This window comes from Chenopodium quinoa, unplaced genomic scaffold (genome assembly GCF_001683475.1).
Source record: "Chenopodium quinoa cultivar QQ74 unplaced genomic scaffold, ASM168347v1, whole genome shotgun sequence".
NCBI lineage: Eukaryota > Viridiplantae > Streptophyta > Magnoliopsida > Caryophyllales > Amaranthaceae > Chenopodium > Chenopodium quinoa.
In genome coordinates this window covers 3,150,863-3,411,119 of record NW_018743977.1, presented here as the reverse complement: position 1 = coordinate 3,411,119, position 260,257 = coordinate 3,150,863, and the positions used below count along the sequence as shown (strand labels likewise).

General features: G+C 37.6%; 13 protein-coding genes and 1 pseudogene across 21 annotated transcripts; 4 read left to right on the top strand and 10 right to left on the bottom strand.

Moving 5' to 3' along the window:
• Positions 1-22,939: 22,939 nt before the first annotated feature.
• LOC110689807 (probable protein phosphatase 2C 38) lies at positions 22,940-33,948 on the top strand. 3 transcript variants are annotated; one of them, XM_021866620.1, is made up of 5 exons: positions 22,943-23,298; positions 31,080-31,564; positions 31,726-32,093; positions 32,958-33,194; positions 33,547-33,948. In XM_021866620.1, exons 2-5 carry the CDS (start codon positions 31,246-31,248, stop codon positions 33,769-33,771), a joined length of 1,149 nt encoding a protein of 382 aa, XP_021722312.1. In that variant the 5' UTR covers positions 22,943-23,298; positions 31,080-31,245; the 3' UTR covers positions 33,772-33,948. The 3 variants fall into 3 exon arrangements, with proteins under 3 accessions (XP_021722314.1, XP_021722312.1, XP_021722313.1); XM_021866621.1 differs by having other exon boundaries at positions 22,944-23,298; positions 31,209-31,564; XM_021866622.1 differs by lacking the exon at positions 33,547-33,948 and having other exon boundaries at positions 22,940-23,298; positions 32,958-33,410.
• A 16,435-nt stretch (positions 33,949-50,383) lies between these two features.
• On the top strand, positions 50,384-60,224 carry LOC110689806 (macrophage erythroblast attacher-like). Its single transcript, XM_021866619.1, has 7 exons — positions 50,384-50,832; positions 53,356-53,550; positions 55,202-55,324; positions 57,194-57,379; positions 58,716-58,849; positions 59,548-59,734; positions 59,847-60,224. Exons 1-7 carry the CDS (start codon positions 50,494-50,496, stop codon positions 59,946-59,948), a joined length of 1,266 nt encoding a protein of 421 aa, XP_021722311.1. The 5' UTR covers positions 50,384-50,493; the 3' UTR covers positions 59,949-60,224.
• Positions 60,225-63,076: 2,852 nt separating this feature from the next.
• LOC110689805 (serine/arginine-rich splicing factor RS2Z32-like) lies at positions 63,077-67,108 on the bottom strand. Of its 4 annotated transcripts, none has more exons than XM_021866614.1 (7): positions 66,996-67,108; positions 66,260-66,403; positions 65,573-65,612; positions 65,344-65,439; positions 64,837-65,042; positions 64,300-64,407; positions 63,077-63,733 (listed from the first exon to the last, which is right to left on the bottom strand). In XM_021866614.1, exons 2-7 carry the CDS (start codon positions 66,397-66,399, stop codon positions 63,289-63,291), a joined length of 1,035 nt encoding a protein of 344 aa, XP_021722306.1. In that variant the 5' UTR covers positions 66,400-66,403; positions 66,996-67,108; the 3' UTR covers positions 63,077-63,288. The 4 variants fall into 4 exon arrangements, with proteins under 4 accessions (XP_021722306.1, XP_021722307.1, XP_021722309.1 ...); XM_021866615.1 differs by having other exon boundaries at positions 64,300-64,404; XM_021866617.1 differs by lacking the exon at positions 66,996-67,108 and having other exon boundaries at positions 65,573-65,853; positions 66,260-66,381.
• Positions 67,109-71,935: 4,827 nt separating this feature from the next.
• On the bottom strand, positions 71,936-72,538 carry LOC110689896. Its single transcript, XM_021866725.1, has 2 exons — positions 72,514-72,538; positions 71,936-72,384 (listed from the first exon to the last, which is right to left on the bottom strand). Exons 1-2 carry the CDS (start codon positions 72,536-72,538, stop codon positions 71,936-71,938), a joined length of 474 nt encoding a protein of 157 aa, XP_021722417.1.
• A 12,755-nt stretch (positions 72,539-85,293) lies between these two features.
• On the top strand, positions 85,294-87,017 carry LOC110689895. The gene is made up of 3 exons (XM_021866724.1): positions 85,294-85,300; positions 86,027-86,319; positions 86,496-87,017. The coding sequence occupies exons 1-3, from the start codon at positions 85,294-85,296 to the stop codon at positions 87,015-87,017; spliced, it is 822 nt and encodes a 273-aa protein (XP_021722416.1).
• A 4,476-nt stretch (positions 87,018-91,493) lies between these two features.
• LOC110689804 (ribosomal lysine N-methyltransferase 4-like) lies at positions 91,494-108,616 on the bottom strand. Of its 2 annotated transcripts, none has more exons than XM_021866612.1 (15): positions 108,460-108,616; positions 108,229-108,338; positions 106,661-106,724; positions 106,466-106,576; positions 106,287-106,346; positions 104,594-104,701; positions 103,924-103,993; positions 103,531-103,637; positions 103,340-103,420; positions 102,113-102,148; positions 100,979-101,062; positions 93,290-93,420; positions 92,756-92,844; positions 92,507-92,655; positions 91,494-91,980 (listed from the first exon to the last, which is right to left on the bottom strand). In XM_021866612.1, the coding sequence occupies exons 1-15, from the start codon at positions 108,574-108,576 to the stop codon at positions 91,747-91,749; spliced, it is 1,551 nt and encodes a 516-aa protein (XP_021722304.1). In that variant the 5' UTR covers positions 108,577-108,616; the 3' UTR covers positions 91,494-91,746. The 2 variants fall into 2 exon arrangements, with proteins under 2 accessions (XP_021722304.1, XP_021722305.1); XM_021866613.1 differs by having other exon boundaries at positions 103,531-103,571.
• A 1,958-nt stretch (positions 108,617-110,574) lies between these two features.
• On the bottom strand, positions 110,575-113,477 carry LOC110689894. Its single transcript, XM_021866723.1, has 4 exons — positions 113,315-113,477; positions 111,603-111,661; positions 111,121-111,484; positions 110,575-110,990 (listed from the first exon to the last, which is right to left on the bottom strand). Exons 1-4 carry the CDS (start codon positions 113,475-113,477, stop codon positions 110,575-110,577), a joined length of 1,002 nt encoding a protein of 333 aa, XP_021722415.1.
• Positions 113,478-115,290: 1,813 nt separating this feature from the next.
• On the bottom strand, positions 115,291-117,006 carry LOC110689893. Its single transcript, XM_021866722.1, has 3 exons — positions 116,390-117,006; positions 115,881-116,215; positions 115,291-115,490 (listed from the first exon to the last, which is right to left on the bottom strand). The coding sequence occupies exons 1-3, from the start codon at positions 117,004-117,006 to the stop codon at positions 115,291-115,293; spliced, it is 1,152 nt and encodes a 383-aa protein (XP_021722414.1).
• A 5,514-nt stretch (positions 117,007-122,520) lies between these two features.
• Positions 122,521-140,454, top strand: LOC110689802 (SAC3 family protein A-like). Of its 2 annotated transcripts, none has more exons than XM_021866611.1 (14): positions 122,521-122,908; positions 123,025-123,105; positions 126,504-127,346; positions 130,541-130,972; positions 131,146-131,247; positions 131,653-131,750; positions 134,488-134,662; positions 135,688-136,170; positions 136,271-136,411; positions 136,626-136,685; positions 137,111-137,241; positions 138,417-138,550; positions 138,634-138,866; positions 139,851-140,454. In XM_021866611.1, the coding sequence occupies exons 2-14, from the start codon at positions 123,040-123,042 to the stop codon at positions 139,950-139,952; spliced, it is 3,000 nt and encodes a 999-aa protein (XP_021722303.1). In that variant the 5' UTR covers positions 122,521-122,908; positions 123,025-123,039; the 3' UTR covers positions 139,953-140,454. The 2 variants fall into 2 exon arrangements, with proteins under 2 accessions (XP_021722303.1, XP_021722302.1); XM_021866610.1 differs by having other exon boundaries at positions 135,676-136,170.
• A 7,637-nt stretch (positions 140,455-148,091) lies between these two features.
• Positions 148,092-152,858, bottom strand: LOC110689892 (annotated as a pseudogene).
• Positions 152,859-197,543: 44,685 nt separating this feature from the next.
• On the bottom strand, positions 197,544-200,473 carry LOC110689801 (ABC transporter G family member 6-like). Its single transcript, XM_021866609.1, has one exon. The coding sequence runs from the start codon at positions 199,951-199,953 to the stop codon at positions 197,671-197,673; it is 2,283 nt and encodes a 760-aa protein (XP_021722301.1). The 5' UTR covers positions 199,954-200,473; the 3' UTR covers positions 197,544-197,670.
• Positions 200,474-203,541: 3,068 nt separating this feature from the next.
• LOC110689800 (protein RDM16-like) lies at positions 203,542-211,168 on the bottom strand. 2 transcript variants are annotated; one of them, XM_021866607.1, is made up of 7 exons: positions 210,996-211,168; positions 210,518-210,783; positions 209,348-209,629; positions 208,798-209,187; positions 208,518-208,712; positions 208,268-208,428; positions 203,542-205,064 (listed from the first exon to the last, which is right to left on the bottom strand). In XM_021866607.1, exons 2-7 carry the CDS (start codon positions 210,758-210,760, stop codon positions 204,185-204,187), a joined length of 2,151 nt encoding a protein of 716 aa, XP_021722299.1. In that variant the 5' UTR covers positions 210,761-210,783; positions 210,996-211,168; the 3' UTR covers positions 203,542-204,184. The 2 variants fall into 2 exon arrangements, with proteins under 2 accessions (XP_021722299.1, XP_021722300.1); XM_021866608.1 differs by lacking the exons at positions 210,518-210,783; positions 210,996-211,168 and having other exon boundaries at positions 209,348-209,466; positions 209,549-209,629.
• Positions 211,169-212,586: 1,418 nt separating this feature from the next.
• LOC110689891 lies at positions 212,587-213,186 on the bottom strand. Its single transcript, XM_021866721.1, has one exon. The coding sequence runs from the start codon at positions 213,184-213,186 to the stop codon at positions 212,587-212,589; it is 600 nt and encodes a 199-aa protein (XP_021722413.1).
• Positions 213,187-223,612: 10,426 nt separating this feature from the next.
• On the bottom strand, positions 223,613-224,563 carry LOC110689889. The gene has a single exon (XM_021866720.1). The coding sequence runs from the start codon at positions 224,561-224,563 to the stop codon at positions 223,613-223,615; it is 951 nt and encodes a 316-aa protein (XP_021722412.1).
• Positions 224,564-260,257: the final 35,694 nt, after the last annotated feature.

Sequence of the window (260,257 nt, the reverse complement as noted above, 5' to 3'; positions counted from 1 at the left end):
TAGATTATTGCTACTACCTTGATGATTTGGTAATCCTTCAACTTTATAATATCAATCTTTACTTTTGTTTCTCTAGTTTTTGATTCACTTGATTTTATTGTTCTTACTTGAGTTTTCCTTCATAAATATTCAAGCTTTATTGGTTTCTTTGATTTTCTCCTTGACTTAGTATCATGCTAGGGTGTTTTAGGATTGAATACTTGTTTATCTTGGTTGTCATGGCTATTTTCCTTTCTCTAGCTTAGATTTCTAGCTAGGGAAGGGGGTGAAAATCATGTTTATTTAAGTTCCTATTGATTATTGATTGGAATCTACCTTGAGTTGATGATTTGTGCTTAATATGCTTGGAGTTATTGTGTGCACCTATAACCCCAATGTTTTAGTCCTAGATTAGATGCATGAGAATGATCTAGTTTAGAGTTGATTGATTTCATCAACTTGCTTTGAGTAGTTGCATGAGAATGAATTGCTTTGAGTAGAGTTTAAACTCCTTGGTGTGTTTCCTCATTGATTTTCATTAGTATCTTATTGGTAATGATTGAAACCCCCTCTCCCTAGCGCTTTTTGCCATTGATATCGTTATAATCTTGTCCCTTATTTTCATTTAGAGTGCTTAGTTCATTCAATCCCTTCTTCTTTAGCTTAATTTTAGTCTTGTTTTTGGTGATTAGATTGATCATAGAAATCTTCAAGCATCAAACCATAATACCCCTTTTGTTACTTGCAATTTATCCTAGATATCGCATTAATCGTGCTAAACCCCCGTCTCCTTGGGAATCGACCCTACCTTACCACTATCTAAAGTGAAATTGATAGAGTTAGGATAGGAGATATAAATTGTAATATTTGATCTAGATAGTAGTAACGACCTATTACCACCCGATCAAATAGCAATATCTTTTAAAATTAAAATTTTAACATTTTTTTTTGAGGCAAAACTAAAAATTTAATCGTCACATAAGAAATTTAAATCGTCAAAAATGAAATTTATTACCACATAAGAAAAATCAACTACGGAGTAATTAGATTTTAAGTGTTTAAATTCCAGCGTAAATATAAAATAGCTAAAAAAGATATTTTGAATATTAAGTGGTTGGCCGTGTAGCCAGGGTTATTTATTTAGGGGTTACTCAGTTGGTCAATGGTTACTTATTTTAGGATTACTTTGTTTGTTAGCTCGTTTTTTGTGTGAGACAGTGAGAGTAACTTCTGACCAACCGAGTAACCTCTGAATAAGTAATCACTGACCGACCGCGTAACCCTTGAATAAGTAACTCCGAACACGTGGTATGTCCTGCCACATATGAAAATTTGTGATACATATATATTTTGTTTCCAAGGAATTAATCTAATTAAATGTTAAACCAATGTACTATTTCTTTTTCGTCACTATTTTTTTTACGCAATATATATTATTTGATACTCCCTCCATTTCATAATTTTAGTCCCATATGGAATCAATCACATAAAATAAGAAAAGAAGAATATTTGAAATCTAACATTAAAGTACTAAATAATTAATTAGTTTACCTTATTTAAGTTTTTTGATTTTTTTTTTGGGAAAGCATAAGTCATAAGTAAGGACATCTACAACGGATATTCGACGTTAACAAATACATAAGAATTAGTTTATCTTATATAATTCAAGGTAGAGATTTCCTTATTTATAGCCATGTCACCGATCCACAACCAATTAATTCCAAAAAAATTAAGTTAAAAATGGAACATATTCAATATGGGTAGATCTTTTTGAAATGCCCAATATAGTATATGGGACTAACATTATGAAACGGAGGGAGTAAAATTATACTAGTAAAATAAAAAAAAAATTTAATACAAAAAATATTTCATTAATTAAAAGTCATGCGACATCTACAATGGATATTCGACGTTAACAAATACATAAGATATTGAATCAAATAAAATTTTCCTTCATAAAAACTACGATCTCCGAGTAGATCTTGCATTGTGGAACATCCCCCGCTTATATCGCTTGAAAATACGGCCTTGTTGGATAGACAATCTAACGATGCTTTGTAATCGTGAGGATGTTTTCCTTCTGATTCATCTGTCTGTATTCGAAAATTTGATAACCTTTGTATTAGAATAAAATACTTTATATGAGATAAAATCACAAAACATGAACTAAGGGAGATAATGACTTTTTCTTGGGCAGTTAGGATAATAATTACCATCATCATTTTTTTTTTTTTTTTTTTTTTTTGAAGGAGCCATTATCAATTAATTAGGGGTAATAATTTCTACTACCTCTGTTTTTTTATTAGTTGACAAATTTTGACTTTAACACTATTTACACACTTTCTTTTGACCGTGTTTTGTGATTTATATGTACTTAGGTTAGGTTTCGTGTCACGCACGTTATTTTTTAATATTATTATCAATTCTACACTATTTTAATTAGTGTTAATAATAAGTGTAAGAAAATTGTCTATTAATATTGTGAATCAAAGTACCAAAATATTTATTGAATTAATCATGGAAGATCCAATTAGCTAAGTATGTATTTATTTAAAAGTTATGCACTTGATCATATAATTATATTCAACAACTTTTTGGTGCAGCAAGCCACACCATGCGCCAAGGGTTACCCAAGTTTTTTTGTTAGGGGTTCCCCGAGTTTTTTTGTCAGGGGTTAAACCCGAGTTATTTAGTTAGGGGTTACTCGAGTTACTTGGTCAGGGGTTCGGACAGGGGTTACTCGGTCAAGGGTTACTCAAGTTACTCAGTCAAGGGTTACTCAGTCATGGGTTACTCGAGTTACTCGCTCAGGGGTTACTCGAGTAACTCGGTTAGGGTTTACTCGAGTAATTCGGTCAGGAGTTTCTTAAGGAGTTCGGTCAGGGATTACATGAGGGTTCAGTCAGGGGTTACTTGAGGGGTTGCTCGAGGGGTTCGGTCATGGATTACTCGAGGGGTTACTCGGTCTGGGGTTACTCGGTTAGGAGTAACTCGAGTAACCCCTGACCGAGATACTCGAGTAATCCCGGCAGCTCGAATAACCCCTGACCGGGTAACCCCTGACCGAGAAACTCGAGTAACCCCTGCCGCACTATACAACAGGCCGCATACAAAAAATTGTGAATTACATTCATGTATTTTAGTGCGGTACTATTATTTTCTTGTTAATTAAATAAATTTTTAAAATTATATATCTATCTCACGAAGTAATTCAATTCCCTTTGTATTCACTATTAAAATTACACTATAATTTTATCTCAAATCAAGTCATTTACCATATTAATCCATATCTTCTGAATAACGTATTATTTCTTTATTCAACCTTTCTCCTATTATGAACTCTATTTGGATATTAGTATGCTTTAAATTATGTTTTGGCAATATCTTATACAAGTAATAAAAAAAATTATTAGTAATCAATCAATATACTATGTCGTTATTGGTTGATGTACGTTTATTACTCCTACGCAGTTGTTGATTATTAAGGTAATTAGCTTGGCAAAAATAATTTAGAATAATCTTTAATTATTATTATGGATTGTATTATAATCTATATGATATTTTTTCTAGGGTTGTGATTGGTTTTTTTAGTTTTTCTTTCTAAAAGTAAAGATTTATACAATAATTAATTTTTAACAATTAAGGCAATTTACCTATAAGTCAACTTTTTTTTTTTACCTTATTAAAACTTTACTTAATTAGTCTTCTCTCTCTCTCTCTCTCTCTCTCTCTCTCTCTCTCACACACACACACACACACACACACACACACACAAAAACCCCTTAAGGACACATCTGGAGATAACACGTGTCATTACTGGTGTGTCTTTTAGTATATAGTTATTATTTATTGATTAAAAATATAGTAATGTGGGATCTTGTTAGAATCGTCACGATATATATTTTCTAAATATCAACTTTTTATAATTTTTGCTGATCGGAAATTAAAGATATTAATAGTTGAATTTTTGCATTGGCAAACGTGACTAAAGAAACTTGTCAACTAAAAAGAAACGGAAGAAGTAATAATTTACCAGTTTAAAAACTAAGGTTTAGCAAAGTGTTCAACCGTACCAATCAAAAGGTCAAGATCGAACTCTAAAGACCTTGGGGACAAATGGACAATGCAACCACTCAAGATCTCAAGATGGAAGTAGGATTGAATCTTGATGAATTTTATCACTTGTCTACCAAAGTCCAAGAACGGGAATGACATAATATGGGTAATGGTGGATAAGCTTACCATGCACACGGCGGTGTTCATACCAATGAAGGAGTACAAAGTATGCTGTAAGGCTACATGAAGTTCCGAACGAAAGACATAATGTCTAACAAAGATTCTAGGTTTCTTTCTAAATTTATAAAAAGCGTAGAAGAAAACTTTGGCGCCACACTAAAATGAGTACAATTAAGTTTCCACCCAGCTACAAACAGTCAAACGGAAAGGACCATACAAACCTTAGAATTTGTTGAGGGTATGTTTGATTGATTTCCAAAGTGGTCGGGATTAGATTTGATTGAGTTCTCTTACAACAATAACTACCATGCTAACATAGGCATTGCCCCCTTTTTGGAGGCCTTGTATTGGAGGAAGTGTAGAAGTCCACTATGTTTAATAATGATATTAGTGAGACGATGGTACTAGGACCACGAATGATCGAAGTTACAGTGAAATAAGTGAGGGAAATTGTTAGTTGAGACGAACTTCTACAAGAGGAGGGGTGAATTGTAGCGAGTTCCTAATGGCTATTTTTTGCGGAATAATAAAACAGAATATAAAAAGAACTAGCAATGCACACAGGATTTTACAAGGAAACCATCCATGACCCAACTGGAAGTAAAACCTCGACCCTCCTAGGGATTTCAAACCAAACCAATCCACTATAATAGGGCAACACACCTAGTTACAACCTATTAATCACATACCTTTACTCACAAGTTCTAGACTGAACTTGCTACACAGTAGAACCCTATTCTACCCATCCTAAGTCCCAGACTTAGATTCACTCAATACTCCCAGAGTACTCACAAACTTAGCTTCGACCTTGAAGCCTACAAACTATATGCAATATGCTAATCACTCACCCCAATACATACCAAAACAATACAAACTTTTGATTCTAATATGTGACAGGAAAGCTACACATGAAATCCGAAACTAATATGACAAAGCTTTAGACTTGGTAAACTTACACTTTAAGCACTCTTTAGATTTTTCACGAATAAACTCACAAGTTGTGTAAATTATGATCTCTACTTTATATACAAGAATTACTCGTATGTAAAGTAGGGTTTTCAAAGGATAGAAATCATAAAACTGCCGTTTCATAATCACAACTATAAAACAAATCTTTTGAAGAAAATATTTTGGAAAACTTAACAAAGATATAATTTATAAAATATTATGTATTTTGTAAAACTAGATTTTATAAGATATAATCTCTCAAAGATCTTTTCTTAAAATTAAAACTTATCTTTTATAAAACTTTCCATATTTAAAAGCTTGCCAAGCTTTGCCACGCTTCTAATAAATTTCATGCATAAACTATCCTAACATATTTACAACAATCCTAGTAAACTTAACAAAAACCTTAATAAAAGAATTTTAGGCTATTGCTAGATTGTCTCATCAATTGTTGCATTATAAGGATACTTGGGCTCTACCCAGACCAGGATTAAGTTCCCGCTGTCTTCAACTTTCCAGCTTCTTGCTGGAACTCGTAGACCAAGTTCTTGTGGAACTTGCTGTCTTCAACGCAGTCTAAGCTACTCTTCTTAGCTTGCTGTCAAGCTCTTGTTAGGGAATTTCTCTTCGTGTTCCTGTTAGGATCACCTCTAGTTCCAATGAAGAACTCTTATTCTATTTTCTTTAACTTTCCTATATATCTCCTTGAGTCTTCATAAATAGGTTACTCTTCCACTCCCAAAGTCAACTTCACCTGTTCTAATTCAACACTTAGAAAAATCGCATTAGTTGAAGTTTGTTTTTACTCATCATCATCAAAACTCTAAAGCTTCAACAGAAATACAAGCTAATTTAAGATCCAGGCTGCACAAGATACAGTAAAATAAGGCCCAGCCAGCCCCCAGCTGCCGGCTCCCAGACTGCCATATCCCCATCATGTTGACGTTGCCCTTCCCCCAGCCCCGCGCCGATGCCCGCGCCCTGACCTGAACCACCATACCTAACCTAAAATTCCCCTCCCTCCCCGCCTAAAACCCCTCCCCCACTAGCCCTTCAACCTTAGCGAAAACCAAAACCCAAAACCCCTTCGCCGACTACCCAAATCCCCCTCCCTCACATCACTGCTGCCACTTTAGCTGAAAACAACCACCCCGAAACCCTAAAACCTCAAAATAAAAACCCTAGATTTGGTTTTAGGGTTTCAGGGTGGTGATTTAGAGGGAGAAAGAGAGTGGAGATGGCAGGGGGAAGGGTGACTTGGGCGCACCGACTTGGGGAGGGAGTTTGGGCGGCCGACGGTAGTGATTCAGGGGTTTCAAGGGAGGGAGGGGGTTTTAGGGTGAGGGGAGGGTGTTTAGGGGAAAGGGAGGGACGCCGAAAGAGGGGGGAGTCGGGGGTCAGGGTGGCGCCGGCACAGGGTTAAGGGCAGAAAGCATCGACAGGGGGTGGCCGGGGGTGGGGGCATGGTGGGTGGATGGGCTAAAGTGTGGTGAGTGGGTGGGTTTTCTTTTTAAATGTTTTTAATTTTTTGACAGTTAATTAAATAATTTAAAAGATGGCTAGTCATATGCTGCTATGTGACATTATTAGCCTTAATGACTAACGAAATTAACGTTTATTAGTCATTTGGGCATTTGATAAATTTTTGTTAAACTTAGAGGTATATGGTAAATTTAGAAATTTCCATAGGTATATGGTGAATAAATTGAAAACTCAGTGGTATATGGTAAATTAATTATAAGTAGATTGATATATATCCGAATTTCATTTACTTAACATAGATACAAGTCATACGAATGCAAAGTTTTCATTGAAGTGGCACGACACTTGGCAGAATATTAGATTAGTTTTCATCGACATGGCACAACACTTGGCGAAAAATTAGATTAATTATTAAGTGTCATTGTATCTTGTGACTGACTGCAAGATCTAAGTTTATATATTATTGATATGATATGATATGATATATGATTAGCCAAATTTTAGAAGCAACTTGATTATTTTTTACACCATTTTTTAAATTTGTTCATGTTTTCATATTAATTAACTTTCAATAAAACTATATTGCTTGATTATAGTAGCTCAGTGATGGGATCAAATTAAAGAATATGTTTAGATTTCAAATTGTTTTAGTTTAGTCTAGTACAAGTTGTTTGTTTGTGAAAGAGCTATGCAGGAGTGAAAAAAATATGTCAATTAATTGATTTTAATAAGAGGAATCAGATAAAAAGCATCTTTACGTCAGGTTGAGAGAAAGGAAGCAAAAAAGAATGTTCTATAAGGAGTTATTGGTTATATGAAAAGATTATGTGAAGTTACTGAGGAGGAACTCCAAAAGATAAGACTTTACTGTAGGCCGGCTTATTATGTGTGTTCTTGTTCTTACATGTTTTATTTTTCTTTATTTTTGTTTATCCTAATGTTTCTACTATGGCCATCCTTATAATGACCGTCACTATTCTTAAATCCTATTAGTTGATTTTTTTTTTTTTTTAAATATTTGGTCAAACCTCTTTTTTTAATTTTACCATTTTAAAATCATTTTCTTTTTTCTCAAAATTAATTTTTAATTTTCAAAAACAAAAAAAAACTCATAATTATTTAATTAAAATAAGTTTTTAATAAAATCCAAAAATAAGATAAAATTAAAAAAATTGTTTTTCTTCATTGTTCTTCAACGTTCTTCAAGGTTCTTCATCCAACGATGAATAAACACCAATTCATGATCTTTGTTTCGTGAATACACTCGCGCTCGATGGAGATTAAAAAATTTTCCCCGATCTACACAGTATATGTGAAACTTTTAAGGTTTCTAAAATCAAGTTCATAGCGAATCTGGGTTGGTTTTTAATCCTAAAATAATAGATTTTAATGGGACAATTTCAATCAAGGGATGCAAAATCTACAATTTTATATAATCAGAATTAAAAATTTTAAGTTTTTCGCTAATCTGGGTTCGTCTGGCAAATTTGAGAAAAAACCGTAACAAATTTTCTTTGAAACCCTGTTTGATCCAAAAAAACGAAGATGGAATTTTAAATCTTGTTTTTGTGTTAGGTATTCACCAATATGCTAATAGGACATTACTTGTAACAAACAGTTTTATTGTTTTTTTGTCTACGACCATAAAGAATTTTGTAATCATATTGAATGTTATGGTTATGACTTTTGTGATTATATTTATGTTTTCATCAAACAATTTTAATTAGATTATTAATGCAAATTCCATTTAACTATTAATATAATTTATCTAAATTACAATGAATACTTTAACATGTTATTATCAACAGAAGATTATAACTGTATGCATTATAGGTCATTACATTATGAAACGATATATACATGCCAAGCTTATGTCATGAAGTATTTATTTTGAAATGTAATTCAACTAATTAAATATCAACGAACAACGGCCTACGAATTGTTCATTTAATCTGACACTAGCGTGATATTTGCGAATTAAAAAAATAATACTATAATATTAATTTCCAAAAAATTAAAATAGCTAATCAACAATTATATATATGGTTAACTTAAAGTCTAAATGCCTTTTTTCGATCCCCTGCAACAACAATTGGGAAGGGATTGGAACCTAACCACCCAGAACTAATCCTTGAATCCGGATTAGCCCAAAGCTTGAACCGAGTAGAACACCAAAAAAAAAAAAAAAAAAAAAAAAAAATAATCTAGATGCCTTTTAATATTATTTGACAAAAGATTGTTGGACCAAACTTATGTTACAAATCCTACAGTATGTCAATATTACAAAAATCATGCTTCCATAAATCAGGTTATTATAGTTAATTACTTATCATCATATTTGAACAAACTTATTATCATATATATTATTCCATATATTGATACTATCCTAATAAAGTGGTAGAATGAAATATTTAGTGATCCTAAATTAGGTTCATATTAAAGGAATATCCATTTTTAGGATATTATCAATATATGGAATACAATAGTCCATTCTAGGATCAATAAATACTCCATTCTACCACTTTATTAGAATAATATCAAATTATCAATATATGGAATACAATATATGATGATAAGTAGTTAACTATAATAACTCACTTTATTGAAGGAATGTTTTTTTAAATTGACATATTGTAAGACTTGTTACATAAGTTTGGCCTGACAATCTTTTGTTAAATATAATCACTACAAGAAAACAGCTAAATTTCGACGGAAATATTCCGTCAGAAACATAGGAAAATCCGTCGGAAAAACGCCTTCCGACGGAATTCCATCGGAATACCTCTGTCGCAAACCAAATTGTAGGAAATTAGACATTTTCCGAGGGAAATTCCGTCGGAAGACATTATTCCGACGGAAATTTCAACGGAATTCTGTCTGTCGGAGCTGAATTTGACTTTAAACGTAATTCCGTCGCAAAATTCCGACGAACTGAATTTCGTCGAAAAATTATATGTTTCGACGGAAGAATTCCGTCGAAAAGTTATAACTTCCGACGGAATTATTCCGTCGTAAGTATTACTATTCCGACGGAATGATTCCGTCGGAATGTTCTAGCTTCCTACGGAATTATTCCGTCGGAACATATAACATTTCGACGGAATAATTTTTTCGGAAGTATAGAAATTCCGACGACAAATTCCGTCAGAACGGTCCTGTTAATATAGCAAATTAATCAATTTAATTTGGATTTACCACTTTTGGAAACCTATATCTCTTGCACCTATTTTAAGACAAATCTGAATTTCTGATTCAATTACGAAAATATTTTTATATATTTATATATAATAATAATGTATACATTGTGTGCAACTATACAACATAATCCTAATCTAAATATATGTACATAATATATACACAAATTCTAAGCCACAGCCGGAGTACCCTGACCTGCACAGCCGCTACCCGTGTCGTTCGAGGGGTCTCTTCTCAAATGTGGAATGGTGGAACATGTGTCGTTGCTGGAGAATAGACGCAGCATCTCTTCGTACCTCTCTTGGTTTCTCCTTTCAATTTCGGTAAACTAAGTTGCCATCTCGACTGACATTTCACTCCGAAGAGCTTGCACCCTCTCCTCCACCCTCTGCTCCACCCTCTATTCCACCTGATCCTGCATCTGGGAAAGAATGGAAGGCGTGTACTGCTGGGAAGACTTGGAACCTTGACCCTTCTTGCCGTAATACAGCTCTGCACCTTGGCCAAGTCCCTTGACACGACCCTTCTTGTTGCGACCACCTACAGTCTCCCAGTACAACTCATTTGGACTCTTCCGAATCCCTTGGGTGCTGGCTTCTTCAACTTTCTTCTAGTAGGCCTCCTTCAATATTCACATATTGTAATCACAAAAAACAACAAGTCCTTAAGGTTTGGGACGCATTTGGAGCCAAATTGAACCAAATATGGCCTATATGACCTATTCTTTGCCCGTTTTCTACATTGTTGACTAAATGAACTATTTCTTTCTCTAAACATGTATATTATAGGTACTCTAAGGTGTACATGCTTTTAAATCACAAAAAAAAAACAAGTCCCTTAGCTTTGGGACGCATTTGGAGCCAAATTGAACCAACTATGGCCAATCTGACCTATTCTTTGCCCATTTTCTACATATTTGACCAAATGAACTATTTATTTCTCTAAAAATGTCTATTATAGGTATGAAGAGGTGTACATGCCTTGAAATCACCTAAAAAAACAAGTCCCTAAGGTTTGGGACGCATTTGGAGCCAAATTGAACCAAATATGGCCTATGTGACCTATTCTTTGCCCATTTTCTACATATTTGACCAAATGAACTATTTCTTTCTCTAAACATGTCTATTATAGGTATGAGGAGGTGTACATGCCTTTAAATCACCAAAAAAAACAAGTCCCTAAGGTTTGGAACGCATTTGGAGCCAAATTGAACCAAATATGGCCTATGTGACCTTTTTTTTGCCCATTTTCTACATATTTGACCAAATGAACTATTTCTTTCTCTAAAAATTTCTATTATAGGTATTAGGAGGTTTAAATGCCTTTAAATCACAAAAAAAAAAAAAAACAAGTCCCTAAGGTTTGGGACGCATTTGGAGCCAAATTGAACCAAATATGGCCTAAGTGACCTATTCTTTGCCCATTTTCTACATTGTTGACCAAATGAACTATTTATTTCTATAAACATGTCTATTATAGGTATGAAGAGGTGTAAATGCCTTGAAATCACAAAAAACAACAAGTCCCTAAGGTTTGGGACGCATTTGGAGCCAAATTGAACCAAATATGGCCTATGTGACCTATTCTTTGCCCATTTTCTACATTGTTGACTAAATGAACTATTTTTTCTCTAAACATGAATATTATAGGTATTCTAAGGTTTACATGCCTTGAAATCACAAAAATAAACAAGTCCCTAAGGTTTGGGACGCATTTGGAGCCAAATTGAACCAAATATGGCCTATGTGACCTATTCTTTGCCCATTTTCTACATTGTTGACCAAATGAACTATTTCTTTCTCTAAACATGTATATTATAGGTATTATAAGGTGTACATGTCTTGTAATAACCAAAAAAACTAGATTTGGAACGATTTGGAAAGTAATTCATGAAATCGGTCATTACTAGTTGAAATCCAATGTGTTATTGAAGTTATTACCGCAATATGTTGTGCTTTGGTGTTGGTTGTTACTTTGCCTTTCCCAGGCACTTCCTTGAAGTGCGTCTTCAAGAACAGCTCATGAGCTGTTGGGAGCTGGCCTTGATTCTTCGCCGCCTTTGTTTATACATGCACAAAAAGACAAACTTAAATTGTTAGCGCACCTTTAAATTATAAGACACAATTCTCTAAACACTTTACTTGCATATTCATCAAACCTACCATCCGTTTAGCATGTTGTAAAGCCGACATCGAACCCTGAAAGTGGGTAGCTTCAACCGCATTTTCCATTGAACCGCACCTCCTGTTCTTCTTGTTTTGGGCCGACCTCTTCTTGTAAGTTGGATCGGCGGCAACAATATCCATCATTTTCTTGTGGACGTCCTCAACGAGCCAGGATGGCTTTGCGTCCCTCATCTTGTGCGTGACTGTGTAGAACATGTCACGTAGCCGAGTAGCAAGCTTCTTTTCAAAAGTGTGCTTCACATCCTCGGCCAATTCAGGTGCCCAAGTGAATTCTTTCTGCATATGATAAAATTTAAAAGTCATACACTCAACTTCATCGCATACTTTTCATAAAACATGTATTCGTTAAGTTTAAAATAGCTTACGCAGAATAATTTCCACCAATGTTGCTTCGTTGCTTCATCCACCTCTCCGTAATTCCTCCAAGGCGCTCGGTAGTACCCGATTAGCATGGCGTAGACCGAAGTCCTCACCCTGTTGTCGTCAAACCTAAATTATAAGATGAAACCACAAATTAAAATGATCTTTAATAAATAGTAATATAAGACTTGTTAGAGGTTAATTATAGGTTAAGAATGTACGTACCAGAGCACAGTAGGGTCTAATACCAGCAACTGTGAACGCTGTTGTGTCTCTGCCTATGATGGGCTGGAAGGGGGCTCCTCAGTCGCACCCAAATCGTGCGCCTCCGCATCCGCATCCGCCATGTCCTCATCGGAGGAGTCGACCACCATTGCCCCTTTACCTCTGTCTTTACCGCTCGCCATGATCACCTGAAATAATTGTTAATAACGTGGCAGGATATTATAAGTTACAAGTGCAGTACAGTATAATTAAATTTCAGCGTAAAAGTAATGATTTATTATAAAACCAAGTCAATTTGCGATTTTACAATAACAAGCAAATTTAACGAAGGAGAGTAACATATTCTCCTATTAATTAATGTCATCACTACTGTTACCACTGGAATCATCACTACTATCATCTAATAATACATCGGTATCATCATCCTCGTCACTATCACTAGAGTTGATGCTAGATTCATCATCTTCATCGCTTGAGATAACAAAGCCATCGTCATCATCTTCATCATCATCATCTACGACATAGTCTGGAATATCATTCGGTGGGCAAAGCGTTGCATGTACTTGTGGGGATGGTGCCTGCAAAACCTCTAAGTCCACCGGAGCATCAACCACTGATCTTTCCTGTGTTTTAAAAACTGCCCACCATTGTGCTCGATCCCGTTTCAGGCTAGGGTATGATGCGTAGTACACTTGAGTCACTTGGTAAGATAAAACAAAGGGGTCGTACTTCGGGTATTTCTTAGTGTCATTCACTTCGACAAGCTTGTACTGTTCATGTATGTTCCTGCCCCTACCACAATCCATCCAACTACACTTAAACAAAATAGTCTTGTACTGCTTTTCGGGACCAGTGATGTCGTCTAAAATGCCGAAGTACTCTCCACCATCCTCACCCGATACACACACGCCATAATTCATCGTAGATTTTTGCTTGTCGTGGGCATGTGTATGGAAATTAAAGCCACCGACAAAAATCTGCTTCCAACTTCGAACACGCTTGAAAGGGCGCATGCTCAACGCTCGCAGCACATCCGAATTTGGTTCCTCTTCTACAACCTATCAACGTGTTGAATATAACCGTCACACTTTCGTAATTGAGTACATTGAATAGCAAGGAATAGAAAATCGTACTTATGTAACGGTTAGACAGTACAGTTTACATCACCTTGCGATGAAACCAATCAGAAAATTCAGCTTCGCATTTCTCCATTACTTCTTCTCTACGCAGATAAGGTCGAGTACTAAGAATGTAGTCCTCGAATTTCCTACGAGGCCAATAAAAATGTAAGTCAACATTGTAATGATTTTAGTTGTGAATAACTTTGAACACACTTCATTCCTAAACATACTACACCTTTCGTATTCACCGAGAATGCCGGTGTTTCGTAACACGAACACATGAGCGCACTCGAGTTCTTTGTCATCTAAGAACCGAGTTTTACCCTCATTTGACACACGACCACTATCCTCCTTGAACAACTCTGGTAGTTCAGCGTCGTCCAATGTGGAGTCGACGTCGGGATTCACATTTCGACCGAGATCTCGTGTTTTAGTGTCAACTGTCGACTGAAAGTAATTAGAGCAGAAGTTTGCTATCTCTTCAGTGAGATAAGCATTGCATATGGACCCTTCAACTCAAGCCTTGTTCCCAATCTTTCGTTTCAAATGATTGAGGAACCTGCAATCATAGTTATGAAATTAAATGTATAAACACGACATGATATTGAATCTGATGTAAGAAATAGGATGTGCATGGGTCTTTGATTTACCTTTCGAACGGATACATCCATCTATACTAAACAGGACCACATAACTTCCCCTCGTATGGCAAATGAATAGGTAAATGCTCCATGGAGTTAAAGAGTGCAGGGGGGAAGATCTTCTCAAGTTTGCACAGGATCTCAGGTATGTTTTTCTCCAATCGCTCCATGTCACTAACTGATGTTGTATAGCAACACAAATCGCGAAAGAATTGGCTGATCTCTGTGATTGCATTCCAAATATGGACAGGGAGCAATTCCCTCGTAGCAGTAGGCAACAACCTCTCCATGAACACGTGACAGTCATGGCTTTTCATTCCGTGTAGCTTACATGCTTGCATGTCAACGCATCTGCTCAAATTGGAGGCGTAACCATCGAGAAATCGCAGCTGTTTAACCCACTCACACAAAACTTTTCTCTGAGCCTTGTCAAGAGCGAATGGAGCCCTAGGCATGAACTCTTTTCCTCTAACATCCTCCTGAAGATGAAGCTGCGGACGTTTACAATATTTGGCAATGTCATTTAAGCGGATGGCGTGTCACACGTATGCTTTTTCACATCCATCACAGTGTGAATTAACTGATCAAAGAAGTTTTTTTCAATGTGCATGACATCTAGGTTATGACGAATAAGCAGATGCTTCCAATATGGAAGCTCCCACAGTATGCTTTGCTTGAACCACCCCTTCTTTTCTTTTTTGAGGCGTTGAAGTGACTCGGGCCCATTTGTAGCCTTCGGAAGGTATTTCACCCATTCCCACAGCTCCTCTCCTAACATAATGTGTGGAGGTGCACCCTTTTCGACCTTGTTTTTGCAGAATGCAGTTCTACTTTACCGAAAAGGGTGATCTGTCGAAAGGAACTGGCGGTGGCAATCAAACCAAGAAACCTTACAACCATGTTCGAGCCAAAATGCTTTGCTTTTCTCCATGCAATATGGACAGGCTTTTTTACCATACGTGGCCCAACCGGACAACATACCATAAGCCGGGAAGTCACTAACGGTCAATAGGATGGCTGCTCGGAGATTGAAATTCTTTTTCATCGAAATATCGTACGTATACGCGCCAACTTCCCATAACTGTTTCAACTCCTCTACCAATGGTTGCATGTACACATCCAAGTTGCCCTTAGGGTTTTTAGGACCAGGAACGAGTAAGGAAAGGAACATAAATTGTCTTTTCATACACATTGAGGGAGGCAGGTTATAAGGGGTCAAAATAACAGGCTAGCAAGAATATTGTCCCCCAAACTTGCCATGGGGAGCAAAACCATCTGTACACAACCCAAGCCGAACATTACGAGGCTCAAAGGCAAAATCTGGAAAGCAACTATCGAGGTGTTTCCAAGCCTCACTATCACTAGGGTGTGCCATTGTGCCTGAACTCGAGGATTTTTCGAATGCCATGTCATTTCCTCTGAAATGTTCTTGGTTGTAAAGAGCCTTTGCAACCTGGGTGTGATCGGGAAATAAAACAAAACGTTCAAAGGCACTAGGCTACCCTTGGAAGTCTGCTTGTATCAGTCGCTCCCACACGCCCTACAAGTAGACAGCTGAGCATCATCCTTCCAAAACAACATACATCCTTTCGGGCATGCGTGAATCCTTTCATGAGGCAGTTCCAAGCCCTTCACAATCTTCTTCACCTCATAGAATGTGTCGGCCATATGGTTGTTGCTAGGAATTGCTTCACTGAGCAAAGAAACTAACCCATCAACACATCTATGGGGCAGATTATACTCGCACTTTAGACTAGTGATTCTAGCGGCCATTTATAACACAAACAACGAACTCCCTTCGTATAATGGCCTTTCAGAAGCCTTCAACAAATCAAGAAAATGCTTAGCTTGTGCATTAGGCTCCTCCTCTGATGAAACACTAGCCTGCTCGGTATGCCCTTGATCCTGACTATAACCAAAAGCATCAAAAACCATTTCACGACATTCATTGGACCGTTGTTCAGGAACGCTCGGAAACCCTTCCCCGTGACACATCCACTCATAGTAATTAGGTATAAAACCCGCGCGATACAAATGAAGTTTAACCGTATCCGGATCCCAAAGCCGTTTGTTCTTACATTTAGCACATGGACACCTAACTTCATTCGGGTTACTACTCTCGGGATTATCTTTGACGTATTGAATGAATTCATCAACCCCTTTCAAAAACTCTGGATTAATACTTTGCCCAACCTTCCTTTCATACATCTAGCTACATTCTGTTCGTTTCATGATTACAACTTCTACACAACTCACGCATATGTATAATCACATTAGTCATAAATCATATTTCCTATGAGTCATTATCCATCAAACTGTTACAGAAATGCAAATGAGATTTGAAATTCTTCCGAAGGGTCCTTATCACTCCAACCTAACCCATCCTTGTACGCTTAATCTCACTAGTGAATGTAAGCCAAGTTTTCAATTCTATGGAAAATCCGCCAGCATTTCCCTACAGTTCTCCAAGTACACGATGTAGGCGATTAAAGACACCTACATATGTACCCAGAGAACATTGTAGAGAAATGAAAAGGCAGGATTTTCCATAGAATCAATAACAAGGTATACATTCACCACCTAAGTGAGAATAAGCGTACAAGGACAGTCCCAACCGGGGACTATTCAAGACATACTCCTAATGTGTATGCCTTGAACGGGTATCTAGGAAAATGATTATGAAAATGATTCATTTACAAAATATATAAAGTATAGGACACATGCATTATACTAAACAAATATATATATCACAATTAAACTAAACTAAACAAATAAATAAGCACAATTATTAAATATTATATTAAACATTATATCAAACAAAATGTTAAACTACATAAACTAACATACACTATATTAAACTAAACTAAACTAAACTAACATACATACATTATTATATTAAACTAAACCAAACAAAACTAACATATTATAATACAACAATTAAAAATTAAACTTAAGTAACTAAACTAACATATCATAATACAACACATTCATTTCAAATATTAACATATTAAAATATAAACACAAGAAATTGTATACACTACACTAAAAACAATATTAAGCTAACATATATATAAATACATTACAATTAGTCACTAAACTAAGAATATAAACTAAACTAAGAATTTTAGGGTTTACAAAGTCTCTAACCTGTAGATCTGCACTTTTATTAGCAATCAAACCAAGTAACTTTACAACTCCTACAAATAATTAAAATTAAAACTTAATTAGGGTTTATGCTTTCAATTTTTATTAACAAAAAAAAAAAAAAAAAACAAAAAAGGCCGCGAGTATTACTGGGGTTGCAGAACGGCGGGAGGCCTTGGAGTCACAAGGGACGGCGGACACCGGCCGGTGGTTGTGGTGGAATGCCGAAGGTGGCTGTTGAAAAAAGGGGTGATAGTTAGCTTAGGGTTTCCCAAAAAAATTAATTAAAAAAAAATTTAAATTAACAACACTTACAAATGCAGAACGGCGGCATAGTTGCGGCGGAGGTGCGGTGGTCGCCGGCAACTTCGTCTTCCTCCTTCTCTTTCTCCCTTTCTCTCTCTTCCTCTTCCTCTTTCTCTTTCCCTCCTTCTGTTTCTCGCCTCCACTTTCTCCCTCTCCCTCCTGCTCTTCCTCTTTCTCCCTTTCTCTCTCCTCCTCTTTCTTCTCTCTTCCTCCCTTTCTCTCTCCTGCTCTTTCTTCTCTCTTCCTCTTTCTCTTTCTCCCTTTCTCTCTCTTCGTTTCCAAGAACTCTATTTCTGGTTTTTTTTTTTTTCCGGAAAAATCAGAACGTTGTTTCATTTTTTTTTAATAGTTCCGACGGTTTTTTTTCCCTCAGAAACTGTAGCTTCCGACGGAATATACCGTCGGAAATAAATTTCTGTCGAAAGCTACAGTTTCCGAGGGAAAAAAATCCGTCGAAAATATTCCGACGGAAATTCCGTCGCTACTCAGGTTTTCCGGCGGAATTCTCCTACAAACCAAAATTCCATCGGAAATTTCAAAATTTCCGACGGAATTATTTTCCGTCGAAATCTTGCCTATTTCTAGTAGTGAATAAAAAGGCATTTAGATTTTAATTGTTAAGTTAACCATATATATAATTGTTTATTAGCTTTTTTTTGGAAAACAATATTATAGTACTATTTTTTAATTTGCAAAAATCACGCTAGTGCCAAATTAAATGAACAATTCATAGGCCTTAGTTCAATTCGTTGATATTTAATTAGTTGAATCACATTTCCAAATAAATACATCATGACATATATCGTTTCGTAATGTAATGACCTATAATGTATACGGTCATAACCTTTTGATTATAATTAACATGTTAAAGTCTTCAATGTAATTCAGATTAATTATTAATAGTTAAATTAAAATTGTATTGATAATCTAATGAAAATTGTTTGATGAAAACATAAATATAATCACAAAAGTCATAATCATAGCATTCAATATGGTAACAACCTCTTTATGGTCGTAGATGAATAAACAATAAAATATTTTGTTATAGGTAATGTTCTATTAGCATATTGGTGAAAACCTAACACAAAAACAAGATTTAAAATTCCATCTTCGTTTTTTTGGATCAACAGGGTTCGAAGAAAATATGTTACAATTTCTTCCAAGGTTTGCTTCACGAACCCATATCAACGAAAAAGTGAAAATTTATGATTTTCGAATACATATAACCGCCGCTTTTGCATCCCTTGATAAAGATTGTCCAAATAAAATGTATTATTCTAGGAATAAGAAACAACAACCCAGATTCGCACGAACCTTGATTTTCGAAAACAAAAAAAGTTCGCAGATAGTGTGAAGATCGGGGCATGTGTTCAATTTTCGTCAATGCGTGAATAAATTTAAGGGAAAAAGATCATGAATTGGTTGTTAATTTCATCCATAGATGAATATCCTTGAAAATCAATTTTTTGATTTTAATTTTTAAAATTTAATCTTATTTTTGAATTATATTAAAAAGTGATTTTAATAAAATAATTATGAAAGTAAAAAAATATTTTGAAAAATCAGAAATTAATTTTCAAAAAAAGGAAAATGAATTGAAAAAAAGAAAAAATTAAAAAAGATATTTGACCAAACATTTAAAATAACAGCAACTTTTCTGTGTGGATGGCCACACCGTGTGGCAGGGGTTACTTGTAGGGGTTACTTATTCAGGGGTTTCTTGTATGTGTTACTTACTAAGGGGTTACTTGTATGGGTTACTTATTCAGGGGTTACTTACTTAGTCGGTTTGTGCGTTTTCTGTGTGAGAGTAACCCATGACCGACCGGATAACCCTTGAATAAGTAACCCCTAAATAAGTATTCCTATAAATTTACCCCTAACCAAACGACTAACTTTGAATAAATAACCCCTGATCAAACGAGTAACCCCTAAATAAGTAATCGCAGAATAAGTAACCCCTACAAGTAACCCCTGAGCAAACGAGTAACCCCTGAGCAAACGAGTAACCCCATACAAATAACCACAGACCAAACGAGTAACACTCTATAAGTAACCTTGGCCACGCGGTGTGGCCAGCCACATAAAAATTTGCCTTAAAATAAAGGAAAATTTAACTAATAGGATTTAAAAACAGTGATGATCATTTTAAGCATGACCATAGTAGAATTTTTAAAGACCCTTATGGTTTTGGTAGATGGTGGCTACTGGCTAGTGTGCAAATGATTAACATTAAAGAAAGGTATTATTGATCGCATGATATGGCTTAGTTGGATTCACATAAATTCTAGGTTGCGCAAAAGAAAATTACAATTTGGTCGCCGATGGGTGTACCTATCTTCTTGCTAGCAGGAATTTTTCTTTTTAAATTAGATCTATTGTGTCATTTTCAAATATTAATAAAGATATAATCTATGTGTTTTGGTTTCAAAAAAAAAAAGGAAAATGATAAACATAGCCCTTAGGGCTATGTATAAAAAGCTAAAAAAGGAAATATTGAGGATAAATTAACATTAATTACATCGATTTGCACGTGTTTTTGTCATAAATTCTCATTAATTCCATTTTAGGAAGTATATTTAATGCTTATACATAGCCCTAAGGGCTATATATATCATTACCCAAAAAAAAAAAATACATGTGTTTGAGTTCTTATTATAAGAAGTAAACATAGGTTAAATGAATAAATAAACTTGAAGAGTTCAATTCTAAAAGTCAAGCAACAAACAATTAACTTTTGAGTGATAATTCTTGAAAGGGATGAATGACATAGAATTTAGAGAAATATAAGTCTTAACTATAACAAGAGTAAAGAATTGTAGATTCTAAGCAAATCATGTGTAACACCCTATTTATACCCTTATATAATAAATTTTTTCCTTGATAACGATTAAGGATATTTACCAAAGTAAATACAATAGAAGACTATTTCAAAACTAATTAATTTAAAACTTCAAATTAAAATAAAAAATGAATCCAAGTAACTTTTAATTTATAGCAACTTGAAACCCAACGAGCCAATAAAAGTTCAACAATCTCAAAAACCAAATATATACTTTAAAGCAATATTCCAAATACAAATTATTAAATTAAACATTTTATGAAGAATAACATAATACACATTACCCTCATTACCTCATAACATACTTCCACAGTTCCAAGGATGTTGTAGCTGCTACTATATTAGACTTGCTCGATCTTTATTACTTGTCTCTACTGCTTACTAATCAATGAGTCGTCGTACGTTCATGCCTTTTTTTTTTTTTTTTTTTTTTTTTTTTTTTTTTAATTTTAAACCTTAAAGGTTAAGGGCATTATAGACAATATTTCATGTGGTCGTTAGCATCATCACTCACTTTGATATTCCTAGCTATAATTAATTTCATTGTCAAATTTGATATAATACAATATGCATTACTTTTCCACCATGAAACAAAGCTTTTGCTTAATTGTTCATATAAATATAATGATTTTAACATTGTAGGATATTTATTGATAGCTTTTTGGGTAGTTTTTTCTGTTATTTTGTCTAATGTATGTGTCATTGATTAATATTTTATTGTTAACCATCAATTAGGACATCATGTTGAACAATAATTAAATTGGTCAACATTTGAGAAATTAATAAGAGTAACAAAAGAAAGCTATATTGTCCTAAAAATAACCTTTAATTCATTTATACAACAATTTGAATAAATAACACCTTTAACAAAGCAACATAATATATTTTTAGTCACATTTTGCATCTAATACCATTTGTGCATGTATGTGTATACTAATGACTTTGTCCCTTTTTATTTGTCTCACTTTTCATTTTGCACAGTTTTTAATGCACATGAATGAATAAATATATCTTCAAATATGCATGACAAAATACTATTAAAAAATCGATATTTTGAAAAAAAAAAAAACAAATCTAATTAGATATCAGATAAATATATTTTATTTTATCATATTTTAACAAAAATTTATCATATTTAAGCTTCTTTCTTAAAATAAAAGATTTCAATGGAACTAAGAAATAAAAGGAATGGAATTATGATAAGAAGAACATTGAAAGTACAAAATCTTATTGTTAAATATGTATTACATATATATTAAACTTGTGGAACCGTTTTTTCTTTTTTTTTTTTTGAAGCAAGACTTGTGGAACTTTTATTAGATGATGTTAACATGACAATATTTTTTTATTAAATAAATTTTCCCGCTATTTTTGAGACATAAAATTTTGTTATATTGATCTTTTCTTCTTATTAAAATGACAATATTAATATATGTTTGAATGATTTCCTTTATTTGAGATAGTTTATCTCTAATAATTCCATATATCTTAATAGTATATTGCAATAAATTTTAAATTAATCTTGATTAAATGTTAAGCAATACAATTATATATATATATCAAGAAAATGGGAGAAAAAAAAATCATAACAATTGAGTTATATTAAAAATAAACTAATTTGTTATTTAGTTAATTTTGACATTATATTAATATAGTTCATGTTGACACTATTATATCTACACTTGGCTTGAATAATAGAGTTATGTTTAAAAACCAAAAAAAAATAATAAAAAAAAAATAATAAAAAAAATAAATAAAAAAAAAATAAACCAAAAAGGTAAAGAGAAAAATGAATCATATATGAGAAAAAAAAAAAAAGTGATCTCATACTATGAGTAAAGACTATATTTGGTATTTACTAAATATTTCCACATTACTTGATAAATCTTCCTAGTTATCATTATTTTTTTGATTAAATCTTCCTATCACATCCAATTTTGATTTACTTAATATGTCATAATTTTTTTTTTAATTTCCTAAAATGGTAATCCTCTATAAATATTCAAAGTATTCAGATACACATATCAAGTAAAACATGTAGAATAAAACCTCCAAAAAATCTCACACAAAATCTTCAATTTAAAAATGAATACCTAACGTCAATATAAATACAAAAAAGGTAAAAATATCTAATTTTTCAAAATTTAGACATTTTACAAAGCTTGTGAAAGGCTAGAAAAAATGAGCACATGTTCGGTTGGTTTTGCTATAAAAGGAGAAAATGAGACCGAGCAAAAGTTGCCTATCTTATTGTTCTTTTATTGGTCAAAGTCAAATTTAAACCCCCCTTATAATTCCCAATTATTTATTCACTTCCAAATATTTTTTTATTAAATAAAATATTTCTACTAAATTAAAACTTTCCAAAATTAAAAAATACTCTAATTAAATCATTTTACTTTTAAACACCAAAAATCAAGACCTTTCTCTATCCTCACGTCTTCCCTCTTTCTTTCTTTTCCTCCTTTCTCTCTCTCTTATTACCTGTTTTTAATAACAAACTTTTACTTATTTTAACAATCAACTTATATAATTAGAGCGGATTTTCATTGTTTTGGGTGATAATCAAGTTGGCAGATCAAACAAAAAAGGGTTTTGGTTTATATCAATTCAATCTTTGTATGATTTTTAAGGTATGTTTCAAATAATCTTTCAATCCTTGGTCATTCTTCATGTATGTATTTTGATTGTTCTTTTTTATTTCTTTGTTGATTGACTGTTGTATTATTCTCTTGGATTTTTCGAAATTGATTTTGATTGAATTATAATAACATGTAAGACTGCATCACTTTAATCATGGTTATTATTATTTTTTTTTTATTTTTGGTTACTATTTGATGTGAGTTTTTAAATTATACTTCCTTCGTTATATTAATACTGCAACAAGGATGAAAAAACACATTTTATATGCTAAATATCTATAATTGTGTAAGAGTAAAAATTATAAAAAGTTGATATTGTGAAAGTATTTTATGAGACGAATCCAACAAGATCCCACATGCTTAACGTATAAATCATATTATATGGTCAAACAAAAGTAATGAATAATGCAAAAAGTCCATTGTTGCAATATTAATAGAACGGAGGAAGTAAGTAAAACGAGATAATTGACAATTACAAATGACATTGATGTTTTTTATATTTATTCATTTTGTTTTATAACCATATTTATAATTTGTAGATTTTCTTTGAGGGATCTTAAGTGCAGGTTCATTAACAAATTTAAACAATTCAAATTCCAATTTTAATTATCCTTATAATTGATTATAAATCCCATAATCTTATAGTACGATATTTTTTTAGATTGATCTTCTAGCTTTTATAAAAACACGGTTATGGCAAGATTATCTATTCAATTATTATTATTATTTTTTTTTTATTTGTAGTGTTACAAGATTATTGAAATGTTGTTCTAGTAAAGGTTTTGTAGCATCGCATAAGTACCGAAAATAGTGCCTAAAATATATTTCGATAGTTTTGTAAGACTATTGAATATATTTTTCTGTAATCATACATGACTACGCAAACAAAACTTTGGTAGTCTTATAAATTTCAATAGTCATACGAGACTTCTCTTAAATCTTCGACGGTCTTACAAATCTACCATTTTAATTACAATGGGTGACATTTGCTTTAATTTACAAGCTTTTGAGGAAGAGCACATTGTCATGTCATTTTGGGCATTTTATCTTGTGCAGGAATATTCTGAAATATTGTAAATTATGTAAATTATGGAAGTCTATATTATTATGCAACAACCACCTTGAAAATAAGAAAGAATACGTTAATTGAGTGTAATACGTACTCATCGTTATTCATTCGACTAAGATATGAATGGCATTTGTTAGGTCTTCAGTGATTTCAATAAAAGAAAACACTTAAAAATTGTGTGGGAACAAAACCTAAATTATATGATTACAAAATAAATTGTAAAATCAAATACAATATATTGTATTACAATCAAGTATTGTTAAGAACTAAGAAATTACAGAAATTTCTAAAGACTACACTAGTGTGATGAGATTAAACTTGACTTTCCTCCGAGCCGACACCAACGAACATGAACATGAGAATAACAATGTCCCATAAGACTCAAAACCTTGATACACTGTCAAAGGCGTGTATACACTTTCCTAAAGAGGTTTATTTCCCCCACACGGTGCTTAGGTTAAACCGGAAATCCTCTTTGAGATACAATTGACAGCAATTTCGTTCTTAGCACTAGAATCGAAAATACGATGAATAATTCATGAGGAAGGCTAAATTTCAAAAGTTTTCAAAGAGAAGATTGCAAGTTTTCTCTATGAAAAGTGTTGAGAATAAACTTGGAGAGGAAGAGCAAAAGAGAAAAACATTCTCTTCCATCTCTCAATCGATTCTTTTAATAAAAGATCGAATTACCGCAACCGCCTGAGGGCCGCGAGCGCGGAAGCCCAAAATTCTGGAGATGCCTAGCCACGCCCTTGGAGAGGGCGCGACTTTCCGTGGCTTCCTAGCCGCGGCCTCTCCTTTAATTGGAGAGGGGTCTCCCCACATACACTCTAAATGTCTAACAATCCTCCCCCATTTAGAGTGTACAATTTAAAAACTTTCTCCACTTCTATCTATTTAGCCACATCTCATGCATCAATGCCAATGTCCCTTCAGATTGAATTGACACCTAGTACAACACACTTAACGATGATCATATCTCATGATTTCCATATGGATTAAATCACACGGATATATCCAACCATTCGAAGGTGAAGTACACACAAGACAAATCGAATTAGTCATCACTTGACACCTTTAACAGCCATGTGTCCGTATCTTTCATAAGTTCATCAAAGTCTATATGTCCATCTAGACTTCTTGAAGCGGCTAAACTTCGAACTCATATAGGTAGGTTCTCATATACGTTATGATGCCCTTGTGATAAGACACTTTCATTTAGAGCTTCTTAAATCTAAATCTTTGAGAACTTTAAATAGACGCTACCTAAACACATTACAAGTAACATAGCAATATGGGTCACAAACATTGCTAACAAACAACAAAAATGCAATTCAACCACATTGAATCTAAGACTTGATGTTTCTTCAAGCGTTAGATTGGGTTTCACAAATTCGTGTTTTTGGACATAAACCCATTCCATTCATAGCAAATATGATGGAATGCCTTGGAATTACCTTTGTAAAGCAATCTGCCAAATTCAACTTTGTTGGAACATAGTCAAGACTTATGACCCCATCATTGATAAGCTCTTTCACTAGGCTATGCCTAAGTGAAATATGCCGAGACTTACCATTATACACTTGACTATATGCCTTTATCAACGCCGAATTAGAATCACAATGGATTGCCACCGGTGGCATTGGCTTAGGCAATAAAGGCAATTCTATCATGAGATTCCTCAACTATTCAGCTTCCTTACTAGCAGACGCAAGAGCAATAAACTCCGCTGTCATAGTGGAATCCGCAATGCAAGTTTGTTTCTTGGAAGACCATGAAATGGCACCTCCCCCAAACATGAATACCCAACCACTAACAGAAGAGTCATCCTCTTTGTAAGTGATCCAACTAGCATCCGAATACCCTTCCAAAACCGAAGGAAATCCACTATAAGTCAGACCATAGTCTAACGTACCTTTAAGGTACCTCAAGACCCTCCAAATTGCAAACCAATGTTGTACACCCGGGTTACTAGTAAATCTACTAAGTTTCCCTATAGCCAACGCAATATCCGGTCTTGTACTAGTCATGGCATACATCAAGGATTCAATGATCCTTGAATATCCCAATTGGGAAACCGTTTTCCCCGAATTCTTAACCAATTTAACATTAGGTTCCATGAGGGTGTTCACGGGACACTTATCAAACATATTAAACCGTTTGATCATCTTCTCACCCCCAAATCCTTCATCTGAAAAGATGTGGATAAGAATTCCTTGGTCAATTCTACTTGTTGTATACTTGTACCAAAGATAAGCATATCATCAACATATAGATAAATGATGACACCATGACCTTTGTCATCAAATTTGCTATATATACACTTATCAGCTTGATTCACTTTGAATCCAAAGGACAACATCGTGTCATCAAATTTCCGATGCCACTGTTTTGGTGCTTGTTTAAGTCCATACAATGACTTAACCAATTTGCACACCTTATCTTCTTGTCCTTCCAAAACAAACCCTTCGAGTTGTTTCATATACACTTATTCCTCTAGATCTCCATAAAGGAATGCCATTTTGACATCCATTTGATGAATCACTAGATTATATATCGAAGCCATTGCAATCAATAACCTTATGGAGGTAATTCTTGCAACCGGTGCATAGGTATCGAAATAATCAACACCATGCTTTTGCATAAAGCCTTGGATAACCAATTTGGCTTTAAATTTCACTATGGAGCCATCCGGTCTCCTTTTCCTAGTGAAAATCCACTTGCAACCAAGAGATTTGCAACCAGGAGGTAAATCCTCTAATACCCAAGTATTATTTCCCATGATGGAATCCATCTCATCATTTATAGCTTCCTTTCAAAATGCACTATCTTGAGAAGATATGGCCTCGCTATAAGTCTTTGGATCACTATCCACATTAAAACAATAAGGAATAGTAGAACTAAGGACATCCCTAGAACCTTCAACTAAATAAATTATAAAGTCATCAAGAGGGTTTCTAGGTCTTCTTTCCCTAGTACTTCTCCTAACTTGAGGAGTTTCAACATTCTCACTATCGAATGTACTTTCATGAGTTTCAAGTTGATCATTCAACTCTACTATCTCCCTATTGTTGGCACTGATTTGTAGATCTTTCGGTCTACTCATTGATGAAAACCGATTTTCATCAAAAATTGCATTTTTTGACTCAATAACCGAATGAATTGATATATAGTCATTTTGTTCTATTACATAGGACCTATAGGTTTTTCTATGCTCAGCATAACCTATAAATATGCAATCCAAGCCCCTTTCACCGAGCTTTCTTTTCTTGTTGCTAGACACTCTTACGATTGCCCTACAACCCCAAACCTTGAGATACTTCAAGTTTGGTTTTTCTTTTGTACCATAGTTCATAAGGAGTAGATTGTTTTCCCTTAGTAGGAACTCGGTTAAGAATGTGACAAGCTGTCAACATTGCTTCACCCCAGAACCCTTCACTCAAACCAGAGTAAGATAACATGGAATTAACCATTTCTTCAAGAGTTTTGTTTTTCCTTTCAGCTACACCATTTAATTGTGGTGCATAACCTGTTGTAGTCTCATGAATTATACCCAAAGATTGGAAATAAGCTGGATCATAATATTCCCCTCCCTTATCAGTTCTTATTCTCTTAATTAATGATTTTACTTGCAGTTCTACTTCCCTTTTATAAATATCAAACTTTATTAAAGCTTCATCTTTGGAGGGTAAAAGATACACGTAACAAAACCTAGAAAAATCATCTATAAAGTAATCATGTATCTTTTGTTCCCCAAAGAAGGAGTACTATGAAAATCACACAAGTCACTATGGATTAGTTCTAAAATATTAGAACTTCTCTCAACTCTCTTAAAAAGGAGTTCTAGTGATCTTGTTTAACATGCAAGTAGAACATTTATTAGGAGAAATATCACAAGAAGGTATCAATTCTTGTTTTGACATGAAATTTTTTTTATTATAATTCACATGTCTTAACCTAGAATGCCATAAGTCAAACATACTCAAATCAACATGATTATCATTGACATCAACATTCAAACATAAATTATCCATAACACCACTCTCTCTCAATGAAAGTTTAAACAAACCATTATCCAAATAACCACAACTAATAAACGTTACACCCCTAGTAATTATGCATCTATTAGCTTCAAATACAAGTTTATAGCCAAGACTATTCAGGGTAGGCCCGGATACAAGATTCCTACTAATTTTCGGAGCATACAAAACATTCCTAAGAATAATTGCAGTCCCCGAACTAAACACAAGCTCAACTTGTCCTCTTCCAAGAACCTTGATGGTAGAGTTGTTCCCCATGAAGAGGTCTTCTCCATCAACAACCTTTGGAAAGGTTTTGAACCAATGTTTACTCTTGCACACGTGCCTTGAAGCCCCCGAATCAATCCACCATGAGTCAACATCTTGCACCATAAAAATGTTAGGATCCGTTGCATTTAAATCCAAATCGGAATTAAATTCAACCTCATGAAATGAATTACCTTTGGTGGATGGGTCCTTGCTTTCGGTAGCACGGCCCTCCTTGGCTTTTTCCATTCTTTTCTTGAAATAAAAACAGTCCTTCTTGCGGTGACCAACTTTACCGCATTCCCAACAAGTAAACTTGTTACTTGTCATTTTCTTTTTAGACTTTTTCTTGAAAGAATTGTCATTCTGTCTCTTTCCACTAGTAGATGCACTAGCTCTTCCTTCATCTACCATATTAACGGTAGATGTGCTAGGATTTCCATTCTTAGCTCCTTCCATGGCATGAATCCCTTCTTCAATTTGAAGATGGGTGGCCAAACCGGACAATGTCATGTCCTCTTTCTTCAATTTGAAGATGGGTGGCCAAACCGGACAATGTCATGTCCTCTTTCTTATGTTTCAAATCATGCTTAACATTCTTACAACTAGGGGTAATTTGTCTATAATACTAGAAACAACAAACAACTCATTCATAGCTATTCCATGTTGTTCCAAGCTACCATAGATGCGTTGTAATTCATGAAATTGGTCCATTATGGACCGACCATCAACAAATTTAAAGTTATTGAAATTGCTAACTAAAAATTTCTTACTTGAAGCGTCTTCCGCCATGTACTTGCTCTCCAAGGACTCCCAAACCTCCTTAGCAGATTCTATATTTTGGTAGACATCAAAAAGATCATCCTCCATCCCATTCTAGATGTGATCACGACATATGAAATCATCGTTGTCCCATTTCGACCTCTCCCGAACGGATTCCAAGGTTTCATTCTCATGTTCATCCGGCCTTGGAGTACTTATCACATAGGCAACATTCAGAGATGTAAGAAGAAAATACATCTTCTTCTTCCATCTCCGAAATTCAATACCATCAAACTTTTTAAGTTTAACAAAATTAGTAGTCAATTCCTTCACACTAGATATACTTGATTAAATTCTAAAGTAAACCTCTTTAGATTGTTAGGTCTTCAGTGATTTCAATAAAAGAAAACACTTAAAAATTGTGTGGAAACAAAACCTAAATTATATGATTACAAAATAAATTGTAAAATCAAATACAATATAATGTATTACAATCAAGTATTGTTAAGCTAGAACTAAGAAATTACAGAAATTTCTAAAGACTACACTAGTGTGATGAGATTAAACTTGCCTTTCCTCCAAGCCGACACCAACGAGCATGAACATGAGAATAACAATGTTCCGTAAGACTCAAAACCTTGATACACTGTCAAAAGCGTGTATACACTTTCCTAAAGAGGTTTATTTCCCCCACACGGTGCTTGGGTTAAACCGGAAATCCTCTTTGAGATACAATTGGCAGAAATTTCATTCTTAGCACTAAAATCGAAAATACGATGAATAATTCACGAGGAAGGCTAAATTTCAAGAGTTTTCAAAGAGAAGATTGCAAGTTTTCTCTATGAAAAGTGTGGAGAAGAAACTTGGCGAGGAAGAGCAAAAGAGAAAAACTGATTATTCTCTTCCATCTCTCAATCGATTCTTTTAATAAAAGATCGAAAAACCGCAACCGCCCGAGGGCCGCGGGCGCGGGTGCCTGGGCCGCGGTCGCGGCAGCCCAACCCGCGGGCACGGACAGGGTGAACATGGTTCACCCCCAAAATTTTGGAGATGCCTGGCCGCGCCCTTGGAGAGGGCGCGGCACATAAGGCCGCGGGCGCGGCTTTCCGTGGCTTCCCAGCCGCGGCCTCTCCTTTAATTGGAGAGGCCTCTCCCCACATACACTCTAAATGTCTAACAGCATTTTTAGAAATATCATATTGTTTTCTTGTTTAAGATCTAGCTAAATGTGTATGCCTAACTAAGACTTTTAATTTATAATTGAGTTGATCAATTAGGATATATGCTCTTCAACCGTATGGCATACTATGGAACATAAGGAGTTTTGCTTGCGGTAACATTCCTTCATTTGGTAGCTTATCCATAATGCACATTGTATCCTCTTTCAATAGCTTATCCAAAATTTACATTCTATTTCAAAGACCTGTCTACTAGATAAAAATAAGTGGGATTGGGTTTTAATTAACAAAACGTCTTTTTTCTATGAATCCTAGTAGGTTTTATATGGCTCTTATTATGGCTTATAGTAGCCTGTTTTATTATCAAGAACATGCCATGATGAGTAACTTAATGCAGAGGATGGTTATATGTTTGAAAAGTTCTAATCTTATCTTTGTACGTCTATTAATTTATTTAATGTATTAATTTATATACAGATATATGGTGTTTGAAGATCTCAATTTGCTTTTAAGTTCTCGACATTATGTTCGAGGTCTAAATATTGGAGAAACACAATTACTGAATCTAGGGTTTTATATTATCACTGGTTTTGGTTCTATGTATAGATCAATAGCAGGATCATTTGGTTGAGATATGTAAGACATGGTCACCGCAGGACTTATGAGGATTGTTTACCCTTGTTGGAAGCCTTCTGGTGAAGGAGAGAGTTCTAGTAAAGACTCTAATGGTCGGTTCGACGGACTTTTATGGCATAAAGATTTTGGGAACCATGCAAATGGTGAATTTTCTATGGCCGTTGTTCAAGCAAATAGTTTATTAGAGGATCATAGTCAAATCGAGTCGGGTCCCATGGGATCACTTGATAATGGCCCTCATGGGACATTTGTGGGTGTCTATGATGGTCATGGAGGTCCAGAAACAGCTAGATTTGTCTGCAATAATCTCTTCAAGAACATTAAGAGTATGGCTTTTCACAAACCTTACCTCATTATGCTTTCCAATTTGTTGTATGACCATAAAACATTATTTTAGCTTAGCTCGATTTAGTACTTCCTTAATGTTTTGTCTTTTGGTTTGCTAATGCCTTGATTTACTGACTTTTTCCAAATATTCTTGGTGCAGAGTTCACTTCCCATAGTCAAGGTATGTCTGCTGATGTTATCATGAAAGCGTTTATGGCCACAGAAGAGGAGTTTCTCTCTTTAGTGAAAGAACTATGGCGTGAAAAGCCACAGATTGCTTCTGTAGGTGCTTGTTGTTTAGTGGGTGTAATATGTAATGGATATCTTTATACTGCAAATGCTGGTGATTCACGTGTTGTCCTAGGAAAGCTAGATAACTTGGATAAAACTGTGAAAGCTATCCAGTTATCTTCTGAGCATAACGCAAGTTATGAATCTGTGAGAGAAGAGTTGCGATTGAAGCATCCCGACGATCCACATATCGTTGTTTTAAAGCAAAAAGTTTGGCGTGTAAAGGGTCTTATACAGGTAAAATTTCTATTTCTTTTATTCCTAAATCATCATTTTTTTTTTGTCCTTGTAGAAGATGTAAGCTGTATATTAACATCCATGTGTCAAGAGAATGTGCCTAAACAAGGAAGGAAATTGAATATGAAATAAAGAGTAGACCAGTAGACACTAAAACCTTAATAATAACTAGCTAAATTTGAATTTCAAATTTTGTATACATGTACTTCTTCTATATTGATTCATATTCACGGTTTTGATTTGGGGAATCCAACAATCCTCTTCATTCTATCTATTTTAGGAAATCCATCCCATCTATCTTTTCCTCTTTCTTTCCAAGAGCTTTCTCTTGCTTCTTTTCTTTCTTATTTCAATTTCAATTGTAATATTCCCTCTTTATATTATTCTTAAACTCCATGCCAATCCCAAGTGTGAAGATGAATTTGGGATGTTAGAAATATGAGGCATGGTCATGTGCGAATTTTGTTTGCTCTATAAGAATACATTTAAGAGCTAGTCACTAGCTAATTTGAATAAGATAATTAAATAGATAAAAACTCTTCATATCTAGGTAGTAGCAATTTGAAAGTTTCTTTGTGACCTGGCTCGCTTTATTTTGAATTTTGAAGTTGGAATTGAGGTTTTAGGGAAGCTAAGCAAGGCTAGTAATGAGATCATTTCCCCTGATACTGATCATACATACATTACCTAAATTTCTTGTTAATGGCATGACATAAATTTCTAGAAGTTCCTATAAACATAGTTATATAATAAATGTGATTGACTGAGGGGAGAAGTGTTTTCTAATATGACCACCCAATTAGAAGTTGGATTAGCTTGTGTATTTAGATTCAATCTATTAAATAATTGTTTATTATTATACAGGTTTCAAGATCTATTGGTGATGCCTATCTAAAGAAGACTGAGTTCAATACATCACCTCTGTTAGCAAAGTTTAGATTGCGTGAGCCTTTTCATAGGCCAATCATGACAGCTGAACCATCAATATCAGTGCAAAAGATTGTTCCTGAAGATCAATTTCTTATCTTTGCTTCAGATGGCTTATGGGAGCACCTTAGCAACCAAGAAGCTGTTGACATTGTGAAAACAAGTTCCCGACATGTACGTCATTTTTATTTTTCTAGCATGATCATTTTTCACGATAATATTGTAACCAAAATTTAAAAAGTTTATAGGACGAACTCTAGCTCAATTTCATGATTATAATCATGAAGTAGGAAAAATTTTCATTTTTTCCTATCTTGCCTCTTACCCTAATAGGGGCTAAAAGTATATGTATAAAAAATTATTAGTTTTTTAGTTTGTCTTTTACTCTTATTTTGTTCTTGAGAGTGAGAAATGATTGAGAATGAACATCTTTTTATTGAATTGTTAATACTTAATGAAGACTTTATTTATTTTTCTTATTTTCCCCCTAACAAAGAATGTACTTACAGAGCTTATTGTGTGATAGGGAATTGCAAAGAAGCTTGTGAAAGCTGCACTTTGTGAGGCTGCAAAAAAAAGAGAAATGAGATATTCAGATCTTAAGAAGATTGACCGAGGAGTTCGAAGGCATTTCCATGATGACATTACAGTTGTAGTTTTGTTCCTTGACTCTCATTTGGCTAACCAAAATATCTTTAAAGGACCCTACCTTTCAATTAAAGGTGCTGGATATTTCTTCTTCAGGCATTGATTCTTGAGAAATCTAAAAAGAAGACTCTTTTCATACAACCGGTACTCGGTCAATTTTGTTTAATTGCCACTTAGGTGGTTTTAGGAGAGGGGTAAATAGAGGATTTTTTTAAAATGTATTATAAATATTTGCAAATCGTGCATATTGGATATGGTGCAATTCCCTTTCAAAGGCCCTTGGAAGAATTTCCTCAAACACACTCGATGAAAAATACTAGAAACTTCATTTGATAAACATTTCGTAAAATTCTATTGATTGGGACATGATGTATGTTATTAAAAGCCGTTACTAGAAAGAATTATGACCCTCAATTATTTGTTTGTTATCTTTAACTTAAGAATCTCTCTATCTTAGAAGAAAACTGATTTTGGATAATGCTTCTTGTTTAGGGTAAAAATACCCTGTCCACGTGGACCAATCGCGTGCTGACACGTGTCAGCATCAGAGAGGTTATGAGAGAGCCAACCCTCTGGTGACACATGGCACTCTAACCAATGAAAGGAGAACCGATCTCCTCTCACTATAAATAGAGGAAAATCCTCATTTATTACATGATTCATAAATATACACACAAAACCCGAGCAATATTAATTGCATAATTCTCTCGAAATCCGAGAGAAAAACCTTTACATTCCGCACTTTTATACATCCGGATACGTTCTAACTTGATCGTCGGAGGCAGAACTCCACCCAACCGGAATTTCCGTGGTTTTGCAGGTACAAACGGTCGACGCTCATTCTTGGAATTGTAACTCTTCCGAGGGACTCCAAAAACCCCGAAACATTTGGCGCCGTTTGTGGGGAGAGTAATTCTAAGATGGCATCCAAAGAGTCTGTACCGCCTACTGAAGGCAAACGGTCTACGGCCGAAGCTGAGGTCCACATGGACCAAGACAGTGGTGACGACCTTGAGGTCGACACCTATGTGGCCCCAGACGGGTCATTCAGAACAAGACGCACCCGTTCCAAGGAAACAAGGGAACGGGGCGGAGACCTAGCTGGTCCAAGCAGCCTAACCGTTAAGCCGGCTGGGACACCCAAGGCGGCAGAGGGTGCTTCCCCCGTTACAAGAGACGAACTCATGAAATTCATGACGTGTTTCAAAGGGGAAATCAAGGACCTGATAAACAAGTCAACTGGCACCAACAAGGGTCAGTCGGCCAAGAAGCCTTCTCCCTCTAGGAAGAAGCACGTGAAAGATCGTGTGCCTTCTCCTCATCCTAAACCAAAGGGGGCGGACGGGCCCATGATCGACCTGTCAAAACTCCGTTTTCTTGAATCAGGGAAAAGGAAGGCCATCTGGCAAGTTCAGCCGGATGGATCAAAAAGGACTTACTCAGATGCCCGGACGTTAATCCAGCAGAAAAGAAGTCAGCAATTGTCTGAGTCGGCCTCAACGTCGACTTACCCAGACAATTTCCAGAATACTTCAATGAAGTATTCGGAAACAAGCCGAGAGAATCAGTCACGCGGCATGTCCGCACGTATTGGCCCTTAGATTATCCAGCAGGCTCTGTACGTGCCCCAATAGCCATACATGCCGTATGGATCACCATACTTGCAGTCGGCCCTCTTTGGGGGTCAGGCGGCACAAAATGTCCAGCCCATGGACTGGCAGCTACGGCTGCTAAACCTTGGGGAACAGCCGTCGGCGTTCTCCAGGGAGATAACCGAGGCGGCTCAGCCGGCCAAGGTTAAGAACATGTTGGTTGGTACCTATGACGGTACCACCACCCGGAAGACCACCTAATGGCTTATACCAACCTCATGTACTTACAGGGGTTGGATGACGCCGCATGGTGTCGATGCTTCCCGGCTACATTGAAGGGCATAGCCCAACGATGGTTTGGAAATCTGCCAGCCGGGTGCATCAACAACTTCAAGACGCTGGCATACCTGTTCGCGTCCAACTTCTCTATGAACATCCCAGCCAAAAAGACAAGTCTTAACTTGGGAGTCATTCGGCAGGGAGATAGAGAAGGGATAAGGTCCTATGTCAGGCGGTTCAATCTGATGAGAATTCATATTCAAGGGTTGTCTGACAAAGTTGCCTACACAGACTTCTTTAAGGGTCTGAAAGATGAATCGACTTTCAAATTCGACTTAGTCAGAAAGAGGGTGGCTACCCTCCAAGAAGCTCTGATGGAAGCCGAAGCCTATATACAGGCGACGGAGCTTTGTGCCATCAAGCAGTCGTCGGACCCTAAAAAGTCCAACAAAAAAGAGAGTCGGTTAGCTCAGCCGGCCAAAAAAGAACAGAGCAAGAAAAGAAAAGAAGTCTGGGTGGCTGATCATTCTGGTCAGCCATCCTAGAAGAAAAAGAAAGAGTTGAAGTGGTACGTCCCCAAGTACGAATTCAACAAGGACTGTTCTTCCATCCTCATGGAGATTAAAGACCGGTTGACTATTGAGAAACCGGCTGCAATGAAAAGCCCCATCAAAAGCCGGGACAAGAGCAAGTACTGTCATTTCCATGAGGATATAGGTCATGATACCAATGGCTGCTATAGCCTCAGGCGGTTACTGGACCGTCTGGCAGATGAGGGGGCTTTGAAGTCCTATATCCTGAAATCCAAGGGTAACCCCAGAACAAACAGTGGACAGCCGTCCAAGAAGCCTGACAACCTTGCTATACGCTCTGACACTAATGAAGAGCAAATCTTTACTATAGCAGGCGGTTTCGCGGGAGGGGGTCCTACCATCCGGGGCACCAAGGACAACATCAGAAAGCTAGAGGTCAACTCAGTGGATGAGGGCCAGGCGTCGAAAGACACCTTCCCTGAGATCATCATCTCTGAGAAGGAACGGGGCAAGGTCAGGCGGCCTCATGATGACCCCATAGTCATCGAGTGTAAGGTTGCCAACCAACGAGTGCACCAGATCCTCATTGATACCGGGAGCTCGTCTGAGCTTATCAGCTATCGGTGCTTGGCGAAGCTCAAGTACAAGCCTAGTAGCATGCACAAAGTCTCTCACCCCTTAGTTGGCTTTGGGGGAGGGGTAGTGCATCCGGTGGGGAGGATTGACCTACCCATCCGGCTAGGAGAAAGGGGGAGGGACGGCACATGGTCGTCAAGTTCTTGGTGGTCGAGGAATTGACCTCCTATAATCTGATTTTGGGTCGTCCAACGAGTCCAAGGCAGTCATCATCCCATCCCTCATGCTGATCAAATTTGAGAGAGATGATGGGTCAGTGGGTTCCTTGAATAGGGATCAGAAGACGACAAGGGAGTGCTATCTCTCAGACGTCAAGCCTACTGTGGCCGTAGCCGGCTAAGGCGAGGAGCTTGTTGACCTTGATGACTTCAAGGAAGCCGCGCCTGCTCCCAAAGCAGCCGACAGAAAGAGAAACGCGGACCACCTGGTGGCCGTCAAAAAAGAGAAGCAATAGCAATCACTGATCGGGGAATTATCAGATAATCTCCGTCCCTAGCCGGCTGGTGAAAATATTGACATTATTCTAGATGACAGCCGTCCGGAACGAATCGTTATAGTGGGGACGGTTGCTTTTGCCAAGTTGGGCGCAGATTTGCACCAACTGTTGAAAGAATTCAAAGACATTTTTGCCTTTGAAGTGGAAGAGATGTCAGGCGTCAGCCCGGATCTTGCTGTCCACAAACTTGCCATAGATCCAAAAAAGAAGTCGGTTAGGCAAAAGAAGAGGAATCACGGCGAGGAAAGATCTCAGGCGGCAGCCGCCGAGGTCAAGAAGCTGATGGATGCCAGGTTCATTCGACAATGCTACTACCCGGATTGGGTAGTAAACGTTGTACCTGGCAGATGTGTGTTAATTACACAGAACTGAACAAGGCATGTCCGAAGGATAGCTATCCACTGCCTAAGATCGACAGTCTGGTTGACTCTACAGTCGGTCATGCCTTGATGAGCTTAATGGACGCCTATTCAGGCTTCCATTAGATACCCTTGTGAGGAATGTGTAGGCGTACATTGATGACATGATAGTCAAATCTAAGCTACAGACGGATCACCTTGCTGCCTCCGAGAAACATTCAACACCCTCAGGCGGCACAAGGTCATGCTTAATCCCAAGAAGTGTGTGCTTGGTGTTGAGTCTGGGAAGTTTCTCAGATGTTTGATTGATCAAAGAGGGATAGAGGCCAACCCGAAAAAGGTACAGGTGGTAATTGACATGAAGTCACCCCGCACTGTCAAGGAAGTTCAAAAACTTACCGGTTGTCTGGCGGCATTGGAGAGATTCCTCAGCCAGGCCGGTGACAAGTGCCTCTACTTCTTCCAAGGAATAAAAAAGAAGACTAGATTTGAATAGGGGGAAAATGCGGAGGCGGCATTCCAAAAATTGAAAGAGCACCTCCACTCATTGCCACGACTGGTTAGCCCTCTAGCAGGAGAGGTTCTCCACATGTATTTGGCCGTCTCAGATCATGCCCTCAACGCCGTTCTCCTAGCTGAGAGAGACGTCATTCAGCTCCCGGTCTATTTCATTAGCCATGTTCTTCGGAATACTGAGCTGCGGTACCCCTTTGTTGAAAATTTTAGCCTTGCTCTTTTCATGGCAATCAAGAAGTTGAAACCATACTCCCTGGCACATCCGGTGGTGGTCTACACAGACCAACCCCTCAAGCAGCCAATGACAACCTTAGAGTCATCGGGCAGAATGCTCAAATAGGCTATTGAAATGCAAAGTTTGGAAATAACCTTTGAACCTAGAAAGGCAATGAAGGGTTAGGCGTTCGCTGACTTTATTGTAGAAATGACAAGGTCGGCTCAGCCGGACAATGTTGATCAGGTCTGGAAGGTATATGTAGATGGGAGCTCTACTATGAACGGCTGTGGTGCAGGCGTAATTTCCAAGTCTCCGGAAGGGGACAAGTATGAATATGCACTACGGTTCAAGTTCCAAGCCTCAAATAATGAGGCGGAGTATGAGGCCCTGCTAGCCAGTATGTGTAAGGCGGCAGGGGAAAGAAAAGTTGACGCCTGCTCTGATTCTCAGTTGATCGTTAGCCAATACCATGGTGACTATGAGGCCACCCATCCGGCTATGATCAAACATCTACAGGCGGTCAAAGACGAGGCCGGGACACTTGACGAATTTCATCTAAGTCAGGTGCCCAAGTCAGAAAATAATCAGGCGTATGCGTTATTTAAGTTGGCATCATCCGCCTCCTGTGATACGCCTAAGTCAGTCTTTTAGGAAGTCATGGAAAAAAGAAGCATTGAACATGACCCCATTGGAGTTCTTGACCGAAGCTCGACTTGGATGGATGCCATCCGGGCTTATCTTGCAGACGACACTCTGCCAGATACACCTTTAGAAGCGGTTGTATTGAAGAAGCGAGCCGCAAGTTTTGAGATCCATAATGGAGAACTCTTGAGGAAGGGTTACCTCCAGCTGCTGCTGAAATGTGTTACCCCAGAAAGGGGGAAAGAAGTTCTAGAGGATCTGCACTTGGGCTTTTGTGCATCACATATAGACGGCAAAACTCTAGTAAAAAGGGTCGGACAGCAGGGCTACTTTTGGCCCACTCTTGAGGTAGGCGCTATGGAAATGGTGAAGAAGTGTGATAAGTGTCAAAGATTTGGCAAGCTCATACATCGTCCGGCCACTGATTTGACGGCTATCTACAACCCGGTTTCATTTGCAAAATGAGGCGTGGACATCCTAGGTCCATATACGCCTGCTATAGGCGGACGGAGGTATATCTTGGTTGTTGTAGATTACTTCACCAAATGGGTTGAGGTAGAGGCGGTCAAGGGCATTAAGAGAAAGGATGTCATCTCCTTCATCTGGAGAAACATCATCACCCGGTTTGGGGTACCTATGTTTATGGTCTTTGACAATGGCCCTCAGTTTGAAACGCCTACCCTCAAGAGCTGGTTGGGATATCAAGGAATCTCACATTGTTTTGCATCAGTCGGTCGTCCCCAAGCAAACGGCCAAGTTGAAGCCTTCAACAAGCTCATCTCAGACGGCCTTAAAAAGAAAATTGAAAGAGGTGGTGGTCTATGGGCAGATGAATTGCCTCATGTCCTATGGGCCATCAGAACAACTGAAAAAGGGGAAACCGGTGAAGCCCCGTTTCTCATGACATACAGCACTGAAGTCGACCTGCCTATTGAACATTATGAGCCAACACTTCGAATCATGCTCTATAATGAAGAGGCTAATTGGGAGGCCATGCGTCTAGCATTGGATTCACTCCCGGAGCGCAGGGGCAATGCTGCCTTGCGTCATGAGATATATCGTCTGAGAATGACGAGAGCCTACAACAGAAGAGTGCACAAACGACCCTTAAAGGTGGGGGACTTTGTGTTACGAAAAATGGAGGCAGCCGGTAGGGCCAATGAACAAGGAAAGTTAACCCCTAATTGGGAAGGCCCCTACCGGATTTTTGAAGAAGTTAGAGGCGGCACCTACCACCTGGAAACTCCAGACGACAGGCAGCTAGCCAGAACTTGGAATGTAGATAACTTGAAAAAGTACTACTTCTAAAGACTCGTAAATCTTTGTAAATAGAGTATATTAATGAAAGAATGCTTTATTTTCATTGTTTCTTGTACAAAGTCCCGTCTGTGCAATGCACAACCGAGCAAACGTCCGCTCTAAACTAAGTAGATACAAGCTAAGTATCAAACTTAGCATCTATTTATAAGGCCAATGGCCGGATAGTTTTCAAACCGCCTGCTCCAACATGAACAGGCAACCGGCGACGCCCATTTGGGTGAATTCGTCTATATGTCCGGATGCTTGTTTGGACAACTGTCTGCTTAGGATTGGGCAATATCAAGCAAACAACCGTCCAGGGGCAGGTAAAGCCAATGCATCTGGCATACCGCATGTGCTGAGTCAAATTCCAAAAAGAAAAATTGCAAAAATAAAAAGATTTGTACGAGCATACTAGAAAAATTGCAAAGATTGAAGCAAATTATATCAAAGGAAAAACCGACTCAGTCGGAAAATTATATTAATCAAATCATTGTCATCCGGAACTACGTCCGGGGAAAAGTAGTACATGAAATACTCGGCTCACAGGCCGGAGATAGAAAAAGAAACAATCAAGTCACTGCTGCTAAAGTTGAGACATCTGGCCCTGGCCGGATGGAGGAGCGTCTTGAGTTTGCTGGGCTTGAGCTTCGTTAGCCTCACCTGGCGCTCGTTCTTCCGCCTGCTCCTCCTCTTCTTCCTCAACAATGCCGGCCCATTCCTCAAAGGGAGTTGGCTTCTCTGTTCCGAGGGCCTGGGCATCGAACACCTCAGTGGAGTACTTGTACCGCAAGTCAAAGAAAGCCCAGTTGGTGTCCTGGTGGATAAGTAACCAGGCCATCTTCATGCGCTCTTCACAGTCGCGCTCATTCTCAGAGATCAACCGGTCTTGCTCAGGTGCCAGCTTTTCCTTGTGGTCCGCCTGGGTCTAGGCCAGCTCATTCTTTAGGCGGTTGACGTCTGACTGCAACTCAGCGTTCTCCTTGTCAGCATCCCCCAGCGCCTTGACATCAACCTGAAGGTTTTTCACTTGCAGCTCAAAATTAGCCGCCTTCTTGTTGGCCGTCTCAGCAGCAGCCGTGAGCTCGTTGATTTTCTCCTCCTGTTTCATCTCCCGGCTTTTAGTTTGAATTTCATACATTAGGGTGTTGTATTGATGTTTGTTGTATTGAGTAACATCAATAAGGTCAGCCGCCCGCCTATTGGCGTCTCTTACCTCCTCTTGCTTCTTCCTCAAGGGAACCTTGAGGCCGTCTACTCTTAACATCACCTGCAAAACCAGCCGGAAAAGGGTTAGTCTTTCAATTATGCTTCAAGTGGCAAAAGAGTAAAATTGTACAAAAGCACCCCAACCGGCCAATTACCTCAACGAGCAATGAGTTGATGCGATCAATGTTGACCTGGTGTACACCCGGCACCGCCTCCTTTTTCGGGCCGGGTGAGGGTCCTCAGCATCCTTTTGGCGTACTGTTGGAGGTCATGCCAACGAGAAGGGGCATCTACATCAACAGATTTATTTGTTAAGTATTGAGCATATGCGGCACCTACATTCTGCCGGTTGCCTGAAGAATCCCCTGATTGGGTAGCTTGGGACTTGACTCGCATAGGCCCAAGCGGCCGGGGGGATCAAAGATGAGAGCCATACCTTCATTTTCAGGCTAAAGAGTCATCCGACCCCCAGCAGCATTGGAACCGGACGCTACAGCAAGCAGCCGGCTTGAGGGAGTTTCAGGCTCCCTCGTCCCAACCTCAGCCAACCCTGTGCTTAGGCCAAGGTCTTTCAGGCTCTTGCCTGCTGAGGTGGGCCTCTCAGGCACCGGCGGCCTGCCGGAAGAGATAGGGGCAGCCGGAGTCCTCCTAGACTTGGAAGGAGGCTAGGAGGGCTCCTTGCCCGGTCTTTTTAGCATCTTGGTTAGGGATCAAGGAACATTCTTGCTCCCCGTCTAAAAAAGCAACAAAAGCAACCGGTTAATATCAGAGTTGACATCAAACCATACAAACGGTAAAAGAGCTCAGTCGGCACTTACCCCATCATCCTTGGCCGCCAGCTGGGCCCTTTTCTTTTCCAACTGATCCTTCTGGATCTGAGCAGCAGATTTAGCAGGCGTCTTCTCAGGAGGCACCATCTCTTATCTTTTCTCTACAAAGAAAATCAAAAAGTCAAATGTCATTCAAGTATGATACAGGCGGCATAAAGTACTGGTTATCAGTCAACATACGTCTAAACATTGTGCTAAGGCCACAGGCGGAAAGGAACGCCTCGTCCTTTAGCCAGTCCGGATGAGGGACCCAGTTCTTGGGGATAATGACTTCAGTCCCATCATCCAAAGGCAGGGAGGTCTTCTTAAAGAGCCCCGTCTCCATTATTTGCGCCCAAGCCTCCTCCTCGGGTACTCTAGGAAGGGCGCATTTCATTCCAAGGAGAGCCGGGTGCTTATTGTAGTAACGCAACCGGTGGTTTAGACGCAACGATGGGGAAGAAACCAAGTAAAACTTACTCTTCCAGATGCTCCATTTTGACGGCTTGTCAAGCGTCATCATGTATTCCGGATGCGTGGTCAATGTATACCACGCATTCCAGCCGCCTGGGGCACGGCTGAGGTAGTGCATATGTGCAAACGCCTCCCAGCTAGGTGTTATGTTCTGCATTTCGCAGGCGGCAATGTATCCTAATATATTCACCCAAGAATTGGGTGTTAACTGCCAAACACCAAGGTCGTAACCCCTTAGAATGGCTTTTATTGTATCATGGAGGGGGAACCGGAGGTCGGCTTTGAATGCCGCCTCATAGCAGCCGAAATAATCGTCGGCATGATCAAGGTTGTCATCCCAGACGACGATTGCCTCTACAGGCGGCACAACAATTTCCCATCCTACCCCAACCGGGCGCTTCTGTAAAAACCCGGGTAAGGTGGCGTTTAGAGTGACCACATCCCTGGCGGTCATGTGCGCCTCTATTGGATTATTGATGGAGGGCCATTTATACGCCTCCTCATCCTCTTGGGGGGCATCCGGTTCCATGGTAGACTCTGAAGAGTCTGATTGTTGGACGGTCTCTTCACCGCATATACCCTCGGACTCTTCCAATATATTATCACTGGGCGTGCTAGGTACATCGGGATGGTCATAATGTACAATGTCAGCCGGAGCTTCGGCTGAGCCGTCTGACTGGTATTCGGGGTCTACAGTCGTCCGTCTCGTCCAAGTCATTCTGTCTTTCACATGAACAGAGACGGTCGGATTCGCAGAAGAGTAAGAGTGGTCCAAACACCCCCAGACGACATCCCCAGTCCTAGACTCAGCCGTATCCGGTGACCGGCTGACAACTGTCCTAGGCGTGCCGTGTGTGTGTTGGGTGAGTTCATTATTCTTACAAGCTATAAAACCGGAAAAACTCAAAAAAGTTGCAAGGGGTAGAGACGGTAGCTTGAAGATGCTTTGAGTATGGAGAAAGTAGGCTATCCTGATCAGCAGCCGGAAATCTTTGTGTTGCTTGCTAGTTGCCTGGATGTACCCTCTTCAAGAGCAATTGAAAATTGGTGAACAACCCAACTGTTTCTCTGAAGCGTTGCTTGATGATACCCCAGACGGTTGACCGGTTGTGGGTGTATTGAAAGCAAAGGGAACCAGTCCAAAGATCCCCAGACGGTTGACCGGTTGTGGATGTATTGAAAGCTAGGGGGATGACAAAAGACCCTCAGGCGGTTTTAATAAGTTTTGAATGAAGAGCACTCAAACGGTGACCGGTTGAGTGAGGAAAAGGAAGACGGTTGCGTAAGAACTAGTAGCCGGTATCAGAGCTCTCTTTCTCAGAAAATTTTCTCAACAAAAATTTGCAAAGTGTGAAAATGAGAGGAGGGAGTCTCTACTTGTAGAGAACCCCAGAAGGCGAACCGTCACCTTCCCAATTCGAATTCAAAAAAAAAAAAAAAAAAAAAAAAAAAAAAAAACAGATAGAGAGAGAGAGAAAGAAGGAGACGAAACGTCACCTTCTCATAGCATGACACCTGTCACAGGTGCCACGTGAAAACTGATTTTGGATAATGCTTCCTGTTTAGGGTAAAAATACCCTGTCCACGTGGACCAATCGCGTGCTGACACGTGTCAGCATCAGAGAGGTTATGAGAGAACCAACCCTCTGGTGACACATGGCACTCTAACCAATGAAAGGAGAACCGATCTCCTCTCACTATAAATAGAGGAAAATCCTCATTTATTACATGATTCATAAATATACACACAATACCCGAGCAATTTTAATTGCAGAAGTCTCTCGGAATCCGAGAGAAAAACCTTTACATTCCGCACTTTTATACATCTGGACACGTTCTAACTTGATTGTCGGAGGCGGAACTCCACCCAACCAGAGTTTCCGTGGTTTTGCAAGTATAGACGGTCGACGCGCATTCTTGGAATTGTAACTCTCCAGAGGGACTCCAAAAACCCCGAAACACTTCCATATATCTTTGACGAGTTGTTAATTTTAAGGCTTCATCTTATTAGTTCTTTATACTTAGTTAGGATCGGAGTTAACAAATTAAACTTTGGAATTATTTTAATGCACTTTACTATTTTATCTTTGTTTTTTTGTTTTTTTTATATTTTATTTTAAGGCTTCATCTTATTAGTTCTTGATCTTGTTTTTATATTGCACTTTACTATATTCTTCAGATGTCATAGATTATTTTGTAAGTATATTATTCTCTAATCTAGGGCTCTTTATATAAGAGGGTCGTTTCTAGGGTTTAATAAGACTCAAATGGAATAAGACATAATTCAAAGACCTCATCTTCTCTTACTATCAAAAATTGTAGGTACATTGTAAGGAATAAGCTGACAAGACACCATACTATAAACAAATATAAAACCCTTGTCATTCGAAGAGTGGAATCAAGAGATTTACGAGAGTTGTAACCCTCATATATTATTAATAAATTCATTGTTTCTATATACTTGTTTATTGCAATTTATACTATACATAATATATGAGAAAGATTGAAGTTATAATCTTTCTCTAGTCTAGCTTTATTTTAATAAATTCTAACATAATTTACCTTTAATGATTCATCATAGTTAACTAATCGATTAACACCCTCACCACCTTGGCACCCTTTCCCCTTTCCTTAAATACCCAGCCACCCCTCTCCCGCCTCTCCCCCACCGTTAAAAATCCCACTCCTAAAGCACGTCGTCCCTCTCCTTCCCCTCGGAACAACCTAGTTGCATCTCCCCACTTCCGTCTAAAACCCTCAATCACTCTTTTCGTATCCCTACTAAAAGAGGTATGAGAAGGATAGAGGGAATACCGAAGGGAAATTCGTTTTAAGGGGAGGGCCGGGAAAGGGACGTCGAGGGTTTTAGGGGTAAGGGGAGGGCAATTGATGGTTTTGTTGGGAGGAGGGGCGGTTGAGGATTTTGAGGGGAGGGTTTCAAGGTGGGGCGGTGTAGTTGGGTGGTTCGAGGAGGAAGGGAGAAGGGCAGGGGAGAATGGGTGTTTAAGGGTAGGGGCAAGGGCGACTGAGTTCCTAAGTGGTGATGGGGTTGGGGTTGGGGAGGAGGCCGGGTGCCGATGGTAATGAGGGTATGTTAATTTAACTATGGTTAGTCCATTTTCAGTTGATCATATTATGGAGTATTTTTTAACCTTCGACTTTTTTTTTATAATAGAGAAGGTTATTTCTAAGGCCTCAGGGCTCCCATAAAGTCATAAAGACCTCATACTCTCCTTATTATCGGATGTTGTAGGTACATAAATCAGAATAAGCCAAAAAGACAACTTACTATAAACAAGTATCAAAACTTAGGCTTTTGAAGGGAGGAATCATGATATATATGTAAACCTGGGCACGGGCCGGGTTGGCCCGCGTGCCGCCCGGCACGGCCCGCCGTTCGGCGCAGCCCGGCACGGCCCGAAGTCAAGCACGGCACGGCACGAAGTTCAACTTCCGTGCCACGGGCCGTGCCACGGACACGGTTGAGAATTCCTAGGCACGGCCCGGCACGAGCACGGGCATGGCCCGCCGTGCTGGCCCGCAGGCACGGCCCGCGGGCCAACGGCTATAAAACGGCTAGTTTTTTGCCAAAAATTCTATAAATACTCACCTCCATTTCATTCCCAAATCACAAAATCACAATCTCTTCTTCTTATCTCTTATATTCTCTAAATCTCTAATAATCCTTATTTTCTTAAATTCTCTAATTATTCTCTTAAATTCTCTAATTATTTTCCTAATATCGGAAAAAATTAAAAAGTTCGTAATCGTAATTAGTGGAGCGTTGAAGCACGGTTGTAAGATCTAAACTAATCTTAAATTTATTATTGTTTTATTGTTATTATTAGAATAATCTTGTTTAATTATTATTGTTGTTAATTGTTATTGTTGTTGTTATAATTGTTGTTATTAATTATTATTATTGTTACAATTGTTGTTATTATTTATTTTTGTTGTTATTGTTATTGTTATAGTTGTTGTTATTAATTAATATTATTGATATTTTTATTGTTAAAATTGTTGTTATTAATTATTATTATTATAGTTAACCACTTTTTATTAAAAAATTAATTGTTAATTATGACATCGAACAACCCATCATCTAGGTCTAGGGGGAAAGGCCGACTTATCCGTAGTAGTAGTTCTAGGGAACCACCAAATACAACGAGCCCCCAAATTACGAGTCAAACCAATGACCCCATTTACTTCCCCCCGGGCTATGAGCCATATAATACGTCGGGATTTCCAGCACCACCACTAAACCAATTTCCACTACCACCATACCAATTTCCACCTAATTATATCGGTAATCAACAAAACTATTGTTCTAGCCAAGGTAGCCAAGAAAGTACCCGAATTCCCTCCGGTTCTACCCCTTCTACTGCCACTCCCACTAGTCCCACTACTAACCATCACACACATCATGAATGGTTAACCGAAACTGAGATGCTACTTTTGAAAAACCGAAGGAGTGAGGTATGGCGTTATTTTGTCCTAAGTAAAGATGGTGAACAATGGGCAAAATGTAAAACATGTAATAGTGTATTCACGGCAGTTACCAAAAACGGGACGGGACACTTATCTAGACACATGAAAGCTTGTGCAAAACCAGCTAGTGATCCAACCCAGCCCAAAATTTCCCAATTCCATCCATACGGCTTTACATACAACTATGAGAGGGATAGGGATGAACTAGGAAAAATGATAGTACACGCCGAACAACCTTTTCTTTTCTCGGAAAGTGACGCATTCAACACCTACATTAACAAAGCACTACAACCCCAACATAAAAGAATCTCTAGGAAAACCGTTCGTTCCGCCGCAATGAAAAATTTCCTAGAGTACAAAGTCCGGTTACAAGCCGAATTGAGTAACCTTAACTGTAGAGTATCTTTAACAGCCGATTCTTGGGATAGTGGTTATAAATATCACTATTTATGTGTGACTTGCCATTGGGTAGATGATCAATGGATGTTACAAAAAAGAATAATACATTTCAAAATGCTGGAATACCCACACACCGGCATTAACATTGCTCACCATTTAATGCAAGCAATAGACGAATACAACCTTCGAGATAAAATGATGTCTATGACTTTTGATAATGCAACCTCTATGACATACACAGCTAATCTTATCAAACAAAACTTAACCGATGTACTATTAGACGGTGAAGCTCTTCATACTAGATGTGTTTGCCATGTACTTAACTTATGTGTACAGGATGGAGTTCGGGCAATTGGCCCATACTACAGCAAAATCAGAGATGCTATTATGTCTATTAATAGCTCTAACATGAGATACCAAGAATGGAAGAGTTTTATAAAACAACAAAAGATAAGGGTAATAAAAATTAGAACCGATTGCCCAACTAGGTGGAATTCCACCTATGACATGTTAACAAAGGCAATTGAGTACAAGGGCCCGTTAACATTATTTTACAACCAAAAATTTCCACAAAATGCTTTGTATGATGATGATTGGAAAAACTGTGAAAGATATATGCAATTTTTACAGTTATTATATAACATGACGTATTGTTTTTCTACTGTTTACAATCCTTGTGCTCAAAACTTTCTTTCTAATGCATGCTTACTCGCCCAACTTTTCGCTGATCATCGCGATCAAAGTGATTATGATCAGTATCTTCCAGCAATGGAAAAAAAGTGGCGTAAATATTATAGTGAGATTCCTTTGATTTATATTTTTGCTTCCATATTAGATCCTAGGCAAAAGTATGAAAACACATTTATGTTAGTTGACATTTACTTTCAATGCATGTTTCTTGACGATGATGTAGAAAACTATAAGACTAATGTGAAGGATCAGTTTTTTGCTTTATATAGAGTCTATGAAGCCAAATATGGCACCGTTCCTCGCTCAGGGCCTTCCCAACCATCCAAAAACGTAAGTAAGAAGGCCAAACATTTATTTTCACAAGCTACTAACTTGATTTCAAGGTTTTCAGGTGATTCATCAATCAGGAGAACGCAAAGCGACGTCTCGGAGTTGCAGATGTACCTGAGTTACGACTTCACCAAAGGCATGGACGACGATGAGATAAACAGCCTCGACCTCCTTGCATGGTGGAAACAACAAAGCTCGAAGCATCCAACTTTGGCGGCAATGGCACGAGACATTCTTGCTATCCAAGTTTCCTCCGTCGCCTCCGAACGAGCTTTCAGCGCATCCGGAAGGGTTTTAGACGATAGAAGAACAAGTCTAAAACCCGAAACACTAGAAATGTGCGTGTGTTTCAAAGATTGGTTGGATGCGGAAAATCGCTCACAAGACCGTTCTTACGACCACAACGACAACGAAGAAGGAACCTCCGCTTCCGGTTCGGGTTCGGCTAGTTCCCAATCTATGCAACTAGTCGATGACCTTGAAGGCGAAGGCGAAGACGAAGACGAAGACGAAGATGAAGACGAGCAAGAAGAAGGAGAAGAAGAATAGACAATTATTGTATATTGTACGATTTTAAAAATATCAATTTTATCATTTTCCAATTTTTGTTTAATACCATCATTGTATGATTTTTATCATTGTTATCATTGTACAATTTTCTCAACTCAAGTAATAATAATATAAAGTACGCATTATTCACATCCAAAGTCCAATTTGCCTTTTTTCCCCGTTTTGTTACAATTTGTAAATTCATATAAAAAAAAAATAAAATTATACCAATTACTAATAAATCATAAACATTAAATTTTAAAGTAATAGTATAAAGTAAATATATAAATATAAATATTGAATATACAAATTATAAAACATAAATATTCAACTTATAATTATAAAATTCATAACTTAATAACTTATAACTTATAAGTTATAAACTTATAAGTTACCTTATAAAACTTATAATTATAATTTTATAACTTATATACATTATAAACTTATTAATTTATAATGTTGTCATTAAAAAAAAAAAAAAAAAATGAAAATTGCACCAGCCCGCAGGCCGGCACGAGCCCGCCAGGCACGAGGGCCGTGCCGTGCCGTGGGCTGGCCTGTGAAAATGGCCGGCACGGCACGGCACGAAATCCTGGGCCCGCCGGCACGACCGGCACGGCACGAACCAGCCCGTGGCCCGCCAGGCACGGCCCGCGGCGGCCCGGCACGGCACGGTGCCCAGGATTATATATATGAGAGTTGTAACCCCCAAATTATAAATAAAAATATTGTTTTCGTACATTTTCTTGTCTTTTTATTTGTTCATTGAATCTTCTCGATATATACATAAGAAAAACAAAATACTCACATAAAAATTTGTTTGATTCATCTGAATTTATAGTTTCACAATATCAACTTCAATTCATTAGGTCAATGAGCCCCTTCTTCACGGTTAGGCTGAGTTGTCAAAATTTCACCCGACTTGATTTGAAAGTAATCCGATTCAGATTTCGACTTGTATAACACGATGATTTAGCATGATTCAATGTTGAACTAGACTCGATTCGATATGACCCTACCCAACTTGACACTACCGATTCCAACCAAATCATCCGAATTGACACCTCTGTATTGCATTAAGCTTCTTAAATTTGTTACTTGTATGTATTTTATTTCAATGAAAGGCTTCATTCTTGCCAGCTCTTAAAGCTTCCCAATTACACCAAACAAAACGACATCGTTTAATTTCCCATATTCATACTCATCCAATCATACATCCAACCTATCACCATTAACACCGTCATCAATTCATCACCTTTCTCACCATCTCCAATTTCCATACCTTCCAATCTCAGTCTCTCCTCTCCAATGGAGATCGACCCACTTCCCAACGGCAACACCGGAACAACCTCCATCGGATCATCCACCGACACCACCCTCTCTTCCACCGTATCAACTCCGGCAACCTCGGAAACTCCGGCATCCAAGTTGAGTCACTTGTCGGATTCACTCAAACTAGAACATCAATTTCTACGAGTACCCTTTGAACACTACAAGAAGACCATTCGTGCTAATCATCGTGCCGTTGAGAAAGAAGTTTCCGCCGTCATTTCCGCCGTTGATTCTTCCTCTTCTGATTTGTCTCGGGACGACGCCGTTTCTCATCTTTCTTCTCTTGTTTCTCGTCTTCAAGGTCTCAAGAGAAAGGTATCACACTACTTAGTACTTTCTTTTTTACAAATTGGGTGATAATGGTTGATTGGTTATTTATTGGGGTTTGTGTTTCGTAATTACTTTTCGGGTTTGGCGAGAGTCTCGAAGGGCAGTGATGTAGACGGGTTTAGATAAATTAAGCTAATTGGCCACTCCAGTTGGAGAATTTTGATAATTCTTAGTGTTCGTGAATTAGGAGGGTTTTATTTTGGGTTTTGTACTTTTGTTATTGTGAGATTCTAGAAGAGAAGTGATGTAGACAAAATTCGACAAATTTCCAGTGCCTGAGACTTTAAATGCTTACCAACTAAGCTAATTGGCATACACATTGTAAAGATTATGTTGATTGCAAGTGTTTTACACACACTTTCACTAATATAACCCTACAAGTATGTGAATTTTAAAATAAAGTACAATGAGCAATCAAATATGCGAAATGGGAGGGTTTTTTTTTTTTTTTTTATTTTTTTTTTTTTATTTTTTTTTATGTAGTATGATGGTGTTATTTATAGAAAAAGAACAGATGTTGGGTTCTAGAAATGGTTTCTTGTGGTATAGGTTTGGTGAATTTTGATCGACTCTTTCAATAATTTTGGTAGTGAAAATCTGTTTATAGTAGAATTGCTTTCTTGGCTGACAAAATGGAATTTGGGACACATGGGTGAAGCTTTTTTGACTGCAGCTTATCATACTAAAGCTGATTTTCACACCAAGGCTTTGCTTTTGTTTGCTGTTTGGTTCACCGAAGTGGACCGTAATTTGGTCTAAATATCTATTCCTTAGCAATTCATTGGTGTACTCTTGTAGACAGCAATATTCTTTATTTGCAGCACTTGCATGTTGAATTGATATTGCAGAACTGAGTTTTTTCTAATATGAAGCTTTTATTAGTTTGATGCTTATAGCTTTATGTTTATGTCTTTAACGGTAATTATGGAAATAGATTCATTTTCATTACCTCGTGCTACTATATCATAAATAGAATTCAGTTGGTCAAGCTCCTCAACTTGATTGCCTTTTTTTTTTCCTGAGCATGCTAATCTCTTACCTCATACCAATTACTCATTGGAGACGTGGGTAAGGGGATGCTAAATATATGAATAAAATACAGAAAAAGGAAACAAAGGAACCATTTTTTGTTTTCTTTGTTGAAACTCCCCGACCAAACAGCCTCTTTGTGAATTTAGTTTACTACAGAAACTCATAATCTCAACCTCAGGAATTCATGTGCAATGGGATAAAGCCTAGATACTTCATATGTTCATAAGTGCATGTGCATTTCCCTCAAGCACTGTAATTTTTTTTTCTTCCCCATATTTTGACTCTTCATTTTATCTACAGCTAAGTAATCCATACATCAGGAATGTAATTAATTTAATAATATAGACAACAATTGTAAGATTAATGCTTCTAGAGAATTGAGTTTCCTTTTTAGTCCATCACAAAAAGCTAAGCCAGTGAATTTCTCATTTCCTTCGTGTATTAAAATGTTTTTTGTTATCGTAAATAACAATCTTGTTGCAGGACTTGTTTTGAGTTAAACGGGACTCAACTAGAGTATCATATTAGGATTTGGTGTCTTATGGAGATCAACTGCATATCCTTTTGCATTGTTAAAAGGGGCGTCCTTATGTCTCACAGATTTCTCTCATGTGATTGGGCTTGCTTGGTTTAAATTTTTAGTATCCTGGCTTTCGTATTAATGGCCTTTAACTAAAGGGTAGAACCATGTTGAGTAGAATTTCCCATGGCGAGATATATTGTGTGTCAACAAATATCACTTTTTCATGTGCTATCCATGGCTGTTTTCAACTTGTTTTTAATTCATTACTCCCTTCATCCCTAAATAAAAGTCCTATTTTCCCAATGCGCACATATTAGGGAGAGGTGAATATTAGGGTTTGGTTGATTAAAGGTGCATATAAATATAATAAATAAATAATTAAAAAGGTAGTGAGGTTTTGTTCTAAGGTGAATACAAAAGAAATAGTGGGGTTTGTTTGACTAAAGGTGAATACGAAGTATAATAGAAGATAGTGGAGAAATGAGACTTTTAATGGGGAGAAAATTTTAGTGATATGAAAATTTTATTTAGGGATGGAGTATTTTTTACTGATTCAGTATTTGTAATCATGAAGATATATTCTAGTTCTGCATTTATAGTCTTTGTACTACTATATGCCCCTTCTTAAAGGGGAAAAGCCTTGCTCTAGTGGTACCTGCTCTGTAATATGTTTTCTTTGTCAGTTTGGCTGTATGTCTGTATCCATGGGTTTTGCATAATTTTTGTTGCTTAACCATGGGTATCAACTTTTCTTGTCAGAAATTTAGGTTATTGGTTAATGTGTACAAAGAGGAAATAAGGAACCAAAAAATGATTTTCAAATGTTAGAAGAATTGGTGGTTATACTATATCTGATGCTTTGGAAGTAAAGCTCATAGCTTATTTCATGTTGCATAATTTTTTTTTTCTTTGGATGTTATGGTGCTTATTGTTAATCATGTTTGGTAAATTAGCTAGAGGAAGAAAGCCGAGTAGAGAACTTGCAAGCACAACGATGTCGAACTCGACTAGACCATTTGGAATCTGCAGATGCAGATAATTTAACTGAATGGAGCAACACACGTTTGAAACGGATTCTTGTGGACTATATGCTTCGTATGTCGTATTATGAGAGTGCTGCAAAGTTGGCTGAAACTAGCAATATACAGGTATCTTGCTTTCTTTAGTTTTAAGTGTTCTAGAAATTCATTGCTGCAACCTTTTATATTTTATCAATTTGCTTATTTGATATTTTTGGGGTACCACCTCATTTTTATTTACTGTTAAGACATTGATTAGTCACCATCAGATATGTATCAGGTCTCCCTCCAAAATCTCCCTGGGTTCACAGTAAGTTACATACGAAGGATGATATTATCTCTATAGAACAGATTAAAAGTCGCCTAAGTTCATGTCTAAAGACTCTGAACCTTGTTCAGTGAACAAAACTTTGCTAGAATCGATGACAAACATCATGCCATCCTTTCTAATTGATACTTTGGAGAGATATCCGCTAAAGCTGTTTTATATTGGGAGAGGCATATCCCTTTCATCTATAATTTACCTCATTTAAGAACCAAGGGATTTTCTGCTATTAGCAGCTCTTCAACACTGCATATCTGATTGCTATTTAAAGTGAGATATTGTTTCTTATTGCATATAACTGCTGCACAATCTAGAGGATGCTTGTAAGTTATAATGATGAGGAACACATCATTATAACCTACAGAACATCCTCTAGGTTTTACAGCAGTTATATAATCGAGGGGAACGCACAGAAAATGGTTGTTCCCATCCTCCATTCTTCAATAACAAGTAAATATCAACTAACAAAAAGCCCTTATAAAAAGAGAAATTTTTTGGTTAATGATGATCAGGTGAACTCACACATGTCCCTTCATTGTGAGATGGCTAGCAATATTTAGGGGAGGTTTTTTGCTGTGCATAGAGATACTGTTCTGGATCAGTTACAGATCTGTTTTGTGGACTTTGGAAGAGCGAAGGAGAAGAACATGTTTTCGCAAAATGCTTTTTTAATTTTTTTTATTATTATTGTGGCGTTTGTGGCTAAAATGAAATATGTAACTGCTTTTAGTGCTGGTTCGTTGTGTGATAGTATAACTTTTTCAGCTTTGTTGTGGGCTAAGGTGGCGGGGGATTTTACAAGTTGCTTAGTGGGGGATATTCAATGGAACTGGGCTAATATTTAATCTAAATTTTGGCTGTAAGGAAGACAACTTATGATATCTATCCTTTTTCCTCTGGTTTTGTTCTTACATCTATTTGCTCATTATAATATATTTTTCATGAGTTTATTGTTGTACAGTATTTATCTTATTTTCACAATGTGGCTCTTCCATTTTTACTATTCATATGTTTAATTTGAGAGTATATCCTCTTTGACTGCTAAAGGAGCTGGACAAGTTCATATATATTGAGTTGTAATTGCTTGAAAAGGATTTTTTTTTTATTTTCTTGCAAGAACTAAAGCTAATTATAATTTGAGAAGTTAATGACAGATCTAGAATTGGCTTTTCTTGAATTTCTTACTGATAGTCTTTCTTAAAAAATGATAAGAATTTACTTGTGTTTCGTGTAGTACACATAAAATTTGAATATTCAGGGAACTGGTGTTTTAAGACTTTGATATGAGCAAAATAACCCCCCATCCCCCCCCCCCTCTCCCTCCAAAACAAATAATAAAAGAAATAATCTTTTCATGTCAGAGAAGACACCCCAGAAACTTTTGTGCTCTATTGAGTTTAGAAGAAAATTACTGCAGTTTTCACTAATGTAGTTGAAATGACCTTTTTATGTCAGGATCTTGTTGATATTGATGTATTTCATGAAGCTAGACGGGTTATTGAAGCTCTTCAAAACAAAGAGGTAGCTCCTGCATTAGCCTGGTGTGCTGACAACAAGTCTAGGCTGAAGAAGTCAAAGGTAAGTACAAAGTACAGACTGTATCATGATTTGATGCCTGCGAATTTGAATTAGTATATAAGGAATAACTATTGTCTTAATTTGCTACTTCATAGTTTATTATGACTCACCTGTTAAGTTGCTATTAGCTAAGGCCAAAGGTTGAACTTGCCTGAGATCAGGTTGTAGGAAAAGCTGATATAGGCCCCCAGTAATACAGTTGCTATACTCTGTTCATGTATGTCTACTGTTACTAAGAATTAAATTGTAACTGCTCTCTAAGACTGTAAGTAGCTAAGTACCATGTCTACCGGAACTTGGAATTTAACCATGGAAATTTTCCATGAATTAGTATGTGTTTTTCAGCATTTCTCAGTTAACAGAGTCTTTGTTTTGTTTTGTTTTTTTTTTTTTTTTTTTTTTTTCTCCGAGAAAGGGGGTGGGGGTGGAGCATGAGGAAGTATGGGCTGATAATGTTAAGTATGCTTGTACTGCTAAGAATAAGTCAGCTGGCTCTGCTTGAAGGCCCCAACTAGTAAATATTTTCTTATACCGCTTTGCCAAATTCTGGTGCTCGTTTAAGAAAGTTTCACCCAAGACTCATTCAGCAGAACCATATACCAAACAAAGAACCTGCAAAAATTACTGAACTCCTAGTGAGTTTGGGAAGCTAGGCTAATCAGTACGGCATAAGAAAATCAGACCAAAACTTGTGAATCCTTCTCCTAGTGATAATAGGAAACACTCCGATAAACTAACAGAATATTAATCTTACTTTCATAAATTTACTTAAGAAAGTATTACTGAAATTAAGGGCATTTTTCGGATACATGAAACCTCACTGTTATGTAATTAGCAAACCATGCAATTAGTCTGAGAAAGCATGTAGAGATAGATCAAGGAATGCTATCACATCAGTTAGGGTCTATGGTGAAGCTTGTTACAGCTCTTGATCTCTGTCAGATATTTTAGTCTGCTAGTTTAGGAGTCGCTTAGTTCAATGTGTTGTTTTGTTGGGATATCCTACTAAAAAATTTAATCCATTAGTGGAATCCGAGGAGGCATTATCATATGAGGGGTCAGGAAGAGATGGGGGACAAGTGGAAGGGAGGGTCACATCAAGATTTAGATAAATGCAAGATTTCATCGTCAAAAGTGTTGATATTGGGAAGGCAATGAGTGCAATAAGTATAAATAATAATCCATTACTGCTATATTGAATTTTACTTGTGCAATCTTACAATAATATCACTTACACTATGTCAAAATTCAAAACCATGTGTAGTTGGTGTACACAATTGTAGAAGTTGCTAGAAGCATTACCTTGGATTTTCATCCAGCCATAGGTGTTGCATTTGTGTTCTAAGTCTTGAAAATTTATATGGTTGATCATAGTTTGACTCTCATAATAGGGAATAGATATTTGAAATAGTGGCATTCAGAAGTTCAATCTATTTTAGAGTGTTTTTCTAGTTGACCTTTTACGCACATAAAGGAAAATGGGAAAGTCCAGTAAGATTTAGCTTTTGCAGAATAGATTATCAAATACATAGAAGGAGCAAATAATAATTATGAAAATTAAAGCATTCCTAAATAGAAATGAGACCGAACCCTTCGAGTGGAGTGTTTCTTTTTTTTTTTGGTTGAAAAAATAAATAAATTTAGTTGTTAGTATCAAACAAATTGTCAATACGCAGTTATCTCATCTATGGTTTTTGAGAAAATGAACATTGTATTCATGATCTAGTATTCTCTAAAATAATTTCTGAACGGGTTTTTATTTTTGTTTTTAGCTTATGATATGCGTCACTTTAGTGATATGCTTTAACACTCCTGCACACAAAGATAAAAGATAATGTAGCTTAATACTACCCTCTTTCTTGGTTACAGAGCAAATTTGAGTTTCAGCTAAGACTTCAAGAGTTCATAGAATTGGTTAGAGCTGATAACAATATGCGTGCAATTAGATACGCCCAAAAATATCTAGCACCATGGGGAGCAACACATATGAAAGAGTTGCAGAGAGTTCTCGCGACACTTGCTTTTAAGAGCAGTACAGAGTGTGCTACCTACAAGGTCAGTTTCTTGACCAGCTTCTTTGCTTGTTTCTCTATTTTGGTATCATTATCAGTATTATATTACTCTGTATGTGCAACTGCTTCATTTGCTCTCGTCACTTTGTTGTTTTGGAGTAATCACATTTTATGTTAGATGACCTCAGATACTCACACACGCATCAAGTTTCAAAACTGCCACTGTTGTAGTGTGCAGAGCTGTAATAAATCTGTATGAGATGCTCACAAGCATATCTTTGTTTTCTGTTGTTTTTCTTCTGTTCTTATTTCTTCATCCAGTTTTAGATACTATACATTGTTTTAGTACAGGTGTTTCAGCAACACTGTTTGATGTTCCCAACCCTTTCCCTAGTCTAACATTCCCATTGGAAATTTTTTTTCTTGTGGATTGTAAAACTTGCATGTATGTTCTTGTTTATACATCCTGCCATCTATATGCTATTTGAGTATTGTTTGGACATGCATATAAGTCTGGGACGAAGGTACGAAAAGAAATGGGTCTAGCTGATTGTAAAGGAGATTGTGTAGTAGACTGGAAATTTTTTCTAATCTTCAGCTAAGAAAGAAGAAACTAAAAAATAAGAATAACTGATAATTTAGTCATATTAATTGACACTATTAAATAATTAATTTTGGCAATGCTACTCCAAGCCTTAAAGTGGCAGGAAACTCTTATACGTGAAAAGAGAAGAGACTTTTCTGGATGATTCTCTCTTTCAACCCACTCTTATTTTTAAGCTCTTGCTCCATTGTACTGTAGATAATTCCCTCTCATTCAGTAAATGACTCCACCTTCTCATCGAAGACAAGTTTGACAAAAATGCTAACAGAATTAAGTGAATTTCCCTTGCTGTCTTGCCTCTACGAAGAGCATATGTGAAGTAGATCCTGAGGCATTGGGTTATTGGGTGAACGTGGGACAGATTGTTTGCATGTTTGTTTGTGATTTTCTTAAGCCAGTGAAGTTCAATTGTCTCTTTTGATAAATTGATTTCTTTTCCTTGCATAAAAACTTCTTGCAGTCTTTTGTGGGGTTTGAGGTCTTGTGGTCAAATTGCCTCATTATAGAGGGAGACTGCCCTCACTATATAGGCAAGCTTTAGCTTGACAGCCAGGCCTTACTATAACCAAGCTCGCATACCCCATTCAATCTTTTATAACAATGTATTGACTCTCTCAACCAGGTTATCATAAGAAGCTAATTCTTTGGGTGTCGTTGTGACCACTTAATCTTGGTTGATTTTTTCTAAAAAGAAAGAAAAAAAATGGCTGGTGTTCTGGACAGAATAATTCTACTTCACTCATACTTGATGTTTGCCTCCTTTTCCTCTTGGCAGGTCCTTTTTGAACCCAAGCAATGGGACCACCTGGTGGACCTTTTCAAGCAGGAATTCTACAGATTGTATGGCATGACCCTTGAACCATTGTTAAATATCTATTTGCAGGCTGGCTTATCTGCTTTGAAAACTCCGTATCCTTTTTGTTGGTTTTTATTTAAGTTTAATTTTTAAATCTGCTTTAAATACTCGGTATCATTTTTGTTGGTTTTGTGTTAAATTTAAATTTAAATATGAGCTAACATAGAGACGATGTAATAACAAGGTTTTTTTTTTGGAACTAAGGCTTTGTTGTTGTGCTTGACTGCTTGTGCAAGTACGCAATTTTCCTTGTTTTTTATCACCATTATAGAATTGCTCCTACATTATGCTTTCCTTTAAACATGTAATATTAGTCACCTTTTAACATAAATATAGATTTTAGGTGCTTACGAAATATATTTCAGGACAATAGTAAATCAACTCTTCTCCTTAGATTATTGTCTCTGCTACTGTTTAGAATGTCTGAGACCTCTGTGATTCAAAATTTTTGAACCTAACCTTCATGTCCTCTAGAGAGTCCTTGAACTGTAAAAGCAGCAAGCTAAATAGAAAGGAAGTAAATCCAAAGCATGTCGGTGATAACTACGACTTAACTTTTTAGACACATGCTTCACATCTATATATTGTTCATGCTGCTTTTCATTGAAGCTATGAACACTAGCCCAAATGCAGTCTATGGAGCTATCTTCAAGACTAGAATATGGATTTCACTTGCATGCTAAATTGCAGAGAACTGCATCTTGATTCCCTTTAGGTCCAGTGAAATATGTTGTGCCTTGACCTCTTTTAGATTTTGCTATGAAGATGACTGTCCGAAAGATGATCCATTGTCTCAGGAAAGTTTCCGTAAATTGGCAGTATCACTTCCATTCTCGAAGCAGCAACACTCAAAAATTGTCTGCTACATAACAAAAGAATTGATGGATACTGAAAATCCACCTATGGTCTTACCAAATGGCTATGTCTACAGCACTAAGGTTTGTGTATAGTCCATTAGTGGAATGATTATTCTTTAAGCTAGCTTTCTTCTTTAAAATTTCTTTTTCCTTTTTGTAACCATAGTTCATTTTATTGATTGTGCTTTGGCAGGCTCTCGAGGATATGGCTCGTAGGAATAATGGTAAAATTACTTGCCCAAGGACAGGTGTGGTCTGCAACTATTCTGATCTTGCTAAGGCATTCATCTCATAGAATCATACCTTGAACAACTATGTAAAAAGACTGTCAACAAGAATAGATTTTTCTTTTTCTTTTTTTTTTTTTTTTTTGGCTGTCACCCGTTGGAGGATTGGCAGCTAACCACATGTACATATCAAAAGGGCAATTTGAACAATTTGTTATTTTCTTTGCTGATGCTGCTATTCTTGTTTATCAGTATGTGAATGTTTATATAAGCAGTAGATTACTGCGTGGCTATAAAATTGAGTTTTCAGCTGCCTCAAAGATTATCAAGCAGTTGAGTCGTGATGATAGCAGTTGTGGACGTCTGTATATTTTTAATGGCTTCTCCACTGCATTTCCCATTTAGAAGGATGATGATGGTTTTTGAGATAGCTTTTACTCTGATCAGGTTTGCTATGACCACTTCAACAGTACATGTTTGATCAAAAGATAATGAAACCTTCTATTTTTACTGTATACTCCGTACAAGAGATCGTAAAGTATTTTACTGCACATTACTTCCCTAATCAAAGCATAAGAGAGCACCCCTTATCCTGAAGTTACGGGACCATTTGTGATATCCAGAAGCCCTGCTTTTTTGTAGCGAAGCCTATGAGATGATCGCACACTAATACACTAATTATATAGTGAAGACCAGGTTAACTTTTAAAGCTTCATAGTGAATCTAGTGAGTCCAACTCAAAATCTGGAGGAGCATATTTTAATCCTCTGCCCATAATATACTTTGTATGAACGAAGTTGGTAGTCCAGTTTGCAAAATGCATTGTTTCATGTTTCCCTGTTAAGTCTCCTTGGTTCATGTGTTGATCAGGCTTTAACAAAACTCCAACACTATGTTCAACAAGAGCTTGAGTAGAAATATTGTCAATTTCACTAACTGGGTTCAATATGAGGATTTTGCTCAACCAATTTATTAAAGCATGACTCTTTGAAATTATTCCAACTAGAGCATACCCATGCCAATGCTCGGGATATATTTTACGCGAAAGAATTCAAGACAGAGTGAAATGTTAGTAGTTATTGAAGTCCCTTGAAAAAAATCTTTTACTTTTATATAATTTAAGAGTTAGTTAATGAGGTTTCTACAAAAACTCAATACTCGATTCTCATGCACTCTCATTTTTTTTTTTTTTTTTTTTTTTTGCACTATCCTCCAAATAACTTCCACCACTTTTTTATTTTTTTTAAAAAAAGAACAAAAATAATCCTCCAAAATAACTTCCACTTCTGCAATTTTTTTATTTTTACTAATAACACACGTACATATTATCCATTTCACTTAATATTACAAAAAAAAAAAAAAAAAAATCACCTATTTTATTATATTTCATCCAATAAATTTCTTTTTAGAAACCCCAATATTACAAGGAATCAATACTATTAATGCACTTTTTTTCTTATAACTTTTCCGTACAACACTTGAAAATGAATCTTTAGATTATGTGTACTTCATTTAAAAAAAATTATTAATAATAATAATATAACCACCATAAGGTCCACTATTTTCCTTTACAAAATCACAATTGTTTTTCTTTTATATTTTTAAAAATCACTCAATAACCACCTTTTCATTACTTCAATAATTATCAATACAAAAATAGTACGTTTTCTATATGGCTGGCCAATCTGTGTGGCTGATTGACACACACAAACACTAACCAGGTAACCCCTGTTGGAGTAACCTCTGATCGAGTAACCCTTACCTGGCCGAGTAACCCTTAATCGATCGAGTATCCACTGACCGATTAACCCTTAACTGACCGAGTAACACCTGACTAACCGAGTAACCTCTGACTAACCGAGTAACCCCTGACCGACCGAGTAACCCTTGACAGATCGAGTAACCCCAAACCGATTGAGTAATCCCTAAACAAATAACCCTATAATAGCTGGTCACATGGTGTTGTAAGAGTTAGTTGTCATATCAAAATCAACTTCCCGTATTTGAAATATAATATTTGTTATTAGTTTTTTGTAATATCATTCAATAAAATATGTATCTCGTGCATTTTGCACGAGTACACTCTAGTACAAAAAAATTAAAAGATATTAGTGGGATGGATAGTTTTTGGTTTAATTTTTTTTATAAAAAAAAAAAAAAGAAAGAAAGAAAAGAAATGCATAGAATTTGAGTATTGAAGAGTTGAAAGATTGTGGTTAAATGTCGTAAAAATGACTCTTAAATATATATTCGTATAAGATTATGCCATAGATTTAACAGCAATAGACTACTTAGGTCCTGTTCACTTCACCTTAAAATAATAATATTAAGTAAAATTAATTTCAGTTTAGTAAAAAAAGTCCAATTAGTAAAAATAAATTCAGTATTTATAAAGAAGAAATATAATAGAAAATCGGTAAAAATAATTTCAATTTAGCAAAAATAATTTCATTTCAGTAAAAATAATTTAAGTTTAGCAAAAATAATTTTATTTCAATAAAAATAAATTCAGTTCAGCAAAAATAAAGTAACGTGAACGGGGCCTTACGAAGTTTCGAGTTTGTTTTGCGTCATAATAGCCAGTCCTTTAACTAAAAAACTAACCGTCATTATTATACCACCTCCAAGATAATAATATTTCCGAAAGAAAAAAGTAGTTGCGCCAGGAGGCAAAAAGTTGCCAAATCAATATGATTTTTGGCAAAACGAAGTTCAGATTGGATGTAAATTTTGAAAAATGATGTTGATACATTCAAGTAGATCCATAATAAAAAGAAACGTGCAATACTTTACAGTTGTCAATGATCAAATTGGATGGTTATCAAACAAAAATAGTATACTACCTCCATTTGAAATTATTTACAACAATTTGACATACAATATGAGTAGAAATATTTAATCGTCGCAAATAATTAAAAATAAAGGCAATAGATATTATACTATACGAAGATAATAGAGTTTTGCAGACGATTAAACATTACAGTTACAGACATACAATACGGAGGTAGTAGAAAAATGTTTAACAGTATTTCTCATCGAATTTTCCAACCGATGATTTCAAACACAAATTTGTACAGCCAAGTAGTACAAGCTTCATTTTGCCAGCAAACACCAAATACAAACTTAAAACCTTAACAGTTAACACTTAAGTACTAAACATCTGCCATTTAGTCATTTACCATCAATATGAAACTAATGAAAGGTGTTAAACAGGTCATTCATTATTCAGCAAAAAAATCCAACAAAAACCACCAGATGCATAAACAATTGAATGAGAACAGAAAATTCTATGTAATAACAACAAACAGAGTTTAAAATTTCAAGGCAAATGCGACATCCTTCCAGTTAACAGCTTTAGTTGTGAACACAAGGTATTAAAAAGAAAAGAAAAAAAACTAGTATCTCCGATCATTCACTGCCCCTAGGAGAAGCTTCATAGTCGTCATTGTCATCTTCCCTACCATTCTTGTCATTTCTAGCAACAGGACTGACACTATGATCTTGGCCATTTTCTTCAAAGGGGCTACGACTCCGAGCATCTCCATTTCTGGGGCTCTCTCTTTCACCTTTGACAGGACTTCTACTCCTCGACCTTGGGCTACCAGCATAATCAGATCCATTGGCACGTCTCTCATCCCTATCAGAGGATCTACCTCTGCCTTCAGGACTCCTATCATCGGGTGTTGGAGAGCGTTTCCTGCCCCTTGATGACAGAGGAGAGCTTTTCTGTCGTTTAGGGCTTCTGCTTCTTATAGGGCTCCTGCTTTTGACAGGGCTCTTGCTTGGACGAGGGCTCCTTGACCGGCCAGCACGCTCGATATCTCTCTCTCTTCTTGGTGGAGATCTAGACTGACTGCAGGGATGAAAAAAAATAAAATAATACTTAGTTAAACCAGTGCATTCGAACACTACCCTAAATCTAATGGCATGCAATTTAAGAGCCCCACCCAAACCAAACCAGCAAAGCCAAAACAGATTCAAGCAACAGAAAAATAAATGCAAGTAGACAGGTTACAAGCCAGAAACACAGTCGCCAATGGGATAAGCCATAACAAATGGTGACAACTATGTTTTCAGCAGTAGAATTGCTATCTATATTAGTTCTAACCCAAGTGAAATACAATACTTGCCAATGTTTCCTTGTAATAATAAGTAACCTACTAGCTACTCATATCTACCCTTTCTCCATTGTGCATCAAAACCCAGCTATAAGATCAAAAGGAACAAAGCTGGAAGTACTATAGCTATAAGAACAAAAGGAACAAAGCTGGAAGTACACAATACCAAAGTAATCACACTAAGAAGACACCCAATATAGCAATCCAAAGATGGCCTTACCGGCATTTCCAACCAGATGAAACTCATCTTGCACACAAGTTTATTGTAATAGCATAGAAATTGCTTCAATGAATAACACACCTGTAGCTACGGCTCCTACTAAAACTACGGCTACGGCTTCTGTCTCGGCGAGGAGATGGTGAACGCCGGCGTGGCGATCCTGAGGGCGAGTAGCTTCGACCGCGTCTGCTAGAAGAAATCAAACATAATTTACTCAGTAACAAGCAAAGTAAGCCACCCAAAGTTTATTGCTTTCAAGAAAAGAAGCTTATAATTTAAGTTTACTCTTTCAAAGATGTGACTATCATTGTTAGTCTACAAATTCTACTTTTTTGGTATTGCAAGCAATGGTGGAGCTAGGGGAGAGGTGAGGGATGGGGCTTAATGCAAAATAATTTCCAAAAACAAGTTCTTGATAGATGTATTTCAGATCACTCATATTGTGATTAGGGTGAGAAGCTTTCAATCTCTTAACCCTTACCACAATTAGACTTAATATGTAAAGATAAACTGATGGTTAAGATTATAATAAACATAAAAACAGTAGGCCGTTGCAGAAAAAGAGACAGAAATAACAATAATATAAATTATTCAAGGGGGCAAAGTAAATATAAAGACCTTAGTTTCTTGGGGCTGTTTTGACAATTCCTTTCTATATGGCCCCGCTCTCCACAGCGGTAACATTTGTTCTTCCAGTCACCTGCTTTGCAATCTCGAGCCCAGTGGCCTTCAATTCCACAATTAAAACATCTTCCTGATCCAGGAGCTGGTCCTCTGCTACCAAAGTCACGTGACTCCCGCGAACCACCTGGACCCCGTGGTCCCTACATGATAAATTAGAAAAAAAGTTCAACAAATCAATAACTTGTAGAATTGTAGCTAGATTAGGCACAGCACATTAGCACGTTGTAGAACGGAACATTCTAAAAATGCACTCCACTATGAATATCTACAATGAGACAAGCATCCAATAATTGACCAGTTACAGCTGCTTAGCTTATTTAAAACAAGCTATCAGAAACTCTACTAGTCTATTATATGTGACGAAAAAAAAGAGCAATTGATAATAACACAGTAATTATTGGTAATACACTACAACGCCAAAGGATGTCCATTGCTACATACCCCCTTTGCGAACTCAACAATAATTCGACACCCATCCACGTCTCGAGCGTTTAAGCTATATCTTGCATCTTCAGCATCACGAGGATCACTAAACTCCTGTTATCATAATGTAACAAACACAACACCAAATCTCATATATGATTAACAAAAGAGCACAAATCATAATAGTGTGCTTCTGGGAATAACAGATTATTAAAAGAGAAGTGGAGAAGAGGGAAGAAATACATACAACAAAGGCATAATCGCGCTTCATATCCACGTCACGTACTCTGCGTAAACGGTTGCCATAAACAGTAAGGCCATCAGGACAAAACTACCGAAGGGTTGATACCTCGCCCCTCAAAGATGAACTAAACACCACTTTGAGAATGTTGCCAATTCCATAAAAATACGCATTAAATTATAGAAAGAATCGCCAAAGTCCCCTATACATTGCAAGAATAGCCACCAATTCCATCAAGGGCAACCATCCCACCATAGACCTCCAAGGCTAGGCAAAAGCCTAGAAACCTTCAACAAGACATTCAAGTTAAGCCACACGACACATGGAGGATTGCAACACTCTCGAAGAAATATTTTCATTAGGAACATACATATATTAAAAAGATTAAAGACCTGTGCAAGAGCCCCTCGACTTGCCATAGCACAAGTCATAAGGAGAATTTCTCCCATTCACATCGACTAAAAACCACCACCCAACACTGAAGAGAAACTTGATCAAACAGAAAACTTCATTTTACTCATTTAGTATATTAATTCAAGTACTAAACTTATAAAGCCATGTTAAATTACAATGGTACTTTCAATTACATACACAAAAACCATCTTTACAGTCAAGAACAAACTCACAAAGCCTCCAACAGAAAATTTGATACAAAATGTCATAATAATATATTAGTAACCTGAATTACATTACCTTCCGTATCTGCTGAAAAGATCTTCCAAGTCATGACTCCTGGTACGCGAAGACAAGCGGCCAACATACAGCCGTGTACCACTGCCATGACGATCACGGTCACCTCGGTCACCACGATCACGATCACCATAGCGAGGCATTTTCCTACATAAATATATTCACACAAAAATAAATTCAATCATGCTAACAATTTACTCCCCTTATAAATTAAACTACACCCCCAACCTTATCCAAATTCCAGCTTTCTGAATAAACAACATCAAATTCCTAGCATTTGCTTAAACAAATAATCAAAGACGATAAAACCGTGATTCTTACATCAAATCGATGCGATTAGCTGCTCCATATTCGGCTAATTTTAAGACTCAAATATCAATTCAAATTCATTCAGTTCCAAATTTAGGAAAAAATAACAATGATCCGCAACATATAATTAAATTAAACAAAAAGAACAATAAAACTACATTAAATCGCCCAAATAAATAAATCTCACAAAAAAACAAAGCAAATCAAAAACCTAGCCTACTGATTCGCATCTACCAACACAAAAATTCAGAAAAAATCAACCAACAACACGAATCTTGAAACAAATTACATCAAAATACGCATCAATCAAAACAAAATTCAATCAAACACATAAAATTAAATATCAAAAATCAAATATGATGAAATAATCGATCGCAGAAAAAGAGGAAATCATCAAAATACATACTTGAGTAAGATGAGTGAAGCGTACCTGACGAACAAAAAAGCGGAGCACGAAAACCCTAGATTTGTTTCGAAACGAAGGAAAGGAGGAGAAAGTGTGAGAATTTTCTCTCTTAGTTTTATATAGAGAGGTGAAGTTAATGAACGGCTGAGATACGTTGTCGTAAGGAAGATAGAGGGTGATGGTTAGAGTCCCTTGACTTTGTCCTTCTACACATGTAGACAGATTATGAGTCGCTAAATTGCCTACGTGTCACCCTTTTTAAAAACCTCGGGTTAGAGTTTTGCATTAACATATGTAGTCAATTAAAATTTGAACAAGTGATGTATATGAGTAGTGGAGTACTATAGTAGGTAAAATTGCATGCTTTTTATACTTTAAATATACAACGACTATACGTATATAATAAATTAATAATATACTTCGAATAACCCATGTTGGTATTTCACAAGATACCAACAACAAATTATATCGATACCAACAAAACATTTTTGCATTCGTTGGTATCACTGAATAAAGTTGTTAGGATCACGATGATACCATCTAAAGTATAATGAAATACCAACGCGTGTTATGACACTTTTTTCCCAAGTGCGGTATAAGTGAATGGACGAATATGCCCTTATTAGAGTCATGTATGACTCTAATCACTAGTCCTAGAAATCCTCGCAATGTTAGTGGGTTGTTTGGTTGCCTTGTGATTGATAAAACAGAGGCAAATGCAATTTCCTTGGGAAATTATACCCCTTGAACTAACAACTAAAGTTATAACATAACGCCCAATCAAAAGAACTTTCAGGGCATAGCTAGCTATGACGTGCACATTATTATTATTACGGAATTTTCACCATATACCACTGAGTTAAAGCTTAATTCACCATATACCACCAAAAACTTTCTAATACACCAAATACCACTCAGTTACTGTACATTAACACAAAATGGTTTTTTTGGTAATTGTCGTTAGTCTGCCGTTTGGGGTAATTTACTAATTCACCATATACCATTATTTTGTAAGTTATTTCACCATATACCATTTAGTTTAAAGTTATTTCACAGTATACCCATAATTTTACAACGGTTTTTTTAAAAAAAAATAAAAAAAAAATAAAAAAAAAAAAACTAGCCGTTGAACACTTATAACGGCTAGTTTGTGTATATAAATGCAGTACTTGAGGGATTCACGTACCAAGTCACACTTCTAAAAGCATTTGCAAAGATGTCCACACACTCGAGATCATCATCGTCATCTTTCGATTCTTCGTACGTAAGAGTGTCAAACAAAGCTTGTTGTTGTGGTAGGAAGTTTGCAATAAGGAGCTATGATTCGGCAAAAAATCCACAAAGGTTGTACTATAAGTGTGATGTACGTGAGACATTCAGATGGTGCAAAGGTAATGTGGAGCAAAAATGTCCCGTCGGGTTATGAAAATCAAAGCAGGGGAGGGATAGACACGCAATTCTATGGAGGTGAGAGCTTGTTGAAACAAGAGTTGAAGGAGCTCAAGAGAAGAGTAGCAAAGTTGCAAAAGATAGTAAATGCAGCAATAAAAATTGGAGTAATTATGTTTATGGTTATTGTATTTGTAGCCTTGAAATGATTAATGTAAACAAAATTTCATTGCTTAAATAAATTTGCATTTGAATTGTTAGCTTGCACTAGTAGAAAAAGGTCGATTTTCGACGGATGTGTTCCGACGGATTTTTACAAAAATCCGTCGGAAAAACGAAATTTCCGAGGGATTTAGATTTCGTCGGAAATTTCCGACGAATTTAGATTTTTCGTTGGAAATTTCCGACGGAATTTAAATCCCTCAGAAAATACTTAGTTTCAGACGGATTTTAAATCCGTAGGAGATTTCCGACGGATTAAACCATTTTCCGACGGAATTAAGGTTTTTTTTTTAAAAAAAAAAAAAAAAAAAAAACTCTAATAAACCCGGAACTACCCCCCTCCCCCTTTCATTTCTCATTTCTCTCTCTTCTCCTCTTCTTCTCTCCGCCTCTTTTTCCCCTCTCTTTCCTCATTTCTCGTTTCTCTATCCTCTCCTCTCCTCTTTCTCTCTCCTCTTTCCTCTTCTCTTTCTCTCTCCTCTCCTCTTTCCTCTTCTGTTTTCTTCTATCTTTTCGTCCTCCTCTTATGTCTTCTTCTTTCTCTTCTTTCTCTGCCCTTCGTCCTCCATTTCTATCTCCTCTTCTGTCCTGCATCCACTACAAGTAAACAGCTTGATTCCGACAGAAAAAATCCGTCGAAAACATCGAAAATTCCGTCGGAATCAGCCGTCGCAAAACCCTTTGTAGGAAATTCGACCTTTTTCGACGGAATTTCCGTCGGAAGGCTAGTTTCTGACGGATTTATTTCTGTCGGCGCTTTTTTTTACTTTAATTGAAATTCCATCGCAATGTTCCGACAGAAATTTCCGTTGGAGTTGGAGAGGTTTCCGACGGAAATTTCCGTCGGAAGAGGTATATTCCGACAGAATTTTCCGTCGGAAGAGGTATATTCCGACGGATTTTTCCATCGGGAGAGGCATATTCCGACGGAAATTTCCGTCGGAAAAGTCAATAAAAAAAAAAACCAGCCCCACCCCTAACCTCCCCCACCTGCCCAGAAAAATCCCCACCCACACCCACCCAGACCACCCCCACCCACACCCACCCAGACCACCGTACTTCACCCACCCCACCTAACCAAACCGAAAACTAACCCAAACTAGCCACCTAGCTCAGATTCACCAACCACAACCACCGTATCTCCACCTCGCCACCCCCACAACCCACAAAAACCACAAAATCGAAAATCGGAACCACAAAAACCAAAAAACCGAAACCACAAAATCGTAATCAAACCCACAAAAACCACAAAATCGAAACCACAAAACCAAAAAAACGAAATCGAAACAAAAACCACAAAATCGAAAAAAACAATTTATATATTACATAATCCAAAAATCTGAAAAATTACAAACTTACATTACAAAATTTAAAAACTTATATTACAATTTCATCAAAAAAATAATTATAATCATAAATTTGTGAAAAAAAAACCTAGATCTACAAACTAACCAATATTTAACCTATATTTTCGGCCTTCTACGCTGCTTGACGGTGGACGACGCAACGACTGGTGGTTGAAGATGTTGTTGAGCGGCGGCGGTTGTTGCGGTTGTTGTTGTTGCGGTTATGGTTGTTGATGTTGGTTTTTTTTTTTTGAAGGGTTGTTGATGTTGCGGTGAGAGAAAGAGAAATGAAGAGGGTTGGGGGAGGGGGACCGTTTATTTAGGGTTAAGTTTTTTTTTATTTTATTTTTTTTAAAAAAAAAAAATTAAAATTCCGTCGGAAATTTTTTTCCCTCGGAAGCAGTAAATTCCCGAGGGAAAAAATTCCGTCGGAAAAATTCCGAGGGATTTTCCATCACAACATACCTTTTCCGGCGGAATTTTCTGACAGACCCAAATTCCATCGGAAAATTCAAAATTTCCGACGGAAATTTCGTCCGTCGGAAAACGGCCTATTTCTAGTAGTGGTCCTCCATTTCTATCTCCTCCTCTGTCTTCCGTGCGTCAACAACAACAACGACTACCTTTAAGGCTTCAACCGTCAACAACAACAACCACAACCACAACCACCGACAACCAACATCAACACCAACAATAACGGCGTAACAACCACCGTCACCCACTCTCAAGGTATTTGTTTTGTAGATTTATTTTTAATTTAGGTTAGATTGTAGATCTAGTTAATTTTTTATGTAATTGTAATGTTAATTATAAATTTGATTAGATAATTGTATTTCCTTTAATTTTTGTTGTTTAATTATCGGTTTTTTTTTTTTATTTTTCTATGAAATTCTAATTAAATATGTAGATCTACTGATTTTGATATGAATGTGTGGTATTTTTCGATTTTGTTGTGTTAATTTTCGTATTTTTGGCGTAATTTATATTTTTTTGGGGTTAATTTTCGATTTTTTGGGGTAAAATTTTGGTGTGGTGGTGTGAGGGTGGGATAGGGGATGGTGTGGGTGGTGTCGGTGGTGGTTGGTGGATTTGGTTTAATTTTCGGTTAGGGTTACGGTTGGTGGTTTCTTGTGGGTTAGAGTTAGGTGGGTTAAGGGTTACGGTGGTGGGTCTGGTGGGTTAGGTTTGGTGGGTTACGGTGGTGGGTTACGGTGGTGTGTCTGGTGGGTTAGGTTTAGGGTTAGGGTTAGGGTCTAGTGGGTTAAGGTGGTGGGTCTGGTGGGTTAAGGTTGTGGGTTAGGGTAAGGTGGGTTTTTTTTTTATTTATTTTTTTCAGCATTTTCCAACGGAAAATTCCATCGGAATATACCTCTTCCGACGGAAAATTCCGTCGGAATATACCTTTTCCGAAGGAAATTTCCGTCGGAAACCTCTCCAATTCCGACGGAATTTCAATTAAAGTAAAAAAAAGCGCCGACAGAAATAAATCCGTCGGAAACTATCCTTCCGACGGAAATTCCGTCGGAAAAGGTCGAATTTCCTACAAAAGTTTTTGCGACAAACTGATTCCGACGGAATTTCCGATGTTTTTCCGTCGGAATCAAGCTGTTTTCTTGTAGTGTTGGTTTGTCAAAAAATTAAGGCTACATAATTGTGCAATAGTTGTATTACATTTCTTGGAAATGTCAAAAACATGTTTATGCCAAAACAACCGAGTACTTAACATTTTCTTCAAAAAAAACCTGATACTTAACACTTACGTTTTAACAGTTTTCACCAAAAAATTACACATCATGCCTGGTAGCTTCAAGGATGCTGATTGTCAGCCTTTCTCTTCTTCCCCCTTCCTTTGCCTTGCTGTGAAGTGGTTGTTGCATTTTCTGACTTTTTTGCTGTTGCCTTTCTTGCCTTACAGGTTAAAGCATTGTGTCCTAGTTCTTTGCAAAGACTGCATTTGTTGTTCTTGTGCCTCTTTCCTCTCCTTGCTTCATGAGGGGCTCTTCTTCTCTACTTAGCTGGTCTGCCTGCACTTCTTTTGACAGTTGGTGGTGTAATTTCAGGCACATCAAGTGTTGGCCAGTGAGTTGGATCAGCCATGGGGTGGATGTGGTTTGCATAAGTCAGCTTATATGCAGCCCCCTTGAAGTATGGTGACACAAAATCCTTGGGTTCAAGTCTTTGGCTGTAAATGACCCTGAGACCATGCTTGCATGGTATCCCTGATCCTTGCCATTTCCCACACCCACAGGTCATATTCCCAAGTGTGGCAGGGAACTTGACATGGCCATCCCTGACTTTAAATTCTCCAACACTAGCTGTTGTCATATGACAGAACCTAGACTCATCACTCCTTGTCTCCAAAACCCCTTTAGCATACTCTGTTAGCTCATTAGGTTCCATATCAATTGCTTTATCAAACCTAGAACCTATCCTTTTCATGCACCAATTCCTTACAGCTGATTCAGTCCCAAAAAAAAAAAAAAAACAGCAAGTAGACAAAACATATCACAATTAATATTAGAACATTGTGCTATAAAACTACCATTTGCATGCATGAAATCAAAAAATTAGGCACAACATTTTACCTTCTAGTAATGTCAGCACAGGCATATCTCTAATGGGCTTTGTGCATGCATTGAATGACTCAATAAAGTTTGTTGTGTTATGATCACAACAAACTGTTCTGTCAAACTTGTGCACACTCCATTACTCTTCCACATTTGTAAGATACTGAAACGCTGCATTATACTCCTTAATCTTAGACATTGCTTTTTCATACACATATACATTGTATGCATTTGTTACAATCCAAAAGAGCTTATGAAAATCTGTCCCACTCCATCTTGCAATCTTGCAATTTGAGTACAAATGCTGGCAGCATACTCTCCTAGTTGCTCTTGGGAATACCTCAAATAGAGCTGATTCAACATCCTTCAAAACAACATGGCAAAGTTAGATAATGGAGCTCAAGATTACCAACACAAATTTAAAAAAACAGGAGAAACTTACCCTCATCCTGTCACTTATAAAAGTCCAGTCATCCTTTTGAGATCCATTATGGCTAAATAAGCACCTTAGGTTTATGAAGAAATAAGTCCATCTATCTATGCTCTCTGTGTCAATAAGACCATAGGCTATTACAAAAATTTCATTATTCCCATCAATTGAAACTGCAGTGAGCATAATCCCTTTGTAATAGCCACTTAGATGTGCACCATCTATTCCTATGATAAGTCTGCAACCACCCAAGAATCCTTTGACCTGAGCTGTAAAAGATATGAAACAAGCCTTGAATTTGAAACTCTAATCCCCACTGTCAGTCCATGTAATAAGAGCATATGACCTAGGATTTGTGGCCTTAATCATCTCTGCATACTTTGGTAGGAGTGCATAAGACTGTGCAAAACCACCATGTACTTTCTCCCTGGCTAAAGTCTTCACTTTGTAGAACAATCTCAGCTTGACATGGATCTTGTACCTTTCCATGCACACTCTTTGCAATGATTCAATTGGAATCTCTAGGTTTGTCTCCAAGTCTTGTATCAAATGTCTGCAAAGCCATGCTGAAGAGACCATAGGATTCTCTACCAGCCTCCCATAAGTTGTATGTTCTCCTTCTAGCTTCTTTATAGCCTAGCTGACTTTATCAATAAGGACTGCTGCATGAATCCTCCAATTGCAATCACTGATCAAACACCTTGCTGTTTATCTTTGATTGTCAGCATAGTCAGCTGAAACAGAGAACCCTTCTTGTATGCAGTAATCTCTGAATACCTCAAGAAATTGTGCTTTGGTTTCAAAAATTAACCATGGTTCAAGTTCAGTGGACCCAAATGGTAAGTGAGACCATACTTTGCCATTTATGTACAGCTTGTCTAAAACATGGGACCCATCTAAGTAATCTTCAAAGGTATTCTCAGGGATATTATCAGCTAGATCTTCTTCTTCCACAATGTAGTCATCCTCAATGTTCAAGTCCATATCCAAATCATCCTCAACATCAGAAACTTCATAATCATCATCTTCACTATCATCACAAGGCCATGCATCAGACTCACCATCACTTTCCTCAACAGGCATAGGTTTTTTGCTCCTAGTGTTCACTTGCCTCCCTGCTCCTTTTCCCAACCACAACACCATACTTATTTGATGTGTTTCTAGGCACCCTCCACTCTTTGGGTTTAATTCTAGTTTGTTCTTTAGTCTGGGTTGGTTGCCTTGGTGTAGTTGATGTTGGTTGTGGTGGTGGTGGTGGAGGTGGTGTAGGCTACCTGGCTTGGGTTGGTGCTCTCTGCATATGTGGGTTGTTTGGGGAAGCATGGTGTGTTGGTGTTGGTGGTGGAGAAGGATGCTCTTGGGAAACATTTGGTGGTGGAGGTGTGGGTTGTCTTGGTTGAGTGGACTGTGTAGGTTGGGTTTTTTTCTTCTTTGGAGTTAGTTTTTTTCTTCTTGGAGTTTTCTTTGGTGGTGATGGTGTCTTACATTTTTCATGGGTTGAGATGTTTCTTTTTGTGAGGGTTGAGGTTGAGATTCCCCTGGAAATACCTTTTCAGCTGTTGGGGTGTTAAATACCCTAACATAGTCAACCCCATCATCATCTGCATTCACAACAGGGACCTCTATAGCCACAATAAATAGCTGTTGGGCCTTAAGCTCCTCCTCGGCTTCTAGCGCCTCTGCATTTCTCCTATTTTCTTCCTCCCTTAGCCTAATTTTTTCAACCCTGTTCTTCAAAGTTTTTGCCCAACTAGCTTCTGCAGACTGAAACACAAGATATGGTGTTTCTGTCTCTTCTATGAACACTTCTATATCATCCTTCCCTTCATTCCACTCCCACATTTTCAACATTGCCCCATCATCAACTAACTCTAACTTACGATTAGTTCTAGGTTTACTCACAAACAAGGTGAAATATTTAGGGAGGAAAATATTCTGCTTAACCGAATCCTCAAACATATACTCAAATAACTCCATCAAATTGGTCTTATCAGTGTCATCCACCCTAACATCAAAAGAACCACTTGTAGAATGAACTAACAGCCCACAGTGCACTCATCCTAAGAATGAATGATAAACAACAACATTTAACAACAGCATATTGCATCACAATCCAAACAACAATTCGCATACAATACATCAAACTTAACCTAAATAATTCAAATTCGAATTTAATATCATACCAACCAAACTAACATATATGATCATTGTCGAATAAACCCTAACCCTAACTCAATTTCGCAAAAAACAACAAAATCAGAGCTTGAATTGCAAATCAGTAAGGATAGTAATACCTTACATATGCTTAATCCAGCCTAAGTGCGAACTTGGTGCGAAATTCAGTCACGAACACCTTTCTCTCTCTCAAACCTCGTCAAGCTGCTTCTTTGTTCAATCGTAAGCCCAATTTGCTTTCCTAGTTGCAATCTACCTTACACCTTCGAAAGTTTGAAGCTTTTTGATTGATTTTTAGGGTTAAAGTGTAATGGAGAAAAATAGAGAGTAGCTTTAATGGAAAAGGGAAATGGGGGTCAATTTTTTCGAAGTGGAAATGTGATGTGTGGGAGAGTCAACCCTATCAATGGCGTCAGTTGGATGTATAAGGGCATAATAGTAAATTACCCCAAACGGCATACTAACGGCAGTTACCAAAAAAGGCATTTTGTGTTAATATACAGTAACTGATCTGAGTAGTATTTGGTGTATTAGAAAGTTTTTGGTGGTATATGGTGAATTAAGCTTTAAATCAGTGGTATATGGTGGAAATTCCGTTATTATTTATTTATTTATTTATTTATTTATTATTATTATTATTATTATTGTTATTATTATTATTATTATTATATCTCAAAAACATACAAAGTCATACAACCTACAATAAATTAGTGGGAAGCCGAGATACATACAATCTGGGCCCTTACCCCTCTAGCTATAGCAAAGCCTACCCTAGTGAAGATATGAGCTGCAGCACGAGCCCCAATGTCTTGCGTCGTCGAGAACCTCTAAACCCGTTTCAGCAACACAACTTCTCTAATTCCCCAAGCGAAGAAAAGGAGAAGGGAATAAAACCATATCCAATCAGCCAACAACTAGCTCCATACTTCACCCGCTTTCGATGAGCCGAATCTACCACAACCCGTCTAGGAACAAAGTCAGATAGCCCTGTCTGTGTCAAAGGAGAAGACCCTGTTAAGTCCACACAAATATCGCGACCATGATTCCAGGAATAAAGTAACACATCAGCAGGTTTGAGGGGCCCATCATTCCCTCCAGACAACCCTATGTCAACCTCTTTTCTTGCTGAAATCCCAGATCTGTAGCAGATATCAACAAGGGTATCGCGGACAACATTATGTCGATGTTTAATACCCACAATACCAGCACACGACACCGCGTGATCACCGAAAATATCCCCAGTAAAAACCGAGAACAAGTAGAGCACGACGTCGAGATAGAGAACAATGAAACACCCATCCTGTAATTATTATTATTATTATTATTATTATTATTATTATTATTATTATTATTAATATTATTATAGAAAAATAACAAAAACCTACAAAATCAATCGATTTACAAGAAATTAGAGGGGAGCCGAGATACAATGTGGGCCCCGACCCCTCTAGTTATAGCGAATCCGATTTTGTTGAAGATGTGAGCAACTGCACGAGCACCAATATTTTGAGTCCTACCGAACACCTGAACCCGCTTCAGCAACGCAACAACATCCTTCTCTAATTCCCCCAATGAAGAAAAGGAGAAAGGAAGAAAACCATAGCCAATAGCCCTGCAACGCGCCCCATACTTGTCCCGCTTCCGCTGAGCCGCAGCCGACACAACACGACCAGGAACGAAGTCAGATAACCCAGATTATGTCAAAGGAGAAGCCCCGGTCAAGTCCACACATACATCAAGGCCTATGTCCCAGGAATAAAGCAACACATCTACTGGTCGAAGAGTCTCGTTGTTCCCTCCAGTCAACCCAAAGTTAACCTCCTTTCTTGCAGAAATCTCATACCGAAAACAAATATCAACAAGGGTATCATGAACAACGTTGTGCCGATGTTTAATACCCAACATCCCAGCACAAGACACTGCATGATCCCCATAAATATCCCCATCAAAAACCCTTGAGGAAGCAAAACACGGTGTCGAAACGGAGAATAAAGGAACACCCAACCGGTAGCAAAGAAAAAGATTATTATTATTATTACTATTGCTATTACTATAACTATTACTATTATTATTAAACTTATCACCGTGTTAATTGTTTTACGTATTTATTATCGTTATGCTTATTAGCTTAATAAAATATGTCGTATTTTTTTTTATTGTTTTTATTATCATTAAAAAATTATCTAAATACTACACAAGAAAAAGTTTAGATGCAATTAACATCATATTAATTGGGGCATATAAGTAAACAAACATTTTAACGATATAATTATTCTCACTAGGGATGACAATTCAATCCGAGTTCGATTCGAATCTGAAGGAAAAAATCCGATCCGAATCCGTTTAAAATTAGTCCGACTTCTAATCCGTTAAAATAGATCCGAATCCGAATAGGAGGCAGATCGGACTTGGACCCTACGCAAAGTCCGACCGAGTTCGATCCGAGTTTGAGTCCGAGTGTATGAGCATATGCTTTATACTTGGGACAATTGATTGCTTGTTTTGTAGCAAAAATTTGTAATGTATCTTAGTTCATAATATAAATATGTTATGTTTATACTTTACTCGGTATGACAATACAAGCAATTATAGGTATATCACACATTACAATAAAAAATAAAATAAAAAATTCGGATCGTTTCGGAGGTCCGAATAAACGGACCGGATTCGGATCCGAAAATTACGAGTCAGATCGGACTCGGATTTGGATTTTTCGAATTCGGACTCGAATTCGGATCCTAGTCCAGGGTCCGTTTACTAAATGGATCGGATTCGAATTTAGCCACATCCGACTCGAATCCGATCCGTTGTCATTCCTAGTCCTTACATTAAGTAAACAAACAACAATATTTGTAAGGATATATAGGTAAACAAACAATTTAAGGATATATTAATAGGGGCATATAGATTTTATAATGTGTACTCTTCAATATATGAAATTTTGTATTATTTAATCATAAATGTGTTGATCGAAAACTATAAATAAAAAAAATAAAAAAATAACAACACGAAATAACATATCGAAATCAGGAGTACAATATTTAAGTATTAAATAACTAAATAGAGTTTACTTATATCATTTTGTAGTGCCAATGCAAATTTCTTTTAGTATCACTTTACAAATGCTTGAATGTCAAACTTTGATTCAAAACTCGTCACGCCAAATATTAAGCACTTAACGCCCATAGCTTGCAACTCTTTAGTTGCCTTCACATAAAAGAATTAGTTTAAAAATTAATATAAATATTAAAAAATTAGTATTCATAATTAAGTAATAATGCAAGGGTGATAATTTTACCCTTTGAAATTATAGTTCATTACTTTAATTGAAATACTGCAAACATTAAAAATTTTAATTTGGAAAATGCGGAATGAACCAGATTGCGATTATTTAAAAAAAATCTTGAATATAAAAGCGTTTTTTTTTTTTTTTAGAATGATAATTAAAATTAGGGATAACTACATATAATATAATTTATCTTGTCTTGTATATAATGATTCAAATTTAATTATCTTATTCATACAATCACCCAATTAGTACTTTATCAATATCCTAATTATGCCAAAATCTAATATCATCATATCACTAATAAATAAAGTTGGTCTCCAAGCCAGGCCACGAGACAGCGACACTTGACATTTCAGTTTTTTGCCTAGTATCGCGCCACATAGGCAACAAATAGGTATTATTATAACATTTATGCTGCTAAGTAAGCGATTTTTTGATAGATTTTTTTAAGATAAAAATGTTGTATAGAGTTTTATTATTGATATACTTCTAATATCTCATATATACAAAATTAATCATAACTTTAAATAAATATACTATAACCTGATTTTTATTTCCATCATAAACTTCTTTTAAAAAGCTCTTTAAAATAAGACCCATTTATAATATATTTAATTAAGTTTAAAAAAAAAAGAATTAGTAAAAATAAGTTTCAATTAGTAAAAATAATTTTGGTTTGGCAAAAATAATTTCAGTTCAATAAAAATAATTTAAAGGAAAATTTCAATTTTGCTACCACCAAAAGGCAGGCACCTCAGTTTTGCTACCCCTCCAATTTTTTTTTTTTTATTTTACTACCACCTAAATCACAGTTGTTAAAAATTGCTACCACTTAACGGAATGGGTTAGGATTCTGTTAGTTTATTAAAAAAAAAAGTAAATTAAATTAAATTAAAAAAAAAAAAAAACAATAACCCAGATTTCCGGCAGCCCCTACCACCCGCCCCCCTACCCCATTCCAGCCACGATTTCCGGCCACCAACTCCCTTCCCTTCCCGATTCCGGCCATCCCCTACATTCCCCACCCCGTTTCCGGCCATCCCCTCCATTCCCCACCCCGTTTCCGACCATCCCCTCCATTCCCCACCCCGTTTCCGGCCACCCCATCCCTTTTCCTCCCCAATTTCGTCCACCCTCCCTCCCCCTAGCCCACCGCCGAAACCACCTCCCTACCTAGCCATCGCCAAAAGCCCACCCCTTCCTCAGTCCCAAAATCCCACCACCTCCCCTTCTCCAGCCCGAAACCTCACCCAAAAACCGCATCTCTAACCCATAAACACCAGCCCGAAACCAAATGGGTTTTAGGGTTTCGCTTGTGGTGGTTTAGGGGTGGTGTTTATGGGTTAGGGGTGCCGGTTTTTGGGTGGGGGAAGGAGAGGTGGGGTCGATTCAGGGTGGGGGAAGGGGAAGGGGGCCGATTCCGGTAGGGGGGATGGGGAGGGAGGGTGTTTTCCGGTTTCAGGTGGGGGTTAGAGCAGCGAGAAAGGGATAAGGGAGGGGGGGTGGGTTGCGTTGGTGGGAAAAGGGATTGGGGTGGGGTCACCGGCGCCGGCCAAAGCGTTGGGCGCCGGTCGCCGGCAGGGGGGAGGGTGGTGGGCTGCAAAGGTGGAGGAAAGGGAGGGGGGAGGGTGGCTGGGTTTTTCTTTTTTTTTAAAACATATTATTTTTTATTTATTTTTTTTGAATAAACTTAACGGATTCCGTTAAGTGGTAGCAATTTTTAACAACTGTGATTTAGGTGGTAGTAAAATAAAATAAAAAAAATTGGAGAGGTAGCAAAACTGAGGTGCATGCCTTTTGGTGGTAGCAAAATTGAAATTGTCCTAATTTAAATTCAATAACAATAATTTCAATTCAATAATAACATAAATATATGTTTACAAACAAAACTACAAAAAGAACAGTATTATATAATTATAAGCGATAGGGTATCGTATGTGTAAATATCATGCATTATCAAAAGGGGATTACATGACCGTATTAATGACCATTCAAGCCAAAAGTTTATTCTGAAATTTTATCATCCATCTGGGCATCGTCCGCGCACAAAACTAGTATATATATAAAGAGGAGTTTTTTCCCGAGATTTTAGAGTGCCACATAAGATTAATTTAAAAAAAAATTATTAGAGCACCACGTAGAACTAATATTTATAAACGCTACAATAGGATTATACCACGTAAGATTAGTTTTTGTTAAAGTGCTATGTAGGATTATAATAAAAATATCGCCACGTATAATTAATATTTTGAAACGCTACAATAGAATTGTGCCACATAAGATTAGTTTTTTTAAAGTGCTATGTAGGATTACAATAAAAAAAAAAAAAAAATTGTTAGAGCGACACATAAGATTATTATTTTAAAAAATTATCATGAATAATATTAAATGATTTATTTGGGTGATTAATGCAATCAACATTATGATAAATTTTTACAAAAATTACATAAAGGAGAGTTTTTTCAAGATATTTTAGAGCGTCACATAAAAAAAGTTATATTTAGCCAATGAAAAAAATAATTGCAATTTATTTAAGCGAATATCACAAGTTTATCAGATAAATATATATTTAGTAAAATATTTTTATTTTAAAAAATACAAACAAATCGTGTATCGCACGGGCTTCATCTAGTGTTATATTAATCTTAACTGATTTATTAATAGCCTTATATTAAAAGATATGTTGTTAACATCAACATATATAACACTAAGAAAGCCATTAATATAATACAAAAAAGGTTACCTGAATCCCATCCATTATCGGCATTTCCATATCCATGATAATAACATCAAAAGAATTGCCTTCAATGAAAGTGTTCACGGCCTATTGACCATTTTCCATGACCTTTATCGTCAAGATTTCTTGATCTGTTTTAAACACTTTCTTGTTAAGCAACATTTTTAAAATCTTCCTAATGACAGCTTTATCGTCTACAACTAAAGCAGTAAGCTTATTCGCATCATTCATGCTACTATCTCCAACTGTTTTAGACATGTCTGAAAAACACGCATAATCAAAATATTATTAACAACAACAACCAAATAAGTATAGGAGAAATATTAGAGGGTATAGCATATATAAGTATTATACATTTATCGCATGAAAATGACTAAATTTTAAAATATTTAAAAATTCACTTTCTAGTTTTAACACATGCATTGCTAGCTTGTATTAAATATTAATTATCTTAGGTTAATAATAATGACATTGACTAGAGATCAGCTCTTCTTAAGTTTTCATATTTTTTTTTAAAGGACACTAGCTAGCTATAAAGGGAAGGGAGAATTTTGAAGAAAAATATTTAAGATTACCTTTTTGCCGATGAATTGAATTGAAGCATATTTGGTCTTTTTTTATTGCTTTTATATTGAAATAAGTGTTAAGCACAAAACCAAGATGGCCTTGAGAAACAGAATCCGACGTGATACGATTTATTAAAATAAAAAGTATGTTGATTTGATTTTGTATTACACACCTACAATAATATACTCTGTAGTTGTTATCAGCCTTGTATCTATCAAGATTTATTGATTAGACTTCACAACCAAAATTAATTAACTATATGACAAATAACCTAACTCTTTTACATGGATTACATAGATACTTCATCTGATGTTTGAATTGTGTTAGATTGGCATGACATTTTGTACATAATCCAAAGTGGCTCAAGAAATCATTTATCTTTTCACGAGATTTTGCCTGAAAAGTTTAAGTTCTTAACATTGTAACAAAATAAAATCTACAATATATGATCAAACCGGTCTCATATAATATTGAGAAAGAAACTAGAATTATATGTATCCATTTTGTCAACTAGTCCTTATGTCTTTATTGTATTATTATGATTAATATTGATTTTTTATTGCTATTTTAATTTTGTACCTTTCATTCATCCCTGTACCTTCAGTCGTGATTAGTGACCATAAAGAATTAGTAATCTCATTGATTATGAATTGGTTATAAGGTGTAACCTTCATGGATCAAAATTTGTGGTTGTCTTGTCCCTTTCGTTAAATCCATTAACGATTTACAGGTTTTGTAAAACTTGTTGACAACTCCATCCTTACTTTATTCCTTATCCCTGTTGTATTAGTCAGATCCAACTTTCAAAGATTGTCAAGCATATTCACACATGTTAAAAAGATCCAACTTCAATCGACGCCTACAATACTCCATACATATTTAGATTAATTATTGAGTATTTAAGATTGACTATTGAGTATTCAATATAAACTTACTAAATATTTTTAATGGTAGCATGTGTGATCAATAATATTGATTTTCTTGTTTGCAAACACTATAAGAGAAAAAGAAATAGAAAGATGGTTTCACAAAAAAAAAAAAAAAAAAAAAAAAAAAGGAAATAGGAGGGTGAGCAGAAAGACTTATATTAAGAAAGCCTTTAAAGCAAAGTTCAGTGCATTTACAATAATAATAGTTCTAGTCCAAAACCAAATTTAAATGAAACTTGCATCAAGCTTGGATCATTATTACCCATAATTATTTATATGTTTGTTCTTTAGTCCACAAAATTTGAAATTTTTGGTCTACCTATTTATCAGATTGTATTGGACCGATCTACAAACCTTATGCTCGAGTACTATAGTATGTAAAATTGCATGCTTTTTATACTTTATACATACGATGACTATACGTGTATAATAAATTAATAATATACTAAATTTTGTACTTAGTCATATCATATCTCTTTCCTATTATGACAACATTTCGTTTTTTGCCTTAATTATGTCTCACTTCTTACATTCTTAGGTTTTCAATAACTATTAGTATAAAATCATGAATTTTAATAACTTGATTTGATTTTACTTATATTTTTCATTAAGAAAACAACAACAACAACAAAAAACAATTACAGCCTTAATACTAAAGATGTGCTCATCCTTCAACTATACGAACTACAATTTTATCTCCTATACTCAGATAACTATGATCCTCTCCTTCTATTCTGTTATGTCTAATGTTATATGCTCCTACAAACCCAACTTATTCATGTCCATCCATCCAAGTCATCGTTGGTCTTTGTCTTCCCATATATGTACTTTCCTTATTGATGTGCCTTCTTACCTCTGCAAAACTGCATGACATGCTCAAACCAATAAAAACGATTTTCCTTTAATTTATCCTCAATGCCAGCAACTCCATTTTTCCTCCCATTATTTTCATATTATTATTTAAGGTGTTCCTACACATCCATCACATCATATGATAATGCTGATGTGATAGGATAGAAATTTGTGTAAATTAGAGGTGATCAACTACGACCTGACCCAAAAAAGTGCGAGTTTGGACGAGCCTGAAAACACATTTTTAGTTTAAACCCAAATTAAAAAGTTCGAAATAACCGCTTTGGCTCGACAAGTCCGCCAGTTATTGCGGTTTGGGTATATGTTAAAGTCCGGTCCAAATTGAATTTTTATCAACTCTAGTGTTAATCCTTTTTCCTCGCCCTATAATACTCCAATTTGTGTTATCACATATATAACTTCCATGGTCTAAGGTTTATAACTCTATCCATAGTTTCATGGTGTTATACATTAGGTTTATACCTCAATTGTTTGACCAATCTTGAGCATCCCGACCCCTTTGTTCTTATAAACCGGTACCATAGTTCTCTCCCTCTAATCTTGTTTGTTCTCCAAATCTTGTTAAACAATTCTATTAGTCATTTAATACTAAACTTTCCTCTAAACCTCGATAGGGATACTAAAGTCAATAACTATCTATAATTTCATTCGTTTCAATGCCTTTTCTACTTTCATTATCTGAATATTCTACTTTCCATTGCCAAAACGCTCTTTTTTCTAGTTCCTAATCTTCAATATAGTGGTCTCTAATGACACACACTTGAAAACCATTGAACAATGTATGAGGCACTTCTATCTTTTAGTCAATGATGCCTCAACTCACAAGCTAAGCTAAGGTCAAAAGAGAAGAAGATGCACGCATGCATGGAGATGAAAGCTAGTGTTTTAAATTAATTTTTTGCCCATTTAAGGTAAATGACACTCTTTGGATATCAAAAACAAAAAAAGGGTTAGCACATGAGACATGATTGTAAAGGCGTGATTGGCTTTGAGCCGCCTCGTTTAATTGAACGACTACTTTCTTTGGTTGAATTTCTTGAGCAATATTGCAATCAATACATTATTGTACGGTAAAAATATAAAGTTGCTTTAACAAAAAAAGGGGAAAAAAAAAATTATACCAACTGTTATGAAATATTATTATGTTGTGTGGATATCCATTATCCTCCTTTATTTTATTTGGAATGTTCTAGATCTAGGGTTTATTGTTATCTAAGCAAGCCCTAGTTATATTGTATGTATATATATATCCCCACTCTATGGAATAATATAGACTGATCAATTCTCTCTCATATTTCTCCTTATTTTATAACACGTTATCAGCACCAAAGCTCTAATAGATATCAAGGCTCTAAGCGATCGATTAAGATTAAAGTTTAATCATAATCGAAAACGGTTGCTATTGAGATCTTGGTATACTATTAATAAGGAACATCCTACAAATTGATAAATCACGAATCAACCTTGCGATTAAAGACTGAAATACAACGGAATATTACTAGCGGTGCTATTTGAAAATTGATAGCGGTATCAAGAGCTCGTGCGATATTGATCCATGCAGCTATCGTGAGCCCGTTAGCAGGAAAGTTTCCTCACAATTTCTTTTATTTTATTAAGCTTTAAGTTTACATAATATAATTATTTTATGCCGCTTTTATATGTGTTACATTATTATGATGCATTGTTTTGTTAAGTGGGGTTGAATTATTGTTTAATTATAATTAAAGGTTAGCGTAACTCACTGACAGAGAATACTTCTGTGATAGTATTTTTTTTTTTTTTTTTTTTTTTTTTGTCTATGGCTAGTATGTAGTTGAATTGTTGATTTGCAGTTTCTTTGCTTCTTTTAATACTTGTTGTGTCCTTTGTTAAAATATATCATGATCATGAACTCTCTAATTTGTTCTAGTTGATTCAGATGCTATTTGCTTTATTTCGTAATAGTCTTTTTGTTAATCTTTACTATAATCTTGGACAATATTATTGAGCATGGAGCGTAATTTGTGACTATTACTATTAGCTTGACTCTAAAAGGAAAGTTTAGAATTATTATTAGTATTAAACCTTGTGAACTTTATCTTGAATTTAAAAAGTGTAAACTGCTGGAGGTGCATGTAGCATTAATTTGTTGTTGAAACTCTAGATGAAATTTGTTACTTCTTCGTAAGCAAAGGAAAAAGGTAAGATAATGCATAGGATATTTTGTATGTAATCCAATATAGTTCAAATCTCTAACCCGAGAATATTTAGAATGTTTTGTGTGTGAACATTTGTAATGTGGAATAGCAAATCTATTTTGTTTATATACTAATTGATTAGTGGACTTAATTGTGGTCTCATGAACAATAAACCTCCTCAACGTAGAATAAAATAGCTATATTCTTGATAATGTTTAATACACATATATATAGCTATATATTGTCAAATATTAACTTGTAAAATTTGAGATCTTGTACGCCTATTTTGTCATACCGTACCATATTTATAATTCCATCATACTTCCTAATTTATAATATTGTTTTATAAATCAGTGAATCATGTCAACCTTGCAAAACTCGAATTTGTTGCTCTTGATATTACTGGAAACAACTATCTGTCTTGGGTGTTAGATGCTGAAATACATTTAGATGCAAAGGGACTTGGTGATACTATTAAAGAAAACAATACTGCAACAAGCCAAGATAAGGCTAAAGCTATGATATTCCTTCGCCATCACCTCCATGAAGGCCTTAAGACTGAGTACTTGACTGTTAAAGACCCACAAGTCCTTTGGAGTAATATAAAGGAAAGGTATGACCACCAGAAAACTGTGATATTACCAAAGGTTCGTTATGACTGGTTACATTTTTAAGATTACAAGACTTTAAGTCTGTGAGTGAACACAACTCAGCCATGTTTAGAATTACATCACAATTGAAATTATGTGGAGAGAAAATCACAGATGTAGAAATGTTAGAAAAAACATACTCCACTTTTCATGCAAACAATGTTGTCATGCAGACACAATACCGTGAAAAGGGTTTTACAAAATATTCTGAATTGATATCTTGTCTCCTTGTGGCTGAGCAAAATAATGAACTATTAATGAAAAATCATGAATCACGCTCAACTAGCTCTACTCCATTCCCTGAAACGAATGCGACATCCCATGGAAAGAGCAAAAGGCTAGAGATCACGCCAGCAGTCGTGGTCGCGGCCGCAGACGTCGACATGATCGTGGTCGAGGTGGTCATATTAGAAACTCATACTCTCACCAGAAGTGGGAGAATAAAGATGGAAAATAAGAATGAGAAGGACAAATATGAAAATATATGCTACCGTTGTGAAGGAAAAGGCCATTGGTCTCGTGTGTGTCGTACACCAAAATATCTACTAGACCTTTATCAACAATCAATCAAACAGAAAGGAAAGAAAGTGGAAACAAATTTGGTGTACGAGGATGGCGAAGGTGATTTTGATTACGGTGATAAAACTCACCTGGAAGCAGCTGATTTCTTTCCTAATTCTGAAGAAAATAACTGAATAAATTATGATCCATTGGCGAATAACTCTATTAATTAGCTTGCATTTATTATAGAATTTTATCGTAGTATTATGATTTTATGCTTTATGGGTCATTTGTTTTTTGGATAATTTTATGTTTTTGGATATTTTTATGTTTTCGGATATTTCATTATTATTATTATCAGTCATTTATTAATTTAAGTAATTTGGTTTAGTGAATCTTATTTTAGTTCCTTTAATTCTATTAGAGTATTAATTTGAGAATTTTTAGTATAAAGGTTCATATAATTGGGCAAGAGGAACGAATATGAGTTTTATAAGAATCATTTTACTTTGTTTGATACATGCATTGATAAGAGAATTTATGGCTCAAAAGGTGCAAGAGATTTAAAGGTAGTTGGATTAATTTAATGCCCCACATGCAAGGATTAGGGGGAGATAGTATTTATATCATTATGTAATCCTTGCACATAAATAATAAAATATATTGATGGTCAGTTTGGTACATAAATTAACTTAAATGTTAATGTTTTATTCAATAAAAGTGGCCACATGTTAAGTAATATATTTCAAAATGATACTATCCTGAAGATGGATATGAATAGATTTCATTCCTAAAGCACGCCTAAAGTGTGGTAGCCATAGCCGAGCCCAATAGATTTCAAAGATAAGAATCTTCAAACAGGAAAAGAGCAATTATTGACAATAGCGAATTTGAGGAAGTAATACATTTTGATAGATCTTTATAATAGATTATATTTAGTAAAATGGATATGTACCATGATTATATATAGTACTCTAGAAGAGTATAGAATTATCCAACAAGCTTAGCATGTATCAAGATTATAGTCAAAGCTCCAGCAGAGTATAAAATTTTGGATCAAGTATTAGTTGATTGTCTTGCCAATTATATAAAGAAACACATTTTGGTGTTCTAATATCACATCATATTCATAGCCATGCATAAAGTAATTTTAACAAAATGATCACTAGTGTTGGAATACTGATCAAAGTTCAAATTTAGAGAAGTGACTGGATGTGATAATTAAATTAGGCCATCCGGGTTTAATAATTACCCGTTATGGAAACTTGAAGTTTCATTTGATAATGTGCTGACGCTCTCTCAATGTTGCATATATGAAATGAGTTAAATGGCAAGACATAACATTGAGATTGAGCTATCATTGAATAGTGATTTATAATAATTTGTATTGATGAAAATGTCAAGAGTAATGGGTGACCAGAAGTTCACCAGAATAACAAATATGTTATTGTCAACTATTAGGTGACCAGAATCTCACCAAATACTCTATTTAAATCTTTAAAGATCTCGAAGATCACTACCTAGTAGAATTCCAAGCAACTGATTTATGCTTGTATAATAATTCTTTTGATTGGGGCTATTATATATCAGCACATAAGAAATTGGAAAAGAAAGAAAAACGTACAACTGCACAACACATGTCTCCCCATTGACATTGATCTCCAGAAGAGAACATATTATAGAAAGTGTAACAATAAATACACATGCAGTGTAAAGTTAATGAAGAAATAGTTCTTCATTGAAATTGTTCTCTAGAAGGGATAAAACTTGTTTAATACAAATCTTCTGAGATAATTATTTTGATTTTGATCCTCCCGACGAAAAGAATTTTAATTTGTATACTAAGTTGGTATAGGATTAGACGCCCCTATAAATGAGATATTTTACCAACTTAGGGGGAGAAGAATTAGCAAAAGTTGGAAAAATCGGAAAATATAATTGATGATCTCTATAAAGGTAGTTTGAAAAGTTATATGCCAATTTTTGTCTATATATTATCAAGATATGTTGCACATTTATGATTTGATTTGTATTTAGTTATGACTCATGTTGCATAGCGTTGGAAGATACTTTTTGGTCATATTATGTGTATACATTGAGATAAAATCTTGCCAATTATACTTGAATCACTGCACCTGAAGTGTAGGTTGTATGATCGGTTCCAAAATAAAGATATGTCTAATAAATATGATATATGGCAAGATAGTGCAGTTAACTAATAGTGTAATAGTATATAAATACCATAGTGTATGAAATACCTTAAAGTGGTATAAATATCTGAATTATTACAATAGATGGCCTATGATGTAAGAAAGTTATGATGGTACCAATAAGAAATGTATTCAGATATCATAGTAAATATCGGTACACAAGGGAATCGATAAATAATATGCATATGTATAATAGAGTGGACTAATGAATAAGGGATCTGAAATATATATGTCCATTTTGATGTCGACATAAAATGATCAAAAGTTTATTATGGACCGGAAGTCCAATGAAATTTGGATTTTTAAATCCACACTGTACAGTGTCTTGCATCATTTTGAGTCTTATGTTCATGTGCATGTGTGATTCATAGGTTAATGAATTACTTATTGCATGTGTAGAAATTGTTAGATGTATTACTCATTGTACATTTTGCTCAATATCTTATCATGATTTCTATATCTCAAATTGAATGCATTAGTTTCTATATAATATTTGTGGTATATGTAAATGTTCATTATATATAGTAAGACATATTTACAGCTTTAATGGAAGGAAAGACATATTTATATTCCAATGGGCTTATAATTATGATGAATTTATATATGACGTTGATCTAATATTATTTTGAATCATGTAAGAAAAGTTCCCGAAGAACTTATATGCAACGTCTTTATAGCCCTACAAATTTTATATCTTGAATATTGCAATTATTATCAAACTCTTGAAAAGTCTATGTGACTACATCATTGACTTCTCAACCTGAAGTTTGAGCACATGAAAGTTAGTGAGATTTGCTTTTGTATTTGCAAGAGAGCTATCGTGTCAATTATGAAACGTCTAAGGAATATCAATGGAATACTTATGCGTGAGAATGTTTTCTTATGGTCCAGAAGAACCATGATTAGCGTATCTAATTACATGTGTAATATTATAATTCAGATGAGATTGAAGAACAACATTAATAATATCAAGTTTTGTCATCAAATTATTATTAATGAATGTTTGATCAAATAATGATCATCGATTTATATTATTCACGACCTCCAGAAGAATGCCTAATCGCATAAGTTTAACTTTTAAAATAACTTTATTCAAATAAAGGTTTGGAATGATATACAGATAAATCCATACATGGTGAAATGAAGACACTTTATATGTTCACGTGAAGACTTAAAGATGCAAATTCAAATTAGGAGGGTCGAAGAGCAAGGAATGATATTCTACTACATATGAGAAGACACCCCACCTCGCCATATTGGATTCATTGCAGTATTAGATAATTTCAAGTTATGTATTCACAGGGGGAGAAAATACGCGTTGCACTCTTTTTCCCTTGACCATGGTTTTGTCCCACATTGGGTTTTCCTGGTAAGGTTTTTAATGAGGCAGCATCTCGAGCGTATTACGAAGAATGTTGTACTCTTTTCCTTCATTAGGTTTTTATCCCACGGGGTTTTTTCTTAATAAGATTTTAACGAGACACACTCTTCGATAATGGACATCTAAGGGGGAGTGTTATGAAATATTATGTTGTGTGGATATCCATTATCCTCCTTTATTTTATTTGGAATGTTCTAAATCTAGGGTTTATTGTTATCTAAGCAAACCCTAGTTATATTGTATGTATATATATATCCCCACTCTATGGAATAATATAGACTGATCAATTCTCTCTCATATTTCTCCTTATTTTATAACACCAACAACATTGTTATAATATTGTTTACACTTTTATAGGTTTATGGTTTTATACCCACTTAATTTTCTACCTTTCTCTACCTTCTAAAATCTATTTTCCAATGGATGATAATCTACATTTTATGATACAATTTAGATATTAAAGCCTCTATTAATTATATAAATACTTTAAGTAAATTTCATTAATTTTTTAAGAACTCAGATTATATAATAAAAATCAATTAAGAAACGGTATGAGAGAATAAATGATGGATGTGAATAAGTCGATAAAGTAAGAGATAGTGGCGAAGTTCATGGAGAGGTTCACCATTGCAAGAAAAACTAAAAAAACAACCTATATTAGTGACCCAAGATAGCGAGAAGTGAGAATACAACTTAGGGGTCGCCTGGATTGAGGGGAATGGGGGAGGAAAAAATACAAGAGTAAAATATCTGGAAATAAAAATAGGTTTGGTATTGGGGAAACATGTAGACGGTAAATAATTTCCCTCAAAATGGGAGTAAATGTTACCAAAGCCCCCTCTAGAGTAACTTTTTCCTCCCCAAAAAATTTCCCAACCTACTACTCCCACGTGCCTCCTCTGATCTCCTTCCCATCTCCCTTCTTCGGTCTTCTCTCCTATTCATCTTTTTCAACTCCATTTTTGCTCATAGCTTCTTCTATTCCCATCTCTGCTCTCTCTCCTCTTCATCCATACAACAGTATTGTTGCCAAACTATGGAAAATGAAATATTATCCCCTTAATTATTCCCTCAGTAAATTTAGCCCCATTAAATATTATCCTCTTAATTATTTCATGGAATCCAGGCATGCCCTTAGTGATAACCAATAAAACAGTACCACCTCTATTACCAGATAATTCAACAAAATTAATATTCTAGTCCCTACCAAATAAATAGCTACACTTCCAAAAAAAATACAACCTGGCCTCTAACAAAAAACAGGACCCCCTATCATGAAACAGGGATGAGCACAGAACTGAAGGGAAGTAGACATGTACAAAATTTCTCTCATCAATCTCCATCGAACAAGTTGGTTTGATTTTGATTGAAACCTGAAGGAACTTTTGGCTGTACTTGTAAAAGATTTATGATGTTTTTTCCTTGCTCTGGATACGACTGGCAGAAGTTCTTCAACCATGCAGATGCAGATCTCAGGACACGAACCTCCCCAGCAAGGAGATCTTGCGCCATTTTCTGTCTGATAGCAAACTTCCTACAGTTTCTGGGTTCTAGCATATGCAGTGACTGTAGGTACGATATAAACATAATCAGACAAGGACAATGAAAGTAGAATAGATCAAAAAAAACTTATATCAGAATGCATATGCCATCTATTTATTATTCTAAAATATCATTAATTTCTATCAGTAATTTAAACAAATTAGCCCTGCTATGGCCACACAATTTTTGTTTATAATTCCAGGAGAACCATAATATGTGAAAAAGACAGCATGCTGCAATTCCATTGGAGCTACCCCAGTGCATTGCTAAAGCCAAATAAAATTGACCTTTACGAACAGAAAAGAATCAATTTTGACTTGAGCGTTGAAAAACTAATGATTGGTGTTTACCATTTAGCAAAATACTTCAATAACTATCTACCAAGTTAATTTTAAGCCTGGTGCAGAAGAACTAAGAATAATGTTGCAGAAGGTGATGATAGTTAGTCAACCAGAAGATAATGCCTAATTGAGAGTTCATGTTACTTAAGGGAATTATATCAGATTGGTAAGCCTCGGCAATTCTCACTTCTCAGTCATTTGGTTCTTACCTTAATTGACACATCATATTTCTCAATCAGCTTATTGATTAGCGAGAGCAAAATCTCATGTGCTCGTATCTCCAAGGTCCTATTAACCAAAGGACGCCGTGCTAGACGGCCATCATGTTGAGCAGCTTCGACAACCAAGTCATTTAATTCTGCATGTCAATTACTGATCAAAAAGTGTCTGGAGGACAGAATAATATAATTAACAAATTTGTCAGGCGTGAACACCTAGAAAGTAGATGTGTACAATACCTTGAGAACAGTTACAACACAAGATCCGAGCAAATGCACGAAGTGATTGTGGAATTCCCTTCCCTTTTCCTCTAGACGACCTTACTTCCCTGTAACATGGTAGGTTACAGGGGAAATGCAAATAAGCAACAATAATATATCATTTGATAAACATTCCACATGATGATAGTACATAACCCAAATCAATAATGGAAAAACTGCAAGCTTAGCAGGGTTTTCTTCAAGCTTGGTCAGAGACAATTGGGAATTTAGATAAGAGCAATGAGATGATTTAAGAGCTTAATACCACTTATATACAATAAGTGTCAAAAATGTCAATAGTACCCGTGAAACTATCAGTGAAAAATGTTTATAATCTACTAAATCTAACTTCATATATCTCTAATTGCTACATTCCATTACTTCAGCTATTCAACTAGACTTCTCTTCTAGAACTCGAGCTTATTATAGTCATATACTCATAAGTATGTTGATTGGAAATTGGAACGTTATGGCACATATATATATAAGAAGGGACCAAGAGATTATACATACTTTATCACAAAAGAAGCCCCATAAGGGCTGAAGTTTGCATCCTTGACTTTTGACAAACAATGCTTTTGCAGAATATCCATCTTCATTGCTCGTAGATGATCATTGTAAGGTATATCAACCTGAATGACAACCTGAAAATAATAGGCGTTACACTAGTGCAAATTTCACTTGACAGCATCCTTGCAGTAAAGCATCACAATATTAGGTCCAAATATATGCAACAACATGATAATATCTGGACAAGTAATAAGTACTTTCAACATAAATCTAAGGTGCAGGCCACAATTGCATCAACATAAACTAGGAGACTGTTATGGGTCATATTGTACGACCATTGACCGACGATCAAGATACGCAAGACCAAGTCAAGATGGTTATTAGCGTCTCCTAGAGTCAAGGAGAGAATATTGGCTATCAAGGAGCCAAATAAAGATATTAGGATGAACTAGACCATAATCCAGTCTATATTCATTAGAAGACCAAGCAAAGGGATCATCCACTACTCCAACACCCGAGGAAGCAGTTGAGAGAATCAAGGGAGCATTATGCAACAATCACCTAGAATATCTCAATGCTATGATATACCAAGCCTATAAAAGGGTAGCTATTCCACTTCAAGATAACAATCTATCCTACGCATAATACTACTCCTCCCAATCCTAAATTTTCCTATGATCTAATGTCTTCACCCACCCAGACATTTCACTAAAAAGGCTCTTTACATCTACTATACTTTATCCCAAAAAAGATACTTCAACCATACCAAATAAACCTCCACCTAATTCCCCATATTCCACTTGTACATTCCATTATCCAAACTACTATACTTTAACCACATCTTGCTCCTTAAATACAAGTGCAAAGGCATACTCCCACTATTAGCACGTTAAATACCCACTGCCGTACTACAAAATCAATACTCCCCATTTATTTGTAATTATCTACTTCATATTTTATGCGTATTGTGTACATTTTAATTGTAACATTCGGCTTTATGCCCATATTATAGTGGATTGTTGGACTCATTGCCACCCGCAGTTTTTACCCATCTTCATCGGGGTTTTCCGCATCACCATATCATGTCTTCCCTACCTCTTTTAATTTTTCCATCCTTTACATTCCGCATTCAATGTTCTTTATTTTAATTTAGTTGTTTCGTAGCCCGTATTCCCACGTCAAATCCTAGGTACAAAAATTTAGCATAAACAAAGACTACACAGTTCAAATATTTACAAGGAACAATTGCCAGACTAAAGGCACAAATTGATACTACACTGGGTGACAATTCTATAATACAAAGACAGAATGAAGCATTTCATTGGCATTCACAGGGTAAGAAGACAATGAGCAGATGAAAGCCTGTGAAGCCCTCAATGGCCACCTGACCAGTCAAAGGCAAGAAATCTATACACCATTAATTCATTTCTAGCAATGCCAAAAATGGCGCTGCCTTGAAGCCCTTGCTCTAAAATTTCAGATATGTTTTTCATAGCTCCAAATTATGAGTTTTGGAGTATCCATTGATTCAAAAGTAGGAAGGAGGCTGTGAGGGGTTGGTACAGTATAAAAGAAAACCTAAGACTTTAGTAGCAGGAAACTTGGCTTGGGCATTACTTATAGCAAAATTGGCTTCAATAGCACCAACCATAGGTTGTACAAAAAATAGCACAACCTTGATCGGGTGCACTCTACATCATAAACTATTAAGTTTGGCGCTGAAAATGTCATAAATGACCTTGGAGGCCGGAGATTCTGCCGAAAAAGTGTATTTTTATTATTTTAATATTTTTAACCAATATTCAACCTTTTTTTTAAATTTTCTCTCACCTATATAATTACTTTACTGTACTAGGACATGCCCCGTTTTTTATAATTCACCCATTACCCCAATCAGTAAAATTAATACTACTTCTGAAGAACACCTAGGTGAACGAGGAAGAAGAAGACCAATCCTAAAATCCTAGACAATTAATCGGAAAAAGACATTCTTTAAATTGTACTTTGGTAAATTTTGAACCTGTGTTGAAGTCTTTTTTACATAATTTCATGAAATTAGGTATTAGTTGGTGTTATGATAATTTGTTGAAATTTATATGTTGCTTGGATGAATTTGTATAATTTGTGTCGTTAGATTTCGATTATGAATGCCAATTGTTTGTGGTGTTTGTTTTGTTAGGTTATGGAACGTTTTACTATAAAATTATACCATGGTGATTAACTTTTTGATAAATAGGTGTATGTTGGTGGTTCTACACATTAATGGGATAAATTGACAGTAACTACATGAGATACTCCCTCTGTGTTTAAATAAATGAAACGTTTTGACTTTCTAGAAAGGTTTGTTAAATTTATTAAAATAATAAGTAGTTGGGTATAAGTTGAGGAGTGAGAAGAGAGTAAGGAGTTTTGTAAGGATCATTAGTTAGTAGAACGTTATTAAAAAGTAAATAAAAGAGAAGTTACATAAAAGGAAACGTTTTATTTATTTAAACACGACCGAAAAAGGAAAACATTTCCTTTATTTAAACACGGAGGGAGTATTTTGGTTAAATAAGTTAGAGAAAATTGAAAAAGGGTGAAAATTGGTTATAAATATTAAAAAAAAAAAAAAATTACACTTTTCCCGTTCCCCGGCAACGACGCCATTGTGACGGGGCGTCGAAGAGTCGCACATTCCACACTCAATCAAACACATTTATAAACAAACCCCTCACTAACCAAGCAAAATGATAAGTAAGAGTTCGGTCCACGATGAAAAGAGGTATAATTGCTAAGGATCTTAACGCATAAGCTAACTCGAAGCCTTCAAGTTGGTTGTGTCAAGGTTCATCAAGTAGAACAAGCAAAGGTTTAAATTGATACTCCCTCCATTTCGTAATAATCGCAACGATAGAGAGTGCACATAGATTAAGAAAATATAGAGTAGGCTGGTAGGTTTTAATGAAAAAAGTATGGTTAGTATGAGAGAAATAATAAAAAAAAAAAAGTGTAAGTGGGGTTGGTAGGAGAGAAATAATAAATTATTTGTGAAAGTGGGGTTAGTAGGACAGATAATTAATAAAATAATAGTGGGTCCTTACCAAATAAGGAAGTGTTGCAATTATTATGAAACGGACCTAAAAGGAAAGTGTTGCAATTATTATGAAACAGAGGGAGTAATATGGAAACACTAGGGAATGGGGATCCACTCAACCATGGAAATCAAGCAAAATAGGAACAATATAGGTATAGGTAGCAAAGACTACATGCAAAAATGTAAACTCCTAAACTTAGATCCCTTATTAGTTTAGTTATAGGAGATAATTAATCGTAATGGCAATTAGTAATGATAATCTAAATTCACTTTCCCGTGTCAAACCAAGAATATCATGCCATCATGCTCAAAATAAAGGGTAGCTACTCCTATCAATATAAACAACAAGCAAACTTCATGTAATCAATTTAATCACAAATCAATCACCAAAACTCTTCTCAATTTCACTTAATTAACCATTAGGTTAAACTTCACCCAACCCCTAGCTAGAAAGACTACTCACTACTCATGGTGGAAAGACATGCAAAACAAATAAATTAGAGCCCAAGTTGTTCAACGGATGGATTCAACATGCAACAACAAATAACCAAGATTCAAAGAAGATTTAAGAACTTTAATTTAGAAATAAAACCAGAAAATAACAAGAGAAAAGTGATAGAAACTACTAAGTTGAAGCTTCAATGTTGTCTACAATTGCTGAAAATGAGAAAGAGTCTTGAATCCGGTTCTAATATGATTAATTTTACTAAAATATCCACTAATTTAAAGGTTTAAATTGCTAACTATGAGAAGAACGCTAAAAACTATTCTAATGGCCGCTTGTGCATAAAAATTCTCTTGGGGAAGGGGAGCTCTAGGATCAAAATCGGGAGGAACTCTCACATTAGAAATTAAAGCATTTTTATTAGAAGGACCTCTATTGTTGTTATTGTTCCAATTGCTCTCGGCATTATTGTTCCCTTTTGGTAGTATTGATTTTGATTATCATGATTCCTTTTATTGTTATGGTTATGATTACCATAACCACCTTGTTGGATGTAGTTGCCTTGGACTTTGGTCCCTTTGGCTCCTATTACCCCCTTGGTTTTGGTTATGGTAATCATAATCATTGTTTCTTTGAATATAAAATTTCCCCCATGTCCTCTTTGATTAGGATGTTGATATCTTTGGTAGTCATATCTAGGCCTATTATCATACGATAGAGCTTTGACATGTTCATTATCAAATTCATTACCATCTTCATGTTGAGGCTAGGAATCATATGTGCAAGAAGATGTATAATGACCATAGGAACCACAATTTTCGCAAAAGACACATCCACTAGGCATATTGTTTGAAGTAGAAGTAGAAGCAGATTGGGAGGGACGGTCTTGTTGAGAAGAGGGGGGTTCGAGCTTGGCTCTGATTGATGTCATCTCTTTGCCAAGATTTGCGATTTGTGATGTTGGCGATGGCATTGAGGCGATCAACGGAGTAAACAGCGTTTCCTCCTTTGCTTGGGGGCCTCCCTATCACCTTCTTGCCAATCCATGTAATGCCAAACGACATCTTCGATGATATCCACCACCTCTTCCTCCGTTTTGTGCATTATGGGCCCACCGGCTCCTGCATCCAAGATAGTCTTACCTTAGGTAGTAGGGACTCAAACCCCCATAGAAAATTTGAAGCACTTGGTAGGTGAGGATGCCAAGATGAGGACACTCCTATTGATATTCCTTGTATCTCTCCCATGCTTCATACAAGGTTTCACTAGCCTTTTGCCTAAAGCCTTGGATCAATGCTCTTGAATCGACCGTTTTCTTTTGGTAATATAACCTTTCGATGAAAGTCGTGGTTATTTCATCCCAAGTTCTCAAAGAATTGGACCTCCTTCTCAAGCCACTTGGTAGGTGCAGATGCCAAGATGAGGACACTCCTATTGATATTCCTTATATCTCTCCCATGCTTCATACAAGGTTTCACTAGCCTTTTGCCTAAAGCCTTGGATCAATGCTCTTGATTCGACCGTTTTCTTCGGGGAATATAACCTTCTGATGAAAGCCGTGGTTATTTCATCCCAAGTTTTCAAAGAATTGGTTTGACCTTCTTCTCAAGCCACTCGAGGGATCTTCCTATAAGAGAGAAAGAAAAAAGCTTCATTCTTATAAACTCTTAAAAGACCCATTCACCTTGATCGTGTTGTAGTATTTTTCAAATTCATTCAAGTGTGAAAGAGGCTCTCATGCTTTGCTCCACTGTATTGCCTTCTTTCAATCAAATTTATCATGGCAGCTGAATCTCAAAATCATTAACTGGGGTCGTTGGAGGAGCAATCCCACACGAGGGCTCTTATTGTTTCCCAACTCCTTTAAAGGACTTTATGGTGGCGGTGGTGGATTGGATATTTCTTCTTGTCGTTCCTCGAAATTGCACTCCCTAAATGGGGAAGTATTTAAGGACCTTGGGACAACTCTCCTTCTAAACGTTCATTCAATTTCTGGATCAAATAGTACTAATGTCCTATTATGAACTCTACCCATACACATACACCAAATGCAATTAGTAACAAGGCTACAAGTGTAACAAAAAAGGAATAAACCCTTTTTATGTTTTTTCTAATGGGTGAATTAGACTCAAGCAAATCAATTAACAGTAGCAACAACGCCATTACCTCTTAAGGAGTTGGGAACCCAAGAGCTTATAAAGCCTCGAGTAAGATTGCTCCTCTAACGACCCCAGCCAATGATTTAAAGATTTAACTCGCCATGATAAATTTTATTTAGAGGAGGCAAAACAATGGAGCAAAGCATGAGAGCCCCCTTGCACACTTGAATGAATTTGAAAAATATTGATACACGATAAAGGTGAACGGGGTCTTTCAAGAGTTCGTAACTATGAACCTTTTTCCTTTCTCTCTTATCGGAAGAGCCCTTGAGTGGCTTGAGAAAGTGGTCAAACCTAATTCTTTGAGAACTTGAGATGAAGTAAACACGACTTTGCTCAGAAGGTTTTATTTCCAAAAGAAAACGGTCAAGTCAAGAGCATTGATCCAAGGCTTTAGGCAAAAGGCTAATGAAACCTTGTATGAAGCATGCGAGATATACAAGAAAAATATCAAAGGGAGTGTCCTCATCATGGCATCCCCACCTACCGGGTGCTTCAAATTTTCTATGGGGGCTTAAGTCCATAAGGTAAGACTAGCTTGGATGCGGGAGCCGGTGGGCCCATAATGTACAAAACGAAGGAAGAAGTGGTAGAGATTATTGAAGATGTCGTTAGGCATTACATGGATTAGCAAGAAGGTGATAGGAAGACCCCAAGCAAAGGAGGAAACGCGTTTTACACCGTGATCACCTAAATGCCATAAACAACTTTGACATCCCAAATCGCCAATCTTAACAAAGAGATGACATCAATCAAAGCCAAGCTCGAATCCCCCTCTTCTCAACAAGATCGTCCTACCCAATCTAAGGAGAGAGGTATAAATTCTAACCCTTTTACTTCTACTTCAAACAATACGCCTAGTGGATGTGTCTTTTGCAAAAATTGTAGTTCCTATGATCATGGTACATCTTCTTGCACATATGATTCCCAACCCCAACCTCAATATGAAGATGGTAATAAATTTGAGAATGAAAACATGTCAATGCTCAATCATATGATAATAGGCCTAGATATGACAACCAAAAATATCAATATCCTAATCAAAGAGGACATGGGAGAAACTTTTATGATAAAAGAAACAATGATTATGATTACCATAACCAAAACTAAGAGGGTAATAGGAACCAAAGGGGCTAAAATCCACAAGGCAACTACAACCAACAAAGTTGGTTAACCAAACCATAACAATCAAGGAAATCATGGTAATCAAAATCAATATCACCAAGGGGGGAACAATAATGCTAGGAACAATCGGAACAATAACAATAGAGAATCTTCTCATCAAAATGCTTCAATTTCTAATGTGAGAGGAGTAAGATCATTCTTGGGGCATGTCGGGTTCTATAGGAGACTTGGCAGATGTGATGTCATTTATGACATTTTTTACACCAAACTTAATAGTTTGTGATGTAGATTGCACTCTTGGTTGTGTTATCCTCAATTTTGCCTTACTTATATAAGATGTTTCAAATGACTGTATTCTATATTAAAACCTTCACAATTGCTGCAATTAAATTTCAAGTAGTATGTAATCATAGGCACTAATAATACTCCCTCCGTTTTATTTTGATCTTCTCGATCCAGACACAATTGACAATTTGAAAGAATTTTTTTAATTCCCAATTATACATGATGAAAACATAGTCAAGTGGGGTCTTGTTTGATTCGTTTCAATGAATATTGTAAGATTACAATTTTTACTTTTAATCTCTACTATCACATTATTAAAGATATTAGTATTCAAATATGTGCCTTGACAAACGTGCACTGTCAATACAAGAAGAACAAAAGAAAGCAGAGGGAGAACAAAACAAGGGTAAAAGTGAATGTTTAATTAATTTGACTAGTCCCTATATATGGCTGTTCTTTCAAACATTTATTCATTATACTATTATAGTAAAAATAGAGTATCCCTAAGGATGTTTTATAAAAAAGTAAAAAAAAAAGTGTGTTTGAAAGAAGTGCAGTAAAAAGGCTTAGGATTCTATCTCTAATCAAATCTGAAAACTAACCTGGTCATACAAGTTGAATGGAACTGTAAAACCAAAGTCTAATAGAAGCGCTGAGTTCGGAAACCTTCCATACCGTATCAAAACCTGCAAAATTTGGGACATGTTGTAGTTTATCAGCTCACAAACATTCTATAAACCACAGATATTCAGAAAGTGAAGCAAAGGACTACTGTCCTTTTCAACAGTTTTTTACAAAAACTTGTTACACCCAATATGTTGTGTTACGAGCTCACAAGATAAAACAAGTGTCACCCTATAAGGAAGCCAAAACTTCAATCACTTCAAGTCTTAGTGGAAGTGGGGAATTTAAAGACATACATATAATTTATCGGTTAATGGACAGACTAGTAGAAAAGGATGCAGGAACTATTGAATGAGTTGGAAAAGTGTTGAAAACAATTTGCAAAAGTTCAAAATTTATTATGAGTATCACTAATCTGAGAAAAAAAAAAAAAAAGATAGCAGCAGAAAAAATACTTGGTTTGCAGAGTAAGAAAGCAACAAAGAAAGCTGAGGAGATATATTCAGATTATTCACCAGCTCGATCCAAAGCAAGAAAATTCCAATCCGAAACCAATATATAAAAGTATGAGTACAAATCCGACGAATATTTTTTGAATTCAAATGGGAAGCAGGTTGGATTTGGAGGCAGCATAGAGTCCAACCTAGACCTGAATTTTGAACATAAGATGGGCTTCGAGTTTATTCTATTTATTATTTATTTGGAATATAAAAGCAAAGGATCCAAGAAAACATCTTCCCTAATCAGCCACCAGCTATACAGGATCCAAGAAAACATCTTCCCTAATCAGCCACCACCTATACACTTTGTCGACCTTAGTTAACGACTATCTAAGAATTTTTAGGGAAAAAATTGGGAATGACATCTTTTTGAACATGAATTAGAAACCTAAATTAAAAAGGAAAAAAAAAGGAAAACGAAATTCTACCACAACAGTTGCATTCAATAATCTTAATACCATGCATAACTTTACAAGGCTAAAGGTGCCGATGAAGCCCCAGAAATAGCCACTTTGAGAGAGGCACTATGCAACAGAGAATTATGCAGAGTTGCAGACAGGAATGCTCAAGAAAGAGAAGACATAATACGAACTAATAAAGAGATTCCTTCACCTCTTCACCTGGAGCATAATCTCGATCAGCAATGACCTGAAAGGTCAAAATTAATCATAAAGTAAGAATAGGGAATATCTTTGAGGAGAAGCATAATAAAACATATAGGGATGATAAAAAATGGAGTAATCAAGTAGTAGAAGGCTTATTATACTGAAACTAGAGGTTTGCTCATTTGCAATTTATACTGTATGATCCATCCATTGCATAATCCCTAAAAATCCACAAACTGTTCCAGCTATGAAAATTAAAAAATTTACACTTGGTTGGACTGCAGTCTGCACATCCAATATCCAAATGCCGACGCTATGAGATAAAATGTGCTTCCTCTGTTCACTTTTAGTTGGAACACTTGAAATTTTACACTATTTACATTCTTACAATTAACCTTCTTTATTAATTAACATATTGGGCAAAATATAGTCATGTGGGATCTTGTTAGATTTGTCTCAATTTATATTCATAATATCTAATTTTTATATTTTTTTACTTATCTATATTTTAAGATACGAAGGGTTAAAACTATGCATTGGCAGGCATGAAAAGTAAAGTGCTGCAACTAAAAGTGAACGGAGGAAGTATATCCATGAAGGTAGAGTTAAACTTGTCGATAATTTCCATTCTTGCAGGCTATACACGTTACTCATCAGCCATATAAAAATAACATTTCTCTCTATCCAAACTTTAGTGAATGAGGAACAGAATCCATTAAACAATCTAAATCTCTTTTGAGACTTATTTGGCTCATTAGAAAAGTAAGCTCACCAGGTAACTTGCATAAGACAGTAGACCACCAAATAAAGATCCCATCAAAACTCCAAAAGCAGCTAAAAGTGACAATTAAATACTTTTTGGGATAAAGAACAGCAAGTTATCTATCTAATTTCACTTCACTTATATTAATTTCTTTCGCAAAAGTTCATTCACCAGTCTACTGACAAAAAAAAAAAAAAAAAGAAAGAAAAATTATCAACCAGGTACCTAAAGGAATATCAGAGGTGGAGATCAGAAAGAAACTACTAGATAAAAAAAGAAATCTTAATGTTTAAATTGAAAAGAAGTATATACCCAACGAAGGACCACGTTAAGGAATCAAGAGAGCATATGAGCTCTAAATAGGACAACAGTGCAAGTTGAAACTGTGTGATTACTATATAAAGCATAATCTTAAATTGTACAATCAAGCAAACAAGAAGTCATGTCTAGGTAAATTTAAAAAAGTCCTACCTCTGATACTCTATCTTTTACATCACATAATACAACGGAGTCGGAGGTTCCATCATGATTTAAAAAGTCTGCAAATGGAATCTGCAGAAAACCTTTAGTAATTTTGAGAGATGGTATCAAGACTAAGATGGATGATACATACATATAATTTGCATAAGTACTTGAATCTTGAATTACTTGAGTGACTATACCAGCGATTGTCCCTTCATGCTTTCCCAAGCTCGAGATGCAACTGAAAGTTTGCAATTTACAAAAATGGCATCAAGCTCGAGATGCAGATCTTTGTGGCTTGTTCGAGCTGTTCAACAGCCACATGCATAATGCATTGCCAAAAGATACATTATTGCTACATAAACATCTAAATAAATGACTAACAATTTTTATTCTGTTGAACTTTAAACAATGAATTCTACAACATACTTTATACCTCGTAATAAATTTTTAACATGATAGTGTCAACAGTAAAACTGAGTGATACATTATTTTCACAAAACTACGCAACAGTGCTATTATCAGTTTATCTGTTAATCACAGCAAAGGGAGATATAAGGCAAGCAGTAACTTATTTGAATATATCCACATACCTATACCGTAGGCATGTTTGAAGCTGTCAAATTGAACATCCTCAAATGCATTAGGAAAGTGGTCAAAAACCTGAATCGTATATATATTAAATAAATCCTTCCCTAACAATGGGTCATATGTGATGCAAATTGACAGAATAAAAGCAAATATGGAGAACATGCCAAGGACACAGGTAATATCATCCTATGCAAACATTATATCACCTCGTTTTTGTGTTCTAATCACTTTCCATTTAGGTCAAATTATTTATGTACTCGCATCTACTTTATTCCATTTTGAAAAACACCCTTCACTATTTACCCCTCTTACCCCACAACATTTACAACTTTCTTACACCAACCCACATTTTTAATTCCATCTCTCATACTCTACACTTATTTTCTCAAACCCAATCACAATTTTCGAAGTTTCTTAATTCTTTTAAGTACGATAACGATAACAGAGTAGAGTAAAAACCGAAGGTATTATAAGTCCTATATTAATATTAATAAGTATCAAATATACTCATCTCCCTAAGGCAGTAAATTGCCAGACTGTAAATGATCTTGTAAATTGCAAAACATACTATAATCTTCAATTAAATCCTGATTGGTGACCAATCTCAAGCCTACTAGCGTAAAAACCATTCATAAAAATAATAATAAACCTAATAAAAAAGAAAACGCTTACTGGTTTGATGACCAAATAGTCTTGTCTAATTTGAGCCTCATGGTTAATTGTTTCCTGGTACACTGAACTTTGTCGTATCATCTCTAGTTCTGTTTCACTCCAAAATATCTACGAAATGAAAAAAAAATTAAAATATATATTACATTCTGCATTCAGTATAACTCAGATCATCCACAGGGTGGTTTGGGGGGGGGGGGGAGATGTACTATACAACATGGCCAACCTACCAATAGTAATCAATTATGTACTTTCACACAATCTTAAACACGCGCGCGCACACACACACACACATATGTGTATTTAGAAAGATGGAGAAGCATTGTAGGCAATACTACAAAATTTGATTGCTAAATGAAGTCAACATGTTTTAAGTAGGGCATAATTGCCTAATCTTTTCATAAGATGAATGTGGCGAGATGCGTATGTTGCGATGGATGTGTGTCCATACAAGAAAGGATCGATTAAGAGAGGTAGGAGACACCTAAGAAAACTTGGAAGAGGTTATTGAGAGTGATATAAGTGCTTTGGGGATTGAGGAAAATATGGTGTTGGATAGCGGTGTGAAGGGAGAAAATTCACATCAACAACGTGTCATGATTGTATATATCCTTTTTAAATTTATCTTTGTATTTACTTTAATTATTTTACACCATTCATGTTTTATGAACTACGGAGTATATTTCTTTCCTTTGCTAAAGTTTCCCAAACCTTAATGTTTTTTACAACAACGTTTATACCGCTCCTTTAAATCTTTCTTAAATTTTATTCTTGGTCTTCTTATATAACTCATGTGGTATAGATCAGGCCTCAAACATATGCCTAAGAGAAGAAATTGGAGTCAAAGGCAGGGTGAACACTTACGAGCATTAAATTAGTGGTTTAAGGGGATGGCCAGATGCCGATATAAGGAATCCTATTTTTACATTGTTCATTTTATTTAAAATTTGATTTGAAAAGGCATAGCTTTAGAAACTGATTGACAAGAGATATTTCTTGAAAACAAGTGTAAGATTCAACATAGTTACGGGCTTCACAAAGACATTTATTAAAAAAAAAAAAAAGGAACGAAGCCCAAACACAATGCCTCAAAAAAATAAAAATTAAAAATTAAATCAAATATCATCTGGAGCATACCCAACTACCCAACTGAATGTAAACATTGGCTTGTTGCGCATCAAGGCATCAATTTCAGTAATGTAATTAATTGGACCGCGTTACTTTGTAGTTGCTCAAATAAGGTGATATTGTCAGACAATGATTGACACCTCCAACAATCACATATACCAAAATAGGTAGGTTTCCTTTTTTCAAAAAAAAAATCACATAAAATAAAAGGTGAACTAATAATGCCTAAATTTTCAACCCATGCTGATACAACAAATCCAATCCAATTGTTATATATACACGAAAAACACAATTGACTAGTAAACAACAGAACCACCCCCTGTTGGCTGATAACAAAATACATAATCACAAGAAAACGCTCCTACAAGATTACAAGTTGTCAAGTTAAGAATGTACATAATACGATACACCATATTTTTTTGTCAAATGGTGCAACAAATTATATGAAACACAACAAAGATGCAAAAGAACAGGGATTCAAGGTAGAATAAACAATAAAGTGCTCTTCACAAGGCAGCATAACCCAAAAATAAAAAATAACAAATCCAAGAGAAAGAAATGAAATTACCGTACTATTCAGCTCTCCATTATGAGGAAGACAAGAGATGTAAGGAGCCCATTCAGAACTCTACCAGGAAAAAAAGAACAAAAAATATCATATCAAACACCAACTTGCATTAACTAACTTTTAAACATTAAAAGATAATTCTTCATCCCTGAACTCATTATTTGGATATTAAGCCATACCTGACCTTTTTTCTGCTCAGCTAGAATGACTACTGCAAGTTTTGCAACAGTCCCTACTGTATTAGAGACCAAGGGCTTGATTTCAGGAAGGATGTCATCAGGAGATATTTGCTGTCAGTTCAAAAGTGACAGGATCTTGAGAAAATTTAGTTAATAGTATCCTGGACGTAATACAACTCCCTCCACAACATTTACCACTATAAAAGGAACTTTCAAAAGGCAGTCCCCAGCTTGTATGCTCTTACAAGCAAACAACGACCTACAAAGGAGAGAAGGGAAAAAAAAAAAAAAAAAAAACCGATTACAATGTGAAAATCATTTCCTCCTAGACAGAATAAAGTATCAACCAGCCTTATCATCCCCTAAGTTAAACCACACAATTTGTTTTTATTTAACTTGAAAGCTAAGAGCAACCACATCCATTGTGCAGATTTATACCATTTTATGAAATTCTGGCAAAAGAACTTTATACCATTAACCACACTCGTGGAATAAAATTATACCATGCCATTGTATTTATTAATGAAATTCTAGCAATCCATGGTATGAAATTATGAATTGCTCCCTGGTCTGTATGGAAGTGGGCTTGTTGTGTAGTTTGTGCCCAAAATTCTTTTATTTTTCACATTGAAGATGGGTCAAAAACGAGTTTTTGGTAACCCGCACTTCAAAATACGATATTTTGAAGTTTGGAATTCAGTAAAAGCAGCCAGCAGGTAGCATGCGGCCCACTCCTGCGTCACGTATCCCCTTGTTAGGGCTCAAAATTACACTTGTTCATATAGCTTAGTGTTGATATGAAATTATGAATTTTACAAAATTTCACGTGCACAATATATAAAAGAGTAAATCTAACATGGTAACTTATACAGGGTGCCCAGACCCAATATTGCACAAGTTAATAATTTTCTTGTAAAAGGTGGTGGTTGTTTGGATACATAAAATAGTAACTTTAACGCCATGTCCTCTCCATCAAAATTTACTGGAGATAAAATCTTTTTATTGATTTAATTGATTGCAACTGATTATTTACTAATCATTACTTACTTTCTACTTATTGGCACTGATTTTTACTGATTGATCAGTATGTTTTGTCCTATGAAGTTGCTATCTTCAGTGAAAAATAATATGTTATTGATTTGAACTCATTTTTACAAATTAAAACTTATCTTTACTAATCAACACTGATTCTGATCATAAATCGTTTTTTGTACTGAATATTATATATTGGGTGAAGAGAGCCTAAGACGGCCACTACCAAACATAGAAAGATTAACTTATATATACACGGTGCAGATAATTATCATTGTGCACCCAATGCACGAAAGATGAGCTGCATTTGTTTTAAATTCTTTTATCAGTACTATCAGTAGCATATGCCAGTATTCTCAGCCCAAAAAATTCGATTTCCCTCTTACTCCTATCTTTCATAAAACCAATGAACGAACTTGAAGACAAGGGACACCCCCGGTGAACCTAAAATCCGAATTCTTCTTCTTCACTTTCCAATTTCCATCCGTAACAATTACAATTAAACAAGATGAATTCCGAAAATTCCACTACCATCAACTCATTTTCCTAAACAATTAAACAAAATAATTCAAACATTTCTCGAAAACTACTTCATATAAATAATTACTCCTTTCGCCTCCCAGACAAGATTTTTAAAGCAGTCTATATCAAATTCAGAACAACTTCAAATCATAACACATACAATTTTACTAAATCAGCCATGAAAAAGTTGAGAAGAAAGAAAAATGAACCTTCCAAAATCAGATATTCCTATCGAAAGAACTTGAGAAATCTGAACTCCAGCCTTTTTCTCCAACCACGGCAAAAAATCATCGCAATCTTCGTCTCTACACCTCGAAACCTATCAAATTGTAAATATCAAAATTCGGAAAAATTAAGTGTTAATTATTCAGATCGAAATCTGGAAATTGTAAGTAGAAAATTCAAATGAAGTCGAAAATTGGAAGAAAGAGATGACGAACCTTTAAGCTGTGACGTGATACGCAGTGCTGAAATTTGAAGAGAAGAAGATGAGGAGAAAGAGTGAGAATTGAACGTGGAAAATAGGAGAAATTCAGCGCTCGCGTAAATGAAAGCATGTCAGTTAAAGTGTACTAGCCGTTTACTCCACAGTCTGCCCGTGCTATTTATAGGGTGAGCACCCGATCAGATATCCGATAGGTATTGTTAGACCATCTTCATTGTCACTTCTCAATTTAGCAGTGAAATCTAATTTTTTAATGGAGAGATTCTCTAAAATATATTATAATATTGATAAGGGCCCACATTTTTTGTCAAATGAGATTTAATGTTGGGTATCTAAATTTAGCAACTTTCTTTTGGAATTGCTAACTTTAGATACCAACTTATTGGTATACTTTGTAAAAAATACTCTCTCCTAAAAAAACTCCCTCAAGTCTCACCATTGGAGATGATCTTAGAATATACTAGTTGTGGCATCACGCGTGTTGCGCGCGATACCCCAATTTATCGTAATTTCTTTATTGTAATTAATGATAAAGTTTTGAAAAAAAAAATTAATGATAAAGTTGATTTAATTTAAGTATCTTGATTATAGTTAGAAAAGTTTAAGACTAATTTGTATTCGCAGCATATGTATGTGATACACTACTTTTGTATGAATGTAAATATTAGATCATTTTTCAATTTACATATACAAAGTATATCACTAATTAATCAAGTTAGAAAGCAAAAACATCTCTAATCATAAACACAATAAACTCTTAGTTTTGAAAGGTTGATAATATTGTAAAAGCCTTATCTATTCCCTCTTTCATTTCAAAGTATTGATATTAAAAAAAATGGAGGAAGTCTTATTATAAGATAGAATTGTGCAATAACTTGTCTTCTTACCTTTTTTACTTTCGACATTTCCTTTCTCCCCATTTATTTTCCAAATCCTTTTTTCCACTTTCCACTTAAAATCTTCGGATTTTTCATGAAATACCACTGAGTTTTTCCAAAATTCACCATATACCACACAAAATTTTTTAATTCACCAAATACCATTTGAGTTACTGTACGTTAACACAGAATGCCATTAATGGTAACTGTTGTTAGTCTGCCGTTTGGGGTAAATTACTAATTCACCATATACCATTATTTTACTTTTGTTTGCATGATATACCATTTTTTTTAAAATATAGCCGTTGAACAGTTATGACGGCTAGTTTGTGTATATAAATGTAGTTCTTCACGTACCAAGGCACACCTTTAATAGCATTTGCAAAGATGTCCACAAACTCGAGATCATCATCATTATCGTCTTCTTTCGGTTCTTCGTATGTAAGGGTGCCAAACAAAACATGTTGTTGTGGTAGGAAGTTTGCAATAAGAAGCTCTGATTCGGCAAAAAATCCACAAAGGTTGTACTATAAGTGTGATGTATGTGATACATTCAGATGGTGCAAGGGCAATGTGGGTCAAAATGTCCCGTGGGGTTATGAAAATCAAAGCAGGGGAGGGATAGACACGCATGGAAGTGAGATCGTGTTGAAGCAAGAGTTGAAGGAGTTGAAGAAAAGAGTAGCAAAACAGCAAAAGATAGTAAATGTAGCAATAAAAATAGGAGCAATTATGTTTATGGTTTTTGTATTTGTAGCCTTGAAATGAAAAATGTTAGACAAAAAATTTCATTGCTTAAATAAGTTGCACTTGAATTGCTAACATTGTTTGTTAAAAGAATATGCCTACATAATTTCAGTACTTGCATTACATAGCTAGGAATTGTGAGAAACAAAAGAAGTGCCAAAAAAACCAAGTAGTTAACATTTTTGTTCACATACAACTTGACACTGAAGATTCAAAAGTGTTCACCAAAAAATTACAAATGAAGCCTAGCTTCAAGAATGCTAAGTACTAGCCTTTCTCTTCTTCCCCCTTGTGTTGACTTGCCTTGAAGTGGATGCTGCATTTTCTGCCTTTTTTGTTGCTGCCTTTCTTGCCTTACAGGTTACTGCATTGTGTCCCAGTTCTTTGCATAGGCTGCATTTGTTGTTCTTGTGCCTCTTTCCTTTTTTTGCTTCATGAAGGGCTCTTCTCCTCTGCTTAGCTGGTCTTCCTGCACTTCTTTTGCCTTAGGGTGGTGCAATTTCTGGCACATCAAGTGATGGCCAGTGAGTTGGATCAGCCATGGGGTGGATGTGGTCTGCATAAGTCAGTTTGTATGCAGCCCCCTTGTATAAAGGTGACACAAAATCCCTGGGTTCAAGTCTCTGGTTGTAAATGACCTTGAGACCATGCTTACATGGGATCCCTGATCCTTGCCATTTCCCACACCCACAGGTCATATTCCCAAGTGTGACAAGGAACTTGACATGGCCATCCCTCACCTCAAATTCTCCACCACCAGCTGCAGTCACCTGGCAGAACCTAGACTCATCAGTCCTTGTCTCCAACACCCCTTTTGCATGCTCTGTCAGCTCATTAGGTTCCATATCAACTGCTTTATCGAACCTGGAACCCATCCTTTTCATGCACCAATTCCTGACAGCTGAATTATTCCCAAAAAAAGAAAGTAACATAAAGCAACACCAAGTACACAGACATAGCATCAGCTCATTGTGGTACAAACAAACCAATTTGTATGCATTGAAATGAACAAAATAGGCACAACAGTTTACCTTCCAGTAATGTCAACACAGGCATGTCTCTGTTGGACTTTGTTATTGCATTGAATGACTCTACAAAGTTTGTTGTGTTATGATCACAACAAATTGTCCTGTCAAACATGTGCACACTCCATTGCTCTTCCACATTTGTCAGATAATCAAATGCTGCTGCATCATACTCTTTTATCTTGGACATTGCTTTTCCAAACACATATTCATTGTATGCATTTGCAGCAATCCTAAACAGCTTATGAAATGGTGTCCCACTCCATCCTGCATTCTTGCAATTTGAGTACAAATGCTGGCAGCATATTCTCCTGGTTGCTCTTGGGAACACCTCAAACAAAGCTGATTCAACCCCTTTAAAAAAACATGACTAAGTTAGTAAACAACATCATCATCACAAATTAAAGACAAAGAAGAAACTTACCCTCATCCTGTCACTTATAAAAGTCCAATCATCCTTCTGAGATCCATATTGAGCAAACAAGCACCTCAAGTTTCTGAAGAAATAAGGCTAACACAAAAATCTCATTATTCCCATCAGTTGAAACTGCAGTGAGCATAATCCCTTTGTAATGTTAGGTTTTACAGCAATTCAAGACAATGAGAATTACTTAAAATTGTGGGTACAAAACCTAAACAATGTATTATTAAAATCAAATTATACAACAATCCAAATACAAACCAATGTATTACAACCAAACACCAAAATACCAATGTATTACAGAAAATGCAAAGAAAAACACTAATGTGAAAGTTCTATACTTGCCTCAACTCCAAGCTAGCACCAAGAACATGAACATGAACATGAGAATTTCGGTGACCACTTGAGTTTCAATCCTTGATACACTGTCAAAGGCATATGAATACTTTCCTAAAGAGATTAATTTCCCCCACACGTTGCTTGGGTTATTCCGGAAATTTTCTTTGAGATACAATTGACAGCCCTTTCGATCTTAGCACAAAGAATCGAAATGAAGATGAATAATTCACAAAGAAGGCTAAAATCAAGAGTATTTCTCACAATAGTTAGCAAGAAAATTGAGAGAAATTATGGAGAATTCTTGGGGTGAGTTAGAGAGAATAATATTCTGTCTATATTTTCGGAAAAACCAGAGTTCTATATAAAATAGACTCAACCGACGCTATAACCGCAAAACAGGCAAGAAGCGCGGGCGCGAGCAAAGTGGTGCGGGCGCGCCACCACAGCAGCGCGGGCGCGCCACCATGAGGCGCGGGCGCGCCACTCTTCTTTGCCCAAAAACTTCAGATTTTCAGAAAGTTGACGCGATTTTTTCGCGCCCTAGGTGCGGGCCGCGCCATACGGGGACGCGGGCGCGCCACCGAAATCCGTCAGATTTTCCAGAAACTCTTCGCGGTTTAGGCGCGGTTTCATCGCGGGTTGCGCCTAGCTAGCGCGAGCGCGATTAATCAATAGAGCGGGCGCTCCACATCGACACTCTAAATAATCAACAATCCTCCCCCATTTAGAGTGTCTTCTTTAAACATTCTCCAATTCTATCAATTTAGCCACATCTCATGCATCAATGTCAATGTCCCTACGGATTGAATTGACACCTAGTACAACACACTTAACGATGACCATATCCCATGATTTCCATATGGATTAAATCACGCGGATATATCCAACCATTCGAAGGTGAAGTACACACAAGACAAATCGAGTCAATCATCACTTGACACTTTTAAACAGCCATGTGTCCGTATCTTTCATAAGTCCATCAAAGTCTATATGTCCATCTAGACTTTTTAAAGCGGCTAAACTTCGAACTTATATAGGTAGGTTCTCATATACGTAAATGTGCCCTTGTGACAAGACACTTACATTTAGAGCTTCTCAACTCTAAACCTTTGAGAACTTTAAATGACGCTACCTAATACATCACAAGTACCATAGCAATATTGGTCATTAAATATTGCTAACAAACAACAAAATTGCAATTCAACCACATTGAATCTAAGACTTGATGTTTCTTCAAGTGTTAGATTGGGTTTCACAAATTCGTGTTTTTGGACATAAACCCATTCCATTCATGGCAAATATAATGAAATGGTCTTGGCATTGCCTTTGTAAAGCAATCCGCCAAATTCAACTTTTTTGGAACATAGTCAAGACTTATGACCCCATCATTGATAAGCTCTTTCACTAAGCTATGCCTTAGTGAAATATGGCGAGTCTTACCATTGTACACTTGACTATAAGCCTTTATCAACACCGAATTGGAATCACAATGGATTGCCATCGGTGGCATTGGCTTTGGCAATAAAGGCAACTCTATCATGAGACTCCTCAACCACTCAGCCCCTTTACTAGCTGAAACAAGAGCTATAAACTCCGCTGCCATAGTGGAATCAGCGATGCAAGTTTGTTTCTTGGAAGACCACGAAATGGCACCTCCCCCAAACATGAATACCCAACCACTTACAAAAGAGTCATCCTCTTTGTAAGTGATCCAACTAGCACCCGAAAATCCTTCCAAAACTGAAGGAAATCCACTATAAGTTAGACCATAGTCTAACGTACCCTTAAGGTACCTCAAGACCCTCCGAACTGCAAAGCAATGCTGTGCACCCGGGTTACTAGTAAATCTACTTAGTTTTCCCACAGCCAATGCAATATCCGGTCTTGTACTAGTCATGGCATACATCAAGGATCCAATTATCCTTGAATATTCCAATTGGGAAATCGTTTTTACTGAATTCTTAACCAATTTAACATTAGGTTCTATGGGGGTGTTCACGGGACACTTATCAAACATATTAAACCGTTTGATCATTTTCTCAATATAATGAGATTGACTTAAGATAAGTCTTCCATTGTCCCTTATAATCTTGATGCCCAAAATGACATCCGCCTCCCCCAAATCCTTCATCTGAAAAAATGAGGATAAGAATTTCTTGGTCATTTCTACTTGTTGTAGACTTGTACCAAAGATAAGCATATCATCAACATATAGACATATGATGACACCATGACCTTTGTCATCAAATTTGCTATAAATACACTTATCAGCTTGATTCACTTTGAATCCAAAGGACAAAATTGTGTCATCAAATTTCCGATGCCACTGTTTTGGTGCTTGTTTAAGTCCATACAATGACTTAACCAATTTTCACACCTTATCTTCTTGTCCTTCCAAAACAAACCCTTCGGGTTGTTTCATGTACACTTCTTCCTCTAGATCTCCATAAAGGAATGCCGTTTTGACATCCATTTGATGAATCACTAGATTATATACCGAAGCCATTGCAATCAATAACCTTATGGAGGTAATTCTTGCAACCGGTTCATAGGTATCGAAATAATCAACACCATGCTTTTGCCTAAAGCCTTGGATAACCAATCTGGCTTTAAATTTCACTATGGAGCCATCCGGTCTCCTTTTCCTAGTGAAAATCCATTTGCAACCAAGAGGTTTGCAACCGGGAGGTAAATCCTCTATGACCCAAGTATTATTTCCTATGATGGAATCCATCTCATCATTTATAGCTTCTTTCCAAAATGCACTATCTTGACTAGATATTGCCTCACTATAAGTCTTTGGGTCACTATCCACATTGAAACAATATGAAGTAGTAGAACTAAGGACATCTCTAGATCCTTCAACCAAATAAATTATGAAGTCATCTAGAGGATTCCTAATTTTCCTTTCCCTAGTACTTCTCCTCACTTGAAGAGTTTCAACATTCTCATTATCGAATGTACTTTCATGAGTTTCAAGTTGATCATTCAACTCTACTATCTCCCTATCACTGGCACTGATTTGTAGATCTTTTGGTCTACTCATTGATGAAAATCGATTTTCATCAAAAATTGCATCTCTTGACTCAATTACCGAATGAATCGATATATAGTCATTTTGTTCTATTACATAGAACCTATAGGTTTTGCTATGCTCAGCATAACCTATAAAAATGCAATCTAAGCCCCTTTCACTAAGCTTTCTTTTCTTGTTGCCGGGCACTCTTACGATTTCCCTACAACCCCAAACCTTGAGATACTTCAAGTTTGGTTTTCTTTTGTACCAAAGTTCATAAGGAGTAGATTCTTTTCCCTTAGTGGGAACCCGGTTAAGAATGTGACATGCTGTCAACATTACTTCACCCCAAAACCCTTCACTCAAACCAGAGTAAGATAACATGGAATTAACCATTTCTTCAAGAGTTCTGTTTTCTTTCAGCTACACCATTTGATTGTGGTGCATAACCCGCTGTTGTCTCATGAATTATACCCAAAGATTGGAAATAAGCAGGATCATAATATTCCCCTCTCTTATCAGTTCTAATTCTCTTAATAAATGATTCTACTTGCAGTTCTACCTCTCTTTTATAAACATCAAACTTGGTTAAAGCTTCATCTATGGAATGCAAAAGATACACGTAACAAAACCTAGAATAATCATCTATAAAAGTAACCATGTATCTTTTGTTCCCCAAAGAAGGAGTACTATGAAAATCACACAAGTCACTATGGATTAGTTCTAAAATATTAGAACTTCTCTCAACTCTCTTAAAAGGAGTTCTAGTGATCTTGTTCAACATGCAAGTAGAACACTTATTAGGAGAAATTTTATAAGAAGGAATTAAATCTTGTTTGGACATAAAAAGCATTTTATTATAATTCACATGTCCTAATCTTGAATGCCATAAATCAAACAAATTCAAATCAACATGATTAACATTGTCAACAACATTCAAACACATATCATCCAATACATACTTATCTCTCAAAGAGAGTTTAAACAAACCATTATCTAAGTAGCAACGACCTGTAAATGTTACACCCCTAGTAATAATGCATCTATTAGCTTCAAATATAAGCTTATAGCCAAGACTATTCAGGGTAGGCATGGATACAAGATTCCTACTAATTTCCGGAGCATACAAAACATTCCTAAGAATTATTGCAGTCCCCGAACTAAACACAAGCTCAACTTGCCCTCTTCCAAGGACCTTGATGGTAGAATTGTTCCCCAAGTAGAGATCTTCTCCATCAACAACCTTTTGAAAGGTTTTTGAACCAGTGTTTACTCTTGCACACATGCCTTGAAGCCCCCGAATCAATTCACAATGAGTCATCATCCTGCACCATAAAAATGTTAGGATCCGTTGCATTTAAATCCAAACCGGAATTAAATTCAACCTCATGAATTGGATTACCTTTGATGGGTGGGTCCTTGCTTTCATTAGCACGGCCCTCCTTGGCTTTCTCCATCCTTTTCTTAAAAGAAAAGCAGTCCTTCTTGCGGTGACCAACCTTACCGCATTCCCAACAAGCAAACTTGTTATTGTTTGCTTGCTTTTTGGAATTGCCTTGGAAGAATTATTATTCTTACTTTTTCCACTAGTAGATGCACTAGCTCTCCCTTCATCTACCATATTCACGGTAGATGTGCTAGGATTTCCATCCTTAGCTCCTTCCATGGCACGAATCCCTTCTTCAATTTGAAGATGGGTGGCCAAACCGGACAATGTCATGTCCTCCTTCTTATGCTTAAGATCATGCTTAACATTTTTCCAACTAGGGGGTAACTTATCAATAATGCTAAAAACAACAAACAACTCATTCATAGCTATACCATGTTGCTCTAAGCTACCATAGATACGTTGCAATTCATGAAATTGGTCCATTATGGACCGACCATCAACAAACTTATAATTATTAAAATTGCTAACCAAGAATTTCTTACTTGAAGCGTCTTCCGCCATGTATTTGCTCTCCAAGGACTCCCAAAGCTCCTTAGCCGATTCCACATTTTGGTAGACATCAAAGAGATCATCCTCCATTCCATTCAAAATATGACCACGACAAATGAAAATCGTCGTTGTCCCATTTCGATCTTTCCCGAACACTTTCCAAGGATTCATTCTCATGTTCACTAGGCCTTGGAGTACTAATGACGTAGGCTACATTCAAAGATGTAAGAAGAAAATACATCTTCTTCTTCCATCTTCGAAACTCCACACCGTAAAACTTCTTGAGTTTGACAAAATTTGTGGTCAATTCTTTCACACTAGACATGCTTGCTAAAGAATTAATCTCTTTAGATTGTTAGGTTTTACAGCAATTCAAGACAATGAGAATTACTTAAAATTGTGGGTACAAAATCTAAACAATGTATAATTAAAATCAAATTATACAACAATCCAAATACAAACCAATGTATTACAACCAAACACCAAAATACCAATGTATTACAGAAAATACAAAGAAAAATACTTATGTGAAAATTCTATACTTGCCTCAACTCCAAGCCAACACCAAGAACATGAACATGAGAATTTCGGTGACCACTTGAGTCTCAATCCTTGATACACTGTCAAAGACGTATGAATACTTTCCTAAAGAGATTAATTTCCCCCACACAATGCTTGGGTTATTCCGGAAATTCTCTTTGAGATACAATTGACAGCCCTTTCGATCTTAGCACAAAGAATCGAAATGAAGATGAATAATTCACAAAGAAGGCTAAAATCAAGAGTATTTCTCACAATAGTTAGCAAGAAAATTGAGAGAAATTATGGAGAATTCTTGGGGTGAGTTAGAGAGAATAATATTCTGTCTATATTTTCGGAAAAACCAGAGTTCTATATAAAATATACTCAACCGACGCTATAACCGCAAAACAGGCAAGAAGCGCAGGCGCGAGCGAAGCGGCGCGGGCGTGCCACCACAGCAGCGCGGACGTGCCACCATGAGGCGCGGGCGCGCCACTCTTCTTTGCCCAAAAACTTCAGATTTCCAAAAAGTTAACGCTATTTTGTCGCGCCCTAGGCGCGGGTCGCGCCATACGGGAACGCGGGCGCGCCACTCAGAGGAGCGGGCGAGCCACCAAAATCCGTCAGATTTTCCAGAAACTCATCGCGGTTTAGGCGCTGTTTCATCGCGGGTCGCGCTTAGCTAGCGCGAGCGCGATTAATCAGTAGAGCGGGCGCTCTACATCGACACTCTAAATAATCAACATGTAATACCCACTTAGATGTGCACCATCTATTCCTATGATAGGTCTGCATCTACCTAAGAATCCTTTCACTTGAGTTGCAAAAGATATGCAACAGGCCTTGAATTTGAAACTCTGATCCCCACTATCAGTCCATGTAACAAGAGCAAATGACCCAGGATTTGTGGACTTTATCATTTCAGCATACTTTGGCAGAGCTGCATAGGACTCAGCAAACCCACCATGTAATTGCTCCCTGCCTAAACTCTTCACTTTGTATAACAACCTCAACTTGACATGGATCCTGTACCTTTCCATGCACAGTCTCTGCAATGAATCAACTGGGACATCTGGGTTTGATTCTAAGTCTTGTAACAAATGTCTGCATAGCCATGCTGAAGAGACCATAGGATTCTCTTCCAGCCTCCCACAAGTTTCATGCTCTCCTTCTAGCTTTTTTATGGCCCAACTGACTTTGTCTTTCAGAACTGATGCATGAATCCTCCAATTGCAATCCCTGATCAGACACCTTGCTATGTACCTTTGATTGTCAGCATAGTCAACTGAAACAGAGAAGCCCTCTTGTATGCAGTAATCTCTGAAAACCTCTAGAAATTGTGTTTTGGTTTCAAAAATCAACCACTCCTCAAGTTTAATGGACCCAAATGGTAAGTGAGACCAGATTTTACCATTTTTGTACATTTTGTCTAACACATGAGACCCATCTAAGTAATCCTCAAAGGTCTTCTCAAGTATATTATCAGGAACATCTTCTTCTCTCACAAAGTACTCATCCTCAATGTCCAACTCCATATCAAAATCAGCCTCAACATCAGAAATTTCATAATCATCATCTTCACTATCATCAGAAGGCCAAGCATCAGACTCAACATCACTTTCCTCAAGAGGCATAGATTTTTTGCTCCTAGTGTTGACTTGCCTCCCTGCTGCATTTTTTTTCCCAACATCAAGACGATACTTAATTGCTGTGCTTCTAGGCACCCTCCACTCTTTGGGTTTAATTCTGGTTTGTTGTTTAGGCTGGGTTGGTTGCCTTGGTGCTCTTGCTGTTGGTTGTGGTGGTGGGGGGGGAGGTGATGTAGGCTGCCTGGGTTGGTGTGTTGGTGTTTGTGGTGGGGAAGGATGCTGTTGGGAAACATTTGGTGGTGGAGGTGTGGGCTGTCTTTGTTGAGTGGACTGTCTTTGTTGAGTGAACTGTGTAGGGGGTTTTTTTTTCTTCTTTGGAGTTAGTTTTTTTTCTTCTTGTAGGGTTCTTTGGTTGAGATGTTTTTGTTTGTGAGGGTTGAGGTTGTGAATCCCCTGGAAAAACCTCATCAGCTACTGGGGTAGCAAACACCCTTACATAGTCAATCCCATCATCATCAGCATCCACAACAGGGACCTCTACAGCCACAGTATATGCCTGCTGGGCCAAAAGCTGCTCCTCAGCTTCTGCTTCCTCTGCTTTCCTTCTATTCTCTTCCTCCATTAGCCTAATTTTTTCAGCCCTGTTCTTCAAAGTTTTTGCCCAACTAGCTTCTGCAGACTGAAACACAAGAGACGGTGTTTCTGTCTCTTCTATAAAAACTTCTGTTTCACTCTTCCCTTCATTCCACTCCCACATTTTTAACATTGCCCCATCATCAACTAACTCTAACTTACGATTTGTTCTAGGTTTACTCACAAGCAGGGTGAAGTATTTAGGGAGAAATACATTTTGCTTCATTGAATCCTTAAACATATACTCAAACAACTCCATCAAATTGGTCTTATCTGTGTCATCCACCCTCACATCAAAAGTACCACTTGGGGAACGAACTAACAGCCACAATTCACTCATCCTAACAACAACATTTACCAACACCACATTACATCACAATCCAAACAATAAATCGCATACAACACAAAAAACTTCACTTTAACATCATTCAAATACGCATACAACAAATCAAACATAATTTCCATATAATTCAAATTCGAATTTCATAGCAACCAAATTGACATATATGATCATTGTCCACGAAACCCTAACCCTAACTCAATTTCGCAAAACAACAACAAAATCAGAACTCGAAATGCAAATCAATAAGGATATTAATACCTTGCGTATGCTTAATCCAACCCAGGTGCGAACTTTGTGCGAAATTCAGTCACGAACACCACGCTGTCTCTGAACACTCTCAAACTGCTTCTTTGCTCAATCGTAAGTCCCAATTACCTTTCCCAGTTGCAATCCACTTTAGTCCATCGACATTTTGCACTTTTTTTTTTATTGATTTGTAGGGTTGAAGAGCAATGGAGACAAACAGAGAGTAGCTTCAATGGAAAAGAGGAAGGGGGGTCAAATTTTTGAAGTTGAAACTTTGTGTTTGGGAGAGTCAACCCTAACAATGGCGCCAGTTTAGTGTATAAGGGCATATTAGTAATTTACCCCAAATGGCAGACTAACGGCAGTTACCATTAATGGCATTCTGTGTTAACGTACAGTAACTCAATGGTATCTGGTGAATTAAAATTTTTTGTGTGGTATATGGTGAATTTTGGAAAAACTCAGTGGTATTTCATGAAAAATCCGTTTTTTTTATAAAAAGAAAATTAATTTTTTTTTTATAAAAAGAAAATTAAAAAAATTAATCCCAACCCCCAATCCTCCATTGATTCCGGCCAACCCAGCCCCCCTCCTTTTCCACCGTTCCGGCCAGCCCGGCCCCTCCCTACTCCGTCCAACCCAGCCCCCTCCCTTTCCACCGTTCCGGCCAACCCCCTCCCCTACTCCGTCCAACCCAGCCCCCTCCCTTTCCTCCTTAACCCCGCCGCGACCATTCCCTGCTACCTCTTCCGTTTCGGCTTGGCTGCTTCAATGATCATCATCACCATCAATCCCCACCATTAATCCATTACCACCATAAAATCGCGGCAGTTAGACTTAGGGAGCCGGTCCGGATCTCGGGGTCGTTTTCAGCAGGGGAAGGGGAGAGGTTTTGTTTTCCTACAGGGGGAGATGGGGGGTGTTTTACGGGATGGGGGAAGGGAGGGGGATGTTTTCGGGGGAGTGGGAACGCCAATCGGCGATTTTCAGGGTTGAGGGAACGGTGGGACTACGTTTCGGCAGGCGGGGAAAGGGAGAGGTGTTTAGGTGGGAGTGTTTCCGGCGAGGTTAATGGGACGAGGTTGATTTTTTTTTTTCTTTTTTTAGTTTTAGTTTTTTTTTTAATAATTTTTTTTTCAAAGTTAACAACCATAGTTAGTTTTTTTTTTTTAAAAAATAACACTCATTAATGTCATATGTGAGATAAATTTCTTAATTAGGGTCATTTTGTATAATCCAAGAAAAAAGGGGTCACCGTTGGTGCGTAGCAGAAGTTGGGGGTTACCGTTGAGAATATCCCAAGAATAAAATTAATAAATAAATGGTAAATGTAATTCATTTTACATTACAACATCAAATAATAATGATAAAATATCACTCTGTATAATTGCTTCATGCTTATTGAATCTAGAATATTAATATCCAAGAAGGAATCAACCATTGGTATGGTTAATTTTTGCTAATTAGAATTTATTTTATTGTGCAAATTACTAAGGAGTTAAGAATAAATAGGGAGGTCATATAAATTCGTAGAGTGTTCCATTAGTCTAAACATTATTGTAGAGACGTTATGCATATGAGTAGTTTTTCAAGTAGGTTAAACATTATTAGCGTCCATGTCATGCTTTATTCTTTTTTTCTATAAAAAGATTTTTTGCGTCATGCCGGCGTAAGGATGCCACATAGCATGCAATAAAGCCGACGTAAGACTTTAGATAGTTAGGTCCGATTCACTTTGCTTTATTTTTGTTGAACTTAAATTATTTTTTTTATTGAACCAAACTTATTTTTACTGAACTATGAATAATATTTTTATAAGGCGAAGAGAATAGGGCCTTATAGTACAGAGTAATAATTATTACAATACGGAGTACTCCGCAATTCCATATGAAACTAGGACGTGGATAGTGATCAAGGGTGAGGCTATTTTAGTAATGGAAATATGATAGAGAATTAGTTAAAACAATTTCATTTCCATAAAATAGTTTAAGTTCAATAAAAATAATTTCAATTTAGGGCATTAACGACGGTCCGTCGATGTATTTCCATTACATTTCTTCTCCTTATTACTCCCTTTATTTTTAAATACTTGCTCTACTTCTCTAAATACGGAGTTATAGGAGAAATTGGAGAAAATAATAAAATATAGAGCTAGCGGGGTAGGTGGAAAAATAAAAAATTGTAAAAAACAAAAGTAATTGAGAGAATGAGTGGAGCGAGAATATAAAATTAATAAAATATGATTTATATTGGATCGACTAGGTAAGAGAAATAATTAAATATTATAAAAATTTTCTAAATAAAGAAATAAAGTATTTAAAAACGGCCGAAAATGAAAAGTAGAACAAATATTTAGAAACGAGGGACTAGTAATAAGTTATTACCTCCTTCCCCTTTTCTCTCAAGCCCTAAAACACCTTAGTAACCCCTCACCCTCAACACTCCGGCGATCCCTTCCGACGAGTCGGCCGACCAACTCCCGTGTCCCTCGCATCTTTACAACCTTAACTCCCTTCAATTTTGTACTTCCGCTTTATAATTCTTCTAATTCATCATTTTTATATCATATTTTTGCAGCTAATTATCGTTTTCAAAAGCACCCTTTTTTTATTTTTCTGTGTGATTTTTCAAAAATTTTTGGATTTTTTCTTCTGTAATTGTTGTAATTCAATTTGTTTCAATTCGAATTCTTGCCCCTTCTTTCGTCAATTCGATAAACCCACCTTTTCCTAAGCATTAATTGAAGGTTAGGTGATTATTTTGGGAATTAGGGTTCTTATTAGTAAACTAAATTTCAATTTCAACTCATTAAGTTTATTTGTGCTGAATTTCTGTTGTTTTTGGAAATTAATAATGGATCAGAATGATAAAGAAATAATGACGAGTGAAGGAGGCAGTGCTCAAGCCGTAGCAGCAGCTACTGCTGATCCTAATTTACTTGAGGTAATTATTAATTTGTATCATTTTTACTTTTCTGGGTTGATTTGATTTCATGCCAACTTCAATCAAATTTATTCTGTATTGGATTTGTGAATCATTTAGAGCTGCTTGTTTAAGCTGCAACTACAGTCTTACGTGGACTGTGTCATCGTTTAATTAATGATTTAAGCCCGGTTTATCTATTGAAGAAATTATATGGGGATATAAGATGATGTTTATGTTTTCGAGTTTGGTGTTGGGCATTAAGTTGCTAGAATAGAGTTAATGTTTTAATTTATGAGATTGGATGACACTTTTTATGCCGTCTTTGGTACTCTGTATATTGTTAGAGGGCTGAAACCTTTAGTCATATTGATTTGGATATTTGTATTTTGCAATTCTATTGATTTTAGCTTTTAGCATTTGTTCCTTGATAGTGCATTCGGCATTCCAATTGTGTCAGAGTTTGAGTGTTTGACCCTTTAAACTTTGAATGTTCGGATTGGATTTTTTTATATGGATCCTTGTACTTGAATGGCTGAGTTGTAGTAATCATTGCCTGTGATAATATGTGTTTTTTTCCTTGTTGTTTATCTACGACCTATTAGGTTGAGGTAAGCGTTTTTCTGCACTTCTTTGATCTGGATATCCAGTCGTTGCATATAGAGAATGAATATTTTTCTGTGATTTTTGAGAGCTTGTCATGTTTGAATAATACACCCTCTCACCTTATTAAGTTATCACTCTGTCCCTACCTTATAGTCAAGGATATCACCTCTTGTAGTAGAGGATATCACCTCTTGTAGTAAAGGATATGGCATGAAACATTCATTTGTGTTACTTTTATCCCTTCCTTATCACTTAACTTTGAATAGTTACACAAGGATATTTATCATTAACCATTGCTATAGGAAAGGTGTTTCTAGAATCCTAACATAGTACTGAAGTGTGCCTCATGCATCATTAATAACATTAGAGATCTAAATATGAATACAACAACAACAAACCCTTAGTCCCAAAAGAGATCTAAACATGATTAACTCATAAATATTTGTGAGAAAATTATAAATATAAAAGTGTATAGATTTATATGAAAAGATGATTTGGCCCTTGAATTTTTCTAATAGTATTTATAAGATAATGATGACATTAATAAAGGTTCAACCCATTAGGTGACCGTAATTGTCCTGCATTATTTGATAATTTTTTTTCTTGTTATTAAACTTAATTAATGTAACTTGTAATATATTTCCCCGTATTTTTGTTTTTTACTTGTAATGTTTCGGTTTTTCACATTTGCCAATTCATAACTTTAATAATTTATATGTTTAATTATGCAACAACAACAACAATAACAACAATAAAGCCTTAGTCCCAAAATGGTTTGGGTCGCCTAACATGAATCGTCATAAGGAACCTTGCGATTTAAAGAAAGGGACATAACAAGATAATCAGTTGAAAATTAAAGTTTACATCTTTAATTATGCATTTTTAAAAATTATAAAAATTAAATTTTACATAGTTGACGTTGCGTCAAATCTAACAAGATTCAATGACTATGTTCTTTGTAAGTATATATCACGGAATGTAATTAAAGTTTAGCAGATAGCGTACACTATTGAAATGTTGCAAGTGAAAAATTGAGGAATTTTATGTGCTCCATAATAATATTTTCATATACATTTAGAAGAATTTAAGTATTTCGACTTCAATAATAATGCAAAAATGGGACCATTAGTGGTCCTTTAGTATACAAAACCCGAGTATAGGAAGCAGATACGAAATAATTCATTTATTTTCTTACAAAACAAACATGTAAAACTTCACCATGTACGAAATATTCGATCCATTTCACCAAACTTAACTTAAAACTAATCCTATATTACCCACAAAATAGCGTGGTCTACCTTTAGTACCTTGCAACAATTGCACACACACGCATACACCAAAAAAAAGTACTACAAAAAAGTCAGATTGATTGTAAGATGAACATCTCATTAATTAGCTAAGCATAAACAAAGTATGTATTTTAGTTTTCCATGATTTAGGCTTTTAAATTTAATATATGCATCTCCATTTATCTTAGTCTGTTAAGAAAAACAGTTGCTTTGTCTTTTTCTTTGATTTTCTAATATCTACTATTCTTGACACTAAAGCATCATACATATACATAAAATTATATCTAAATAAAGCATAATACTTAACCAAAAAATGCACCAATAAGTACATTCAATATACATTTTTTGTTATTCTATTGCTTGGGTAATTATACCTTAGGTTAACCTTATACAAATCATAAATTCATAATACCTTAGCTGATTATTTGTAATGGACAATGTCTTCTTCAATACATTAATAGAAACAAAAAAATTTGATGATATGTTTTCCATGCTTGGTCTTGGACTTTTGGGTGTTGTGTCTAACACAGTGTTAAGTCCTCCAGATTTTACAAATTTCATATAAGGCCACTATATATTTGGGTATCGTGTCGTGTTGAAGTGTCACAGGATTTGACATGCAACACCAAACGTAGAACAGGGTGTTAAACTATCATAGCTCTGATGGGTTTTCTAGGAAACGAAAATCAAGCAACAAATGGGTATAGATATATAGTTGTGGCCAAAATTGGAAGAAAATCAAAGCATAATTGTTTGATTGAATTGCTCATTGAATCAATAAGAAAATAAATTATTGATGTTGGTTTTTTTTTTTTTTAATGCAATTAAATGTTGAGTTATACCTCCTCCGTTCCCCCTAATATTGCAGCAAGGGTGGTTGAAGATGAGGAGAGAGATAAAGAGTAATGTTGCAATATTTGTGAAGCATCCTAAATTGGTAATTATTGCAATATTAGGGGAATGGGGGAAGTATTAATTATCCTGAATAATAAATTAGAGGAGAGTAAAAGAATGAGAATAAATTTGCACTCAAAGAAAAACAGGTGAAATTCGCAAAGATGAGTAGATTTGGAATTTGATATAAATTAGCCTGCTATTTATCTTGTTTAATACATGACTGGACTTTTTATTTTGGTAGCAGTGAAAATAATGTTATAGAAAATCATTTACTTTCCATGCAAAAATTTAAATTTCATCCTAATAAGTGTCTTTATGGTTAGTTTTTCTTCCTTGAAATTTAGGATGATAAACATGGGTGGTTTCATGATATTTTTTTTCTTTTTATTTATTGGTATATGCATGTAATCTCTTGTTTCTCTCCCACTAGGGAGTAAGTTAGCAGTTAAATGTTTGAAAAGTGATTTAGGTAGGAGTGTGTGAGGGAAAGAAATTAGGCATTTGGCACGTTCACATTAAAGTGACTCCTAAATTAATATATAGATATTAGATATGTTCCTATGGATAGAAGAGTAGTATTAACGAATATCTATAAAATCATTTATTCTGTTTTGTTTTATCCTGAAGTATCGAGCTGAAGGGAGCCAGGGGCACACATATCAATATTACCCGTCAGCAGCTGCACCTACGCCTATTGCTTGGCCTGTGCATGGGGGTGACCATTCAAATTTAGGGAACAGAACTGTTCAGAATGTGAGCTACCAGTATAATCAGCAGCAGCCTACTACTGTCCAGGATGCTACAAACATGCCTTCTATTGCCTCTACGTCAACAGCATCAGGGACTGATAATGCTTCACACATGTACCCTAGTTATGCTACATACCCTACTTCCAGTAATCCCTATGGTTATCCAAGTTCTGAATACACCAATTACTATAGTGGTTACCAGCAGCAACCAACTCAACCATACACTCAAGCAACTGGAACATATCAAAACTCAGGTTCTTATCAGCCTATTTCCTCATTTCAGAATACCGGGTCTTATGCTGGGTCTACAAGTTATCCAAGCACTTATTACAATCCTGGTGATTATCAGACAACGGGAGCTTACAACGGAAGCAGTTACAGCAGCCAGACTAACTTGTGGAGTCAAGGGAACTACACAAATTACCCTCAGCAGTATGGGAATTATAGCCATGACACAAGCAATGCTTATAGTTCTAGTAGTGCTGCTGCAACTACGAATTATCAGCAGCACTATCAGCAATGGGCAGATTATTACAGTAGTCACACCGAAGTTACCTGTGCTCCTGGGACAGAAAATACTACTGTTGCGACCACAGCGGTTTTGTCATGTCCAGTTCCTGGAGTTTCTAGTGGGTATGCAGCTCCTGTGAATCAGCCACAGGCAGCTTATGCCCCAGCTTGGAAGCCCGAGATTGCCCCCTCTGCATTGCCTTCACATCAGGTTTGAGTTTAATTTTGATATTTTGAAAATATAGATGAATTGCTTGGTTAATGCTATTTATTTCTTTGTCTTTGGTTAGCCTTGGTCATTATTTAAATGATTTTTCCTAATAACTAACTTTTTTATGTGATCGTGCTCTTGATTCTTTATGTTATACTTTTGACTGGACTTTCCATATATGAGTGTGTGTGCGTGCTTGCGCATGTGTGTAGAGACTATTGGGAGAGAATCAGATAAGGACTGTAGCAATCAAGAATGTTTGATGTATCTGTGATCTATTTCATGTATGATTTCAATGGGTTCGTTTTTATAATTGAAGATGCTTATTTTGGCCTGAAGGTGAGGTCTAAGGAAGCTGGACATTTTGTGGAAAGGGAGTAGAGATTTAGGCCATGTTTGGTAAATGGCTTTTTGGTTAGCTTTTGGCTTTTTTATGTGGTCAAACAGCCAAAAAAAGTGTTTGGTAATTGACTTTTCATTCAGTGAAAAAGATGGCTTTTAAGCCAAATAAAAAAGCTGCTTTGAGTAGCTTTTTTTTTGTTGGCTTTTGGCTTGTTGGCCCACAAATTATCTAATAAACAGCCAACAGCCAACAACCAACAACTAAATTTACCAAACACTTTTATAAACAACTAGCTTAAACAACCAATTTCAAAAGCCATTATAAACAGCCAAACATTCCAGTTGGTCAAACAAGCCAAGTAAACCAGCCAACCGCCAACAGCCATTTGCCAAACAAGGCCTTAATTCCCACTTCTCTTTATGCACTCTAACAATGTCCCAGTTCTTCTGGAAACCGTAACCATATTTGCTCCTAATCACTTTATGCCTCGGGGGTTTAGGTTACAATGTGAACTGATTTGTGATGATTTAGGAAACCAAGTTACCCAAACCCAGACCCCTTCCTCATGTCTACATAGTCCAACTCTATAGGTGATATAATTAGAATTAACTGCCTAACAATGTAATCATTATTGTCAAACTTCTTGGTTACCCCTACCAGAATTTTGAAGAGGAACAAATGATGTAAAGTGGTATTGAACAAGGAGGATTGTTAGAGTGATACAAAGCCAAGAGTCTGCCTTCTTATACACATCTAACCTCTTATTAACTCTCTTAACCCTGGAATTTGATAAGGACTTGCTCCTTAAACTCTGTTGCTTAGGCAGAATTTAGGAGGATCGTGGATTGCTAAGCTTGCCAAGGAGGAAAGCCTGGAAGGATTTCAGGCTCCTGATCTATACTAGAAACTGTAGACTTGTGTAAGCTTTATGCATGGAGGCTCAAAAATCTGATTCGGGTAAAAATCATTAGAAAGGTATGAAGGTAGAATATTTAGTGAAGCCTTATTATATAGGGCTGAGATAGTGTGAATATAGGGGAGTGTGTTGGATAGCAGCAAGTAGAATTGATGCAAGTCCTAGTCTGACTGTTTGAGCTTTGGTAAAACATGTCGTTAGGTTTTTTGACAATGTCTGTTAGAAATTTAAGAACGTTAAGTGAATAATGTGCTAGATATATATATATTTTTTTTTTAAAATTTACAATTCTCGAGCTTCCGGTGTTTCTTTAACTGAATAATTTAGTTTGTCAGATCAATTTAAACGTTGTTCAGAAACTGTATAATAGGCAGCCTAGATGATTAGGATTTATCTCACGAAAGGTTAATTGGTGTTAGTGAATATTTATAATTGTATGTCTACATCTACCTATCTTTGTATTAGTAATCTATTTATGTATATCAATATGAGAAGAGAAGAGAGACTTAAGGGCTGTAAGAATGTAAGATTCTTGAATACATGAGAATGAGGCTATGCAATAAATAAGAAAGAAAAGGGTACCACTGTATGTCAAGCCTCCTCCACTCTCCAATGTTTCTCTGTCTTTTGATCCCGTTGTCATGATTCTTGTGAATCATGATGCAACACGTCTAAGGCATGAAGTTCAGAGAGGTCAACTGCATAATTCTTTCAAGGCATAGGCAGTACTGGGTGCTAAAAACAGGGCTTCATTTCACCTTCTTCTTTCTCTCCTTTTCTGTTTCAAAGCCTCTCATCCTTCATGAACCACATCCATAATCTTACATTAGACCTCACATGCTGATGTTTTGTGAGCCAGGGCTCTTGCTGTAATAATTTGGTTTTGTGTAATTGGTGTCAAAAATTTGTACTTCTAAATTTTATGAGTTACGATAGGTTCCCTCTAAAATAAAGGCATCTGGTTGTTTTTTCGCTTTGTGATGGCCTCGGTACTGTCGTTGCTAAATCCTAGCCCCAGAACATTATATCTAAAGGCTGTAAGTGGGTCTTATGAGCTCATCGTAATTGCTCCTTTCTGTTTGTTACTCCTCGCTGTCTCTCATTTGTCATAACAAAGTGCAAAAGCCTAGTGCTTCCCATCTTGAATTGTTTTTATTATGAGTGGTTACCATTTAGTATAACACAATTTATGTTTTCCATAATATCCTATTGCAAGTGTTTGCCTTTTAATACAACAAAGTACTATGTGCAAGGTGGCATATTAATGATAATAATATCTTATCGAACCACATGCTCTGTGGCCATGAAGTATGTTCTTTTACTTGCACTTTTTGTTGTGATCTGAACATATCTCAAACCATGTGCATGTTTGCCAAGCTGTGAGGGCTGCTTCTTTTTTTCCTCTGTTACTTTTATATTGTGGTTGTTTGATGGGTACCAAACTTATCTTTTTGCTGCATTTGACATGCTTATGAATTATGAATCAGTGCTTGCATTACATATATTGCAGCCTTCTACGCTTTATGGTTACATGTAATTCTCCCTCCATATCTCATTTGCCGCAGATGTGGGAGAGGAAACGTTAGGATTGCCTTTTGTGTATAGGCGAGTAAATAAAAATAAGATAGTGGATTTTTCTTATTGTTTTTTAATTGAGGCGAGAGTAGGGTGGAGAGAGAAGAAGAATAGAAAAAGTAATAAAAATGAAGAATATTATTATCAATCTTTTAGGGAGAAATAAGAGGTTTATTTTAGGATGGAGGGAGCAATTGCCCAATTGTTATTCAGAGCACAGTCTCTGAATGTCATATGGCGTTTTATTTATTCTGTTTCCATGTTCAATAGCCATTGTATTTCTTTGGTATGTAGTCACTGTTTTGTTTCCCTGTTACATTGTATTTGATATATTTTTTTCTTCTTTTGTTGTCTTACCAGACGAGCAGTCCAGTAGGTGCTTATAATGAATACTGGAAACATGCAACTCAAGCTTACCAAAACCAGAGCGCTTCTAGTTCACAGTCCAATTTTCAGAAGCCTTTAGATGTAAACTCTTCTCATCCTAGTGCTCAGGATCAGCGGCATACTCTTGCACCACAACCACAGCTACCCAATTCACTGTACACCGAGGTGCAACAAACTCACCCACAACCCTTGCAACCCCTTACTCCGGCAGATACACTCAGGGTAAGCAACCTTCAGATTCCATCAAATCCTAGAATTGCCTCAAATTTGGCTTTGTCTATGCCAAAAACTTTTAAAGATACAGCCACATCAAGTGTAACAGCAAAGCCTGCCTATGTTAGTGTCTCATTGCCAAAACCTGCCAACAAGGCTCTGTCTGGTAGTGCTTCTGACTCAAATCTCAAGGTAAGGCTTTTTATACCTCTTTTTACCTTCTATGTTAATTTTGACCCAATTAGAAGTATCCTTCCAAGCCGAGCAACTTCTGTTTCTGTTGATAATTTACATTTATCCATGTTGATCAATGATCAGTTCCCAAAATTTTCTTTATATTTCATGTTTATAGTACTGTTTTGCAGCCTGGAATGTTCCCAGCATCGCTTCGAGGTTACGTAGAGAGGGCCTTGGCTCGTTGTAAGGATGAAAAACAAAGAGCTGCTTGTCAAGAAGCCATGAAGGAGGTGAGCCATATAATATAGGAATGCTTACTTGATGGGCTCTTTTTGTATTTGTCACGTGGCTATGTGTTTGTGTGTACGTCTAAAGGCTTGTGGAGCATTAATGATGTCTGAAACTTTTTTTATATGTTTTATAGAAATAATGTTTAGAAAAGGTCTTGCGGAGAACAATTACTTTTGCTTATGCTTATAAACATATGGTTTGCTTACAGACTTGCACATTGTTTCTGTTAGATTTTCCATATGGGTTGAGACATATTTCCAATTTGGTTGACTGCGTTGTATTCATTAGATCAATATATTTCTGTATTACTGGAAGATCCATACTGTCACTTAATATGTCCTGTTCCGTTCCTGTATATTTCTTTAGGTGATACCTTATTTTGTTTTTGATGTTTAATACTCCAGATAATCACTAAAGCAACTGCTGACGGAACACTTTACTCGCGAGACTGGGATATTGAACCCCTTTTTCCGCTACCTGATACAAGCACCGTGAATAATGAGTGTGTTTCTCTTCTTTCTTTTAGATTTGCTGCTTGTTATTTTAGGATCTTCAGGCTTAGGGTTTATATATATATGTCTTTCAACCGAAATACTTCTTGTGCCTTGTGGTTTGTCTTGTCCTTGATTTTGTAATTGTTAGTTATTACAGCTTGTTCTGGCTGATTGATCTGCATTGTTATGTTAAGTTTTAAGTCATTATTTTTGTATTTTACTGTAATTTGTTCCAGTGCTTCCTAGAATCTCTTGTCTTGAATTTGGGGCAGTAGAGGTTCTGTCTCTATTTCTGTTGATCTCGAGCTCTTTTAAGTTTTTTTGATACGATGCTTCGTTTGGAAAGCCATCTTTCAGCTTAAGTTTCTAACACAACTCTGTATTCCCTTATTATTGTCTCCTCTCTTTCTGTAAGACTGTCAAGCCAAAATGGGTTTTATGCTTTATAGACAATTGCTTTGTTGGATATGCTTGTCTGCCAGTTGAAAGAGTTTAGAGGTCGTTTGGTTGGAGTTTTTGGAATGGATTGGAATGGAGTTAAGTCCATTCCAATCATTTTCTTGTTTGGTTGGGCAAACTTAGGTATGGAATCTCATACCAAGGGGTTCTAATTCCACCCCGTCCCCCTAGAATCCCATACCCACCTTACCCCCTAAGATTCACAATCCATTCCTTTAATGAATTATAAAAACCATTCCAAAGAATAAACCAAACAAGTTTAGACATGTTTGGGGTTTAGAATCCATATCTCCGTAGTATGAGATCCCATACCAATCATTCCAAGTTAGTGAACCAAACGACCCCTTAGTCTGTTGTGTTTGGTCTTTTGGAAGACCTGCATGTGCTGTTCTTTGTTAAAAAAGTGGGTTTTTTATTTTTTATTTTTATATAATTTATTTTTTAAATTGGGTTATGTACTTTATTGGCATTTCCTTTTGGACCCTTCTATAAAAATTAATAAATAAATAAATGCATTGGAATCAAGTGGATTGTGAAAAAAGTGGGTGTCGTGCACTGCATTTCCTCATAAAAGATGTTTGGTGATTTCATTCATTTTTCTTTTCTTAAATGCTTTACCTATACTTTGCGTTGAACTTGGGGATGTCCATCATAATTTTTCTATTCTACAACCCAGGGTAAGATTGCTTGCCTATATGATGATGTGGGAGAGCTTAAATTAAATTAGACTCTAATAGCTTACCATCTTTTTTTTCTTCGAGTAATTTATTGTCAAGAAGTAATATTGTTTTAATTTATAGAAATGGACCTTTAGCAAATTTGAATCAGCCATAAAAGATTTCATCACAAACTTTCCATGTACTTCTTTCATTTTCATGTGCTTTACTCTGTAATATCCAGAAACCAAGGAAATTTGTATTTGGTGGATGGGTTTAAGAATAAGATAGATAAAGTAAAAAAGATGGAGTATAAAGGTGGGTATGCGGTTTTGGTTGCAATCGCGGGTACTGTTGGAGTGTCATGGTTCGGATATGATATGTTGATCACAGACTGTGTCACTGTTGTTGCGATGCAAATTTGATTTCAAAGTCTTTTTAAGATTTTATAGTAGTTGTAGGTTATTAGTATAGTTAGAGTATTATAGTAAAGGATTAGATCCATCAGTGGGGAGACATGGGGAATCTTAAGATTCACTATATATTTGCATAGGAAGTAACTTTTGTGTAAAACCAGAGATATAACGTACAATGCAGGGTGATTTGGGGTTGGAACATGTATATCAGACAAGATCATGGGTTTTTGATACACCCCTTGTTGATACGGACAATTTTAGTTTGGTCAATTGAAAATCCTTTACAATAAGGCCCAACCAAAACGATGCAGCCTTGTTTTTAACACCATGAGAGAGTAAAAAGGTGTTTATATTGAGGGGTAAGATGGGTAAAATGTGTTTGCTAAAAATAAAGTAATTAAAAATATGTTTTAACATAAAATATATTCCCCTACATAGGAGGTGGGTAGATCATATGAAAACCCAGGTAATACATAAATTTAGCATTTAGGAAATGTGTAGCTTTCTGTCTCTAAGACATTCCAAGTTCTGGGGTTTATGGAACCTAACAGTGATTAATACTCAATTTGTCTTTATTGGTGGTGAGAGTTGGTGGTAAAGTTGGTATTGGTAATGATGTTAAAAATTATAATAGTTCTAGTAGAGATTGGGTTTTTGTTTAAGCTTTTCCTATCTTGATTCAGAAAATTAACTACTAAGTCTCCCCTTTGAATGAATTAGTTAGAAGTTGGGGGCCCTAATTTTTCGGTGCTTTACAGGTGGGTGCAGGGATTTCTTGTTTTAGTATCTGCTTTGCATTTCTTGGTCTATGCGCTCCTCTTCAGACAAACAGTCAAAGTGCATTTTGTTATTACTATGTGTATAATTTTAAAAAAGATTGCAGTGTAGCATTTTTTGCATTTATATTTTGAAGCTTGCCCAAATTGCTTGTGGGCCTTTCTTATTCTGTCAAGTGACTATTCATTGAAGCTGAGAATAACTTTTGTGATTACATGTTCATGCTGAAGATTACTTTTATCAATTTCTTATTGCAGTCATTGTTCAACATATCCTGATTTCTTTGTATGAACCTGTTCTGCTTTCTTGGTGTCAATGTATTTGATGAGTTTACTTGGAAGTTAGCAAATCATCTTTTCTGCATGAAGGGTTTTTAAAATGTATCTGTTTTTTTATTTATTTATTTATTTTTTTAAACTTGCTTTGTTTACCTGCAGACAGAGTGCAGCACCAGCAGTATCATTGTCGATATTTAAAAGAAGCCCTAGCAGACGAACTAAAAGTCGGTGGGAGCCTCTACCAGAAGATAAACCGATTGAGAAACCAGCATCGACGCATCAGGATTCTGCTAGGCAGGGTGTATGGGCTCATTTCAACGGAAGGGATCATAAGGTATATGGCCTGTCTTGTTTATGCTGACTTACGTGTAGTAGATTTGTCTCATTAATCATTGCTCTACGTCATCTTTTTGAGCTGGTGTGGATCAAGAGGGTTTTCTGTTTTTGGCAAATGTACTGCAAGAGCAAGCCTTTGTATTTGCACATTGAAAAGTTTATATAGAAGCTTAGCTTAGTTTTAAAAAGTGTTCCTTAGGTGTGCTGCGGTCAAGCGCGAGAATTGGCATCTTAGCTCTGCCAAGTCCAAGACCTACAACAGGCGCATGTCTATGCTCTTTTTCTAGCCTGCTTATTGACATATTGTGCCTTTGCGCCTAATGTTGTAAGGTGTCGATAGCTGATGTGTAAGATTTTTTTTTTTTTTTTTTTTTTTTTTTTTTTTTTTTAAAAAAAAAAAATAATACCACTTGACTTTGTAAAGGTCAGATTAGCTGTTGATCATATGACCCTTTTACCTTGACAAATAATAATCTGTAATGATAATTTAAGTTCAGTAATAAGTTAAGTTTAGTAAAAATAATTTTTAAGTTTAGTTTAGTAAAAATAATTTTTGATCAATAAAAATTAGTAACCTCAAAGAACAAATATAAAAGACAATTACTAAATAATAATTTAAGTTCTGCAAAAAATAATTTAAGATCAACAAATATCAGGTGAAGAGAACAGGACTTTATTGGTTTTGTTTTTATATAAATAAAGTGTACCTCACCTACAAAAGGCGCGCACCATGTGTCTAGGCGCCAGGTACTTTTGTGCCTTGGTCACTTGGTGTGCCTCCTACTCTTTAAAACGAAGGGAAGTAGCACGGGTAGATCTCACATACAGGATATACCTTGTCATCATCTCTGTTATATACATTTTCAATCTACTTAAACCATAGAGTTTGCATCTCACTAAGTGAACAGACTTGATTAGAACTTCAGGAGACACATGTTTTAGAATGCTGCCACTTACAATATTTTGAAATCTATCTCCTTTTCTATCTTGTTTTATAACCAGTTTTATCAGTTATCCTTGCAGTCTGTTGCTGGAAAATCCGAGAGAAAAGATGCAACTTTCAGTAGATTTTCTACTGTGGAGCAGACAACTGCTAGAAGTGCCCACAGGCCTTCTAAAAGACAACACTTTGTTAACGACTCTAGTGCCACTGAAAATGGTGATGCCTCAAGTGATAGTGATAAGGAACAAAGTTTGACAGCATACTACTCTGGAGCAATTACACTTGCCAACTCACCAGAAGAAAGGAAGAGGCGTGAGAATCGTTCCAAGCGTTTTGAGAAAGGTAATGGACAAAGATCTGAGAATCGTTTTAGACCAAAGAAGGCTAGTGTTGGAAATCTGTATGCCAGAAGGGCCAGTGCGCTGGTGCTTAGCAAAACTTTAGAAGATGGAGTTTCCAGGGCTGTTGAAGATATAGACTGGGATGCCCTTACTGTTAAGGGTACATGCCAGGAAATTGAGAAACGCTATTTGCGACTTACTTCTGCACCTGATCCATCGACAGTAATACCTTCTTCCCACACAATAACTTTCTGTCTTTGTCTACTGTATGTAAGTGGCAAATTCAGGTTGATGACATTAATGAGCAATGTGGTTTCTTCAGGTTAGACCTGAGGAAGTGCTAGAGAAGGCTTTGCACATGGTTCAAAACTCACAGAAAAACTACCTATACAAATGTGATCAATTAAAATCGATTCGTCAAGATTTGACTGTGCAGAGGATACGAAATGAACTGACAGTCAAGGTATATCAATATTATATTCTATGCACTTTTAAATTAAGCATTATGATTTGTTCAAAATAACGTTTTTGTTGCCTCTTAAAGTTAGTTGTCTCTTAAAGTTAGTTTGTTATCAAGATAATTTGATTTTACTTGAATTAAAGGTGTTTTTATGTTTTTGTTTTAAGTTCTGCTTCATACCGTTTTCATGACTATTATAATTCTGTGATGCTTCCAGGTCTATGAAACTCATGCTCGACTTGCTCTTGAATTTGGGGACTTGCCAGAGTTTAATCAGGTTGGTCTTTGTGCAATGGTGAAAACATCAGCTATATCTTGTTCAGTTTAAATTGATATAGCTTACTGTGTGGCATGAATCTCATGATCAGTGTTTGTTCCTATTGTATAGAAGTCTAAATCTGCTATAGGGTATGAGACTCATAGTTGGTCCAAGAAAAAGATAGGCAGGACTATTGCAGTCCGTAATCTAAATCTAATGTTATGTGTTTGTGTGTGTGGACTTATGTTATTTATCTAATAATTTGGTCCCTGTTCTCAAAACTAATCATTTGTCGATGGATTTTGCTGCTGTGTAATGGTCGCTTGTTAGTAGCTTGGAGTTATCCAGTTCAAATTGTTTTTATTTTATTTTATTTTTTAAAATTATTACTATTAATTTTCTTATGATAAAAAAGATGAACTGGGTTGTTGCTTTGCTTGCAGTCTCAATCGCAGTTGAAATCATTGTACACTGAAGGAATTGCAGGTTGCCACATGGAATTTTCTGCTTACAATTTGCTTTCAATCAGTTTACTTTCCAATAATAGAAGAGATCTGCTATCATTGATGTCAAGGTTAGTGATAAATTGTGAAATAACTTTTCCCTGTATCAAGTTTCTTATATGTAGTCTAAAACTGCTATGGAGTACAAGACTCACTCTTGATCTAAGAAGCAGATAATCAGAGTCTGTAGTCTTGAATACTCCTGTATTTATATAAATGCTCTACTTTCCGTTTACGCCGCATTTAAATAAATTCTCCATTTCTGTTTCTTTACAACAATATTTAACTATTTTCCTTCCCACTAGTGGTCTCCTTATATCACATTTTAATATTTTTCATATTCTCTCTCCTCCCCACTTATACCCACTTTTGCCTTTTCAGATTTTTTATTCTTCAACCTACCCCACTTCAATCATTAATTAATGCTTTTCTACTATTCCTCCTAAAACTCCGTGTCCGGAGAAGTGGAGCATTTATTTGAATACGGAGGGAGTATAATTTAGTGTGTGTGTGATTTTACTCAAGCCCTGTTTTATTATTATTTGGTCCCTATTTCAGAATTGTTCATTTGTTTCTCTATGGTGTGTGAAGATGCATGATTGTGTGTTAAAGAAATCATAGTAGGTGCCTGTGGATTGTTGAGATGTTAAAAATTATAAGTATAATTGTGCTCATGGAAAATCTTCCTCAGGGTTCCCAAGGGCCTAATGTACACTTGGAGTAGTGTTTTTGTCAAACATTTGATCAGAGATCAAATGTTAAGTTGTTGCTTGGTCATTATTTTGTTCTTCTTGATAGGGGATCTTTTCTCCAGGAGTGGAGTGAGTTTTGGCTATTAGTAATTTGTGAATGAGAGGGAAATGTGATTTTTGGGGGTTAGTCAATTTTGGACAGCAATCCTTGACCTTAAATTTGGCGCTATTCTAAGTCAAATAGCCTTCCTATGTTTGGGCCATGTTGGTTTGGGTTGTGAATTGGCTTGCCTGTAGGGCAAGAGCTACAAAGATAGTGTCTTTTGGTAGAAGTTTTTGTTTATTTAGAAGAAATCTGGTTGATAATGTATAAATGTTTCAGCTGTTTGACTTGTGTTTAACTTGGTTGTATGAATTTATAATTGGTTTTTTCGATCTACTGTATCAAGTCTTTAAAGCTGTACTAGTTTTAGGCCCATTTGTTCTCCTATAAATGTCAAAATGTGTATAACATATGTTTATGCTGAAGTATGTTTGTTTAATTTGAGTGGCAGATTATCTGATGAAACTAAAAGGCATGAAGCTGTGAAGCATGCACTTTCAGTTAGGTCGGCTGTGACATCAGGAAATTATGTCCTGTTCTTCAGACTGTATAAGTCAGCACCTAATTTGAACACTTGTCTCATGGGTATGTTGTATACATCTTCTCTTTCAAGTACAGTTCAGTTTAATCTCTATCATCATTTGACATGTATGATTGTTATTCAACAGATCTCTGTGTAGAAAAAATGCGCTTTGAGGCTGTGAAATGCATGTCTCGTACGTATAGACCTACAATTCCTGTTTCTTATGTTGCTCAAGTTTTGGGATTCAGCAGTGTATCTGAAGGAGAAGGGGCTGATGAGGGAGATGTGGATGGCTTGGAGGAATGCATGGAATGGTTGAAGGCGCATGGTGCGTGCCTTATTGCAGATAATAATGGTGAAATGATGATTGATGCAAAGGTATGGCTCGATTCCTTGTACAGTTAACTATCTTTTATTTAAAATTGTGCTTGTAACGAGCTTTTCAAGCCATGTTGGGTTCATATTGACTTGTTAAGGTCTATAGCTGAGGCTGAGCTTTGTTCATCTTAGCTTGTAAAAGTCTGGAGCTGAGCTGTGCTCAAATAGATGGCCAGATGAGTTGGCTCATTATATTTATATTTCTACCCAGGACCCTCTATATTGGTCATTGTTAAGTGGTGGCTCTGGCACTGTGTTTAGCTATTACAATTTTTTCTTATGGACTGTGAATTGTGCAATATGTTTATTTTGGCAATGCAGTCTTGTATTAAGTGTGCTGGTTTTGGTTGTGTCAAACTTCCCTTTCCACATTTCGCTTTTCATTTACATCACAGTTTGTGTTAATATCTTTAAAATTTTCTTTTTAGTTTTGCATCATTGTAAGTTGATTACAAGCTGTTCAACGTTCATCCACGACTTTGGTTTTTATTACATCATCGTGTTGTGATTATATATGCTTTTTAAATTTATTTTCTTTTTTAATTTTATTTTTAGCTCACTAATGTTTTATGAACTGTATTGTTTTCCTTTGCTAAAGTTTTCTCAAACCTTTATGTTTTCAACTTAATGTTTTAACCACTGTTTTTCAACTTAATGTTTTAACCACTGTTTTAAAACTTTCTTGAATTTTATTCTTGATTCTCTTTTAAAACTCCCTTAATTTTTCTTAAATGCTCTTTCGTTTACTCACTTAACTCACCTTTTTTCAAACTCTTTTAAATGATGGTTTTGGTATGTCTGTTTCTTTATATCGTATGATTCCTTGGGATGATTCATGTTAGCCAACCCCAAATCATTTTGGGACTAATGCTTTGTTGTTGTTGCTATAGTCAAAGTCCATGTAAAGTCCAAGTATGTGATGCAACGTAATTTTACCTCAAAAATTGGTCCTCTCTTTTACTTAATGGCTGGTGTTGTGAACAGGTCTCCTCATCTAGTCTCTGCATGCCTGAACCTGATGATGCTGTGGCTCATGGAGATGCCAATCTTGCTGTGAACGATTTCTTCACTCGAGCATCCACTTAACTGTTCTTACTAAAAAAAAAAGGTTTGAGATAGCACTGGGAAGTCATGGTATTGATATTCATCTGACCATCAACAGTATAATTGATGACAAAAAAATCATCATTAAAGGGGCAGGACTGGAGTTTTAGAAAGTCTGGCCCTCTGATGCTGATCTTAAAGGATTTCATGTTGGTGAGGGATGGAGTAGCAAATAGCATTGGAATTGCTAGAGACAGAATCTGGCACAAGCATGCGAGTGCCTTGTAGATGCACCGAAGCCTTATAGCAAACTGATTTGTCAAAGATTAGTCTGTAAACTTGTTAGTGAATGTAGTTGTAACATCTATTCATTCTTGTTCCAGTAAAAGTACATATAGGCAAGAAAGCAACGCGAATAAGGTGGTCAGCCATGTATCTTATGTAATTTTTGCCAAATTTTTGTTCTAAGTTAACTATTTTCAGAAATTTTGTTTTGCCCATCAAAAAAGTTGGCAAGCTATAGAGTTCTCTTTTTTCACCTCAATTACTTCTGTCGTATACCAGTTTTTTTATTTCCCTTACCAAGCCATTGATTACAAAACACATCTGGATTGAAAACTAAATTGCATTTCTCTTGAGACTTATCAGTCATTCAACTGATTAGAGTAACCTTATTTACCTGATCTTTACATCGATTCATTACAGTAGCCATTAACCGATCTTCAAAGTACACGACAGTGACGAATCCAGTAACTTTACAGCAACGGAAAATGATTTATACGCAGTATAATTTTAATCATACTCTATAACTCAACAATTTTACAACGGATTACAGAATTCGAAACAAAAAAAGCAGCAGCTCTCTGTAGTCTGTATATCATTTATTTGCATCAGTCTGAGGCCAAACACTAACCTTCTCTTTCTCAAACTTCAAATACACAGCACTAACAGCAGCCATAAAATATATCTGAATAAAAACTATTGAAGGTGTATGATAGCTTATCACACTCTTCCCCGTCGCCAATTCCACCAACAACAATGCCACCAATCCTACACCAGCGAGTCGCCCGTTAACCCGCTCCGTATAAGGACTAAACCCAAAATCCACCTTCAGACCACCTGAGACCGGTTCAGTCAATGGAACTGGAGGCAAAAAAAACCGGTTCTTTTCCGGTTCCACCAGAATCAGATTGCTTTCCTTTCTTAATCTTTCGTATTTCGGCTTTTTTCCCGGTTCCAGACCGGTACTTGAGCCGCATTTGAGAGAGCCGGGAATCAAAGTCGTCATCAGAAGAAGGAGATTGTGGGTCGGATTCCGGTTCAGGGTCCGGTTCAGAAGCGGCTTTTGGAGTGAAGGAGAGATGGGTGGCGTTGGACCGGGTTGATGGGTGGAAGAAGAGGTTGGTTCGAGGAGAATTGGTGAGGAATTGATGGGATGATGCGAATGATGAAGCTGCTGTTGCCGCCATTGTTAATGGTTATGTTAGTTTTGGAGATTGATTATATTGACGATGGTGTTGTTTTTAGTTAGGAGTAGTTTTTTTGAGGTTTGTATTTTTTTAGTTTGGTCCAAAATTTTGTGGTGGATAAGGTGTTTTGTGGGTGGTGTTTCATCCTTGTCTTTAATGAATTTTTGATGACGAAAAAAAAAGGAAAAACTTTAAACTTTAAGCACATACATTGGGAATATGTTAATTATAGATATCTAGAATGATCGGTGTTCAATACAGAGTGCTTCGTATTTATAAAAAATAGGGACGAAGAGGAGATGATATGAGAAAGTGATGAATTATTACGAGGACTAATATCCATATTATTGCTAATTGAGTGAGCAATTTTAGAGATTCAATTTGTTATTTGATTTGCTTTATTACATTAACAAATGGTCTAGGTTTTAAATTGTTGAGAAGATAACGGATGTCTAAGGTGAAATGTCAATCTATGAAAAATTGTTGATCGATGCCTTGGACTTAGTTGATGACTAAGATATCGTCATGAATGTTTTTGTACGTCTCACTCATGTGCTAAAAGGATACATTTGTGCAAAGTTGTAGCTTCCTCTATAAAGACTTCAATTACAATTAGAATCATTAGATAGGTTAAAATTACACAATGCAGAAATTACTCTTTTGTTGTCTTTGATGATGATTCCCATTGTTAATAACTAAACCATGAAAATTAAGTTTGAAAGGGTTGGATGGCGAGGCAACTAGGATGGAGTTGGGAACAAGTGAGGAAAAGAGGGGAGTGGATATCCTATTCGGAGATCTCGAAGAGAAATGATTTTGGTGTGAATTATGTAATGCCACTAATTGGACGTAAATTGTTATCAGTATTAAGTCCACACTTTTAAATCTTTCAATCGTCAAGGGTTTTATTTAGGCAAAAGATAATTGAATTACACTCTTAATTTAAGATAATTCTCGACTAGATTACACCTCTTACAAAAACGTTCCTATATTAACTCGTGATCAAACTAAGGGTGTTTAAATTTTAAATGAACGACAATCAAACATAATCCTAGGAAGTCCATTATATATGTCCTCTTACTCTACTAGTGATCCTTTAAACAAGAGTATAGTCTCTAAACCCAAAACACATACAACAAAGAGGTTTAAAGTTTTATTTTAAATTTTATGCTTGCATACCACACGATCACTTAATGACTTAATGCATAACATAGCACATGTAGAGTAATACTTTATAAATGGCAAATCATCATTATCATGCCTAGTTTCATCTTTAATCTTTATCTTATTTCTACACTAAGATATGAAGATGCAACCAAATCCAATAAATCATGCCTAGTTTCATGTGTATAAATTAGTTTAATCAATTGTTCAATATATTTAATTTAAATTTAGAAAATCATGTAAAGATAACATGACTATATATGAAACATTTGATTAATTATATAATATATATATTTTTTATTTATAAGCTTGTATCCATCAATCTCATAAAAAATCTAGTAATTATGTGTAAATGCAACTTACCTACAAGAAAAGGAAAGGACTTATTTATTTGCTTAAAAATCATTATTCTTGACGTAAGTTGGGAATGTAAACATGTGGTAAGTTTAAAATTTTGTCACTGTGTATAGTTTTTGAATAATATAAGTTCTAAGCAATTGGTGACATCTTACCTCACCTCTATAGCATTTGATTTTAGTAATTTTTGCCTAAGAAACTTGTTGCTTAGGTAAGTTTCATCTTTAGATTTTTGTTTTTATTTTTTAAAGAAAATATTATTTCACCTCTAGCCTGGATATAATGGCAAACAATGCCAAATGAATTTGATTAATTTACCATATAATTATTCGGAGTAAGAAATAAATAAATAAGAAGAAAGGGTTTATTGAGGTATTTTTAAAAACAATAGGGTGGTAACTGGTAAGTTATAAAAGGACAAAAAGTAAATACACCCAACTTTCGGCGCAATTATTTATTATCATAAAGCCTGTTTTTACCGTATAATCGACTATCATATAATAATAACCATATATACTCATTTGCTCAAAATGAACAAATTTTTTTGATGGAATGAACAAGTATATTGTAGCTCATTTGATATAAATAATTTTTTTGTTTTATTAATTTTACAAAATGAATAATCAAATTTCTTTAAATTATAAGACTCATTTACTCCCTCCACTTTTAATCTCTAAATTTATAATACTTATTTTCTCTCTCTATATTCATAAGTTCATATTCTCTCTCTAAATTCATAATTTAGGACTCTCTTATTCACTACAGAAGATTCAATTCGTTTTCTCTTTTCCTTTTCATCCCTTTCAAATTTCATTCACCATTTGTTGCACGATGAGACTATTCCATTTTAGGTTTGAAGTTTGATTTATTTTATGCACTTCATACTTGTCTCGGGTAAAAATAATGGGACCTTTGGTAGGGTCCTTTTCTGTGGGCCGAAAACTGATCTCGGTCCAAGTGATGACTGGGCCGAGGTTTCCTGCACAGCAGACACACATAAATTGGCCTCGGGGGTGTTGCCGAGGAAACCCCCTTCGATGCCGAAATCAGTACAGTGTTTAGAGAGAGAAAGGTATGCAATAAGAATATTAATTGCTTGAGGCTTAATGTGTGTGTCCGTAGAGAGAGAGAGAGGATTGAAGGCTTTTATACCTTTTCTCAATAGATAAGTGGGTCGTGAATCAAGTGGGCTTGCCACATTGACCGGGCCGGGCCTGACCTGACTTGACATGGCTTGGAGAGTTGAACCTTAGCCTTGGACTTTGTAATTAAATCATTTATGGACCGGCCCAATTGAAGTAAATTGGACCCAAACAACTTGCCCCCCAGACCCGATTCGGAAGCATGACGGGCCGGGTTTTGACTTGCAAATTAAAATGGAGGGAAGTAAACGATTTAATTAGAGTTTTAATTTGGGTAGTTATTGAGGCAATAACGGTTATTTAGAGAGTAATTAGGGAAGTTGAAAGGTTTAGTGGATAGTTAATTAAGGAAGTGTTTAACTGTTGCATTGAAGTGAAGATAGTGGGGGTTTTAGTGGCGCGGACTCCTAGAATTCCACTTCCGGAAAGTTTTTTAAGCCACTCATCCCACTCTCTCTCCTCATTTCTTTGCTAATTCTCTTCCGTTCTTCTCTAATCAACACTGTTAACCCGCTTACCTTTTTCCGATATTCTCAGCAATCCGAAACCTGAAACCGAAGTTCGTTGCTCCGAACTCGTAGATCGACGAATTCCGCTTCTGATAAAGGTAATTTTCTTCGAAATTTCTTCGGTTGTCTTTGATTTTTAGAGCACCCCCCTTTTCTCGATTTCTCGAACTTCCACTGACGAGAATGGCTCGAGACCGAGTAAAGAGACCTATAGAGTTCGATGAGGAAGAGGAAGTTCCTCAGCTGATTCCGCTACGCAATCGTTCGCTGGAGATGATGCCGCCTTTTAGAGACCGCAACCCTCGTCCCAGGATTGGGACAACAGCTTCTACCAGTGGAGCCGCGATTCCTGCAGTGCCGTTGTCATCCGTGCCTCCCCGAGATTCGGAGGAGCCTAGCACCTTCGACTAAACCGGGAGCTGGGCGCCCGAACCTTGGGATTTGCCCCTTGGAACAAGGGAATGGGGTAAAATCCCCGAGAATTTTGGGTTGATGACCACCCCTCCTTATGACTGGTGGGTGGACAAGAGCCCCCTTACCGCTTTGCCGAGCAAAATGAAATTTTTTACGGCATAATGGAGGCGGATGGATATTGGTGCTGAATGCCCACAGCTCAAGATAGGATTCACCATCATCCCCCTGGGTACATCGGGGTGTATACTTAGCAATTGCAATTAAGGCTTCGGTTCCCTCCGTACTCCTTTGTTATTGAAGTGCTGAACGGGTACAACATATCGTTGTGCCAATTAACCCCCGCCAGCATCCGAAGGATGATGACGTTTCTCTGGGTGTGCCTCTTTTATGGTTTTGCGCTGAGCCTCCATGTTTTTCGGAACCTCCACAAACTGGTGCTGAACCAACAATCAGACGAACATCATGGCACTGGTTGGTGGCGGATTGAGACCCATAGGGGGCATTTCACCACTTAGCCGAATGAGACTTCAGACAAGGATTGGCGGGGCCAATAGATCTGGGTTCGGGCGCCTTCGGAAGAGGACCATCCGAACTATTTTGGTGGGCTGAGGTATTTGAGCGAGCTGAGCCTGATCCCCAGATGGGGAGCATCGCAACTGACGAGTTCCTTGATCATAAAAAGGAGCTGCTGACTCTCTTCGACAAGAAGAAGAATCCAAGGGGCACGGGTCGAACGACCCAAGTGCCCACAACTTGGCTGCCCTGCTACCACTACATCTTCCAGGAGAAGATGCTTGTCGTTGTCGGCCTCAGTCGAAAATACCAAAGGGGTAAGGAGTTCGGCTGAGGCCGAAGGCCTTTACATTTTTCTTTTACAGTTTGCTTTCTTTGTGCTGACTAACCCTTGAATTTTGACTTTTCAGTGCTGCACGAGGGAAATTCTGGTATTAACTACAATCGACTGGGGATCAACGCTGCAAGGCGGGTGACGAAGAACGCTCCTCATATAACCGAGTCATCAGACCGGCCTCTTTCCTTGCGCAAAACTAAGCTTCAGATAGTCCGCGCTGCTGAATACGAGGCGCAGAAGGTCTAGTGGAAGAAACGTGACCCCTTCTTCTTTCTGAGCCCTGTAGAACAGGCTGTTGCTGTCGCTGCTGCTATGAGGGCGGCAAGGGTTGCCGAGGCATCTGGAAGCAGTGCTGAACCTTCCACAACTAGAAATAGGCCGTTTTTCGACGGAATCGTTCCGATGGACCTAAATTCCGTCGGAAAATTTGAACTTTCCGACGAAATTAAGGTCTGTCAGAAAATTCCGTCGGAAAAGATACGTTACGACGGAAAATCCCTCGGAATTATTGCGACGGAAATTAATTCCCTCGGAACTATAAGCTTCCGATGGAATATTCCCTCGGAAATCCCAAATATTCCGACGGATTATTATTCCGTCGGAAAATTCTTATATATATAAAAAAAAACCAACTCAACTCTGTGATCTTTTCTTTCTCTTTCTCCTCTCCTATTCTCTTTCTCTCTCTTCTCCTTCTCTGATCTCCGTCCTTCTCTCAGATCTCCTTCTCCTTCCTTTGTTTCTTTCTCCTCCTTCTCCTTCCTTCGTTCTCTTTCCTCCTTCTCCTTCCTTTGTTTCTCTCTCTGTTCTCCTTCTCCACCGCCGCTGCGCAACCAACAACACGCACCACCGCCGCTGCGCAACCAACACACCACCACCACCTTCTCAAGGTTTTTCAAAGAACAAAATAAGGTTTTTCATGTCAAATTCGACCATGAAAACCCTAGATCGATCTAGAGTTTTCATGGTCGAATTTGACCTTTAAAACCCAAAATTCAAGCCAATTTAGGGGTTTTGATGGAATTCAAGGTAAGTTGTCGAATTCAAGCCAATCTAGAGTTTTTGGGTTTTGCTTGAAACATCAAAGAATTTCTGGGTTTTGTGATGGAATTTCTAGGTTTTGTAACTTGAAATTACTTTGATTTTTTCATTTCTTTCGTTTTGTGATGGAATTTCTGGGTTTTATAACTTGAAATTACTTCGTTATGTGATGTAATTTGTGGGTCGAATTTCTTCGTTTTTTTTTGAAATTTTTTCGAATTACTTCGTTTTTTTGGGGTAGTTTTTTGATATTTTTTTTGGGTGGTTTCGGTGGTGGTTTGGGAGGGTGTGGAATGGCGAGGTGGGTGGTGGTGTTTTGTAGATCTGGCGAGGTGGGTGGTGGTATTTGGGTGGTTGGGAGGGGATACGAGTTAGGGTGGTGGGTGGGTTTTTCGGTTGGACGTGGTGATGGTGGGTGGTGTGGGCTGGTGGCGGGGGTGGATCTGGGTGGGGTAAGGGTTAGGGGTGGGGCTGTTTTTTTTATTGACTTTTCCGACGGAAACGACGGAAAGTCTCCTATTCCGACGGAAATTTCCGTCGGAAACATGCGTCGGAATTTCAATTAAAGTAAAAAAAAGCGCCGACAGAAATAAATCCGTCGGAATTTCCGACGAAAGGTCGAATTTCCTACAAAGGATTTTGCGACAGACTGATTCCGATGGAATTTCGTCGGAATTTCCAATGTTTCCGACGGATTTTTTCTGTCGGAATTAGGCTGTTTTCTTGTAGTGTTCTACCTCTGTTGCTGATCCTCAGGCGGAAGAGGAGAAAGCTGAAGAAGAGGACGGGGCGGCTGAAGACGAACGCCTGTTGAAGACTTCGATGAGCCTTCTAGCACTAGGCGAAAATTGCTAATCAGCACCGGTTCAATACCCCCATTTCGCACCGGTTTTGAACCGATTCTGATTTGAGGGATGCCAAATCCCAAGACTTTTCGCACCGGTTCAAAACTGGTGCGAAAACTTATTTTTCACGTCGATTCTTGATGTGAACCAGTGCGAAAAGTCCCCAAAAATATTAAAAAAAAACTTTTAGCACCGGGTCTAGCTTTGAACCGGTGCGAAAAGTAGCCAAAAAAAATTAAAAAAAAACTTTAAGCACCGGTTTTGTTCCAAAACCAGTGCCAAAAATGCCCCAAAAAAATATATATATTTTTTTTTTTCATTTTTTTCACTTAAATTGATATATAAACACTAACATATATAAAGTTACATATTTTCATTAAAAAAGGCTGTTATATTACAATTTTCGTCCAAAAAAATAAAATATAAAATACAGTAAAATACAAGGTTATAAAACATCATAAGGAACCATAGAAACTTAATTGTACAAAGTAGGAGGAAATATATATGAGACTCAGCTTTGACCAACCTAGATAATTGTTCATATATTTGGGGGCTTGAAGTTGTTTCCCCTGCTGATTCAAAATTGTTATCTTCCATCGGTCAAGAATGGTCACTGCAACATGCTCTATGTCATGCACTATGCTGCAGAAACCTCCCTGCTTCTCTATTGAGCCAAGTCCACCACCCCAAGAAAGAACTCTTGCAAGATCATTTCCAGTCCCTGCTGGAAGAATTGCAACTGGGGGAGGAGAAATAAAATTCTGTTTATCTATAGCATCCAAAACCCAACCAACAGTTCCATCTCCACCACATACAAGAATTCTAAAGTGAGGCACCTTTCTGAACATGTACAAACCAACCTCAGGTCCTTGATTTGGGCCCAACTCAATAACCTGCAAGCATGCAAAAAAAATCTGAATATTAAATGAGAGATCCAGATCAGCACAATAAAAAGGAGGAAATAACAAAGGTTTAAAGAGCAGAATAGTGGCATTACTCTTAATTCCTCATCTCCTCTACCCAAATAGAAATTGAGGGAGACTTACCTAAGAGGGCTACAGGAGATAAAAAGAGAGGGAAAACCACATGAGAAATAACATTGAATTTCTTCTGAATCTCTAGCATAGAACAGAGGGAACACCGGAATAATTCCATCATTATGGAATTAAAAAATAGTTTTACCTACTGCGATTTCAGTGTAGTTACAGCTTATGAGGCCTATTATAAACAAAGGGGGTGGGATGGGGGGGGGGGTGAGGGGGCTGAGTTACAAATACTCACAGAGTACCGAGGGGCTATGTCTTGATGATTTGAATATAGGCCAGATTGTGAGAACGCATCAGTTCCCTTGTTATGACAGACAACATAAGAAACAAATGGCCGTTAAGATCAAGAATCATGCATGATTTAACAATGCAGAAAATTTCAAAGAGTAACTAGAATTTTTTTTTTCATATCTAATTTCAAAAAGAAATTCTCTGGCTAGACCAATAAATTTGTACACAATAGGATTTTGTTTGTCATATATAACAATTAGTTTGCAGGTGTATAGAATTGCAATAGTTCATACTAAAAGATCCTGAAACTATGTGCAGGCGGTTCGGTTTTGTTTCCGAAGAATGAATATCACAAGGTTTACTTCAGCAAACCAGAGCATGATTAAGGGTGCATTCTGTGGTCATGTCCTCATGTGTAATATGCTAACTGTTGATTAATACCAGGCACTAAGCCATCACTACCTTCACAATCTCATGAAAAGCAAAAATTACAAACCTGGCTGCAGGACATGCAAAGAACAGCCATTGTAGGTGAATCAACATGGCTCAATTGAGTTAGAAAAATGCAGGTCCAAGAAAACCAACAGTTTGCATAGTCTGCAAAAGGAGTAGACAAGCATAGTTAACAAAACAATTTAACTTTGTTACTGTCATTGAACATCGGCACAAACTTTAATGATCAAGAGATCAATTATACACAGCCAGCATAAACATGCTTGGCTGCTTGCTGCAGGATACTGTAACTAACACAGGACTTCAAATTCAAATGCAGTAAACTAAAAGGAACATAATCAACCAGCGGTTAGAATAATAAATATTAAAGGGTAATAAATTTCATTACCTTGCGAACTGTTGTCACAGAATAACCTTTCCTCACAAGAGTATATGCAATCCAACCATCGAAATTTGCAGTTATTGCCATTGTAAGCCAAGGCACAATACATAACATTCTAGAATCCGAAAGATTAAATTTCAACACCTGTTGAGAAGCATGGTACAAAGGCGAAAATATAGTCATGATCGATTCAAGTATATTTCTCATGATTTGATGTTCAAATTAATTCAGAAGAACAACTAAATCACATCAATTATAAGAGAGTTGAACCAAGCCAGCACACAAGGATGTCCTTCATTCAATTATCCCTTTTAACTTTTTAAGTCGCATAATTTTTCATAATAAGCATCATAGGGGCATAAGGCCACAGGGTGATCAATCCTTAGACAAATGAAAGTATTAAAGTTCACTTTGGTTACTCACTAGTCATTAGCATAATTTTATGGGTCTCATATGAGTGCTGCTCACTATGTTTAACAATATGATTTCATCCAACCGTATAATTTTGAACCAATATCTCTACTCAACAACTTCGGCTAGGCACAACTCACTAACCAGTAACCACACTTCTGAATTTGTATAAATAGTCAAATGACGAGGACCTGTAAGAGTCCATAATCTTCAGATATTATTTCTTAAGTTAGTTCATATTTTGTGCTTTGTATTAAATATGGTGAAAATGCCAAGCCTGTTACAGATCCAAGGTACATTCCACTATACACCAATGCCAATGATCTACTTCTCTCTGACACAGGAACCCATTTTGAGAGCATATTGTTCATGGCTGGCATGGCCACATCCTGGAGAATTACAGAGAAAACAGAACTTAAACTATGTTATTTGGACTTCAAGAATCTACAAAAAAAAAAAAAAGTACCAACCTCGCCAATGCCCATGAAAGCACGAGTGACTAGTAAGAATGGCAATCCAAGCTTCGCAGAAACAGGAGTAAGAGCAGTAGCAATAGACCACCAAACTACAGCACCCAAGTACAGCTTTGCCACCTAGAGTATCTGCCCAAATACCCCCTGCTATCTGTACATTAAGTGGCCACTTAGCATATTTAATTTTGAACAAAACAAAGCAAAATTTACCACATGTCCATAAACCATAACTATAGCAATTAGTTTCCTCATGCTAATCTAAAGAGATGCCTGAGATAAACATACAAGCATATAAGCTAAAAGTAGGTTAACTCGAATAGCCTATGACATATGATGGACACAAGACATAGCGGAAACAAGAAACAAACACAAAACACCCAAAATTCGGAGGATAGGAAATGTCACCTGTGTAAGAAGATAGCCCCAGTAAAAAGAAGATTGTATCAAACCAACAGTGGTTGGATTCCAGCCATACTCGGCTGACATTGGAAGTATAGCAATGCTCATATTTACCTGCCAATCAACATCTGTTTAAAGTTACTCACCCTAGCATAGACCATTGCAGTTGAATGCACATTACAGGTTTATGAATTATAGAGTATATATCATACTTTCGTAGTTTCATTAAATCATAAATAAGGCTTGCTTTAGCAATGGACATGTACATTTGCAAGGTGACCAACAAACAACCTCTATATTAACTTTGAATTGAAGCAAGCCATTGAAAAGCTCAACCTCCTCCCCTTTCAAATATTGTTTTATAACACATCAACTCTGAGTGCTATCAACCATCATTAACAATTCAATTACGATCCAATAGTCCCAACACAAGAAGTTTAAGGATGTCAAATGGGCACCGAGCACACATCAGAGGCACCAGAAGACACAGCACCAAACACAGCAACAAAAAATTACAGAAAAAAACACCGTAACGCCATACCGCACAAGAACATACACAATAATCCCAGAAACACATTTCCCCCCTCCCCCCCCCCCCCCTGAAACAATTAATCCCAACAGCAACAACAAGCAAGCAGAAGCACCACAACACACACCACAACCACCACACCTACCACCGCACCCACGAAACCAGGAAACCCTTAATTTCTTCCAATTAACCTCAATTGGCAAAAATCACTCAAACATAGAACAAATTCACGCGTAAATCCATTAAAAATCAATCCAATAACACATGAATAACACAGCCAGATTCGACAACCCTAAAATAACAACAACAAAATCAACCAACAATTCATCAATCGCAACGAGGATCAAATTTAAGAACAGCAAAAGAAAAAAAACAAAATCAAAACCAAAAGGAAGCGAAATCGAAGCGAACCAGGAGCAGTAGGTCGTTCAAGGTCGATTTCTTCAGTAGAAACCATAGTTAGACGAGCGCCGACTTCTTCAACAACATCATCGATTTCTTCGCCCATCGAAGCTTGGTTTGCTGCTGCATCTTTGTTGATTAGGGTTTGTTTGAGGAGAGAGAAGAGAGAGATAAATCGAGCCTGTGGAAACAGAAAGAAAGAAGAGAGGATAGAGAAAGAAGGAAAAGGGGCGTACGCTTTGAAGCCCCTTCAATGAGAATGTCGAGTACGCTTCAATGGAGGAGAGAGAGGAGGAAAGATCGAGGAACAGCAAGAGAAAGAAAGAAGATAATAACCGGTTTTTTTTTTTATTTTACAGCAGCTTTTGCACCGGTTCAAACTGAACCGGTGCGATTTACTCATTTTTCGCCCGGTTTGGTTAGAACCGGTGCGAAAACTCTTTCCCTCAATCCCACCTATTTTTTTTTTCGCACCGGTTTTTAAAAACTGGTGCGTATTTAGCGGTGTCCATTTAAGTTTTTCTATTTGTCTTGATGCTGCCTTTCTTTTTCGTTTTTTTTTTTTTTTTTTTTTTTTTAATTTGACTTGGTGCTCATATCGCTCTTTGCCCCCTTATTCCTTCTGCTGCGGTCTGACGAAGAAGAAAGAGATAGAGGAGAGTCGGTTGAAGAAGAATCCTCTTCAGGCGAAGAGATGTCCGGCCCGAAGAGAAGAAGGGTTGTTTCTAACCCTGGGCAGTTTCAACCTGTCCTTGTTCCTACCAAGAAACCTCGGCTTGAGGAGGACAAGCCAGAGGAAAGGAAAGAGAAGACTCCTCCCCCTCCTGAGGTCCGTGCCGAAGGATATAATTTGACGAAGACTCCTCATCCCGAGGCATTTGGGGAGATGAGGTTCTGCAAGAAGCTTATCCTGAGACTCAGGAGGATGAAATTTCTACTTTGGCTCCTACTCCTCTCCTCGGCACGTGACCGAGCCTTTTACCGACGAGGTTCAGAGGGAAGCTGATGCATTGCTTGTCCACCCTGTGGACGAGGAAGTGCCAACTTTGGATGGAGACCTCATGGGTCTGGATGCTGATGGTCTGAAGGAGGCCGAGGGGGAAAACAAAGTTGAGGAGGCCAAGAATGCCAATATGCCTTCAACTTTGGCTACTGAACCCTTTGGTGCCCGTTCCCGACTATGCCTGGACCGTCTTCGAGTCTTGGCGTAGCTTAGCCATGGAATACTTCGGCAACAACCTTTCTAGCATGTCTGTGCTGGAGAGGGCCAGGGCTTGGACCATTGGGGCTGCCGCTGGCGCATTTGAACCACTTGCTAAGGTCTTGGATTCCTTTGTTGAAAATCAGAGGCTGCTGATGCAGGTAAATCTTTCGGTACTTAAGTTTTTTCACTTAAGTTTAAGTAATGTTATATATATATATATATATATATATATATATATATATATATATATATATATATATATATATATATACACACTTCGGCTAATTGTTGCTCCTCACCTTTGCAGGTCGTTCATAACCATTTCTTGGCTATGGAGATGAACAATGAGCTGAAATCCAAGGCAGGGAAGGCCGAGGAAGCTGAATGCCAAGCAAAGATTGCTAAACTGAAGAGGCTAGATGCCGAAGATGCGGCCACTGCCCTTAGAGCTGAACTGGACGCCATGACTGCCAATTTCCGGACCTTTTTCCAAGATCTGGAGCAGACCGTCTTCCCTTGGGTAGACGAGGGTCATGCGCTGGTCCAGGAGTACGGGGCTGCACACATTCCCAACTTCAAGGCCCGTATTGAACAGAGGGTACAATGGGAGGTTGAAACTTGGCGTCTGATGGTCGAGGACTTCAAAGAGAAGGCTGCCCAGCCCAAAGCCGAAGCTAACAAGAGACAGTCTGAGCTTGAGGCAGAGATTCTGCGACTTAGGAATGAGCTGGACGCTTAGGACGCGGAGCTCTCTAAGGTTGAGATTGAGCTGGAAGCCAAAAGATGTCGAGCTTTCCCAGGCCCAAGATGAGCTGAATGATGTCCGAAGCCAGCTGAAGGCTCAGAGCGAAGGGGCTGCCAAGACTTAAGCTGACCTTGAGGCTGCCCGAAAGTTGATAGATTTCAAAATCTACACCCAAGATGAATATGACGAGGGTTTTGACAACGGCTTCCAGACAGCTCGGCGCCTTGCTTTCCATGTTGATCCCAACATTAACTGGGACGAAGCTGAGGAATGGTCCATGGATCCTAACGACCCACATCTGCATATGGCCCATCCTGCTGAGACTGATTTTCTGGCTCGCCAGGCTGAAGCTGAAGCCCGAGAAGAGAAGGAAGCTGAAGTGAGGGAAAGAAAAGAAGCCAAGAAGAGAGATTCTGAAAACACTCTTGCTCAGCCTGCCTCCTCTTCAGCTGGTGCTGAAGCTTCTAAGAGCCCAAGCGCAGCTTCTCAACCTGACCTGCTAATGCTGAAGCATAGGAATTTGGGCAGTCGTCTTCAGAATCTTGCGGATCAACTTGTGCTTAATTGTTATGTTTGTCGCGTTTGTTTTTGCCTTAACCTTTTGCTTCAGCTTTTCTCGATTGTACAAAATCTAATTTATTTTTGCTTTGAGTAGTTGTACCTAGTTTGGCAGCTGTATTTTTCCGCTTGTGGGCGGCTGTCGATATAGAATTTCCTTGTGTTTGCTTTTAAAACTTTTAACTTTGATGCAGCTCAGAGATATGAGCATATTTGAATTGCTATGAATGCTTTGCTTTTCTTCCCGCTTCCTGGCTCTCTTTACTTAGTTCTCTTGTCCTTTTCTTGGATTTTGAATTTTTTGCAAAATTTTCTAAGTATTGAACCTCGGCTTGGGAATTCTCTCGCAGCTAAGTATCACTTGCCCCCCTAGGAATCTGAAGTTGTGGACTTCAGGTTCCTAAGGTGCTTGACTAAACTATTTCGGCAGACAAAGGTTCGTCTCAGCCAAATTTCAAGGGTTGACATAATTTTTGGAGTTTCGGCCTTTTCTTTTCTCTTCTTGTATTTGAGGAATCTATGAGTTCGCTGCTCAAAAGTCTTTGACTCCAAGAGCTACATCTCTCTATTCTTTGAAATTTTTTTGAGGGAATGACTATCCAAAACACAAGGCCATCATTCTGGCAATGTTTCGGATATAACTCCTCTGAAGCACAATGCCAATGTTTAGGCTATACCTCAGATTATTTCACGGCCTCTTTGCCCCCAGGAACTGACTTATTCGAAGTACAATGCCAACAAGTGCCTATACTTCGGGGGTGAAGTGATTGTCCCCTATTGGGCTGATTATTCGGCAATCCGAAGCAGGATGCCACTGTTGGGCTACACTTCGGACAGTGCCGAGGTAAACCTTTCTTTTAAAAATTTGATGGGAACGATGGCTCAAAGGCCTTTCATTAATTTGAAGATGCACTTACATAGATTGTTCCGCCCCGAAGGGTTTACACACGATATTTCTTAAGTACATCAGCATTCTAGTGATTCTTCTGCTCAGTTCCATCCAACTGCCGAAGTCGGTATGTTCCAGGTTGAAGTTCATCATAAATTTCATAGGGGCCCTCCCAAGTTGCTGAGAGTTTCCCATGAATGCGTCCTTTTTGCACAGCTGCGGCGTTCCGAAGAACAAGATCACCAATTTTAAGAAGTCTTGCATGAACTCTTCTGTTGTAAAATTTGCTGAGCCTTTGCTTATATGCAACCATTTTGTCTCGAGCCGAGTCCCAGACCTCGTCAAGAAAATCGAGGGATTCTTTCATGAGTTGTTCATTTTCATCGGCTGAGAACAGATTTGCGCGTAAACTCTGTGCCAATTTCCACTAGAAGGGCGGCTTTAGAGCCATACACCAGCTCAAAAGGTGAATATCCCGTAGCCTCTTTTTCAGTTGACCGAAGTAATTAGAGGGTTCCTGAGAGTTCCTCTATCCACTTGGACTTTTGATCTTCAACCCTCTTCTTGAGAGCATTGAGGATTTGCTTGTTTGCAACTTCAGCTTGACCATTGCTCTGCGGATGGCACACTGTCGAGTATGCCAGCTTAATGCCGAACTGGTCTGTGTACCGCTTCAGCGGAAAATTATCAAATTGCCTTCCATGATCAAAGACAAAAAGCCTTCGGAACCCCGAAGCGGGTAATGATATTCTGCCAGATAAATTTCCTGACAGTTTGCTCTGAGATGTTCGAGGCTGCTTCAACCTCGATCCATTTGCTAAAATAGTCAATGTCGACTATCAACCATCTTTTTTGGTACGGAGCATCAGGAAAGGGTCCTAAGATATCCAGCCCCCATTGGGCAAATGGAAGCAGATTCAAGATCGGCTGAAGATCTCGCGCTGGCCGATGGATGACTAGCGCAAATTTTTGACATTTCTCGCATTTTTTGACCAGCTCCTTAGCGTCTGAGATCATAGTGGGCCAATAATACCCTGCCCTCAATGCCTTGTGGGCTAAAGCTCTCCCCCCGATGTGGTTTTCACAGATGCCGGGGTGGATCTCCCGAAGGATGTAGTAAGCATCTGTTGGTCCCACGCATTTTAGTAGTGGGGCTGAGAAGGATTTTTTCAGCAGTTCTCCACTGAAGACGATGAACCTCGAGCTGATTCGTTTCAGTTTGGAGGCCAAGTTCCTGCCTTCGGGAATTTCTCCTCGAAGCTTGTAAGTTAGGATGGGGTCCATCCAGCTCGGCTCGTGTGTGACGCAGCAAACCTCAGGCGCTTCGTCCACACTTCTTTCTCGGCGCACCTCTACATATACAGATCGGTTCATCTCAGTTACAGTTGAACTTGCAAGATTAGAGAGGGCATCGGCTTGTGCGTTCTGACCCCTAGGGATCAGCTCGACTTCAAAAGTTCTCAGTTTCGCAATAACTGTTTTGACCTTTTTGAGATAAGCTATCATTGAGGGCTCTTTGGCCTCATATTTGCCTCAAATCTGATTTGCGACGAGCTGAGGGTCTGTCTTTAGACAGGCATGCTCGGCTTCCAATGATATACACAGCTCTAAGCCTACGATTGCTGCTTCATATTCAGCTTCGTTGTTTGAGGCTTTGAATGAGAATTTCAGTGCATACTCAAAGGACTTGCCTTTTCGGGCAAGGTTATGACTACCCCTGCCCCGAACCATTTACGGTGGAGGATCCATCCGTGAAAACAGTCTAAACTTTCTTTTCCTCGTCTAGTGTCTCCTGGTAAGAACACTCGGCCAGGAAGTCCGCTAGGGCCAGAGCCTTGATGGCTGTTCTCGGCTGGTAGCTGATGCTAAACTTAGTGAGCTCGAAGGCCTACTTTGCTAGTCTACCAGATTTTTCAACTTTGCCGAGTACTTTCTCCAGCGGCTGATCAATCAAGACCACTTTCCTCAGCTTCCGACCAGCTACCACCACTGCATATGCCACTTTCTCGAGCAGGGGGTAGCGAGTCTCGGCATCCGTCAGAGTGTGACTGACGAAGTAGATCGGTTGCCAGACTTTTTCTTCTTCCTTCAGCAAAATCGCGCTTATATTGGCCGGGCTGACTACCACATATAAGTACAGAGTTTCTCCTTCAGTTGGGCGTGCTAGCGTCGGGGGTTGAGCCAGATGTTCACGCAGCTGCTTGAAGGCTTCTTGTTGCTCGTCTTCCCAAATGAGCTCCTTGGTTTTTGGGAGTTTCAGCGCTTTAAAGAAGGGTAACCCCTTGTCCGAGGCTCTGGAAATGAACCTAGACAGGGCAGCCATTCTCCCGGTTAGACGCTAGACGTCCCTCTTTATTTTCGGCTCGGGAAGGTCGAGCGCCGCCTACACTTTGGCGGGATTGGCATCAATCCCTTTTTACTGACCATGAAGCCGAGAAACTTGCCTGACTTAACACCGAAGACACACTTCTTCGGATTCATCTTCATTTGGTGTTTCTTTAGGGTTGCTAAGGTCTTGGCCAGGACCGCAATGTGGTCTTTGTCCTCTTTGCTTTTGAAGATTGAGTGGTCAACGTAAACTTCCATGTTGCGGCCTTTTTACTCGGCGAAGACCTGATCAACCAGTCTTTGATATGTTGCCCTCGCATTTTTCAACCCGAAAGACATTATTTTGTAATTATACACCCCGGCGTTCTTAATGAAGGCCGTTTTTGCTCAGTCATCGGGGTGCATGAAGATCTGATGATACCCCGAGAATGCGTCCATGAAACTAAGCAGGGCATGCCCACTTGTCGAGTCGACTAGTTGATCAATCCTTGACAAGGGATAAAAGTCTTTCGGACATGCCCTATTAGGTTCGTGAAGTCGACGCACATTCTCTAGGTGTCATTTACCTTCTGAACCATCACCACATTGGCCAGCCATTCCGGATACTGACAGGGTTCAATGAAACCTGCTTCTAGGAGTTTTTTGACTTCGACTGCGATGTCTCAGTTCTTATTTGCATAGTAATTCCGCTTCTTTTGCTTAACCGGTCGACAGGTGGGGTCGACATTAAGCTTGTGAGAGATGAGGCTTGAATCAATCCCGGGCATGTCTGCTGCCGAGAAAGCGAACACATCTTTGTTGTCCCTAAGGAGTTGGATAAGCTCAACACGGACGTTCGGATGGAGTATGAGGCCAATGTTCCCAGACATCGGCTGGTGCTCTGAGTCTTTTGGCTCAGATGAGGAACCAACTTTTCCTTTCCCCAAAGATCTTTCTCGTACTGGGGTGCCTTGAGCCGAAGCACTTAAGCCTTTAGGCTTCTTTGTGCATCGGTCTTTTTCTCTTTCTTCTTCCTCATCATCCTTGTCGTTACGACAACTTTTGGATGGCTTGAGGTAGTTGCATCTTCGGGCCTCCTATTGGCTGCCCTGGATTCTTTCGGAGTAAACCTCGTTCAAAACGTATATCATCATTTGATGGTACGTAGAGACTACTCCTTGAATTTCGTGAATCATGGGTCTCCCCATAATCACGTTATATACAGATGGAACATCTATGACGAGAAACTCGGCCATGACATTCCGGGCTGCTTCGTCGCGGCCGATGGTGACGGGAAGGGTAATTTTCCCATCCGGATATGTTGCAGACCCATTGAATCCAGATACCGGGTAGGGTATCAGAGTTAGGTGCTTGGTCTTCAACTTCAGCTGGTTGTAAGACTCTCGGAAGAGGATATTCGCACCACTTCCGCCGTCGACAAGAGTTCGCCAGACGTTGTGGTTTGCTATCCCTGTGACGATCACCAGCGGGTCATCATGGGGGTATGCCACCCCCCGACAGTCTTCGGCTGTGAACGTAAAGTTCGGCACCGGAGACTGGGGTGCTCGGATATCAGCATGGTTCACTTGATGGGTCAAGCCCCTCAAGTGGTGCTTTTGCGCTTTTCGAGAGGTTATTATTCCTCCGAAAATGACAAGGATGTCGGGATTGTCTTTATCGTGCAGCTTGTCCTTTTTCCGGGGAAAGTCCAGTTCTTGCCGAGAATCTTTCTCGACTTTTTTCTCTTCGCGACAATCCGGGAGATATTTTTTCAGGTAACCCTTTCGGACCATATCCTCGATCTAATCCCTTAGCTGGATACAATCCTCGGTGTGATGTCCTGGTGATTCATGGAACTCACACCATCGTTCCTTGTTTTTCTGCTGATGCTATAATGGGAGCGACCTCGGCTTTTTGTACTTCTGCTCGTCCTTCGTTATGCTGTAGATCTTTGCACGTAGAAGGGCGAAAGGAGTGTACGATTCGTATTTCCCCACGAATGGGGTTTTTTCTTTCTTCAGCTCGGAAGCCGATTCTGAGGCTTTCGCCTTCCCTTTCCTCTGGCTCTGGCTTTGCGGACTACTGTCCCTTTGTCTTCCGAGCCCCTTGAGACTGGGATTTGGTTTTGTTCCATTCGTCGGCTCAGATGTATTTATCCGAAGCATTTATAGCTTCCTCTAAGGTTTGCGGGGGATGCACGACCATGAAATCAAGGATCTTTCCAACTTACAGCCCATTTCGCAGTGCGAAAACGGCTAGCCCTTGGTCCAGACTTGTAATTCTGGACGACTTGTTGCTGAAGCGAGTCAGATAGTCTCAGAGGCTCTCGTCCTCCCCTTGCTGCAGACTCATCAGTTCTGCAGTTGTCTTCTCCTGCGGTTCGCCGTAGAAAAATTGCTCTTGAACTTGTTGGAAAGGTCTTTCTAACTGGTTATCGAGCCTTCCTTTACTCCCTTGGTGATCCACACTTGTACAACACCTTTAAGAGTGGTCAGGAAATATTTGCACCAGGTCGCTTCGAACCTGGGGTTCAGATACATGTGCCCTTTGTAAGAGGCAATATGGTCCTTCGGATCCGAAGTACTGTCATAAGTTATGTGTGCCGGGATTTTCATTGTCGGTACATGCTCTTCCAAAATCTAGCTTTGGAAGGGTGAGCTGGTGGGAACCATCATGGCCTTTCCCTTGTGTCCAGCCGTCGGGACCACACTCCTCCCGCTCAGAGAGATTGAAGTGGTTTTCGTCCTCGGCTGGGACGTTCGGGACAAGGCTCAGTTCCCTCGGGGTAGGTGAGGCGACTGTGCACGCTCACCGCCTTGGAGCCGAGACGTTCGTGAACGTGTCGGCGAGCAGGCTCTTGCCACGCGGAGGTGGTGTTTCTTCTTTTGTAGCTTTGGGAGTTTTGGGTTTCAGAATTTTCGAAGAACCGAGGGTTCTTTTTCCTCTCCTGTTCAGTCCTCCAAGTTTCCTCCTCCCATTTGTCCCCGAGCTCCTTGAAGGATGGAGCTCGTCCACTTTCCTCTTGGCCGGTCCTCTTTCTCAAGTTTCTTGGCGGAAGAGGCGAATGGTCACGGGGTGGTGGACAGTTGCCTCCTTGGGCCTTCATGAGGTCCATGAAGACCGTGACGGCTCTTGCCATTTCCTCCGTAGAGGGCCCCGGTTGAGGTGTCGTTCTCGGCTAAGACCGAGAATGGAAACTTCGAGGGGGACTCTTAGAATTGGACTAACTCGGCCGATATGAGTTGGTCGGCTGACGAGTATGATGGGATGGTGACCTCTCCGACGTTGCCCTTTCCGGGGAAGAGGGAGCTTTCGAAGAAGAAGAAGAAGGTTCCGGTGATGGTGGAACAAGTGGATTCCTCCTCACCGAAATTGAACCTTTCCTCGAAGAGGAAGGGTCGTTCTTTTTAGTACTCTTGGCACTCTTACCAGTCTTAGTCATTTTTGCTAAGACTGGTCGATTTTTGGCTTACTTTTGAATGTCTTCCCCACAGACGGCGCCAAATTGTTTCGGGTAAAAACAATGGGACCTTCGGTAGGGTCCTTTTCTGTGGGCTGAAGACTGATCTCGGTCCAAGTGATGAATGCGCCGAGGGTTTCTTGCACAGCAGACACACGTAACCTGGCCTCAAGGGTGTTGCCAAAGAAAGCCCCTCCGATGTCGAAGTCAATACAGTGTTTAGAGAGAGAAAACTATGCAAGAATATTAATTGCTTGAGGCTTAATGTGTGTGTCCATAGAGAGAGAGGATTGAAAGCTCTTATACCTTTTCTCAATAGATAAGTGGGCCGTGAATCAAGTGGGCTTGCCACATTGACCGGGCCTGAGCTGACTTGACATCGCTTGGAGAGTTGAACATTAGCCTTGGGCTTTGTAATTAAATCATTTATGGACCACCCCAATTGAAGTAAATTGGACCCAAACAATACTCTTTTAAGTTTTTTTTCTTCTTCATTTTGTTAATAATCTTTAATATTATACGAATAAGATTATTAATTTAGCATTAAACGGACCTACGTCAAATGGACTTCATAAAATCTAGTGTGTTAATTTTGAATCATACGAACCTAAACTAACGGATTTAAACAACGGTTTAAATAATAAATCAAACTAGAAACGCTAGGTTGGGCGAATAAGCATCTCACCTACTCTAATATGTTTTATCACAAAACTTTGAACTTTATTAATCTCGATCACATACACACAAAATACACAAATTTTAATTAAGGCGGATTTTCATTAAATTATTGTAAGATTGGTTAAAGATACCCTAAGGATATTTGAAGTTACCCTTATATACTACAAAAGTTACCATTTTCCTAACAAACATTTTGCTCTTAAACAATACTTATAATGTATTTAATATATCATACTAACCTTCATATCATGTATCCATTAGAAATTACACATTAAAATACAATCAAACTCATTACAAACTAAAAATTACTCTTATAGGAGTTAAAGTTATTATAAAAATTGTTAAAGTAATGAGATATATCGTATAATATTATCGTATTATTGTTAAAGTAATGGGAAGATATTTATTCAAATATTATCGTTTGTATTTTAGTTAACTACCTAATATTCTAGGATATCTTTTGATACTAGGGTGAGGAAATTATAACTAGTATATATTTGGTGGTTCGATTAATGAGAAGTTAAGTCGTTCTATTATATTTTCTCTCTAATTTGTCATGGTATCAAGAGCAAGTTAATTTTTTTTTTCCTCCATAATCAACGATGGTCGGTGATGATACACCACCGCCGCCGCCACCACCAATTAAAATAGAACCAAATTCTCCTTATTATCTTGGTCCTCAAGACCGTCCCGGCGATTACATTACACCTACTCGGCTAAAAGGAGATAACTAGGATGAATGGGCAGCCAATATACAAACTGCCTTGGAAGTAAGAAGGAAATTTGAGTTCCTGGATGGAACAATTAACGCACCACAACTCCCTTGCACTAAGTTCGCTGGGACTGCTCTCAATGCAATGCCTATTTCATGGCTGTCAAACACCATTGATCTAGAGGTTAAGTCCTCCCTTTCGAAATTCAGAGAAGTAAAGCCCTTTTGGGATCATCTCAAGAAGCGCTACGCTTAAACCAATGGCCCTCGTATCTAGCAAGTTCGGTCCTCGCTTGCCAAGTGTGAGTAGACCAAGTTGATGTCTGTCTCCGTATATTATGGGAAATTACATGCTATATGGCATGAACTCGACCAACATGAGCCTTTAATTTCTTGTGCATGTTGTTCTTCGTGTACGGCGGGTCGACTTCATGAACAACGGAGGGAGCAATCTCGCCTCCATGATTTTTTGATGGGATTGTACTCTGATTATTATTCTTTGCTAAGAACAAAATTTTTATCTCAAGACCCTTTGCCGAGTCTGGATAGAGCATATCAATTAGTGGTGCAAGAAGAGAGGGTTCGCACAGTGCGGCAGGAATCCGAGACAAAACCTTTAGAGGCCCTCGGCTTGGCACCTCTACTTGTTCCCACTGTAAAAAACCGGGGCATGACGTCTCGAGTTGCTGGTTTTGATCACCATGTCCTCATTGCAACAAGAAAGGCCACAATCCAAAACGCTGCTATGAGGTGATAGGCTACCCAGCTGGATGGTCAGGGCAGCAGGATGCTTCGGCTAGTCAAAGCAAGGGGGGGGGGTACGAGCGAATGCAGCTATGGCAGAGACTTCAACTTCTCTCTTAGGCCAAGCTTTTACAGCCGAGCAATGGAAGGCTCTCTCGGGCTTTGTGGGTAACGCACATATTCCGAAAATCGCCTAAGTGGTAAGTTTGATGATTCTTGTTGGATTATTGACACCGGAGCGACCCATCACGTTACCGATAACAAATCTTGGTTGTTTGATACTCACACTGTTTAATGTCCCGTTGGCTTACCAAATGGAGAAAGTGTATTAGCTACTTTGGAAGGCTCCGTTCGTTTGTCCGATAAAATTAATATCACTGGGGTTTATTTGTGCCCCATCTCACTTGCAATTTAATTTCTGTTACACAACTCAGTGATCAATTAAATGTTGCTGTCCAATTTAACTCATATATGTGTGCTGTACAGGACCGACTGAAGGAGCTGATTAGAACGAGACTTAGGCGAGACGGACTTTATTATTTTAGCAAACCGAATGTGGTGCAACGTGTGTCTATGGTTGAAGCATCATCAGATTTGGAGCTCTGGCACAGAAGAATAGGGCATCCTTCAGAGAGAGTAGTTAAGTTGCTTCCTCATATTACCAATAATAACCATATTAGCAAAAGGATGTGAAGTGTGTTTTCGTTCTCAACATCCTAGAGACAAATTTCCTTTGAGTGACATAAAGCTTCTAGAATTTTTGAAAAAAGAAAAATACATTGTGATTTATGGGGTCCATCTAGACATGTTTTGTCTTGTGGAGCTCGTTATTTTTTTTACTATTGTTGATGTTTTTCAAGAGCCGTTTGGATTTATTTATTGATTGATAAGACAGAAGTTTTTCAGATGTTTATGACGTTTGTTGCTATGGTTGATAGACAATATAATCAAACAATTAAAATTGTGCAAAGTGATAATGGAACCGAATTTAATTGTTTGCGCGATTATTTTGTTTCAACTGATATTTTCTTCCAAACCTCGTGTGTAGGGACTCCACAACAAAATGGGAGGGTAGAGAGAAAACACAAACACATTCTTAATGTTGTTAGAGCCTTGAGATTTCAAGCCAAACTACCTATTTATTTTTGGGGAGAGTGTGTTTTAGCTGCGGCTCATTTGATTAATCGAACTCCTACACCTATTCTACAAAATTAAACCCTTTTTTATATTCCTTTTCAATAAATCACCCTCATTTGATGTTATTCAGACCTTTGGCTACTTGTGTTTTGCTCACAATCAAAAGACTAGGGGAGATAAGTTTGCTAGTAGGAGTTGTAAATGTGTATTTGTGGGGTATCCTTTTGGGAAGAAAGGATGTAAGATTTTTGATCTTGAAACAAAGGAATATTTGTCTCTCATAATGTGAAATTTGTTGAAGATATGTTTCCCTTTAGTAGTCTGGATGATGTAAATATTGACGCAAATTTCTGTGATAAGGGGGAAGATATACTTGTTGATTTTGTTGATTTTGAATTGGGTTATGATGATAATGGTGCACATGATATTGAGGGTGCAAACAGCTCCGGTGGAAAGAGGGGAAATAGCCCCCTCCGGAACCACCCCGCGGCATAATGCTGCTGATCGCATGGGGGCTGCGGAGTCACCTGTCCCAGCCCGTGATTTTGGCCAGCAGTAGCAGCTAGTTGAGGATGTAATTTCCCAGCCAACGCAGTCTGAGCAGCAGTTAGCTGACACTACCACTGCCCAGCACAAGCAGCCTGAGCAGCTCACACCTCAGCAGCACACAGACCCCATGGATGAGTAGCCACACTCCGAGTTGGGTCGCGAAAATATCTCTCGGTTTTGTTACATGACTTTATTACACACAAGGTTGCTAAGAGTTTGCCTCGTTCTTCCAATCAATCTCCAGGTACTCCTTATCCCTTAGTTATATAAATAGTGACACTTTTTTCTATGAGTTATCGGAAATTTATTGCAGCTGTTGTTCAAAGCAAGGATCTGAAATCTTTCAAAGAAGCTATGAAGTATGATGGGTGGCGAAGGTCTATGAAAGAAGAAATTCGAGCTCTGGAAGATAATGGGACATGGACCTTAGAGCATCTTCCTCCTGGCAAGAGAGCTCTAGGCAGTCAATGGGTCTACAAGACCAAATTTTAATTTGTCGAATGGTGAAGTAGAGCGCCTCAAATCTCGCTTGGTTGTGTTTGGCAATCATAAAAAACCAGGCATTGACTATGATGAGACATTTGCTCCGGTGGCCAAAATGACAACAGTTCGCACTTTTCCTGCTATTGCAGCGTCAAAAAATTGGGAGCTACAGTAGATGGATGTTCATAACGCATTCTTACATGGTGATCTAGTTCACGAGGTTTACATGAAACTTCCTCCAGGGTTTGAAAGCTCAGATCCTAACTTGGTTTGCAGGTCGCGCAAGTCCTTATACGGCTTGAAACAAGCTCCAAGATGTTGGTTTGCAAAACTTGCTACGACTTTGAAACAAAACGACTTTCTACAATCTTATTCTGATTATTCATTATTCACATATACTAAGGCTAAAGTTCAAATAAACGTCTTGGTTTATGTTGATGATCTCATTATTTATAGGAATGATTCCGCTGCTCTTACTGTTTTTAAAGCCTATCTCAATGATTGTTTCAAGATGAAGGACCTAGGTTCTTTGAAATATTTTTTGGGAATCGAAGTTTCTCGTAGCTCTGCAGGCTTGTTTTTTATGTCAACGTAAATATACGCTGGATATCATTTCTGAGGCTGGATTGTTGGGTGCAAAGCCTAGTGGATTTTCGATAGAGCAAAACCACAAACTCAGCATGGCTAGTGGCGAACTTCTACCAGATCTAGAGTCATCGCAGGCTAGTAGGGCGCTTGATATACCTTGCGGTAACTCGTCCTGATTTAGCTTATTCGGTTCACATATTGTCCCAATTTATGCAAGAACCCCGTAGTGAGCATTGGGATGCTGCTTTGCGGGTGGTACGTTATTTAAAAGGCACTTCGGGTCAGGGAATACTTTTGAGTTCTGATTGCGACTTGAATTTGCAGGGGTGGTGTGACTCTGATTGGGTTGCCTGTCCACTTACTCGGTGTTCTCTTTCTGGTTGGCTCGTGTTTCTTGGCAAATCTCCTATCTCATGGAAAACGAAAAAGCAGCCAACAGTTTCTCTTTCTTCGGTCGTGGCCAAACACAGATCCATGGCAGCCGTCACTTGTGAGCTAAAGTGGCTAAAAGCCTTGTTATTAAGCATGGGTGTTCAACATCCAAAAACAATCAAACTATTTTGCGATAGTGAGTCAGCATTACACATCGCAAAGAATCCAGTTTTTCATGAAGGGACGAAGCACAATGAAGTTGATTGTCACTTCGTTCGGGTATGCAACTAATGAAGGCTTGATTTCTCCCTCTCATGTTTCGACAAAGTAACAACTAGCTGATATTTTCACCAAGGCTCTCGAAAAATCACAGTTTGATCATCTCTTTTCCAAGTTGGGCATTTCGGACTCGGCCGCATGCTCCAATTTTAAGGGGGCGGGGAGGTAATGAGATATATCGTATAATATATTTTGGGAAGATATTTATTAGCAAAATAGTTTGTATTATAGTTAACTTCCTAATATTCTAGGATATCTTTTGATACTAGGGTTAGGAAATTGTAACTAATATATATTTGGTGGTTCGATTAATGATAAGTTAAGCCGATCTATTATATTTTCTCTCTAATTTGTCATAAAGTTAGCCTTAAATTGACTGTTGTCTTACAAAAAAATTAACGTAAGTCCGCCTTATGCAAGATTTATTGACTAAAATAACATTTAATGCCCTTTATATAAGCAACATAAATTCACTAAATCTTTAACAATATAAAAGGTAAATACTTGTAATTAGTAATTGTTATCTCTATAATTACTCAAAAGATAAATATCTATACCTTATAAAAAGTTTGAGTTACCTCTTATAAATAGTGTTTGAACAATTATACCCTCTAAAATATTTATTTACTTATTTTCCCTCACTAATGTCAATGCCTTTTTTTATTTTATTTTATTTTTTTTATAATGCTTAAGAATAATGTGTTGACATTTATACTCTTAAATAGTTGTTTATATAATTTTACTTATTAATCTTACCAACAACTAAAGTTGTGATATAAGACTAAATTGAAAGAGTTTTTCGAACATGGCTAGTTATGACACGTGCATCACGCGCGTTAGTTACCCTAGTATTAGCAAAAAAAATCTATTCTATACGACGTCATCCTAGTAGAAACAACCCAAAAAGGTGCCCATTAGGGCCCGTTATTTTCAGGGGTTTTGTGCAGTTGTTCATCTCTCTCATGCTCAAAACCAGTTAACCACTTTTAGTTAGGAAAAGATAGATTCATTAAGGATAAAATTAACTACTTGAGTTATGTAAGGTAGAAACCCTGGGAGTTTAATTTTACCACATGGAGCTCCATGTGGGCATTAGGCAGTTGTGTGTGTTCTATTCTACAATAGTACTATAGTAAATTCCACAGGTCTTAAGAAAATTCTTACATCACCCATTATTAATAGCTTGGAGACTTTAGAGTTTAGACTAATCCATTTCAAACAATTCTAAAATTGATTATTGAAGGAATATTATTATTGCAACTTCTTTAAAAAAATAAAAAATAAAAAATAAAAATAAATAAAAAAATAAAAATAAATTTGAACAAGAAAAGTAAAGTAATTGATATGCTTGGGACTTTGTGCTCGTGCCAGCATTTTTTTAAGGAAAAATTGCTAAAAATAATTCCAAGTTTCACATATTGGCTTTAAATAATCCTAACTCTGGATTATTGTTAAATAGTTCCAACTTTGGGGTGTATTCGCTTTCTTTGGTTCCTAACCGGTTGCTAACCTGTTATAATTGGTTAAGGTGACACGTGTCACCATGTCATTGGTTGATAATTTTTTTAAAAAAAAAGACTAACAAAAATTGAAAAAAAAGAGAAAAATTTAAAAAATAAAATTAAAAATTGCTCATTCACCACCATCACCCACGAACCACCTTCCTCACCACCGACGAACCACCTTCCCCACAACAACTGCGGCGGTCGGAACCCCCTTCCCCACCCACGCGCCGGCAAGAACCCCCTCCCCTACGCCGGTAGCTCCCTTTCCCACAAAACCACCAATCTCGCAGCCCAAAACCCCCGAAATCCCACCCACGACCACCCAAAATCCCCCAATCACCTCCCTCACTGTATAAAAACCCCCAACCATCCCTCCACCACCATCGCAACCCTAGCGCTAGGGTTTCGATGGTAGGGGAGGGGCGGCTGGGGGTTTTTATACGGTGGTGAAGGTAGTTTAGGGATTCCAGGCGGGTTTAGGACCGCGAGATTGATTGTTTGCGGGAAAGGGGCGCCGGTTAGGGAGGTGTCGACGTAGGGGAGGGAGTCTGGCTGCAGCAGGTTGAGGCCAGGGATTTGGGCTAGGCCGGTGGCAGGCCCGACACCGATGATTGCGTGATTGTCGTGGGTTGGGGCTTATGGTTGGGTTATTTTGTTTTTATTTTTTTTTAAGTTTTTTTTTTAATTTTTTAATATATATATTCAACCATTAACACGATGATACGTGTCGATTAATTTTTTTAAAAAAAGTTTACCTGTTTAACAGGCTACTGGTCACATAGGAATATTTTGAGCGAATGACCCCCAAAGTTGGGATTATTTAATAATAATCCAAAGTTGTGATTATTTAAAATGAATACGTCAAAGTTAGGATTATTTTTAGCAATTTTTGCTTTTTTTAATGGAAAGATATACAAAAAGTTAAAGCCAGCCCTTTCTCAAGACTACAACCTAACCTATTTGGATTTTATTTTTATTTTTTAGAAAAAATTACTATCTAAAAAAAAAAATTACTCTCTTCCAGCAAATACTAAATCTTTCAAGGACATTAAGCTTTATCCCGCAAAATATTAATAATAAGTAAGTTATTCCCTTCAATAAAAATGCGAGAAAACTGTAGGATCGGGCGAAAAGAAGGCCATTGCGAAGGGTCGTAACCTCAACAATGACCAATTAGATTATTTGACAGGTTGAATTAGATTATTCAACTTGCCAAATGAAAACATCAAAGATTATTCAAAATAATCCAATTTTCTAAATATTTGATATTTCCATTTTTTGTTGAATATACTCTTCATTTAATTGACAAGTTGATTGCAATTTTGATTGTCTTTAACTAATACAAAATATATTGTTTTCTCTTTAAATGGATGGAGATAATACAATATTAATGGATATATGACATGGTGTTATAACGGATGCGTGCATGGAACGATTGAGAACTCACCCTCTAACACAAAATAAAATAAATAACAAAATATGATGATAAAAGAGATAACGTGTTTATGAGGAAATTTAGATTTCCTCTCCTCAACAAAAAATATTAATTTTTTAAATTCCTACAAAATAAGATAATAACACTCTTTATGATTTTCCTCCTCAATAAACCATCATCTTTCACCCTCTTGATGATTTTCCGCCTCAATAAATCATCATTGATGAACCATCTTAATTTTCTAGTAAGCCTAAACTTTCTTATATAGGATAACCTAGAAACCCACATCAACTAGGATATTTCACTTGCTCCTTAAGCCTAAATAATCCTTGATTAATTATACATACCTAAAATCTATCTGTTTTCCTAATTACAATCCTCATCTAACTAGGAAAACATAAAAGATAGAAATAAGTAAATAGTACATCATATTTTTTCTTAAAACAAATCTCGTTGGTATTTGGCAAGTTTAGTTTATTTCCTAACATATGGCATAACTACTAAGAGCTGAGAATTAGGATTTTGAAATAGAATTTTAATATTCTAAGGGGCCGTTTGGTTTGCACAGGGGAATCGAAATGGAATGCAGAAATGGAATGAAGGAGAAAGGAAAGGAATTCCTTTAATTTGGCCTGGTTGCACTACACGAAAAGAGCAAATTGGTAACGGTTCAAACCCCCCCCAAAGGCAACGGTTTTGAACCGTTGCATATTTGAGGGTTGCCAAATCCCAAAATAATTAGCAACGGTTCAAAACCGTTGCCAACTCAAGCAATTGGCAACGGTTAACCGTTGCCAAATACAATGGCGCCCTTTTTTTTTTGTTTTTAAAAATAATTGGCAACGTTTAGCCATTGCCAATTGCTTGAGTTGTCAACGGTTAACCGTTGCCAAATACAATGGCGCCCTTTTTTTGTTTTTTTTTTAAATATTGGCAACGGTTAACCATTGCCATTGGTCTGTATTTTTTTTTTGGCTGCAATTTTATTAATATTGGCAACAGTTAACCGTTGCCATTGACCTGTATTTTTTTGTTTTTTTTTTGGCTGCAATATTGTTAATATTATAATATTAATATTAATAATAATAATTAATATTATTATAATATTAGTATTAATAATAATAATTATTATTATTATAATATTAATATTAATAATAATAATTATTAATATTATAATAGTAATAATAATAATAATTATTATTATAATAGTAACAATAATTAGTATTATTAATAATAAAACATAAATAATAATAACAATCGCAAGAGATGATATTAATTAGAAAAATGTTTCAGTTACCTACAAACAATTTTAATTAGTTATAATAATGTATAGTACATAATTAGTAAGCTAAAGCTAGGATTAATGAAGTAGCTAGCTAGTAAACGATATTTACAAATTAAATGTGATGTAGGTCGCCAACATCTCTCGAATTACATGGAGTTCCTCGCTCGTGTATGGTTGTCCCGTTTGCCCCTTGCAAAACTTAGAATACACAAAACGTGAGTTAGTAGAAGTGAATTAATAATAATTGGGGTTAGTTAGTAGGAATGACCCAAACAAAACTTGGAATAATACACAAAACGTAAGTGAACTCATACTTAGCTTACTCATAATAATAACATGACATTATTACTTAGTTATATGTGACAAAGGAATGAAATTACAAGAAAATAGCGATATGAGGGTTTAGGTCGCATTTTCGATCAAAATAGCCCAAGTAAGGCCATTTTGGCTTCTAGGATGCCTATTTTCTATAATTCTTGTCTATTGAACTCATAACTAGTTAAAACATGTCATAATCACTTAGTTATAGGTGGCTAATGCTTGAGATTACAAGAAAAGAGCAAGTAAGAGGTTTTGGGACGCAATTTCAACCAAAATGGCTCAAGTAAGGCCATTTTGGCTTCTAGGATGCCTATTTTCTATATTTGTTGTCTATTGAACTCATAACTAGTTAAAACATGTCATAATCACTTAGTTATAGGTGAATAATGCTTGAGATTACAAGAAAAGAGCAAGTAAGAGGTTTTGGGACGCAATTTCAACCAAAATGGCTCAAGTAAGGCCATTTTGGCTACTAGGATGCCTATACTCTATATTTGTTCTCTCCGTTTTCCTGTTGTGCGCACTAGCATGAGGAACAAAGCACATGAATCAAAATGCATAGCAAATAAGCAACATCTTAAGCATTGTAAAGTAAGAAAATCACAACATCATGGGTGAATTACCTTGGGACTTGGGTGCTTTCCATGTAGGACCTCGAGGAGATCGAGGATTTATCTTCTTCATGGTACTACAAAAAAATAAGTTCAAATTTGACTAGTATAATCAATACATATGAGTTAAGATATGAAAATGAATAACAAGAAGTGAAACAAACTAGATGCTTACTTTTGCAGTATGGACCTCACGAGGCGCTTTCTTACTTGAGGTAACCGAGCAGAATCAAAGTAGAAGATTGTGTTACTGGAAACACAAATCACAAGTAGGGTCCAATGATAACTACACACGAGACAAACAAATCAATAGTTAGCCTATTACAACAAATAAACTGGGAAAACAAATGAACTTGACTAGCATAATCAGACGTACTCCTCATAGTATGGGACGAATATAAACTTGTCTCCCGCACTCACTGATTGCCTAATACCCCGTTCAGCATAGTAAAACACGTCAGCGGAGTTGCCTAAGATTCTAGCAGTGGACATCTGCTCAGGGCACAACCACCCAACTTGACAAGGAGATTCAAGCTCCCATATTTGCTCATGGAGTGCTCTGCATGCATGATAACAAAATGTTAATCGAAAACCAAACGACAAACACCACTAAACTGAATAACATAAATTGAGTACCAGTTGAATTACCTCATGGATATTTGAATGAGGGAAATGTTAAGCATTTTACCACTTAGAAATTCCTTCACATCTTCTTTGAATAGCCATGCCGTTGCATCATCATCGTAGTGGAACATTTCCTTAGGAAGTTGAATTTGGATGGGGCTGTCATTAGGCAACACGCAAACACGGTTGTGCAAAAAAGCTAACTCCTGAGATAGCGACTGAAGCACCGTGTCTTCAACTAATGGAGTAGCTTGCGTAGCTGAACCTCATGAAGGGCTCTTCATCGACACTTTTCCACTTACCGAGCCATGTTCACTCCTCTGCTTTGGCCCCTCCACCCTCTTCTTTGGAGTTTGGCTTTTCCTCGATGGCTAATAAGACAAATCACACAAATGGTTAGAAAAGATTTCCATCCAACTCTTGGGAAGAAAAGATTAAAGCGTTAAATCTAAATCTTAATTACCTGGTTCATCAACCGTATCCAAGAAGATGGCCATTGCACAAAACTACCTTTTGCTGCCCAGAGTGTAGTGAACTCATCCTCCTCCACGGGCACAGGTATTAAGATGTCCTCGAACCCGGGAACCATAGAATGGATCCCGACAGAATAATGCTCAGGCAAAAGAGGTCGAAGATGGACCGTACCTTGTTCAGCCGGTTGTGCACTACCATAGGCAACAACATTTAAAGGTCCATCATATGATTCGCCCGGGTGAAGAAGTTCACAACGGGTCTCTTCCTGCACCAATTAGGAAGATACTTCATTTAAATATTCATAACTAAATATCTTATGTGTAATATAGGAGTTAATTCAAGCATTGAGCTAAAATCATGAAAAATGGGCAAGTTAGAAGTCATTTTGCCCATTTTGAACCATAAATACTCTAAATGAACCTGAAACTTGTAAATTTGCTTTTTTTATATTGTGTCAAGCCATAAATTTTCATAACTAAGTTTCTTAGGGGTAATATAGGAGTTAATTCAAGCATTGAGCTAAAATCATGAAAAATGGGCAAGTTAGAAGTCATTTTGTCCATTTTGAACCATAAATACTCTAAATGAACCTAAAACTTGTAAATTTGCTTTTTTTTATATTGTTTCAAGCCATAAATATTCATAACTAAGTTTCTTAGGGGTAATATAGGAGTTAATTCAAGCATTGAGCTAAAATCATGAAAAATGGGCAAGTTAGAAGTCATTTTGCCCATTTTGAACCATAAATACACTAAATGAGCCTAAAACTTGTAAATTTGCTTTTTTTATATTGTTTCAAGCCATAAATATTCATAACTAAGTTTCTTAGGTGTAATATAGGAGTTAATTCAAGCATTGAGCTAAAATCATGAAAAATGGGCAAGTTAGAAGTCATTTTGCCCATTTTGAACCATAAATACTCTAAATGAACCTAAAACTTGTAAATTTGCTTTTTTTATGTTGTTCTAAGCCATAAATATTCATAACTAAGTATCTTAGGTGCAAAAAAAAAAAGAAAAAAAAAACCCAAAACGAGTGCAAACAAAAAAAAAAAAAAAAAAAAAAAAACAGGGCGGGAAGGGCAGCAGCTGCACCGCTGCTGCAGGCTGCACAGCTGCTGCAGTGCAGCTGCAGCCTACCTTCTCGGCTTCCCAATGAGAAAGAGAAGGAGAAGGATAAGGAGAAGGAGAAAGAGAAGGAGAAGGAGAAGAAAGAGAAGAAGGAGGAGGAGAAGGAGAAAGAGAAGGAGAAGGAGAAAGAGAAGGAGAAGGAGAAGAAAGAGAAGGAGGAGGAGGAGGAGAAGGAGAAGGAGAAAGAGAATGAGGAGAAGGAGAAGGAAGAGCAAACAACAACAACACATCACATCAACAAAGCAACACCAACAACACCACAACGAACTTGACCATTTCACAGCCAACTTAACCATTTCACAACACAATCCAAAAACTAATATCATTATCCAAACAAGTAAGTAAAAAATCACCTGTAGAATAGGAAAGTGATGAGGTGTCGGAGTATCAAGCCCCCTTGAGTTCGCATGTGAAGGAGTACCAATCTGCAATAGTGTATTGATAGTGAAACATTAATTAGAACCGTACCCACGTAACTCAACATATCAAAACTTATAGAGTTGAATTCTAATCATGTACCTCCTCGCGTGCATTTATCTCCTGTTCTCCTTCTCTTCGTGGGTGGCTACTTGAGTCGACCGGTGTTGTCGAGGAAAAGGGCATGGTCGGCAAATTCATTTGCTTCGCTCATGCATTGAACTCTTCGCGCATCTCATTGCGCACTTGTTCTTTAATTGATGCCACTGTGGCATCGAAGTTCTGTGGCGAGTTCACACTTGCTCGGGATCTTCCAGATTTGGTATATTCGGGACCCATTACCTTCTCCCATCCTAGCAAGCTCCCCCCCAGCACCTAATACCCGTCCCGGATGGTAGGGCTTTCCCATAGCCAAGGTGAAGGGGTCCTTCTCTACCGTCGGGACGAGCTTGCCTTCAACAAGCTCTCCAGTGTACTCAAGCTGTAGCAAAAACAAAATGGCAACATGAAGTAAGTGTTTATATAAAGTGATATACATGCAAATGAATAATGTAGTTCACTAGTTCATAGTTTCTTACTAGCTTATCTGTCATATCTTTGGTTTCCGGAGCCTTGATGGACCATTTTCCGGTTTTCTTGTCCTGCGAATGCATAGAGCAAAAGAAATCCCCAGCACGACTCACCAAAGTACTAGTTGTGGAGTCAGACGGCGTTGTGGAGGACCCTAGAAGCGCAATGGGGTATACTCCTTCACTCACCCACGTATCCCTCCATTCATCATACGTCATTGCTCCCATATGATGGTGGTATTGCTTTTGCAATGCATTCTTGGAATTCTGCTCCCTCATTTCCTACATAAAAAGACATGTTAGTTTCATTACTAATAAAAAAGACGATAAATTACAACATAATTTTCATCAGAGTTCTTTAAACTTATAATTTCTTCTTTTTTACATTTTGAAGAACGAAAGCTTCCCAATCATCCTTCGATATGCTAGGCCATATTTTCCATGGGAGTTTCTCTTCATCGATGACATCATCATCACTGCCACCTCCTTTCTTGTTCTTTGGTTTCCTCACAAGTTTCTTTGTGATAAACCGACGAACTAAGTTACACTTGAAGCTTCTGAATCTTGCCGCAAGTAAGGATTCAAACACCCTTCGCTTGGCGTACTCATTTGGAATGTTAAATAGACTCTGCAAGCACAAATAACAAACATTATTTGTTTGCCCATAACATAACAATAAATTGAAATTGTTTATAAATAATGTGGAATCCATAAAACTTACCCTGGTATCATTCCAAAACGTGTCAATCAAGCCTGTAGGTACGTCGCTCATACGAAGTGTAATGGGGATTTTGCGCACACAAATCCCAACTTGACCAGCATACTGACGACGCCATTTACCTGAGGGTTGCCCTACCCTGTCATACTCCAAGACCATAGGACCGACAGGTTTCTTGAAAGCCGTCGTCGGACCCCTCAGCTTTTTCTTCGCTGGTGCCTGCACCCCCCCTCCACTTTGATCCTCACGAAACGGCTCCATAATGGCATTATCGATTGGAGGCGCTTGCTGAGCTGCAATTTCAAACTCATCTATCATTCTCTCCAATACATCTTGCGCCTGATCTTCTGGCTCACCCAAATCAGGTTCCTTGTTCACATCATACAGCTGGTCCCCATCATTAGATTAATCATCATCATTAGATTCAACATCCTCAACTCGAACACGGTATTGATCGTCCGCCATTAGATGTTAAAACCTGTCATTACAAACATAACACGTTATTAGCTGCTGAATTGTAAGGTAAACTTATAATCATATATAAATTGCTAAATTATAATACAAATAAACATAGAACATGGTGATGCAAGTTACTTTATTCGTTTAAAAGAATATAAGAAAAATGGGCAAGTAATTCAACAATTTCATTCATTTTCACCTAAAATGTGATTTTTTAATTCTTTCTACGCCTGCAATTCAAACTAACAGAAAATATACAGTACCTCAATCTAATATTCCTTCATCGTGGTCTGATCTCATGTAATTGGCTTGGTCGTCTATCTCATTTGGCACAGCAGGTCTAGGAACAGTGAAAGGTGCCGAGTCATCAAAAGCATCATATTCTTCCTCATCCTCGACATCTCCAACGCCAAGGATTCTTCTTTTGCCGGCTAGCACAATAGACCATTTTGAGTCGGCAAGGTCAGATACGTAAAACACCTGCTTAGCTTGAGATGCAAGGATGAATGCTTCCGCACTATCATTCAGGTTGCCAAGATCTACAAGAGTAAAGTCATCAAATTTGACGTTACGCCTGATATTATCAACCCACTTACACCGGAAAAGAGCAATCGTGAAGTCACAATAATCAAGTTCCCATATTTCTTGAATTCGACCGTAGTATGACAACTCTACATCAACGGGTGATTTATCCTTAGCACTTGCAAACTCCCTTGACGATGCCACAACCGTTACACCACTGTTTTGGGTCGAGGATGATTTCAAATCTTGACGCTCAGTCCAAAATGTGTATCCATTTATGTCATATCCCTCAAATGAGCGAACATCATCCCTAGGACCATAAGCAAGCCACCTTACTGTAGCTGTGACACTCTCATCCATTCCACCCATCACTCGATCACGAAACCAACTCACAAACTTCTTATTGTGCAACTGCACCAGTGCCCTTTCACCTTTCGACGGAAACTCATCACGCAAACTAGCCATGTGCTCGTCTAAATATGGGTGAACATCTGCAACATGGTGCAACACAAAAAGGTGTGCTTGTAAGAACTTCTCTCGATCAGGTGACATTCGTTTCGACCCGATTGTGCCATGACCATCAAGTCTACCTTCATGTCGAGAAGTAGGAATACCAATAGGTTCAGCAACGGCTATATAGTCGGCCACAAAATTACCAATCTCCTCGGCCACGGTCCCTTGAATCATACTTCCTTCCGGGTGAGCCCGATTCCTAACTTTATCCTGCAATGTACCCATGTGTCTTTCAAAAGGATAGCACCACCTCATGAACACTGGACCGCACAACTTAATCTCACGCACCAAATGAAGAATCAAATGCACCACTATGTCGAAAAACGAGGGCGGGAAGTACATCTCAAATTTGCACAAAGTCACAACCACATCCGCCTGTAAAGCATCAAGTGTACAAGGATCAAGCACTTTGCTACATATTGTATTGAAAAACGAACAGAGGCTTGTAATAGCTTCCCTCACGTGCTTTGGCAAAATACCACGTATTGCAACTGGTAGAAAAACTTGCATCAGAACATGACAATCATGGGATTTCATACTTGTCAACTTCAATTCTCCATTTAAGGATACAAATCTTTTCATGTTAGATGCGTACCCTGATGGAACCTTAATGCCATACAGACATTCACAAAACATCCGTTTTTCTACCCTTGACAATGTGTAGCAAGCCGGAGGTAAATAGGCCTTCCCCTCTTTGGCTTTTCCCTCATTTTTCTTCTTCGACGCATCCGCGGCCTTTCCCTTTCCCTTGCTCTTCCCCTTTCCCTTTTTCGAACCCATTTCTTTTTCCTTTTCCTGTTCCTTTCCCTTACTAACCCTTTGCTGAACCCACAATTCTGGATGCACCCCCATCTTTTCCAAATCTAAACGTGCACCCTTTCCGTCCTTTGTCTTGTTTTGAATATTCATCGGTGTTCTCACAAGAGCGTCACACACATTCTTATCTATATGCATTACATCAAGATAGTGCCTAATGTCATGTTCTTTCCAGTACGGGAGCAACCAAAAGATTGATTCTTTTTTAAAGAGAGCAACTGATTCCGCCGCTTTTTTAGATTTCCCAAATACTGTTTGTACACCCTTAACCCGAGCGTAAACCTCCTCACCAGTCAGTGGCCTAGGAGCAGTCCCCTCTTCCACCGTCTCATCGAAAGCCTTTTTCTGCCGACGGTACGGGTGATCGCGCCTGAGCAACCTTCTTGTCCTCATATGCACCTCTTTGAAAGAATGATTAAGGCGTCTGCTTGGCGTATCATCAATACAAATGGGACATGCCTTTTTCCCTTTATTCTTATACCCAGACAAGTTGCCATATGCAGGAAAATCATTAACGGTCCACATAAGAGCTGCACGCAATGTGAACATCTCATTCTTATGAGCATCAAACACGGAAACCCCTTCGTCCCACATCTTTCTCAAATCATCAACCAATGGCGCAAGATACACATCTATGTCGTTTCCAGGTTGCCTTAGCCCCGATATCAAGAGTGAAAGCATTACATATTTTCGTTTCATGCACAACCAAGGAGGCAAATTGTAGATCACTAAAAGTACCGGCCATGTGCTGTGCTGGGTACTAAGAGTGCCAAATGGATTCATCCCGTCCGTGCACAAACCAAGCCTTAAATTTCTGACTTCATCACCAAATTCCCAAACTTCATATCAAGGTTCTTCCGTTGCGGGGAGTCGGCTGGGTGCTTCAGCATTCTGTTTTTCTTTCTTCCCTTTGCATGCCACCTCAAGTTTTTAGCGTCTTTTGGTAAAGAGAACAGGACGCTTAAACCTTGGAATTATGGGAAGATACCACAACACCTTAGCAGGAGGTCCCTTCGTACCAGCATTGCAACTCTTGCGCTTGTAGCGTGACTTTTTGCATCTTGGACACTCCTCCAATTGTTCATATTCATTTCGGTAAAGAATACAATCATTAGGACATGCATGTATCTTCTTATACTCCAAACTAAATGGACACAAAAGCTTCTTAGCGTAATAGTAAGACTTAGGAATTTCATTCCCATCGGGCAACATCTCACTTAACACGCTCAACAAGGAAGTAAAACTATTGTCCGTCCACCCATGCTTCGACTTAATGTTAAAAAGAGTTAGCACGGCTGATAGTTTGGAGTATTTTTTGCACCCAGGATACAAAGGCTTTTTAGAAGCCTCCGATAATGACTCAAACACGTCACCTTCAAAACCAAGCATCATCTCATCCACACCTTCATCCTCAACCTCATCCACATGATCATCCTCAAATCCCTCCTCAGCACCATCATCAACAATATGTTCATCATTCTTGTATTCCTCGTCCACACGGATATCATTGCTTCTATCATCATGCACATCATACCCAATAACATCCCCACTGTACTCTCCTTCTTCACCATGCCAAATCCACACATGATATTTAACCCTAAACCCACGACAAACTACATGATCTCTAATGATATCAACACTATTGACCACCTTCACATTATTACAATCAACACAAGGACAATAGAGGCACTCGAAACCCATTCTGCGTTGATAAGATGAAGCCGTCTCGCAAAACTCTTGAACCCCATTAAAGAATTCCAATGTATCACGTCTACCATACATCCGTCCACAATCCTTCTCCATTAAGTAAATTATCTCTAAACATGGCAACATATTACGAATAATGTATAAATTGCTACATCTATTATATATATAAATCAAATTCAAACACACAACATGCATATAACATTCATATAGATACAAAAATGCATATATGCTTCCAAAGGGTCCTTATCACTCCAACCTAACCCATCCTTGAACGTTTACTCTCACTAGTGAATGTATATCAGATTTCCAATTTTAAGGAAAATCCGGCAGCATTTCCCCCCAGTTCTCCAAGAACACGACGTAGGTATTTACTTACCCACATATGTACCCAGAGAACATGGTGATCGAGGAAATGCTAAGCCAAGATGTTCCTTAAAATCGAAAAAACTGACATACATTCACCACCTAAGTGAGAGTAAACGTTCAAGAACAGTCCCAACCGGGGACTATTCAAGACTTTCTCCTAATGAGAAAGCCTTGAACGAGTATCTAGGCATATGATGATGTAGGGTTTCGTAGTGACCCGACACTACGCGGAAGGAAACCCACCAAGACCCGCCCCTTAATTAAAGCAATTAACAAGCATATTAAACTTAATCAAACAAGATTAAGAACAAGAATTATACCTTTGACGCGTGCTTCGCTCCCAAATAGTTCTTACTTCAAAATCCCGAAAACACGAGATCTCCGACGGATTGTACCCTCGACCTGACCCGAGCGTCCTAAGTCTTGAAGATTAGTCAAGACCCGGACAAATTAACTATGAGTTTTACGAATCAAAGGTTTACTCTTTCTTAGAGTTGCCTTTTTAATTCCACTCAAGGTTGTATTCTCAAAATCCCAACCAAGTGGGTATTTATAGAGAATGGGGATTTGAAACCCCTTTTCATGATCAATGTGGGATCATGTGCAATTGCAATAATTTATTTAATTCCAAAATAAATAATTAGGCAAAAGCAATCACAAGGCAACAAGTGGCAAGAGGAGAGAATGGGTTAGGTGAGGACCATATCCCATGGGGGGACCATTGCCTTGCTCCCCAAGGGAAGCCTAGAGGCTTTGGTCCCCACCTCTCCTAAACTGCCACTCACAAGGCAGCTGGGCTGGCTGCCAGCTGGTAATGCCAGCACGCCCAGCCAGCTAGCACTAGCCAGCAGCCTCGCATCCCTGCCAGGTAGTGCTGCTTGGTGCTGGGCGATGCTTGGCGCTGGTGCGTGCCAGTACTAGGCGCTGGTGCGTGCCAGTGCTAGGCGCTGGTGCGTGCCAGTGCTAGGCGCTGGTGCGTGCCAGTGCTAGGCGCTGGTGCGTGCTGGCGCTGGCCCCAGCATCCCCCGCACATACGCACACACCTCGCGCATCCAGCATGCGTGCTGTTAGCGAGCCACGCATGCTGGCCCCCTTTGTCTCGCACCATACGCACACACCTTCGCAGCATCTCTCGCACATGCACTAGCCACGCACCATGCGCACTAGTCATGCACAGCGTGCATTGGCCTCGCACCACACGCACACCCACGCATCACACAGCGCCTAGCACCTTTCGGATTAATTCGTTGTCTCGGATCGGTGATTCGATTGGGTTCGACCCGAAGGGTTCAGTTAAGATTAAGATGTAACATCAATTATACATTGATATTACTGATCGGAAGCGGCCTCCATCTAGGCATTGCGGCCTCCACCTAGGCATTCCGATCACTTGACCTCATTGAAGAATTAGCTCCGTAATAATTCTGAACCCTCTATCGGAAGAATACACTTGTTGGAAGGACACCATTCCTTTCACTTGTCCTTCCGGACAAGTGTGCATACAGTGTATAGCCCATTTCCTATGTCACTTAATGTTTCTTCGTGAACTATAAGGTAAGATTCTTTGTCATCCTTATTACGTTCAGAAGTGTTTCTCGATCTCCGAGTTCGACTGTCAATAAGCAGATGATTTTTAAAATCCATCTGAGCACGGCCATTCATTTTCACAGTCTCGCTCTTCGAGCGGCCTTGTAAACAACAAAACATTTTCCCTATTGTTAGTAGGGGGACAATCCCAGTCTTGTATTGTAAGTTCTTCTTACTAAGAGGACATAGTCTCCTGAGTGTTCCCATTATGATCCCCAGTTACGGCAGACGTTTGGAAACATCAAAGAGTCTAGTACTCAAACAAGAAAACTTCACAGTACTCACGGTCGGAGGAAACAAGTTCCGATAGTCATAATGAGAAATGTACTTATGACAAAAATTTAAATTTTCTTAAAGTACTCTCATAGGTCTTATCCAGTACAGTTCCAAACTGTGCCTGTGCAAATGATTTATGACCGTCACGTCCTCGCAGCACAAGAAATGGTGCTGTAAATCATACTACACACGAATCTATGGCGGTCATCAATCGTCCATCTGTTAGATGACCTCGATTAGGGACAATTTTCGATTTAATATTCAATGTTCACTTAACAGGTGTTTCTTTATCCAAGACATGGTCTTGATACCCCGTTTTAAATATTTCCGTAAACCGAATGGACTCATTATTTAATTCTAAACCACAATTAAATAGTAATGGAGTGAATGATAATTTTGCACAAAAATTAATTACTCCGTTAATGAATGGTTTTAATACAGTGTCTTACATTAAATATCCTATTTAATTAAAACACATGTACAGGGAATTTCAAAGCCAGTCTCCAACATGCTTGATTCCCATCGCCTCAATGTGCTTGTTGTGTTTCACTTGAGGCAGTGGTTTAGTCAAAGGATCGGCTACATTATCATCCGTGCCAATCTTACAAATTCTGATTTCACCTTCGGATTTCCATTCCCTTATCATGTGAAATCGCCTTTGCACGTGTTTGACCTTCTGGTGCTCTCTCGGCTCCCTGGCCTGAGCGATAGCTCCATTGTTATCACAATAGAGGTCTATTGGCCCCTTGATTGAGGGTACAACACCAAGTTCGCTAATGAACTTGCGAATCCAAACAGCTTCCTTGGAAGCTTCTAAAGCGGCCAAGTACTCGGCTTTAGTTGTAGAGTCTGCAGTGGTGCTCTGCTTGGCACTCTTCCAGCTAAACGCTCCTCTATTCAGACAGAATATGTACCCCTACTGTGACTTGAAGTCGTCTCTGTCAGTTTGGAAGCTAGTGTCGGTGTAACCCTCAACAACCAGTTCTTTGTGGCCTCCATACACCAGGAATTTATCCTTGTTCCTTTTCAGGTACTTAAGGATGTTCTTGGCCGCAGTCCAATGCGGCTCTCCTGGGTTCGATTGGTATCGACTCATTGCACTCAGGGCATACGATACATCTGGCCTTGTACATATCATGGCATACATGATCGATCCGATTAGCGAAGCATATGGGATCTGATTCATTCTTTCTCGCTCAACAGGTGTCTGTGGACACTGTTTCTTGCTGAGAGTTACGCCATGGGACATGGGTAAATGCCCTCTTTTGGCATTCTCCATGTTGAATCGAGCCAGTACCTTATCAATGTAAGTACTCTGGCTTAATCCAATCATCCTCTTAGATCTATCCCTGTAGATCTTGATGCCCAATATGTACTGTGCCTCTCCTAAGTCCTTAATTGAAAAGCACTTTCCCAACCAGCCCTTTACGGACTCCAACAATTTTGTGCTGTTTCCAATGAGAAGTATGTCATCGACATACAGGACTAGGAATGTAATATCACTCCCACTGACCTTCTTGTATACACAAGATTCATCTGGATTCTTGACAAAACCAAACTTGCTAATGGTTTCATCAAATCGCAGATTCCAACTTCTGCTGGCTTGCTTTAGTCCATAAATGGACTTCTTCAGCTTGCAAACCTTTCCAGCGTTGCCTGGATCGACAAAACCTTCTGGCTGTGTCATATACACAGTTTCTTCCAAAATTCCATTAAGGAAGGCGGTTTTGACATCCATTTGCCATATTTCATAATCGTAATATGCAGCAATCGCTAGGATGATCCGAACAGATTTTAGCATTGCAACTGGTGAAAAAGTTTCGTCATAGTCAATCCCGTGGACTTGTCTATAACCTTTTGCCACCTGTCTAGCTTTGTATATTGATACATTTCCATCCTTGTCTGTCTTCACTTTGAAGATCCATTTGCAACCAATGGGTGTATAACCCTCGGGCAAATTCACCAAGTCCCAGACTTGATTTTCAGACATGGAGTCCATCTCGGATTTCATGGCCTCTTGCCATTTTGCAGAGTCGGGGCTCGTCATAGCTTTCCTGTATGTCGCCGGCTCATCACCATCCATTACTAGGATGTCCTGATCATCAGTTAAGACGATACCGAGGTATCTGTCTGGTTGAGATCTTTGCCGTTGCGACCTACGAAGGGTAATCGGTTGAGCATTTTCATTGTCTGTTTGATTCTGACCAATCTTCTTAGATGCTTCCAAAGTATCTAGATTGTCAGTTTTGTCAGGTTGACATTGTTGCTCGTCCTCTCGAACTTCGTCGAGTTCGATTTTCCTCCCACTTGTCATTTTGGAAAGGTGATCCTTCTCCAAAAAGACACCATCACGAGCAACAAAAACTTTGTTCTCGGATTTATTGTAGAAGTAATACCCTTTGGTTTCTTTTGGATATCCCACAAAGAAACACTTATCCGATTTGGGGTGAAGTTTGTCCGAAATTAATCGCTTGACATATGCTTCGCATCCCCAAATCTTGAGAAAAGACAACCTAGGAGGTTTCTTAGTCCATAATTCATATGGAGTCTTTTCAACAGCTTTTGACGGAGCTCTATTCAGTGTTAGTGCTGCAGTTTGTAGCGCATGTCCCCAGAAAGAGATAGGGAGTTCACTAAGACCCATCATTGATCGAACCATGTCTAACAAGGTTTGATTCCTCCGTTCGGACACTCCGTTCCATTGAGGAGTTTTGGGATGTGTCAGCTCTGAAAGAATGCCATTTTCTTTCAAGTGATCGTCGAATTCATGGCTCAAATATTCGCCACCTCGATCCGATCAAAGTGCTTTGATTTTCTTGCCAAGTTGATTTTCAACTTCTTTCTAAAATTCTTTGAATTTCTCAAAGGATTGAGATTTATTCGACATTAAGTTGATATAGCCATATCTACTATAATCGTCGGTGAAAATGTTGAAATATCGGTAACCTTGTCTTGCGGGTGTGCTCATTGGTCCACATACATCCGTGTGTATTAGACCTAATAAGTCACTTGCCCTTTCTCCTAACTTGGAGAATGGATGTTTTATCATCTTGCCTAATAAGCATCCTTCGCAATTTTCAAACGACTCTAAGTCGAATGAGTCAAGAACACCTTCTTGAAGAAGTTTCTTGATGCGCTTGATGTTAATATGGCCAAGATGACAATGCCACAAGTAGGTCTGATTCGACTCGATGGTCTTAGCTAGTGGTATCAACTTTTGTCTAATCATATGTAAAAACATGCAATTTAATTGAACATAAATTTGTAAGACAAACTTGAAACAACTATTGTCAAAGTCTTACACTCAAAATTCCTAGGTGTCCAACACCGTGGATCATAGTATGTTCAAGGGCATGATGAAAAACTAGAATTAGTTTAATTACATATCATAGACAAAATAGTGCATGCAAGCACGACCGAAAAAACCATCTTCGTCGTCTTCTTGCTCTTGCACCAACACTTGATAAGCTTCTCACTTGGTCCCTGAAAAGGCAACATAAAGTGAGTCATACTTGGTATCCAATACCTTATGATAATCTTAATTCACAAGTGTTAAGGAAGATACCTGAGGCGGATGCTCCATTCCTCTCCTCCTCTTCCCGAAAGAGCTTGCATTCTCTCTTGAAATGGCCTTTCCCGCCACAATAGAAGCAACGCATCTTCGCCTTAACCTTGAGATCCCTCCTTCTTGACGGTCTTTTGGTTGCCCCAAATGAGTTGGCCCGGTGAAGTAGCTCCACCACATTCTTCAAGGAATGTGTCTCCTTTGATTCAGAAATATATGCCTTTAGCGCATCATATCCTGAGTGGAGTGAAGTGAGCAAAATATGACCAGCCATTCCATCTTCTAGTGGAATTCCGAGGAGTTCCATGTGCTTGAAGAGCTTAGTCATTCTTGCCACATGGGGTCGGAGGGGCATACCCGGTCTCAACTTAGTGTTGAAGACTGTAGACCAAAGATGGTACCTCTCTTTCGCAAGACAACCTTGATCCGATGGCTTTACATTCATGTCTGTAAGTGACCTAGTCACTTCAAACAAGAGTCCACCATTGTTGTCGTTGAAACTCTTAGAGAATCTCACACCGAAAACATCCCTTAGTCCTCCAAGGAACAAGTCCGGGAAAGAGAATGGAAGTTTTTCCTTCCATTCTTCCTGGATGGAGTTAGCCATGAGTTGTGACACTAATTTGCAGTCTTTCGACCATGCACAATAAGTTTCGTCACTCAAGAGGGTCTTGGAACATAGGGTTGGGAGGGAAGTATCCATAACATACTCTTTGGAACAACTCCGGAGAGTTCTCCTGTGTTCTTCTTCCCATTCTTCAAGGTTTGTTAAGTTAAACTTGATAGCTAACTTTTCGGGGAGTTTCGGGCACATTTGGTTGTTGCTTGAGTTACCTGCAGACATGTTTCTACAATTGAAAGAATTTAAAGTGAAAAACCATTCATATAACAATAAGTTGAAATTTAAAACGTTTATGCATATATTCAATCTTATTGAGCATTTTATCCACGCATTTAAAATTGTCCCTTATGGGCGAGAATAAAATGATTCCGAGATCCCAAAGATCAAGAAATGGTTAAGCATGCTTTGGCTTGTCTTAATCATTAAATATCTTAAGGTAAGCAATCCAATTGCTAATAGCTCCAAGCTACTCTCGGTTTGATAAAATGTCGCATCTAATGCATTCTTGACATTTTATCTCTTTTGCCACGACATCTAAGGACTCCTTACGGATATCGTTGAGCTTCACCAAGACAACTTGTATACCTAGTATACCTTACGTTCCTAGGGAAGTAGTGATGCCTCGCTTTGGCGTAATCCATCATGTACGCGCATTAGTTCGGTAAGTGTTGTTCTTGGAACGACAAATTTTAGCTCAATATTATTAAAGGGACCTAGGTTTCTATGTTGGTTGATTTAAGTGAACTTAACTAATCGTCGCAACATAATAGAAATCCTAGACATGCATCTAGCAATCATATATAATAACAATATATATTTATAAAGCATAAAATAGATGCATTTGGCAACTAGCATGACCCCTTGAAATCTTCAATTTCCATGGGTCTTCATCTTGGCTCGTCTTCGTCGAAACGCCGTCTTGAGACATCTTGGCCAAAATGAAATAAAATAAGCTAGCTAGAACGACTAAGATTAATCTAATAGTATAAAAATACTTAACGGTTCGCAGACCGTATTTAGATTTACAAAAAATACATAACGGAACGCAGTCCGCATTTTCTATCCTAGTCGGGCCCCACTAGTTGTCATTTTCAAATACCTGTTTTGAAAACAATCTTCCATTCACCCATTCACTATTTGTGAATGGCCCATGTACTTTTACGAAATACATAATTAAACACGCAAAACTAGTAACTAACTTTGGTGGTTAATCCAATTAACGCGCCTAATTAAAACTAGTCAAAGTGGTTTAATCCATTATTTCTAAACGCAAAAAGCTAATGCACTTAATTAAGCTCCCACTAAATTCCGCATCCGTACTTAATTAATCTGATTAATTAAGTCGGCATAACCCATAATTTGTCAAAATTTTGCAAAATCGAAAATCGAGGTTTTTAGCCTCGTTAAAATAATTATTTAAAATTATTAAAATGGCCAAAAATTCGCAAAAACATAGCTCAAGCACTAAGAAAAACGTCCCACAAAGCCCTTTGAGGGTGCGCACCATGGCTGCTAGGCAGCCCATGGCATGGCGCCATGGTGCGTGGGCGAGGCCTGCAATGCCCAGCAAGCATCGCTGCTAGCCCAGCTGCCTGCTAGCATGCTGCGCACGCTTGCTAGCATGCTGCGCACGCTTGCTAGCATGCTGGTGCTTGCGAGCTGCTTGCGTGCTGGGCTGGCACCTACTACTGCTAGCAAGCATGCATAGGCAGCCTCTCCCTAGCCAGTGCCCCACGCATTGTTGCGCCCAGCACCTTCCCAGCCACACACAGCCACGCGCATTGGTGCAATAGCCTTGCGTACACCATAGGCAGCCACATGTGGGCTGCTAGGCAGCCCGACTAGCCTTGGTGACGCTTGCGGTTTTGCATCGATTTGCGTGCATTTCCTCGGATTTTTAATTCCGATTTGTGTGTGACAATAATTAATTCCAAATTACATTTTAGAATTAATTTGAGGGAAAATAAAATAAAATAAAATTAAGTCCTACTTAAATAAAATTTATTTTATTGGTGCACAAGCCTAAATTATCCAAAATTTCAATTTTGAACAAAATTAGGTCTAATTTTATGCTTAAAATAAAATGAGCTATGTTCAAATTAATCTTGCCAATATGCAAATTAATGATGGATTTGACAAATGGGAGATGGAAAAATAAATTAACCATCCAATGATAAAAATTTTCCAACTTGCATACTTGTGTAAAATACCAAGATTACATCTTCCAATATGAAGATTAATCACATTTTACTCACAAGTCATTGAACTTGATGGATTTTAATCAACCAAACATGAAAAAATCCAAACTTTGTTCAACATGGAATTTAGGGTTAGGGTTCCAATCATTTAAACTTTTAAAGATTAGAACTTTAACATTATTTGGGAACTTAAAATTACAAGATCACAACAAGTTTTCACACTTTATTGCAATTTATTTGCAAAATTTGTGAAAAACAAGTTTACGTGAAAAATTGGTATATCAACTTAAGCACTAATAAAAAACTTCATTATTATGCTTAAGGATATTTTAAAACCAGTAGATTAGTGATGCAAATGTGCATTTAATCTAACCTTGTAATGCTTGCATTAATCAAGGCTTAAAAAGAATTAAAATTTTCGTTAAAAAACGAAAAACCCCAGAAAAATTGGGTTTCTGGTTCGAATTTGGCTTCTAGACAGTTCTAAAAGGGTTGAATCTGTTCCAGAATGTCGATTCCACCCAAAAATCACTATTTTTGAGCCAAAATCTGGGTTCGACAGCCAAATCGAAAATAAAATCGAATTTTAAAATTAATTAAAACGAGCATCTAATCTAATTAGAAGAACATGAACCAGAAAATTAAATTCTTTTAAAAACACCTTAATTAAAAAATAATTGCAAAAATTAAAAGGAGCGTGGCTCTGATACCACTGTAGGGTTTCGTAGTGACCCGACACTACGCGGAAGGAAACCAACCAAGACCCGCCCCTTAATTAAAGCAATTAACAAGCATATTAAACTTAATCAAACAAGATTAAGAACAAGAATTATACCTTTGACGCGTGCTTCGCTCCCAAAGAGCTCTTACTTCAAAATCCCGAAAACACGAGATCTCCGACGGATTGTACCCTCGACCCGACTCGAGCGTCCTAAGTCTTGAAGATTAGTCAAGACCCGGACAAATTAACTATGAGTTTTACGAATCAAAGGTTTACTCTTTCTTAGAGTTGCCTTTTTAATTCCACTCAAGGTTGTATTCTCAAAATCCCAACCAAGTGGGTATTTATAGAGAATGGGGACTTGAAACCCCTTTTCATGATCAATGTGGGATCATGTGCAATTGCAATAATTTATTTAATTCCAAAATAAATAATTAGGCAAAAGCAATCACAAGGCAACAAGTGGCAAGAGGAGAGAATTGGTTAGGTGAGGACCATATCCCATGGGGGGACCATTGCCTTGTTCCCCAAGGGAAGCCTAGAGGCTTTGGTCCCCACCTCTCCTAAACCGCCACTCACAAGGCAGTTGGGCTGGCTGCCAGCTGGTACTGCCAGCACGCCCAGCCAGCTAGCACCAGCCAGCAGCCTCGCATCCCAGCCAGGCAGTGCTGCTTGGTGTTGGGCGATGCTTGGCGCTGGTGCGTGCCAGTGCTAGGCGCTGGTGCGTGCTGGCGCTGGCCCCAGCATCCCCCGCACATACGCACACACCTCGCGCATCCAGCATGCGTGCTGCTAGCGAGCCACGCATGCTGGCCCCCTTTGTCTCGCACCATACGCACACACCTTCGCAGCATCTCTTGCACATGCACTAGCCACGCACCATGCGCACTAGTCATGCACAGCGTGCATTGGCCTCGCACCACACGCACACCCACGCATCACACATCAGCCCTGGTGCGTGGTGATGCTGGGCTGCTGTGCGTGGCCTAGCAATACGCTGGCGCCCAGGCCCTCGCATATGAATGGTGCGCTGCTTGGTGCTGCCATGCGAAGGCTAGCACACAAGCCAGCACGCATGCTGCGCCAATGCTAGCCAGGCACCCATGCTAGCACTTGGTGCCAGCGATGGTGCTGCCATGCCAGGCACGCACGCACACAGCACCCAGTGCCTGCGATGGTGCGCCTGGTGCCTGCGATGGGCAGCAATGGTGCCCAGCCTCATGCTAAGGCTGCGATAGCTGCAATGGGTTGCTCGGTGCGCCTGGTGCGCCTATTGCTTGCGATAGGCTGCCAGGTCGCGCCTAGGCTGCGATGGTGCACCTAGGTTGCGATGGCGCGCCTAGCACACCTAGTGTGCTTAGGTTTGCGCCTAGCACACTTAGTGTGCTTAGGCTTGTGCCTAGCCATGCTAGGTGCATGCTAGCCTCAACTAGCCTAGCATCCACATGGCTAGGCCAGTGTGGTGCTAGGGCTATGTTCGTACTTGTTGCTTTGTGATTTCGCGACGCTCGGTCTCGACGCCCTAGGCTCGATATCCGACGTCTGTATTCGTAAAACTCTGCTGACTCATTAAATCCTTTCGGATTAATTCGTCGTCTCGGATCGGTGATTCGATTGGGTTCGACCCGAAGGGTTCAGTTAAGATTAAGCTGTAACATCCATTATACATTGATATTACTGATCGGAAGCGGCCTCCACCTAGGCATTCCGATCACTTGACCTTACTGAAGAATTAGCTCCGTAATAATTCTGAACCCTCTATCGGAAGAATACACTTGTTGGAAGGACACCATTCCTTTCAGATGATACATGCAATCAATTAAAAAACAATGGATTAATCACACATCATGATAGAAGATGCACTAAAGTTATATCACACACCATCTCCACAAAAATGTGCAACCAAGAACTTATTTAAAGCACATAAAGTTCTATATATATATATATATATATATATATATATATATATATATATATATATATATATATATATATATATATATATATATATATATATATATATATATATATATATATATATATATATATATATATATATATATATATATATATATATATATACCTGAGTACCTATAAAGGCTCAACACTCTCAAATAGAAGGTCAATGTCAAGGTCTATTCTTTGCCCAAAAATTCCTGATAATCTTTTTCAGTGTAACCTATATAGAACACAAATAAAAAACCAGATTAAGGGAAAAGATAAGAATGATATTAGTGAGCAAGAACAAGGACAGTCAGAGTAAGATACCAGGATGTTTTCCGCCCACTCTCCAAACTGATGATCTTACCCTAGAAGCCCTTGACACCCATTTCTTAGCCTGAAACACGCATATATATAGTGAGAAGCAACTAAATAAGAAAAGTATATTCAAACCCTAAACCCTAAACCCTAAACCCTAAACTCTCAACTTTGTTCTCTTAAATAAAAAGGACTAAATTATCCTATAAACAAAATAAAATTCTCAACTTTATTAGTGATGATAAATAAAGTTCTCATAACAATTTAGAAATATAGGTAAATGTAGCTTGTACTAAATACAATTCTCAGCTTATAAACAACAACAATAACAACTAAAAAAGGCCTTACATTTGTGGAGGGGGAGCCTTATGCGTTCAATGGAGGGGGAGCTGAGCCTTGCGCGTATAAATGGAGGAGTTAAGTAGCAATTATTGACAAACCCTAGCAATTACAAGAAACTTGTCAATATTAACTAAAGACCAATTCCTCAAAAACCATAACAATGGAGGAGCGCTATTACGACTTACCTAGCTAGGTCTAACTGCTACATACTTCAATAATGCAAGCATATATGGAGGGAGGCAGTAGAGAAGAGCTGAGTGCGTGCGTGAGGGAGGCAGAAGAACAAACCCAGACCCACTGCGTGCGTGAGGAGGCAAAAGCTTCAATGGACCCTTCAATGGAAGCTTCAATGGAGGAATGGTTTGGGGAGAGATGAGGGAAGGCGCGTGTTTTTGGAGGTGAAAGCAAAAACAGAGCTAAGAGAAGAAGAACGTTTGCACTTGAACGAGGGAGTATACAGTAGCTTAGTATTCAAAAACCCGGGGTTTTTTTTTTTAAATTGGCAATGGTTAACCGTTGCCAACTCTACCCCTTTTTTTTAATTTTTTTTAAAAAATTTAATCAATTGGCAACGGTTAACCGTTGCCAACTGTAACCAAATTTTTTTTTTTTTAAAATGGCGCTCACTTAAGTTGGCAACGGTTTTCATGAACCGTTGCCATAGGGGGGTTGCCTATTTCTTTTTTTCTACTAGTGTTGTTTGGTTATGTCTAAGAAACGGAATGAATTGCTCATTGATTACCTTTGTAACTGTTTGGTTCAAACCAAGGAATCAAACCATGAATTTTTAAATTTCTTTTTATTTTTTCATATAATAACCTGTTACTATATAATAAGCAAAAATTAAAAAAAATATATTTCCCTATTTTCTTGTAAAATGAAAAAAGTGAAAACTTGTTTCGTATGTTCCTGTAATATGAAAACATAAGAAATAAGCAAAAAACATATAATCCCTAATGTAAGAATGTCTTTAAATCAAACAAATTGCAACAAATACAGTATAATCAACAAAGAAATGCAATATAATCAGCAAATGCAATATATTGGATGAGTCCTATTTCCAAGAACTAATCCTTCCATAATCATGGAAGATATCGGCGAGTTATACGTCGACATTGAAGTTCATACGAGTTCAACAATCAATGGAGTACCAGATTTTTATCAATTGCAGAAAAACCAGCAACAACAGGAGCATAGCAATGAGGTAGGAGTGGATGAAAAGAGAGAGATTGATTCTGGAAATGGAGGAGGTGAGATGAGTAAGAAGAATTATGAAATGGCTATTAATGGGGTTAGTGATTTTGGAGTGGAAAATGACAGTGACAGTGATACTGATGATGATTATTTTGATGTGGTTGTCAATGACGTGGATATCGGGCCGAAGAAGGGAGGTGGAGATAGGAGGAATTGTCGCAAGGAGGCGGAGGATGGTACGGAGGCTGAGTTTGTTGCCGGGGTTTCGGAGGGGAATTTTCCAGGAAAGAAGACAATGTGGATTGATGTCGATAAAACGGAGCCGAGTGGCGGTGATTGTGGTGGTAGAAGGTCACGTTTTTGTAGTCGGACGGAACCACTCACCGGCAGCGGCAACTTTTTTGAGCTGGCTACGGTTCACTTGAGAGGCTTGAGAGGAGAGACAAAGGGGTGTGGGTAATGATGAGGAATGGGAATGCAAAAGGCTTGGGGGGGTGGGGAATGAACTTAGAGGTTGGGGGAATGAATGGGGTTAAGGGGATTGGAAAAGTGGCCTAACAAACAACAACAAAGGGAATGATTCCCGTCGATTTCCATTCCCTTTGTTGAATACCCCCAACCAAACGGCCCCTAAGTTCTAACCTTTTTTTTTCTCATATACTAATCACATTATTAATTAAAATTTTTATTCATATCAAGTTTGATTGTATTACCAATTTCATGAGTATCAATTTAAAAGTCAAATTAATGCTTCAATTTTTTTATTTTTTTTTAATATTTATATTGGTAGAAATTCTTGAGATAAAATAACGTGGTTGCCTTTGTGGCGTGAGAACTTTGATTGTATCTTCTAATTTTGGTGATCAATGTTGTCAATTTGTTTTTCAAGTTCAAATTGCTTAGTTAAGTTCATCTCCTTAAGTTAATTGATATGATGTTCTTCATTTCCTTATTTAATTTGTTGAACAAAATTGAAGGAAATGATGTGAGGAGATGATGTAACGTAGCTGAGATTTGAGGGTCAGGGGTTTGAAGACTTCTCATAAATCCTACTTTAAAAAAATATAATATAGCTTCGAAGCCTTTTGTAATTTGACTAAGTCAAAATCAAGTCGGTTGTGCATGCATTCCTCTAACGCGGGAAAGGCCCTCTTCCAACCCTACCAATGATGTTGCATTCTCAAATGTATTGAAAATCAAAACCATCGATAAATTGTACATAAATTAGCATACTAATCTAACTTATTACTCCTTAAAATGTATTTAGTAGTATTGATTTTTTTTTTTTTTTAAATAATCAATTCTTTAATAAAAAGTCATAAGAAATATACAAATGAATCTAAATTTAACAAATACATAAAAAAAAATATTAAATCAAATAAAGGACATGTCATGAAGCTATGATCATCAAATAGACCTTGCACTATAGTACATTATCTCAGTATCTCACGCGCATATTGCTAGAATATATAGGAGGGACGATTTTACGATTTTTTTGTTGCCAAGAAGATGATTTCATCTAATTTATCATTTGAATGTAGTTTAAAATTTGACAATCATTGCAATCCTGTATGAATCTTTACCAATAAATCGATTATAGGGAAGAAGATAATAGATTTCTTGATAAACCCTAGCTTAGAAAAATTCCCTTAGGAGAACGAACAACTACAATATAACAATTCTACTATAGGGAGACTGGAACATCTATACTTCTCATGTAGATTTATCGAAATTAACAACGAAAATTTAGAGAAAAAACAAAGAAAGAGGGCCGAAAATAGTCTAATTTCCTCAATAATTAGATCACTGCACTATTTCCAGCCTAAATAGCCAAAAAAAAAATTATGAAACCCTAGCTAAAGGAGAGGAGGAGGAAAGGGCAGAGAGAGTGTTTAGGCTTTTGTAAATTAAATCTAAATAGCTCTTCTTTTTATTAAATTTAATATTTAAGAACTTTTTCTTCACCAACTTTTATATGGCCAATCATTATAATGGCTACTTCATTAGTGTTATAGGTGTTACTCAGTTAGTGTTATATGGGTTACTGTGTTCTTTACAAGCGGTCACATAGTATTAACGCGTTGCTTCTTGTTAATCTTATTATATAAACGATCTTTCTTAAACTTTTATTTAAACTTATTTTTCAGAAATAAGTCAATTCAAGATATAAGCCAAGAAGTGGCATAATACACAACGATCCTGTTAACAGCTGATCAAAATGTACGTTGGTAAACAACTATATAAGATAAGATCACGCCACAAGAAAATTCCAAATTATAATGACAATTACAAGTTTAATCTCTAATCTGCTGTGAGTATCTCATTACCTTACTTACAAGTCAATTTCTTTCATTTATTATTTTTGAATATACACTGCTGTGGCGTGTGGCTAATTCACACGCAGCATTAACTATCTAGAGAAAGCCCTTATTGGTACCTAATATGTACTCAAATTAGCTTGAATTTAGTCCCCACTAAATTATGTACAAAATTACAATCAAATAACCCAATAAAGAAAATAAAAATGGAAAATACAATAATTGTGTTACATTATCTCTGCTCTTTTTTTATCTAACTCGCTTACTATTCGTTTATTGAGTCAGATAAAAACTTTGATCATATTTTATTACATACAGAATAAAAAAAATTGTCATGTAGAATTTTGTTAGTTTTTTTTTTGTTTTAATGTGTATCGTCAAATATCAAATTTTCATAATTTATATTACTGCTTAATTAAAGATATAAATGGGCAAACATACACCGTAGATTTTATAAAATACAAGTGAAGATTTTACAAAATACAAGTGAAGAGATTAAAAATGAACGGAGGATTGAGTATATTACTCCCTTTATGTTTCAATACAATTACTCCTTTCATATATAAATGAAGAAATAGGTGGTCTGGTGCCCCCTAAAATATTTGACTAATCTATTCAAAATAAAAAAAAAAAAAAAAAAAAAAAATATTTGACTAAAATAATCAACAAATCAAACCCAAAATAAATCAGCATCAATCAACGTTAAATATCAAACATATTGTAATTGCCAGCTAGAAAATTTTCAAAAAGAAACAACAATCAAACTAAATTGATAAATTCCGCTGTTGAATAATTTAAAGGAAACAACAAACAAACCAATGCAATAAATTTCACAAAAAAAAATTAACAATTTAAAATAAATAATCACTATCAAATTAGTGTTACTCAAACTAATTTACTGACTCAAACGCATACTAATTTTCAACTTAAACACATATTCACCACCGTTTTTTTTTACTTGACCCGTTTCATTTATCATATTTGCCAATGCATGAATCTAATCACCAATAAGTTGAATTATTTCTAATAAGTAAAAATTATAACAAATAAATATTATGATAGAATTTAATGAAACAATTCAAACAAGATCACACATGAGACATGACTATATTTCTCTTAACATATAAATCACAAAAAACGATCAAATAAAGGTGAGAGTGTAAATAGTGTAAAAGTTAAACTAGATCGAGTAAACAAGAACAGAAAAATTACAAAGGTTTAGTTTTTTATTTTTTTTTTATTTTTTTTTTTAAAAAATAATTGTAGATCACTCATATATTAATATAACACCGAATCACCGATCCATTATTGGCGCTTTCTCTATAAATTATTAATCGCAAGATTACCTCACTACCTTGATGACATTTCACTAACACATATGTTAAACAAAAACTTTTCTATACATCGACGTAATTTTTGTTGAATTTAGGGTTACTTTTATTCATAAAGTTTAAATAACTTTTATTTGTATCAGGATAACTTATATATAATGGGTAACTTTTATTCATCATAGGGTAAATTTTAATCATTTTAAGATAACCTTAAAACGGATGATTTTTTTAAAGGTTTATTGTAATAGCATGCTACTCCCTTTATTATTATAATTTGATCTACAATAGATTTAACAACTTTAATCAATATTGATATTCATATGTCAACACACGTATCGCATGCATAAGGACTATATGAAAGTTCATTGAAAGATATTATGTGTATTAAAAAGACTAACACTACCCTTTAAAGGGTGAGTTAAAATAGGGATCATGAACAAAAAAACTTGAGTGACGCCGTGGTCTTTTGTCATAATATACATATCAAATACGAAAGTCTTGTAATTATTAGGACAATCGGAAAAAAATACAGTGCATTATTATATCAAAACAGATGAAATATATATATGGTGTGAATACTCGATTGTATATAGTTGTATAACCTCTGAAATTAAAGACATTGTTATACTACCTTGGTATGTTTGACTTTAGTTTGCAAATATACGTCAAAAATCAAAGAATAGCAAACTTGTTAACTAGTAGTTCACCAATAAATCTTTTAGTCATGCATATAACATACAAATACAGTAATACTCTAAAACAAAAACAAAATTGGTTGGTCCAAAAGTTGTTGATCAGAAAATAATATAAGTAATTACGTTGTATTTCTTATCATAAATTTATGAAACAATTTTACACCAAACTCCACCTTACTTCCAATTGAAATAAAAAAGGTAACATTCAATTGTATTTAAAAAAAAATATAATTAAAAATGCAACAAAAGGATTAATTAGCATGATGCTAGCTAATCCTAATTAACAAGTAAATTAATTAATTAACAAAGTATAATTAACCCCAATTTCTTTTTTTTTTTTTACCTCCTCTAATTTCACTTAGCTTCTCTTATTCTTGCTTCCTAGTAACAAAGTAAAGTAAAACAAAATCCTAAAGAAAAATCCCCAAGCAACGGTAACCCATAAGCAGCCCCATTTGCTCAAGTCAGTTACCCCTTGCTGTTGGAGTATATCGGCACCGGTGGTGACACATGTCGACGGCGTAATCGTCATCCCTAAGGAGCCACTGATGGTCTGCAACAGCCTTACCTTCATGGCATTAGGCACGGCTCCGAGTGGTGTGTTGTCGAAGATTTGTACACCGCGAATGAAGCACTTAGTAGGGTCTTCGAACTCGTTTTGTAGGACACCTTCGTAGGGGTACTTGACTAAGGAGATATAGTGGAACCAAATCCAATAGTCAGGGATACGATCACGGTTGATGAAGAAACCCGAAAAGAGTAGGAAGTATGCTAGGATCGCGACTACTATTACATAGCCGAGCATAACATGAGGGACTACGCCTGAGAGGAAGGACACGAAGGAGTTACCAGCCCAGAATGAGGCGAAAATGATTCCGAAGTAGAAGAAGAAGCCTGAGGCTCCTCCGTCTAGGCCAACAGCCCAGAATGTAGTTGCTGCGAATGCAAATGAAAGGAAGATCAAGGAAGGTAGCGCGGTTAGAGCATGGGAGAGTACATATGAGGATCGTCGATAGGCATTGTAGGCTGTCTCTCGCATGAAAATGTACCTCTCCTGTAAAAAGACAGGGAGAGCGTCTGCACAAGTGTAGAAGGTTGTTGACATTGCAAACGCGAAGAATCCTAGTCGTTCTTGTACACCCTTAGGGGAGTTGTCGAGCTGCCAGAACATTGTTGCAAGGATGAATCCTGTGACTAGAACTGCTCCTAGTCGGATGCCAAAAAGCTCTGGCATCCGACGGGAGTTCATGACTGATCTCTTAGATAAAGTGACTATCTCGTTCCAGAATGGGTTGGCGAATGTTGGAACCATGGAGGCGGGGCTAGCATCAGTGTTAGTTGCTCCGGAGACGAGTTTTCCCCTAGAGATACTAGCACTAATTGCCTCCTTTAAGGACAGACCACCCCTACTATCCTGGGGTGCACCTTCAATGTTGGGTAGGTTGCTTTTGTGCTTGATTTGCCAACCTTTGTGGAACTCAACTAGAGCTTTTGCCCCTCCTTGTGAGCCCTCTAGCTCTCTGATCAAGTCTAAGGCGAACTCGGTCTTGTTCTCATTCTCAGGTATTGGAGCCCCGAACTCCCCAAAGTACCCTGGTAAGTCAGAAGGTGTACCGCTGAATACTGTCTGTCCTTTGGACAGGAAAAGAAGTCGATCTAACAGCCCCATAATTCGGTAACTAGGTTGGTGAATTGACATTATGACTATACTACCACTTTGAGCTATCCTTTGCAACACTTTGACCACCATGTACGCGCTAGTTGAGTCTAGCCCTGAGGTAGGCTCGTCGAGGAAGAGGATGATTGGGTCGTGAATGATGTCGATACCAATCGACACTCTACGACGCTCTCCACCAGACACCCCACGGTGTCCTTCATCACCTATGATGGTCTTAGCCGCGTTCCTTAGCCCAAGCTGATCGATCAGCTGCTGGACCCTGGCTTGCTTCTTGGACTTAGACAGGGTCCGAGGAAGCCGAAATTCTGCAGCAAACATCAGTGTCTCCTCCACAGTTAGCATAGGGAAGAGCAAGTCATCCTGCATAACATAGGCAGATATAACCTTAAGGAGCCGCGACTCAAGCGGCTCCCCATTAAGGGTTACCTTCCCTTTCAGACTCCCCCTTGCAATACGATTTGCAAGGGCATCAATGAGCGTTGACTTCCCGGACCCACTCGCACCTAGCACAGCCATCACCTCACCATCTCGAGCCTCACCACATATATCATTCAAAAGAGTCTTCGTACGAGAAAAAACTCCTCCAGGAAACTGCTCCCCTGGGGACAAATTATGAGTAGTAATTCCCGGAATCCTTAACTTCCTCTGCATCTTCACATTGTACGTAAGGTTCGCGAACCTTAACACAAACGGAAGAGCCCGCGTCTCAGGGCTCATGTTAAGGGTATGGTGGACGGGGGTCTCATCCCCGGTAGCCTCCTTTCGAGCATCCCCCACACGCTTCAAGAGCTGGCCTAATGTCGGTGAGAATGACACACGACGACTATCACCAGCACCAGCACCGCCCCCACCACCAGCACCGTTGGATTCAAGATCCATGGAGTGGTAATTATTAGATGATCCAAAGTAAGGTAAAAGAGTAGGTGATGAACTGGCAGAGTCATCATCTACCACACGAGACATTTTAGTTGTACCTCTAAGGATCTCCAGCTTTGCACTTCCTATATATAAGAAAAACAAACTATTTTTGGTAATAGAGATTTATATTACTTCAAATATGGAAATAAAAGGCTTGTTTGTTTTTTGTTAAAATTGAAAATTTGGTAGTTTCATAAAGGGAAAAATTAAACTTAATGCATGTATGTGTCCCTTTTGTTATGGGATGGCTTAGTTTAGCTCAAATGCAAAAAATTATGGGAAATGTATATATATAGGATAGTTTTCATACAAAAAATATGGTTGAGTTATATTGATTTTTATAAGATATAGTTTGTTGTGAATGTGAAATTGGGTGTGATAGTGGAGAAAACGGAAGAATTTATGTATACTAAAAAGAGGGAGAGGAGGGTGAGAGAGAGGTGACCTAAAATCTCCTAATCTCTTGTCAACACGCCTCAAATTTCTTGAGTGAGCAAATCATATGCATCATTCAAGGCTTGTAACAAAAGGGTTTTTATTTCTTTGATAATTTTATTCTTATTTTAATTTTATTAAATAAATTAAATTATTTTTTTAAGGGTAGTTACTAGTGATGTTAAGAGGACACGTGGCGAAGTGGGTGTTTAGTTTTGAAGGGTAGTCATGGCTTATGTAATATAGTATGGAGAAAAAAGGGTGGGAGTATGGAGGAATTAGGTGTGGGTGTTAATCTACTGTTGGCCTTTTTTAATAATTTTGGTCCAAGTAAAAAGGATGGACTTTCTAGTAGCTATTAAAGTTTTGCTACTATTACATCATATATTTTTATTTTTTAGCTCCATTTTTCTTCTTTGTTCCGATGTCAAGGAACCATAGTCCATGGACTATTTTGATTGCTTAATTAATTTGCTAGATATTTTTTAGTGAATTTGCTGGATTTTTTTAGTAAGTTATTAGAGGAAAGCTTAGGAAACCAACTATCAACTATATAAATAAAGTTTTATGGAACTCTTTTCTTTGATATTTTGGTAGTTAGTTATATGAGGAGAAAAAACGAAAGTAATTAAGAAAATGTTATTTTATCGGAAATGAAGTGATCTGATGTATTTTGATTTATATAGAAAAGAAAAGGAATATTATGAAAATATATATTGATAAAGGTCATATAACAAAAACTTAAATAATAACATTCATATAAATTCTATCCTTTCCAAAATAATGACAGGTTGGGCTTGTTTTGCTATTCACATAATAACTTTGGCCATGATTTTTTTTTATAATAACGTATTAAAATATATTATATCTTGAATTATATTGTATTTGAAGTTTTATAATATCATTCTTTTTGAATATTTTTAAATAGTTTTTAATCATATCTATTTAAAGTCAAACTAATATATTGTCATCTGTGCTAAATTTGACTGTATATTATTCTAGGACAAAGAAAGTATTTAATTATTTAGTAAAAAATATGTTAAAAGTCGAAAAAGAATTCGTCAATGATGTAAACATCAAAAAAAAATCAAGGAAGTTTATTGGGAAAAGAAATTGTGAAAAATTCTCACGATTTTTTTTCTTTCCTTAGAAACTCCCTTCGTATTTTATTTCTTGCTTTATTTCTCCAGACACGAAGTTTCAGGAAGAATAATAGAAAGTACTTCGTATTATTTTATAATGGAAGTGGAGTTGGTTGAAAAATAAAAAAAAATCTAAAAAAAAAACAGAACTGAGAAGGAGAAAGTGATTATATGTAAAATTTTAGAATATGATGAGGGGACCAGTAGTGGGGAGGAAAATAGTAAAATAGTGTTAAAAGTTTCCAAAAAGAATATAGAGAAAGTAATAAAATACAGTCGTAAAAGGAAAGTAAATCAAGTAATAAAATACGGGGGGGAAACTACCGTAGTAGCTCTTAAAATGTACTCCATGCAAGAATTTCATTTTAAGGAGGTTTACAAATACACTGCACCATTTTTCTAAAGAAAATCAAACATCTTTTTTCACAATGTAAATACCCAATACCCTTATTGCTATTTTTAATTAAGTTTGAGCAACAAAAAATAAATAAATAATCAACCAATCAAAATTGAGTATAATAGTAGTCATTTTAAAGATGACAAAAATTGACGAATAAAAGATCATTATATAACAAAAGAAGTTGATTGTTGAGTTTGATTAACCCTTAAAAAATTTAACAAACAATAATTAATGTTTATATATTAGTAATAAAGTGGGTTTTGCGCGTTTTGAAAAACCTAATAACAGTATGTTAGGTTGATGCATGAGTAATTGAGTGCCAAATTCAAAAGAAATGGTGTGCTTTTTCGCCATATAAGTTTGATAGTAACCTCACTGGCTTGCTCCACCTGCTCTTTTTCATTAGTGGTTTATAGGATGGTGTATTAATATCTATAAAATCAATTATGGAGTGCAAGTGTACAAAACTACAAATTTATTACTCTAAAATGTAGTTTTCAAGTGTTACAATGTATGAAGTACAAAGTCTTAAAAAAAATAAAAAAATAAAAATAAAAAATAAAAAAATAAAAAAATTGTATGAAGTACAAAGACAGTTAAATTGGACAAGCAAATTGCTCTCATAAGTGCCAATTGCATTCACGACAATTTGTTGCTTAGAAATATTTGCATGCACAAATTAAACTGCCCATTGCGTAATACTCCGTAATATTTTCACCTAGGCTCCAATTCCATCTATATGCGCAATTTGAGTTTTCATCGGAAAATTAATAATGTCTACCGTAAGCAGAAGAGGATATTCATTAAGGCTTTGGGCCTAGCACCCTATAAATTTATTTATCTTTATTAGACATGGAATTTTATTGCCTTAAATATGAATATAAAAAATCATATGTAGTATTACAGTAGTGAAGTCAGTTATAATTAAACTAGAGGTTGAAAATTTACACTTTGGCTAAGATCCGCCACTATCCTTAAAATTATTCAATATACAAGCAAATGGGTATTATAAATAAGCAAACAAATATTATAAATAAAATTTAATGTACAAAAACTTACACCTAGAGTAACGGGTATATTTCGTAAAAATAATATTCAATAAAAAAAAAAACTTCAGTTCAGTAAAATAATTTCAATTTAGTAAAATAAGTAACTTTAATATAATAAAGAATCAGTAAAAATATTTTTTGTTCAGCAAAAATAATTTTAATTTAGCAAAAGTAAGGTAAAAATAACAGGAGCTAACTAATCACCCAATAATGCTGGATTATTTTTGGATTATCATCCTTGATAATTTAAATTACAATCTTAGAATATTAAAGACTTAAAGTTATGATATTACGCCCATAACAGGATCACGTAAACATATATTTGCAAGATTTTCAAGTGACGTAGAACCTCTCATGCATAACAAGGTAGTTCAATCTTTAGGTATAAACATATCCCCACAAGCCCCCCAACTTTGTTGACTTGTGTAGAGGAGCACATGGATTAACAAAAAGTAAAACTTGCATGATTAAACTTACCAAAATTGTATAGAGTACGAAATGGTGAAAGAGAAAGTTATGTGCTCGTGTACTCCGGTCAATCCCTTTCAGGAAGGAGCAATGCCTTTCCATCGAGATGTCGACAACACGGTCTTAAGAAATGACAGTATGGCAAAAAAGATCACAAGTTACTCATCAGAATATACTAGTAACAAGAGACAGACAAACTACAAACTCAAATGGTAAAGGATCAAAACAGTAAATTGTAATAAAGACTAACAATCTTAGCTAGGCACATCAAAAATCTCGGAGCTGTAACTTTCAGGAAAATACAAATTGTGGTCGGAGATGTCGGACAAGCTACTGCTGAGTAAATGGCTAAAGGATTTGGAAAAAAAAAAAATCTCAGGCTAGTACATCAGTTGAAGTTTGGTCCAAATGACAACTTTTTACTTTAAAACACTTGATCTCGTACTCAAAACGTTAACTTTGATCAGGTCAAGCTGATATCTTGCAGCAAAAGGAGTTTAGTTTGATTTCATACTATCACAGTTGTTGTAGTCATCCTTAAACACTACAGATAAGAGCCAACAAAAACTACTGCCCCGGAAAGAAAAGACAGATTGCCGAGGTTGTGCAACTACAGATCAGAACCGATGTATCTAATACGAAGTAGTAGTATTTCCTTCCATTCCACAGTATGTCCTGAAAAGTCAGCAATTTTAATTACACAACCATTACCAAAAATTCATTATCCGTAGAAAGCAGAAATAGTTCTGTAGCTTGACTAGCAGGTACAAACAGTGAGAACTTCATATCTGGTCATCCACAAAGTTTGCAGCCAACTCCCAGTAGTGGCCAACACCAGCATCAAAAAAAACTTTGCGGGCAGCAGCCTCAGTTCTGCAATCATGGATGAAGAACCGATTAAAACAAGGTTTTGCCACACTTCCTTGCCACACGAGAACACATTTATTTGGTGGTTTTTCCTCATCATCATCTTCCTCCTCATCCTCATTTTCCAGCTTGGCAGCCCAATCTATCCGCCGAAGCATCAGCTTCCCATACCTCTTAATGGATTTGCTTCCACCTTCAACGACCACAACACTAAAACCCTCAGAAATGACAGCGCAACCAGTTAAACGATTCTCTTGTGCATTAATGTCAACTTTAAACCGATTTTTTGGGTGTGAAAGGTCATTGATCTTATAAACTGATACGATAGTTTCCAGGGTATTTGGATCATCAAACAGCTTCCTTTCTTTCTTTTCACGCCGCTCAGCAGGTGTGAGTTTGCGAGCAATGTTCCTGTCCACATGGGCCTGCTCACGCTCAGCTGCTGCAGTTCGAATTTCCATCTCCAATTTTGTGGGGTCTTGAGTTGCCTCAGAGCCCAACACCTTCATGAGGTTACTCATTTTAACTTTAGGTTTGGGGGGCTCAATTAAACCTTGCCTAATCATCTCCTGCCTTTCCTTCTCCTTGGCCAAGCGACGCTGTGTACGGAGTTTCTTCTGTTCCTTCTTAGTAAGTTTCAGCGGTTGAGGTTGAGGAGGGGCTGGCTCTGCAGGAGGCTCAATAGGACGGGGGTGCTCAACATACATCGTGATCTTCTCCATCTTTACTCTATCTTCAATGGTGCTACCATCAGCAATATCAGCATAATCACCAGAACGCAGAAGAGGCACATCCCTGAGCATATATCAGGTCATTAGCAGTTAACTAAAGATCAATATATGTTCACAAACAATGGTTAACCAAACAGAAGATAAATCAAATGAAAATAATAACAGCACATTTCAAGTTTCAGTTCTACTGAAACTAAGAAAGACACTAACATGCCCCTACTGCAAAACAACCAGTAAACTGATTCTTTGGTCTCTATGTTTTATTGCTGACTGAAAAACAGACAATAAAAAAACTAAGAAGTGCAGAATAAGTCCCATTGCAATTGACAGTACTACTTTGAAATGGGCAAGTACAAAACATTAATAATTCGCTTTCATGGGAGTAAGTTTCACTATTTCATCATTCAGCAAAAGAGATGCTTTCAGATTTCATATACATACAGCAAGCATATTGTACTTGCTCAAACCTAACCACAACAAATGCAACATATAACAGATTCAAGGAAGCTGGTTCACACTTCACAGCACATAGATGATAAAAAGCAAATCAGCTAGCCAAGAAAACTAATTCCATTTTTCTCATTTAGCAACCAAAAAGTTGGCATCAACAACCTTTATGTTCTAGAGGTGACTTGAATCCAAGACAATAAGGGAAAAAATAACAACATTGGCAATGAAGATAATGACATGTGAACGAGCAAATGCCATCTGAAGAAAATTATAATTGGATTTATCAAAATTTCTGTCAACATGTGAATTACAGTAATCTCCCAACAGACAGGTGAGTAGGAATGGATCTTTAGTTTATTTTAGAAATTAACCAACTTACATAGATCGCATACTTCAACAATACTGAAGGGTGTTTGAAATGAAAGTTTCAAGAATGGAGGTAATACTCAATTTGCCTATAAAATGGTACTTCGTATTTGATTGATAGTTCAAACTAAACTCTTACCTCATTATTCTTAATTGCCCCCACAAGGGACTTAAATTACCCAAGCTCCTCTTAACAATCCACCAGGGCCCAACCTAGACCATCAACATCTAAATCCAGTCAGCAACTAGCTCTATTTATATTTTATCCCCATCAGTCACCACAAGCTACCAACAATCCAGTTCAAACACCAACACCAGACACCACTACCACCATCAGTCATCCCCATTCCTTAAATAAAAACCACAGCCATCATCAACCTAAACACCAAAACCCCCTTCTTGACGCCAGCCCAAAGCTCAACCCTACCATCCAAATTCCTACCCCTTACCATGTGGTTAACCCATTTTTCCACACCACCTCAGCCCAACAACCCAAAATTGCCACACAACTCCCCATCTCCTTCCTCGTAAACCCGCAAATGCTACAAGCTAGAGTGTCATAGATCAAGCTCCTTTGAGGGGTGTTTGCCATTTGGTTCATAGATTTTAGGTACGAGGTATGGGTTTAAATTGGGTAAATTCTATACCTGATGTTTGTTTAAAAATATTTCGATTTCTAGACTCATAGCTCAAATACACAAGGTATGGGGTTTAGAAACCCAAGGGGAAAGGTGGGTATCGTATCAGTTAATCAGTATGACTAATACCATACCTCAAGGTATCAAATATAAAGGAAAAAATTCATTCCCTAAAAACAACCAAACACAAGGTATTAAGAATCAAATTCCCACCTTCTTTTCATTCTTGATTCCAAACCATACTATGGTGTGAATCAAACACCCCCTAAATATCTTCAATGCTTTCTAAGTTTTTTTTCAAAAGTTTGCAACTTTGCAATACCTTAGAAAATATTATTATGGTAAAACAATGTAATTCCAAAATAAAGCTCTTTAGGGGGCAGTGATATGAGAGATCCAAGCTTCCTGCCCTAAGTTGTCTTTGCTTTCATGATTGTATTGTCGATAGACTTATGTTTATAGTGATCTAAGACACCCATAACTGAACACCCCGCGTCTAGTCTGCCAATAAATATAAGCCCCCTTTCAAAATCAGATCCCGCTTGTATTTCAATGTGCTCACAGGTTGAGCTTTTTTTTTACAAAAAATCAAAACCAATGAACACAAAGTTCTTCGGTGGCAATAGTCACAAATAGCAACTGGAAGGAAGCATCAGCATGATAGTAGCTGCAAAAGCACGCAATTGAGCTGGTATAATAAAGGTGGTAATAAGAACACTTAAGAGTAGGGAACGATAGAGTGACCAATGAATAATGAGTGAGGAGGTGAGGTTTTATTCCTTTGCCTCGGCAAACTCAAGCAATAAGAATTTAATATATTTATTACATCAACAAATCACAGCATGCAATTTAAGGGTTTTCAATCCTTTCCTTTAGGTCCCTCTCTTTATTTCATTCATATTCCCCATCAACATCCCAAACCAAAAGAACAAAGCAAATGTAACATGGATTTTTAGAAAAACAAATGAACTCATGCACATTAAAACCTGACGAGTTGACACCATAAAAACTACTCTATCCCAACATTAACAAACTTCAGCTATTCTTATAGCCTATGTAACTTCGATTCTTCATATAGTCTTTCATATTAGTGTCCACCACTCTTGACATTCTGACAAGGGTACGAAATCCTTACCCAATACTTCAATGCCCGCTCAGACAATTTAATCATCTTGAACCACATAAACAGGAAAAAAAAATGTACATATTATAGGGAGAAAAAGAAGAACATCTGCATTATGTGCTCACAAACAGGCTTCAAAAAAGCATTGTTTGTAAATGTATTTGAGTTCTCTAGGTTAAAGTTCATGCAAAAAGTCTTCTAAAAACAGGAATAATTTCCATTTATGCCATATCCCTGCACCCGTGTCCATATTTAAGACAAAATCTCCTTTTCGAAAATTGCTAACCTAGACATCTCGAAATCTTACATATGTACCTGCACATCTTGTAGCTACCCTACCATAACCCCCGCCCCCCACCACTACCACCACCGAGGAGAAAGAGGAACAACCCAATAAAGGTGGAAAATTGGAACATGAGATGAAACTGATAATGACCTAATGTCTACCAAGATTGTCAAGAAGCAGCACACAGTACACAGTTAAGTGTGTGAACAACAGGTGCATAGTAGCACGCAACGAAAAATACATTGTTTTTATTTATAAGATAAGGTAGGCTAACTCGGCTATTTCTAACAATGATTAAACTGAAACCTAGAAAAATCCATGTAGAACATTGCTTGAGCATGAAGAAATTTAAATTTTTCAAAAGATTTATTCAGCTTATCATGAAATATAACTATAATACTCACCACCATTCAACTTCTGGAATTGACTCCTTTGGCTTCTCTTTTGTAATAACTCTTTCTGAAACTTCAATCAAATTTGGATTTATGTTCGGCTCTGCCTTTGCCTTAGCCAGCTGTGCCTGCTTAGCCTTATGCTCCTTGGCTTGGGCTTCTCCAAATTGACTCTACATAGCAGCACCATATACATGTATAAGTGCACAAGAAACAGGAAACCAGAATATAGTACAAAATATCCCTAGAAAGAGGTACATACCTTCAGTTTGATAATTTCAGCATCTTTGGACCATTTACCTTCCTCAACAAACTGGAAACTCATTCTCTTGGGCCTAAGAAGTTTGGTTTTGTCAATACCCATCCTTGGGTCGAAATGTGGATTCTTCTCTGGATCAACTTCCAATTCTGGCTTGTGAATCTGGAATGCATCTTTTTTCTGCTTGTTAATGTTCACCTGAAAAAATTAACGCAAGAAATTGAGTCAGAAACAGACAGATTTGCACACAATGCTGGGAATGATAAACAAGTAATAGACCAACCTTAAGAGTACTAAGACTGCTTGGTTTAGATATGTTGACAACATTTCCATGCTCATCAATTTCCCTACCAAAAGCATCCAATCGAAGAACGGGAGCCTTTGCAGGTTTTTGAAGTGCTGCAGCATCAGGTGGCAACTGCCCGGGAAACAAATTAATCAAAGGAGCAAATTCTGTATCCTGGCGGAAGCCCATCTTGGCAGCAAGTTCCTGAGCACGCTTCACAGCTTCATACTTGGCAGGGTCTATCATGCCAACTGTCTTAGCAGAAGAAGCAGCTGGAGGAATGTTAGGTGGTGTACGCTGAATTCCAGCAGCATTAGAAAATTTATTTTCTTCTTTAGAGCCCCCTTGTGAGCTGACAACATTTGTTGAGCTAGTACCTTTATTTGACTGTCACCCCAATCGAAGAAGCGGATAAGAAGTTAAAATATACCCATTACATGCGGCAACTAGCAGAAAATATTGTGAAAGAATTTCAACTCATAATGGTAGCAATTGAACACAAAAGATATGGCATATGTGAAAGTTGGAGAAAATAAAAGGAACGCACCAAAGGAATCTTCTTCCATTTTTCAGCGAGTTCCTTCTGCATCTGTAAAGCTTTCTTAGCTTTTGCTAAAGCATCAAGGGAAATATTGCCACTCTTGCCAGCAGTTGAAGGTGTCCCATCTGTACTAGATTTTCCAGTAACCTCATGAGATCCGGTAATATTAACTCCCTTATTTTCATTGGTGGTAGAAATTGAAGATACCTTGGTGGCCGTATGGTTATTAGCAGAGAAAGATTCCGATGGAAATCTTGATGACACATTGAGTGATTCCTCAGCCCCATCCTGCAAGAGAAAAAAGAATGCTAATCAACATCAAAAAGTTCGTGATACTTTGAGTAAAATTTTCAACCATCGCCCCAAAAAATCTAGGTTATTAGACACAGTGTCCGACAAAGGAAAGCTTGTCTTGACATTGACTTCCAAATTAATCACTTCGGCAGATCATAAGTAATAAAGATGCATAAATTCATATCACAGAAACTACCAGTAAACAACCGATGATAAAGCAATGAATGACCTAGCTAGCAAAATCCAAATAAGACACAACAAAATACTTTAAACTAACACTATGGTGTTTCTGCGTCGGAGGGGGGAAAGCACTTAATTTTGCACACCCCTCCCCCCTCCTCCTGTTAACCCAGAAAAAAAAAAAAAAAAAAAAAAAAAAAAAAAAAAAAAAAAAGACACCTCTACTGTAAGTACTATTTGGAACACCACGCCTGTATCATAGAAAATAATGAACAAAACTAACCAACCAAACCCAAACTGAAAGAGTCGAAGTCAGTCATCATTTTATTTGTCATATTACTATTCTTCTATAGCAATAAGCCTTAATGGTTGGTCGACAAAAAATATACACAAGTGGAGAATACAGACATGTTCAGCCGCTCCTGGTGAAGTTGCCAGACAACAAAAATCCTAAATCTTGTTCAATTGCAATTTCCTACAATGCATTACCTCCAACTCCCAACCAAACGTCGATAATCATAACCTAGTGCATTCATATAATCAAACACTCCATAAAAGAAAACATTCAACCCATTACACGAAGCTCACTAACACTACTCAATCATACTACATTCTAATTCAAAGACAATTACCAACATACATTCAAAAGCAATGAACCTTTAATAACAACCATAAATAAAAAATTAAAGGCAATAATCTTACATTCGGACGGGAACCACTCCTGTTACTAGGCTCAGCAACAGATTCACCATCCTCAAATCTCCTCCTAGCCCTCTTCTTCCTATCACTATTACTATAATCGCCGCCATCGCGGCCACCACCGCCTTCTTCGTCTTTCTTCACCTGAACTTCTTCTTCCTTAAACCTACCATTACTTTCATCATCCTCAAATCTTCTTTTCTCTCTCCTCGAAGATCGTCCCTTCTCATGGTTTCGTTCTGACATTTAAGGGTTATATAAACCAAAGCCTGCAACACCATTAACAACCAAAATTGATTCAATTAACAAAGTAGGGTACAAAAACTACATCAAAATTCTTCGAATAATAACAACCAATAGTTCAATAATCCACTTTAGAAGAACCCTAAATGAGTATATTGACAATTGTGTTACAGATTAACACTAGATTGTGAAATTGATAAGCGATAATTAAAAAAACATAAAAAAAAAAAAATCTAACCTCAGAGATTGCTTCAATGGAGGAGAGAAAGCTCACAAACTGCTTCAATGGAGGAGATAGAGAGGGGGAGGGGTGCAGCGATGCGCGCAATTGTGAAAAATCCCTAGAGGGGGAAAAAGGGAAAATATATGGAGTATAGACGTTATTGATGATTCCGTTTTCCAAAGGGAAAAAAAAAAAATACAACTCCCTCCCTCCCTATTTTTTTTGCCCCATTGTCAAAATATGGGTCAAATTTTAAAAATTTTGATCATAAATTTCCGTTGTTGTAGAGAAACAAATACAATCATGTGGATCATATTTGGTTCGTCTAATTGTAAAATTAATTGATATCAACTTTTTATAATTTTAACGTGTTTGAAAATAGAGATATAAACGTTTTAACACGTATCCTGGAGACCGCGCAAAGTCAAATGGGGTAAAACTAAAGGGACAGAGGGAGTATGAAAAAAATTTTATGGGTGGTAGGTATTAAGAGCATAAATATTGGCAAGGATGCTAAAATCCTTTCCCATCTTCTCTCTCCTTTCCTTCACTTCACACATCACACTCTCTTCCTTCCACATCACTTTCCACTATCTCCATCCTTTTACCCATCCTCTTTCTTAAATATTTCCAACATCAATGAGTATCCTTTCCCATTTTCTCTCTCCTATTTACATATGCCCCACCATATACTCTCTCTTCTATTAATACACTTAATTATTATTAAAGTTTGTAAAATATTATTATTATTATTATTATTATTATTATTAATTGAACATAAAATATGTCAACTATTACTTTTTCACCTTAGCACGTTAATATAAAAAAATAGTAAAATATGAAATACATTAATTAAAACACTTAAATTAAAAATATGAAATACACGGATGAAAAAAAGCAACAAAGATAACATACATAATTTAAAATTATTAGAATGCTAATTTTCAACCGAGCTCTTAGACCTTGCCCATAAATGCTCAACCAGGTCGTTCTTTAATGCCACATGAACTTGTCTATCACGAATCTCCCCTCTTGAAGCTATCTATCTACTAAAATTATTAGGATCATAATGCCCGAGAGTTACGGTAAATGTTGTTGCATTTCTGGTTGAGGACGACCCTGGCATATTTTCAGGCTGTTCTTGGCCGAATTCAAGTGGATCTTTATAGTTTAAATATGTATCACACTCGTTTTCAACTATCATGTTGTGGATGATGATGCAAGTCATCATGATTTTCTACATCAACTCTACACTCCATGCCAAAGCAGGCTTCCTAATTATTGCAAACCGATCTTGTAACACACCAAATGCATGCTCAACATCCTTTCTAGCACTCTCTTAACGTTCAGTGAACAATTTATCCTTTAAGGTTTGTGGGGCCGCAATAGCATCTATAAATGTCGACCATTTTGGAAAAATCCCATCTGTGAGATAATATCCTTTGTTGTAATTATTTCCGTTAACTGTGAACAAAACTTGTGGAGAACGATTATTTATTATATCATCAAACACCGGAGAACGTTGAAGTACATTAATGTCGTTGCATGATCCAGGCATCCTAAAGAAGGCGTGCCAAATCCATAAATCCCTGGAAAGCAATAGCTTCTAAAATAACAGTCGTCGTTTTAGATCTTCCTTGATACATTCCTTTCCATCTAGCTGGACAATTTTCCATACCCAATGCATGCAATCAACACTGCCCAACATGCCAAGGAAATCTCTGTCCTCCACTTCTCTGCGGCGTTGGATATCTTTCAATGTTGGCTTGCGAAGGTACTCAGTTGCAAATTGAGCAATTACTCCTTCGACAAACTGTCCAAGACATTCTCTAGCAGTGCTTTCACCGAGCTTCAGATATTCATCTACTTGATCAGCTAAACAACCATAAGTTAACATACGTATGACTGCTGTGCATTTCTGAAGGGGTGAAGCACCAAGACGCATGGTAGCATCTGGGTGTTGTTGGAAGTAACGGTTAGTTGCTCTTAATGTGTTGGCAATGCGAAGGAAAAGGGGTCTTCGCATACGAAACCTCCTTCGACACGCGGTTTCATCGTATACCGGTTGGTCACTAAAGTAATCTGCAACTAAATTGTCGTGAGCTGCTTCACGATTTCTCGGCACAGTTATCCTTCGTTTTCTTTGACGTTTTTGTTCATTTTGCTGTACAGAATTGTTTACAGCTACAAGTATTGCATTCGGCATTACTTGTAATCGATGACTCTCATTGATAAAATTCATGACCATTTGATCATAGATTTCATCAGTTGAACTCTAAGACGAAGAAGAACTTGAAGAGTTTGAATCGAAATTCATATTATGTTTATTACCAAACAATATTTGAGATAAAAGGTTTTTTTTTTTTTTTTTTTTTTTGGGCCTGAGGGAAATAGATGGTTGATATTAATAGATGTAATGTTATTGGGAGTAATCTTATGAATTTTATAGATAAAAATAGGATAAGGTTAGTCAAAAGATAAGATTTCTGATAAGGATACACTAGTAGAAAAAACTAAATAGGCACTTCCCCTATAGCACCGGTTCTTGAAAACCGGTGCCAAAATAAATGGGCGGGACTTAAAAATTCATAGTTGGCACCGGTTCTAACCAAAAGCGGTGCCAAGCATTTAATTAGCACCGGTTCAAACCGGTGCCAACTTATGAAAAAAAAAGTATGGGAAGGAGTTGGCACCGGTTCTCCTTAAACCGGTGCCAACTAAGGTAATTAGCACCGGTTTAAACCGGTGCCATTTTTGAAAAAAAAAACGCGGGTTTGCTATATCTAGGTTCAACAACGTCTTTCTTCTTCATTCCTTCGTTTTATCTTCAATTCCCACACAATTTTCCCTCTTCTCTTCTCCCTCCATCTCCTAGCTAGCTTTCTCACTTCCATTGAAGGGCTATGCGAGCTTTCTCACCTCCATTGAAGCAGTTACCGGACGTTCATACTCCATACCCATCTCTCCTCCATTGAAGCAGCTTCAAGGTAAGTAGCTAGCTTAGGTTTTACTTACTGCATTGATGAATTCCTTCGTACTCTTGACTTTTTTGAGGATTTGCTTTTCAATTTAGTAATTATAAGTTTATTGTAATCTAGGGTTTGTCAATAGACGCGCATTGCTCCCCTTCCACAACGACCTTCTTGTCACGGTTGGTCTAAGGCGCCAGTTTCAGGTACATTTCAACCCTTCTGTTTTTAGAAGACAGTACCTATAAGAACTTAGGAAGTGTTGCTTGCCAAACTCTGCTTGCACTACAGTGAACCTAAAGGTGGTTGTTTGTGCAGTTGATTATCATGGCCTCAACTTTCCAATTTGTAATTTTGCTTTTTGGTTTGGTACTCTGCCTAATGTCTTGGGCTCTCCTTAAGTTTCTACGAATTGTTCTCTGCCTTACTTCAAAGTTTAGGAGTTGTGTATGCTATTTGTTATTGATGAGATAGGTTTGATAGGAGCTATAACCCCTTTTTATTTCAAATATTTTTTTGATCTTAGTTTTTAACTTTAAAATTTTTAAAGTACTGGGTTTGATTATTGGTACTCTTAAATCCCTTTGTTTAACGAGCCATGCCAAAAGTCAAAGGAAGGGGTGGAGGTGAGAGGGTCTAGCAACAGTGTTTGTCTCGGTCAAACTTTGATATGTTACTTTGTTTGTTGTGTAATAATTATCATAAACATTAACAATGAAGTTCAAGGCTTATAGTTTCGCAGTTTGGATGAATTGTATAAGTAAACTTGAGACAATTAGGTGTAAATGGTAGGATTAAGAGTTGGGTTATTGGTGTAATCAAGGATGCTTGTACAGCAAGCCACATTTAGAAGACAAGGAAAGTAATTAGAAAGGTATAAATGCTAATAAGCGGAATAATTTAGGCATAGTTTCACATGTGCTTGCTAACTTTAGAGTATCTCCATTTTCTCTCTCATTCCTTAATCATATGCCCCTATTTGTATTTATTATCCATTTCTCATACATACTTATTAACCTTTGTTTTTTGTTTTGTTTTTTCTTTTTGCGTTTTTATAGATTCATATGTGAATTGAAGTTCAAGTTTAGCTTGAAGACTACATATTTAGCTCAAGTGGGAAGTTAGAAAGAATACATCCATTGTATTGGTATGAATTATAAACTTCTCTAAGCTATATATATTTCTTTCTCTTTATTGTTTTAATAAAAGTTTTTTCATGCTATTTGTGTATTATATAATGACAAATAAATACAACAATAAATATATGAAATGGTTGCATCATCATATGCCTAGATACCCGTTCAAGGCTTTCTCATTAGGAGAATGTCTTGAATAGTCCCCGGTTGGGACTGTTCTTGAACGTTTACTCTCACTTAGGTGGTGAATGTATGTCTTTTTTTTCGATTTTAAGGAACATCTTGGCTTACCATTTCCTCGATCACCATGTTCTCTGGGTACATATGTGGTAAGTAATTACCTACGTCGTGTACTTGGAGAACTGGGGGGAAATGTTGCCGGATTTTCCTTAAAATTGGAAAGTCGACATACATTCACTAGTGAGAGTAAACGTTCAAGGATGGGTTAGGTTGGAGTGATAAGGACCCTTTGGAAGCATATATGCATTTTTGTATCTATATGAATGTTATATGCATGGTGTGTGTTTGAATTTGATTTACATATATAAAAGATGTAGCAATTATACATTATTCGTAATATGTTGCCATGTTTAGAGACAATTTACTTAATGGAGAAGGATCGTGGCTGGATGTATGGTAGACGTGATACATTGGAATTCTTTGATGGGGTTCAAGAGTTTTGCGAGAGGGCTTCATCTTATCAGCGCATAATGGGTGTCGATTGCCTCTATTGTCCTTGTGTTGACTGTAATAATGTGAAGGTGGTCAATAGTGTTGATATCATTAGAGATCATGTAGTTTGTCGTGGGTTTAGGCTTAAATACCATGTGTGGATTTGGCACGGTGAAGAAGGAGAGTACAGTGGGGATGTTGATGGGAATGATGTGCATGATGATAGAAGCAATGACATTCGTGTGGACGAGGAATACAGGGATGATGTACATATTGTTGATAATGGTGATGAGGATGGATTTGAGGATGATCATGTGGATGAGGTCGAGGATGAAGGGGTGGATGAGATGATGTGTGGTTTTCAAGGTGACGTGTTTGAGTCATTATCGGAGGCTTCTAAAAAGCCTTTGTATCCTGAGTGCAAAAAATACTCTAAACTATCAGCCGTGCTAACACTTTTTAACATTAAGTCGAAGCATGGGTGGACGGACAGTAGTTTTACTTCTTTGTTGACCGCGTTAAGTGAGATGTTGCCCGACGGGAATGAAATTCCTAAGTCTTACTATTACGTAAAGAAACTCATGTGTCCATTTGGTTTGGAGTATAAGAAGATACATGCATGTCCTAATTATTGTATTCTTTATCGAAATGAATATGAACAATTGGAGGAGTGTCCACGATACAAGAAGTGACGCTACAAGCGTAAGAGTTGCAATGATGGTACGAAGGGACCTCCTGCTAAGGTGTTATGGTATCTTCCCATTATTCCAAGGTTTAAGCGTCTATTCTCAACACCAAAAGACGCTAAAAACTTGAGGTGGCATGCTGAGGGAAGAAAGAAAAACAGAATGCTGAAGCATCCAGCCGACTCCCCGCAATGGAAGAACATTGATATGAAGTTTGGGGAATTTAGTGATGAAGTCAGAAATTTAAGGCTTGGTTTGTGCACGGACGGGATGAATCCATTTGGCACTCTTAGTACCCAACACAGCACATGGTCGTTACTTTTAGTGATCTACAATTTGCCTCATTGGTTGTGCATGAAACGGAAATACGTAATGCTTTCACTTTTGATATCAGGGCCAAGGCAACCTGGAAACGACATAGATGTTTATCTTGCGCCACTTGTTGATGATTTGAGAAAGATGTGGGACGAAAGGGTTTCCGTTTTTGATGCTCATAAGAATGAGATGTTCACATTACGTGCAGCTCTTATGTGGACCGTTAACGATTTTCCTGCATATGACAACTTATCTGGTTACAAGAACAAAGGAAAAAAAGCATGCCCCATTTGTATTGATGACACCCCAAGCATACACCTTGATAATTTTCACAAAGAGGTGTACGTGCGTATTCGAAGGTTGCTCAGGCGCGATCACCCGTACCGTAGGCAGAAAAAGGTTTTCGATGGGAAAGCGGAAGAGGGGACTGCGCCTAGGCCATTGACTGGTGAGGAGGTTTATGCTTGAGTTAAGGGTATACGAACAGTATTTGGGAAAACAGAAAAAGCTGCGGACTCAACTGCTCTCTTAAAAAATGAATCAATCTTTTGGAAGCTTCCGTACTGGAAAGAACATGGCGTTAGGCACTGTCTTGATGTAATGCATATAGAGAAGAATATGCGTGATGCTCTCATGGGAACACTGATGAATATACAAGGCAAAACAAAGGACGGAAAGGGTGCACGGTTAGAATTGGAAAGGATGGGGGTTCGTCCAGAATTGTGGGCTCAGAAAAAGGTAACAAAGGGAAAGGAACAGGAAACGAAAACTGAAATGAGTTCGAAAACAGGAAAGGGGAAGAGCAAGGGAAAGGGAAAGGCCACAGATGCGTCGAAGAAGAAATATGCCAAGGATGACAAGGCTTATTTACCTCCGGCTTGCTACACATTGTCAAGGGCAGAAAAACGGATGTTTTGTGCATGTCAGTACGGCATTAAGGTTCCATCATGGTACGCATCTAACATGAAAAGATTTGTATCCTTGAATGGAGAATTGAAGCTAACAAGTATGAAATCCCACGATTGTCATGTTCTGATGCAAGTATTCCTACCAATTGCAATACGTGGTATTTTACCAAAGCACGTGAGGGAAGCTATTACAAGCCTCTGTTCGTTTTTCAATACAATATGTAGCAAAGTGCTTGATCCTTGTAGACTTGATGCTTTACAGGCGGATGTGGTTGTGACTTTATGCAAATTTGAGATGTACTTCCCGCCCTCGTTTTTTGACATAATGGTGCATTTGATTCTTCATTTAGTGCGTGAGATTAAGTTGTGCGGTCCAGTGTTCATGAGGTGGTGCTATTCTTTTGACAGACACATGGGTACATTGCAAGATAAAGTCAGGAATCGGGCTCACCCGGAAGGAAGTTTTGACATGTTGAGTTACGTAGGATCTAATTAAGTTGGTAATCCTGCACATGCAGACTCGAGGGAGCTTGATAATCCAACACCTCATGACTTTCCAGATCTGCAGGTGATTTGATTAATTTTTTTCCTGGATGGTGCTAATTGGTGCTATGTTGTTGTTGTGATGTATAGATGTTGTTGTGCTATTGCTGTTGTTGGTGTGTTGCTAATTCTGTGTTGTGTTGCTGCTGTGTTGCTGTGTGTGGCTGTTTGTGTTGCTGTTTCTGTTTGTGTTGCTGTGTTGTTGTTTGTGTTGTTGTTTCTGTTTGTGTTGCTGTTTGTGTTGCTGTTTCTGTTTGTGTTGTTGTGTTGCTGTTTGTGTTGCTGTTTCTGTTTGTGTTGCTGTTTCTGTTTGTGTTGATGTGTTGCTATTTGTGTTGCTGCTATGTTGCTGTTTGTGTTGCTGTTTCTGTTGTTGTGTTGTTGTTCCTGTTCTGTGTTGCTGTTTCTGTTGTGTTGCTAGGCATACAACATAGCAGACAGCAGCAGACAGCAAGGCAGCATAGCAGCATAGCAGTAGACAGCATAGCAGCAGCAGCCTGCATACCAGTATGCTGCCAGAACAGCAATAGCATGCTGCCAAAATAGCAACAGCATGCTGGCATAACAGAGCAGCCAGGCAGATTAGCAGCAGCCAGGCAGAACAACAGCAACGCTCAAGCATAACAGCAGCAGTATGCAGGCAGAACAGCAGCATGCAGGCAGAACTTGTTGTTGTGTTGCTGTTCCTGTTCTCTGTTCCTTGTTTTGTTTTCGTTTTTGCAAACTTGCTCAACTATTGCTATTCGAGCTAATTGACTAATAATGCATATGACTATACCCAACCAAGGCAAGTTTTCACCATTAACTAAAAACACGAATGATACAATTTTTTTTTCCTCTCCATCATAAAAGTTATTAGTGGTAATTTGACAAATTTAACACTTCAAGAATATATAAGTAATCTATTTGGTTTCATCTATAATTCCGTTACAAGATCTCTCTAATTCAAAAAGAAAACACTCTCGACTCCTACAAAGTACAATGAAAATGTCAGGATTCTTTCAAACAAAATCTATTTGGTTTCATCTATAATTAAGTTACAAGATCTATTTGGCCACTTGTGATACTTTTTGGTCTTACATGTGATGTTCCAAATTGGTGTAGGAAGAGACCCATTGTGCACTTCTACACCCGGGCGAATCATATAGTGGAGCTTTGAATGTGGTTGCATATGGTAGTGCACAACCAACCAAACAAGGTACGGTCCATTTACGACTGCTTAGGCCACAACATTATTCGGTCGGGATCAATTCTGTGGTTGCTGGGTTCGAGGACATTCTAATACCTGTGCCCGTAGAGGAGGATGAGTTCACTACACTTTGGGCAGCAATAGGTAGTTTTGTGCAATGGCCATGTGCTTGGATACGGTATATGAACCAGGTAATTAAGATTTTGAGTTCACGTTGTATTCTATACCCGATTTTTTTCCCAAGAGTTGGATGGAATACTTTTCTAACCATTTGTGTGATTTGTTTTATTAGATGTAGAGGAAAAGCCAAACTCCAAAGAAGAGGGTGGAGGGGCAAAAAGGCGTTGGTCAACCGGTGTCAAAGAAGAGGAGTGAACAGGGGTCGGTGAGTGGAAAAGCATCGAAGAAGAGCTCTTCGCGAGGTACAACTATGCAAGCTACTCCACTTGTTGCAGACACGGTGCTTCAATCGCTCTCTAAGGAGTTAACTTATCTGCACAATCGTGTTTGTGTGTTGCCTAGTGACACCCCCATTCAAGTTCCACTACCTAAGGAAATGTTCCACTATGATGATGATGCAATTGCATGGCTTAATCAAGAAGATGTGACGGAATTTCTAAGTGGTGCAATGCTTAACATTTCCCTCATTCAAATATGCATCAGGTAATTCAACTAGTACTCAAATTATGTTATTCGGTTTAGTGGTGATTGTCGTTTAGTTTTCCATTAACATTCTATTATCATGCATGCAGAGCACTCCAGGAACACTTATGTGAGATTGATTCTCCGTGTCAAATTGGGTGGTTATGCCCTGAGCAGATCTCCACTACTAGAATCTTAGGCAACCATGCTGACGTGTTGTACTATGTTGAACGGAGTATCAAGGAATCAGTGCGTGCGGGAGACAAGTTTATATTCGCCCCATATTATGAGGAGTACATCTGATTATGTCAAATTCATTTGTTTCCCCAGTTTATATGTTGTACATGGCTAATTATTGATTTGTTTGTCTCTTGTGAATGTATGTACGTAGTTTGCATTGGACCCTGCTGGTGATTTGTGTTTCCAGTAACACAATCTTCCTTTTTGATTCTGCTCGGTTACCTCATCCAAGAAAGCGCCTCGTGAAGTCCATAATGCAAAAGTAAATATAGCTTCAATTCCTGTTGTTGATTATCATTACCTAACTCATTTATTAATAATACTAATCAAATTTGAACTTACTTTTCTATATAGTGTTATGAAGAAGATAAATTGTCGAGCTCCTCAAGGTCCTACATGGAAATCACCGATGGTAATGCCACATGATATTGTGATTTTCGTAATAAACAATGCGTAAAATGTTACTAATTTGCTATATATGCATGTTTGATTCATTTACTTTGTTCCTATGCTAGTGCACATAACAAGATAACGGAGTTGATTGTGGCCTATACGTGATGAGATTCATGTATGACATAGTAAGTCATTGTACAGACACACTACAGCTTGAAGAGGTATGCAATTGACTATATCTTGTAATTTCAAGCCTTAGCCACCTATAAATAAGTGATAATGACATGTTACGAGTAAGTATGAGTTCACTAGACAAGAAATGTAGGAAATAGGCATCATAATAGTCAAATAGGCCTTACTTGGGCCATTTTGGATGAAAATGCGTCCTAAAACTCTTACATTGCTATTTTCTTGTAATTTCAAGCCTTATCCACCTATAAATAAGTGATAATGACATGTTATAAGTAAGTATGAGTTCACTAGACAAGAAATGTAGGAAATAGGCATCATAGTAGTCAAATAGGCCTTACTTGGGCCATTTTGGATGAAAATGCGTCCTAAAACTCTTACATTGCTATTTTCTTGTAATTTCATGCCTTAGCCACCTATAAATAAGTGATAAAGACATGTTATAAGTAAGTATGAGTTCACTTGACAAGAAATGTAGGAAATAGGCATCATAGTAGTTAAATAGGCCTTACTTGAGCCATTTTGGTTGAAAATGCGTCCTAAAACTCTTACATTGCTATTTTTTTGTAATTTCATGCCTTAGCCACCTATAAATAAGTGATAAAGGCATGTTATGAGTAAGTATAAGTTCACTTGACAAGAAATGTAGGAAATAGGCATTATAGCAGTCAAATAGGCCTTACTTGGGCCATTTTGGATTAAAATGCGTCCTAAAACTCTTACATTGCTATTTTCTTGTAATTTCATGCCTTAGCCACCTATAAATAAGTGATAAAGACATGTTATGAGTAAGTATGAGTTCACTAGACAAGAAATGTAGGAAATAGGCATCATAGTAGTCAAATAGGCCTTACTTGGGCCATTTTGGATGAAAATGCGTCCTAAACTCTTACATTGCTATTTTCTTGTAATTTCATGCCTTAGCCACCTATAAATAAGTGATAAAGACATGTTATGAGTAAGTATGAGTTCACTTGACAAGAAATGTAGGAAATAGGCATCATAGCAGTCAAATAGGCCTTACTTGGGCCATTTTGGTTGAAAATGCGTCCTAAAACTCTTACATTGCTATTTTCTTGTAATTTCAAGCCTTAGCCACCTATAAATAAGTGATAATGACATGTTATGAGTAAGTATGAGTTCACTTGACAAGAAATGTAGGAAATAGGCGTCATAGTAGTCAAATAGGCCTTTCTTGTAAATGTATTTTTACATGCATATATAACCTAAGTAATTCACTCCTAACTTACGTTTTGTTTATTCCAAGTTTTGCAAGGGACAAACCAGACGTCCGTTCACGAGCGAAGAACTTAATGAAGTTTGAGACATGTTGGCGTCCTTCATCATATTTAATCTGTAAATTTCATTTCTGTTTGAACTTGTGTACTACATTACTGATTAATATTGTTCGTAATTATGACACGTTTTTCTAATTAGTATTATATTTTGTATTGTTATCAATATTATGTATTGTTATTATTTCAATTATTATTATTAATATTATAATAATAATTATTATTATTAATATAATAATAATAATAATAATTATTATTATAAATATAATAATAATAATTATTATTAATATAATATCCTAATGTTAGAATTAATGCATGATCTCATTGTTATTATATTTATTAGTATTAATATTATTATATTTTATTGCCAAAAAAAAAAATCCTAGTTGAAGGCACCGGTTCTTGCTAAAAACCGGTGCCAATAGTGTTGAAAAATAAAAAAAAAATTCGCGCCTTTGTAGTTGGCACCGGTTAACCGGTGCCAAAGCCTTCAGTTGCCACCGGTTAACAAGTGCCAAAGCCTTCAGTTGGCACCGGTTAACCAGTGCCAAAGCCTGTAGTTAGCACCGGTTAACCAGTGCCAAAGTCTTTAGTTGGCACCGGTTTTGAACCGGTGCCAAATTTTTAGGGATTTGGCATCCCTCAAATCCCCAACGGTTCAAAACCGGTGCCTTAGGGGGGGTTTGAACCGGGGCTTTTTTACCTTATTTGTCTAGTGATAAGTGGTCATAAAACAAGGGATGTCAGAAGATAGGATTTTGATTAGATGAAATGTTATTAGGAGCAATCTTATAAATTATCTAGACAAAAATAAGATAAGGTTAATCAAAAGATAAGATTTCTGGTAAGGATATGTGGTCATAAAACAAGGGATGTTAGAAGATAGGATTTTGGTTAGATGTAATGTTTTTGGGAGCAATCTTATAAAATATCACAATAAATATAAAATAACATTAACAGACTTTAACTAAATTTAGTACAAATAAACGTCATAGTAATACATAGAAATTACACTCATATTAAAATGGTACATTGACAATAATTCTAGTTACAATGACAATAACAAGACTAACAATAATAATAAAACATACAATAATAATAACAATACTAAGAAATAATGATAACCCGGTACATTCAAGTAAATTAAATCAAATCGAAAATCTACTACTGAATTCATCTCTAAATTTCTTATACATTTCTAATTCAACTTCATCAAGAACGGGCTTCTGCATTAACCTTTCTAACATTCTAAACTTCATAGCCTCGTCCTTTTACCTTTTCTTTTCTTCAACTTGTGCTTTTTTTTAGTTCATCTCTTTCCTTCAACTGATCCAGAAGTCGCCCACCCAAATCATTCAACTTATCACCAACTTCGTTAAAAATTTGTATTTAACGATTTAAGATTTATACTTGAAGATGAAGTAGTAGATTCTTTACCTTTCATCTTTGTTTGTTTTATGCCACCAGGTCATTTAGCTCTTCCTCCAACCTCGGATGGTGAATCAGGTTGTGATCTTTTACCGCTACCGAAAGTAGGCCACCAGGTAACATATTCGATTGATCTTTGGTCAATGAAGGATCCCATTTCGGATATTTTCTCAAAGTTTCAAAACAATGCAAGAAACAAAACATCTTGTTGTTAGTTGCGTAATAATCTTTGTGAGCAAATTTCTCCAAATTTTGCTCGAACTCACCACTACCCTTGGTTTGATAATGATACCTATATGCATCTACCAATTTACCACAATGTAAATTGATAAAATCCCATCGATTTTGCATAGATTTAATGTTCCTTACTTTTATTTCATCGGGGTTTTCTATTCTAGAACTTTCGTAATGGTTATATATTTCAACCCATAACCCACTTTTCTTTGTCTTGGTTCCTATCACTACGTCACCTCCTGCATTTATGTAGGCCGATACAAGTGCTTTGTCTTCAGCTATGCTCCATGATTGGTTTTTCCTTTGCCCGGTGGCATTGACATTTTGTTCGGGAACAATTTCGACATCAACATCGTCAATGTCTTCTAGATGTTGCGCCCCCACTAGTTGTTCCACATGTTCATCACCACTCCCCTCTATTGGAGTTGCATTGCTACCACCAAAACCTCCCAGTGATTGATCTATGTTCTGAGTGAAATGTTCAGAAATGGGAAAACCCGACATATCACCAAGAGGCTGTTGAGATGACGAGCTACTTTGAGGAAATGGGAAAGAAGGTTGACATTGTGGAATATTATTGACATTTATTGGTCTTGATTGACTACTATACCATTGTAAAGCAGCTTGAAACTGAGGATTACTCAATAAACTTGGATCTAAAGGAGGATTATTTTGATTATATTGAAAGTTTGGATTATTTGGAAAATTCATATTATTCCCGTCATTTGAATTATTACGATCCATATTGAAGAGTAATTGATATTGGAAGTGAAATGAAGAAATTTTTTTTTTGTGTTTGAGTGATATTAGATTTTTTCCGCAAATATGAGATTAAAGGGGAAAAATGCAAAAAATGAAAGTGTGTGAAAATATGGAAAAATTATACTGATTTTATAGAGAAAATTTTTTTATGACCGTTGGTGCCTTTTATTTTCTCAAATAAGTACCGTTTACAAATTATAGCCGATTTACAATTTTAAGTCACAAAAAACATTTCACCATTTAGATTGTGACAAGTGTCACCCTTTAAATGTAAGTGACCGTTGCATTTGGTAGTTTCCGCCTTCCACGCTACTTTTGTTTTTTTTTTTTTTTGGTTCAGCTTTTGGCTCGTCGGACGAGGCCTAATCTCCTTTTCATAGAAAGGATTTGCTCTTATCCTATCAGTAAATGGATCCTGTTACAAATTTTCACATCATCCATGAAGAAGAGCTAAAGGATGTAAAAGGAGAAGAATCCCCATTGCTGCTGGTGCTCTAAGGCTTTATTTAATTTATCTTATTTTTACTTATTTCAGAAAAAATAATTTCAGTTTAGATCCGATCAGATCATCGTTTTATGTGAAGTTTTTTATCGCTATATATCTTTAATTTCGTAATGAAAAAAATTATGAAAATTACATATTAAAAAAATACACATTATTACGAATCTAATAAGACCCCACTTGATATATTTTTTTCCTTATACATTATTGTACACTTAAAATTAAAGTTCGGTGAAATTTGACATTCAGATCAGATCAGATCACATCTGAACAGATCAAATCAGATAAGCAAAAATAAGGTTAACTAAACAAGCCCTAAATGCACGTAACAATTTGCCTAAATGCAGAATAACTTTAAAAATATTTAAAACTTTTATTTCCAATTTTATCCAGTTTTAAACTAAACCATTTTCACCCCTAAATCCTAATTATGTAATCACCCCTAACATTTCAACAAAAAAATCACCCTAAACATTCAATCTGCAAACACAATCGAACAAATAAATTTCAACATGTACACCTATTGGAACTACTGTTCGGGCTTAAGATCCATTGTCGATATAAATTTCCTAATATTCACTAGTGATTTTAATTTCAGGGGCATGAGGATCACTGTCGGATTTGTTAGAAATTTAGAGTGTGCTAGGGGAAAGCTCTTTCCTTGTTAAGGAGAGGTTGTGGTTGGGAAGCCGCGGAAAGCCGCGCCCGCGACCTTATGTGCCACGCCCGTGGCATGGTGTGCCGCGCCAGTAGCATGGGCTTGGCCAGCCATCTCCAGAATCTGAGAGTGAATCTAAATTCACCTTGTCCACGCCCGCGGCATGGGTAGCCGCGCCCCCGGCTCTGGCTGCCGCGCCCGCGGCCCTGGCAGTTGCGGTTTCGTTTGTTATTTTAATTGCGAAATTAAAAAAAGAGGGAGAGATTCTGATTTTTGCTCTCTGGTTTTTCCCTTGTTTTCTCTACAATTTTATTTGAAGAAACTTGCAATCTCTTCATCTAAACTCTTTCAATTAAACCGATCTTTGTGAATTTGTCATATGTATTTCGATTCTTAGTGCAAAGAACGAATTGCTGTCTTTTGTATCTCAAAGAGGATTTCCGGATTGAACCCAAGAACCGTTGTGGGGGAAATTAACCTCTTTAGGAAAGTGCATACACGCCTAAGACAAAGTATCAAGGTTTGAGACTCAAGTGGTAATTAATATTCTCATGTTCATGTTCATCTTCAAGGCTTGGAGTTGAGGCAAGTTTAGATACTTTTATATTAGTGTTTTCTTGTAATTTTTGAAATACTTTATTAGTTTGGTGCTTGGTTTGTAATACTTTAATTAGTATTTGGTTGTTGTATAATTTGATTGGAATTATACATTGTTTAGGTTTTGTTCCCACAATTTTAAAATAATTCTTTGTTTTTGAATTACTGTAAAACCTAACAAAATTTACTTTTTGGGGGATGATATAGGGTACCGGAATATATTTCTAGAGGGTGATGAAAGGTACCGGAATATATTTCCGGGGGGTGATGAAGGGTACCGTAATTAATTTTTAGGGGATGATAAAGGGTATTGGAAATTACTTCCGGGGGTAAAGGGTACTGGATTTCTTTAACGCTTAAATTATTATTGTTAAGAGGTGGATCAATGGGAAATAGGTAGTGTAGAAGAAAAATGGCAGAAGCTTTCTTTCATCAACAAGCACAAGCACTCTTTCTTTGATTCATACCATACAGTACATAGAAAAATGGACGAAATAGGCTATATAATTTAAAAATGAAATTAGGGTGGGATACTGGAAATTATAAAAAGGGTAATATTGTCTTTAATATATTTAAGTAAATTATGCATTTAGGTTATTTTGTACAACATTAGTACTTGTGAAAATTATTGATGACTAAACTAAAGAGAAGCCCCGTTTATCTTTGTGATAATTTATCTAGAGGCATTTCTATAAATAGATAAATATAAAATCCCAGCCAACATGTCATTTTTGTAAATAAATCAACAACAGTGGGCCGACATTTAATAAATAATTGTTTATTTATATATAAAAATGACACTAGGTAATAGTTTTTTTTTTTTTTTTTTTTTTTTTTTTTAATCATGAAGATAAACTTGTATTTTCTCTCGACTAAACAAGGTGACCAAAGTCGAGTTCGAATAATCGTTCGGAATTACAAGTTAATCAGACTGATATACATATATAGTTGGTACATCAAGGGGTACATTGGTAATTTCACTAATAAACTTGGGAACAAATAAGTATTGGAGTTCTTGTCTTTTTCCTTTCTTAGTTCTCACATTACATCCATTACTGTTCGAAATTCCTCCTCCATCCACACGAGCAACACCATTGTTGTAGAGATGAAAATGCCGCTGCGAAAAAGATGTTTTCCCTAAGGAGTTAATGTAATCTTAATTTTACACTTTTTGCTAATATGATGTCTATTTGAAAACCCCACGAAGCGGCGTTGGGGCCATTATTTTTGAGAAAGGAAGAACAAGAAGAAGAAGACAATGAGACGAAAGGAAAGCTTCTATGGTTAATTGTCGAGAAGATCGACAAATGGTGGTAGCTGTGATAGAATTCGGGTGGTGGTGGTGGTTGTGATGGTAATGTTGTGAGTAAGATCTCAATATTTGATTTATTTTACTTTATTTATTTATTTTCTTTAAATAAAGAAGTTGCAAAAAATTACTTATTTTACCACCTAACATGCATATTAGGTTGATTAATGGGAGCAGCCTCATTTATTTTGGTAACCTTTTATTTACAAGGTAAACTAGGTTTACCTTGTATAGAATAACAAGTAAGTTTGGTCTACTAGGAAAGATTGCACCTTCCAACCTTAAGATTGGAGTTTGATCTCTTACCCTCGTCACTTTAAACCATGAGAATTGAGATCTGCTTAAGGTCCTAATATGAATTAACTAAGAAAAGAGTGGAAAATCAACTAACAACAATTACAAAGCAACAACACAAGATAAACATGTCTCAAAAATAACCAAGATCTATGAAATAGGAGTTCTTAATCAAAGTCAACACCAACTAAAGTTAGGATTAAGATGTAACCACAAAGATTATAAAGTAGCAATCACAAAGATAACAAATAATCACAAAGATTATGGGTAGAGAGAGAAAATCTCATTGATTTCAAAGTTGAGCAAAGATTGTTCCCAAAAGCAAGCTTATCCCTATTTAAAGGCTTTACAAACAAGCCCTAGAGTTCTTAAATTACATCCCTTGGATAACAAATGAAAGGCCAAGATTAAAAGATAGCAAAATAAGCATAGAAGAAACAAAGTTTTCCGTTCGAAACAGAGCTTCTAGAGCGGCCTCTCCAAATGGTAGGAGCAGGCGCTCCTCACTTTTGCAAACTTCAACTGGCGTCCTTAGGAGTGGGCGCTCCAGTGTGAGGAACGGGCGCTCCACTAGGGGGAGCGAGCGCTCCTCGCTACTTCCTGGACAACTCAACTTTAAAAGTTTATAACTTCTTTGTTTCTTGCTCAAATTTTGCATATGAACAATCGTTGGAAAGCTCTCGGACTCTACTATGATCTCCAATTTGAATCACCTGAAAATTCCTTGTAATAAAGAAGATATGGCTAATTGAAGTTGAGTAATACATTGACAAGATTTTTCTCTTGGCTAACATATGGAATCCTTGGAGCTTTATTCTAAGCAAACAAAATGTTACTCGAGTTTGAGGATGGTCAATCCGGAGAGGTAACCACCAAGGAGTTTAGCACGGCTACGTAACAACACGTGGAACTTCTTCAACTTCCTCCACCAAGTTCCATTCACCCGCATCAGGTCCTTCTCCTAACCTTCAAAAAAGTTTATCATTTCATGCACGATAAATTCGCCAAATACCTTTAATTTCGTGATTAGAAAATACACAAAATTACATTTTTGGAATATACACATTAATACAAACCTAATAAGACCATATTTTATACTTTTTTTTTATAATGAATTCGTGTACATATAGGCCAAATTTTAGTTACATTAAGCAATTAAATCCGATCAAAAAAATATTCAAATCATATCAAATAATCAAACTAATCAACCCTCAATCATACAGTATTTAAAACTTTCTAACTTGTTTATTTTATTAACAGTTTTTTCAATTTAGTTCAATTGGGTTATGGTTATTATTAATTCACACCCTTTTAAACATAGCCACTAAAAATTAGAAAAATATAAAATAAAAATTCATTAGAAAAAGAAAATGGTACTCATTATTATTACTGATATTTTAGGGATTTTTAGAGAGTTATACATGATACGTAGGTAGTGAGTAAGGACATGGGCGATTCAAATAGAAACCTACCCCAACTTAGCATATGTGAACCATAACCAAATCATAGGAGTTGAGTACATGGGCTTTTTGCAATAAATTATACTAATTTCTTCATACATGTCATTAGTTTCTAAGGTTATGTGTTTCTTTGTAATTTTTAATTTTATTTAAAATGATTTGGAAAAATTGTCAAGAATAATACGACCTTTCGTCGGTCTTCCAAAAATAAAACGAAATTTTGATTTTTCCGGAATAAAACAACCTTTAACACACATCTTTTATAAATAGATGATAATCGGTTGGTAACCAGTTTCATGAGTTAAGTGTGACATGTGGTGCTTTTTGATTGGTACGTTTTTTTTTTTAAAAAAAAACAATTTTGTTAATAAAAAAATAATTTAATTTGAAAAAAAAAAACCAAAATATCCCCCACAACAGCTAAATAGCCCCTCACCCCCATGAACAACCCAACCCCATCATCAACACCCTAACCCATGAACAACCACTACTACCACGTCACCCTTAACCCCATCAGGCATCAGCCATAAGACCCCATCCTAACTCCCACCATCACCGAAAACCCCCACCTAGCCTCCACCGTCGCCAAAAATCCCTACACTAGATTCCCACCATTGTCGAAGCCTCCACCCCATCTTGTTATAAGCCCGAAACCCTTACTATAGCCCTACCGTCAGTGAAAAACCCCACCGTACCCACGTTTGGTGTTTCAATGGGGATTTCAAGGAGGGAAGCAGAAGCTGAGTCGGGAGGCGTTTGGCTGGCGTTGTGGGAATGAAGGGGAAGGGGCTGGGTTGCGTTGCAAGATGGGAAGGTTGGAGGAGTCTGAATGGTGTTGCGGGAAGGAGGGGAGGGAGCTAGTGGTGTTGAAGGGGAGAGGGGGCTGATCGGGCGAGGGGTTGGAGGGGATTTTTATTTTTTCTTTGAATTCAATTTGTAATAAATTATATCAATTTTATAATAAAAAAATTCTAAATTGAAAAAAATCTTAACCTATCGCAACACGACACGTATTCGATTTAACCTGTGCAACAGGTTGCTGATTTTTTACTCTATCTATAGAAGATGTGTGTTAAAGGTCGTTTTAATTCGGAATAATTAAAAGGTCGTTTTATTTTCGGAAGACCGGTGAAAGGTCGTATTATTCTTGACAATTTTTCCAAAAGATTTTCCTATACATGTTAATTTTGTAATAAAAAGTTTGTTACGGTAAATTTGATGAGTACATAATCTTAGGTAGAGGATACTATTGTTCAAAGAAATTGTTACAATTTATAATGATACATATTATTGTTCATCTGGTTATTTTTTTTTAGGATCTTTTTTACTTATAACACCACATAATTGTCATAAATTTGATTTTACCACCACTTAACTGATGCCATCCAAAAGACCGTTAGTGGGCCCCACATTGTACACGTGTCAATTATATATTGGAATAAAAAAATGAAAAGAAAAATTATAAAAAAGGAAAAACCCTAAAATCCTAACCCACCACCACCCCCACCACCGGCGTCGGTGACAGGCTAAAGTCGTATCACCTAATCAAAAGTAATTCCTAAAACCACTAACTAATATAGATAGGGAAGTAGGGTCGAATCCACAGAGAAACAGGTCTTTCTATTCCTAATTAATTAATATAATCTAAATTATCAAGTAACCAAATTGTTTTTGTGAGAATTAAACTAATAACTAAACTGAAGCAAATTAAATAAGGGAGGAAAACAATAATAAAAGGATTAGGGTATAGTTTCACCAATAAATAATATTCCAGGGTAAAACATAATAATTAAATCATCAATGCATAGATTAATTAGATCATAAAGGGCTTTCATTACGTATTACGATCACAGAATTAATCTATTGGTATTAAATCGCATCTCTTGAATCTTGACTTAACCATTTATAAATTAATCTGCCTATTGAAACTAAGCCTAAACATTAATGCTCATCTCTCGAATCTCGAATCAATATTGCATAACTCATACAATTAAACCCGCGCAAATCTAATTGCATAGCATTAAATCAATCAGTAGGAAATCAACCAAAACATTGACAATCAACATTAATAACTTACCCCATCATATTAATTATGGATCCCCACAACCCTAGAAATAAAACTACTCGCACATATTTAAATCTAAACTAAGCAAAGCAATTAAAGAAAGCATAATTAAATCAAAGCAATTAAATTACTGAAAGTAAAGAGGGAAGAAATCGTTACCAAAGTAGACGGAAGTAAAGAATTGCATAAACTGAAAGTGTCGAGAGGGATCAAGAGTATTAACTAAAAGCTTAAAACTTAAAAACTAAAAAATTAAACTAATGAGAAAAGTAGAGAGAGAGAGAGAGAGAGAGAGAGAGAGAGAGAGAAAGAGAGAGAGAGAGAGAAAGGTCCCCAACTTGCTTAACAAAAGCGTATTTATATTAAACTAAGAAAACTTAAGCTAAAACGAAGATTAAAAGTGCTAAACGAACTCAGAAACACGCGCCCGGTCGGGCGCCATCTCGCCCTGCCAGGCGCGCCTTCGGGCGAGGGCTCGCCCTGCCGGGCGCGCCTTCAGGCGAGCAGCTACTCTCTTCCTTCTTCCTCGCCCTGCCGGGCAAGCTTCTGGGCAAACTTGGACTTCTTCAATTGAGCCGTTTCTTAGCCCAATTCGCATTTCCTCTTTGGGTTCTGAATACATGGTCCATTGCCCCAGACTCTTCTTCTTCGCCGAGCCCTTAATCACCGATTTGATGACTCCAACCGGTCCTGGGCTTCGGAATGTGGTCATATGAATGCGACCTTACTCCAATGCTCGTAGCGGCTCCAATAAATTCGGGAAAATGCTCCAAATACGCAATTTCCTATAAAACGATACCAAATCTACGAAAACACTAGAAAATGCATATTAGTAACAAAAGTAGCTCCGTAGAGCTCAAATAAACACAATTATGACCATTGGGACGGGGAATAAATATATATATAAAATGGACTTATCAAACTCCCCCAAGCCAAACCTTTGCTTGTCCCTAAGCAAAGCAATGAATAAATAAACCAAAACTTCACCTCAAAAATAGTTTAAATCAAGCACAATCGATTCAAGGCAAATCCAACAAATATGCTTCAAAGTCAACTAATCAAATCCCTCCAACTACTCATCCTCCCTGACAATTGTCAAGTAGAGCGAACCACAAGTGTATATGGAATTCAAGACTGGTGCTCACGCACTCTTCGCTCTTTTATATGGCGAGTAAAAGATGTACTCGATCGCTCTCCATCCAACCCCTTTAAATGTGAACAATGCCCTCCCAAACTCACAACACTCGTGTGTTTAAGAAAACAAGCACTCAACCTAGCAGTCGACTCGAAATATATCAAAACATTCTTTGCATTGGAAAACAACTAATTTCACATCCATACAACTCTATGCACAAGGTCAGAAGGTCTTCAAGCTTGTAATGTAAGGCTTAGGTAAATGGTGGGAAATATTTGGGAAAATGTGAGAGTAAAGCCATGCTTAAGGGAGCCAAAATCCTAATAAATAAATCCAAGGTCAAAATTTAATAATGACCAAATCATCTCTAACACAACTCAACTCTACTAAAAATTCACCAAACATCCAATTATATTAAAAATTCCCAACACTTACAATTTCACTCATAAAATATAACAATAAGGAAATAGAGTGAATAAACAATCTTTGAACTCTTTTTTTTTTCTTGAGCAACCTTCAATTAGAACACTTGAATATTGAAACAATTTTTTTTCTTTTGCTCTTTTTTTTCCTTTTTATCTCACATTTAAATTTTCAACTTTAACAATAATTTTTCTATTTTTCCAATCACAATATCGAAAGAACAAAATAATAACTTCTCATATTCACCCACATTGTGCAAATTATGTGCACACTACAACTCCCTCACCTCACTAACTATTAGCTCCCCCAAGCCAAGCTTGGAACTAGTAACCAATGGGGCTTAAATAAGCTTGTAATGTGGCTAAATAAACAATAAAAGGGCACAAGCAACAACATGTGTAGCAAGAAGAGAACAAATGTATCTAAAATCGTCCGAAGGCCACCTAAGAGAACAAATGCCTTTGTCCTCCTCAATGTGCATAATAATGAGTCATACAAACATTACTCAAAGTTATAAACCAATACTCAACTTCATTGACATACCAGGAACTAACACACATTCCTAACCAAATCAACTAGCCAAGCACCAAATCCACAAATAGTTGGACGAAATTGACGCATGCTAGGGCATCCAAGCAATCAAATATCAAATCATGGATAACCTATCTACAATAATCATCATCATATGCCAAGAATCAAAATAATTTTCATGTATGGGGCACAGGGAAGCATGATTTATCATTCAATGGATCGTATTTTTGTAGTTTTTTTTAATTATTTTTAGAAAGAAAATAAAATCTAAACTATAAAGCAATAATAAAAAAAAATTGAACTAAGCACACCAAAGAAAATATAAAGAAAAGGGAAAGAAAGAAAACCTATATATACAAGAAATTCCCCCCCAAGCCAAACCAGACAATGTCCTCATTGGCTCAAAGGGAAGAAAGTAACCCACGCGACTACCCCTCATCATCAAACTTGTATCCACCACCATCCCAAGCACTGCAATGCATCACCTTGGTACAATTCTGGACAAGAAAGAAACAAAATGTTAGTAGGAAAAGAGGTAAAAATGAGTCAGGCTCACTATTTTGTTTATAACTTTTTTTATACAAATGATGATGCAGTGATTCCAATTGCATTGAAAATTAGAGTTGAAGAGCTTTCCAACGATAGGTCACACGCAAAATTTCGTTAAGAAACGCAAAAGTTATGGGGTCCTGAAGTTGGCCCGTTTTGCTGTCCCGCTCACGCGCCCGGTCGGGCGAGTTTAACTCTTTTTCCGACCTTTGTTCTCGCGCCCGGTCGGGAGGATGTTCGCCCGGTCGGGTGAATTTTGGGCAAAAATCCTCTTTTCTCTAGCCCGGTCGGGCAAAATTGCTCGTATACGGACTTCCTCCCGCGCCCGGTCGGGGGGGTTCTCGCCCGGCGGGCGCGCTACAGCACTTGGATTCCGATTTTCTTCAAGTTGCTCCTTTTCCTCCACTTGTTCATCTTCAAACCCAAGCCCTACACAATTTAGAGCCTTTTCTATTGCATCCACTTCATCCTTCCATGTAGTGGTTTTTCCTGTGGAAGATGTGACACAAAATACCGCCTCCAAGGGATATCTAACGAGAGCTTAGGGCTTATTAGAAAAATTATTTACATCAACCACATCAATACTATAGAACTTTTCTTCCAACATGGGGCTTTTAGGGGCATGATGTAGATTAAAAATAATATTTTCATCCCCTACACATAATGTAAGTTTACCACTCTTCACATCTATTATTGCCCCTGCAGCATGAAGGAATGGTCTACCCAAAATAATCGGAATTTGCAAATCTTCCTCCATATCAAGGACAACAAAACCACCAGGTATATAAAATTTATTTACCAACTCTAACATGAACATCTTCTAAAAAACCTAAAGGATATTTAAGAGAACGATCAACCATTTGTAGAGTAATTTTGGTAGCTTTTAAATTACCCATATTCAATTTAGAGCTCACAGATAATGGTATAACACTTACACTAGCACCCAAATCACATAAAGCTTTATCAATCATCAGATTGCCAATGGATCTTTTAGTTTAGGTGGAGATTTATTCTGTAATATAGCACTACATTCTTCAGTAAAAGCAACTGTCTCTACCTCACTAATAGATCTCTTTCTGGTCAAGATTTCTTTCATAAATTTAGAATATGCAGGAACTTGAGTAATTAATTCTGTGAAAGGAACCGTTACCTGCAAATTCTTGACAACCTCCAGAAACTTACCAAACTGCTTATCTAGCTTACTCTTAAGATGTCTATTAGGAAATGGTAGTTTGATAACTGGTTTCTGTACATCTCCACTCTTGTCTTGATTTTTTATCCTTGTTTGAAGTTATACCCTGCAATGTATCATCAGAAATGTTAGTTTTACCCTGGAGCCCTATAGGGCTAGTAACAACAATATTTGGTATAACAGAATCAGGATTAGCAATATTTGTAATGATAGGTTCATCATCTTTAGGCATAGAAGGCCCATCGTATTTTGAACCACTTCTTAGGGTAATTGCATTCACGTGATCTATAGGTTGTACTGGCTGCGATGGTAGGGCTCCCTACTGGCGAGTTTGTAGAGCAGAGGAAAGTTACGCAATTTGATTGTCCATGATTTTATTATGAGCTAGAATCGAATCAATTTGCGCATCCCTACTCTGCATCTATTTCTGCATATCAACTAACATCGTTCTGATTTCTGATAAGCCAGAATCAGAAGGAGCAATAACAGACTGTTGTGGTCTCTAATGTGGAGGTTGATAGTACCTCTGCTGCGGTTGTTGTACCTGCGGTGGGGGGTTAGGCGCATTCATACTATTATACGACATATTTTGGTTATTTCTCAACCCTGCATTGTAGGTGTTAGAGTATGGACTAGTTTACTTATAGGCTTGAAAAGCATTAATCTTCTTAAGCGAACTGGTGCATTCTTGAGCCCAATGACCTACAATACCACAATTTTCACAATTTATTGCAGAGTTAGTACCAATAGCAGAAACATTAGCAACGGAAGATGAATCAGAATTATTAATATTGTCTAGTTTCTGGCCAATAGCAGTCAATTGTGCTTGCAAAAGGAATATAGAATCGACTTGGTGTTTTCCTTTATTTGCAAATCCTCTGGGATTCCCATATTGGGAATTATGAATAGCTATCTCTTCAACAACATTGCTCGCTATATTAACATCCAAATTCATAAATCTTTCGTTAGCTGCAGAGTCCAAAATCATTCTTGAACTATATCCAATTCCGTTGTAGAAGGCTTGGATTATCTGCCATTGTGCTAGCCCATGATGAGGGCACTCTCTCTGCAAATCCTTAAATCGTTCCCAATCTTCATATAAAGATTCATCTGCTTCTTGGGAAAAATTTAGGATCTTACTCCTTAACAAAGCTATTCTCTGTGCAGGGTAGTATTTGTTATAGAAATTCAAAACATGAGTTTCCCAGTCAGTAATACCAAGTGCAGTTCTATTCAGTCCATTGTACCATAATTTAGCTTACCACATAAAGAAAAGGGAAAAAGAATCTCCCTGATTTGGTCCTGCGTGACCCTAGCTTGTCTAATGGTGTTGCAATATTGGCAAAAGTCCAAGATGTGAAGATTTGGATCTTCACCCTTAGCTCCGCTAAATTGCTTCCTTTCGATCATAGTAATAAACTGGGGTTTAATCTCGGATTGTACTCCCTCGAGATTTGGTGCGGGGGCTAGGTGTGGAAAATCTGCCAGGGACGGCTGCGAATAATCGCTAAGCTTACGAGGTGGTTGAGCCGTCATCTCTGATTCTAGTTCTAAAGAAACTTCTGTATCACTAGAATCAGATGGGGGTTCCAAAGGTGTAATACCCTCGGAAGTAGCTCGTACTTGTCTAAAAAAATTCTTCTGCTTATGAAAAGAATGTTTGATTTCAGGATCGAATGGGATGTAACCTGATCTAGAACTCCTGGGCATAAACAAAGAACTAAACAAACAAGTATGAGAAACTATCCCAAAGAACTTGCGTTCTCTGAGACTAAAGAAAATAATCTAAACTACAAAAATAATCAGAAATAAACATAAAAACGTTTCCCCGGCAACGACGCCAAATTTTGAAAGGCTAAAGTCGTATCACCTAATCAAAAGTAATTCGTAAAACCACTAACTAATATATATAGGGAAGTAGGGTCGAATCCACAGAGAAACAGGTTTTTCTATTCCTAATTAATTAATATAATCTAAATTATCAAGTAACCAAATTGTTTTTGTGAGAATTAAACTAATAACTAAACTGAAGCAAATTAAATAAGGGAGGAAAACAATAATAAAAGTCCTAGGGTATAGGTTCACCAATAAATAATATTCCAGGGTAAAACATAATAATCAATCATCAATGCATAGATTAATCAGATCATAAAGGGCTTTCGCTACGTATTACGACCACAGAATTAATCTACCGGTATTAAATCACATCTCTCGAATCTTGACTGAACCATTTATAAATTAATATGCCTATTGAAACTAAGCCTAAACATTAATTCTCATCTCTCGAATCTCGAATCAATATTGCATAACTCATTCAATTAAACCTGTGCAAATCTAATTGCATAGCATTAAATCAATCAATAGGAAATCAACCAAAACATTGACAATCAACAATAATAAATTACCTCGTCATATTAATTATGGATCCCCACAACCCTAGAAATAAAACTACTCGCACATATTTAAATCTAAATTAAGCAAGGCAATTAAAGAAAGCATAATTAAATCAAAGCAATTAAATTACTGAAAGTAAAGAGGAAGAAATCGTTACCAAAGTAGACGGAAGTAAAGAATTGCATAAAATATATAAAAGTGTCGAGAGGGATATAGAGTATTAACTAAAAGCTTAATACTAAAAACTAAGAAATTAAACTAATGAGAAAAGTAGAGAAAGAGAGAGAGAGAGAGAGAGAGAGAGAGAGAGAGAGAGAGAGAGAGAGAGAGAGAAAAGAAGGTCCCCAACTTGCTTAACAAAAGTGTATTTATATTAAACTAAGAAAACCTAAGCTAAAAAGAAGATTATAAGTGTTAAACGAACTCAGAAACACGCGCCCGATCGGGCGCCATCTTGCCCTGCCAGGCATGCCTTCGGGCGAGGGCTCGCCCTGCCGGGGCGCCTTCGGTCGAGCAACTACTCTCTTCCTTTTTCCTCGCCTTGCCGGGCGCACCTTTGGGCGAGGGCTTGCCCTGCCAGGCGAGCTCCAGGCAAACTTGGACTTCTTCAATTGAGCCGTTTCTTAGCCCAATTCGCATTTCCTCTTTGGTTTCTAAATACATTGTCCATTGTCCCGGACTCTTCTTCTTCGCCAAGCCCTTAATCACCGATTTGATGACTCCAACCGGTACTGGGCTTCGGAATGTGGTCATATGAATGCGACCTTACTCCAATGCTCGTAGCGGCTCCAATAATCCGGGAAAATGCTCCAAATCCGCAATTTCCTATAAAACGATACCAAATCTACGAAAATACTAGAAAACGCATATTAGTAACAAAAGCAGCTCCGTAGAGCTCAAATAAACACAATTATGACCATTGGGACGGAGAATAAATATATATATATAATAGACTTATCAGTCGGTTCCCCCTGCCCCCGTCACCGTCACCCCAACCCAGCCGACCACCCTCGACTGACGAAACCATCCCAGCCGTGCACCCTTGACCGTTGAAACTAGCCCAATCGTACCCCAACCTCAGCCCCAATTTGGTTTATGGGTAGTAGTTTGGGTTCAGATGAGGGTAAGGGTGAGAGGAGTAGGGCAGTTTTTGGGTTTGGGTTTGGGTTTGGGTTTGGGTGTGGGTTGGGGTTTCGGCGACGGTTCTGGGTGGTGATGTTGTTGTGGTAGGTGGCGGCGACGTGATGTTGCTGTGGTAGGAGTTCGGCGACGGTGGTGATAAGGGCTAGTGGGGCGATGGAGTTTGTCAGGGGATATAGGGGTTCTGGCGGTTTGGTTAGGCTTGCGGTAGTGAGGCTGGCAGGCGGTGGTGTTGGTGGCTGGGTTAGGGTTTAAGATTTTTTTTATCTTTTTTTTTATAAAAACAACTAAACAACTTCCACGTGTACATGGCGGGCCCCACTAATGGAATCCATCCAAGGATCTGTTAAGTAGTGGTAAAATTCAATTTTTGGATTTTTTTTTGTTTTTTTTGTTTTTTTGGTGTTATAATCTATTTTGTGACTTTTTTGTGGTGTTATTTTGCAAAATATCCTTTTTTTTAATTATTTTTTTATTTCTCCCTTTTAATTTATAAATGGGTTTATTGTTAGCATTTGTTAATTGATGCTTCTTTTGGGTGTGAGAAATCTTGGGTCATTAAATGGGTGAGACTGTTTTCACTCGATTAATCTGAATTTGAGATTTCGAAATTTAAGATTTTGAAATCATGATTTGCATGCACAAAATGACAAAAATGGGATTATAATTCCATGTAATTTTCCCCTTTTTGATTAGGGGATTTTTCCCCACTAATCACCATCTGACAAGTGGACCAATCAGGTTCCGCCATGTGTCCGTCACATGGGCCAATAGGAGCCTGCCACGTGTCAAGCAATGATCCGTCCACTATGGACCAATTACGACACGACACATGTCCTTCCCATGACACCTGGGATAACCGGTCACCTAGGCCCAACTTCCGAGGGAAGCCCAATCAGCCCAAGGTTAACCTAAACCTAGATTGGCACGTTTCCCGAGGTTATAAATACCTCCCTTAATCCTCATTAAGGGAGGGGACGCAAAAAACGCAGATTACACACATTAAACACTCTCACCTAGAGAGACCCAATCACTTTAATTTTTGCATTAATTACTCCTTAATCAAGTACTAACTTGACCGTTGGAGGCGGAGCTCCCACCACAAGGAGTCTCCGTTGTTTTGCAGGTACAGGCGTCCGGTTCCAGTCTCGGAATTGTAACTCTCCCGCAGGACATCAGAAAACCCCGAAACATTTTGGCGCCGTCTGTGGGGAGAGTACTTCTGAGATGGCATCCACGTCTGTACCGACTCCTGAAGAGAGGCGTCCCCTAGACGACCCTCAAGTTCAGTCGGACCACGATACTGAGAATGAATCTGAAGTTGAAGCTCACACAGCTTCAGACGGGACCCTAAGGGCCCGACGTACCCGTCATACCGAAAGGAGGGAACGGGAACATCTTCAAACTGGAAGCGAGCCAGCAGGCGCACTGCCTGTTCGGCAGCAGCCGATTGATGGGTCTGCTCCCATCACAAGGAACGAACTCATGACCTTCATGAGGGACTTCAAGGGAGAAATTCAAGAGTTGATCAACAAGAAGCCGCCTGCTCTGGACAAGGAGCAGTCGGCTACGAAACCCTCCACTTCACAGAAGAGGAAGCCAGTTGAAGGGCGAGAGGCGACCCCTCATCCTAAATCTAGGAAGTGGGAGCCACCTGCCCTTGATTTCACAAAACACCGTTTTCCTACTCCAGGAAATAGGAAACTTGTTCGTCATATTCGGGCGGACGGGTCGAGGAAAACATACACAGACGCTCGGCTACTGCTAGAGCAGAAGAAGAGTGACCGATTGTCAGAGTCGGCCTCTACTTCAAACTTCCAAGACAGTCTGCGAAATACCTCGATGAGGCATACTCAGTCGTATCATGAGGGTCGGTCAGGCGGCACTTCCCGTCAGTCCGGATTTCATAGCGACCAGGCGGTACCAAACTTACCGTTTGTACCGCAACAACAGTATTTTTTACAGCCACCTCCGTTTGGTGGACATGCAGCAAAAAATGTCCAACCTATGGACTGGCAGCTACGGTTGCTTAGACTTGGAGAACAGCCGTCGGCCTTCTCCAAGGAAATTACTGAAGCCGCTCAGCAGGCCAAAGTGAAAAATGTATTAGTAGGCGCCTATGACGGCACTACTAACCCAGAAGACCATTTGATGGCATTCACCAACCTGATGTACCTTCAAGGGTTGGATGATCCCACTTGGTGCAAGTGTTTCCCAGCGACTCTCAAAGGAATCGCACAACAATGGTTCGGAAACCTGCCGACTGGTTGTGTAAATAACTTCAAGACGTTTGCTTACTTATTCACCTCCAACTTCGCCATGAACATCCCTGCGAAGAAGACGACCCTTGATTTAGGAACAATTCAGCAGGGCGAGAAGGAGGGGCTTCGTTCTTACATCAGGCGATTTAACCTGATGAGAATACAGATTCAAGGGTTACCGGATGAAGTAGCCTATACTGACTTTTTCAGAGGTCTCAAAGACAGGTTGACCTTCAAATTTGATTTGGTCCGAAAGAGGGTGGCGACTCTTCAAGAGGCCTTGATTGAAGCGGAAGCCTATATACAGGCGACTGATCTTTGTAGTACGGTAAAACAGTCAGACGGGAGAAGGTCCGACAAAAGAGAAGGACGACAGAAATAGTCGTCAAACAAAGACGAGAAGAGAAAAGAGGTCTGGGCGGCTGATTCCTCTAAACAGCCGGCCTAGAAGAAGAAAAAAGAATTCAAACCATACTCCCCAAAGTATGCGTTTAACAAGGATAGCCAATTTATCCTAAAGGAAATCAAGGGACGGATCTCAATTGAGAAGCCGGTCCCCATGAAGGGTCTGCAAACAACCGGAACCAAGAAAGATTCTGTGATTATCATGAAGATGTTGGTCATCACACCAATGAATGCATCAGTCTCATGCGGTATCTGGACCGCCTGGCTGAGCAAGGTGATCTTGACACTTATGTCAAGAAATCTACGGGGAACACTTCCTCGAAAAAGCAGTCGGCCAAAAAGAATCAACAGGCCGACAGCTCCGATACAGATGATGCAGTCGTCTACACCATTGCAGGCGGCTTCTCAGGAGGCGGCCCCACTATTAGGGGCAACAAAGACAATATCAGACGGCTAGATGTAAATTCCGTTCACCAAGAACGGCCCTCCAAATATTCATTTCCTGAGATTGTCATTACTGAAGAAGATCTAGGAGGGGTAAGAGGGCCGCATGACGACCCTATCGTTATTGAATGTAAAGTGGCCAACAAGAGAGTTGGCCGAATCCTCATAGATACCGGAAGCTCCTCAGATCTCATCAGTAGCAAATGTCTGTCGAAACTAAAATATCAGACTGATTGCATACATCCGGCATCCCACCCTTTAGTAGGGTTTGGAGGAGGAGTCGTCCACCCAGTGGGACGAGTGGATTTACCCATCCGCCTGGGCGAAAAAGGGGAAGGACGACACATGGTAGTCCGGTTCCTGGTAGTAGAAGAACTCTCGGCCTACAACATGATTCTGGGACGACCAACCCTGAATAATTCTAAGGCTGTTATAATCCCATCTCTTATGTTGCTCAAGTTTGAGAGGGATAATGGAACAGTCGGGTCCCTAAGGGGAGATCAGAGGATGGCCCGAGAGTGCTATCTCTCGGATGTCAAGCCCACTGTTATGGCCACTATGTCGAGCGGTAGAAAAATGGACCTTGACAATGTCAAGGAGAGTGCGCCTGTTCAAGAAGCAGGCGGCAAGAAGAGAAAGGCATCCCAGACAGGGGCCGCGAGAAAAGACAGAAAATAGCAATCATTGTCAAAGGAGCGGTCGGATGAATTCCGCCCTCAGCCAGCTGGTGAGCATACGGACCTGATCTTAGATGACTTGCGTCCTGACAGAACAATCAAGGTTGGGACGATTGCTCTAAGGGACCTGGGTGACGACTTGAACAAACTATTGAAAGAATACAAGGACATCTTTGCATTCGAAGTCCATGAAATGTCAGACATTAGTCCTGATCTGGCGGTACATAAACTGGCCGTGGATCCGAAAAAGAAGCTTGTACGGCAGAAGAAGCGGAACCATGGCGAAGAAAGAAGTCAGGCGGCAGCCGCCGAAGTTAAAAAATTACTTGATGCAGGGTTCATTCGGCAATGTTACTTCCTAGACTGGGTTGCAAATGTGGTGCTTGTTAAAAAGCCGAATGGCACCTGGCGAATGTATGTAGACTACACAGACTTAAACAAGGCGTGCCCCAAAGACAGTTACCCTCTGCCTAAAATTGATAACCTGGTCGACTCAACAGCCGGTCATGCTTTAATGAGCTTTATGGACGCCTACTCTGGTTTCCATCAAATTCCTTTATGGAAGAAAGATCAGGAGAAGACGGCCTTCGTCACTGATCAGGGGTTATACTGTTACACGGTCATGCCTTTCGGTCTTAATAATGCCCCGGCTACCTTCCAGCGAATGATAAACACTGTGTTCTTTGATCAGATTGGGAGAAATGTCGAGGCATATATTGATGATATGATTGTCAAGTCTAAACTTCAGAAAGATCATCTGTCGGACCTTCGAGAAACTTTCGCCACACTCAGGCGGCACCATGTCATGCTCAATCCTAGGAAATGTTTCTTTGGAGTTGAGTCTGGGAAATTTCTCGGATTCCTTATCAATCAGAGAGGAATAAAGGCGAACCCTGAGAAGGTGCAGGCGGTCATCGACATGCAGTCGCCTCGTACCATCCGAGAGGTTCAGAAGTTAACAGGTTGTCTGGCGGCCTTGGGAAGATTTCTAAGCCGATCAGGCGACAAATGCCTATACTTTTTCCAGGCAATTAAGAAAAAGGCAAGGTTTGAATGGGGGCCGGATGCTGAGGCGGCCTTCCAGAAATTGAAAGTTCACTTGCATTCCTTGCCGAGGCTGGTCAGCCCTTTGCCCAAAGAAGTACTTTACATGTACCTGGCCGTCTCTGATCATGCGTTAAGCGCTGTTCTCCTTGCTGAAAGAGACGGTTGTCAGCTCCCGGTTTACTTTGTCAGTCACGTACTGAAAAATGCCGAGTTGAGGTATCCCTCAGTGGAGAAATTTGGTCTTGCACTCTTCATGGCTGTTAAAAAATTGAAGCCCTACTTTTTGGCACATGCAGTCGTCGTGTATACAGACCAACCTATCAAGCGGCCACTGACCATCATGGAGTCGTCAGGCCGAATGATCAAATGGGCCATAGAAATACAGAGCCTCGAAGTTACCTTCAAGCCTAGAAAAGCAGTGAAGGGGCAAGCCTTTGCTGACTTTATTGTTGAGATGACTCGTCCTCCTGACTCTCAAGTTCCAGACCAAGTCTGGAAGGTATATGTGGATGGAAGCTCTACTTCAAATGGTTGTGGAGCAGGCGTCATATGTCAGTCGCCAGAGGGCGACAGGTACGAGTATTCTCTACGCTTCAGTTTTCAGGCCTCAAACAATGAGGCAGAATATGAAGCTTTACTAGCCGGAATCCGCATGTGCAAGGCGGCAGGGGCAAGAAAAATAGACGTCTGTTCCGATTCACAATTGATAGTGAGTCAATACAATGGCGAATACGAAGCAACCCATCCGGCCATGATCAAGTATTTACAGGCGGTCCGACAAGCAGTCGGCTCCCTTGAGGATTTCCATCTGACCCAAGTGCCGAGATCAGAAAACAACCAGGCGGATGCACTCTCAAAATTAGCATCATCCGCCTCCTATGATACTCCTCGAACTGTTTTTTGGAAGTAATGGAGAAGAGAAGCATCGAGGAAGACCCTATTGGAATCCTAGACAGAAGCTCAACCTGGATGGATCCAATCAGGGCATATCTGACAAACGGTACCCTGTCGGATGATCATCAACAGGCGGCAGCACTGAAAAAACGAGCAACCAGTTTTGAAATAATAAAGGGACAACTTCACAAAAGGGGGTACCTTCAACCCTTCTTAAAGTGTGTTACTCCAGAAAAGGGGCGAGAGATACTAGATGATCTTCACTCTGGTTACTGTGCTTCCCATATAGGCGGTAGGACGCTTGCTCAACGGGCAAGGCGGCAGGGCTACTTTTGGCCTACTTTAGAAGCAGATGCGATGGAGATGGTGAAAAAATGTGACAAGTGCCAAAGGTTTGGCAAACTAATTCACCGTCCGGCTACTGACCTCACTACCATTCATAGCCCACTACCGTTTGCTAAGTGGAGCATGGATATTCTGGGTCCATATACGCCTGCTACAGGCGGAAGGAGGTACATACTTGTTGCCGTCGACTACTTCACTAAATGGGTAGAGGCGGAGGCTGTAAAGGGAATCAAGACGAAGGATGTAATTTCATTCATTTGGAAAAATGTCATCACTCGGTTCGGGGTTCCCATGTCTATGGTTTTTGATAATGGTCCCCAATTTGAGATGCCTGTTCTCAAAAGCTGGTTGGGTGACCAAGGAATTGCACACTACTTTGCATCTGTCGGCCGTCCACAAGCAAACGGCCAGGTAGAAGCCTTTAATAAAATCATCTCAGACGGTCTCAAGAAAAAGATTGAACGAGCAGGCGGCCTATGGGCGGATGAATTATCACATGTTCTCTGGGCCATTAGGACGACTGAAAAAGGGGCGACTGGAGAAACTCCATTCCTCCTAACTTATGGTGCGGAAGCTGTTCTTCCAATAGAACACTACGAACCAACTCTTCGAGTAATGCTATATGACGAAGAGGCAAACTGGGAAGCCATGCGCCTGGCATTAGACTGACTTCTTGAAAGGAGGGGCAATGCTGTCTTGCGCCATGAAATTTACCGCCTGAGAATGACTAGATCATACAACAAAAAAGTACACAGGCGTCCACTCAAAGTGGGGGACTTTGTACTTAGAAAAATGGAAGCAGTTGGAAGGGCTAATGAGTCTGGCAAACTAACTCCCAACTGGGAAGGACCCTACCGAATCTGTGAAGAGGTCAGGGACGGTACCTACCGTCTGGAAAAACCAGACGGCCAACCGTTGCCTCGAACTTGAAATGTAGATAATCTTAAGAAATATTTCTTTTGAATGATATAAATAGTCAAGGGCTACTTAATAAAAGTTTGCATACTTAATATTCAATTTTGTACTAAGAGGGGCACGCCTACTAACAAACAGTCGGCTACTCTCCATACTCAGTTTTCATTTTTACTTAAGAGGGGCATGCCTACTGACAAACAGTCGGCTACTCTCCATGTTTAATTTTTATTCTTACTTAAGAGGGGCACGCCTACTAACAAACAGTCGGCTACTCTCCATACTCAGTTTTCATTTTTACTTAGAGGGGCATGCCTACTGACAAACAGTCGGCTACTCTCCATGTTTAATTTTTATTCTTACTTAAGAGGGGCAGGCCGCCTATACATTTACAGTCGCCTACTCTCCGTTGAATATTTTATTTTATCACCATAGGGGCATGCCGTCTGGACATATAGTCGGCTACTCTCCATAGAAGAGGGTCGACTGGTTCCAAAACACACAACCACCCCCCTTATACTTAGCTAAAAATGTTCAGGGCCTGGCCGACCCTGTGCCTAAACAGGCGGCTACCCTCCTCTTACTTAGCACCTACGTTCACCAAGAACTAACCAAGGCCACAAGCCGAATGATCAGTCCAGGCGCCAAGCCAACTGATCCAATCTTTAAACTAATACGACCTGTCCCAACATCATAGCAGGCGTCCGGCGGCATCCCTCCGGATGAAATTCGTCGCAGAGAGCAGCTCCCTTTTGGGTGGAACATTGCTCTATAAACTAATTACACGGCACCTATACGACTGTCCCCAAGGGCAACCACGTAGCCGTTTTTGAGACAAGGATAACTCTATCACTAACCAAACCAGTGGTAGCAGTTGACATCTGAGTCAGATGACCGCCTGTATTACTTGGGATAAATGCAGGGGGTACCTCTTGAGTTAATAGCCAACAAACATTGGCGAATCAAAAGGTTCAGCCGGCCTCCGCCGCCTAGTACCTTTACTACTCAAGCAGGAGTGACGGCGACTGAGTAACACCAAAGTTAACTCATAGTCACTCTCTCAAACTTAGTATGGAGCCTAAAAGGTATGAGTCGTCCGCCTGTTTTTAGCAAACAGGGGCTCTCAACCACTACTCCTACTAGGTTAACAACCTATGAGTTAAAAGCCAACAAACATTGGCGAATAAAGGGGAACAACCGGTACCCACCGCTTGATACCTCTACTACTCAGTTACTTGGCGACTAGGTAACTATCATGTTTACTTGGTTACTCCTTAAAAATTTATTATGAAACTAAAAAGGTGTTCATACAGCACCTGTTCACACTAGATTAAATATGGCGGGGAACAGTCGGCCTAGACGGCCTAAAGTCTCTAGCCTAAAACCATGACAAGTAGAAAACCACTTTCCTACTTGGTTAATTTTACAAATGACAGGACCGCCTGCCTAAAGGGGATCCAGTCTTTAAAATGGTTAGAATACCGATTGGATAAATGGCCGACTGATCGTCTAGCCTGGAAACAGACAACCAGTCGTCCAGGGGCATAGGCGGCGTGACTAACTATCCGTACCTGTCGGCAACTATCGGCCATGTAAAACAGTCGGTATAGTGTACAATTGGATATCAGAATATTCAATACTTAAACAAATTTGAAGCAAAACAAAAATATTCATAAAAGGAAGCCGGTCATTAAAGACCGGCAAAATATTCAGAGCCCCGGCCCCCTGGCCGGGTAAATACAAACAAACGGCACGCAGGCCGTGGAAAGAAGACATAAAGCTTAAGAAGGGGGCAGATCTTCAATATTAGCAGCTGCCGCCTGGTCGGCACTCTTTTTGCTGGACTCGGCTTCAGCTGATCCTTCTTCGATGCATTACCCCCAAGCGGCACAAGCGCCACTACCGGCTGCTCCTCCTCCTCCAACGCCTCTTCCTCAGCAACCGCCAGGATCTCTTGATTATATCTATCAGAACACTGGCGGTACGTTTTTTCCCAGGAGGCAAAGTCGGCATTGGGGAAGAGGCGGCCCCAAATCATGCGCTGGATTTGAGCAGAGTCTTCCATCATCTCCCGGACCAGCTCTTTCTTTTCTTGCTCGGCCTTTTCCGAGAGCTCCTGAGTAAGACTCTTCTCCTGGGTCACCAGGCGTACCTTTACGCTCGCCAAGGATTTCTCCAAGGTTTCGTATGAGGATATCTTTTGGCGAAGAGGTTTCAGCTCGGCCTTGAGGTTGTTGATGGTCGCCTCCAGCTCGCTATTCCTCTTCTGGGCCGCCTCTAACTGAGCCCGGATAGCGGCGGTAGCCTGCGCCTGATAATAAAGAATATCAACTGTCAGAACTTCATTTTGGGCAATTTGAAACATTGCCTTATCACAGTCAGAGGCGGCCATAGCTTTTGCAGCCTTTACCTCTTTGTTCTTCCGGTCAAGCGGCTTGCGAAGGCCGTTCACTCGGAGCAGGGCCTAAGTAAAAAGGGGAACAGGCGTCAGTTTCCAAACAAAAAAGAAAACAGGCGCCCTGGAATTCAAATACTTAAAAATATGCTAAGTATACCTCAGCAAGGACCCCTGCAATCCCGTCTAGGTCAAGGGTGCCGACACCCCTGACCGCTTCCCTTTCAGCTGGAGGAACGGCTTTGATCATAGACTTGGCCACCTCGACCAAGTCAGGCTCCTGAGGGCCGGCTGCATCAAGCATAAACAAACGGATTAGACCTAGTAAAGAAGGGAGCAAGTCTAAAATTTACAAGGACAATTTCATACTTCTAGGTGGCCCAGCTGGAGTTTTAGAAGAAGTGGCCGGCTGTTTCTCAGCCGCCACATGTTTCCTGGCAGAACCAGGAGAGCTCGCAACAGTCGTCCTCCGGGCCTTGGGGTCCGGCTGTTGGGAAGAAGAAGCTCTTGGAGCGCCCGTCTAAAAAAATAAGAAAAGAGTCAGTATATGCATAAACACAACTCCAAAAAGAGGGTGAAAGGTTCGAAGCCCACCAAGGGTGCCCCCTTGTTGAGGGAGTCGGTTGAAGACTGTTGCATGATGGAGGCCCGCAACATGGCCGCCGCAATCTTGGAGGCGGTAATTTTGCTAATGGCGTCCGCTGCAAAAACAAATAACAAAGTTAATAAAAGTCATAACAAGAAATGCACGGAACAGCAGAGTATTCGACAGGCCGGCTACCTCTTGAGCACCGACTGATGAGGCCACAGGCGGCCAAAAAGTACTCGTCGTAGAGCCATTTGAAGCTCGGGACGCAGTGCAGGGGTACTTGCTCTCGTACCCCTGAAGTAGAGTTCACCTTCGACTCTACTTTGAAGAGTCCTTTATCTAGGATCTCTTTCTTAGCCTTGGGGGGTACAGGAGGCATGCTGCGGCCGCCTGCAAGAAGGGGCAGATTCCTGTTCCACCTGTTGAAGCGCTTGTTCAGCTCTGTGTCTGAACTCTCAATGATAAGGAAGGTGCTCCGACAGTCCTTCCATTTGTTTGCTTTACCTCTCGTCATGAGGTAACCCCTGTGGCTCGTCAATTGATACCAGCCGGTACCGCCTGCCTTAGGGGTCCGGCTGAGGTAGTTCATGTGGGCGAAAGCCTCGAAGCTCGGCTCCACCCCGTGCAGTTCGCACCCAGCCACATAGCCGAGTACGTTGACCCAGGAGTTCAGGGCTAACTGCCATAACCCCAACTCATACCCATCCAAGATCCGCTGAACAGCCGGATGTAGTGGGAAGCGCAGCCCATGCCTTGATGGCCGCCTCGTAGCAGCCAAAGCAGGCGCCATCATAACTGGTACCAGCCGGCCTGACGACTGTGTCTTCTAGATCCGGCACGAACACTAAAAAGCCGGGGCCCATTGTGTGGTTTGCGATAAAGCTCTCCATTTTCTCTTGCATGGCCGTGATCCGGCCCCGAGGTACCGTGCAGTAGTAGGGGGTATTTTGCTCTCGGTGAGAGGCGAATGGCTCCGCCCAATCGTCCCCCTTCTCAACTGCGTGAGAAAGCCTCGCCTCTTGTAGGCGACTGTTTTTCTCTTCTGTGTCCAGGGAAGCATGGCCAGAAGAGTTAGACTCGGAATCGTCCTCTGACGAGTCCGAAGAGGACGACTCCTCCCCTCTTCCGGAGGGGCCCGCCTCCTCTCCTTTAAAAGGAGCAGGAGAGAATGAAGAATTGTCAACTGTAAAATGGGAAGGGGTCACTTTGATTCCTCCCTCAGAACTGCCGGCTTTCAAGCCGCTTTGTTTCACTTCCACATCTTGCGCCTGGTCAGATGTTTCACTAATCGGCACCCTGTGGGAGGAGCCGTCTGAGTTTGTGATCTGGCCATCATGCTCTACATAGACACAGATACAGTCGGACTTTGTATAAAGGGCAAAGATGGGTCCAGAAAAGGGCAGGCGACACTCCTAGTCCTAGATTCAGCCGTCCCCGGTGACCGGCTGATCACTAACCTAAGTCGTGTCGTGTGCTTCCGTGTTGCCATTTCAAAAAAGAATAAAGTAAAGAGAAAATTAAGAGTAAGAGAACCGACGGTTACCTGAACGAGTGACAATTGATGAAGTTCTGAAAATCCTTTGCAGTCGGCTTGTCAGAGCAGGCGGTAAGCAGAAAGGGTCCAAAACGTCAGAGCAAGTTCAGGGGTCCGAATGTTCTCTCACAAAGTTTTCAAGTGTGAAAATGACCGAAGTCAACACTCCTTTGTATAGGCGAAGGGTCACTTCCAGAATTCAAAATTTTGGCGGGAGAATCTCTCGTCCTCTCGCCGAGTGACACCTGTAGCAGGCCGCCGCCTGTTACAGGGCGATACCTGTCACAGGTAACACGTGACCAGTCACGTGCCACTTGTGAGGGGCAAATGATTAGGGGATTTTTCCCCACTAATCACCATCTGACAAGTGGACCAATCAGGTTCCGCCATGTGTCCGTCACATGGGCCAATAGGAGCCTGCCACGTGTCAAGAAATGATCCGTCCACTATGGACCAATTACGACACGACACGTGTCCTTCCCATGACACCTAGGATAACCGGTCACCTAGGCCCAACTTCCGAGGGAAGCCCAATCAGCCCAAGGTTAACCTAAACCTAGATTGGCACGTTTCCCGAGGTTATAAATACCTCCCTTAATCCTCATTAAGGGAGGGGACGCAAAAAACGCAGATTACACACATTAAACACTCTCACCTAGAGAGACCCAATCACTTTAATTTTCGCATTAATTACTCCTTAATCAAGTACTAACTTGACCGTTGGAGGCGGAGCTCCCACCACAAGGAGTCTCCGTTGTTTTGCAGGTACAGGCGTCCGGTTCCAGTCTCGGAATTGTAACTCTCCCGCAGGACATCAGAAAACCCCGAAACACTTTTCACAATTCTTTTATTTAAGTAAAAGTAATTGTTTTTGTGAATAAGTAAAAGCTTAAGTTCAAAAATGCTATTCAATAAAGTGATTCTTTATTACTTAGTAATATTTTAAGGAACAAAGAATTCCAAAAAATATGGGTATTTAGAACTGTAGATGAATCACTTTTCAAATTTAGAATATACCCTGAATTTTATATTTGTAAAATGCGGTACTATTAGCTATTCAAAAATTCTACTACGGTCATCCTTAAAGTGATCATGACTATTTTTAAATCCTATTGGTTGATTTTTCCTCTTTTTTAAATGCTTGGTCAAACCTCTTTTATATTATTTATTTTCTATTCTTAATACTTTTTCTTTTTTCTATTATTGAAAATCTATTTTTTATTTTCATAATTATTTTATTAAAATCACTTTTTAATAAAGTAGAAAAATAAGATTTATTTAAAAAAAATTAAAATCAAATTATTGTTCTTCATTGTTCTTCAATGTTGTTCAACGTTCTTCAATGTTATTCATCCATGGATGAAAATTAACCACTAATTCATGATCTTTGTCCCTTTAATTCACTCACACATCGATGAATAATGAACATATGCCCCGATCACACACCATCTGCGATCTTTTTTTTGTTTTTGAAAATCAGGGTTCGTGCGAATTTGAATTGCTTCTTAATCCTAGAATAATACATTTTAATTGGACAATCTTAAATTTTCATTTTTTTCGATAATCTAGGGTTGTTAGGTAAATCTAGGATAAAATTGTAAAATATTTTCTTCAAAACCCTGTTTGATCCAAAAAGGCGTAGATGGAATTTTAAATCTTGTTTTGTATATGCATTTACCAATATACTAATAGGACATTACCTATAACAAACACTTTTTTTTGTTTATTCATCTAGCTATAACCATAAAGAGTTTTGTAATCATATTGAATGCTATGATTAGGACTTTTGTGATTATATATATATATATATATATGTTATCATCAAACAATTTTCATTAGATTATCAATGCAAATTCAATTTAGCTATTAATAATTGATCTGAATTACAATGAAGACTTTAACATGACTATTATCAATAGAAGTTTATGACTGTATACATCATATGTCATTACATTCTGAAACGATATATGCCAAGCTTATGTCATGAAGTATTTATTTAGAAAAGTGATTCAACTAATTAAATATATATCAACGAACAAGGACCTATGAATTATTCATTTAATCTGGCATTAGCGTGATTTTTGAGAATTTTAAAAATAATACTATAATATTGTATTCCAAAAATATATTAATCAACAATTGTATATATGGGTAACTTAACAATTGAAGTCTAAATGTCTTTTAATATTTTACAAAAGATTGTCAGACCAAACTTTTGTTACATACAAATCTTACAATATGACAAGTTAAACAATCACACCTTCAATAAATCAAGTTATTATAATTAATTACTTATCATCATAAATTGTATTTCATGTGTATTGGTACTATCTCAATAAATATATAATGAAGGATGGGATAATCAAGAGTTTAAGAATTCAAAGAGACAAAGCCTTAATCAAATATTAAGGTGAGTTAACAACCTCATAAACAAGGGAGTTAAGTGGGGAGTTAAAGGAAGAAGAAATGAAAAGGTTGGATGATAAAACATCATCTAGACCCCCACCGCCCGACAGGGCATGCTTCGCCCTGTAGGGCATGGAGGAGAAGGCACACTTTTGCCTTCTAGCAATCCGGGTGCTCTCGCGCCTGACAGGTGTAGACACTTAAAAATGTCTCCTTAAAACCAAACCTGATGATGTACAAACTTTCACCGCCATTATTGTTCGGGTTGAGTATTTTATCTCAGGATTGCTTAAAATCCATATTCAGTCAAACACAGTCTACAAATCGGTCCACAAATCAGTCCAAGTATTTAGTCAAAGCATAGTCCAGCCCTGATTTTAGCCCAAACCATTTTTAATCCATTTCATTTATTTATTAATTAAGCCCGATTAATATATATTAAAACCCTATACCCGAAATAGATACAGAATAGTTGAAACGACGCCTAATTATCCCGTACTTGATGTAAAATAAAAGATAAAAATGAATTTAGACGGAATTCCAAAAACACAATTGTCGCGCCACAGCGGCTTCTGCCGCACCACGGTAATTTCTGACACGCAACGGCAATCCCTACCATGCAACGACAATCTTTGTCGTGCCACGACAATTTCTTTGACCCGATTTTATCTTTTTATGCTGTTTTGACTTTGAAACAAATAAAATTTCGTACCGCACCTTCTCAACATTTCTGTACCCCGGCAATTTCTACCATGCCACGGCGATTTCGTCGTGACACGGAAAATTATTCCTCTACGGCGCCTCATTTCTAGGGTTTTGGACCTCACCCCTCACATTTCCTCTATAAATACGAGGCTGATTTCACAGTCTCGAGGCACCAAATAATTCTCTTTTTCTGTTATGCTCTAGCCTAAATACTTGTCTTCCTTATTCTTTCACAATACATTCCCTAAGCACTCCCTGAAGTCCGTATTTTATCCAAAATTATGAACTTAAACCAAGGCGTGAAAGGTAGAAATGTTTGAGGGTTTGGCCCCAAATCAACTTGACTTTCATCTGATTTAATTTCCATTTTATAAATTAATTTTTCTTGAAGTTACTAACGTGTTTATTGTTTTATAGTTGCAAGTAAACACAATCAAAATAAGGAATCATGTTCCTTTTTTTCCTATTTTATTTCTAACGATTTTTATCATGTTTGTCATATATTAATCGTTGTTATTATGGTTAAATTGCTTCCAATGTTATTATTTATTTTATTATAAATATTGATCACCATATTGCACGTTTAAAGGGAATATGTAATTGCAAATCACGCTTAATAAGATAATTTGGACGACCGGTTTAGGATCCTTTTAAATCTTGTTGTTAATTGAAGTGATCAAGATATTTAGAATTATATGTTGCATTAACATTCAACCAATTTATCCTAATATTAGTTTGGAGCAAATTGAATCTTTGTTTGTGTGCCTTTGAGATCGCAGGAAATAATTTTCGCTATAAAAATCGAGTAGATTCTAATACGGGCGAATGTTACTCCATGACTCACTTCGTACCATCATCCCCGATCCTCCTTTCATGGTTCCGAACCATATGGAATTAGTAATCTCCTGGATTATGAATGGGGTGTAACCTTCACGAGTTAATCGTTGTTGCTTGTCGTTGTCCCTTTTCGTGGTTGCCTTTTAATGATCTGTGAATGGTTTACAAGTTCCTTAAAAACTTGTTGGCGGCTCCCTACTTTCCTTGTCCTTAATCGTATAATTTCAATTCCCACTTCCTACGAGTGCTAAGCATATTCACAACATGCTTAAGTAGGCGCGCTTCGAATGACGCCTACAATTTGGCGACTCCACTAGGGAGGATTCTTGATTATTTATCAATTTAAGTAATCGGTATTTAATTGAGATGAGTGGATGAGACTTCAAAGATTCTTGAATCATATTCCTGTGATTAATTTGGTATTTTTGCATATGCATTGACATTTTAAAGTAGTATTTAGGTTTGCCTCATAGGAAAAATCGAATAACCTAATTGCGATCGAAAAAACAAAGGCACTATTATGTTTTTATCAGTACCGCGCAACGGCATAATTACTGTGGCACGACACAAAACACTGTGGCACGGCAATCTGCATCGTGGCACGGTATTCCTTGTCGTGGCACGATACTGCTAAAAACACTCCAGTGGTTCTTCTTTTTTCTCGTAATTAGCTTTCTTCTTTTTTAAAAAAAAAAACCGTATGTGTTCTACAACGTTTTAGCCTCAGGAAATATAAGCTCTATCAACCCGAAAACCTTCATGACAATAAGGGTTCATTCGAGTTATTAAATCCATCCAAACCATGGAGTCGAGTTCGATTTCATTACGAACTTGCGGAGCCGCCCGTTGGCATACACCCTCAAGGGAGGTTGCCTTATTAACGCGTCCAAACTCTTAACCATGGTACCCTTTTGACACCCAAGTAAACTTGACCATAGGGAACATAGAACTTGACCTTAGGTTGGGAACTTCATTACATCATTGTGATTACGTGCCCTATGTGTGCATACTTGATTGTTTTAATTCTAACCTTAATGATCGTTCTTTGTGGTTTAAATTTTATGAATAACGAAAGCCAACGGACCTTACTCACTTAGTAATTAGCGCAAACTCTAAAATTGACGAAAAACTGGAAAAATGCACAAATAGAACCTGCAACTGATTACTGCGCCACGACAAAAATGCCGAGCCACGACAATCAGTGCTGTGTCAGGGCAACTTGTACCATACCACCGTACAATTGTTCGTGCCATGACAGTAGTACCGTGACACGGTGCACAAGTTTGAGTCCAGTTAGTCTTGTTTTGGTCTTCCGTGCTATCTTGGTCCTCGCGTCAGTCGTTATGATACTGTTTACATGTCTAGCCATGCGATCATTCCACGAGTCTTATAACATCACTTAATCACTCACGATTCAAGTATAGTCCACACACTTTATTTTTCGACTCAAGTGTTGCACCATGTAGTTTATGATCGTATATTAGGTTCATGCATGCGCCTCCCTTTTCCGTCACAATAAAGAATGAGTGGAGTTTTTCTCATCTGTTTTTCAAAATTCTGTCTTTCCCCCTTTCTTTCCTATATTGAGCAGTGAGTCAAACCATTGAATGAATTTGTTTTATTTCACAGCACTTGGTCAAGGAGTAAGGGTCGATTAGTACGATTGGGTTCACTTCCACAACAACCTCTTAAACCAAAGGGGCGTGCAAGGAAACCTCCATCGTTTCCGCAAAGTCAATCTTCATCGTCTCTAGTTTACTTTTAGTTCATTCCAATGCCCACTAAAGAAGATATTGAGAACATTCACAAATCCATTGAGGCACTTTTCGGCATGATGCAAACCCTCACTACTAAGGTCACTACCATGGAACAAACCAATGTCAGTGTTGTTATAGTTGACAACCTGAAAGAAAAAGTAAGCAAAATTTCTGAAGATTTTACCTACGTGGAACAACCTTCTACTACTTTGGTTGTGAAGGACAAGCACCCTAAAAATTTCTCCACTACTGACATACCAAAGTTCAAACCCACTGACAATCCAATGTTCCATTTGAAGGCTTTCTCTGCAACCATGGCTTTCAAAGGACTAAAGGTGGCACTCTTCCCTACAGTGTTCCCTCTCTCCTTGAAGCATGCTTGTAAACATTTGTTTTATTATCTAGATGCCAAGTACACTGCAACTTGGGATGATGTCATCGAGAACTTTATGAATCGTTACAAATGTAACATTCAAACCAAGACTTCTGAACGTGAGCTCTCCATTCTCAAGTAGAAAGAAAATGAAGGATTCACTGCCTATTTGCATAGGAGGAGATAAACAGCTGCGTAAATGGTTGAACCACTAAAGGAAAAGGAAATGGGTCGTTTCTTTATCCAGAATTTGACTCACAAGTACAGGCAACATCTCAAATTCTTGCATTGAACACTTTCGAAGCTATATATGATATTGTCATTAACATGAAGATGAGATAATAAATACTGCTGGTAGTAACAACAACAATAACACTTGGAAAAACAAGAAGAACGACCTTCCTTCTTATTCGTCTTCTAAGCTCGAAAATACTACCAACAATGTAAGCCAATACGATCTCAATGAAGTGTTAGCTCTTGATGCTCCATTTCCCAAGAAAAGGAGAACTTACACTTCTTTAGGAATGACTTATGATGTCGTTTTTGATTGCCTTTACGGTCAGGGTTTGATCACACCTATTGGACCTTTCCTAGAGCCAAAACCTGAAGGAAGGAGTGCCAAGTGGAATCCTAATGCTCACTGCAAGTTCCACCAAGGATGGGGTCACTCTACTGAACAGTGTTGGAATCTAAAAGATGTCATTCAAGATTTGGTTGATGCAACAAACTTCCTGCCCCTCCAGGCGGCAAGAAGTAATAAAGACAAGGCGCACGAAGAGTCCTTCATGCAAGATTTCATGATTTTTTTTATTATTCAATTCCATTTCCCGTATTATGTGTAGCATAGGTTTTTTCCATTTCTGAGTTTATATGTCTTATGTGTTGTGTTCACTCTTTCCATTAATAACTAGTTGGATTGCCGCGTGCGTACCAACTTTAAATGCAAATATCTAATCAACTTAAGATTAATAGAATGACTAATCACCTGAAAAAGATTTTAGACAACATTAGGATATAATGATATTCTATAAAGATAAATTAGAGTTATAAGTTAAATTTGCTAATGACGGTAAAAGTTTTCAAAGAAATGCTCTTTTTTGTTCATTATATTTTCACTAATTTTAGAAAAATAAGCTCTATTAGAATTAATAAGGTTATGTTTCTTTACATGTTATGTACAAAAATTAAAATATTTTGGCTGAATTTAAATGTTTTTTTATTGCTAAAATTAAAATAATTTTGTTGTACATAAAACTATTTTCACTAAAGAAAAATTATGTTTACTATAAAAATTTATTTTTCACTAATCTGCTATTGGATATGCTCTTTAATGTCAATGAGTTTTACTGATTAACACATTTATTAAATCTTACTAATTTAAGGTGGAGTTATCTTAATTTAACTTATATTATTTTATCTGAAGAGAATTGAACTTAGCTAAATATACATATCTAAACTTATTTTTATTATAATTTGAACTTGGGTAACCCTTATTAAAACTTAATTTTCCTGAGCTTATCATATATAAATTTAGGGCCTATTCTGTTCACCTTGTTTTCACGTATTTCAGATCTAATAATTTAGATAAGTAGAGTTCAGAAAACATAAGTTTTGATAGGGTTACTCAAGTTCAAATTACAAATAAAATAAGTTTTAATAAGTTCAAATGAGTTTAGGTAGAATTTTAGATAATTTCACTTAAATTCAAATAAGTAAAAAACAGGTTGGTGAACAATACACTCATAATTAAACTTGTTTGAATTTATTAGACTTGAAATAAGTGAAAATAAAGTGAATAAACAGATCATTTTTGTAGGAAACTTATTTGCAATCATTCATAATGAAGTCATTCTCATCTGTTGTTCACAAAAAAATTTATTACAAACTTTGTCTCCAAGACAAATAAACATCATCATTCCACACCAAAAATTCTTCCCTAAATGAAAGTCTTATTTTTCTTACAACTAATTTTTCTTGATCACCTTTAATTAATCATATCTCCAAATTGAAAGAATTACACTTCCTCCAATTTATTTTAATCAATACCATCTTTACTTACCACCTTTTTATGCATATTACCATCTTTATTTACCACCTTTTAAAAATTATACATAAGTAAAATGTGATCATATATTATTTTGTTAGAGTATTCATCTCAATATTTAAATTAAACTTATAATAATATAGCAAAATATTATACTCTCTCCACTTCACAATGATCTTTCCATATGGAATTTTTTAACTATTAAAAATGGCAGAAAATCTTCAAAATTCTTCTCTGTATATTAGAGAAAATATAGTCATATGGGATTTAGTTTGATTCGTCTTGCTTAGTGCATTATTAATATCTTATTTTTATAAATTTTTCTAATGAGAGATTGAAGATACTCATGATTAAATACTTACACCTTATTAAAATCTTCAATTCTTTCCAAAATGTAAGAAAAAACTTTCTCCGTGTTTAATAGATGAAATGTTTTCCTTTTTCGCCCATGTTTAAATAAATAAAACGTTTCCTTTATTAGTAAATTCTCTCTATTTTTAATAATATTCTCTCTCTACTTTTTAATAACATTCGACTAACTAATGGTCCCCTCAAAACTCGTTACTCTCTTCGCCCTCCTCAAAACTTACCCCACTACCTATTATTTAATAAATTCAACTAACCTTCCTAAAACTCCGTGAAAGCTAAAACGTTTCATTTATTTAAACATGGAGGGAGTAATCAAGTAAAGTTGTCATTTAATTAGTATTAATATGTACTTTTAGAATTTTTATTAATATGTGGTAAAGAAGCCAAAACTTTTCATTTATTTAAACACGGATGGAGTAATCAAGTAAAGTTAATAGAAAATGTTTATGTATTGATAAATGCGGCAAAAGAAATGAAAATAACCTAAAGGAACAGAAACAATAGTGAAGTATATTTCCTCCGTTCCAATAATATTGCAATAAGGATGAAATTACACATCCCAAAGCACATTTTATATGTTAAATTACGAATCTAACAAGATGCCACATGAGTATATTTTACTTAACGTATAAATCATATTTATGTGGTCAAACAAGAGTAATAAATAGTGCAAAAGTCAAATTGTTACATTGTTTAAAAAAAAATTGTTACAATATTATTAGAAAGGAGAAAGTATAAAATAAACGTCAAGTAATATTAATTACAAAAGTGGTAACTAATGATTTTATAATTGGAAGGGTTGCAAACACAAGCTTGTAAGCTAATTTTCCATAAAAAAATTGTAGTCCTTACTATTAAAGTCTTACGTAGTGCTTTAAAGTTTAATGGTATGAAAGTCTTTATATCTTGCAAGCAATTACATAAAAACATTACACTTTCTCCATTTTTTTAAAAATCGCAACATTTACAAAAGATATTTCGGCCCTTATTTTTGCAAAGGAGCAAAGAAATAGGAACAAAGAGGTACTCAATTATTTTTCCCTTTCTTTTCTACTAATTTTTTGATTCAACCTCATACCCATTTGAATGTAGCAGACAATAGCGGGGCTTATTGTTGTGGGTTTTGTTTATTTTCTAACATATTTTAGATTCGTCTCATTGTATATTTTATTAATATCTACTGTAATTTTTATAATTTTTACATGGCAAATAAAAATGGAGATTAAACTGAAAATATTAGGGAACGAGAATGTATAACACTAATTTCTACTCCGTACCATATCTTTCAATCTTTCATACTCCCTTCGTGTTTAAAATAAGTGTTACATTTTAACAGGCACAAAATTCTAGGCAATTTAATTGACTTAAATAAAAGAAGAGGTAAGTGGGGTATTTAGAGTATTAAAAAATTATAAAAGAAAGATAGGAGGGTT

Bases quoted from the DNA above. Each gene is read 5' to 3' on its own strand.
- LOC110689807 (XM_021866620.1), top strand. From the start codon at position 31,246: ATGGTCACCGCAGGACTTATGAGGATTGTTTACCCTTGTTGGAAGCCT. The intron at 32,094-32,957 runs GTAAAATTTCTA...ATTATTATACAG, and splicing joins GTGTAAAGGGTCTTATACAG to GTTTCAAGATCTATTGGTGA. The intron at 33,195-33,546 runs GTACGTCATTTT...ATTGTGTGATAG, and splicing joins TGAAAACAAGTTCCCGACAT to GGAATTGCAAAGAAGCTTGT.
- LOC110689806 (XM_021866619.1), top strand. From the start codon at position 50,494: ATGGAGATCGACCCACTTCCCAACGGCAACACCGGAACAACCTCCATC. The intron at 57,380-58,715 runs GTCAGTTTCTTG...TCCTCTTGGCAG, and splicing joins CAGAGTGTGCTACCTACAAG to GTCCTTTTTGAACCCAAGCA. The intron at 59,735-59,846 runs GTTTGTGTATAG...GTGCTTTGGCAG, and splicing joins GCTATGTCTACAGCACTAAG to GCTCTCGAGGATATGGCTCG.
- LOC110689805 (XM_021866614.1), bottom strand. From the start codon at position 66,399: ATGCCTCGCTATGGTGATCGTGATCGTGGTGACCGAGGTGACCGTGAT. The intron at 65,613-66,259 runs GTAATGTAATTC...CCGTTTACGCAG, and splicing joins CTTTTCAGCAGATACGGAAG to AGTACGTGACGTGGATATGA. The intron at 63,734-64,299 runs GTGTGTTATTCA...TCATCCCTGCAG, and splicing joins AGTAGGAGCCGTAGCTACAG to TCAGTCTAGATCTCCACCAA.
- LOC110689896 (XM_021866725.1), bottom strand. From the start codon at position 72,538: ATGCCTGTGCTGACATTACTAGAAG. The intron at 72,385-72,513 runs GTAAAATGTTGT...GGACTGAATCAG, and splicing joins TGTGCTGACATTACTAGAAG to CTGTAAGGAATTGGTGCATG.
- LOC110689895 (XM_021866724.1), top strand. The intron at 86,320-86,495 runs GTTCGTTATGAC...GTTGTCATGCAG, and splicing joins AAACTGTGATATTACCAAAG to ACACAATACCGTGAAAAGGG.
- LOC110689804 (XM_021866612.1), bottom strand. From the start codon at position 108,576: ATGCTTTCATTTACGCGAGCGCTGAATTTCTCCTATTTTCCACGTTCA. The intron at 103,994-104,593 runs GTAAGCGTTTTC...TATACGATTCAG, and splicing joins ACTATTTGGTCATCAAACCA to GTTTTTGACCACTTTCCTAA. The intron at 93,421-100,978 runs GTTAGTTTTCAG...TATTATTTTCAG, and splicing joins CATTCAACTTGTATGACCAG to GTTGTCATTCAGGTTGATAT.
- LOC110689894 (XM_021866723.1), bottom strand. From the start codon at position 113,477: ATGGCAGCGGAGTTTATAGCTCTTGTTTCAGCTAGTAAAGGGGCTGAG. The intron at 111,662-113,314 runs GTAAGACTCGCC...TGCTCACTGCAG, and splicing joins TTATAGTCAAGTGTACAATG to TTTCAACTGATGGGAATAAT. The intron at 110,991-111,120 runs GTAAACTGTTGT...GGAATAATTCAG, and splicing joins TGTGTTGACATTACTGGAAG to CTGTCAGGAATTGGTGCATG.
- LOC110689893 (XM_021866722.1), bottom strand. From the start codon at position 117,006: ATGAGAATGAATCCTTGGAAAGTGTTCGGGAAAGATCGAAATGGGACA. The intron at 116,216-116,389 runs GTTGGTCACCGC...TTTATGGTGCAG, and splicing joins CTTGTTGGGAATGCGGTAAG to GATGATGACTCATTGTGAAT. The intron at 115,491-115,880 runs GTTTGTTTAAAC...TGCATTCCATAG, and splicing joins TCGTTGCTACTTAGATAATG to ATGAAGCTTTAACCAAGTTT.
- LOC110689802 (XM_021866610.1), top strand. From the start codon at position 123,040: ATGACGAGTGAAGGAGGCAGTGCTCAAGCCGTAGCAGCAGCTACTGCT. The intron at 127,347-130,540 runs GTTTGAGTTTAA...TTGTCTTACCAG, and splicing joins CTGCATTGCCTTCACATCAG to ACGAGCAGTCCAGTAGGTGC. The intron at 134,663-135,675 runs GTATATGGCCTG...CAGTTTTATCAG, and splicing joins TCAACGGAAGGGATCATAAG to TTATCCTTGCAGTCTGTTGC.
- LOC110689801 (XM_021866609.1), bottom strand. From the start codon at position 199,953: ATGTCTCGTGTGGTAGATGATGACTCTGCCAGTTCATCACCTACTCTT.
- LOC110689800 (XM_021866607.1), bottom strand. From the start codon at position 210,760: ATGTCAGAACGAAACCATGAGAAGGGACGATCTTCGAGGAGAGAGAAA. The intron at 209,188-209,347 runs GTGCGTTCCTTT...TTGGGGTGACAG, and splicing joins AATGGAAGAAGATTCCTTTG to TCAAATAAAGGTACTAGCTC. The intron at 208,429-208,517 runs GTATGTACCTCT...GCTGCTATGTAG, and splicing joins CTGAAATTATCAAACTGAAG to AGTCAATTTGGAGAAGCCCA.
- LOC110689891 (XM_021866721.1), bottom strand. From the start codon at position 213,186: ATGCCGAATGCAATACTTGTAGCTGTAAACAATTCTGTACAGCAAAAT.
- LOC110689889 (XM_021866720.1), bottom strand. From the start codon at position 224,563: ATGGATCGTAATAATTCAAATGACGGGAATAATATGAATTTTCCAAAT.